Source organism: Cyrtonyx montezumae, unplaced genomic scaffold (assembly GCF_038088225.1).
Source record: "Cyrtonyx montezumae isolate F1298 unplaced genomic scaffold, pur_monq_1.0 scaffold_1, whole genome shotgun sequence".
Lineage (NCBI taxonomy): Eukaryota > Metazoa > Chordata > Aves > Galliformes > Odontophoridae > Cyrtonyx > Cyrtonyx montezumae.
This window is the reverse complement of record NW_027071825.1, coordinates 28004545-28290628: the sequence shown is the minus strand read 5'-3', so window position 1 is coordinate 28290628 and position 286084 is coordinate 28004545. Positions and strand designations below refer to the sequence as shown.

Genomic DNA, 286084 nt, shown 5'->3' with positions numbered 1-286084 from the left:
CATTATGCGTTTGCAGGTGAAGTGGCGTAATGGGTTTCTGATTCATAGCTGGAACCCTCAGTGCTCCTGCAGTGTCACCGTACCTAAAACATGCAGTTGGATCTGGGCTGAGGGTCCTTGCTTGTTTCCTAATATAAAGCATCGTGGTCACCTGGAAGGCAAGTGCATGCTCCTTGAGCTACTTCCTCCTGTACTTTCTCATAGTTCCAAGGCTGTTTGTGTTCATCCGAATCTAGGAAATCTGTAGAAGTTAGGTGCAGCATTAGTGTCTTAGCTGTCAAATGTGTAAGATGTATATGAGAATGCTCCTTTAACATTCTTCAGGAGTCTCATTATTTTAAAGCAGTCACAAGAGGAAAGCACTTTATGCTGAAAGTGATTGACTAATGAGAAGTGAGCAGAGGCGTTGAGCCACCAGTATGTTCCTCAAGTATGTGAATCCCACTGCTCTCTGGAGATGCACGTGGTAATGCAGCACTCATGGTGTGGCTGGGCCCACTCTTAAGAGCCTCGCATTGGCACAGTTGTTTTGGCCTCTCATATCCTTGATGTATTTCAACTCCCTGCTCCTTTCAGTTCTTAAATTACCAACCACAACTCAGTGCCTACCTTCCCACTCTTTGCTTTCTTTTTCAATGAAACAACTTATTAGAGATGTGCTAATCACAGGCACTTGTGGTAAAGGTGGGAGAGAGAGGGAGGTGAAGACAATACATAAATTCTATGATCAAATAAAACAGTCCTTGGGGATGTTCCTTAAAATCTCAGTATTAGTCACAATGCTATTATAATGTTTCAGGAAAGGATATGTCTTTATGAATCACTATTAATTTTCATTATGCGCTATTGCTAGTGATGCCAAGGAGCAAGTATGGTCTCTACAGTACAGCTTCATTTCACAGAGATTCTTGTGACAAGGGATATGTTTTGGCTTTTGCAAACCGTGGCTAAACTCTGAGCTCAGCCAGTGTCTACTTGGGACTGGTTGCATTTTGATCACCAAAACTCACTGCCCTGAAGATTGCTTTCTGATTAACATGAAATTAATTCACCTCATTAAAAAACCATTGTTGCATGTAAGATGTGCTGTATGTCCTGTGAAAACTTCTGTAGCATGCAAATAAGTTTATTTCAGTATATTTCCTTCCATACCATATGAAACTTGCGTTAAATTGTGTTAAACACAATTGTCATTCTTCCTACAAAAGAGAGCAGTGGAGTGAGAAACAAGCATGCTCTCCTCAACTGTCAGTTTTGTTCAAGAAAACAAAACCATTATTTCAGAAAAACAAGGTATTACTCTCCCAGTTTTCTGAATTGTTTGTTCTTTCACATAAAATATCCCGAGGTAGAATTAACACTGTACACGTGAATGCATTTTCTGCTTGAGTTTCAGCTAGGCTCCCCAGTAGCTTAGCCAAAAATGTGTTTAGAAATCATCAGGAGTTTTATCTTAGTATCGTAGTCATTTAAATGACAAATCCAAGGTGGCAGCTGCCCCATTCCCCTTGTTACGGAACACATTAAAAACTGGTTGATACGTATTAAAAAGTGGTAGCTAAAACTTGACCTCTGGCACGCACTGAAGTGCAGGAGATCACTCTATCTAAGTGAGGTGCCTGGTTGAACAGAACCAAGATCTGCTTGGTTAAACAGAACGGGCAAGTAGGCAGGGTTGCATGGTTGTTGATGCATGTCAACAGGTAGGCTGCAGAAAGCTGTGCTTTTTTTTTTTTTTAGTAAGGTTACTTGATTAATAAAGGTCATTTTTTTCAAAGAGAAGGTTGGGATAGAGTTGATACCAGACAATTAAGTTACTGAGGTCTGAAGCAGAACTGTTTAGCATGCTTGCAAACACCAGAGCAGCAGTGATATTCATGAAGGTCCTAGAGCTCCTAGCTTCACAACTGTCCTACATTGTAACAGTGCTCTTAAGATCTTGAGAACTGATGTTCAACAATACCATTTGATTACACTGTTTTTCAAAAAAAGTGTAAAGTTATGCCTGTGAAGACTATGTTTTCTGCGTACCTCTTTGCCTTCTACTGTGAATGATACAGTTTGCCTAGCTTATGAATGGAAAGCTGTCTCATTCTCATCCCAATTTCTGTGGGTACTCCTAAGCCAGGTGGTTTGTAGGTGTCCATCAGTGAGAATACAAAGAGATCTTCCCCTGACTGACACATCTGTTCTGCTACTCCCTTGCTCGTAACAAGGGGCTCCAGAAGTCTAAGATATAATATCTAAAGGAAAGGCAGTTTGTAAATTCTGGGTGTTGGGAGTGCTGAATGTTCTAACATTAAATGCTGCTTCCTCCACATCTTAGTCCCCAGAATCATCTGGGAGGGGAATGTATTCCATTTGATGAGAGCAATATATGTGGCTTGGATTGCTACATGCTTGTGTCTTGCTTGCTGCAGAGACTAGCTTCAGAGCAGGTAAGACTGCACTGGGCAAGGGATCTGGAGTACAAAAGGTGTTGTGTTTTTTTTTAATTGAAGCCACCAACAGTGCTGTGCTTGTGCTGGGGAGCTGGCAGTTTGTTAGCAGGCTCCTGAGTTAGCAGGGTTGGAGCTGGCACGTTAGTGGCACAGTTTAAACATCCTTCAAACTTGTCATCACCTGTCCTTGACATTCACACCTGATTACAGGCTTTAAATAGCTTCGCTGAGGGCTGAAGCTAGGATGCCAGGTATGTCACCATTGTTGCTGCCTACTGAGAACAGTGGGGCTCAATGAGTGAGCATGGTCTGCACTGCCCTTCTTGTGCTGCAGCTGTTGGTGTGGGAGGTGAGTCAAGTGTTGAGGAGTGTAAGTATTGTCCCTTTTTGCTCTGGAGACTAACTTTCCTCTTGACAGTCTCTGAGACTGCAGACCTAAACACAGTCTCCACCAGACAGCAAACTTATTCCAAGAAGACCATGGTGACCCAGACAGATGGCCTGCCCAGTAATGTAGCTGTTCAGGTCTCTGGTTGCAGGGAGTACCTGAGCCTGCTAATGGCTGGGGAGGCTGGCAGGGATTCCACCTGTGTGAGGTGTGAGCAGGTAGATGAGCTGCTCAGCCTGGTGGTGGAGCTCAAGAAGGAGGTGCAGAGAATAAGGACCATCAGGGAGTGTGAGCTGGAGATGGACTGGTGGAGTGATTTGCTGGCGTGCCAGAGGGAATGGTGCCAGGGTAATACTTCCAGAAAAGTGGTTGATCCCCTTCCCTGTCAGGAACAAGCCAAAGATGATATATATTGTTTCTTGATCAATAACAATGAATTAATCTTAAAAACTCAAATAATTTGTTCCCTCCAGGGGGTACAAAGAGTACAGACATTTATTATATCTATGTCCTTGTTCTGTATTATGCTGCAGTTTGTCAGTGTATGAATAAATAACCCTCTTATGCAGGAACTTAGATCATCTTTGATTTCATCTATCTCTGTTAAAGGCTTTTTGTTTAACATTTGCCAAATGTTTCTTTTACAGGTAGGATTTGTTTCCAAAAACATTGATGAGTGCTACAACTGGCCTGCGCTAGATCACAGATTTTGAAAGGGCTAAGTAATGCTTTGGTGGAAATCATCTGTCTTTGAACCAAAGATATAGTTCAGTTGTCAGAGTATGCATTTTTATTTCTTTCATGAGTCCTGATACTTAGCAATTCTGTAATGTTTTCTGTTTTAGGACCTCAGTACTACCTGGAAAAAATTCAGTAGCATAGAAGTGCAGGAGGGAAGATAACTATTTTATACTTATACTCAGCTTTTGTATTTCTTTAGTGAGGTTTTTTTTGTTTGTTTGGTTTTTTTTGTTTTTTTTTTCCCGTGGTTGAGTGGACTGCTTGAAGATAACTGTCTAATTTGATGAGGTCTGTGCAAGACCCTGCAACACTGAAAAAAAAATTACTTGCTCAGCTTCTAATTCAGAAGTGTGTGACTTCAGCAGGTACAGCATAGAGGTTACATTTAATACATAGTACTCCCATCCTAGGGGTGATACAAACTATCTGGGAGGGTGTCCTCAACACCTCTGTAGTGTGGAGGCAATAACTACCTGCTTCCTTAGCAGTTCCCTTCCTTCCCTGGAGCCTGGAAGAGGCGAGGACTCATGTTAGAGGATATATGTGAAATGGAGATGTGTAAGGAATGCTATAAATCTTGGTGATGTAAAGCTTTAATTATACTCTTTATTGCAGTAGGAGTCTCTTCAGTAGTTGGGCTAAAAGGATAACTGATGTAACTGACATCCCTCTGCTTGCGTACTTCCTTTGAAAGCTGTGCAAGTGACTATTCCCAGTTTTTATTGTTTTAATATTAGGCTGGTAGCTTCTGACTACATAGTTAATTTGAGCGAATTTCTCACAGTTTTAATAGGAGATGTTCATATTTAATGTCTGCAGTGTGATTTGATATACATAAGGAGATCGTCACCATTGTAAAACGTGGATGTGATTCGTGTCAAAAGACACAGTGTCAAGGATGCTGATACAATAACTGTGAACTAGCCTTAACCATAAGCGGCAGAGAAAATCGCTTAAAGGAGTAAAATTTCCTTATAAGGCATGGAAGGATAAACTGAGAACAGAACTCATCTGCATTTCAAACACAAAACCTTGCAAGATGGAGCTGGAGTGGCATTCCTCAAACCAAGGGGTGGCAGAGATAAGCATCTCAAACACAAACCTTGCAAGGCCGAGCCCGGAGGGATGAATCAGAGGGCACTGAGGAATACAAACAGACTTCATCCCAAAGACCACCTGAAGGAATGTGTGACCCCCTAGCAACCAGCCACACAAGCTTAGAAGAATAAAATGATTAACCAAAAGGAGGAGGGGACTTCAGGGAATTTTAAATAAGACACTGTATAAAAGAAGAGGGAACCACCTTCTTGGTGTGCGTCCTTGGTGGAGCAAAGACTCCTCAGCACACCCAGTGCTGCTTGCTGATTGTTTTTCACCTTTTGATTGTAATAAAATATTCCAAAAACTCCAATTGGACTCTGAGCGTTTATGACACCATGAAAATTAAGACACCAGTAGTTCCATGTTTCTCTTTATGGAGAATTTAAATACAAGTAAAATGGAATAAAGCAGTCTGCTTATTAAGATCAGAATACTTCAGCCTTCATGTGAAGTTATTATCATACCTAACATGAAAGTTTGCAACATGCTGGTAAAAAATGTTTCTAGTGCTAAGATATTTACTGATGTGTGATAGATCTACATGTCTTGTTCCAGCTTCAAAGTTCATCAGCCATCCCTACCAGGCAACATAAAGTTCATACTCCTGCTATAGCTTTCAACTCTGTGGGAACAAGATCTGGAGTCTCAGTAGTAATAGACTTCACACATCTGATCAGTCCTATGTGTTCTTTTTTTACTATGTTATTCCAGTAAATGCAGCATGATTTATTTATGGTTGTACATTTGTAATAATCATGCAAATCTATAATTATTAGATATATATTTAGGAAAAAGAGAGAAAGTTGTTCATGTTTTTCTATAAGCAGTCTTCAGGTAATGCATGCAGACCAAAAAAAACATCCAACCACTCCTATTGTAACATACTGGCTCCCCAGGTCAGTGGGCACGGCCTCAAGCTGCTGGAGGTCAAGGAACATTTGGACATTGCTCTCAGAAACTGGAGTTGGGATTGAGTGGTGCTGTGTGGAACCAGGAGTTGGACTCAGTGATCTCTGTGGGTTTCCTCCAATACAGGATATTCTGTGATTCTATAAAAAAAATAGTGTGTAGTCTGCTTATGTGAATTCTGGTAGTTACTAGAGGAAACAAGGCAGATGCTCATTTTATATCACTTCTGATGCCAAGAAGTCCGACATAGTAACTTGACACACCAATGGAATATGTCAAGCAGGTGTTCCCTTTATTACAGCACTGGGTGCATGGGGGATCTCTCCACCAAACATGCACACTGAAGAGAGAAACGAATACACGTTTAAAGGCATTACACATTAATATTCATTACATTCCAAAATGGACAAATTCCAGAGTGAGTGACCACTCTGGTGGTCATAGGATTAAAGCTAAAACTAAATTTCCAGATGTTAAGGGGATTATATTATGTCACCAGCAAATTTGCCTCCTTATCTTCACACTCCCTCACTGAGCTGCAAACAGCAATCCCACTTATCTTCTCTGGACCCTTCATTGTGCTGTAAACAACCACCCTACCCACCACTGTGTTGTCCTTACCTTCAAGGGATCACCCCTGTACTGAGATGCAAACAGCAGCTCTCTTCAGCAGTACTTGCATTTCTATGGTCCTTGAGTGTTTTTCCTAAAGTTACCCGTTTGCTCAAGCTATGATGCATAGTTTAGATCCAATTCAATTCCTTGATTCAGTTCAAAGAAATATTTTCAATTCGTATATCTGGGGCCTGAATTCCAAAGAGAAACTGATGTTTTCTTGCTTTTCTCTGAGGAAGTTAACAGATCATCTGTCTTCATCTACTATTTTTCTCTCTTGTTCATTACTCTTGTTTTCTATTCTTCATTTATAATTGTCACCGAGTTATCCGTAACACTGACTTGAGGGAAAACAGAGAAGGGAGAGAGAGAGAGGAAAAAACAAAACTGCACTGTCAGTGGTCACGCGGCCGCCCAAGCAGAGCTGTGCGCTCCGGAGGAGATAGATGGAGCTACAAAAAAAAAAAAAAAAAAAAAAAGAACAAAACCAGCACGATTTGAGAACGAACGGTAACTTTACTAAATATAATAAAATTGAACAGTTGAGAGAGACAAAGTTTCCATACCAAAGCTGAGAGCTTCTGTCAGGGAAGAACTGCAGGTGAAGTACATGTGTGAATCTTCGCGGCAGCCGAGAAAGCACCAAGAGAGAGAGCGGCCTGGCACCCAGTGCAGAGCTCCAAGCCTCTGCTGCTCCCAACAGCATGAACTCCTTCACTGCTGCGTGATGCTCTGATGTGGAATACCGGCATCAAAACCACAACACCACAACAGTGGTCTGTCTTTTGAATGTTCTTCAGTGATTTTCATTGTTTGCTTTTATGTCACTTGGCAAAAAAGCCAAAGTGATAAATTACAGAGAATAATCACTGGTGGCTTTACTGTTGTGGTGCTTTTATGGGATGTCTTGTCTTTTTATTTACTGTCATAAACGCTCAGAGTCCAATCGCAGTTTTTGGAATATTTTGTTACAATCAAAAGGTGAAAAGCAATCAGCAAGCAGCGCTGGGTGTGCCAGGGAGTCTTTGCTCCACCAAAGACGCACACCAAGAAGGTGGTTCCCTCTTCTTTTATACAGTGTCTTATTTAAAATTCCCTGAAGTCCCCTCCTCCTTTTGGTTAATCATTTTATTCTTCTAAGCTTGTGTGGCTGGTTGCTAGGGGGTCACACATTCCTTCAGGTGGTCTTTGGGATGAAGTCTGTTTGTATTCCTCAGTGCCCTCTGATTCATCCCTCCGGGCTCGGCCTTGCAAGGTTTGTGTTTGAGATGCTTATCTCTGCCACCCCTTGGTTTGAGGAATGCCACTCCAGCTCCATTTTGCAAGGCTTTGTGTTTGAAATGCAGATGAGTTCTGTTCTCAGTTTATCCTTCCATGCCTTATAAGGAAATTTTACTCCTTTAAGCGATTTTCTCTGCCGATTATGGTTAAGGCTAGTTCACAGTCATTGTATCAGCATCCTTGACACTGTGTCTTTTGACACGAATCACATCCACATGTTTTACACCATCTCATTTTGAAATCTCATCCTTGCTGTCATTTATAAATGTAAAAGTGGTAACCCCAACGTGATGCAACTGGATTCGAGCGAGACATCCTGACTCCCGGGGAGGTGCCCTACCTTTTCGGTTGCCTCGGGAGAAAAGGATCCTTGCCCGACCTTTTGCACCACACGAACTTGGAAAAGCAATAAGCAAGGAAGAGCTCCCTTGGAAAAACTGCAGTTAATATCCTGTAATTCTTGTGCACGAAGATCCAGACGAGAACACCGGACTGTGAGTACCGCTTGGTTGGGAGGGTGAGTTCCGGGGTGGAGAGCTTTAATTTGAAGAAAGCCCCTTAAGGGGGCGGTTGGAAATTCCCAGGGACCCACGGAGAGGCCCCAAAAAGGGAATTAATCACCTAAAATAAGGGGGAGAGAGAAATAGGTTAAGGAAAGACAGGAACCCCGGAATAAAGACATGGGGCGGAGAAAGTCGAAATCTACTGAACCCAGGAGGGACCCACGGAGAGGTCCCAAGGATAAGGAAGGGAACAAATTACTTGAAATACCCCCAGACAGTCCCCTGTGGTTAATGATAAAATACTGGGGAAATTGGCCATCCCAGAAAGGGAAAACAAAGGAAAAAAAATGACGGTCCATTATTGCATGGAAGTGTGGGGTTGAAAACAAATGAGACCTGATCAGGTGCATTGGCCGAGGTTTGTGAGTCGTGAATGAGTGTGCTGGGTACGTGAGACGCAGCATCGCTGCAGAGCGAGTGCGGGGTCCCGATCCGCGGTTCCGTCCTCCTGCAAGGGAAACGTCCGGAGATGGACCAAGCGAGTGACAACAACTGTCATTGTTCTTCTCTTTGTGTGTACTCTATATGTATGTCATAGGTATAAAGGATGGGAGTTTGTATCTTTTAAATGAGGAGGGCAGACCAGTAGAGGAAAGGTGTCCATAGCCCTAAATGGGACTTTAAGCTATAAGATCATCTTACAACTGACATTGTTTCTTAGGCGAGAAGGGAAATGGGATGAGGTAGCATATAGAAGTGTAATTGTTAATGGCATATGAAAGTGTAATTGAGGGTATGAATTGTAGGCAAAAGGGTTAAGGAAACCTTGATAGCCCAGTGGGGCAGGCACTATTAAAAACCCAGTTTGTGGCCAGGTCTTGGATGAACATTAGAAAGAAAGTGGAAAAGTTAGAAGATTGGCAGGAAACAGGGACTAGATGAATTACTGAGAGAAGCACAGAAAGTATATGTAAGGTGGGATGAGGAGAAACAAAAAGCAAAGGCCGGAATATTTGTCGTGGCTGTAAGAGGAGGAAATTCCTAAGAAAAGAGAGAACCTTAGGAATACTAATAAGAGCATTGGAAAACCTCCTCAAAAGACATCCAAACAAGGAATAGAATGTCATTATTGTGGGAAGAAAGGACACTGAAATGAAATTGTCTTTAAATAAATAGATAAAACACGACAGGATGGAGGTGTTTAAAGAATAGGGGTGTCAGGGGCTATACATTCTGGGGTCGAGACCAACTAAAGAGCCCTTGATAAGGTTAAAAGCAGGTCCCCAGGTGGAATAAACTATCTTCTTACTAGATACAAGAGCTGAAAGGTCCGCAATACAGAAACTACCTAAAGGGAGTATAGTAAGCAAGGATAAAAGCCTGGTAGTCGGGGTAAAAGGTGAACCCTTTCGGGTCCCAATAAAAAAAAAAAAAAAAATGTGACGATTGAAGCTGAAACAAAAATTTGTTTAGGGAATTTATTAGTGGTCCCTGAGGCAGAACATAACTTACTGGGGAGGGATTTAATAGTGGCATTAGGAATAAACCTTGCCATAAATGAAGGAGAGGTAGTTTCAAGACTATGTGTTCTCACACAAAAAGATGAGGAAGGAATCAATCCCCAGCGGTGGCATTCGAAAGGAACCACAGGAAAATTGCCACCCATAAGCGTTAAGCTTGGGGAAGTGAGGAACTGTGTAGCTCTCCAAGAAGTTTATTTACTGTAGCTTATGAAAGTGTTGTTTTTAGCTTTTGTCTTTTTGTGTGCTCCCCTCAGCAAGAGGGAGGAGTGATTGGAACAGTATTTACATTTGCTTAATAGGTGTGTTGTGCCTTCCTGGGTGGGGGGTGGTGAGCTGTTAATTGAGCTTTTGAGTATGTCCTCTCCCTCAGTGTAGACCTTTTCTGAGTACTGAGAAACGAGTGACAGCATAGTCACAATGAAAGGTGAAGATGTATTATTTGACCTCTTAGAAAGACATGGTGCCAGACCCTCGTTAACGGGTAGACTGGGCACGGTAGAACTGGCATAACTTGCAGTGTTTCAGACGGTATCCTGCAGAAAAACAGTCGTACCCGAGCTGGAAAAGGGAAGGTATTTATTTGTGCAGTATTAGATTCGGCTCTGGTTGCAGCCATAGATTTCCATGACCAGCAGTTGAAATCAGAGAGCCAAACTACAGAATCACTTCAGGAATTGGTTAAAACTCTGCAGAAATAGACAGATGAACTCAAAAGAATATTAGAAAATGAAGGCCTTAATGCAACTCTGAAGGGTAACTGTAAGGATACCAGTGACACTGTTATACATAGAATGCCTCAAGAAAAAAAATTATCCTCTAGAAGAACTGGAAGGAATAAAAGCAAGGCGAGACAAATTAGAAGCCTCCCCAGCTCAATTGCATCCTTTAATAAAGACTGAGTTAATCGGGCAGATGAGGAGGCAAAAAGGGCAGCACTTTTAATACTCACTAGAGAGGAAATAAGAACCCGAGATGACAAAAAGGAAACATCAAAAATCTTTTCTCAATAAAAGAAAGAGAGAACTCTGAGAAATTAGGAGTAAAATGGGCTGATAATAAGTGTTTGGTTTTTTTTTTTTTGCCTGATGGCTGGGAATTATTACCCAAGAACTTTGCCCAAAGAATTGTGCAGCAAATGCACCAGAGAACCCACTGGGGAACTGGGGCATTGGCAGATCATTTCTTGAAATTCTATGGGTGCATAGGGATATTTGAAATAGCAAAGCAAGAAACTAGGTGTTGCTTAATTTGCCAAAAGGTTAACAAACGAAATCTATGACAAACACCCTCAGGAGGGAGACCATTGGCACACAGACCTTTTGAACGAGTACAGATAGCTTTTGCTGAATTACCAAAGGCAGGAAGGTGTAAGTATTTGCTAGTAATAGTAGACCAATTAACTCATTGGGTAGAGGCGTTTCCCACAACTAGCAGCAGCCAAACATCTCTTGGAAGACATTATCCCTAGATATGGTTTGATAGGGGTAATCGATTCTGCTCAAGGAACCCATTTTACCTCACAAATTTTAAAAGGTTTTGTGTTTGAAATGCAGATGAGTTCTGTTCTCAGTTTATCCTTCCATGCCTTATAAGGAAATTTTACTCCTTTAAGCGATTTTCTCTGCCGATATGGTTAAGGCTAGTTCACAGTTATTGTATCAGCATCCTTGACACTGTGTCTTTTGACACGAATCACATCCACATGTTTTACAGATGGGAGAAGGGGAGTGTCATTGCTGTTTGTAAAGTTGTAGTAGCAATGTATAGAAGGAAACACATTTAAAATCTTTATATGAAAGCTCGATTCCTTCCAGTTATGCAGTCATTCTTTTTTTTTATGAGCTGATCGGGATTATGCCCTGTTGTCATTTGGAGTTCTAGTATAGGTACTGTTCTTAAAAATGTTTTTCCCAATGTGGTTTTTGATCCCATTGTCAAGATTAACGATTGTAGTCTTACAACAGCACAGAGGGATTTATGGACTCATTTTACAGTTTAAGCAACTAAAGGCTATGTTATAGCAAAATCATGAGTTAAATTCAGATTACCCAGTTCCTCTATCAGCGCTTTCAAGCATACAAATATTGTTCTGATAAGATGTGAATAATAATAGGAATGTCTCATGCATATGCACTTCTTTTTCTCTTCTGTGTAATTATTTATGAGTACTTGCCTTAAGGATATGAATATCTCAGCATGTTGAGCAAGAAATATCCAGAAACAAGTTTGGCTAAAATTAAAAATTTGAGGTTTTTTTATTCATCAGTGAAGGCTGCTGACAAACTAATCTGTTACCTGCAGGAATTGACATGGTAATTGGCATGGTATCTTTTTATACTTCCTAGCCACTGCTTTGAAAATGAAATGTTGAGACTGGGAAACTGTATTTTTGGGGAAAGAATGGGAAACAGCAATATCATAGCAAGAGGTCTGAGGGAGGAAATAAATAAAGGTCAGAGAAGCAGTTGTTGAACTGAGATTTTATTCTTCCACAAACCCACTGGCAGATGCTTGCTATACTGTCTCAGATCACATGTACACTATGCATGCAGCTGCTGCCATAGCTAGAAGAACAGATTAGGCAGCAGAAAAATCCTGTCCCTTGAAGATATAGAAAAGGAGTCCATATAAATATGGCAGAAGAAAGTCAGCTCTGCAAAGCAATCCTTAGTCTTCTGCTTCCTCATAGTGCTGTGGTACGGCAGTGCTGCATGAGAAGCAGATACACTGTAGATTTAAAGGACTACAGCAGCTCCAGTATGTCTCTGACAGCAGTTTGCAAGCAAAAGATGAGGACAGGAAAAGGACCTGTAGTATCCACTGCACCCCACTCATCTCCACACCTTGTGATGTTGGGCACAGCACTGTCTTGTGATTTGGGGTAGGTACTTCACTATCAGGATTATATTTTTGGTACTGGTTTATGATTCAAATGGATGATAAACAGAAAATGAGCTACAGAGACAAGCTGCAAATGTACTCTTCAGGAGAACGTTAAAGGATGAGAGTATAAGTTGTCACAAGAAGTTTCTTGCTGTTATGCAGGGCTGCAGGTTCTCCTGCACATCAGGGGAGATCATAGGTTCATAGGTTCATAAGGTTGGAAAGGACCTACAAGATCATCTAGTCCAACCATCCTCCTATCAATATCCCTACCCAACTACTAAATCAAATCCCTTAGCACCTCATCTAAACGCTTCTTGAACAGCACTAGGGATGGTGCCTCACCCACCTCCCTAGGCAGGCCATTCCAGTGCCTGACCACTCTTTCAGAAAAAAAATGTTTCCTCAGGTCTAATCTAAATCTTCCCCGGCGCAACTTCTGGCCATTCCCATTCATCATTTACAACAGCACATCCCCCTGGATTACTTGGAGTGGCTTTTTATTCTCCAGGAGTAGATCCGAAAACTACAGCAAATAAACAGTTCTAAGAGAGAATAGAATGAGCATGGCAGGCTGTACATCTGTTTTATACAGTTACAAAGTTCTGCAAATTAGGGTTAAAAAGGGATCAAACTGAACATATTCTATGGTCCTCTGTGATTATATTAATAATGAGGAATAGAGATTATTTATGTGGATCTAGGCCCGCTTCTAACAGAAAATAGCACTCTATAGCTACCTGAAGGGAGGTTGTAGTGAGCTGGGGGTTGGCCTTCTCTCTTGTGTAATTAGTGATAGGACCAGAGGGAATGGGCTCAAGCTTGCACCAGGGGAGATTCAGGCTGAACATTAGGAAATACTCCTTCTCTGAAAGGGTGTTCAGGCACTGGAATGGACTGCTCAGAGAAGTGGTGGTGTCACCAACCCTGTGCGTCTTCAAGGAACGTTTGGATGTTGTGTTGAGGGACATGGTTTAGTGGGAGCTATTGGTGATAGGTGAACGGTTGGACTGGATGATCTTATAGGTCTTTTCCAACTCTGGTGATTCTATGATTCTCTGGCAAAATAAATACAAAATAATGAAGGCAGAAGGTGAATGCTGAACTGCTGTTCACTAAATCCTTCAATAGGAAGGAGTAGGTATTGAAACTAATAAGAAGGAGAGTAAAAACTCTGACTAAAGAAAGTATTTTTCTGGAAAGTGTGTACTGAATATCTGAAATTTGTACCCACAAGAGGTGCTGAAGGTAAATGATATCTGCAAATCTAAAATGGGATTAGAGGAACTGATGAATGAATTTGCATTTCCTATTGACAGTGCAAGAGGCAAATAACTGGTCAGAGGGCATTCCTTATATCCACTATATAGATAGGTATAGCGTTGCTAAATACACATCTCAGGTATTTGGAATTGCTTTAGTTTTGAGTAGCACAGAGCTCAACAGCATTTGAACAGAATATCATAATAAAAATAAAATAACAAAAAGATTAAAATTGTTAGAATTTTGGGCAACAAAGTATAGCCAGGCACAAAGGTAACTGTTTGAAATACATGCTGAAGATATGTTACTCTTTTATTTTTGCTATCAAATAGAATTTGTGCCCAAAAGAATTTACCAGCATTCCTGCTCTGGTACCCACAATACTTTGGAGGTGTGAAAATGAGGGGTTTTGAGAGTCTTATGCAGAGATCTTTAAAGACTGAAGCCCAGAGAAAGATAGCTGCTGTACAGATGCATTCAACTGCTGTCACCGTATAACCCTTTTTTATTGCTCGTGAAGATGCCTGCATTTAGACTAGGTGCAACTTGATGTTCTGGTATTTTTTATTGACCACCTTATGTTCTTAAAAATCACAGTGTAGAAGTGATAAATCTCGAATGCATGCTCATCTGTGGTGTTCCCGAGTGACCTAATCTGCTGCAAACATATCACTTCTTCTTTTCCTTAGACATGATAGAAAGTAAGATCTTTGGAGAGACAAAGAACTCTCTTTTAAAGATATAAGATGGGACAGCTTATATTATTTTTAAAATTTTGTGTTGAATTCTGTTCTGGCTCAGTGCATTTACTACATATTAATTTTGCTAGTTCTGTAAGGCACGAAAACAGCCCTTTGTCACCAAAAGCAGTACAGCTGTTTGTGGGACCATGAGTCATGTGCATGACTTCTCTTTTTAACTTCCCACTGGCTTTTTAAAAATATACTTTAAATTAGTTTTGCATTTCAACAATGAAAAGAAGCAGAAATAAGTTCTTCCAAAACAGGAGATTTGGCCAACATAATTTTTTTTTCATGAGAAGGTAGTGCTGTGAAATTGTTTTAAACTCCGACATTGACGTGATGCTGTAGAATATGGGAGAAGTATGTATGATTGCATACATGGAAAATTCAGACTAGAGACACTAAAATTGTTGTCTCTAAGCAATTGAACGCAGCAACTGAGCATCTGCTGAAATTGTTTTCAATAACCAGGCAGCCAAGGCCTTCTCTGACCAAGCTAGCATCAGAGTGATTGAAGTGTTTGTTGCAGGAATACCTAAAAGCAAAATAATGCTAGCAGCAGTGGAGAAAAATAAATAAATAAATAAAAAGAGAAATTTAGGCTACAGTCCCAATGTACAACACATTGTGGCAATGTGTTCATGCATAGTTAACAAATTAAAACTATTAGAACAATCAAAGTGCCCTGACTGGAAAAATAATGGACAGGGATACAAGCAAAGCTCATTGACGTATATTGTGTAATCATGTCTGCATTAATGAGAGTACCCCTGATGGTTAACACCAGGTTTTCCTTGTCTTTTTTCTGTAGTATTTCAAACAGATGTATGACAACCTGGCCCTTGTACCATAACATGAGTGTGTTCCCTTTTCAACCCTGTTCTGTCTTCTTTAAGCTTTTGGGCCAAGATCTGTCTGCTACTGGCATGTACCTGCAAATTCTTTGTGCTCTTCTGAACTAATGCCATCCCATTCTTCTTCTGTATCCATGGGACCACATGGGGGTCTCATTTTGACAGAACTCTGTCCCTTTGGTGCTCAACCATTTTACAGTTGTGCAAGGAAGCTGCAGTTCTCCATAATCTCTTGTTTTTATAAAAGTAGCAAGGAAAGACTGTGATGCCAAAGCATCATTTAATAAAAAACAAAACTTAATTCCTCATCAGGTGTTGTGTTTGTTGCTGGAGGAAAGAGAGAGCACAGTGATCTGAAGCCAGAGTTATCTAAGCATGTGTGCACATGAGTAGTTGTAAGAGACTAATATTTTATATCATTGCCTCAAAGTTTGCTGATGAACATGTCCAAACATGTCCAAGCTAGTCCTGGGAAAGGGTTGTGAAATCCTTTGTCTAAGGGACAAGCAGATGGGCATGTCCTTGGGCAACGAAAGAGAGATAAGCTGCAGCTCAGTGGCCGCTTAGCACTCTTTTGTGTGGTACTCATCTCCGTGGGGAGATAGCCATCTCAGGAGAAGCTTGCCTGGCAGGCTAGCACGGGATTTGCCACGTAGGCAAGAGAAATGGAGGATAAAAGAGGGATCGACCACCATGAGACTGGTGTGGTTTTGTCGGTGTTGCTGTGGTGGTGTTCTTCCATCGGAAACCTCATGAGCTGATCCCTGCTGCTGAGCTCCCTCCTGGGCCTGCTGCCTGAGACATGCTGCTTTCTCCTGGACCTCGCCGCTCCTTCGAGGTGTTCTACCATCTGAACCCTCACGAGCTGATCACTGTTCACTGCTTCTCCGGTGCTGACTGATGCTGTTCCTGGACTTTTTCCTCGCTGATTCTCCTGTGCTGACCCGGTGCCGCTTGTCCAGGACAGCTGCTTGCTGCTCAGGGCTGCCCGTCGCTGCTGCTGTTCTCCCCGCTTCTGCCGCCCCTGCTCTTCTGCCTCGGACCGTCGGAGCCGCTTGCAACCGGACCGCCCCTGGGATCCTGGCTGGTGACCTTCCCCGCGTTGTACAAATCCTTGCTTCTTTCCTATCTTTCCTATCGCTCGCCTTCCCTTCCCCATCACCCTTAACAGTGTCCGCCTTCCCCATCTCCCTGGTTTATAGTGGTAATAAATTGGTCGGACCAACATCTGAACCGTTGTTTCTTAATCTCACACTGGGTATATACATAATCTAAAGAACCTCGTCTCCCTCCTTTATATTGGAGCGTGACAGTAGTCCTGTACTGATCCAGAGCTGTCTGGCATGTGTGTAAAGTTAGGAATTTATGACATTTCCACTCAGTCCAACACCATTTTAAAAAGTCACTCACTGCGGTCCTTAGGTTTCCCAGGTTCTACACAAGCACTCAGATACTGAACTCACTCCTCAACACTGCTGCTAAGAATTAGGTAAAACATGCAAGGCAGCCTGAAGATTGAAAACACATTGGTTGTCAGTACTATATGGGAACAGTGGCTTTCCAGCAGTTAAGGTTGCATTTGCTAAAGCCACGTGACCTCTGCACCTAAAATTAGTCCATATATTTGCACTTATTTTTCTAAGGCTTTTGATCTGTTTTATGTGCTGAAAACACATAAAACTGGCTGCCTTGTTCAAGATCAAATCTAAAAAAGGAATTAATGAGTGGAATGTGCTAATGTGCTATTAGAGTCATGCATCTCCCATGTTTGCATGAACTTCAGCAAGTATGTAACCTATAGTAAAAATTAATGGCAGTGAGGTGATAATGCAAGAATGGCTAAAACACTGCTGGAGAGTTGCCATATATATTATGATCCTTTCCAGATTGCTTCAGAGGTTTTCAGTTTTGTTTGAAGTCTGGCAAGCAGCTTGCAAAAAATAAATAAATGAATGAATAAATAAATAAATAAATAAAAGCTGATTCAAGGCTTTTGTAGTGGATCTGCTTCATTCCACCACAATTGCAGGCAATCCATTTAATAGGACAGATATTAGATTTCAAGTCAAATTATTCCAGTGCACTCAGAAATACATATAGGACAAACAGCATTTCTTTTTCTCACTTTGGTACATAAATATTCACATGAACATACCTATATGAGTTTTACTGAGAGAAACATTAGTATGTAGGTGGGAGGTATGCATAAGGCAGGATAGGGCTTGGAACACTTGAGGAGGGGTTTCGAAAGAAAGAGAGAGAGAGAGAGAGAGAGAGAGGGAGAGGGAGAGAGAAAGAAAGAGAAAGAAAGGGAAAAAAGAGAAAGGGAGAAAGAGAGAGAGAAGGAAAGAGAGAAAGAGAGAAAGAAAGAAAGAGAAAGAAAGAAAGGTGGAAATATGATGCACTGGAAGTTTTCAGCCACCATAGAAAATAACAGTAGACCTCAAAATGAGATAAAAATAGACAAATTTGGACTTTTATAATCAATATTGATTTAAAATTTCTTCTTTTTTCTTTTCCCTAGTGTAGTAATTACAAATGTCTGTTCTCTTTCCCCCAAAAAAACCTTAATACTTCTGATGCCTTTATTCTTCTAGACATCACGTTTTCAAATAGAAATCTTTCACATCAAACTGGAGAGAGCTGCAAGATAGGTAACCAGCTAATTTCTTACCCTACATTACTTTACATGATTTACAAGTAACGTGAGTCTTTGATCACAACTGGCTACAGGAAAGTTGATGAGCCCCTTGGCTTGTGAACTGGAGGAAGCAGGATGGAGAGCCTGAAGGGAACAAACCTCAAGCATCTTTTCTCATTGTGATACCTGCCCACCCCAGGTTGGCACAGGCTGACTCCCCATTACACAGACTGCTGTTTCACCATGTTCATTCACCTCCTCACCTGGCACATAGGTGCAGAAAATCCCTGGCTCACATCTGCTCATCTGTGAACATGTACTGCTATGTCCTTGTTTTGTATGTTTTGTGCAGTGGAAAGTCTTAATGAAAAAAAAAAACCCACCAAAAAAACCAACCCTTACCTGGACAAATGCTCCCACCTCACATTCCACTTCCCAGGCAGGCTATAGTGTACATCTACATGACCTGGTGTCACGCTCCAATATAAAGGAGGGAGACAAGTCAAGGTGGGTATCCTGCCAGCTACGCCAATAAAAACATCACGCTCCATTATAAAGGAGGGAGACGAGGTTCTGTGATTATATGTATACCTGGTGTGAGATTAAGAAGCAATGGTTCAAATGTTGGTCAGATCAGTTTATTACTAAGTGCAAGTGGCTACGATGGTTGGCAAGGTCCAGGAGAAAGCAGCATGTCTCAGGCAGCAGGCCCAGGAGGGAGTCCGTCAGCATGCAGGGATCAGCTCATGAGGGTTCTGATGGGTGAACACCTACACCATGGTTGTCGATCCCTCTTTTATCTTCCATTTTTCCTGCCTACAGTGACAAATCCCCCTTGCTAGAGTGTCAGGCAAGTATCTCCTGAGATGGCTAACTTCCCCAGGAGATAAGTACCACAAAAAAGAGTGTCCTGCCCCAGAACATACCCATCTGTGTCCCTTAGACAAAGGACTTTGCAAGCCTTGCCAGGACTTGCTTGGACTTGTTCATCAGCAAGCTTTGAGGCAATGGCATAAAAAATAATAAACTCTTACACCTGGTCTATGTGTATGTGTCTCTCTATTCCTCTCTCTGTTTTTCTAACTGCAGTACACAGTCATGGTCCAGAACCTGTTTAAAGAAACATAAATTCTGCCCAAATGTTAAATAAGACAAAAAACTATGCTGTTTTCTATATCTCCTCATCTATAGATGCTGGGCAAAGAGATAACCATTGTGTCCCTTCCAGCAGAAAAGATTGCTGCTTAGCACGTGAAAAATACAGAGGCCTGGTGAAATTTTCAAAAGCATCTGAAGCTTTTCATTTCAAATGCTTTCAAACAATTGATATAAAGGATTCATTGTTAAGGAAAACTAACCTTAGATACTAAAATCGTGGCCTTACTTTGAAAGTCCAACAAGCAGGAAACATTGTTTTGCTATACACTTCTATTAACAAGAAAGCTATTATTTTATTCCTCAAAAATGCCTCAGTGCTGATTTATCTTGTGGTTTGATCATAGGTAACTGTCTCACTCCAATTTATAGGAGGGAGAAGAGGTTCTTTTTAAAATATGTATATGTATACCCAATGGCAAGATGAAGACACAAAGGGTCAAATAAACTGGTTAGCCCAACCAGTTTATTACAAACCCTAGTTGCTTAGGGATATGGGGAAGGGAAGATGGGCGATAGAAAAGAGATAGAAAATAAAAAGCAAGGAGTCTTCGTAGAAAGCAAGAGAGAATCACCACTGTGGGTCCAGTGAAGTTAGTAGTTCAGGCAGTGGTCTCCAGTAGTTGTGGGTCATTGGAGACTGTGTTGTTTAATTGACAATGATGACTTCTTTTTCCCTCTTTCTTTTTCTCTCCTTTTTTCTCTCTCTATTCTTAAGGAAGGTATAACTTAAATAAGTCCAAGGTGGTTGAGTCAGCTCTTTTTGGAGAGGCAGCTCCTAGCTTTTTTGGATCTCCACAGGAACTCCTTTGTTCCCATTTTCCGGGCCCTGCCAGCAGATAAGAGAGGGGTAGGGAAATTACAAATTGTATCTTGCCTTCACAAGATACAGTGGTATAATTCCCCAGTCTCCTGTACCAGTTATCCAGTCACAGGCCAGATCTTCTGCCAGCAAACTCTCCTGAGCAGAACACCTCCAAAGAAGTGCTTTCAAATGCCAGCTACATAACACCCACCCAGATAATTTGCAGTTGTCAGTTAAAGGCCTTATGAAGCTTTTGAGACAAACAGTTTTTGTCTTTCAGTAATCTACAAGCAAAGGGCCCAGCACTGCAAGACACCCAAGTACCTTAGTTCCCACAGCAGGAGGAACTCAGCAGAGTTGGCCTTGCAGTGGTTAGAGAGGTGACAGCAGAAATCAGTGGGGACTGGACAGACAGGTTTTCTTGGTGTTCTTTGATTCTGTCTATTCCCTTGCAAGGTCATTTGTCTGATTATGTCTGTGTGGTCTTGTTCACAGAAGCCAACGGCAACCAACTTGCCTCCTGCAGTTGCAGCAGAGTGAGACAGAAAAACTTCCTGGCAAGTGGAGGGAAACAAAATCAGAAATTTTTGTAGGGAAGCTTTTGATAAGACTCAGGAATCTTCAGGAGTATGGTGACAGCCTTCCCTTAAAAAGGAAGGAAATTGAGAACATTTGCAAATTCTTAATGATGATGTTTTGCAACTTATACTAAAAGTAAGCGATACATTCATAAGCTTAAGAACTGTTACTGCAGAATAGCATCACATTTTGGCCCTGGAGGCTGCTTTTGTACAAACTCATGTTGCCACTGTCACTAATCCTTGAAGGGCTTTGAGCATGGAAATAACGTGTAAGTTGCAGGCATGTCTGAAAAAAGCATTTTGTGTTCTTAATACCATCATAAATAAAGTTAAGCATTACAAAAATACATAAATGAAGATTTAAAAGGACTTGTAGATTACATCTGGTGTCTTTCAAGGCTGTCTACTAAGGAACAGAGAAAGAAGTTATATGATGGGCACTGAAGTTTACAGCCCCTGTCCATGCAAGTTTACTGCATCCAAATAACAAAATTTAGTCTCTGTCAGCCTTCCTGTGTGTTATTATCCTCTCAGTAATTAAGAAATCTGTGTGCATGAAGTCTTATAGCAATTAACTTGTTCTGCTTAAGCTTGAAACCAGGATTGTGACTTGGATATAAAAGTTAAGTTGGAAAAGGACCATGAGTCAAAATAATCTAAGAATAAACAAACACACCTTCTTCACATAAAGGAATATTTCCTGGGGATCAATATGATAATGAAGAAATCTCTGAAGCCACACTAGCAAGGCATTAACATTCAGAGCTGTGACAGTGAGAAATGTTAGCCAAACAGCAAAACTCAGAAAAGATCTGATCTGCCACAAATGTTTTGTGCACTATTCAGTACAAAAGCTAAAATTCGTGCGAGCTACTTAGTCTGGTATCAGCTTTTCTTCTACAAAAGTGGCTTTCATGTTCAAGTGCTCAGCTACACACTGCTCATATTACATTAGGGTCTGAGTGAATTAGTAGGTTGCTAAAGCCCAGCAACCCCAGCATCAGAATGCAAAACATGAGTCTTAATGCTGGTCAGTGGTTAAGGAGGATACTGTACAATAAGGAGCAAAATCTCCCTCACTTCCATTACTGAAAAATGTTACAAAAAACTAATAAACCTTATATCAACTTGGCATGAGGGAGGCTGGTGTCAGCAATCTCATCTCATGAGCAACTCTGTGGAGAAGGACTTAGGATCCTGGCAGATGAAAAGCTGGACATGAGCCAGCACTTGCTCTTGCAGCCTGAAAGACAAATGGTACCCTGAGCTGTATCAAAAGAGGGGTGGCAGCAGGGACAGGAAGGTGATTGTCCCTCTCTACTCTGTCCCAGTGAGGATCCTCTACTGTGTCCAGACCTGGGGACTCCAGCATGAGAAGGATGTGGAGCTGATGGTGCAGTCCAGAGGATGGCCACAAAGATTCTCAGAGGACTGGAGCACCTCTTCTGTGATGAAAGGCTGAGGGAGCTCAGCTTTGTTCAGCCTGGAGAAGGCTACAGGGAGACCTCATTGTGTACTTCCCATAACTGAAGGGAGCTTATAAACAGGCAAAAAATCAACTGTTTACATGGGTAGATAGTGATAGGACAAGGAGGAATGATTTTAAACTAAAAAATGGGAGATTTAGATTAGATGTAAGGGGGAAATTTTTCACTGAGCAGGCAGTGAGGCACTGGCACAGGTTGCTCAGAGAGGTTGTGAATGCCCCATCCCTGGAGGTGTTCAGTGCAACATCTGATGGGGCCCAGGGCAGCCTGACCTGGTGCCTTATTTAGTAGTTGGCAATTCTGTCTGCAGCAGGGGAGGTAGAACTAGATAATCCCTTCCAACCCAAGCCATTGTGTGAGTCTATGATTCTATGAAGGCAGGCATCTTGGAGAGAGATGAAGTAACCTGACCAGGTAAGTTGGATCCCTGTTTAAATCATTAGGTAACTTCCTTAACATAAGATGATATTAGTTTTAAATATTAAAGTTACAAAACAGCAAACCTGTCTCCAGCTGAAAAACAAGCTCTTTAAAAGAATAAATACATACTCAATAATAAATCTAGTAATAAAATAAATACAGTGTTTCCTTATGAAGTAAAAAATTGGCTTTAGTTATAGCACATAAATGAATAGAATAAATATTAAAAGGTTTTCTTGTTAATAAACCTCAGACATTCATTGATGAAAATTGAATGCATAGCAGTGGATGGGCTCAATACAATGACTCTGTTGTACCTGGAGCACTGTGTTTGTAATAAAAATTTTGTAGAGTCATAGGATATCACAAGTTGGAAGGGACCCACACGGGTCATTGAGTCCAACTCCCAGCTCCACATAGGAACCTCTGAAACCCAAACCCTGTGTCTGAGAACTGTATTCCAATGCCTCCTGAACTGCAGCAGCGCAGGGCTGTGCTCACTGCCCTGGGCAGCCTGCTCCATGTCCACCACCCTCTGGTGCAGACCCTTTCCCTAACCCTCACTGGACCATCCCTGATAGCTCCATTCTGTTTCTCAGGCCCTGTAGCTGTCCCCAGAGAACAGAGCTCAGTGATGCCCTCTGCTCCCTGTGAGGAGCTGCAGGGCCATGAGGCATAGTAGAGCTGTACAGGGATTTATGGATTTTACATTTCCTCCTTGCTTTGAGTGCTGTGCTGCAGAGTATGGTATTCACACTCTGCAGACAAAAACCTGAAAACAGAGAATGGGAAAATTTCTCTCAGGAGAGCTTCTCTGCCCATATACAGCTGCCAGATTATGCTTCTGTAGCTGAAGGCAGGAGAACTGAGTTGGAGGGATGGCAGAGGTAGGTAGAGGGAAGTAAGATCACCTTTTTTGTCCTTTCTCCCTTGCCACTATCCTTCCCTATCCCTTTCCCCATACCAGCAGCAAACATATCCAAATCATGAAACATAGATAAACATGACTACAGGTAAAAAGAAACTCAGGTATTTGTATATTTGTGATACATGTAAATTCCTCCAGTGATACTCTAATCCTCTACTCCTAACCAATTTACCACTGTACAAATGTTTTCCTGTGTGTTTGCAGTGTCTAAAACAGAAGATAAGCTGTTGTTTTGCTGATGAGTTAATTACATTTGACATTAAAATCTTTCCTCACGGTAGCAAGACTTATATCTTGCTGATATCATTGTCATTCATCATTGCCCAACTCTCCAGCCTGTCCACATCTTGCTGAATGGCAACACAGACTTATGGCATGTCAGCCATTCTTCCCATCTTTGTACCATCAGCAAACTTGCTGAGGGTGGATTCCATCCCCTCATCAAGGTCATTGATGAAGATGTAGAACAGGACCAGACCCAGCACCCACCCCTGAGGAACACCGCTAAGTACAGGCCTCCAACTGGACTCTTTGCCCCCGATCACAACCCTCTGAGCTCTGCCAGTCAGCCAGTTCTCAACACACCTCGCTGTCCCAGCATATGAATTTGTATGAAACCCAAGAAAAAGTCCTTGCACCTGGTGGATGCAAAGATAAAAGCAGTCTATTGTGACTTCAGTGCCTCTGTGAAGCAGGATCATTCAGAAAAACAATTGTTTTAGGATTCTGATTCTCTCTTGGGGCATAATTTCAGTTTAAAAAGTTCTTGCAGAAAGGCCTTTCTTTTCTCTTAAATCATCTATTTTGAAATATGTATCATTTTTTTATGGCAATGATGAAAAGATAACCACCAGAGTGTTGGGGAACTTACAGAATTTTGGAGCAAGCACGCTGTTAGGTGGTACATACAATTCCACACTTACGCTTAAACAAAGGTTTATATTTATTAGTAGCATTTTATATTGAAAAAAGAGAACTGTGATAGGCCAAAAGGCCAGATTTGGGGACAAATGAAAAATTGGGAAAACAGCTTGGGATACAGAAGATATAGCCCAAGTTTCAGCTGGGCAGAAGCTACCTCATGCTGATGAGGTAACAAAGTGTATATAGCACTACCGAGCCCAGTAAAATACACTTAATTTAGGATTCTATCTTGGGGCATAATTTTTGTTGGATCTTTCTACTAAAATAATTTTTCTGCCTTATTACTACAACCTTTCTTGGAAAGGAAATGTTGGAGTGTATTGAAAATATGTCATTTTCCCAAAGAAACTCTTCAAATGATTTAGAATAAGAGGTACTCTGAGTATATTTGAATTTTCCACAGTGGGGAAAAAAGTAACTAAGGAATTTGTAGAAGCTATTGTAGTACTAGTTTTATCAGTAAATTTGCAGTAAATCCACATCATTTATATAGAAAAAGAACCATATTAGCATATGGTGAGGAAAAGGCTGTTGTAGTCTGTTCATTCACTAAGTTATTAAAACAGACTGTTATGTCAGCTTTGACAGCAACTTTTGAGTTTTCCTGGGTATGTCTGAGGAAAGGGTTTTATAACTATCACCATATGGAGGTATAACGTGATGCAGCCTAAAGCTATTTCCTTTGAAAGCAAAGCTCTAGATTTCTGTAATAAAACCAGGGATATAAAATCCACTTGTTAACTTGACAAAAAAAGAGTATCTGACTTGGTTAAAAAGCACCTTTCACCAGAATAAGTTTGCAATTTCCTATTACTACTTGCAGCGGTACATAAACTGAGCATATATTTTAACTTCCTGATTTTTTTGGCCAGCAGTCTCTAAAAATGTTTTTAGTTAGCTCCAGTCTTTTGTGCTGCCTGTTAGTCCAGAGCTCTGTGGGACTTACTTTACCTTTCCAGGTTGAAAAAGCCTGCCCAAACTGACACTGTAATTGTGTGAAAATTTCAAACAATTATGCAGAGAGGTAGGACAGAATTCTCGTAATCTATATAAATCCAAGAAGGTTTTTTAATTTTTCAACTGTTTCGACAAGAAAAGTACCCTGGAGCACTTCCAGCTCCTCTAGGCACAGAGGTTTTTCAAAGCGGGTAAAGATACACTCCAGTAGTGTGGAGAATTTGTTTCATCTATCCTGGTCTTCACTGTATCAATATAGAAGGACCAAGTAGGTAGTTTTAATGGAGAAGATAACTACTACCTCTTATCTTTTCCAGATCTTTCTCCTGTGAGAGACAATTGGGAGAACAGGCTTTGGCAGTCTCTCTTGAGTGCATAAGTAGTGCCACTTTTTTTTTTTTAATCTTTATTTTCCCTGCAGGGAGGCAAACTGCTCTGTGAAATTCTTCTGCTCTCTGTCAGAGACTGCTTGAGAGAGAAGGCACCAGCAGAAGGGGATATCTTTTCCATTGTAAGAGGTTTTTTCCTTTCTGTACAGTCTGGCAGATGTGCTCCCTTGACCCCATCTTCAAAGAAGGTTGGGCAACACACACCCGCTATTATAGATGAACTCCCTCCCTATCTATTTTGAATCTCATTTAACTATTCATAAATGCAAACATTAAACCAGACTGTTGGAAAGTATGGTGATCATTACAATACCAAGGATATTAGTTGTTACATGCACTAACTCGATCTCTGGTTTGTTTAACATATAATAATACATCTATACTTCTCTTAAATAAAAGCTGTGACCATACTGGTATTTAACATGGGCATGTTCACATCAGGGCCTAATTTCAGGAAATAATATGAGCAAAATAATTGTTGACCCTCTCACCATCCTGTTAACTGTGGGATACAGGTTTACACAAGGTGTTGTCCTGAGTAACAGCAGAGATAATCATTGACATCAAGCAAAATAATGCTGCAATATTAATGAACAGATTTATTTTTTAATTAGCAGTATTTAGGGGATAAGAATATTGATTATAACTGTTAAAACATTTGCAAGTAAACATCCTCTATGCAACCAAAGCAAATCTAAACCTCTGTAGCACAGCAGAGAGAAGTTATAGATTCAATGTAAAGAGGCATCGTACTACCATGAAAGGCCAACCTTACTGAAGTAGAGTACTATTTCCATCAGCACTTCAGGGAAATCACAAATGTTAGATCACTATGCATCAATCAGTACACTATCAGATTAAGCTTTTGCCTTCAATACACGAAGTGTTTGGCCCAGACTTTCTGCATCGCAATATGAAATAACCTTTATGGAAAACTAATTCTTGTGATTATTTAAAGTGTGATTATTTGCTACTGATCAGTTTCTATTTATAAGCTTAAAGTACTATGCTTTTTATCTTTATTCTATTTATAAGCTTAAAGTACTATGTCTGCATAAGCATTTTCACGAGTGATAAGTTGACAGCAATTGACATTATAGATAATTAAATGAGAAGAAGTAGGTAACTAATATCTGTTGAATAACTGTTAAGATCTGCAAATATTTATAAATCTCATTTTCTAGTCTAGCATTCACTGGAATAAGGGGAAAAATGCACTCCTTTTTGTTCAGGTTCATACCGGTACCCACCAGTCTGCACAAAAAGACAAGCATTTGATGAAAGATTTGGGGGACACAGCATGAAAACTGAGGGCAGCAGAAGACCCATCAATCATCTTGCTTTATCTGTGGGGTGGTTGTGCAGTTAATGTCCACTATCCACTGGCATACAGTTAACACCTCACTCACATAGAAATAGGAAGGGAAGACATTAATTAAGACTGAGGGATAGGGCACTCTGAAGAATATCTGCTTTGTCCTAAAACTAATTGAGGACTCCTGCTCTTTAAAATGGAGAAAAATCCTGAACATTTTCTGTAGTATCTTCCATAAGGAGTAAGTCCAACAACTACATTTAGATGTCTGTTAAGCAGACAAGCAAGAGGGAAAAATAGGATGTGAAGAACGGATTATTTTGGCCCACAGGAGGATAGATCCTTTATCTGAGTTATCTGCAAAAGTTCGGCCCCAAGAGCATTGGGGCTGGCTGTTCTAGAACCCAGTAACATGAAGAATGATTAAATAAATGAGAAAGAAAAGAACCTGGGAGACTCATGTGCCATGCTGCCTCCTCCTACCTTCCTCCAAGGATCTGAATCTTCATCTGCACAAAATGTCTATGTATGCTCACTGACAAAGGGATCTTGAAAGAAAATGTGAGATGACAGAGCCGGTTCCTGACTCTAAGCAAACTTTCTACTTGCAACAGAGAAAGAATTTTGGACCTAAAGATTTTCAGCCTTAACATTTTCAGTCTCATAAAAAGTTATTTAAAACAAAGCAGCACACTTCTTTGTGGTGGAAAAATGGATAATAAAAGCTGTTCTAGCATACCAACCCCACTTATAATTGCATTATCTTTTTATCTTTTAGTATCACTATTCACGATTATACTTAATTATACTATATAAATTCAGGAATTATAACACGCACAATTAATTTAAAAAGTAGTGTTTGTTTCTTTTCTCCTTGGTAAAAACAGTGACATGCTAAGGCATGGAAATAAAGAAAGAAATGAAAACCAAACAAACCACCAACCAACATGAAAAAAATGGGCAAAAAGGACAACATTGGAAATGTGAATGGTTGTACAGGATCCCAGCCGTAACCACAGAAGGCTTATATTTTCTTTTGAAATTGCTCATTCATTATCTGGAAATGTTTACTCTAACACTCCATCCTGCAAACATTTACAAGTATTGATTTCATACTTGTGAATGATTTTTGGAGGCAAAGTTTAGTACAGAGGAGATGCATCAGTAGCAAAGATGCCTGTTTTAGCCTTTTACCCTCTCAAATATTAGCTCCTGTTGACAAGGAAACCACAGACATCATCATCTCCTACATTGGAATTCTGCCAGGTATACTTACTGGAAGCTAGTAACCCTGTCTTGCCAAAGGGACAGTGGGAGGTAAAAAAGTGTCTGTCACTCGTTTAGTTGTATTCTGTCCCGTGGTGAAATGGTCGGTGTGAAACTGAATGTGTAATTCATAACTAGTTTCCAGAATTTAGTGATATGCTAATGACCCAGATTCCAAGAGTTGATCTTAATGCACACAGAGGGCATGCAAGTGTATCTTCTCAGCAGAATGGTGGGGCATATGGTCTCTAGTAGGAAGGGAACCAGCTGAGGCTAATAAAAGGAGATTATAGTTTTGAATAAATTAAATCAGGGAAATAAAATTTTTAAAAACTAAGACATTGAATGACATAAAATTGCCTGAGTACAATAAAAAGTGACAAAGCAAATTTTTACATATGTATTGGCTTCCACTTCACATATAATCAGTTTAATTGTTGAGTTTTCCCATGACAGGAAAAAATCTTTCCCAGCCATTGGCATCTACCATCTGGGTGTACCATATGACATTACCCACTGAGGCCTGGTGGTAACCACCTGTAACCTTGTTGAAATGGAGCACCACATTTCTTTGTTCTCTTAGCTTCACACCACAGATTTCTCTATCCTCCATTTCCAAAAGATGCGTCAGGACTAGGAGTAATAGAAATCCTACAGGATTAGATCAGTGTCAGTGCATTAGTACTTAGCTGATGACAGCTGTAAGGGTTAATTCATGCTGGTTAAATCCTTCCTAGCTAGAATAGGAACTAGCAACCCATCTGGCGGGACCGCTATGACAGGGCTAAGAGGAAATGCTGTATGAGCAGTCAAATGAAAAATAAACCTCCCCACAGACTTCTAGGATCTGCTGTGTCTCCAAAGTGTCTGGCTACAGCAAGGGACAATTTTAAATGCTGCGATTTAAGTAAATACTGTGCTTCTAGCTCAGAAAACATCAACAGATTTTATGCTTTTAAATTTACTATAATAATGAACTCTCTTGTGTAGAGAGTCTATTTGAAAAATCATACAATTTATGAAAAATATATAACCTACAATCTATTTTGTAGATAATTTTTCTGTGGATAATTTTTCTGTGGATAATTTTTCTACATGATTATATCCCTTCATTACTGAAGACATTTTCAAATTATTTTTACAGGTAAATCTCTTTTCTCCTGTGTTGTTCTCAGCATCTTTTTCCTGCTTTCTTCCTTGGAGAGAGGTGCTGGTCTCCATTCACACTTTGTTTTTCCATGAAGCAGAATAAATGGAGTGGGTGTAATCACAAAAACAAAATACAGGTGACACAAATTTGCAAGTGAATGTGGGATGACAGCTCCTGGGGCTAGTAAAGTTGGTTTGGCCTACAAAGACTGCCTTATAAACTGCTTTACCTCTCCTGGAATAAAGGGTGCTGGTCTTTGGAGAAGATCAGAAAATGTAAGGATCGATGGTGAAGTCTCCCCACTGTGATGTCACTTCACTGATATTTATACTAGAAATAAGGTCTTGCTTCTAATGGGTTTAAGCTTGCTCAACTTGTCTATTTGTAAATAAAGGAAATCAATGGAATCTTGTAAAAACTAAATTTACAGCCTCTGCTTTATGAGGTGCAAGCTGCTACTGTTGTTTTGTACATAATGGTAATTAGCTTATCTGAATTATTGGTAGTGACTTGGCATGAAGTCTCACAGGAAAGAAGCTTCCAAGGTGCATTCACGAAATACATTCTTCATCCATTTTTATCTGTTTATTTTTTTCCTTTTTAATTTTAGAAATTCTTTTGTTTGCCTATCACAGTCTTGAAATGAAAGTACATTTATGTAGCTTATGTTGTTGTTTTTCCATAGGAAAGTTTCACTAGCTTCTTGGTTCTGCATAATTGTCTGTCCTTGGAAAAATCTTCATACTGCTCCCCAAATATTGCCATATGAAAGAATTTATAAATGCAGCAGAATGTCATGTTTGCTAATTTAGCAAAAGGCTTTGCAAATAGAAGAACTGAGTAAAGAGTTTGATAAACAATTAAAAAACCCCTGAATATTACTCCACTTTTCCTTTGAATGTGGGAATTCTCAGTATGTAAATTGCAGAGTAAATCTGAATGGTGGAGTTCAGATCTAAGATCTGTGAAGCTGTCTTACATTTGCAATGAATTTGTTCTGTGCAGGTCTAGAGGAAATAAATATGCTTTGAACCTATGCTGCTACAACAGGGATACATATTTTCTATAAAAATGCCAGTATGGACAGTAGCAACCCTGGTTTTTGAGCCCAGCTTTGACCTTTGAATGTTGTAGCTGGGTTTCAAAAACTACATACAGAATACATTGTGTCACCACTGTTCAGAATTTTCAAGGATTTTCAAGGATTTTGGAAGACTGTATATACTCACTAGAGTAGCCTAAAATGAAGATAAATCAGGAGTTTTGGAATGCAGATTTGAAATAAGAGGATCAGTGGAATCAAAGCATAGATAACAGTTTGTTTGCCAGTGTCAGGCAAATGCTGATACTGGATGTAATGGGTTCTTTCAATCCGTGACAATACCAAGTTGGAGGCAACTGCACTTGTCAGCTACTTTGCAAATCAGAATCACACATTTCTGACCTTATAAAAAAAAAAAAAAAGGAATAAGATATTTCTTAACAACTTCTGTGTGTCATACCTCAACATCTGGAGTATCTTCTAGATCAATTTATGGGCTATTTGTATAGTAACATGAAAAGTGTGTGAGAGGTTGAAGCTGTTGATTCTGTTTTGTTTTGACCTTGATGAGATTTAATCAGAATTGTCAATCACTCTCACAAAACAGCTGTACTTTTCATGAAGAATGAGTAACAGGAATGAGTCACCAGGGCAAGCTTACAGGAGTCCCAAGGTAAAAACTGTCCTGAAAAATGTAGTCATGAAAAAGCATTTTGATAAAGCAGCTTGATAAGTCATAAACTGTACAACAAGATTCACAGTGATATCAATTTTTTATTCAATTGTTTTGTATTAGCTGTTACCTCTAAGCACAGTGCTACAAGCATATCAGCCCAAGATAGAATGATAAATGCTATATAGTTATTTGAACAAAAGTACATCCAAAATGTTTTTTTTTTTAACATCAATAGGATTATAGCCATCGGAAAAGTGGACATGTTGGTTCAAGCTGAGGATTCATGTGGTCCACTGCCTTGACTCCAACACTGAGCAAAAGTGGACAACTGCCATGAAAAGAGTAAGAATTGAATAAGTGTACTCAACTCTCTTCCTCCCTTGTTCTTACATATCCTTGTGTGCTCTCCCATCCCCAGTCATTTTCAGGTAAGGGTGTTCCTGAGTCTGATGTGATTTGCCAATTCTGTGATGACAGCTGCAGCCCTTTGTAAACATTTGTCCTGCTACCTTGTGATCTTACTGGAAAAGCAGCAACTTGAAAGAACAACGGAAGATGACTTCCATGTGAGGTTTGCTTGAGAAGAACTCTATAGCCAAAATGTAAAAGGAGGCAGTTCTTTACAGTTGTGATAGATATGCACAACTCTTCACCAAAAGATGCTGTAAGTGTTGAAAATTGACAGGAGCTTGAAAGACAAGTGAAGAAGCGCTTTAGAGAAACTCAACAACCTTAGTTTGTTCTAAACCTGACTCCTGCAAAATTCACTTTCTTATGTGTTGCTAGAACAAGTGCATGGGGTGAACAGTTGATTCTTAGTTAGATCCTACAGGTTATTCGAGTACCTACACCTCCTAGTTTACCATTAAAGTCAACCTTTAAGTCAAGTAATTTCTGTGCTGTAGAGTTTCCACTCAATCATTCCTCATTATGGGAGTTGTTTCATACATTTGATCATTCTCATTGCCCTCTCTTAGGAACCCTTTTCATTCTTTAAATTTTGCATTTGACCAAAACTTCACAGAGTATGTGGCATGAAAGGATCATGAATATTTGTAAAGTTTATAAAAACTCCTGAGATTTGGCTATTCTCTTCAGCAACTACAAAACACTGAGTTCATGATTTTATTAAATTCTTTGTCTTGAACCTAGTTCCTGCTGTGTTCAATTCCCTGTAGCTGATGTTGTTTTAGTAATACTAAAATTAATGAGTTATATTTTTCTTAATAGCTATTTGCAAGATCATACTTGCAATATGCATATTGAATTTAATTATCTATGATAGTTTGAGTTATTTTAATCTGCATCTTTAGGTGTGTTAATAATCTTTTTTACATTTGGCCTGAAGTGAGAGTTAAATATCTTGCAGTTTGGGACACCACAATCAGTTGTGTAACAGAATATGTGAAACAGCTATGGTATGTGCAGTTACACATGCTATGTAATGGATAATTAATGAGATACCTTCAAGGTACTAAAAATATTCTCACATGGTTACAATTAATTATAGAAATCTCAGACTGAAAAGCAATAGTAATGTTTGCTTTCCTGTCATTCTGTCACTACGGGATTGGTCCTAACTTCATTTCCCTCAAGTCAAACTCCCAGAATCTGGGACTCTTTTCCTACATACTGGTCTTAGAGAAGAGGCTTTTGTCTTTGTTTTAAGTTGGAAGAACTATTCAATAATGCATTTTGAGAATGCAGTAGACTCATCCTGAACAGTCTAGAGAGGAGCAATGACAGTTTTCTGGGAAACGGAAAATAAGGTCTATTAGGCATTTGGAAGGCATGGAGATTGTGTAACTTAAAGGAGACTGAAGAAGGATGTAAGATTTCACAGATTAAAAAGCTGCTGTAAAGGCTAATCTGTTTCCCATCTCCATGAAATCTCTATTACACAACCTAAAGAAAAATTGAGTTTGGAGCAGCTTTTTCTAGAAAATGGCCAGGTGTCCACTACTGAAGTCTTGAATAAAATGTCTGTTATACCCAGTCAGAATCTGTGGAGTGAGAGAGATAGTTACAACCTCAGCAGGGCCTGAGAGTCAGGAATAGCTACCTCTCTCAGGAATAGCTTCTCTCTCCCAGAAGAAAGACCAAATAATACCCCATCAATACTGGAGTTCAACAGCAATTAGCGTAGTCCCTAAGCCCTTGTCACTGTTGTCTCTACTAACCTGTCATGTCTTATTTATGTGAAAGGCAAGGACTAATCTGACTGTGAAGAGATTCTTGTAGCTTGGAGAGCTGTGCATACATTTATAGTGCCTGAAGGAATTCTGTTGAAATGATGACTCCAGGACTGCTGCTGGTGGTGCTTTAGGTGAAACTGGTGCTAAAAGAGATTTGGTATGCTCTTTGTAGTGAGAGAGGGATAGTTTTAAAATGTATTTGATATTCTGGCATGCTTCTACAGACTTTCCATGTTAAATACTAGGTGAGTTGAACTTAATCTTGAGTATGAAAATATTCTTTCTGAGCTTCTTCCCAGTACTACCTGCAGCTAACAAAACTAGTCAAATAATAGTTTGCAATGACATTTTTACAGAGAAGGATCAATGATATATCTAGATTTACTGTCTGGTAAGAATGCTATTTTTGGCAATCTTTTCTTGTTTTGTTTTTCTCTTGCATTGTAATTCCTTTGCTTCAAACAAATACAATTCCCTGCACTTCTATTGCCTATGCAATTTACAAATTGTTCTATGAATATTGTCATACCTTATTCTTTATGAGTTAGATTCTGTTTCTGTTAAACTCAGTAGCAAAATCTCTTGAGAAGCTGAAAAAAAAGCCAGCTCAGATCACTTTCACTGCCTAGAGCACAATGTTCTTAAAGATGTAAATAATCTATTGCTTAGAAAATCTATGAAATCTTTACAGTTCATCAGCCTCTATTAAAATATGCCTATGAAGAAGTTCTCAAGAATTTAATAAAGATTAAACAGTCGTAACTTCTGTGATAATTAAAGCATTTAAAGAGTTTAATGGAAGGTGATGTGATTTTAAATGGGCACATTACTGAAGCCATCTAGTTTTACAGTAGATAGACAAACCTATGGCAGGATCACTTTTTGTTAGGCTGTAATAACGCAAAGACTCTGAAATGCATACTGAAGGAAAATAATGTAAGGATTATGTAAGATCTAAAAATTTCTTACATTATTTAGCTCTTCTATTAGTTGTTGAAGTTAGTTTTTTCTGAAATTTGCGCAGGTGGTGCAGCCAGAAACATATTCCAAAAACTAAAGGTGCATACTCTAAACAGGCTAAATTTGGGGGAAATAAAAGTCACTGTAACTAAGCTGATACTTTTTAATACTTATTTTTATAACCATACTATTTATTTATTTCTTAAACAAATTCTTCCTACTCTTTGCTCAAGTCCAGAGAAGTTGGCTTATACTTAATTCCATCATTTGCAATACATGCACCCCATAACATTTTGTGGGACTTCAAAAAAGAGAATAATGACAGGAAAAATAGACAGCAGTTGTTTGCTGTTTATGTTCCAACCTGAATTATATACTGAATAGTGCTACTGCACATGTATCTGAGGTTGTTTTCTCCAGTAGACTTTCTTCTTCCAGAAACAGAAGCAAAATACAAAAATCCTGTTTGACAAGCAAGAATTTTGATGCAGTTGTGGAAATGATGAGGTGAATTCTTTACAGATGGGAAGTTGTAATTCTGGCCTTATGACTCACAAGAAAAGCAAAAGAAGGATGCTGATCATTTTGAAAGACACCAGAACAACAGTAGATACTTATGCATGCAAACAGTAGGGAAGCCTTTAAAAATCTGGAGATGGTCTCTAAGAGAGGACCAATGAGCAGTACCTAAAGCCTATGGAGGAAGTATAACTGTGGGAATGTACTGGAACAAGCAGAAGGTACCATAAGGAAAAACCGTTCTGAGGAGCAGGTTGGCAGTGGCAAATAGGGCAAGGGATGTTGCTGGAGTAATGGCCCTTCTCATGGAGATTTCAGCGGAGGTGGAAGCAGGGACAGATCCATGTCGTATCCTTAAAGGTGCAGCAGCATAGGAAGAGGAGCTGCAGTACCAGGCTGGTGCGCCAGGGACAGTCCTAGGATTGAGATTGCAGGCTAATGGTGTTTTTACCCTAATTTGTTGAGGGAAAACAACAAGGGGTATAGCAAGCAAAGAATCCCATGCTGCCAGTTGGTTGAGCTTGCATGCAAAGAGCTTGCTCCTGTCAGCATGAGTGAGGAATTAACTGGCTTTGGTCCATCAGAGGGCTGTTTGGAAAGCTGGTTACACTGCAGGCAGAAAGCTTCCTTTGTATTTATATCCTTCCATTGTATTTTAGAACCATTTCTGTTTCTTAAGTTGCATTGTTTGGAAAATTATTAAGTGGTCACAGATATCAACCGATGTATTCCCTTTTCCTTTCTCACTTTTACTTTCCTTTTTTTTTTTTTCTTCCTATGTAGAAATCAGCATTAGAGACTCAGTAGCACTAATTGGATAATTTAGAGACTTGAGAATAGAACAAAAACTAGACATTTAGTGAGTTTTGAACCTACTGGTGACCAGAAATTCTATCACATCGTCATCTGAGGTCTAAGTTAAAATGGTTTGTATAGCACAGGACTGAACCATGGCTTATTTTTGGTGCTTCAGTGTAGTTAAGCATTAGTTCTTAGTTCTACATTTGTTTTGCACATCTGTAAGACGTGGCCAGTAATGCTCCATACCTCCTGTTGAGTGTACTGCTTATTGGGTATGTTGAACACTTAAAAGACTCAGAACATTGCCTACCTGTTGCATGCAAATGATATTCTAATAGCTGGTCAAGATATTGGTTTAAACTCCTGATTCTGATCCTGTGCTTTGTCTAAGATATTTACAGTTCTCATGTAGTCAGTAGCATTAAAAACTATTACCACGGTGAAGTGTGATATCAGAATCAGGCTTCAGGATTATTTCCTATATAGCATGATTCTTTATTTGATTTCCAAATTACCATTACTGTCATTTCCTTAAAGTGCAAAGAGTGCAAAGTAATCAGATAAATCTATGTTTTATGCTAACAGTATCTCAATAAGATGACTGCAGAAATAAAATTTGCCAACTTCAGTTTAAGGTAAAGTTTCTAAAAATGGCTGCAGTGGTAGCTGCTACAGAGAAACGCAAGCTGGCATGATTAGCATGCCTCAGAGCAGTAAAGGAAAGAAACAGCACTTCCAGACTAAAGAAAATGAATTGGAATAAAAAACTGAATTGCAGCATGAAGACAACTTCATTTCTAAGCTTTGACACCGTTTATTTAACCAAGTCAAGCCACAGAGATTGTTTCCATAGCTATTTTCTTCTAAGATTATTTCGGTTAAAGAGGTGGTTAAAGAGAAGTTCAATATGCTGTTTATTTTCCATAGTTAAAGTCTCTCTTGAAATGTTTGCTTTAAAACCCTGCATGCATACAGTGGTAGTGTTCATTGAAAGTATGGGAAATTATAGCAGTGGTTCCTTTTAACATCCACAGAGGAAATGCATAGAAATGCACTTCTGCCAGAAAGGCCAAAACTTTGGGCCATATGAGAGGAATGTCATGAGAAGAATGCTTTGAAAAAAGGCAATATTCAGCCTCTTCAAAAATCTCTTCAATAAGGCTGGATCCAGGTCCAGATGCAGAACAACAAAGTACTTTCATTTGAGACCCTTCATATCTTTAACAAATGAAGATAGCATATACATGTCTGCAAAATGTTGAGGAATTTATATATCAAGTTCAGCAAGTCAATTGCATTTTGAGTTTCTGCTAAGGTTAAAACCTCTGTTACTCTCTAACAGAGTGAAGCCCAGCCTTCCTTCTCACCCCCTGCTGGTGCTGCCCGGCCAGTGTTTCTTCCATGTTCACATTAGGTATAAATTAGTTTACCTGCAAGGTCATATAAGTTTTGTAATGATACTTCAGCATGCTTTTTTGATGAATAAGCATTCTCCTGGTATACAAAATGAATTGGTAGTCACTGTGTACTAGTCATAAAATTTGATTCTATAATAAACTGGTGATGAATCTAGTATCTTAATCCATGTTTACATCTTCTGTTGTGCCATTTTTCATTGTGTTAGCCTCATCTTCAACAAATACTCATTTGTAAACTCAGTATTTACTTAGAACTTTTTTTGTTGGCCTCTTGTTGATGAAATACCTCTTATGCCATACATAACTAGAAATGCCATTTTATTGTGAACAAAATCAGCAATGCTCTCTTGCTTTGGTAAACTTATTCCTACTAGGAAAAAAAATAGGAAAAAAAAAAAATAGGCTTTGCATTTTAATGTATGGTGGAAGCTGATAAAAGCTTTTCTCCTGAGATTAACTTCTCAGTGTGTTTCGGTAATTATTCTTCCACAGAAGTTTCTTATCCTTGTCCCCAGACTATTAATGGCTGCTTTCTAGGCTTGGTTTGTTTTCTTAGTGTTTTAGACTGGCTCTGTGCTATGCAGCACATGTAGCTAGGGTGTAATTTTCTTGTCACCTTTGTTCCCTTTGGAATTATGGAAAACTAACAAAAAAATGCAGCTAAAGCTTCACTGTTGCTGCTGTTTGGCTTGTTTATGCAACAAGGTCAGTAAGAGCTAATCAAGATAGACTTCTTGTTGCCCCACTTCTTCTTTTTTGCATGTCTGCTGACAAATGCAGGTTACATTCATAGCGTTTTAAGTGTGGATGAAGTGTAAGAACTAAATAATTGTATCAGTTCCACCTACTGATACCAACTGTTCTGAGGATATTAAAAAAAAGCCTGAGGTTTCATCAAAACATAACTCTTGCATCCATGCTTGTAATATACTGTAAGTACGTAAGAGAGAGGGAATCAGTGACCTGTTTAAAAATATCAGTATTTGCCTGTGTTTCCAAGACAACACAGATAAGAGAAGTAGTAGCTGTTGTGCTTAGAAAACAAGTTCATCATATTCAAGGGGAAAATTGCTCTAGCAAAATCAAGAGATACCACTTGCCTTTTATAAAAGCAAGTGAAATTACCTATGTAGAGAAAAGTAAGCATAGTGAAACTGAACGCTTGGTCAGGTGGGTATGTTATTCTGAACCAAGCCAGATAATTTACCATGTCTATACTCTTAATCATGTGTTAGTTTGTTTTTGGTACAGAAGAAAGTGTTTTGTATTTACTGTGAATGACAACTATGTCCTCATGGAAATTTAGGTGAAATTACCAACATATACGATTTCTTGTTTGAGTATATTCTTAAAAACTAACATGTCTACAAAAATATTTGTTCATCTTTTTACAGGTTCACAATATTTTAAAATCTAAGTGAGAAAGACTATTTCAAAAACCTTAATATTTGCCTCAGAATAGGAGTCTTGCTCAGATTACTTATTTAGTGTTTATATATAAATATTAACAAATTCTAGTTAGCAGGTTGGCTTTCATAATGCCTAAGAGTGTGTTTAGGTAAAGCTGCACTGTTGCTAACTTCAGCTCAGTTCCTTGGTTACTGGGAAATGAGTGGAAATACTACAAGCTGTAATTGTTATCACTGTTGTAGCAGTGCTGCTAGCAGCAGGTCATCGCTTAAAATCCCATTGGTAAGGTCTTGCTGATTTGGCTTTTAAGGTAAGCTCATGGTTTTCAAATTTTTGTTTTTTTTTTTGCTGTTATTTGTTTGTCATTGACTTTCCTAGGGTTGTCTTATTTTTGTTGGTGTGTTTCTAGACCAAGATAAGCTACTGATCTTAATTTTTTTATTCCAAAGGTCTGTATCATAAAATAGGTGTTTTAAAGTTTTAAGTAGAAGTGAAAAATTTGAAAAGCATTTTGTTATAAAACCTATTAGCTTTGTGTTTCTAGGCTACTCTCCTTGTTCTCCAACATGTGGAATTTTTTACTAGTAGAGGAATTTAAGAATCAATTTGACCAAAAATATTTGATGGAGTTGATTTGGCAGAACTCATCCAGTGGGTCAGAGGGTAGACAAGGTAATCTCTTTATGGGGCCTCTCTCTTTTTTTTATTGACATACTTACAAAGTTGGCATGACAAACTGAAGTTTTTATCACATCTTTCAAAGCATCTGCAATTGCTTTGCAAATATTATAATCAAACTTTCTCATCCAAACTACTGCATTAAGGTATGAATCCAGACTCACCCTAAGGCTGATATGGTCCCACTTGCATTTCCCCACCACAGATCTGATAAAAGTCTCCCACTGATGACTACATGTGGAGAGGAATTTTTTTAGCACATTGCATAGCTGTGGTTTCATAGGCACATGCTGAGTGGTAGTTCACCCTGAGAATGTCCTGTGGGAATGTCCCTTTCTAAATTGAGGGAAGAAACCATTTGCCTCTAGAGCACTTGCCTTATCCAAGTAGGATGATACCTTCACATAGTTGCCTTGTTTTAATCAGCCTGTATTCTTGTTTCTCATTTGTTGTTCATGACTTTTCAAGGGATTAAATGTTGGCTGACTGTGCACTGCTCAGATTCTCCTTTCACCTTTAAGATATTAAGTTATACTACTTTCACCTTTGAGTATTAAGTTAATGATATGTGTTCAATATGCAGCAGACCAAATCCTGTTTTAGCAGACATAGGTAAACAGTCCATGTCACAACAAGGACACAGCACACACTGTGTTTTATTGGAGAGGCCCAATCTAGTAATCTGTGTAAGCCTAAATCTTTGTAGAAAGCACTACATAGAGCAATATCCTAGCTGGGCATGAGGCGAGTCCATGACTGAATGCATCTTGTAGCTGAACAGTAGTCATATACACTTTCAGGGTAAAGTGATCAAAACTTGTGCTGCTTTCTATTCTGCTGCAAATATTCAAAAGAGAATGTGAGTCATTAAGAGTTTTGGAGGTGGGTCTGACACTTTCAGGAGTGCAATCTTGATTCAGAAGTGAAAACAGTACACAGGGAGGGTCTGTTCTTTCCGCTCTCCTCCTGGCTGTAAGAGAAAGGACACTGAAGTCTCTGCCTGCCTTGCCCATTTCCCCAGGCAAGTAGCACACCTGATAACAGGCTTTCAAATATGTATGGCAGAAATATGTCTGCTCAGCTTCGTGTGAGCAATACACAACCATTGCTCCCTGGAAGTTGGCCAGCACAACCCTAAGCCAGGAAAAGCAGAACCTTTGAACTTGTACCTTCTCTTTCCCAGTAGTTTTATGACTGTAATTATTTTTGTTGCCGCGGTGACATCAGGATATGGGTCATTAAAACAAATATATTTCAGGTGATTGAAGTCATCAAGGCAGTGTGAGTACAAGGAGTAGGTTAAGTGTGAAGCTGTGGGGACACACTCTGCAGCCTTGAGAGGGGGAATAAAGTAACTATTCTGAGAGTAGTTGCACAAATCTGTTTGTGCTGTTTATATACTGTATACAAAACAAGTGGTAGTAGGTAGCACAGGTCGATTGGCACTGAAGTAGGTCTGATTTTACTTAGTATTCTAGATTTTTGCCATGTTTGGGACAGTTTGAAAGTAGATCACAGAAGGCTGGCTAAAAGCATGGAAATGCAAGGTTTCCATCCATCTTGCAGGTTAACTGTAGGAAGTAGCCTTGTATAACCTTCAATAAACCAAAAAACCTGCTTGTGCACCAGGGAGTTATTTCCAGTTGTATAGGAACTGTTGAAACCACTGATTGATCACCTGAGGCATGCACTAAGTGCTTGGGAGCACAGGTGAAGGCAATTCACTTGTGTGACCAGAAGGGGTGGAGTCTGACTCCACCTCTCCTAGACCTCATTTAAGGGCTGACCACCACTGGGGAATTCTGGAGATTGATTCTTTGGAGTTTTCTACTGTAAGCCTAGGACATGGGAGAGCACTTTCCTTTATTTTGATTGTCTTTTTCTATTGTGATAATCTTTCTAACTATACCTTCTGTAAACTATCTTGGTTACAATACTACTTAGCATTATTAATTCTGTTAACCATATACCATACAACAGTAAACACAATAGAACATATTTCTGCTCTGTCTGCATTCATGACAGAAACATTACAACAGTGTAGAAGAATAGCTGCAGGATAACCTATGATAGGTGTAGAACAAGCAAACTTTTTGAGGAGCCTGTGTTAGCATTTTCCCTTACCTTTGTATAGATCTTTCTGTATTACTCATTTTAATAACACTTCTTGCTGTAACATGTGTGCGCTTTGATTATACAGTCTGTAAGCCTCGCTGCTCCACCCTTTCTCCCCAGAGCACAAACATGGAAGGGAAGCTGTTTCCCTGCAAGGTACTCAAGATGTCCTTAGGACCACTTGGTTCTAGCTCCAAGGCTGCCAAAGGGAGCAAATTCTGAGTGCTCTGGAAACTTCTTGCTGCTTCTGGTCTGGAGATGGTGCTGTGTATCCCTGCTGCCTGGCAGATCCTCTGCCTTTCCTTCAGTGCAACATCCATGTCCATTACTCTGCTTTCCTACATTTCAAGATGCAGGAATTGGGGAGGGCTCTCTGCTAACAGATCTACCTGTGCTGCATAAACTGCCTGCTGTGTCAGTAGATCCCACTAGTACTAAAGATACAGTCTGCTGCCAGGTGCCTAAGGAGCTAAGCAGAATTTGGGGGTAGAGGCCTTTAACTGATTCCCTCTGTTTTAGAAAGTAAAGCTGACTACAGATATGCATGTTCACAGTAAGATGTGGAATGGGAGATCTGTGCGCAGGCATGCCTGCAATACCTCCAAGGGGAAACAGTGACTAGACTTAGCCTGGATCCAAGGACAAATGCAAGACACAAATAAATCTTCTTACAATAGAGTGATGACTGTCTAAAGGGAGACTGAGCCAGGCTCAGCTAGAAGTTAGTTAGTCTGAGTGCTCAAGATGACCTTCAGTATAATCAGCTGTTGGACAAGTTTCATATGAAATGCTTCCGTGGCTCACTGACCTTGCTTGGGAGTAACCTGTCAATGTGTAATCTGAGACAGGATCGTACTTTGAATGCTCCAGAAGAGGTCAATAAGGCTGTAGTTAATTAAAAATTTACTTTGGAGCATGAGCCAGATAAGGCACGAAAAGAAAACGTGGGGCTTCCAACCTTAGGAAATACACCAGTATTTGTTGGTTTTGTTTTTTATTTCATAACCAGAAGTGAAAGTCTGTGAAATAAACAAATGTAATAATCATATGATATACTTTTTACTACGTAAGTACAAATCTAGAGCCAACAGAAGGTTATAAAGGAAGCCTTTTAATTTGCACATTGGACCTCTAGAATACTGCTTCTTTTACCTGTTATGCAAATTATTGGGGAGCAGATTAATGTTAACACTGAATCAAGGAATTGAATTGGATTGAAACTAAACTAGGCATCATAGCTTGAGGAAATAGGAAACTTTAGGAAGTAACACAGGGACCATAGAAATATGGACCATAAACTGCTGAAGAGAGCTGCTGCTTGCAACTCAGTACAGGGGTGATCCCATGAAGATAAGGACAACACAGTGGTGGGTAGAATGGTTGTTTACAACAGAATGGACTGTCCAGAGAAGATAAGAGGAGTTGCTGTTTGCAACTCAGTGGGGGAGTCCTGTGAAGAAGGAGGCAGACTTGCTGTTGTGACATAATGCAATCCCCTCAACAGTTGGAAATTTAATCCCATGACCACTGGAGATGTCAATCACTTTTGGAATTTCTGTCCATGTCCGTGGAATGTGATGAATATTCATGTGCTGTGCTTTTAAATGTGTACTCGTTTCTCTCTTTTAATGTGCATGTTTGGTGGAGCAATCCCCATGCACCCAGCTCTGTAATAAGGGGAATACCTGCTTGACATAATTCATTGGCATGTCAAATTACTTTGTCGGATTTCTCGGCTTCACAAATAAAGAGAGTCCACTGTGGGGTCTTTCAAAGTTCTGGAGGACACAGGCCTGGTTGTATCCCAGAACCCCAATGCTAGTGATCCCTTTCCCTGTTGCTAAGGTAATTGGGGTTCACATTCTTCTTGATTCACTTATCAGCCACCCTCCCCTTCATTTCCCTTGTTTATATATACTTTGTAATCTGGGTTCAAAGTTTGTTGTTTTTGATATAGGTTGGCTTGCTTAGCAATAAGGATTAGTACATTAGTTTAAGAACCTGGCTGAATGATTTCAAACTAAAACAGGGTAGATTTAGACATGATATAAAGAAAAAATCTTTTACAGTGAGGGTGGTGAGGCACTGACATAGGTTGCACAGAGATGCAGTGGATGCACCATCCCTGAAGATTTTTAAGGCTAGGCTGGACCAGGCTCAGAGCACTTGATCAAGCTGTGGATGTCCCTTTCATTGCAGGGGAGTTGGATAACATGACCTTTAAGGATACCTTCCAAATCAAACTATTCCATGATTCTAAGTGTCACAGATATCAGGAGATTAATTGTCCTGCTCTTGCCCTTCCTACAGTGAGGCTATTTGCAATTTTCAGAGAAATTGAAGCTTGGAAAGTTGATGTTTTTCTAGGGAATTTTTTCATTCTGGATTGCATTTTCCTAAGCAGAAATACAAGCAATTCAAATTAGAAATAAATAATTTAATGTTTAAAGCTTACTTTTTTTTTTTCTAAATGATTGGGTTTTGCCCTGGTAAGATCTCTGTTTTGCTGTTGATTATTTGTTTCATTGTGGATTGCAGTGTTAATATTTTGCAAGATTATCTTGTAACAAGAATAAATGTTTTCAACTTAACATACTGAAAACAAACCAAAGCAAATCAACATTTGAGACTTTAATTATACAGGGTCTATCATTTCATCTGAAAACAAACAAGTGACTCATGCAGAAATGCAATAGCTTGCTTCAAACAATTGGACAACTGCTCTATTAAAGCTGCTGTGCATATGTGTCCCTATATGAACAGCATATCTGTTACACTGTTTATTGGGTCCCAAAGTTATCATTAAAGGTATTGTTTTATACCACTTTGTTCATCATTAACCCATATCCTGGTGGAAAAGAAGGTGCTTTACAACCTGTGCTATGAAATATTTTCCATATTTACTTTCTGGTGCTTTTTTTTTAATTTCTCCTTTAGAAATATTGTCATTTGTAGATAAATTAAATCTTTTGACACTAAAAAATAAAAATAAAAGAAGTCAGACTCTCAGCAGATGAGAAAGTAAGGCTGAGGGTACTTGCTCTTGAGCCTTTTGCTGTCATGTTCTGTGGCGCTAATTGAATTGCCTAAAGGACTGAGGGACTTTGGGGTTTACAGGTTTGAGTAAGTATAAGTCATGACTTGCCATTTAATAAAAGAAAATCCACCTTTCGGCAGCACTAGAGAAATAGAAATTGCTCATTTTCCTGCTTCTCTGTACCTCTGCCTTTGGCCCAAGATGTGGCAGAATGTGTTTTCTCCAAGACAAAAGTGTATTTCCAGGCACAGCTGGGATACTTTGCTAGAAGGACTCCAGCTCTTACATTCAGTTTTTTTTCTTAATGAAAAGCTGAAAAGTTTCAGGAGAACATCAGTGATCTATGTTCAAGAATGTAGACCATGGGATCAAACATACTTTCACCAAGTTTGTTGATGACACTGGGTGGTACAGACAATAGAAGGAAGGGGTGCCATTCGGAGGGACCTTGACAGGCTCAAAAAGTGGACCCATGAGAACCTAATGAGGTTCAACAAGGCCAAGTCCAAGGTGTTAGATATGAGTACAGACTGGAAGAACTCATCGAGCAGCTCTGCAGAGAAGGACTTGGGGTCTTGGTATTATGAAAGCCTGGACATGAGCCAGCAGTGTGCTTCTGCAGCCCAGAAGGCCAGTGGTACACTGGGCTGTATAAAAGAGGGGTAACTAGCAGAGAGAGGGAGGGGACTGTCCCCCTCTGCTCTGCCCTTGTGAGGCCTCATCTGCAGTACTGTGTTCGGGCCTGAGATCTTGAGAACAAGAAGAATGTGGAGGTACTGGAGAAGGTTCAGAGGAGGGCCAGAAAGATGGTCAGGGAGCTGGAACACCTAAAAGGGGATAGTTAGGTTAAATTTTAGGAGTAACTTCTTTACTCAGAGAGTAGTAATGCCCTGGAACAGGTTGCCCAGAGATCTGTGTGTGCCCCATCTCTGGAAGCATTCAAAGAAAAGTTGGATGGGGCAGCTTGATTTAGCTAGCGGCAAACCTGTCCATGACAAGGTGGCTGGAACTAGATGATCTTTAATGCCTCATCAAACTCAAGCCATTCTATGATTCTAAGATTCTAAGATGGGGTTAGTATTGCTTTACTTTTCTCAGGAGTAATGTTTTGTAATGCATAAGGTGAATCTGAGCTCTGCAGGGATACTTGTTTTGTAGAAGTTCTGCATTCCATAAGCACATGAGGTGTTTTATGATGCATCGGCAAGATGAGACTTTTTTCTCTCTAAATCCATTAAAAGCCTGGTATTTTCAGTCTCATTTCTCCACTCTGACACACACATACCTTGATTTTTATCTTTAATACTGAACCTTATCTCTTGCTGTTCAGAAGTCTGAAAGGTGTAGGTTGTAGGTACATGAAACTCTGATCTAAAGTCTCATCTGTTTAGAAAGTAACTTTTTAAATGAAAAGCAGGATCTGAGCATGAGAATAGCTTGTTTCCAATTTCATAGTTATGGCTCTATTTGTATTTTCTTGATCTGTTCCAAGCAAAAATCTCTGTATTTGGATAGGGTTAGCTGTAAGAAGTCCTGTCACATCTAAATTATTAATATTTATTTATTTGTATTAAATAATATATTAATTAATTATTAAATTAATTATATTACATTAAATGTTGTGTTATTTGGCACAGTAGACTGTATGCTAAATATAAGTGTAGTCCCTCCAAAATGAACAGTACAAAAATCTGGAGTCAGAATCCTCTTCAGTGTAATACTTCCAAAACAGCAGAATTGTCCATCAGTATGGTGTCTGCATACTTGTTAAGCCTAAAAGCTGTTAAATATAGTAAACAGATTATTTTTAACTGCACTTCTGGGGTTCAAATCTTTATTTCTTACTGTCATCTGAGTTTCTCTGTTGCAAGCTCAAATTTTATCAGTCCTGTAGTCAGCACTAATCTGGAAAGATGAGTGGTGTCTATTCTGAGCTGCAGGTTTTTGTGTGGCCATGAGAATAACAGAGATAACAATGTGACTTGTCTGTTAACACATGCTCTTCTCATTGCATTCTTCTCTTTATATCAAGATAAAAACAAAACAGCCCCCTAAAGGCAATTCTCTGCTGCCTCCTCTGTGACCATGCAAGGTGAATTCTGGAAGATCCATCAGAATAGAAGATCTCCTTTCCACGTTTTACAACTAGCTGTGGCAGTACTTCTGCTTTTTCATGCTAGCAGGAGGTCTGAGTTTCTCACTAGCCTGTTATACTTGGCTGAAGGAAATTCAACGCTAGGAATACAGTGGGAGACAGAAGAGGAAAACCTAAAAACTGTCCAATTTCTGAGTAAACTTGTGAATTCTGTCCTTTTATTGCTTAAAATAAAGGGTTCAGGGTGCCACAGTGTAAACAGTAGTATTTTTCACATAGTTTTAGTATGCTGGTAAATGAGTAATTTAGTACACTTAATTTTAAGGGTCAACCTTATTTCAGCAAGAGTCCAAGAAGATCATTTCTAAATTTCAAAATCTGTTTTGTGCACAATATGCATCATTTACACTTGAGCTAATATTGTTGTAGTGATCTTCTTAACAGAATCACAGAATCATAGATTCAAAGAATGGTTTTAGTTGGAAGGGACTTTTCTATAGGCAGGGATGCCTCGCACCAGGCCAGGTTGCTCAAAGCTCCATCCAGCTTGGCCTTGCTTCCAGGGAGGGGGCATCCTCAACATCTCTGGGCAACATGTGTCAGCGTCTCTACACCCTCACATTAAGGAATTTCTTCCTAATATCTGGACTAAAGCTATCCTCTTCCAGTTTAAAACCATTTCCCCTTGTCCTCTCGCTACATGTTCTTATAAAAAGTCCCTCCTAGCTTTCCTATAGGCCTCCTTCAGGTCCTGGAAGGCCTGGAGCTTTCTCTTCAACAGGCTGAAAATCCTTGGCTCTCTCAGCCTGTCCTCATAGGGGGAGTGCTCCAGCCCTCTGATCAACTTTGTGGCCCTACTCTGGACCCACTCAGACAACTCCATGTTTTTCTTGTGTTGGGGCCCTGGGCACAATACTCCAGATAGGGTCTCAAGAGGGCAGAACAGAGGGGCAGAATCACCTCCTTCCCCCTGTAGGTCACACTTCTCTTGATGCAACCCAAGATACGGTTGGCCTTTTGGCCACATACAGTTGGCGCACATTGCTGGCTCATTTTGAGTATTTAATCAACTGATGCCCTCAAATCCTTTCCCTCAGGGCTGCTCTCCAGCCCTCCTCTGCCCAACCTGCATTGGTGCTTGGGACGGCCCTGACCCAAGTGCAGGACCTCGTACGGCCCTGTTGAACTTCATGAGGTTGGCATGGGCCCACCTCTCAAGCCTGTCCAAGTACAGCTGAATGGCATCCCTTCCCTCAACTGCATCACTCAGCTTGGTGTCATCTGCAAACTTGCTGAGGGTGCACCCAATCTCACTATCCACATTGCCCACAAAGATGTTAAATAACACTGGTCCCAGCACCAATTCCTGAAGAAACCTCATCACCAGTCTCCACTTGGACATTGAGCTGTTGATGGCAACTGTCTGAGTGTGATGATCCAGCCAATTCCTTATCCAGCAAATGGTCCACCCATCAAATCCATTTTTCTCCAATTTGGCAACCAGGATGTCATGTAGGACAGTGTCAAATGCTTTGCAAAAGTTCAAGTAGATGATGTCAGTTGCTCTTCCTTTATCAACTGATTCAATAACTCCATCATAAGAGGCCACCAGATTTGTCAGGCATGACTTACCCTTGATGAAGCCATGTTGATTACTACCAATCACTTCATCTTTATTTTCCATGTTCCTTAGTAGGGCCTTGTGTAGGATCTGCTCTATAATCTTGCCAGACACAGAAGTGAGACTGACTGGCCTGTAGTAGATTTATCTTCTTTTTTTCTCTTCTTGAAAATGGGGGTTATGTTTCCTCTTTTTCCATCAGGGGGATCTTTACCAGACTGCCATGACCTTTCAAATGTGATGAATAGCAGCTTGGCAGCTTCATCTGCCAGTTCTCTCAGGACCTGTTGATAGATCAAATTGGGTCCCACGGACTTGTGCACCTTCAGGTTATTTTGATGATCTCAAACCAGATCTTCACTTACAGTGGGCAGGTCTTCTCCCAGTTCTTAATTTTGTTTTCTGCAACTTAGGGCAGTGAGAATAGAACGATTCTTGCTTCAGCTCTCTGTGGACTTTCTTTTTTGCACCCCAGTAAGTTCAGGAACTCCTTGTTCATCCACAGAGATGTCCTGATATTCTAGCCCACCTTTTTCTTTATTGTGATGCACTGCTCCTGGAGGAGCTCCTTGGAGGAGATGGTCCTTGAATACTTACCAGCTTTCTTGGACCTCTCTTCTCTCCATGGCTTTGTCCAATGATACCCTGCCAAGCAGTTCTCTGAAGAGGTCAAAGTCCATTCTCCTGAAGTCCAGAATATTGAGCTTGCTGCACACTCTGATGCCCCAAGGATTATAAATTCATAATAAAATAGTGTAAGTTTGGATCAAGGCTAAAGGAACAGTAGGAAAAAACAGTTAAAACATGTGACTTTATTGTATTATATTACTGAATTGTATTGAGTGCTTATACAATGCAGTAACACAGAGTCACAGTATGATTTAAATTATTCGGGAGTGATTCTTGCAACAAGCAAAGTAATAGAAATCCCAGAAGATAAATGAGGGCTACTCCTGCTTTACTATGTTGGCCCACAACATCAGAGGTAGATGTTAGTGGTATGGACATTGAGGCTGAATCTTCCTGCCAATATTCTGTTATATTTTGTTGCTATTTGACAGATGGCAGTAGAGGGATCTGACAAAATGGAATCTGACGTGGAAGAGTGCATGAAGCAAAGGTGTGTCATTGTTTTCTACCATGCAGAAAAAATGGCACCCATTGACATTAATTCTGACACTTTTGAATGTTTATGGAGACCAAACAGTGGATGTGAGCACAGTGAGGAGTGGGTGGTACATTTCAGTAGTGACAGCAGGTCACCTCCACTGGTACAGGTTTTTGTGAGCACAGCATGCAGGTTCATATTCTTTACTGGTGAAAATGGATAGCTAATGATGGGAACTGCGCTGAAAAATAGTATTTTGTAGCTGAGATTTTTCTCTAATAGTGTTATTGTACTCTTTGTATCTTCTGTAGTTTCCATGGAAATAAATAGGAGGCTTTATTTTTGGAGCAACCTATGTAGAGTTTATCAGACGGAATTTCAGCTGAATGATTGCTTTACACAGGGTAAAATAATTACAGTTATCTTGAGGACATACAAGGACACTTTCTGGAACAATGTTTGGACGTAATCCTTCAAGCTCTTGGTCACGTAAATAATCCTGCCTCACAAAGTGAACATCACTAGACATCAGTAAAATTATTTGCAGGGAACAGAATTTATATGTTTGTACTGAAATTAGACTCTCTCAATGTCTGTCCTTTTTATAAAGTCAGGAGTAATGTCAGTTCTATTTTTTTTCCCCACAACCATTTTATTTCAAATTCCAGATAAGATATATACGATCACAAACAAACCTATTGTGCATTTAAATTCAGTGCGATTGTAACGGCTGTTAAATCTGTCTACACATAGTCACAGCAAAGACTATAAAAGGGATCCAGGTGTTTGTACTTTTTTTTCATATTGATATTTAAGATCTTTCAGAAATTAAGAGAAAATTATCAGTGGACCTGTCTTCATGGTCCAAGTTTGGTATGAATTTTTTATAGGGCAATAAAGACCTGAGCAAGTGTAACTGAGCTCAATTGTACTAGATTCAGACTTAAAAAAACAAGCCTACATCAGTTTGTGCTATATCTATATAACTACTCAAATGTTTCCAATATAACTACTAAACAAACTTGTTTCCAACTCTTTTTTTATCCTTGTCAGTGTATGTCTAATGCTGCACAACAGCAGATGGATACTTTCACCAAGCAACAGTAAGAATTAATTTGGAATGTTTTTCCTAGATGATAACAGTAATCTGTGCAAAAAGAGGATTGATGCTTTAATGAAAACTTGTGGAGATTAGTCTCCAATCAGAGTACATTAAATATGAAATACACTGGTTAAGTGCATCTAATTGTCCTCCAGATAACATGAAGGGATACATGGAGAAACCACAAATGTATGTATTCAAAAGTAACTGGAGAAACACAGATCTTCTGAATAACTCTGGTATATGGTCACCTCAAAGCTAATAAAATTAAGCATTAGAACCAATGCCTGCAACACTGCCAGAATAAGCCAAAACCATATATTTTTCTTTTTTTTATTTACAAATCAGTAAGCTAATCATAGTACTTTATGCCTTAGATCCTGAAATGTCTGAAAAAGGATTTATTATTATTTTTGCCTTTTAGAATTTGTTCATAGCAAATGTTGTCTTGCCTTACCAATTTCTCTATTTGTATGTGAGGTTGTCATTGTTGTTTTTCATTTATGTATTTATTTTTACATCTAACCTGTTGCAGATTTGTAGTCTTCTTGTCTTCTTTTGTACTTAACCCCAGCTTGCTGAAAGATTATTTCTTAATAACTCTATCATTCTATTTGGCCATGACTACTTTTTTAGCTTCTTCACAATTTTCTTTGACAAACATTTGCTTTGTACTTTGAGTATGGGGATCTTAGAAAGTCAGAAAGCCTTCAAGGATTTATCTTAACTACCCTTTCTCACTATTTTTATCAACTTTACCCACCTTCATGTGGTTTTCTTCCTTAAAGCTTCAGTGATTACTTTGTCTTTTTTATTCCTGGAAGAATGCTGGCTGTGTATATACAGCTCTTAGCTGAAACTTGCTCAGCTGTGTCTTATGTATTACTGGGGAAAAAAGACCACAATGCCTTCTCATGGGCTTCTTCAGCTGCTTCTCCACAGATAAGTCAACATTTGGTGCTGTCATACTGATGCAGGGACTTGATGATCTTAAGGGTCTTTTCTGAATTAAATGATTCTATGCCTCTGTGAGCACTGCTGAAATGGTAGTTTGAGTAGATTTCCAGTGCAAGAAGGCTGTCTCTAAAATGAAAGATCTACTTGAAAAATGGGAATAACAGAATTGTTTGGAGAACCGAAATGTAGTTTCTGTATTTCACTGCACTGGTGCCTAGGCTTTGAAGGTAAAACTTGAGGCATTTTTAAAAAGGCAAATCAGGAATTAATGTTTATTTATTTATTTTTCAAGTCTCTCATAGAACTAGACAAATCCAAGAAACAGGTGTGTATGGTGCTGGTGGTTTTGTTTTTGTGTGTGCATTTTTTGTTGTTGGTTTTGTTTGCTTGTTTTTTATGTAGGCCCTACTGGCAGCTGGTAAAGGCCATGGCCTCCTTAAAAAGAAAATTAAAACAAAACCAAAAACAAACAAACAAAAAAAAACCCAAACATCTAACCCTCTCAGAAATACTGGTGTATTCTTTTTATGAGATTGACATCCTGTGTACTATTTATTTGGAGACTATGAAGTTAGAGAGAGAACATTGAAATGGGAACATTGAAATCTGATAGTTCCTTCTTCACATTCACATACACAAATATGCCACAGATATTTTTAGAATCATTAAGTTCACTTGCCAACTTCTTGAAAAGGTGGCTACAATGCAGACTGACAGTATCCTCTTGGCTTCAATTCAAGAGCCCAGGGCTTATGAACACATCTGGACACTCTACCAGTAACGTGCATTTCTGTTTAAAAATAATAATCCTATTTTCAGATTAGCCAGGTACATAGGTTGTCCTGCTTTTGAGTATGGAAATCCCTGCAAAAACTCAAGGCCAAAAGAAACTGAAGGAGATAGAAACTGAAAAGTATTCCAAAGAGTAGTTGTGGAAGGCATTGCTGTAACCTATGAGGCAAGACACTCTTTTGGAGCTCAGTGGAAGGAGAGAATACTTTCAGTTGCTTTGAGCAGTTCTGGAGACTGTAATGGCTATGAAGAGAATGTAAACTCCTAAGTTAAACTCAATAAACGTATAAGGATACCTTCCAACTCAGATGATTTTATGATTCTGTGCTGGAGAAACCTCTGGACTTTCATGGAAGCTCTTCAGAATGATTTTGCCTCAGGTGCCAAGGAAGGTTATGGAATGGTTAATATCAGGAATCATCACGGATCAATTAAAAGTCAACTAAGGGATCAGGCCCAGTCAGCATGGGTTCACAAATGTTAGATCCTGTTTGACAAACCTGATTTCATCTTATGAGAAGGTGACCCGCTTAGTGGATGAAGGTAAAACTGTCAATATGGTCTACCTGGACTTCAGTATAGCCTTTGACACTGTGGCCCACAACATTCTCATGGAGAAGCTGGCTGTCCATTGTCTGGATGGGAATATACTCTTCTAGGTGAAACACTGACTGGACAGCTGGGTCCAAAGGGTTGTGGTCAGTGGAGCTAAATTCAGTTGACCACCAGTCACAGGTGGTGTCCCTCAGGGCTTAGTATGGGGGGCACTCCAACATCTTTATCAATGATCTAGATGAGGGGATCGATTGAACCCTCAGTAAGTTTGTAGATGACACCAAGTTGAGAGGGAGTGTTGATCTGCTGGAGGGTAGAAGGGTGCTACAGAGGGAGGTGTATAGACTGGATTGATGAATCAAGGTAAACTGTATGAGTTTCAGTGGGATCAAGTGTTGGGTCCTGCATTTCGGTTATAACAACCCTAGGCAACCCTACAGGCTTGGGGAGGAGTGGCTGGGAAGCTGTCTGATGTAAAGGGACCTTAGTGTGCTGGTGGACAGTTGGCTGAATATGAGCCAGCAGTGTGCCTTGGTGGCCAAGAAGTCCAATGGCATCCTCACCTGTATCACAAATGGTGTGGTGACCAGGACTAGGGAAGTAATCCTCCCCCTGTACTTGGCATTGGTGAGGCCCCACCTTCAGTACTGTGTATGGTTTTAGGCACCTCAATACAGAAAGGATACTGAGGTGCTGGAGCAGGTCCAAAGAAGGGCAACAAGGCTGGGGAAGGGGTTGGAGAATATGCCCTATGAGGAGAGACTAAAGGAACTGGGGCTGTTCAGTCTGGGGAGTAGGAGTAGGAGGGGAGACCTTATTACTTTCTTTAAATAACTGAAAGGTGATTGCAGTGAGAGTGGGGTTGGTCTTTTCTCACTGGTGGCAGGTGACAGGACAATGGGAAATGGGCGCAAGGTGGATATCAGGAAAAAATGCTTTACAGAAAGGGCTGTCAAGCACTGTAATAGTCTCCCCAGGGAGGTGGTTGAATCACCATCCCTGAATGTGTTTAAAAACCATATAGATGTGGTGCTCAGGGACATGATTTAGTGGTGGGTTGTTAGAATCAGGGTAGCATGGTTTGGTTGTGGTTGAACTTGGTCTTGAAGGTCTTCTCCAACCTGAGCAATTCTGTGATTCTATGATTCTAAATAAAATTGACAGCTCTTTGTCCTGAAGAGCACCTTGGAAGGTCTCTTCTTTCTTTTAGTGCTGCTGACTTAAGTCTATTAAAAGGGGAAGAAAACATTCCAAGTAGGATTTATAGCTGTTTTTCCCTTATCCTTAGCTGTTCTATCAATTCTTGCCAGTGCCAGCAGTTGTTAAGTGTCTTTTCCCTTGCTGCTTAGGGCTCACCTCTCCCTGGCACAGCGTGCTGGGTGTGCCTATTGCCCACACATGCTCTGGGTGTCAAAAGTCCATCGGGTTCTCAGTGCAAGGAGCACTTGCCACATGATTCTTGGCCAGGAATTGCAATGTGTCCTGTCTGCATGTGCAGCTAGCCTGCTTCCTGCTGGACTGCAGTCAAGGGAGAGGAGAAGGCACTTGGCCTCTGCTCTGTCTCCTAAAGAAGTAATCTGTGTAATGAGAACAGCTCTCTAGAGTGCCTCCAGCTGCCTGGTACTGCAGCTATGCTGACCTTGGTTTCTGCTCTGCTGTGCAAGCAGAGTTCAGGTGAACTCTGGGCCTTAACTTTTCTGTTTGATAACAGCAATGATTCACTGAACTACATTGGAATTTACTTTCATAACCATAATAACTAAAAGTTTTTGTTTGAGCTACAATGAATTTGAACTTCATTTTTAAATGAGTAACAGAAGTCAACAAAATACTAGCTCTTGATAATCACTGTACATCATCATATAACAAACAAACAAAAAAGAAGTTAGGTAAGGATAGCTAATAATCACTAAAGGACTCCTGTTACCATTTATATTACTACTGGGAGCTAAAAAAAGTTAATATGTCTTTTTAAAAATGAAGTTTTGTGAGGGCTTCTCTTTGTAGTTTTTTTTTTTTTGTGGGTTGTATTTTTTGTTCATTTATTTTTGTTTCTTATTTTTAATTAGGGATGAAAAAGATAAGTAAAATGAAGAAACTCAACCCAAGGTCTGAGTATTAGTTCAATTTAAAGAGAACATCATTATATAGTATATTGAACAGCATGTCTTGAGGCAAAGAGAGAGGACCTGTGTCCATTTAGAAATTAAGAAAAACATGAAAACATTATCAGAATTGTTTCCTTCAAAAGCTTGTTTTAATATGCATGCCCATTCCTTGCATCCTTTCCATCCTCCAAATCTGACTGGTTAGCTACTGTACATGATGGTTGCCTGTGGCTTTGCTCCTGTGACTAGTTGCATTTCTAATTGTCAAGGGCACCTACACCTATCTTTTTTTTTCAACAAACTTTGCTCTAGAATAAGTCTGAGCAATTAACTATGAATTTGCATTCCACAGAATGTTTAGTGAGCTACTTATATCAAGGAGCAGAGCAATCATAAAGAACTTGTAACCAAACTTAGTTAAATTTTTAGTGAGAAACACATTTTGACTAGTAAGCCAGAAGTTAAAACAAGCTTATCAGAGAGCATAAATGAATCTCTCTCTACATTACTAATTTTAAGATTATCCAAGAAGCACACAGCAGAGAAGTGCAGGATCTCCACTGTGTGTGAGGACAGCATAACAACCTGCTTATTTACATGTACATATGCTATGTGCTCCCTCTTCTGGATAGTTTTGTAGTCTCCATGCTGGTGGAACTTCCTCCCTTAATGGCTGAGTCTTAAAAATTCTTCAGGGCTGAAATTACTCCTACATGTGTGCTGTTACTACACCATACCAGTTAAAAATGGGTTTGGGAGATCCTACAGCATAGGAATGTTTGGAAGGCTTGTTTCTCTTGAAGGCAGTGTGGCCTGACAAGCTCCTTGCCTGACTGTGGTAGGTGCTATCAGAACCAGTGTTCTGACACAGCTCGCAACTGTGAAAACATGATTTTCATTTTCAGGAAAGTAAGTGATTTGCAGTCATGGCATCTAAGAGAGGGAAGAGTCTGGCCCTTTTCTACATCCACTACAGATTTCCAGGATGATCTGGGTATGTTGTCTGGTTCCCTTCCCTTCCCTTCCCTTCCCTTCCCTTCCCTTCCCTTCCCTTCCCTTCCCTTCCCTTCCCTTCCCTTCCCTTCCCTTCCCTTCCCTTCCCTTCCCTTCCCTTCCCTTCCCTTCCCTTCCCTTCCCTTCCCTTCCCTTCCATGTTGTGTGTTCTTCCTTTTGATGCACACTCAGTCTCCCATTGTTTTGATGTGAAACTCAAAATACTCATCCACAATGTCTTGAAAACATGATGAAAAGGATGAGCAGTCCATCTATCATGTGAACTTGCTTTTAACTGAGGCATGTCTCCATTCCCTGCAGTTGTGTATCTGACCCAACTGAATTCATCTGATTTCAATTTTCAATTGTTTGGTAGGAGTTACACTGATGAAATCAAGCCTGTCTGCTGCATGTTTATACCTGGGATAAGTATTTTTATTAAAGTAGGTGAATTGCCCAGTATTTCTGACATGGTAAGACCTGCTAGCAATTAAAACATATGCCTTAGAGGAGCCAACCTACTCCTTCTGCTCATTTCAGTGGAACGTTACTGGTATTTGCTTCCTGTTCTTCAGCTGCTGATCGATTACACACTGATGAGCCATTCTGAGGTGTTCCCAAAGTTCTTCACTCTCCACCTTCTCTCACAAACTAGTCTTACAAATAAAAGTTCATAGGTGAAATGTTTGTGATGCCGAGAAATCCGACATAGTAACTTGACACACCAGTGAAATTTGTCAAGTAGCTATCCCCTTTATTACAGCACTGGGTGCATGGGGGATCTCTCCACCAAACATGCACACCGAAGAGAGAAACTACTACACATTTAAAGGCATAACACATTAATATTACATTCCAAAGTTATGGACAGAAATTCCAAAGTGAGTGACATCTCCGTGGTCATGGCATTAAAGCTAAAAGTAAATTTCCAGATTTTTAGGGGATTATATGATGTCACCAGCAAATCTGCCTCCTTATCTTCACAGACTTCCCCACTGAGTTGCAAACAGCAGTTCCACTTATCTTCTCTGGACCATCTATTTTGTTGTAAACAACCCCCCCCCCACCACCATTGTGTTGTCCTTATCTTCATGAGACCACCCTTGTATTGAGTTGCAAACAGCAGCTCTCTTCTTGCAAACAGCAGTTCTTTATCTGGAAAGATAAAGAACTCACTTTGTCACTGACTTGACAGCCATAACTTGCTAGCCTTCAGCAGTGGAACACACAAGACCTCCTCTATGTAGGGGATAAACATGTCTTAAGCAATTGTGCAAACAGGCAATTTTTTATGGTCATTCTTTTCTTTTAAAAAGGGAAACAGGACCAATAAGAGGTGTATTTTAAAAATGGATTATATGAACTTAAATTCTGTGCTGCAGAAAAGCATGCATTCACTTTTCCCAATTCCTGCACTCAGAGCTGGGCCAAATCAGTAGACCCTTTTGGTAATTAACAGAGGAAAAAAAGTATACAAATTGATTTCCAGTTTCATCTCACTTACCTGTATGGCAATGAACTCATGTAGTTATTTGTGCTGCTAACACAAAGAAGGCCATTGAAGCCGAGAAATCCTACGCAGTAATTTGACATGCCAATGAGTTATGTCAAGCAGGTATTCCCCTTATTACAGAGCTGGGTGCATGAGGATTGCCCCACCAAACATGCACATTAAAAGAGAGAAACGAGTACACATTTAAAAGCACAGCACATGAATATTCATCACATTCCACGGACATGGACAGAAATTCCAAAAGTGATTGACATCTCCAGTGGTCATGGGATTAAATTTCCAACTGTTAAGGGGATTGCATTATGTCACAACAGCAAGTCTGCCTCCTTCTTCACAGGACTCCCCCACTGAGTTGCAAACAGCAACTCCTCTTATCTTCTCTGGACAGTCCATTCTGTTGTAAACAACCATTCTACCCACCACTGTGTTGTCCTTATCTTCATGGGATCACCCCTGTACTGAGTTGCAAGCAGCAGCTCTCTTCAGCAGTACTGTGTTTCTGTGGTCCTTATGTTTCTTCCCAGGGTTACCTGTTTCCTGAAGCTATGATGCCTAGTTTAGATTCAATCCAACTTAATTCCTGGATTCACCATGACTAGCATTTTTAGAGAAAGCAAGCTTCAGTCCTTAAGACAATTATAAAAAATGTACCTTCAGTGTGACTCAGAAGATCAAAGTGATTATTTTGCTTAAGTTTTGCTTGAACAGTCCAGAAAGAAACCTTTTGTCTCTCATCACAAAAGAGGAACCCTGAAAAAAAAAGATGTATTACTGAGGACCAGCATTAACATTTAGGGTATTGTGCATGTCATTTGGAGATACAGTGGCAGGATACATCTGGAAATTAGACCAAACATGGCATGAACTTAACAGCAAAATGAGGTAAGAGGTTTTTGAACACAGGTACAAAAGAGCTATAAGCAGAAGGTACCAGGAAAGGAAAACATCCGAAACTAGACCCAGCAAAGTAAGTACATGCTGGATAGAAAAGTACCGTCCTTTTGAGAGTGCAGCTCACCCTCCCACACAGCCTAATTGATTTATTCACTCAGTCTGAGATGAGCCTTTACCTACTGAGGGCTGAAATTATCCACTGATGCCACATTATGGCTTATATATATCTTATATTCTATAAAATTCTATTTCTATTTTCTAATATATCTTAGGATTTAGAGAAGCCCAGGTTTCAGAAACAGGTAAGCACAGCCTTCTATCTCTAAAAATAAGTTAAAAATAGTTCCTAGAATATCTCATGGATATTATTGCCAGCACTGTGAAGTCTGCTTTCTGCAACTTGGAAAAAAAAATTACATTAAGGCAAAATTGAAAACAAAAATAAAGAAACCATAATGATACATTAGCAGCCTGAACTTCCTCCTGCTTCCTAAGCACAGGGCATTGTTTTTTCCCCTCACCACTGTTTGGATGTTATGAGAGGTCAGAAATGCACCAGTGCATTGCCTGAGTTCTCAGTCAGCTGGGGGGAGAGAATTTGTTCACTACTCACCTTTCCATTAGGAAACAGCATCTTTCCTCAGTATCAGATTCATGAATAAGAAATCAGATACTGAGAACCCAAGGTGATCTGGAATTGGTTCTACTGGTGTTAGTAGTAACCTCCAATTAATTTCCGTGGACAAAGGTTGTATTCAAAAAAGTTTTACATTCTTTCCAGCAGTTCCTTTCCTGCTTCTCAGCAGAAAATTGGACAGACCCCATTGTCAAAGAAGAGCTAAGGAAGTTGAGAACCTTTAAAGTAAGGGAGTGTGGAGGGATAGGAAATGGAAGAAGGTAAACAAAAAACAACAAAAAAGGATTTCGAGTGACAAAACAGGGAGAAAGGAGTCCACCGTGTTGTCTGTGCAGCTGTGAACACAATATGTATGATTTGTACCATACATACTACATACAAAAAACAGGAGCTGTAGTTATTCTTCTCTAATATTTTGTTACCCCTGCATGCACTAAATCAAGCTAAGGGAAGGAGGAAAAAAAAAAGGAATGTGGTGTGCTTTGAAATAGAGAAATATTGTACAGCTATGTAAACAAGAAATAATCATAGATGTGGAACAAAACCAGCTAACTCTTGGAAAATATTTCACATCCATCAAGGCTACTGATGCTGAGAAATCCGACATAGTAACTTGACGCAACACAATATGTCAAGCAGGTATTCCCTTTGTTACAGCACTGGGTGCATGGGGGATCTCTCCACCAAACATGCACACCGAAGAGAGAAACGACTACACATATAAAGGCATAACACATTAATATTCATCACATTCCAAAGATGGACAGAAATTCCAAAGTGAGTGACATCTCCGGTGGTAAATTTCCAGATGTTAAGGGGATTACGTTATGTCGCCAGCAAATCTGCCTCCTTCTCTTCACAGACTTCCTCACTGAGTTGCAAACAGCAATTCCACTTATCTTCCCTGGACCATCCATTGTGTTGTAAACAACCACCCTACCCACCGCTGTGTTGTCCTTATCTTCATGAGACCACCCTTGTATTGAGTTGCAAACAGCAGCTCTCTTCAGCAGAACCTGTATTTATATGATCCCTGAGTTTCTTCCTAAAGTTTCCTGTTTGCTCAAGCTATGATGCCTAGTTTAGATTCAATCCAATTAAATTCCTTGATTCATCTACCATGTATTATTCTTGTTTTTCATATACCATAGGTGCATGACATCATTAAACTTAGAAGCAGCTGGTTGAAACAACCCTACATGCCCATATGAGTCCATCTGGTACTTTTGACCTGCAGAACAGCACTTGGACTCACATAGAGTCAGAATGAAAGTAGTTTATTAGTCTCAACTGCACAATTAACACTGCCCCAATTGTGCAACTAGTGGCTCTTAAGCAGACATATTTATATCACACAAAATGCACGATAATGATTCCACAAAGCGAGAAACAATAATTCTTCTATATAAATATAGAAGACTATAGAGATACATTTACTGCTGAAGAGAGCTGCTGTTTGCAACTCAATACAAGGGTGGTCTCATGAAGATAAGGACAACACAATGGAGGGGAGGGTGGTTGTTTACAACAAAATAGATGGTCCAGAGAAGATAAGTGGAATTGCTGTTTGCAACTCAGTGGGGAAGTCTGTGAAGATAAGGAGGCAGATTTGCTGGTGACATCATATAATCCCCTAAAAATCTGGAAATTTACTTTTAGCTTTAATGCCATGACCACGGAGATGTCACTCACTTTGGAATTTCTGTCCATAACTTTGGAATGTAATATTAATGTGTTATGCCTTTAAATGTGTAGTAGTTTCTCTCTTCGGTGTGCATGTTTGGTGGAGAGATCCCCCATGCACCCAGTGCTGTAATAAAGGGAATATCTACTTGACATATTTCTTTGGTGTGTCAAGTTACTTTGTTGGATTTCCCTGCATCAATGTCATATATCTACAGTTTGGCAGTTCTATATGAGGTTTATGAGTGCTACTGCTCGTAAGCTGGAAGACAAAGTTCTTGGAGATGGAATAGGAGTCCCTTGCTGATACAGATAACCCAAGGAAGACTTGAGTGGAAGACTTGAATTTGTACAAGTATCTAGACATTTGCCTTGGAAAAGGTGAAAAATATACAAACAAAAAAACAATCCACATTGGTTGAGACTGAATGGAATATCAGACTTTTTATTATTTTTTTCTAAGAAGCTGTGGAATAAGAAGGAAATAGGGAATTTTCCTTCACCTGCTCATTACATATCAGAATTGGTCCATTTGTCTATATCCCTCAACTCATGTATATACCGGATGTCTGCAGAGATCCTTCAACAAGATGTGAGTACCAACTAGATCTGAACATACCTTCCTTTTGTATTATTTTGAGTAACTTTACAAAGAACAACAAGATTTTGGCCATTGTAGCCTAAAAGGTTAATCTGCAGCTTTAACACACTAAATTGAACAGACTTGTGAGCTAAGATAGAACAACTGAAGAAAAACAACTGAAATGAAAGGTCAGCCTTCCTTTGTCCAAATAATATTAGTGAGATTTAGGACTTGCTTTTGCAAGAACACTCAGGCAATAATCTGAATTACCTTAAAAATGTGAATGCAATGTAGATTAGTCAAAAGGCTTGGTCATGGTCATAGTTAGAATTAAAAAGGCTTCAATTTGATACTAATTTCCAAAGCCAAATTAAAGATACCAGACTTCTGAATAGAGGTTTTTATTTATTCTGCTTTAAAAGTTAATTTCTTGAATGTCCTTGTCTACAGAAGCTCTTGATAAATAGAGCAGCTTTAATAGGAGTCACTTCTGTCCTAACTTGATTAACTCACCAGTAGTAGTTATTCCCAACTTCTGCGTTGTGCTGCCTGGTTCTCTAGATGAGGAGCCATTGCCCACCTCCTTTTAGGATGAAAGGACTGGGGATTTTTATAGGCAAATTTTCCCCATTTGCTAAGAAATAAAATGTTACAGACCAGTGCGCAGTGTTTTCTTTCTTGTCTTACAGATACTGTGTTTTCTGAGACTGGATACTTACTGATAGTTCCACTCTCAAGATATTTATAAACTCTGATTTATTTCTCCTGAGCCTCTTGGAAGTCTCTGGAGTATCACTTGTTTCATAACTTCCTACTAACATGACATGTTTAACACTTTTGTATTAGGCTTTGGGAAGCAAAAGCTATGCTGCTTTCTTCAAGGTGCAGGCTGCTTCCAGGATGTACTCAAGGTAGTTCTGGTGAGTGAACCTCAACATTTGTGGATTCTCAAAGAGGTTTGGATAATCATCAGAAGGTCTGGATGTTTACTTGAACCTTGTTTAAACCATTTGAGTCCCTTGGGTCTGCAATTTTAGGTTAGCAACCTTTTAAGCAATACTACTGGTATTTCTGTTTTCTGACAAGGCTGGAAGCGCTCATGTGTATCTTTTAGGTGAGATTTGTCTCCCATTTTTACTACTCCTAGGTTCACCAGTCACCAGATAATCAGTTTTTGGATTATGGTTCAGGAAAGGCCATAAACATGTTCTTGGTCTTGAGTACAAAGCAAAACAAGAAAGACTGGAGAATGTGCTTTAAAGAAATGAGATAGACATTAGGAAGAAAATATCAGAGACAGAAAAGTTACGACAGCTGGTGTGCGTGTGACTGATTTGAGACAGCAAACTTACACTCGTGGATAGTTTGTGGGAAAAGAGGAAATTTGTGTGAAAGAGACAAGTTACATGAGAAGGTAAAAGTGCAAATGAAAATTAGAGAATGTCTTTCTCTTTGACTGTTGGTTTATATTTAGCTTTACCAAGAAAGGGAGAATACAAATATTGTATACAAAGCCACGGAGATTCATAAAAAGTGCGTTCACCTGTGTCAAAAATAAGAAAGTAATAAACATCCAAATATGTGCACTGTAAGGGCTACATATCACACTCATTTTGCTCTCACATAACATTTTACAGAATATATATTATTTTAATCTTTGCCCTTCACATTAGCAAATTAACTTTCTCTGTGATTTCCCATTTGTGACAGCCTCTGGTTGTGTTTTTACTGCCGTTACAGCATCTGGCAGACTGTGTGTCTCTCACATTCACTACAAAGTAAACAGGAATTCTTTCTAAGGGTAACTGGATGGGCTCCAGTGGAAGAATGCAAGTTATTCATAAGTTCTGGTTGGCTCATTTCTTCTAAGTATGGTCTGTTTTTATAATTTTATAAAGAAAATGAAAGTAATGAAAACTTTAAAATCCCTTTGGATTATTTTCTTCAAATGTGGAAAATAGCCCTCTCCACAGCATCCCCAACACCTAGCCACATTGCTGACTGTCCTGGCTGTGTTCATCTCTTTTTCACCTTTAGTCACAAGAAGCTGAACTGGCAGAAGGATACCAAGACGTGGCTAGGACATGTAATTCTCATTCTGAGAACCAAACTAGTGTTTCAGACAAGTACAGAAACCCATCTCAGCTCTGGTGAAGGCCTGCTGGAGAGCCAACACCATAATTTGCCCAGCAGATTCCCCTTCCCAAGCACAGGCAGCAGCAGTTGGAATTTCTTTATGCCTTGTACAACCTTCATAGAAAAGGGAGAAAAGTCCTTGAGGGGTTCAAGCTGATTCAGTATTATCAGAACAGACCAGGGCCAGATGAATCATGCTCAGAGTTTGTGTCCTTCATGGTTCCAGCAGATCTCCTGTACCATGCAGCACATCTTGATCGTTGTGCCTTTCTTGCCTTTGTCTGGTTTGGTCTCTAGGGCTTCTGAGTTTACTTTGTGGTTCTTTCTGTTTCAACAAGCTGAGCAGCCCTTTGGTGCTTCCCTGAGAATTGTAGGGATACATGGCATCATTCCTGCCTGCAAATACATCTGTGGGTATGTATCAGCAGAGGAAGGGTTGTAGAGCTTCTAGGAGATATCGACATAAGAACAAAAGGATATGCATTGTCTGCATAATAGGGAAATTGAATGGAGGTTTCTAAGCAGAATAATGAGGTTCTTAGAAGAGTTAGTAGGAGGTGGAGCTAGTAATAGGAGGAGGAGTGTGGTTTTAAGAGGCAATCTGAGGTAATATGAAAGTCTTATGCAATACTTGTACAGAAATATTGTTTGTGGCAAAAAGGAGGGTGGATTGGACGGCTCTGAAGCGATGAAATCACTTTCTGAGACTCCCTCATCTTTGCTGGGTACACAAGAACAACTCTAGAACTAGAATATACCTGAGAACTATCAGAACTTTACTTTGCAAAATGAGTGGATTGCTAAACCAAGTAAAAGGGTTTTCATGACTCTAGCCTACATGCAGGATACTTCAGCAGGTTATAATTGGAAAACGGTTCTACACTCAATGGATTTTGCATGGGTATGGATGTAGAATATAGGACAACATTTTGTCAAACCAGTATTTATTTATATATTCTGTTTTAATATTGCGACTTAAGAAAGAACTTTATTCTTAAATTCACTTTGAAGTGGATATTCACTTTTTCTATGTGCTATTCAATTTTAAGTGAGTATTCCTGGCAAAAGGCGTAGTGCTTTATAATAGCTTTTAGTCTGAAATTCCAAGCTTTACCATAAAAAACTGACTTAAGTTTAGCAAAACTCATTTGATAAATTATAATATCTGGGTTTGTGTATATGGAATGTAGAAAATGTGAATTTCTCCAAGGTCACACCAGAAGAGCTATATTGAGACAAGTCACAGAACTCTTTAACACTGGATTTTTAATAGGAAGATATCATGTAGCAAATTGTATGAGATGAATGATGGGCATCTAAATTAGTGTGCAATTTTTTTAGGGCATCCTGTTAAGACTGATGTGATATTTCATGACTAACATGGATAGCAGCTGAGCAAAAATGTGTTTTTCTTCAGTTGCCCTTTGGTTACAGTTGAACAGACAAGTTAACTCAGTCCAATTCTTTCCATTCACCTCTCTTCCCATTTTCTGTTTTCGCTTTGACTATTCAAGTGCCCATCTTTCGTTCCACTATTGCTCAAAAAGGAGGTTTTAATTTCACATGAAAGTGCTCATTGATGTGTGATGCCAGGGATTTACACCAGAATTTCTGGCATACTTAACTCTGTGTTTTGGCTGCCTGTATGTATTTGGAAATGAGGGTATTGAAAAGGAAGGGGGCATTATTCATCTGAGCGCTTAGCATAATGCGGCTCTTCTAAATATTCAAAGCACTGTCCAGACTCCATCTTAATAATCTCATCATCTTTCCAGGAATGTAAACAGAGTTCATCTCCTTCTGATGCTGAAGCAAATTGCTCAGGGACAGGAGTGAGAGAGGACCCACTTCTCTTTTAGTGAGAACTATTGGTGGTGTGTGGACAGGGATGATCTTGTAGGTCCTTTTCATGACGATTCTATTCTTACCTTGGCCTTTCTTCTCAAGCCACTGCTACAAATACATCCTTTCAGCTTTGTTATGGACAGTAGGATGCATTACACAATTTTTGACACATTTATTTATCAGAAAGTAAGTTTAAATAATATAAGACAGACAAATGTTTCCATTTCACTGAATGACAGGAGTATGACCAAGTATGTAAAATGCTTATGATACTCTGCTGGAGAAGTTCATAAGTTCATAAGTTCATAAAGTTGGAAAAGACCTATAAGATCATCTAGTCCAACCATCCTCCTATCACTATCTCTACCCAACTACTAAATTAAATCCTTTAGCACCTCATCTAAACGCTTCTTGAACAGCGCTAGGGATGGTGCCTCACCCACCTCCCTAGGCAGGCCATTCCAGTGCCTGACCACTCTTTCAGAAAAGAAATGTTTCCTCAGGTCTAATCTAAATCTTCCCCGGCGCAACTTGTGGCCATTCTCTCTCGCCCTGTTGTTATTTATCAGGGAGAAGAGGCCCACCCCCTCCTCACCACAACCCCCCTTCAGGAAGTGGTAGAGTGCAATAAGGTCTCCTCTGAGCCTCCTCTTCTCCAGACTAAACAATCCCAGCTCCCTCAGCCGCTCCTCATAAGACTTGTGCTCCAGACCCCTCCCCAGTTTTGTTGCCCTTCTCTGAACACGCTCCAGGGCCTCAATGTCCTTCTTGTAGTGAGGGGCCCAAAACTGAACACAGTACTCGAGGTGCGGCCGTACCAGAGCTGAGTACAGGGGGATGATCACCTCCCTGCTCCTGCTGGCTACACTATTTCTAATACAGGCCAGGATGCTGTTGGCCTTCTTGGCCACCTGGGCACACTGCCGGCTCATGTTGAGCCGAGCATCAACCAACACCCCCAGGTCCTTTTCCTCTCTACATTCTTCAAGCCATTCTGCCCCAAGCCTATAGCATTGCATGGGGTTATTGTGGCCAAAGTGCAGGAAAAGAAGAAACAGAGGAAGTGTACTCCTCCTATTGTCCTAAATGGAGGGCAAGTTTTCTTTGCAACATTTCATTGCTTTTCAAAGTGTAAATCAGATAAATCAACATTGTGTCACCACTGTATTATTTTTAAATACAACTGTAAATGCTTTATCCCACAAAGCTGATAGGATTCCTGAAATTTTGAGAAGCCTGCATTTTTTATTACTACTCAAAGTAGCTCAGATAGTAGAAGTTCCTTTGTCAGCCTACACATTTGAGACAGAATCAACCGTTAAATTCTGAAGTGACTTTAGGCTTAAGTTTTCATGTAAGTTTAGACTGAGAGCCTTGAACAATTGACTGGGAAAATTGTCAAACCTTTCAGATGGACTCTGCTTTGCCAAATTGGTCTGGTTGACCCTTCTCATGTCTGTGCTGTCTGCTGGTCCTGGTGTTTGTGAAGCCTCAGCAGAAGCTGGTGTGACTCGAGTGCTCTCCCTACTCGGCGATGCTTTCTGCAAGGTTTTTTTTTTCATTTCTTTTGGCTTACTTGTCTTTTTCACCCATGGATATTCATTCTTTTGCTCTCCTGCTAGAAATGAACTGTAGTCAAATACAGAACAGGTGTAATCCTTAGTTCTGCTTGGACAGATCCTGCTAGGAAAATTTCTGTTCCAATAAGCTTTATCAATCATATTTCTCACAAAAAGAGACAGAGGAGAGACATCAGCTTTCTTTATTCAAATGAATCAAGGAATTGAATTAGATTGAGTCTATAGACTTGTTAAAACTAGGCCTCATAGCTTGAGCAAACAAATAACTTTAGGAAGAAATATAGGGACCATAGAAATGCATGGACCATTGAAAATAAGTGAAGACAAGTAGAGGTGCTGTTTGCAACTCAGTTTGGAGGGGGGGGGGATTGTAGTTGCACGAAGATAAGGGTTGGAGGGTTAGGGGGTTGTAGTTGCATGAAGATAAAGACAACACAATGGTGGGTAGGGTGGCTGTTTACAACACAACGGGGGGGCCAGACAAGGTAAGTGAAATTGCTGTTCTCAGCCCAGTGAGGGAGTCCCGTGAAGATAAGGAGGCAGAGCTGCTGTTATGACATAATGCAATCCCCTTAACAGTTAGAAATTTACAGCAAAAATGACTCTTAATTTTAATCCCATGACGAACGGAGATGTCAATCACTTTTTTTCTTTCCACGTCCGTGGAATGTGATGAATGAATACACGTGTTATTGTTTCTCTCTTTGGTGTGCATGTTTGGTGGAGCAATCCCCATGCACCCAGCTCTGTAATAAAGGGAGTACCTGCTTGACATAACTCATTGGCATGTCAAATTACTTTGTCGGATTTCTCGGATTCACAAATAAAGAGAGAGTCCACTGTGGCATACTTCTGTGGGGTCTTTCAAAGTTCTGGAGGACACAGGCCTGGTTGTATCCCAGAACCCCAATGCTAGTGAGCCCTTTCCCTGTTGCTAAGGTAATTGGGGTTCACATTCTTCTTGATTCACTTATCAGCCACTCTCCCCTTCACTTCCCTTGTTTATATATACTTTGTAATCTGGGTTCAAAGTTTGTTGGTTTTGACATAGGTTGGCTTGTTTCGCAATAAGGATTAGTACATTAGTTTAAGAACCAATATATTGTTTAGCAAAAGGAATCCATGAGTGATACTTCTAAAAAATTTCAATTTCAGCTATAGTGGGTGAACAGTCTTTGTTTTCCTAAAGAATTGTGCACTGGGGATATAATAGAGTACTTTTATCTTCTGCTTCAATGGTTTTGCCTTATGAGAAGCACTGGAATTACAATAGAATGCATTTATCTTTTGCTTCAAAACGTGAAAGGACATTTTCCTTGGGTTCCACATATGTTGTTTTTAAAAGTGGCTCACTGTGGTCTAAAAAGCAATGGGAATCTTCCAAACTGGGGAAAAGTGGATGCAAGAGAGTCAAAGGTTTCAGTGATAAAGCCAGTGGTGAACAAAGGGGAAGAAGTAGGTGTACACTCAACCACCCTAGAAAGCACTGAGCATGCCCAAGGGACATTAGCATGTATCTATGAATACCTGAGAAAGAATGAATATGTATACCAATGTACTGCGTATATATGTCTTAATAGTATAAATGTAGAACCTGAACTCTGAGAGGTTGTACTTACTTGTCAGGTCATCCAGTGCAGATCATGAGGAATAAAGGAATGCCACTTTCTAACACCTCATTGGAACAAGAGAGTTTTCTTCCCAGATTTTGGATGACATTTTGCCCAACTAGATCTTTCTATCCTATAACTTCTACCAATTTTTGTTCTGCTCAGCAAACAAGATTTACAGGCAGCTGCTGCATATAGCATCTCCTGCTATATACCTGGAAGTTTGTTTAACCAGATTCTTGTGACTGAAGCTCTTCTTCTCAGCTTTTTCTTTATCTTGTTTTGCAGAGACTCCCTATCCTTCATTTCCTCTTCCCAAATTTTATTTTGCATAGACATCTTCTCCATGGTTTTCCTTCAATCCCATCTCATCTCCTTTTTCTTTAAGAAATCTCAAAATTAATCTTAATTCCACATAAGTAATAGAAGAGGTCACTGAGTTGCCCCTTATAACTGCTTGTCTGTACCACTCTCTGCTTCTCTTTCATCTTATCTTTCTTTTCCAAGTATAATAAACTCATGGTTCTGGGTGCTTTCATCCATGTGTAAAATTGACTAATCTTTTATTAATAAGTATTAGTGTGAACTTTCAAGCAATACATTGAAATAGAAAAAATGACAAAGCCTCAGTTAGGTTTCTGTGTTTTATACAGTTAATAACATAATATTTAAGGTGCAGCAGTTTCCTGTCCTGACTGTGTTGTGGATTTAGGTGAAACCTCAGATCTGGAAGGAGCAATAGGCAGATGGCGTTCTCTACAGGAGCTTCAGACAGGAGGGAGATGTAAGGCAATGAGTGGCTTTGTAACCATCTATAGGTGTGTGTTGGTCACTTAGGTGAGGAAGCAGCCAGCCGTTTTGCTCACTTGTGCCCTTCATTTAAACCACGTGGTGTGAGCACCATTCGCATTTGCATGAATTTTAAAATGTAAGAGTGGTAAAGTTATCCTTTCCTTAACCAGATAGATGCTGTAACAGGCTGCTGTTATACAGACGACTCAGTGATGTCATAGTTACAAAATTTTTGGTCACAGCAAGAGTTAAAGATTTTTAAAGAGTGGCTTCTCCCAGGTACCCTGGGAGTGCCTCGCATCCAGCAAGTGGCCGTTCTTTCACAGTCATTGCACTGGCACATAATCGTTTTAATAATCCTTTTAGAAATAAACGAACACAACCAACAAACACAAAAACTATTTCCCCTTCAGGAAGCATTTTTGATAAATGACTTTGAATCCCTATATAAGGTTATTTTTTATTTTTTATTTTTTTCCTATTTGATGTATAGGAAGTGGTATTTTTCTAAGCAGTATCATAATCTATGTGTTTAACACAGCAGAACACATTTGAAAGAGGACCTAGTGTCTAAGACAGACCTGAGCATCCAGGGCTGGCATATCTGCCTTTGTATTTTCTTAGTGTTAGCACCGTCGACTGCCCAAAAGCAGGTCAGGTGTGTCCACATGTGGCCCAGTCGTAACTCTGTAGCACTGATATGCCAGCAGAGTGGAGGTGCTTGTCATAGCTGGTCTGCAGTGTGTATCATCTGGTCATTTTGGAGCGCCAACTATTATCCAATGCAAATTACAAAAAAATAATGCCCTTAAAATGACATTTTGATCTGTCGCATTGTACAGCAGAACAAATACAGTTTTCCTCTGTACATATTGCCTGTTGTTATAGTCTTGGTTTCTTCAACTATAGGAAAAGGCTAGTACTGTTGTTTTGTATGTTTCCCAAATACTCGCTAAAGGAGTGTAAATTGTACCATAGAATTTCCTGGGTATTCAAAGGCAAATTTCCATTGCAAATTCCTCAGTGACAAGAACTGTTTGGATTGTTCTCCTTATTTACACCAAGCTAGTTTAAAACAAAGCAAAACAACAATAAACCTCACATGATCAGCATAAACAAACACACTTGTTTAGTGTCTCTGCAGGATTTTACACAAAAGATAGCCACAAAAGAAGATAGCGTTGTTTGTTTTTAGAAGTTTTTGCACAGTTGCTAAACCTTTCATTGCCCTTTTCCCTGGGTATGCCATGAAGAAGCTGTTCCCAGAGAGTGTTCAGTTCCTGTTTGCCTTGATTTCACTAATATTTATGTACACAAGCAGACCGACATGGAAATAGATGTGCTGGACTAACACACAGGCATAGCAGCTGCCAACATACTGTTTTCTGCGTGGCAGGAAGCAGTTGCTGAGATTACTTTGCAGTTAGCTAGGAATAATAAGCAATGGAGTATTTTTCTACTTCAAATCTCATCCCTTGGTGGAGTCAGGAAGACATTTCTTACTTCTTTAACTTTTTAAGTTCATCTCTGAGCATGGAGATAGTTGAGAAAAAGCAGAAGTACTTTGCTTGTTCTAACACTGGCTCCTAAAAGAAACAGACTTGGTAATAGGATTGGAGACTGACCTATCTCCCTGTTCAGACAGCAGCGTTCCCTCCTGTTAACACCTTCTCATGTTGATACAGACTGGTTTAGCAGTAGGGATCAAAATATTATTTTAAGGACTGATATATTAGTTCAGTAAGAAGGAACTGTGCTAAATTCTAAAACTTTCCAGTTTAGCTTTCCCTTGGTATGGTAACAGTTTTGTTTTTCCGAACAATCCTGCTTCACAGAGGCACTGAAGTCACAATAGACTGCTTTTATCTTTGCATCCACCAGGTGCAAGGACTTTTTCTTGGGTTTCATACAAATTCATATGGTGGGTCAGTGAGGTGTGTTGAGAACTGGCCGACTGGCAGAGCTCAGAGGGTTGTGATTGGTGGCAGAGTCCAGTCGGAGGCCTGTACTTAGTGGTATTCTTCAGGGGTGAGTGCAGGGTCTGGTCCTGTTCTACACCTTCATCAATGACCTTGATGAGGGGACAGAGTCCACCCTCAGCAAGTTTGCTGATGGTACAAAGATGGGAAGAATGGCTGACATGCCATAAGTCTGTGTTGCCATTCAGCAAGATGTGGACAGGCTGGAGAGTTGGGCAGAAGGGAACTGGATGAGGCTTAACAAGAGCAAGAATAGAGTCTTGTCCCTGGGGAGGAACAACTGCATGCACCGGTACAGGCTGGGGGATGAGCTGCTGGAGAGGAGCTCTGAGGAGAGAGACCTGGGTGTGCTGGTGGATGATGGGTTGTCCATGAGCCAGCAATGTGCCCTGGTGACCAAGAAGGCCAACAGGATCCTGGGGTGCATTAAGAAGAGCTTGGCCAGCAGGTCAAGGGAGGTGATCCTCCCCCTCTCTTCAGGCCTCACCTGGTGTATTGTGCCCAGTTCTGGGCACCTCGGTACAAAAAAGACGGGGATCTCCTGGAAAGAGTCCAGCAGAGGGTTACAAAGATGATAAAGGGCATGGAGGAAAGGCTGAGGAGGAAAGGGTATGGGGAAAGGCTGAGAGACCTGGGTCTGTTCAGCCTTGAAAAGGAAGACTCAGAGAGAATATGATCAGTGAGTATAAATACCTAAGGAGTCGGAGGCAAGGGGACAAGGCTGGACTCTTCTCTGATGTGTGATAGGATGAGTAGAAGTGGCCACAAACTGAAGCATAGGAAGTTCTGCACAAATGTGTGTGGGAACTTCTTCACAGCACATGTGACGGAGCACTGGCACAGGCTGCCCAGGGAGGTGGCAGAATGTCCTCTGGAGACATTCAAGACCCACCTGGATGCTTACCTGTGCAACCTGGTCTGGTGAGCTGCTTTGGCAGGGGGGTTGGACTCGATGATCTCTAGAGGTCCCTTCCAACCCCTATAATTCTGTGATTCTGTGAAATTGTTTTGAGTTAAAGGGTAACAAAATAGAAAGTTGCTAATTATGACATAACAAACAATGGAAATTTGTCAAACTGGGGAAAAAGAGATGGGGGTTGGACAGATGGTACTGTGATGAAGAGGAAGATGAAGAGAAGGAGAGGAAGTTGGTGATTGTAGATTATCATAGGGCCCCACTACATACTCCCAGAGGGACACCAGCACATGTTAATGTGTTCTTAGAAAAGAATAAATTGAGTTCTTGGAAAAAAATGAACATGTATGCCAATTTATTGCATATGTCTGCCTTAACTGTTTAAATGTGGAACTTGAACTCCAAGTTGCTTGGTATGTATCATGAGAATAAAGGAATGCCAGCTTTCTAACACCGCATTGTAGTTAGTCAGTTTTCTTCCTGGATTTTTCTGATGACAATATAAGAAAGAACTATAGTGACAGCAGCCAGAGTTCTCTCTGCCTTCCTCCCAGTGGTATAAGTGCAGTTTTTTATAAGATAGCATTCTTTTATAATGCAGAAATTAAATTCTAAATTTTGATGACTGATTGTTGTTCTGTCTTAGAGCCATTAAAGGCAGAAGTTTCTCAATTGAAGTGGTAAGATCAGATTCTGTTAGGACTGATATGCTTGTCTTGCCTCTTCAAACAGCACAAGTTCCAGTCTTGACATCTTTTTCTAACATGTTTCTTTGGGACCTATGCAGATCAGTTTTGCAGAGCTTTAGCATCTCTGTTGAATTTCCATAAATTTACCCATGCTTGGGAAATGGGAACATACTGCCTTCCTGGAGGTTTTCTGCGTAGAAGGAAGATCCCAGCCACTAGATGTGAAAAATAATATAGTAAAATACAAACCTGGATAATCCTCTAAAGTCTTCATACAAGTGGAAAACTTCTTGTAACCCCATGCACATTACTTTTCCTGAGCTCCTTGGAGATGGGCCAGTGTCAGAGTTACATTCCGGCAAGCAGGTGAAAGGCCTCGACTGTCCCCTCATAGAAGAGTTTAGTCCTCCATTTCTTATGTGTTGATTTAATCAGTGCTCAAGAAGATCAGAAAAGCTTATAGAACTTTCCCAGATGAGCACAGGGGAGAAAAGGATGGAAATTTTTGATTCTCAGTGTTTGCTAAGATGACAATGATCAGTTCAGCTGGTAAGCAGAGGGTGCTTGGTATGTGAGAGCAGCTTTACTGCCTTCTCTGCCTAGCTGCTGCACCACTGGGAGCATGCATTTTTAAAATGCAGTAGCAAATAAAATGTTGAGGGCTTTGAAGTAACGATGTTCTAGATAAATGTGTGAAGACAGTGAGAGAAGGACCTTTCTGAGAGGTAGGTAGGTAGGTTGTTAAAAGAACGCTTCCATTGTTGTTAGACTTGTCTCAGCAGTGCCTGGGAACCAGCAGCACTGTGGAGAGGTCACTTGTGCTACTTCTGCCCCATCAACTGACCAGCATTTGGCATCCATGTTTATATTCATAGCATGCTGTCCACATGAGGTATTTCAGCATTAACCCTTCTGCCTTTGTGGCTTGGGAGGTAGTCAGAGACCCACTCTTAAGTGGGGAGAATTAGAGGCTGTCATATGTGATTGGGAGGTCTACTCTCTGCTGTGGTATGACTCAAGTTCTCCTCTGAAGATTTCTGGTTAGAAGGGCTGTTGCCTCCTGTACACACTGGAGGCACAGCATTTTCTCAGGACAGCTGCTGGGTGTGCACCATGAGGTACTTCCAGGAAAAGTGTCTAGATTGAGAAAGATTGTAAAATTGACTTGGTGCTGAGAAGGCCAGTTCTATTCACAGGCTGCCCTTTTTTTCCCCTCTTTCCATTCCTTCACTAAATCATTACCTTTTTTCTCCTTCGCTGAATCCAGGACTGGTTAGTCCATTCCTCTTAAGTGGATATACTGTAGAATCAGTGTGTTTCAGCTTGACCTGCTGTATCAATGGGCCAGCTTTATCACTGGGAACTACTGGGCCAGCAAATAGAGCTCTGAAGTAATTAAAAGTGATGTGTATTTTGTTTGTTTTTCTGTTTTTAAGTAGTAAAAATTGGTCTCTGACTTGTGAGTCCATCTTCCTACAAAACGCAAAAAATATTCAAATATCCTCCAACCTCAGGCAAAGTATCTCTGACTACAGACTGAGCTTTCAAGAACAGACAAGTACAGGAACTGGGAAGAGGAAATCTCTCTGTTAGGATCCCTGGCGTTTGTCTTCAGCAATTCTTTGTCTCGTTTCAGTGACCTGGCACAAAAGGGGAGAAAAAAATTTGCTATGCTTGTTGACAATCATAGAAAGCAGAGCTGTGCCCTTCCTGTATACAGAGCTCATGATGTAGATATGCATGAGAAAACCATCTTTTTCATATTCAAATGAAAAAGATTTAGTGAACTTTTGGGAATACTCTGAGTTCTTTCTCTTCCCTAATACTCATATTACTGCTTTGAAAATACCAATGCAGATGATCTCTTCATTAGCTACTGGTGATGATTTTCACAATTATTTGAATTTATCTTCCATTTGTTTGAGTGAGAATTATCTACTAGTTTACAGTATTTCCAGACTGTAAATTTAGAGTTGTAAAAAATAAATGTTGACCTCAGCAGCTGTAGTGGCATAGAAATGCTGTGAAAGGATGCTTCCTCAGGGATAGTTTTGGAAAACATTCTGCCTGCAAATGAGAAGGGATGGCAAGAACACTTTTGAGGAGGACATGCATAAGCAAAGCTACTCTGCTCTATGAATAACATTAATATTTTCTGAGAGTGTAGTCTGAAAAGCTGTATGACCCCTTACAAATTGAGAAAACTTGCTCATATTCCACTCCCTTCCTCATCTGGTTGACAAGAGCATCCAGAAGTTTTCCCTGACCGTTGAGGTGGGTACTTGTGTAAGAGGGCTAAGTATCAGAGAACTGGATGTACCAAGTTCTGTTTTAACAATGAACTGTAGATTGTGCCACTTGCAAGTCCTCTGCTTTTTGGATCAATATCTTCATGAATAAACTGTTCTGAGATCTGTAAACGAAACAGGTTAATAGATAAACATTCTTGGAAGAGAGTGGAGGTTGTTTTAATGTAAATGCATCATTTGAAAATAGTGAAACTGTTAGAAAATTAAATGAATGGTGAACCTAGATCCAAGCAAATGAACAGATCTGTCTTCTTTTATATTTAAGGAAGTGAGTCCTGATAATTATTTTTCTTATTGTTTAACCAGGTTCAAAAGTAATTAAAATATCTCTACTGGCAATGAACAGTTATGATATGTATAGCAATAATGTATGTGAGTTGGACCTCTTGCCAGAAATGAGCATAAATGCAGTGTAAGAACACACAATTGCCTAAACCAAAACATTTTGTACTGTATCTGGATATCATCAGGGCATCCTTGGGCCTATGGCTTTCATATGGTCTGTTTGCAAAAAATAAAAGTCTGAATTCCCCTTAACTTTATATTTGGAGTACCACATGATGAAATGAAATTGAAATTAAATTAAATTAAATTACATTAAATTAAATTAAATTAAATTAAATGAGAAAGCAAAGTTAAAGGAAAAAGGTGAAGTTACCTTGAGGGTGTTTCTAGAGAAAGTTATAAGTTTGAGATTTGGCAAAAATACAGGAAAAAGGGAAGGAAAGGGGGACAGGAGAGAGAGAGTGTGTTGGCACAAGCTACCTTTTCCTGGTAGTTTGTATACTGGAATATTCATCTAAGAATTAAGGAATCATTTGTATTGAGTCACAGAATAATTTAGACTGGAAGGGAACTCTGGAGACCATCAGAACAAAAGCGCTAAATATCTCGATGAAGGTCCAGAGATGAGAACAGTACACAGAAATCTAGGATTACAGACATTGGCATATAGTCTGTCCTGAGAACTGCTTTGCAAAATATGCTTTTATTTTGACAGAAAAGGCAATTTGTTTGTAAAGCGCTGGATCAGTTTTTAAGCCTGCCCTTACTGAAAAGATGTTTATGTCTACTGAGAACACTGATGTTAAGTCATACACTAATTCCACTAATAAGAAATCTTCCTTAAGCAACCAAAGTTGCGGAAGTACATGACACATAGGTAGCAGCTGGAGCACCTTGTTAACTTGGAAATGGCCTTTGTTTGGAGCACTGTGATGCTTCCACTTCAACAAATTAGCAATGGATCCACCCTTAATCAGTATGTACAATGAAAAGAACTGCTATGTTGTGAAATAAGCTTTTGAAACAAGATGAGTCATGCAAAAATTCAGAAGCTTTATAGATTTAATAGCCTCTTGTGGGTATTAAAGTGGGTTGACTGAAAAAGCAGAGGAACAAAAGATAGCTCTGAATGGAATTACTGAAGTTTGAACAATGGGGTTGCATACCATCAGGTTTAGTGCACACTGGATGGGTATGAGTCACACTTTTTGGATTTTTTAGATTTGGGTTGCATAAAGGAGATATCTGGATAGCAAAGAGGAAAGTTGTATGGTTGTAATTATTCATACTTAATATCTAATGCCAGTTATATACTTCTTGCTAGGGTATTTAATTGAAGGTAATTCCTGGCATATTTTTCTCTACAGTAAAGTCTTTGAGAATAAAAACTTTAGTTTTCTTTCTTATAAGGGGTTTCTGTTTTACTCTGTGCTCATTCTAACCTGATAAATGCATAGTGAGAAAAGTTCATGCTTCTTGCATTAAAGTTGAAAATGCCTTAAATATTCTGTTAGGACCTAGCAAAGGAGAATGAGTGGAAAAATATATACTGTTTTCTTTTTTTTCTTTTTTTTCTTTCTTTAAATGTCACACTGCCTGTGCAAAGAAAACTCTCCTTATCTGAACATGGTATCCTGATACTGACACCTGAATGAACAGAGGATTCCTCCTTCTGGTCACTCAGGTACACTGGTCAGAAACTATGCTTTAGAAATTTTTCTGCTGAAATGCTTGGAGCCTAGTGTTTTGAGTTGCTTGAATGCCTTGACTACCAGTCCGGGTCAACGTTGTGGATTTCTTCAGATTGAGCTATATCTTACAAATTGGAACATAAACTTAAAAAAAAAAAAAAAGCCAGAGATTATTTTCATAGCTTAAGAAATCCACTGAATGATCAGTCCCATTTGTACAAGACTGGGACCAGCTGGGTGGTTCCCTAGTAACTTTTCCAATGTAAAAGTTTTGGTTTTAGCTGGAATATAATTGTTTTCTTCAGTGTGTCTGGTATGATTTGGTTCTAGGACAAAAACTGTTGATAACATTGGTATGTTGACTTCTTTTACAATCTTTTTTATGTACTTACTTTCATTTCAAACACTTTTTATGAGTTTATGTGATAAAAATTGCATTCAAATGAATTCTTACAGTGTCAGTATGATGGTACTAGTACTTGCATGATTCTAATGCCAAAGATTGGCACTTGCATGGTTCTAGCATGACAAAGACTGGGTTCGCATTTTTCTTTTTTCATTGGATCACATTATCAATTTATGAACATCGTGTTTTAGATTATTGCATTCATTATCCTCAAGTACACATCACTGTATTAAGAAATGTAATTTCTTTTATGCTAGGATATCTCAAGCTGTACAATTACTTTCAGAGATACTGTGAACCTCCTTATTGCTATAAATTTACTACATCTTTGCATCACTTTCTACTGCTAACTGAGGAACAATATTTACTTTTGCAGGATCTATCTATATTACCATAAACCTATCTCAATTCCATCCTCATGCAGTAGAAAGAGATACTGAGCCTTCTAAAAGGAACTATGTAGCCTTTTCATGAAAACAAACAAATGAACATGAATGTGTTTAGTGCAGGGTTTCTGCACTTATGAATGGTTAAATAATTCACTTGGTTCCTCTTTTTACCTTTGTTTTACTCATGTGTTTGCTTTCAAGTTTTGGGAATGTGTTTGGGTGTTTGTTGTCCTGTGTAGTTGTTTTGAAACTATTTGCTGATGTCCTGGGGTCCAGTAGTGGACCACCAGTTAAGAAGCAGTGATAGAACACATAGTCTGTATTTCTTCTAACAAATATTTGAGTGTGTTTATTTTTATGGACTTTTATTTTTAAACTTCATTATAAATCTTTCATTTTCATTTTATTTGCAAGACGTAACTCAACCTCAGCTAAGCAATTTGTAATGTACCATACATCCTGCCTCCAGTACCTTTATTATCCCTGTTTCCTTTTACAGAAACAGAATTATAGGGCTTAGAAGGGACCTCTAGAGATCATCAAGTCCACCCCCCTGCCAAAGCAGCTCCCTAGCCCAGGTCGCACAGGTAGGTGTCCAGGTGGGTCTTGAACATCTCCAAAGGAGACTCCACCAGCTCTCTGTGCAGCTGTGTCAGTTGCTCCGTCACTGCTCTGTGGAGAAGTTCCCACACACATTTATGCAGAACTTCCTACACTTCAGTTTGTGGCCATTTCCCCTTGTCATATTGCCACACACTGCAGAGAAGTGTACAGCCTCATTCCTTTGCCTCACTCTCCTTAGGTGCATTTTCTTTTATATTTCCATATAATATTCAGTCTTTTGCCCCTCTGATTAAAAGAAACCCTAAGCTTTTCATGTACTAGAGCTCCTGACTTTACCAGTTTCTAATTGCAAAATATGGTGTATGTATAAAATCAGATATTGAAAAAGCTGTGTTTAGAATACAGGAGTGTGTTGTACATAACATTTTTTCTTAAGATAAGTGAATTAGTTGTGTGGAAACACACCTGACTGCTGCTACAAGGTAGGCTCTTAAAGAGTTGTATGGGAACTGTTGAATCACGGCCTGAACCACTGATTGATCACCTGAGGCAAATACTGAGTCAGCTGCAGGGGCACAGGTGAAAGTAATGTACCTGTGTGATTGGAAGGGGTGGAGTCTGGCTCCACCTCTCCCAGACCCCATTTAAGGGCTGACCACCAGCAGGGAAGGATCTCTTCTTGGAGATCCCTCCCTAGTGGAGTCATCAGCATGCCTTGACCATTGTAAAGGTGAGTCTTCCTTTTCTTTTCTAGTAGTCTATGTACCATCTGTATAAAGCCATACAGAAATATACCATTCTCTGCACTATTCCATCTGAATTCCTCTCTGGAATTATTCGCTCTACAAGAGTAAGGTTTGCCTTAGGTTTATTAAATGCATACACTCAGCAGTGGAAAATATTCTAGTTTACCTGTAGTAGTAGGCCACCTGTCTAACTGCACAGGCATCTTCATCTATGGACACCCATTATTTCCTTATTAACAGTTTCCCTGTTCATTTTTTTTTTTTAATTTATGTAAGAAGATCTAAATCAAGGATTTGAATTAGATTGAATCTATAGATTTGTTGAAACTAGGTCTCATAGCTTGAGAAAACAGGTAACTTTAGGAAGAAACACAAGGACCACAGAAATGCACATACTGCTGAAGAAAGCTTCTGTTTGCAACTCAGTACAGGGGTGATCCCATGAAGATAAGGACAACACAGTGGTGGGTAGGATGGTTGTTTACAACACAATGGACTGTCCAGAGAAGATAAGTGGAGTATCTTCTCAGGAGTTGCTGTTTGCAAGTCAGTGGGGGAGTCCTGTGAAGATAAGGAGGCAGACTTGCTGTCAGTAGTGACTACTGTAATCCACTTAACAGTTGGAAATTTACTCTTAGTTTTAATCCCATGACCACTGGAGATGTCAATCACTTTTGGAATTTCTGTCCATGTCTGTGGAATGTGATGAATATTGATGTGCTGTGCCTTTAAATGTGTACTCATTTCTTTCAGTGTGCATGTTTGGTAGAGCAATCCCCATCCACCCAGCACTGTAATAAAGGGAATACCTGCTTTGACATAACTCATTGGCATGTCAAGTTACTTTGTCTGTTTTCCCGGCTTCAGATGTGTATGGAATGTATAAAATCCAAAAGAGAGCTCATGAATCCAAGAACTACATAGCATCAACATATGTCTTAATTTGTGAAGTCTCATGACAGCACTACAAACTGAAGCCCTTTCTCATGGGATGTGTTCAGCCAAGGCAACAAACACAAGTAGATTCCTCACTGGCTTGCTCTGTCTTAGCTTTAATGTCTTTCAAGCTGGTTCTGTAGAGATATCAACAAAGTTGAGATATTCCAGATCAGCCTGTCACTGTGTACATTATGAAGATCATCCCTCAAGATATGCTGTACACAGTTTTTGGTTTTTGATACAAAACATACCTATCTGGGGCTAAGATGAATTTATGGATTCCTTTTCTGCTTGCTGGCAAAGCAGTCACGTGATAGTCTTTACTTCCCTAGAGCAAGTAGATAAGGATTTGTGAGTTTATGAACATAGATTCAGTGCAACCTCTGTTAAGAACTTGATTCTTTGCAATTGTTGTACTGATGGCACAGTAACGTAAGAAAATTAGAGAAGTTCATGTATAAAAAGTTGGTTATGCCTTGCTTTACAAACAGATGTGTTTTCATATTGTCTTCACAGTGAAAACAATATTTTCTCAAGGTCTGCAGGCACACTTATTTGTAGGTAAATGAATGCTCAGCTGACTTATAAGAATTATTATTTGGTGCTGAGAAGCACTTTGTCTAGGTGAACACAAGACATAAATCCAAAATTACTTCTCTAAAGAGGTGAGTAACTTCCATGCAGTTATTCTCATTGTAATATCCAGCATTGTGGAAGTGTTTGTGCCTTTCAGTAATACAAGAAATGTTCTGTAAATCAAGTGTGTATTATTATGGTTCTAATGCAAGTTCTTGTGAAGATTTAGAATCTCCTTGCTACTTTTTGTAAGCATGTTTGGCCTGATTTTAAAATTAGAAATGGCCGCCTCTGCTAGGGAAATACAAGAAAATGAAGAAATAAACATTCTTTGTTGTTTTCTGCTACAGGTGCCTTGAAGATGATCTGGAATGATGAAGGACTGTGACTTGCAGAGGGAGCAGTTGAATTTATGTCCCATGATTTATCAATTTTAAATGGGATAGATGCTGGGAAAAAATATTAAGTATTAATTAACATTGCATTAATATGATTAACACTAGAGTTTACAGTTAGAACCATGGCTTGCTACTTCCTATATATAGAATATTTATAATCCTTTGTTAGTGAAATTACAGTTGCTTCAATGTCAAAGTGAAAAATTAAGTGCAACTGTATAAAATCAATTTCTTTTACTTCTTGTGTTATTCTTCTGTTAATACCAAAATATAGGCAAAAATGTGGGGCAAAGTGAAACAATTCAAAGTTGAGGTCAGCTGCTTATAGTTTCACTAGCTGCCTTCTCAAATTTATCAGAGCTGTTGGTATTAACATTTAAAAAACCTGAAAAAAAAATGTGAAGATCATTAATGGTTTGGGAGTTTGCTTTCAATATTAAAAAGGGTAAAAAGGTGACCCAGAAAGCTACTGGACTGTTTGCTTGGTGTCATGCCTGGTAGAAGTCATATGACAGTAACTTATGACTCCATCAACAAAGAATTGGATGCTAAAAATATAGTTGGTGCCTGTCAGTAGGGTTTCATGGAAGGCAGATTTTCTTGAAAAAACTCTCTTTTTTGGCTGAATGATGGGGACGACTGGCTTAATGTCACTTGGTATTGTGATTGAGAAAATGTGTACTTGCTGGAATAAAGAGGTAAAGTATTAAATGAACTAATAGCCAGCTTAGGGATGGTGTTTGATTATCAAGGCAGTGACCGAGGAATTTTCTGGCACAGCCTCTAAGGATCACATTTCTTTCCAAATTATGAAATCTTCTGCTATCATGGTCAAAATTCAAACTCAAAATTCAAATCCCTGCAGTCAGTACCCCAGGCAAGAAACCTGTATAGTCACAACTTCTGAGATCATGGAGGAGAACTCAGAACAAAAAAAAAAAAATCTTGTCTAGTTAAGTGGTTCAAGGTGTTCAAGAATAGCCAACTGCTGGTGTTTGTTGGGGCCTGGTGGGTCTGTGCTAATGTCTGTCGTGGGATGAACGGGAGTGTGCCAGTGAAGTGTCTTCCATAAGCACTGAATTTATATTTTACCATTCAGTGTTGCTAGAATTGTTTCCATATTTTGTAATGTTCCTTTTAAATTTCTATAACCAGGCCTGATCAAATTCATAATTGGATTGTGCAAGGGCTGCTCTGAAAGTAATGCCTCCTGTGTTATTACGTTGATCTGATGTCAGAAGCAGATGTTGGGGTTGCAGTAAGAAGATAAAGCTTCCTGCCAATATCCCATTGCATGTTGCTGCTGTGTGACAGATGGCAGCAGAGGGGCACTCTGAGAGAATGGTATCTAACATGGAAGTGCATATGGAGCAGTGGCGTGTCATTGAGTTCCTCCACGTGGAAAAAAAGACACATGCATATTTGTCAGTGCTTGCTGAACATTTATGGAGACCAAACAGTGGATGTGAGCACAGTGAAGGGTGAGTGGAGCACTTCATCAGTGGCAACATGAAAGCCAAGCCATGTTCTAAATGGCCATGCAGATTTTCACAAGCTCAGCATGCGGGCTCTTGTTCACTGTTGGCAAAAATAGGCAGGTAGTGGTGGTGATTGTATTGAGAAACAGTGTTTTGTAGCTGAGAATTTGCTGTATCAGAGCACAATAAAACTTTGTGTCTCTTGTAGTTTTCATGAAAATAAATAGAAAGTTATTTTTGGAGCAACCAACATGTTAGAGAGTTCATGGGGGGGAAAAGAGGAAGTTTGGGCAGAGAGAAGTGACTTCTTACATTATGTCCTTTTGCTTCCATTCAGGGTTAGGTAAAAGAAATAGCAATATTGTTAATGATCATTAATCTTTGACAGAAAAATTACAGTTCTTTAAAATAACCTGTAAAGTAGCAAAAATAAAGCATAATCAAAATAAAGCATAATCTATGTCTTACCACTGGAGAAACACAAGTTTCAGTGTATTTTTTCAAAGCCATAAAATTAATCTATTTTGGGTGCAGGAGTTTCTGGCTAACAGTTGTTTTATATTAATGTTCCCCCATACTTTTTTATTTTAATTTATAAATATATTTTAATTAAAGGAAAATAATAGGAATAAGGACTTACTCAATAGAATACCAATGGATATTTTCAAAAGCATGTCTTGCAAACCTCAAGACAAAAATATCAGATTAAGCATTCTTATCAAAAAGTATGAGATTCCAGCAACAGATTTTTCTGACAGGAAAGTGCTAGTCTCATGCTCTTGGTGTACTGTGAGTGATTCTATACATAGGAAGCAGCATCAGGTGTAGTGCTTCCCGGTGCTGACCTCCACCATCGGCACGATGGTGGGACTAGTTCTCAGGAGAGGCACTAACCACCCAGCTTGGCTGTACTGGTGTGCCCCCTCCCAGCAGCCGTCCCTGAGGACCAATCTGTTGTGAAGGTCTCCACCTGGTGGCTGATCGTGCCCACTGTGCCACTTCTTGGACTGGTAAGGACTTCAGCGGCCTGTTACTTAAAGCTTTCAGAAGTCAAGCTGTATGTTTTACGACTGGCTCCTAAGTTAGCAAAGTTAACCTTTTGCGACTCTGGAAAAACAGACGTAGATATGAAACAGATTCTGGGCTCTGCTGTGACTCAGCCTCAGGATTTGCCCAGTTAACTTAATACGGGGCCTTGTGTAATGAGATAACATTTGCTGAAGCTCCACACCATTCTGAGCATCAAAATCAAACCTGCAGGTGGTGCTGCAGCGCAGCAGCCGGTTGGTTTCACATCCACTGATTAGCCTAAAACATCAGAGTGTAAGTGCAATTCTATGAGAGCAGCAAGCCCTTATCTATTATCTACAGGAGAAAGAAGACTTTTCTTCTTTTCCTATAGGTAGATCCTATGGATTCTATTAGATCCTATGGATTCTATAGATCCAACCTAAGTTGGAGCTGGTAATTAGGAAGGCTGTGTGTAAGCATATTTGGGACCCAGTGAGAGCCAATATACAAGCTGTTTTAAAGTTATTGTGGAAGTCACTTTTCAGAGTGGATCCTAAGTGAGAAATTACACACAGAAGGAGACCTCTTCTGTGCAGAAACTGGCACTGACAGAGCTTGCCCTATTTCAGATTAATCCCATTCTAGTATGTCTGTGACAGCTGCTAGTGGGATTCATTCTGCAAAGAGCTATTTCCAGATGGTGTGTGTGGAGAATGCTATAGTGAGAGAGCCTGCTGTTGGTGTCTTGGTCTGCTGTAATGTGCCAGTTCTTTGGAGATCAGGAAGGAGTTCATTTAGGGCTGAATATCAAACTGTGCCACTATAGAGTTGGCAGATCAACTGTGCTGGGAATCTTTTTGTTCTGATGGGCTTCGCTCAATTATCTTTATCTCAAAAAAAGCCAGAGTATGTGTAATTAAATCCATCTTTATGCTTCCCAAGGAGGAGAAGTTAGGAGCAGGCCTAATAGGCTAATATTAATAAGTCCAAAGTTCATTTCACATCAGCCTTTCTATGGTACCAAATGATGCACTGCAACATCGGTGCCTGTTGCACACCTGAAAACAGAAAAAAAATCCTTCCATTGTTCTTTAATGGACAAGGCAGGGCTATTTCTAAGCACAAGATTTTGTGTGCAGCTGACTGGCAACTCAGCTGAACTTCTTGCTGGAAAATGTCACTGATATTTCTAGATTTTGGCATTTGTAGTCTCTAGACACAACACGCAAATCTCACTGTGACTCAGTTCTATGTCTTGCTTCTATAGGAGATGAAAATGGTGGACATTTTTATATTACGAGCAATATTTATGCTCGTAAGTCTAACTAAGGCTCAAGACACCTTCACAAAACACATACAACTCTGACTTGGAGCAGTCTTCTCAGTGTTTTTAGTAAAATGATGGCCACCTCGGGTGGTAGAAAGAGCATCCTGAGAGCATGACTGATGAGGGGGAAAATGTAACTGAGTCACCTAAGAGCTTATCAGACTCTTTGATAGACCTTATCACTGTGAAACCTTGGGAGACCAGAGTGTGAGACAGTGCAAACGGTGTCTGCGTCTGAGTGTAAACAGGAGGTTCTTTCGTATGCATTGTTAATCATCTTGTTACACTTAAGAAGCCTTTCATTCTTTATCGCTGTTGTTTGGGAGAAGCTAGGGCTAATTAACCAATTAGAGGAACTCTTAGAGGAACAGGAATTTCTTGTTTGTAAGTATATGAGATAAATGTTGAACACAATGAAGTAGAACTATTCTGATGCTACAAGAAACTGTGAGAGCTCTCTAACTCGACTGAGCACCTACAGACTGAGTCTTTGCATCCTCTCCCACACAGATTAACCTGACCCTCTGGAGCAGCTACACACTGTCCCAGACGTGCTGCTTCTGAAGGAGAGACAAGAGCACCTGCAGAGGAGGTCCAACCTCCTCTTTCTGGCAGAACCTGTGTTTTCATTCTCACCTTCTCCTTTTCTCTCACTCCCAAAGAAATATGAACTGATGGTCAGTACTAAGCTGTACTCAGCTGCACTGAATGGTTGTATTTGATTATGGAAGTTAGTACTATGTTAAGAATACATAGTTCTGATAGCAAAAGCTGGTATTCTGCTGAGATGTACTATTCCAGTGTCCCACTTCATAAAGTCTTTGAATATGTTCTAAAGAGAGATTTTCTGAAAGACAAACCAAAGCAAAAGGTCTTTATTTTGGTCTTTGGGAAGTTCCCCACATACCCTGGTCACCCAGGTATTTTGCCCTCTAAAAGACTAGACTTTAACTAGTTTTAGCTACATCCAGAGCAATCAGATTCTCTGTTTATATGCATGCGTGACCTTCACGTTCTGCCTACTCTTGTTTTCGTTATAATAAATATTTTAATCTTCACTTACTTAGAATGTTACTTTAAAAAAATCTTCAGCAATAAAAATGGGACATGAAAAAGCAAAGTATATTTGAAGAACTAACAGCTGAACTTCAAGCATAAGTGGTGTAGTTATACTTGAAGATAGTCTAACGAACACCAATAGCAGGGTGAATTTTTGCCTCTCTTTGGTCAGGGTCCTTCCCTGAGTCATCAGCAGGAGCAACCAAAGACAACTACGATATTTCTCCCATCTTGTACTTACTGTGGCTTTGATGAGTAGATTTAGAGACTCTGCCACAAACAAAAGGTAATAAAAACTTCAAGAAAGAGTAACTTGATGGACTGAAAGAAGATCCCAAAAAGGCAGAGGAGCTCTGATCACAAAACACATCACAATCTCTATCAGTGACATTAAGCAGGAATAAATTTTGTCTCAGTATTCAAGAAATACAACTGAAAAATCCACTGCATGGAATTCACTGTGTGAAGTTTTTACAGCATAAAGATCTTATTTTTTACAACAGTTCAGGAAAACTGAGCAAATAGAGTAAGTGTTTCATAGACAGCTGAAATGTGTCATAAGCGTCAATTAAACCATTTCCCCTAGGCAAAATAAAACAAAGAAGTACCAACTACAAAAGAATAAGTGAAAGTTTATTAGCAGGAACAAGTTTTCTTAAGACTAAAATGTTTTCTGCAGCTGATAAATTCCATTTGATTTAGACAAAATTTAACTGACAAACAAGTTTTGGATGTTTTCCTTCAATTTCTGCTAGTTTTTAAGTCCTGAGAATAAGAGAGGCTGTGTTTTACTGACAAGATTCTAAAACCCGTGAAAATTATCACAGTTGACAGTGGGCACAGACAGAGGCTGGAATAAGCTGCACAGGGCTCTTAAAAATATTATTGTGTGTGGCAATATATATGACATCCTCATTATTAGATTCAGAAAACCTCATGATGGAGATTAACACTTAAGTGCTGTGAAGAAGTTTATCTGATTATTGTTAAAGCAGTCTCATACTGAGTCTTGGTTTATTCTGGGCTATGATCACACTGCCTGTATGAAAAGCAGCTGATCCAAAAGTGACAGAAAGAAATGGAAGAGACCTATTAATCTCAGGGAGCTTCAGTTCAGGCCAGCAGTGAGTTGCTGCTTATACTTAGTGGCTTGTTTCTGGCTCCTTTCTGCACAGCAGACATCCTTTTGGTTTTAGATTCTTCAACTCAGGAACCTGAGGGCAGTTGTTAACTCGAGCAGATGGTGAGAATAGAGAATCTCAGTTGGAGTTGGTCTTGCTAAGTGCAGCCATGATGCTTTTCTTATGGGAACTCAGAACATTTCCTTGTGTGCAGGCCAGCAGATGTCACTGCAGAACAGCTAATTCTCCCAGCCCAGCTGATACTGGTGATTGAGGATGTAAAGTTATAAAGAGCTGCCTTGGTTCTTCATAAAGAGCTTGTCATCACATTACACAAGGCAAGGAGAATGTACAGAGAACTCTTCTGGACCAGTGACAAACCACAGGCAATAACCAAAGCATCACTTGATGCTCCACCAAGCATGGGGAGGGTGGGCTTGCTTGTTTCATGTGCTTTTGTGTTGTGGCCTTACACCAAACTTCAATTTCACAAGTTCATATTCATAGGAGAAATTTGCCCTGTGATCTGGCACTGGCAAATTTCACTTTAGTCCAAGGCCTGAACCAGTGACAGCATTGTCATGCAGCTGTGTAGCCTGGTGACTGTGACAGCAGACTGTTGTGCTGCTGCTCCACAGCTGTGTTGTGCTGTACTGACAGCATCCTAGTGCTACAGGGGGCCTCAATTCATGCCTGTGAAGTTGCCAATGGTGTGATTTCTGTAAGGTAACTCTGAAGGGCTTGCAGAGTCCACCTAGAAGCCTGGCTGTAGCTGTGGGTATCAGTGCATATGATTCCATTGCTCAGCTTGAAACTTTCTCAAGCTTGAAACTTTGTCAATTTAAATGAGTTTATAATTTCTCAGGTAACTTTTGTTAGTAGGGAGGTGTTACACGGACAGAGCTTTCTGAGGGCACTAGGGCTGTAGGTGGGCTCTGACCAGACTCAGGGCACTGGAAAGTATGTGAAGGGCTGAGGTGGAAGGTCAATGATGATCACTTCCCACAGCCCACAGAGTATGTCTCCTGGTCCTGTGCCTGAGACAGAACCTGAGTACTTTGCCAGACAAGCAGCCTTCATTCAGCAGGAGGTGGATGAGACGTGCTGAGTTTGGCTTTACCTTGGATATACCATCTTGTTCCTCCCTGAATCCTTGCCATAGGCTCTTCAAGGGACTACCAGACCCTTGCATCCTTAGCTCTGAAGTGGCAAAAAAGAAAGAAAAAACAAAACAGCAAGCCTAATCATTCTTATGCCGATAGGCTTTACAGCTTTACTTATCTAGTCACTGAAAACACTGCATGAAACCATGCTTTCCTTTCTCTCTTTCTTGTTCAAAGAATTGTGTTTTGTGAAGAAAAACAAACAAAAACAAATGAAAAAACCAAACATAAATAACAGTTACGTATGGGTGAAAAAGTTTTGTTTTTAGCAGAGTAGGACACTTAACAAAGGCTGATCTTTAATACATTATTGATTATGAATGTTAAACCAGATTCCCATGTATTTTTGTTTGAATCTGTTTTCCATAATGAATATTTATTTCAGCTAATTAAAGCAGATTTGATTAGTTAGCTAGAAGAAATAGGATGGGTTTTAGTTTAACTGCAGTTCATTCAACTTTTGCTGGAACAGTTGCTAAGACTTGCAAGCTGAGATAGCGTGGATTTAAAAAGGACAGTTGTTTACATCATAGCACCCCAGGCTGTTGCCTGGTATCTGCAGTTCCTGAACATTAGAGAATGAAATGCTGCTGCCAGAACTTATCACATAATATCCTGAGTTGAAAGGGACCCACAAGGGTCATAAAGTCCATTCAGAACTGCCCAAAATTCAAACCCTATGTTTGAGAGCAGTGTCCAAATGCTCCGGCAGCTTAGGGCTGTGCCCACTGCCTGGGCAGGGGAACATGTTCCATGCACACCACCTTCTGGTGTGGACCCTTTACTTCGTACTCACCTGATCCCCCTCTGACAGCTCCGTGCCATTCTCTTGGACCCTGTAGTGGTCGCCAGAGAGCACAGCTCAGCGCTGCCCCTCTGCTCCCATTGAAGGAGCTGTAGGGTGACATCAGACCACCCCTCCCCGGATCCCTTCCCTCTTAGCGTCCTCTTCTCTGGGCTGAACAAACCAAGTGAATACAGTGTTATCTGGGAAGAGAGTACAATCCCTGGACACTTTCATTAGCCTATCACTAATTACTTGGGAGAACAGACCAACCCCCACCTCAAGACAACCTCCCTTCAGGTAGTTGCAGAGCGCGATGAGGTCTCACCCTGAGCCTCCTCTTCTCCAGGCTGACCAATCCTATCTCCCTCCATCAGTAGCTCCTCAATAAGACTGTTTCTCCAGATTCCTCAGCAGCTTTGATGCTCTGCTCTGGACATGCTCCAGGGCCTCAGTGTCTTTCTCTTAGTGAGAAGCCCAAAACTGAACACAGCACTCAAGATGTGGCCTCACCAGTGCAGAGTAGTTCAGAGGTACAATCACCTTCCTAGTCCTGGCTTACTGCACTATTTCTGATATAAGCCAGGATGCTATTGGCCCTCTTGGCCTCACCAGGGCACACTGCTGGCTATATTCAGCCAGCTGCCAACTAACATCCCCAGGTCCTTTTCCACCACACAGCCTTCCAGCCACTCTTCCCCAAGCCTGTAGCAATGCATGTAGTTGTTGTGACCAAAGTACAGGACTTGTCACTTGGTCTTGCTGAAGCTCATCCCATTGCCCACTGATCCAGTCTGTCCAGATCGCTCCATAGGGACTTTCTACCCTCAGGCAGTTCAATGTTTTCTCCCAGCTTGGTGTTGTCTGCAGTCTTAGTGAAGGCTCATTCAATACCCTCATTCAGATCATCAAAACAGGGTCAGCCCCAGTATTGACTCCTGAGGAACACCCTAATGAGTCAACTTTTTTACCCAAAGAAAAGTACACCTGTTCAGGCAATAGACAGCCAGCTTCTCCAACAGAATACTGTGGGAGAAAGTGTCAAAGGCTTTGCTGAATTTGAAGTAAACTGCATCCACACACATGCAGTAGAAAGACCTGTGACTTGTGGTCTCCAGTTTTATCTTTGTTCAATCAGACATTTATCTTGTTCTCTGCAGAGCCTGAACAAGCAAAGATATGTGTGGCAGGACACAGTCGTCATCAAGACTGGAGGACCTCCTTGGTGCTCTGCACAGAACTTCTTATCACGTCTGCTCAAGAAAGCATAGACAGTGAGTGTTTTTGGAAATACCAGTGTGGCTTTGGTTGATTAAGCTCAAAGTAGACAATCTTTAATGGAAAATTTTGGGCTAGACCATTAGTGTAACAAAACTGTAGAGACCTGAAAACAGGACTGTGGTGAAAGCTGCCAAGTAATTTGATGATAAATAATAAATTAGTCCAGTCACTTTTGTGTAAAAACTATATTTTATAAGGGGAAGTCTTTTTTTACCTCTTCTCTATGAAAGTCTTATTATTGTAATAACAAGATGTCATGGTTTTGTGATTTTTGGTACTGGTATTCCACATCATAACATCATGTTGTGCATTAAGAGTTAAAGAGTTAATGCTCCAGCTCTGTGGATCATTGATAGTTCCAGGTATACCTGTCTCAGAAGAGAAGAAGAACTCCATTCCCCAGAGGACTTTGCAATGCTTTGCGTTCTTACGTGTTTACGCTCAGAGGGAAAGATAAAAACTGTCTGCGGTCACAAGACACTCTTTTCCTTTGGGATCCACTCAGCAGTGGGTGCTCACTGCCGTCTGCCTTCAGCGTTAGCGTAAGGCCTTCGGTTTATCGGACACTCTCTCTTGCTCATTTTATTTATTAGCTTTAATTCCAATTATATTGCGTTATTTTGCTTTCTGATATCTTATTTAGTAAATTAGCTTTCCTCCTCAGATCGTTGCTGCTGTTTTGTTTCTAGGCCCATCTCCCTTTTCCCTTCCCTGGGGTGTGGGTCTGCAGGTCCCCCACACCAATTGTAACTGGGCCAAACCTGCCCATAAACCGCTGACATGAGTTTTGTCCCATTCTTATTTAACTACTCTCTAACCCTCTGACCACAAGGACAGAGGTACTATGAAGTACACTCTGAACACTTAGAATATCTCCATTACACCAACAAAGTGTGACTGTGGGGAATGCAGTCACTCTTGTCAGTAAATCTAGCTTGCCAGCCACTCAGAAGATCTGTTAATTTAAACTTGGTAACAATTGGTGAGGTGCCAACTTACAGCCTGGCAGGAATTTAAAGCATGTGTTGCTATTCATGGCTTTAAATGGGAAAACAGAAACTATAGACTAAAAAAAAAAAAAACAGTCAAAAATAATGAACTTATTAACTGAGTGAATTTGGTGTCAGGAAAACACTCTTCACCTGACTTAGTGCTGTTTGGTGAAAAATTTAAACCAGGATATTTAATAATGCGAGAAATACTTACATCAACCAAGTCTATACAAAAATAAAATAATCTGTGATCAGAACTGTGGACTAATTCTTGTAGCAGTCATGGAGATGAAGACATGTAGTGGGAGAGATGCAATGTAGCTTTCACCATAGGCTTAGCCTGTATAGACAGATGCAGGGAACTTGGACTTGCATCATTTCTAAACAAAATAAATTATTGAGTGGCATAAATGAAGCAAAGCATATAACTCTGGAAAGATAAACATTTATTTTCATATTTTTGTCTTTATTAAGCAAATTGCATGAAATCCCAAACTGATTTGCTGTTTAAGAGAGTATTTCTATTTCCTCATTTATTACTGAGGAAGATGAGATCTCCTTCAGAACATCTTTGTTAGAATACACCCATGGGGCAGCTCTGTGCATTGGGAGGCCTCTCTGGTGTGACATGTCAATATGCTGTATCCTAATTAGCTTCTCCCAAGAAATTAAGAATAGATTTCATTCCAAGGCATGAAATGCAGTATTTAAGCTAATAGGATGCAAATCTGCAAACTGCATCCCATAGGACAGCTCCTGGAGTGAGAGGAATGGGATGCTTGGTCATGTCGCCTGTAATGTTTCTGTCAGTGACTCTAAAACAAGCGTCAGCCTGCAGACTGAAGTGGCAATGCAGCTGCCTTTTGTAGCAGAGGATGATGATACTCCTTCTGGTTGTAAGCCAGGAAATATTGCTACTTGCCATCAGAATCAGAAACTGCAGAGCTATATTGCTAGAGTTATTCTGTTAGAAGTGCATTAAGTACCTGATCTATTGTATACAACTTGCTCACAATATTAAGATAATTGAGAATAGTTCTTCACACTGAAAGCTGCTATTTGCATGGTACAGTGTATAATGTAATGGAAGTTTCATAGATTCTCAGAGTTTCAACATCCATTGCTAATATCTTAAAAAGTATTAAGTCAGGCATGCCAAACCCGCAGCCCACAGGCTGCATGTGGCCCAGCCCTACCCATCCTGCAGCCTGCTGCCCCACGCCATCATAGTGGCAGCTCTTCCCATTAAGTAGCCTGGCCCAGCCCCAGGCACACACCCACTGCTCAGCAACAACCAAACACTGGTGTGCAATCAGCATTGTGTCAACTGAAACCAGGGCATGGGAAGGGTGCAGTGCAATGCTAACTCAAGTTATAGCAAACGTGTGCATTTTGATATGTTGGCTAAACACAGTACTGTGAACAACAAAAAAAAAATCCAGCCTTGCTTTCCATTTTGATAAAGGAATTTGAGAACAGGTTTCAAGATTGAAAAAAAAATCCTGTTTCTGGAATATTTGTGACTCAATTTTCAGTCGACATAACTACATTACCTACACATTTTCAAATGGAATGTACAAAGTTGCAATCACATATTTAATTAAAAAATTGTATCATATCTCTTTCCTAGTTTTTTGTAAGACCTATCTTACCAGAGAAAAATATCACTACAATATCCTTCACTTCATCATCACACACTTTTCACATCATCATTTTTTGTCAGTAAGCACATTTGTGAACAACTGTTTTAAAGAATAAATCACAGGAAGTGTAGAATTCCGTCAAAAATCTCTGAAGATCACCTTGAGACCTCACTGAGAATTACAGTGAGTCCCATCAGACCACACTGATTGATTAATTTCACAAAAACTAGGTCAAATATCCCACCAGTTTTCTGCTTTTGTTGTTCTTCTTTTTTAATGCTTCAAATAATATATATAATTATATATGTAATTCATATTATAAATTACTTTTTATTACTTACATACATTAGCTGCATTATACATTTTAAATGTGGTCCAAGACACTTTCTCTTCATTCAATGAGCCCCAGGCAGACCAAGAGGCAGGACATTCATGAGACAATATAAATCTGCTAACAAATACTAGATTTTAATCAGCTCTGGGCCAATTTTGGAAAAGTATGCTCTAACCATTTTTTTTTCTTTCCAAAATGTAAATGTACTCTTTCTGAATTGTCTTATCATCAGAATCTCTCTGTAAAATATTAGGATACAGGGAATGTGTTCCTGTGCACTTGTGGGAAATTCTGATTATAATTAAGAGTTAATCCAACCTTAACTATGTTAGATGTATATTATATATATCTAATAACCTTTATATTTTCTAAAAATAAGATTACTATTTGTAACACATTTTCAAAACACTATCCTGGTTTGCCAGCAGAGGGAGCTAGCGATCTCGTGTTCTGACCTCAGCTTGGTACTGTTATTCTCATAATACAGCTTGGTTGCCTAATTGTGTCCAAACTCTTGAAAATCTTGACTTTAAATTATTGAAAACCAAATCATTTTTAATTATAAAAATTTTAGAATATCTGTATAATTATGGTGCAGGAGTTCTATGAAAATCCCTGCCCAGCAGGCATACTACTCAAGTGGTGACAGCAGTAGATGTGTTGTAACAGCTGATGTGTTTCTCTGTCTGGTTATGTTTGGTTAGATGCCTAGTCAAATCGGTGGAAGGTTTACGAGTGTGATTAAATATATATAAATGGACATTTCTTGGAGAAATCAAATGGGTGACTTGTAAGGTGGCTCTTCTCATGGGTACAGGAATACTGTACAGTGTACCTCTAACATGATGGTTTCTGCTTGCTCTTGGAATAGCAGTGAAACAATCTTGTAGTGCTTCCATGCAACCCCATCTCCTCCAGTCTTTGAAAAATTTTAAAAAGGACCTTCAGACAACAATACTGAAGTACTTTTTACAATTGTACCTAAAAAATTTAGATTAATACTCAGAACTGGTCACCTCTTCCCTTTCTTATCAGCAAGCTGAGCTGCCATTCAGTACATTTATCCATGGTTTGGGAAAGAATCTGAAGGTGCTAGATGTAGCTGTCTGTGGTCAGTGTAGATGTTTAAAGTGTAGGTGTGATGAAGCCCACACCACCTCATGCACTGTTTTTAACACATAGACACAGGTAAATTTGCACAAGTACATGGATATAGATTAAAATAGTTGAGAATTGTGGAGAATTAGCATGTATTTCTTCTGTGCAGAAACTTAAAAGTTCAGGAAAAAGATTTGTTGAGGACTTGTCTTTAAAGATTACCTTATCTTGCTAATAATAAGGAAAAGTTTATTAGTTGGTAGTATAAATTAAGATATAACACCTTTTTTATGGTACTATAAAAGCATAAACTAATTTACTATAGAAAAAAGTTACTCAGTTACAGAATGTTTGCTGTTTCAAGGTTATTTCTACAGCAAATAACAGGTGCTCTGTATTTTGCTGATGTTTCCATCTCTACAAACATTCGACAAAGAAAGAAATGCATAATCTTCTTTTAGTGTCAAAGAACCTTGAGAGGAGAGAGAGGAGAGTGATGATCCTAAGTGAAATTTAGATCTGTATTTGCTCACTGTTTCTGTTCTTGAGGAAGTCATTTAGTCCTCTGCTTTCATTCCTCATTTGTAAGCTGGGAATTAAAGAGCTGAAAATTACAGATTTTTAAGGACACACTGATTACACTGTATGTTGTTCTCAGAAATACACAGGTTCTAATGCAGAAGGTACAGATTGATAATGAGATTGACTGTCTTGCCCATGAGGAACAGGTCACATACTTTTGCTTATTCTATTTCTGCATCCAATGTTTTATTTACTCTTATTTTTTTTTCCATGTGAATGAGGAAATTGCACAGCAGGACATAAGGTCATAGCTTGGTCCCAATCCTGATACATTATTGATAAAAGCAGGATGTCTGCTTCTGAGCTAGAAACAAAACTTTCAGCCCAACTTCTACTTCTATGTCCTGATCACAAGATTACCTGTTTTCTAAAGCAAATATTTTATAATAAAAAAAAGACCAAAATGATTTCATTCTGTGGATAAGATGATTCAGTTCTGCAGCAGAGTGAAACGGTCTCTTGGCTGAGGCACATCGTTCATTAAACAAAATATTCCAGTTGCTACAGAGATTTACTTCTTGTGTCTCTCTCTTTTGCTCTACTGCATGATATTCTGGAAGGTGTTGAGGTGTGAACCAAATGGACATTTAAACAAAGTTCTATGGAAAAGAAAGGAAACTGAAAATGACAAGAGTGTAGTTGACTTCCTGCTTCTTTACAAGATAGAACAAATGGCATCTTTAAAATCTCTGATTTTTTACAACATTTAAGTTAGAAGCTGTCTATCATCTAGAAATGTTTGCAGAATATGTAAGATTGATAGCATTCACCTGTCTGCCCTGATACTGCTGTAAAGCATTAATTATGCAAGCCATAAATAGTTCCAACATTTCTGGATGCAGACTGAGCAGTAACCATAAGGTAATGAATGATGAGAATTCAGTCAGACATGGGATTGAACAGACCCCAGTAGTTCTGGATCCAGCTTCTATCTACCTGAAGGGAAGGAGTTTGATTTCAAATTCAGACAAATCTTTTGGAAAAATGCAGATCAGAAACTTGCATTTCCTCAAAAAAGATTATTCAATACTCCATTAAAAAAACATTGATCCCTGTGGGGCAAATAACTCCCAAGAATGGTACTTCACAACAAAATAGTAAAATTGATGGTATATTTTGAGCAGTTCTATAAAGACAGGATACAAATCATACAAAAGAGAAGATAGCTCACCTTCAGGATGTCAAGACTCTCAGGGAACCCCACATAGGAGGGATCTCCAAAAAGAGATCCTTTCCTGGTGGTGGTCAGCCCTTAAATGGGGTTTGGGAGAGGTGGAGCCAGGCTCCACCCCTTCCAATCACACAGGTATATCACCTTCACCTGTGCCCCCATGGCTGACTCGGTGCTCACCTCAGGTGACCAATCAGTGGTTCAGGTCGTGATTCAGCAGTTCCCATACAATCCCTTCAGACAGGTGATCATACTAGAATCCCAAACAAAAGCAGGTGATTTCCAGTCACAGATTTTTGAGAAAACCAACAAAACATGACCCCTCTGAAGACTCAGAATCCAGAAGTCAAACAAAACTTGCACATGTGCCCTTTTTATATTGTAAGTTTTATATTGTTGCCAAAAGTAATGCCAACAGGTAATCTACTGTGATAAAACAGTAATGTGGAAGGACAAAATGCCTTGGTTGAAGAGAGGAAAGACAAAAGGAGTGCTGACCATGCCCTCTCAGTGTGAGACCGGCTGCCTAGCTGACATAACAGAAGTTGCTGACAGGGAGAGGTCAGTGTTTACTGTATCATTTTGAGACTGAACCCTCACCATTCCCATCACAAAATCTCCCACAGAAGGCATTGCCTGCCTCATGGTCTTTGTGCACAAATGTGAAGATTTTGCCATGTATAACCACAGTCTGATCTTTGACATTAGCAGCAGCTCTAGGGAGCAGTTACCTGGTTCCTTGAATATCTTGAATATTTCTTCAGTAGCATTCCTCTTTCTGGGATGGCATTTTAACCCTGTCCACTCCCAAGGAAGCCTGAATTCTGCCTGCATGCTATTTTAAAGCACAGAGCTGGAGACCCACACATTGTTTTCAGACAGCCATTACAGCAGTGCACACAAGGGGACATACAGCTGGCCCTGTGGCAGGCCAAGGGGTACAGAGTCTGTCTGCCTGTCTGCTACCCTCCACCCAGGGCCCACACTCAGCCCCTCGTGTCCTCACGCCCAAGCGCTCTGGTTGCAGCACACTGCCATGGTGCAGCCTGAACCCGGCCTGCATGCTGCCAAGGTCTGGGCCAACAGGCAGGGGAGGACATGGTTATTTGCTTCAGTAGGTGATTGTTTGGTGAGCTACAGAAATCATGTCATTGGAGAAGAAAAAAATAATTTCTTTCACTGCAATTTGCTTCCTGCAAATTTTAAAGGCCTGCTGTGAATAATGGTGCCAGAGCTTCCAAGCCTCAAAAATACTTAATAGCAGAAAGTGTTAGGCAGCTAAAATAAATATCAGCTTCCACCATTACAAAAGTGAGGTTTATTGTTCTTTGTGCTGTACTTTGAAAACTCAAGCTAAATGACATCTTTTTAGAGACACGTGTCAAAGGGTTACTTTTTCATAGAGATATGATCTTGGTTTGTCCTAGGCTGTTTACATCAAAATGAGATATAATTTAAGACAGAAGAACACAAAAGCTTAAAAAAAGTATAATGGGAATTCATCTTCAAGAAGGACTGAGTGAAATCTTCCAAGACCCGCCTGGACGCCTACCTGTGCAACCTGGTCTAGGGACCTGCTTTGGCAGGGGAGTTGGACCAGATGATCTTTAGAAGTCCCTTTCAACCCCTGCAATTCCGTGATCCTGTAATTCTGTGAATGCTGCTGGTCCCTGGGGTGCTCAAAATACATATTCCTATTTTATGGCTCAGATGCATCTTTCCTCGCAAGGTTAGTGAATATTCTCACAAACCATTCTTTTTATTTTTATTTTTTGCAAGCAGAGCTGCAGATGAGGTGAATTTTCCATGGTTTGGGGTTTTATTGTGAATGCTTTGCACAGCTCCAGTTCTGTGCTTCCTTCTCATGACATCAGTGCTGAAGGGGAGAAAGAATGTAAACATCTGTTTTTTATAACTCAATTCCAGGCTTATAACTTGATTAGGATAAGCAACATTTCAACACAAGTAATTTTCCAGTCACAATATGATGGTCTGAGTGTGCAGTTTTAGCAGCGATTTAAGAATTAGTGCAGAGGGGAGTTAATGAGACAAAACCCACTCCATTGCCTGGTGTTCCCTGCCACACCAAACATAGTAGGAAGCCACTTGCTTCACCTTACAAAGCCCAGAGATTTGATGTTCCTACTGCTCTTTGCACTGCCCACAGCCTGACTTATTGGGGTGACCACAGGGAGTGGGGTTGCATTGCCTGCTCACATGGTGCCACTGAAGAGCAGGTTTTTGGGTGAAGGTTATGTGCCTACTGGGATGGGGCCATATCTTCAAACTACTAAGCAGCTCTGAAAAAAACTGGCCTTAAGTCTCCCTGAGAGTGGGGTTAAGCACTGTGCTACTTGCTTGCTTTCCTTCATGTCTGGCCCACTCTGGCCATGTCCTAGAGTCTGCACTACACTATTCACTCATTACTTCAACACAGCTTCCATACAGGAGGGGAAGGTGCAGCCTGGGAGGGACCAGGAAACTCAGACACCAGGCGGCATCTGTGGAAGCGTGACGGCAGCGAGAGGTGACGATGCAAGCATTGCTTCTTCCAGCCTCGCGTCGAGAAGTCCATACATCCGCCTATATGCCCTTTTGCTCACCTAGGGACGGGGCCGAGGCACCTCGGCCGCCCGCGCCCCTCCCGCAGGTGCAGGCACAGGCCAGGCCTCGAGGGCGGCGCGCTGTCCCGGCCCCGGCAGCGCCCGCCAGAGCACTCCGGCACCTCCCTCCTGCTGACGGCGGGCCCGCGAGCGGTGCTGAGGTGAGGGTCCGGGCCGCGTGCTGCCGCAGCCGGGGCTCCCGAGGCGGCCGCCCCACGCCGACGTCGCACCCCGCGGCGTGCCCGGCCTTCTCCCTCGGGGCGGCGCTGCGGCAGCCCTGCCCGATAAAAGAAAGGCGGAGCGGGGCTGCCGCGGCGTGCAGACAAAAGCTGCGGCGCTTCCCGCGCTCCGTGCTGAGCGGAGCCCTTTCCCGGCGGAACATGGCTCTCGGCGGAGCGCGCGGCTTGGGGCTGGGCGCCGTGCTGCTGCTGCTGCTCGCCCCGAGCTCGCGAGCTGCGCCCGAGTCCGACGCTGAGGCGGTTCCGGATGGAGCCTCTACGCTGGCCTTCGTGTTCGATGTGACCGGCTCCATGTACGACGACCTGGTGCAAGTCATCGAAGGGGCGTCAAAGATCCTGGAGACATCGCTGAAGCGACCCAAGAGGCCGCTTTACAATTTCGCCCTGGTTCCCTTCCACGATCCAGGTGGGGGTCGGGCTCCGGCTCCGAGCCGCTGAGGCGGTGGCTGGGAGGGCCTCGGGAGCACGGGACGGCCAGCGGGCGGTTCCGAGGTACGAGCCCCGAGCCGGAGCGCTCCCTGAGCGGTCCCGATGCCGGCTGGAGTGGCTGCGGGCACTGAGCCCTCGTGACGAGCATCTGCTCGGGTGGGGCAGCCTCGGAGCTCCCGCGTTCCCTTCTATAGAAGCGCTCCGTGAACTTAAACACCTCGGTGACACTTGTCTCCGGTGCTCACGGCGCTTGGTCACCCGCAGCAGCTCGCACCGAAGCGGCCCGGCGGCGGGCGGGAGTTGTAAGGCTGCTTGTGCCGCTGCCTCGTCCCACCCGTTGCCGTCCCCACCCCGATCTGGGCCTCCCATCTTGTCCCGTGCCGGGCGTCCGCGGGTGATCCGTGGAGGAAGGTGGAGCAGAGTGCCCCGTCCTGGTGGCAGGTTCTGCACTCGGCAGTAGAAACGCCCTTCTTTTTAATTTTTCTTTCTTTTTTTATTTGTTTTTTTCTTTATTTATTTATTAATAAATAATTTATTAATTTCTTTATTTATTTATTTTTTCTTGAGGAAGTGAATCAAAGAAAAGGGGGGTGACAAGGCCCCTGAAAACAACCTTTCTGGTTCTAGTTTCCATGGTATTTCTCAGAATGAGAAATGATATTCCAGGCAGTAGTTCTTCAGTTATGTGCAGGAATGTCATCAAATGAGAACAGATGAGAACACCCCTCTTTCCCTGAGTGGTGGACGCTTCTGGCTGCTGAACGTTTGTTTGCTGTTGTTACACACATTTTAAACTAATTGCATTTAAGACCAAAGGAAACTTGTCTTTGCAGACTTTGCTGATTTGTTATCCTTATGTCTGTATAGGTTCTCCTTCTGTCTTTTGACAGTTGTGTCAACAAAGATCCATTTATGTATCTTAGTATTTGATGCCATCTCTTTGTTTTCTGCTTTTAACTTTTTTTTACCATAGATGCCCAACCATAAGGGGACACACTCTTTGTCTTAAAGCTATTTGAAAGCAGCGTATTTTAGCTTCTGTCTTACTTTCTGAAAATTGTTTCTGTATGTCTTTCTTAGTAGGAAGCAGCCTAGCCTGATGGCTTGAATTTTATGGGTGTTGTAGTTCAGAGTGTTGGTAGTCTTGTATCTTAGATTCACTGATGACCAAATCTAGGTTCCTCAGAAGAAACTGAAGGATTTACTGTTGTGAACAATTCTTCAACATCTTTTATAGACCCATAGGGAAGTAACTTTTCTCAAAAATTCCAGTCAGAAATTCTCCTGTGTCTTACTGGAGAGTGCTGTTACTAAAATGGCTGTATATTGATGTTGTGTAGTGGATGTGCCAGTGCACTGTGGTGGTCCTTGGAAGTAGATTTAAATGTAGTGTCACGATTGCTGCAATGATACATGGCTTGAACAGTGGTGTTTTGATAAAGCAATAATAATTTACAAGTTTATTTTTGTTGACTTGAGCTTTTGGCACTGAACAAGACTGTGGCCCATCTGCAATGGGTTTCACACCTGAGCTACCTGGGGATATGCTGAAAGCTCCATTTTGGAAAACCTTTTTGTTTTTTTGATTCCTCCTTGTGTGCCAGCATGTGCAACCAGTGGTAACAGATAACAAGAATTTTTCTGCTGTGGTTTTTCAATTCCCAAACATGACCACAGAAGTTTAGTAGGTAGTGAGAAGGGCTGTTGTCAAAAGAAATTTCTCTCATTAAATGGGGAAAAATGAAAAAAAAATCTCCCAAAGTAAGGAAAATTGGCACAGGGAAATGTTGCATTAGAGCTTTAGCTTTAGTCAGTGAATGCTTTTGTAGTTGCATGTTGTTATTCCTGATCTCCTACTGACTCTCATTGTATCTTGTGGAAAATGGACTGGATTGAGTCTGCCTTTATTCAGCATCTGTGTCCAGCTCTTCTTTTTTTTTTCTTCTTTTTTACCACTGTATCCCATTAAGGGCTTTTGGAATGGAAAATAAACCCAAGAGGAGGCATTCATTCCTAGTATTTTTCTATAAAGCTAATGGAATTAGCCCACTAGTAACTTTGTGTGATTTAACCAAGCATTCTTCTAGTTTGAGTGACTATTTTAAAGACCAATGCCAAGTAATTCATTTGAATTTCAAATTAAATGAAGGGAGTGGGGTTACTTTAGTACATAACATACACTTTTAAAATATATATACTTAACACTTTTAGGCAACCCAGTTATTAATATAATTCTAAAGGGTTAGCCAGAGTTTGAGTATCTTTTTCTATGGACTGGTGACATACAGGAGTACTCTGACTCCTCAGGTTCAAAGTTTCAGTACTTCATATTGAAGTAAAACCGTGTTGCAGTCAAATTCTGAACTTGAGTTTTTTGGAGACCTGGACTAAGCTGCCTGTGTTTGCTGTGCTTTAGCCTGTGCATAGGAGCACGCACACAATAATATTAAATACATGAACTTACGTGCTCCTTGGAGTGTAACCATGCTTACTGCAACGTAACAGTGTGGTTACCTATGCCCTGGGCTTCTGAGAGTGAGCGATGCTATTAATGTTGTGGGTACAGTATGTATCTGCAGATCTGACCTAAACATCTCCTGGCTTTTCTTCGTACAAATTGGAGAGTGATAAACAGGAAAACACTAAAGATGATCTGTTTGGATGGAAAGATAGTATTAAGCTTAGGTCAATGTGAGTGTGCAGAATTAGGAATACAATTTTTTTTTTGTCTCCTTGGTCCCATTTTGCTTTTTTTTGAAAGTAAAGCTCTATATGGAGCTATAATGGAGGCAGAGCGTACAACTTCATTTTATTTTATAACCAGTGGTCTCCTGTGTCCTGCAGACTTGCATTGCCATAGCCGTAATAGGGGTTGGGCTGCTGGGCCACATGCAGTTCACAGTTCAGGAAGCTGTACAAAAGCCCTGAAAACCTTGCATTTTGTATATGGAGGTGTTTTTTTCCCCTCTCTAATGAAGAAGAAATGATGACTTTTACAGAAGACTAACAAAATTTCTGATATGGAAAGTATTGCAGTTAGTGATGAAGGGAGACAAAAAGTATGGAAACAAGAGCAGAGCACAGGTTTTCTCTTGTGTATATGCTTCTGCCTCAGAACAGATGTGTGTGGATAGTGGTGAGCAAGCTCTTCCATATTTTCTCAACTTGCATAGCTGAGATTCTGTGCCAGCCAGTGTTTTGCTGTTTCACATTTCCAGGTGAGCAGCATCACCACCACTTCAGCACTGAATATTGGTACCCAGAGGTTCCCCAGCACCAGAGTAGGAGTAGGGCTTGTGACAGGGCCTGGCAGCAGCAGGTGGGTTTGAGAGTTCCTGGGGTATTTATTCCCTTCTCACCTTGGGAGCTGAAAAGCTGGTGGGCTTGTCACAGCTCTGCATGTCTGTGGGCAGCAGTTCTGCCTTGTGATGCTTACCAGGTTTCTTCACCTTTTTTTGGATGGTGAAACTGTTGGAAAGCTGTCCTGTACCTGAACTGGCACAATTAATTGGTTGGCAAGGAAGAATAAACTGCTTGCCAATGATGTTCCCCCAGGCAATTTTTTTTTTAATGTTCACTGGATATTTGGCAATGTTTTTGTAGGACTCCAGAGGTGTTGCCTCTATTCTGTTTGATGAGAGTAAGTTTGAGGCAAAGAAAATTATGCTTTCCACTATATTGAAACTCTTTCTACTTTGACAGTTAAGTGGGTTTTGTATTCACAGAATCAAAAGTGAAGAAGTGGGTTGGCTAACAAGTCCCTGGTGCGGTGGCTCCATACTGCCCAGTACAGCAGGTAAAAGTGATGTGACTGATTTTCCAGAGAGGTGTTCTTGAGTGGCCTCAGAAGTTTCTGAAATACTCAAGGTGGTTTAATTTTTTTTCATTTGATTTATTTTGGACCTGGTTAAATATATGATGACAGAAATGCCTGCACTTCCAAGTCTTGAATTTTCCTCCTTCCTGATTTAGGAGATGCAATGCAAATTTACAATTGTTCAGTGCTGTCTTAATATGTCTGAAGACTAACAATAACTGAAACTGTGCAAACTCATAGAATCATGGAATATATGACATGGAAGAAACCTGGTAGGATCACTGAGGCCAACTAACTCTTTAAGAGTTACCCTTACTGCTTATTTTCCCACTGTCCGTTTCAGTGGGAAATATTGTTTCCCTATGGCTCTAATCCCATCTCTTTGTTACTGTTACAGCTTCCAGGTTAGTGGATTGGCAAGCTGCAATATCATAGAGTCAGAAACAGCTCCAAGTCATCAAGTATAATATCTAAAGCACAAAATGGTATTTCTTCCGTCACTGAGACTCTGTGATAACTGTAGAAAGCATGTGTGTTTTGGGTGCTGTCTGTGATTACAGTATTGCTAAAATCAATTACCACTGGAGATTTTTTCATCTTTTGGATGGATTTATATCTACAAATGGGGTCATATGGTTTACATTTACATGAAACAGAAGATAGTATTGACAGTGGTGCCAGAAGATCCCAAATCTGAGGAAGCTGAAATGTGGTGACATAATCCAAAAACTTATTAGATCATCACTTAATTGTTTGGTCTCAACTGTGTCCAGCACTACAGATATGCACAATGGTAACTTTTCTCCCCAAATCTTGAATCTGTTTTTGGCAAGGACAATAATTTTTATCCCTGTGTTTTTTTTCTGGAAGATGCAATGAAGATTTCATTCTCTTTTGCTTTGCATTATGAATGATTTGTCATATTGCCTCTGAAATTGCTGCATGCTGGACTTGCACAGAAGTTACTTGTTCTGTTTTATTATCACCACCTGGAGCTGGAGACAGCAAGTGAAATGTTCTGTAGCTCATTAGTAACACATCCCAGTGTTATTCTATATTAATATTATTTCTGATGTAGTTCCACAAATGAGGCTTGCTGTTTGGAAGTGAATGCTTGTTCTCTGTAGCTTCTGGAATTTACATAGAGGTACTTTCTCCGGAGGCAGTACTTCCTTATGTTGCTCTTTCTCAGATAATAATGGCACTTTATAGCTATGTTCCTCACCTACTGGTTAAATGTAACATGTCATTAAAGACTTTAAATACATAGAAGGATAGCATGGAGCTCTCTCTGCACAGCAAGATCTGCCTCTGCCCATTAGTAGCTGCTGCCCTGTTATTTCTAACTGTTTACTCGTTGACCTTGAAGTAAATACTATGTAGAACTGAAACAGGCTGTAAAGTAGACAAGGTGATGGTAGCTGAAGTGGAAAACCAGGTAGGAATAACTGGTGCAGCACTTCACATTGTGTGGTGTGACCCCTGTGAGAGGTTCCTGAAAGAAGCAGCTACTGCACCATGTGGCATCCACAGGAGTGTTTCTGTAGTGGGCAGTGGTGATGCCCAGCTGGAGGAGCAGCTGTGGGGTATATATACCATCTGTGGGGTAAATAACTCCCAAGGATGGTACTCCGCAAAGAAATAGTATAGATGATGGTATATTTTGAGTAGTTCTATATAGATAGGATACAAATAATACAAAAGATGGCTCACCTTCAGGATGACAAGGCTCGCAGGGGACTCCACATGGGAGGGATCTCCCCTACTGCTTCCAGTGAGTAGGATGTTAACAGGAGGTCATCAATATAGTGGTATAGGTTCACATTGTTCTGTTTTCTCCAATCAGCCAGGTCATGTGCCACCAAATTATGACAGTATGTTGGTGAGTGCACGTACCCCTGTGGCAAGACCTGAAAGGTCCACTGCCTGCCTCCCCACGTAAATGCAAATTGATCTTGTGATTCTTTAGCAATAGGTATGCTAAAAAACACATTTGCTAAATCCAGGACACAATGGTAGGTTTTAATTTCCCTACTAAGAGCCTCCATTAAGGAGGCAATATTGGGTACGGCCGCATGGATGGGCGGCGTGACCTTATTCAGTTCCCTATAATCCACCGCCATTCTCCATGTTCCATCCGACTTCCGTACTGGCCATATGGGGGAATTATATGGGCTGTGTGCAGGTCTTATAATACCTACTTTCTCTAATTCCTGCACCATCTTTGATATTTCTTCCTGCCCCCCAAGGGGTCTGTACTGTCTTACATTAGTAATCCGGCGTGGTTTCAGCAAACAAATGGGCTCATGTTTTGCATGGCCCCTCAATGTTGTCCGTATTGCCCAGATAATAATGTACCTCTGCCGTAGTCTGAACTCTCCCACAGTTGTCTGGAGAGCCAGACCCCATAGAATGTCTATGCCCAGGATATATTCTGGGATTGGGGCAATCGACACCTTATACTCCCGGGGTGGGAGACGCCCAACCCCCAATTTCAACCACGTTTGGGTGACTGGAATAGTCTGTCCCCCAAACCCACCAATCATCACTCTATTACCCTTAAATTTTGTTGGGTCTCCATATATAATTGACGTTTCTGTGCCGGTATCCACTAGAGCCATCACCTTCTGCACATTTGTCCTGGACCAGAATATTGTTAGTTCTACATAGGGCCTCCGGTCACATCTGGAGGCCCTATGGGGACCAGAGTTTTTCGTTAATCCATGAACTTTGCCAGATCCAAATCTTTTGCCACAGGTGGCTCAGGCACTGTAGCCCGTGACACCTGCGGATGTTTTTTCCTTCTGTTTGGTATTATGAAGTCGGCCAGATTCCAGGTTGTTGTCGGTATTTCTTGTATAATTCATACTCCTGATTTTCTGGGAGCACTCTGAAATTTTTGATCATTCTTAAGCTGTTTCCACAGCTGTAACAAAACATGGTTGGGTTGCCCATCAATTTTGGTAAATGCAACCCCAGCCCATATGAGGTCATTGAACATAGTATTCCGGGATACCCATACGGGGCCTGATCAGGGCATCCGTGGAGCAGGCTTTTTAGTTTTAATAGGGAAGGCCTCAGCATCTTCCACTACACTAACATTGCGCCTGGTTCTTACGCGCTCCATCTCCCCTAAGTCGCCACTAACTGGGCTGCCTGCTGTATGATGGCCTGATGCCACCAATGAATTTAGTATGGAAACTAACATCCTGTATAGGTGGGAGGGGACCTGCTGCAGTATCAGATCTCTCATGCTCACTGTAAATTTCTCTGTATCGGGGCTTTCAAAAGTGTCTGCGTACATAGCCTCCCTCGTACCTAGTTCTCTGATGTATGTCTGGAGGTCCTCCATAGAGGACCACAAACCGGTGTTGACAGGAACATTGGTTTTGTTAGGCAGCATGCTGCCATCAACCAATCTATAATAGAATGGTTTTCATCATTGTAGTGGACAGCTGCATATAACCTTTGTCTCAAGGCTGGGTTTATTGTTATGGATGCTAATTTTGACATTTCTGTCCCATTCACTAAAACACTTTCAGCTCCTTCATCCCAAAACCTTAGGAGCCATGATGGTATGCTTGCCCTTGGTTTTTGATAGAACCACTGTACTAGGTCCATCAACTCATTAGCTGTATACGGACGAGCGGTCACATGGAGGCAGGTTTCAACAGGGGCCCGTTGGTCAGGAGGCACCCCTGCTGGTCTATCTTGTACCTTTTTTGTTTTTTTTGCGTTATAATAGGCCGGATCTCGAATGGGTCATCATAGATGGAGTTTCAAGAACTGCCTTAGATATCTCTTTTCCTGTCATGTCTAAGTCTGCCTCCTCTGATTTTTTGGATGTCCTCTATCGATATACTCCGTATTTGTCTTGTGGGGACATTTAGGCCAGGCTTTTTGGTTGTTAATGTACCCAGCTGTTGCTCAAGTTTCTCAATACACTCTCTTAATAATTGATTTTCAGTTTCCATGTTAACATTTGCAGTATCTAAGTATGGCCATTACTAGAGGCCAGGCTACTGCAGAGGTGGCTAGCCACCACTCCTTGGTAATGAGTATGTCCTTATCTAACCTGAGAAAGTAGTCAGTCAAATAAGATGGGGAGGGAGAGGCAGTCCCTGGAACCCGCATGGGTCCCCATTTCTCAATAATGGATGCCAACCTACAGTAGGGTGACCTCATGAACCCTGGAATTAGACCAGGGATTGTTTGGTCTAGGGGGGTAACGTTCTCCCCCCCGGCCCATTTAAGCATATTCCAAATAAAGGACATGCTGGGTAAGTATGGATTATTATTACTAGAGCTGCCTGGCTCGCCAAGTGTGGGGTAAATAACTCCCAAGGATGGTACTCCGCAAAGAAATAGTATAGATGATGGTATATTTTGAGTAGTTCTATATAGATAGGATACAAATAATACAAAAGATGGCTCACCTTCAGGATGTCAAGGCTTGCAGGGGACTCCACGTAGAAGGGATCTCCAAGAAGAGATCCTTCCCTGGTGGTGGTCAGCCCTTAAATGGGGTTTGGGAGAGGTGGAGCCAGGCTCCACCCCTTCCAATCACACAGGTATATCACCTTCACCTGTACCCCCATGGCTGACTTGGTGCTCACCTCAGGTGACCAATCAGTGGTTCAGGCTGTGATTCATCAGTTCCCATACACCATCATCTATACTACTTCTTTGTGAAGTACCATCCTTGGGAGTGATTTACCCTGCAGGAGTGGCTGAGGGAACTGGGATTAGATCAGTCTGGAGAAGAGGAGGCTCAGGGGAGGCTTCATCACTCTCTGCAACTATCTGAAATAAGATTGTAGTGACACAAGGGAGTCAGCACTTGGGAAGAGTGGTGAGGTATTGGAGCAGGCTGCCCAGGGACGTGATGGAATCACCATCCTGGTGGTTTTCAACAAGAAGGTGGATGTGACACTGAGTGACATGGTTTAGAGGGCATGGTGGTAATGGGTTGATGGTTGGACTAGACTGTTAGTGTACTTTTCCAACCTTAATAATTCAGTGATCTACAGCTAGATTAGCTTCCTCAGAGCCTTGTCCAGGCTGACCTCGAATATCTTCAGGGATGGGGCATCCACCATCTCTCTGGGCAACCTGTTTCAGTGCTTCAGAACACTGACTGGAATTAGTCATTAGGACTGAAATCAAGTTGGGGCTCTCTTTTTTCTGCCACCTTCTACACAGGTGCCACTTGCTATGATGAGCTCAGCTCGTGTAGGGAATGGGTTGTGCCCCACTATGGTGTCCCTGCTGGTTCTGACTGGGGCCACCCATCGTGATCCTTGGCATGAAGATGGCTGTGGGGGGGGGTACAAAAGTGTTGCCAGCACAGCATCTGAGACTTTTTTTTTAATATAAATTACTTTTCTCTTTTTTTTCTTTTCTTTTTTCCCCCACTTTCACTGTCTGGTGGGCAAGTTCCACTCTATGCAGAACCATCGTGTTTGCTGAGGCAAGGTGAGGCACTTTGAGGTAATGCTGCATGGTTTTGAGGAAGCTTCAGCATGGTCCCAGGGACTTGGTGAGGTGGCTCTGCAGAGCAGTGCTGGTATGGCTCATCACAGCATGGCTTGTCGGTGTGGGCCATATGTATTCATGAGGAGCTACTAACTAGCTTTTTGTTTGTCCCATGTCCTCTTCTATGGATTTCCTCTGGCACCCCTCTGTCAGGGATGCTGTGTGCTGTTTTCCAGCTTGGCTCAAGTTGTAGCCTTTCTCCTAAAATGTACTTAACCACAGATTTCAGTCTGCAAAGCATTATTGGTATAATGTGTATTGAAAAGTGACATGTTTCCAAACACCATGCCAACAAGGTGCATGCATCACATGCAGTGAAAGTTAATTAAAAGTGTTGAATTTATTTTCACTAACATGTTCCCATTAAGCTCTTGTAGCAGCTTCATCTGCACACTTTAGAACAGTGGTAGTGTGCTCTCACAATATCACAAGTTGGTGTGATATTAGGTGTGAGGAAGCAGGCATGTGTTTTCAGATCTCCCAAAGTAAGCTTGGAGGTGTGAGTGGAGGCTTTTACACTGCTCCTTGGAGGTGCAACGGTGAATTGGCTGTTGTGGCAGACAGTTGTCCCCTTCCGATGCCTGCTATAGAGCTGAAATTCAGAGGGAGCAAGCTCTATCTTGGTATTTCTGAGCTCTCAATGATGCTTCCTTGCTCCGCTGCTTTTCCAGCCAGTGGAGTAGGAGGTACAAAGACAGCTTTAAAAGACAATTTCTTGCAGCTTGGCATGAAGTAGAGCTGAATTCTTAATATCAGCTTTAGCTCTGGAAGGAATTGCAGTCAGTGGTGAAATGTAACTGAATATAGAATGGGGACCCCAAGTTTTCAGACTGGAAAATCCCCACTGAAGTGCAGTGAGTGGGGGTGGGTTTGTGTAATTAAATGGAAATGAAGGAATGCCTTGTGTGGATGCAGTCCTGGGTAAACGTCTGCTCAGTTCGCTAGTGACAGCAGCTCTAATCTGTGCCCATAGGTTACTGCTGGGTCTCTGACATCTTGTTTAAATTACATTCATAGCCTGAGGGGGAAGCAGGAAGCCGTTGTTATTCTCATGCTGTGGACACTGGTGTATTTTCACTAGCTGAGGTTAAGTGTCTCTGGGGATGCTGAATATCACTGAACCATTTCCTGAGTTCTCTTAAGCTGCACCATTGCATGTCCAAGTCTGTTTTCCAAATGATGGAGCTTTTTGTTTAGTTAGATGTCTTGGTGTAGTTCACTGAACTAGTATGCTTCTGCACTTGGAATTTTTTGAGGAGCAGTTAAAGAGGAGAAGAGTTGAGAAGGAAAAATGAAGTGCCTTAGAACAGCTAGGAAGACTGATTTCTTTTGTGTTCCTGTGCCGACTTAGTCTGTAAGCAAACCCCCAAGGAGACCACGACTTTGTAAATCCAGTGCCAGAACTGGTCTTCTGGGCTGTATGTAAGTGAAATGGCTAGGCATGCATGTAGTCTCGGGTAAACGTGCAGTAGCTGGAGCAGCCAGCCAGGGACTGAAGTCTGCCAGGCATTAGGTAAATCTCTGCGTTTTGGCTCTTTGTTTCATTGATTATGTCACTCAGCCCGTAAGTACCACCACTGCAGTGGCAGAGATCTCCAGTGCTTCTGTGCTCCAGCTCGCTGCTGCCTCTTGCAGGAGCCATAGGAGCACTGCTAGGACTGGTGGGGCCGAGGCGAGCTGTGGCAGTACTGTGGGAGGCTGCTTGGGGTTGCATCCTGCCTATGGTACCATGATGCGTGGTAAGCATGGGACATTAGCAGGGATGGTTCCAATTCAACCATGTACTGCTTAAAAAAAAACCTTTGTCTTGATATACTGGCGCATTTGAGATGAGTTTTTTGTTGCTGTTGTTATTGGTTTTTTTTTTTGTCACGTCTTCCCCTTCTGTTTTACATAAGCTGAGTAGAAGTGCAAGAATGAATTCATACGCCTTACCTCTGAGTCACAGTCCACTGCAGTAAGCACAAGTGCACGGATCTCATTTGTTGCTGATGTGGTTATCTCCTTTGCTTTGCTTCCAGCCCATCATCCCCTTCTCAGAGCTTCCTCTGATTTTTTTTCCTTGGGAGCCCATATCCCTTCGCAGCACCCCTCCTTTATTTCAAAGCTGCCTGCCAGCCCGGCCAATCTCTAGCATCTATGGCCAGATCTATGGCCAGTGAAATGCACAACAGCTAATGGTGACAACCTTTAGCACTAATGATGACAACTTTTAGTACTCCAAAGAAGCCTTGTAGAAACCATGGCTTGGGTTTATCAGGAGGTGGCAGGGGAAGCCTTTCCCTCACTTTCAGTGTGTCTGGTACATGGTGCTCCCTTTGGCCTGAATGTGAGTGGTGGCAAGGACACAGCACTGTTCTCACGTTGGCCATAAAAGTGGGGATACTTCAAGAGTTTATGCAGATCTGCTGGTTTGTTCTGAGATTTTAGCTGACAGTGGCCAGGAGTCTTCATCCAGCTACACAGCTGTGCTGGATGAAGACATTGCTGCTGTGTTCAGCTACAGTACACTCTCTTTTGAGCTTCTGGCCCTTTCTGAGCATCAGCATGTGCGCTGCTCAGTGACTTCAGGTTCATCTCAGTATGGTCCAGGTTAGCACAGACTACTTAGGCTGTCCAACTTGGTTAGAAAGAGAGTGCACATACTGCTTAGCTGCAGAGTGGAGAAAGTCGTGACTTGTTCTGTGTGGGAATACTAGAAAGTATACTTAGAGCAGAAGCTGTGGAACAGGATAAACAGCATGAGAAAGGAAGACTGAGGACCAAGAACACTTCCAGAAGAAAACAAGTTCAAGTAAGCTGTGTGATGGCAGACCCCCATTGGAGGAAGAGTGAGTGCATGGCTTGGAATGACTCACGACCCTGATTGGAAAAGCACCTGCATGCACGGTTAAGGACTGGGAGTATCTTGTTGACATACAAAGGCAGGTGGGAAAGTTACAAGAGAAAACTTGTGAAAGTATATAAGGGATGTTAAAACCTATAATAAATGATTTGGATTGTCCACATCTGAGTCTGTGCCTCAGATGCTGCAGTTCTGGAAGGACAAGTGTTGGCTCTCACTACAAGAAAGACATTGAGGCTCTGGAACATGACTAGAGAAGGGCAACAAATCTGGTGAGGGGTCTGGAGCACACTGAAATTGTAACTATATTTGTTCTGTTTCTTGAAATAAACCATGGTACGTGAAGGTAAAAATAACACACGCTGATGAAGATTGAACAATTATTTAAAATGCAGTATATTGTGGAAGGAGGAATTCACAGAGAAGAGTGTGGTAGCTGTATAGAGCCTTGACATGGAAGAGCCCAATAGGCTGCACCTCTCATTTGAGGGGCTGGGGGGTAGAACTGCTCAGGTTTCACTTCCATCTCTGCCTTTGAGCCACTGTGGGTTTGTAAGCAAGTCTTTCGAGCTCATTTAAAACTCCAAAAATTGTGGCTGTGGGTAATTGTGATATCTCAAGCCCATATCACCTTTCGTCTTGTAGCTGCATGGTTTTAAAGCAGACGCTTAGTTACTGGCAATGTGTCACGGTGTTATCCGTGACAGGGACACAAGGGGAAAAAAGAAGAAGGGAGAGGAGGAAAAAAAAACTGCACTGTCGGTGGCGGCCACACGGCTCTGGGATGGGAAGGGGGAAGGGCACGGAGATAACAGATAGGTCCGCAAAAATCAGTGGCACGATTTGAGGAGGAACGGTAACTTTACTAAATCTAGTAAAATCGAACAATTGAGAGAGACGAAGTTTCCAAACCAAATCTGAAAACTTACGTTTGAAAAAAACTGCAGGTGAATCTCTGCGAGAGGCTGGTGGGTGTCCGGGCTGCAGCTCCGCCCCTCTGCCGCTCCCCAGCATTAACTCCTTCACTCCCTGCATGATGTTCTGATGTGGAATACCGGCATCAAAACCACAGCACAATGAAATGACCCTAGTCAAATATTGTGTGTTTTCCAAATAGCCTTTCAAATCTGTCCTTAGTCCTTGCTGGCTCCTCTTTCTTTCCCAAATTCCAAGTGTAACAATATAGGTGAAATTTTCTTGATGAAAGGTTATTTAAGCAGGATCTGCTTTTTATTAACTTAGCTAGTTTTTATTTATTTGTTTAGCACTATTCAGAGTTTCATTGTACTTGGGATAGGATCTGAATTCATTCTGCTTTTCCTACTTGATTCAGTTTCTTCAATTAGAAGTGTGGTGTCTTAAATTATAGGCTGCTCTTCAACACTGTCATTGAGTAAGAACTGTATGCCTTGGTGACATTTCAGAGGAATTCTTAACTCTGAAGCTCAGAAAAAGGAAAAAGGTTGTGCCTTGAGTCATTTCTGTTAATCATCAACATAATGGCTTTGGAAGAACTTAGGAAATGCTAGGTGTGACTTTGGAGAGCAAGCTGAATTATTTTTTTTCCTTTCTTGAAATTACATTAGCTCTGTAGCTGTATATTCTTCATGGAATATTTAAACTTGACAGACATCTCAAATTACATTGAGGTTATTCTGCCAGTTAGATGCCACATGATATCAACACAGCAAAGGGTTCTCATGCAAGGTAGATTTCTTTATTGTCGTGTCTGCATCTCTCTATCTCTCATATTCTTCTGAGCAAGTCCTTTTACATGCATATTTTTACACGCATATTCAGTACTTTTCCACTAACAATACATTGTCTATACAGCAAGCAAGTTTCAAAATAAGTCTTCATAAATAGCAGAGAATTCATCTGATACCTAGCTACAGAATGCCTCTATTTGTTCTGTCTAGTTGTCTGTCTCAGTGCTATATTATCAGCAAGGCAACATTTGGTGAGGTTGAGCTGACCTCTCTGTCTCCCACATCTCTCCCTTCTTTACTAATGAAAAAAGCATGATTTAAAGCATCTTGTATCACTTTCTGAACACACTGCAATATATAAGGAACACAAACTAAAACAGAAAAAAGCAATAAGACAAACTAACCCTATTTTTAACACGTTCTGTATCCACATTCCTAGGCTTCCGAAGAGGCCTCCAAATATATCCAACCCATCATTAACCTGTAATTTCTTAACTCCCTTCTGCAAATCTTGAATGCTTTTATGTATTGATTTTGAATCATCTGACAAATTCATACAACAGTTGCCATCAAAATCCTGACACCCATGACCTTGAGCTACCAGCAAGAAATCTATATCAGCATGATTCTGTAGCGTAGCACATCGTACTGAGTCTGTATCTAGTAGCAGCCCACTTAGCACCAAGGAAGTTGCATTCCTTTGCTTAGTCAGCCAGCATCCAATTTTATTCAAGTGTGCTCGTGCCTTAGCTGATGCAACACCTGGGGCTAAAAAGGATGCTGCCATTATTCCCCCAGGGTTCCAAAATTCCACATTATCCTTTCAGTCCGATTGACAAGTATGTACAGTTTGCTTAAGGCACTTTTGGTGGTGAGTTATCATGGAGATGTTAGGTGCTAGCAAGGTTAGTCTTCCCAAACTGCGTGGACCTCCTTTGATGTGACAGGGGATAGCAGGCCATGCCCTGTCCCCACAGATGAGAAAAACTCCTGCTGGCAAGCTAAGCGGATGGTTACTAGATGTTGAGAAATTAAGTGAAGTATAATTACATCAAGCAGAGTGATTTCTATAAGCAGCAAAACTAGAATTAACACACCGAACTAATGATTGATTCTTTGCACTATAGTTAAAATACAGACAATAATCCATTTTAACCAAACCCAACAGTTGCAGTTATTGTGGCTCAAGATTGCTCTGTTGCAGATGGGTTAGCCATCCAGTATTCAGCGCTGTCATTGCTGCTGGTGATAAGTTCCCCTTCCAGTGATTTGAAGAGGGAGTGATGATCGTCTGTAGAAATGCCCACTAGGGGTCGCACCCAGTTTATTGCACCTAATAACTTGTGCGGATCGTTTAAGGTGCTAACTTTGGTACCCAAAGTTAGAGTCTGAGGCTGGATTTGAGTCTACAAAATCCTCCAGCCCAGATATAGCCAAGGAGGTGTCTTTTGGATTTTATCCTGGGCAATCTGCAATCCTGCCTGAGTTGCTGCTGTTACGATCACTGACACAGCCTCAGTCACCGTCACCTCTCTTGGTGCAGCAACCAGGATGTGTCCATGTAGTGATATACGCAGACACTGGGAAACCTTTGGTGCACAGGGGATAAATCACCGGCAACAAATTATTGACAAATGATTGGGCTGTTCTTCATGCCCTGAGGTAACACAGTCCAACTGTGTAAACGGCAGGATTGCTCATTGTTAATAACGGGAACTGAAAATGCAAAGCGTGGTGCATCACCAGAGCACAGTGGGATGTTAGAAAAACAGTTCTTTAAACCTATTACTATAAGCAGCCTTGACTGCAGGAGCATAGTGGAGTAAGGCAGCTCTGATTGCAAAGGGCCCGTATCTTCAATAATGGCATTAATCTTTCTGAGATCATTAACAGTTTCCATATCCCTGATTGTTTTTTGTAAATGACAATCATAGTAAATACTTTCATTTAAAAAAATATATTTTTTCTAAGCATAACTTTGATAATAATTGTGATATATCACTTTGCTTTCGTGCCAGAGTTTTTTTCCAGTAGGGTGCTCAGCACTTCCCAGTCTTGTAATTTGGACAAGGCTGGACAGATGACGAAATTGGAAAATGCAAGAATTGAGGCAGATGAGAAGTCTAAGCTAATACTGTGCTTTAGCTGATGTTAGCAGTCTAAACATAAATGTTGCTTTACTGACTGAAGTAATCCTTGTGCATAGTGGAAAAGCCTATTTTGCTTAGGGTAGAAAAGTTAATGTTCTTATTTCTTCCTCTCCCCTTGCTCCCCACATCTCCTTTTTGTGTGCATGCATTGTTAAAGTGGTAAAACCCAGCAGAATTTTATAATCTACAGATAACATTTAACTGGATAAAAATATTTCGTTCTTTACCCTCGCTTTCTAAAAATAATATTGACCACTCAAACCTGCATCAAGAGCGAACATATTCTCATGATTTTTCCTTTCTCTTCCAAAGCCATGGAGCAGCTTCCCTAAAGCTGTTAACCTCCTGTAATATTGGAGAATGCTGCTGCTGGATGTACTATGTCAGTGCCAGAGCACCAAGCCTGTGCAGTGGGACAGCAGAAATCTGCATGGAGCACAAACCTGACCCTGCCATCATGGCAGACTGACCAGCATGGTATAGAGGAGCATGGGCAAATTGGATGGGTTAGCAGCTGCCCTGCTGGGCTTCATGAATCTGACTGTAATGTGTTGTCTGGAGTTAATACTTGCTTAGAAGAGCTGTCAGAATAGGAAGCGTGCTCATGGGAGAGCGGCTAGTGAAAATGAAACAAGTGCCGCTTTGTGGACTCACGGTGGCGTCCAGGTAGAGCTGCTTGCCAAGAGGCAGGGATAGGCCCTGTAACCTAGTTGTATACGTAATTTTTTGTGAGCTATTTCATGACCTCAAAATGGAGCTGGATGGTGCTTGCACATGGTTGAGTGCACTTGCTCCAGAAGGGGCAGTGTAATCTCTTGCACTACCTGCTCGGAGTGGAAAGCTACCTGCTTTGTAGTGGAATCCCTAACGCCAGTTTAACACACATAATTTTCAAAATCCTTGTGCTTGCATCTTCTTTGTGGAGAGACCAGCAGTGTTTTTTGACTTAGTAGAGCAGTGCCATCTATTTTAAAAGCTTATCATGCCCAAGAGATTTTAGGTAGAGCCTGAGGGACGAGAAAGAAAGTAATCAAGATGTAGGGTGGGGACTCTCCAGAGTGGGAGTCAGCTGCTTTTGAGGTTACACTCAAGGTTGAGGCTGAGGTTTGCACTGCACACGTGGGCAATGCAACCCCAAAACTGCTGCATTTCACAGCTGTAAAGACAAATGGAAATGTTTTCTGCACTAGGCTATTCCAGGTTTGGTTCTCTTCTATTCTTTCTAGATTTTTTAAATTATGTTGTTTCATGGTAATACCTTGCTGTCTGAGGTCTCAGTTCTGTAAACTAAATGTCTGTCAGCAGAAATGGTAATTGACTTGATGTAGAAGACTGCTCAGGAACCATGGAGTGTACATAATGGCAGTAAACTTGCAGATGTTCTTTCCAACATAATCAGTAAATGTCTGGCTTGCAGCCAAATACTTGACAGCATGTTAGGGATTGGAGACTTCTGCACCACAAGATGTATTTAACAGACATTTGCAGACGCTGTTGTGAGGACAATTTCAACTTCATTAAAAGGGTGAAATCAATGCAGTGCTGTGGAGCTAGGCAGAGACCATTTTGCTGCTTCTATGGCTGTGACATGGCTGCAACATGGCAGTGAAGAGGACTGTAGATGCCAGCCAGGGTGTGGCTGGTTGCCTCAGAGCAGCCTCCATCTCTGCCACCAGACCTTTGCATGTTGCTAGTCCAGTGTGAGTTTCGGAAGGGATCAGAGGCTGCATCACAAGACATGTTCACTGCTTTGTACCTTGGGAAGGAAGGAGACATGGCATCATTGTTGCCATCAAGCTTTACTGGCAGCTGTGGAGAAAATCCTTAGCCTGGCCATGCAGATCCCTTCTCCCTTTCCTGGGATTGTGGTGGCTGTTCAAGCATCTCAGCCTCTGCTCTGCCTAATTCTATTAGTGAATTCTTTCCTGATTGACTTCTACTGCTTGAAATTGTTGGCACTTTTTAGAAAATTACACAGTTGGCATAATACAGGCAAAAGCTAAGAGACAGGAGAAAGCTGCTTCCATCTGACTTGACAGCTACTAAAATGAATAGGTAAAGGTTTTGAGAGCTTTAGCTGGCCTTCAAATACTTGTTAAACCCTTCTTTTTAGTTCTTTTCAATCCAAACCACGTCTTCTCAAAAATAAGAGTTAAAATAGTTCAGTAATCTTTTTTTTTCTTTTTTCTTTTTCTTTTTTTCTTTTTTTCCACGGATTGGTTCTAATCTGCAAATTTGCAGTCATGTTTTCTGCAGATTTTTCCTTTTACTTTCTTGTGCAACAGATCCTCGCTAGGGATAATGAGTGTGAAGTGAAAAATAACTTCATAGTCTTCCCTCTTTATTGTACATTTTTAAAAGGACAAAAAGATTGACTTTAATGTGGTATGCCAATAACTGATATGTATTGAAAATCTTCAAGTAGATGCTTTGACTTAAATAACTGCTGCTGCTTTACTCCCAGATGTATCCTGGTGCTGTGCCATGGTTAGAGTAATACTGAGTTCTGTCAGTGGAAGTAAGCAATGTATGCAGGCATAAAAAGCAATGTATTTGCCATAAAAATTGATGTTCTGCCAGCTACAGATGGATTAGCTTTGTGGAGTGGAGGTTTATTTCGAGTGAGTTATGGGATTTGAATTTACAGTTACAATGACTAAAAGGAAGCTGTTTGTGTTTCTAATAGTCTTACACTGTTGAGCAATTTGTTTTGTAGCATGAGACTCATTAGGAGCTAGGCTGGTTCTAATTGAAATCAGTAAAAACTTTCTCAGTGACTTAAAAAGAATGCATAACACATTTTTTGAAGTAAAAATAGAAATTTTGTTAGAAGTAAACTTACATGTAGAATGATAGATGCATACTAAATGTTATACTACTGTGTTTTCCAACGGGCGGATCTCAGAGTACTTTCTTTTGGTTGTGTTTGGAAATCTCCATTCTCAAAAGATGGCAATTGGATTTATCATGAAACTTTTCATAGTATTCAAATGATGGTGTTCATACATGTATACGTGCATGCAGATGTATGCTCATGCAGGACATCACATTGTAGAACCTCATTATCATTCACCTGGAATTTTCTAAAGAAAGGATTTTGCTCTGTGATCTTTCAAGAAACAAGTGCCTTGGTATGAAAACTGCGGAAAACTTAGTTGAGTTGTAATTGTGCAGGTTGCTGTACTATCTTTTCTCTCTTTACGGATAATTGGTTCTTTGTGTTTGTTGGCAGTTGCCAGAGTGTAAGAAGGCAAGACTTACTTAAATAAGTTTTCAAGGATTGTGACTGGCATCCAAATATATTTTAGGTCACACTTGTGCAGTTCTGCCTTGTCTGAGGTCATTTAATCCTTGTCAGAGACACTCTCATGGACCAATTTAAATCTGACACTATATTACAATTATTTTTCATCTTTATTTTTTAACCATGTGAAGGCACTATGAAAACCATAAGCCTGGTAAAGTACAGTGTGGGACTAATACGGTAACATACTCTGGGAAGTCCTTGTTTCCAGAATCTCCAACATCTTTAAGCACCAACTGGTTAGTTATCCATAACACCCATACAATGACTCTTGCAAGAAAACATAGGCTCTCAGTTCTTTAATAACTGGCCATAATTACGAATGATCAGTACCGTTCCTGGCTTGCCCTGTCACTCTGTGCCATTCAGCATGGTCTCAGAGTATTTGCCATTGCTTGGGGACAGCACTGGATTGTCCCACTCTCTGGATACTCAAGCTGTCTGTTTTCATGTGGATGTGGGTCCTGAGTGCATGAATTCTACTGTGCACTTCATGGAAGCCATGTGACTACAGCTTCAGCGTTGCTTTTTCAGTTTTCATTGTTTCGTGATAAAAGGGGACAGTTTTCTTCCAAGTCTCTTTGAAAGAAGTAGTCATTGGATATAATCTTTCAAACAGCAGACACTTTTAATCAGACCTTGTAACTGAGTTTAAATTGTGGGAAAAAAAGAAAAGAAAGAAACTGCAATTCTGCCGGCCAGTCAACCTGCAGATCCCTGTTAGTGGAAGGACAGTCAGGGATGTGGTGGGAACCAAAGTTAAACAAGAGAAGTATCCAGATGAGGACTTGCAGCAGCCAGCAGTGCCCTGGCTGGTGCTTGCAGCTGCTTGGAGCAAAGCTTCCTGAGATGTTGCAGCAAGGAATTTAGTTGTGTAATGTGATGCCAAGTGTAAATCTAGAATTTAAAATTGGGTTTTTAAGGCTGCTTGATTTTACTTCAACATGTTCAGGTTATTAATCACAAAACAGCACAATCAAATGTATAGTTACATTCATTCCTGCCTTACTCTTCAGTGTAAGCTATTTATCTATCACTGTTGTAAGTGTTGAAGGAGTCTTGCCAAAATACACAGACTAAGAGATGAGACAGAAATAGACATGGACTGAACTAGACTCTGTTCAGTCTGCAGAAAGAATTTAAAGAGCATTTATGAACAATGCTTTACTTGGTTCACATTGTTGTTAACAAAGGGAAATAAACAAAACCAGAGAGCAATCTGATGACCTTTTCAGATGTTCACTGGGAGCTGTGTGTGGGCCTGTGTCAGTAAGTGCTGCCTCTCCCATGCCAAACAGTGAGGCTGCAGTGGTTGCAGCTTGTCAGCTGCTCTCCCTTTGCTGTAGGCTGAAGGAAGCAGGTCCTTGCAGAGCTTTCTTGCTTTATAGATTCAACAAATGCTGTTATTTTTTTTTCTTGTTGACTGTTGCTTTGTTATCAGAAAAGAGAAGAAGCAAACTTCTGTACTCTTGGGAATATGAGACTGAGAAGTCCCAGGCATAAAGCCTTCATGCATGTTAGAGATGTGTGAGAAGAGCATGGGCAGCAGTTCTCTGTGGACTTAGTTTCCTGGAATGGCTCAGGACCTGAGCACAGGGCACCACCAGCCTCAATTATCTTCACGGCTCTTCTCATCCTCTGGCTTCTCTCAGGAACCGCCAGCTGAGTTGTCAGCTGTGGATGTGTTCTGCAATGGACAAAGGCACTTGAGAAGTGCTGGCTGTCGGCCTCTGGTGAGAGCAGACCTCCAGAGCTGCTTGAGCAACTGGGGAGTGGAGGAGGAAGGTGGGCTCCCTTCAGATGCCAGGGGTCTGTATGCCCTTTTGTCCCCAGGAAGAAAATACTTGATTCATGTTAGGCTTTTTACTGTTCAGGCCAGTGAGAGTTTTGATCACATAACACAAAAGGTTCTTGTCTGTTTTCCTCTTTTTTTTTTTTTTTTTTGTGTGTGTGTGCATGTGCTAGCAGCAGTCAAAGTCTTGCTTACACCAGAGGAGATGTTAAAGTAGAATATTTTCTTGGAGCAGAAGCCAGCCTGGAGACCTACTTCAGGTTTTCTTGTCTTTACTTTCAGCTTGAGGGAATAAGTTTTCCATTGGTGGATCCACAGTGAGCGTGATCTAGTGCCACCCATGCTAGGTGCCTGATGAACTGGAAGGCTGTTCTGTGTAGAGTATTGGTAACAAACCTAATTTATTTTAACAGTCTATGTAGAAGATGAGGCTATTCTGTGTATCCTGTAATTCTTAATATAGTTAACAGTGTCCTTATTGTTATTTTGCTAGGTGAATTAGCATCTGATTTGTCTTTGTAATGGTGTTCTGTAAAAAACTTCTAGAAAAGCTACATTGAAGGTCTGTAAACTGAATTTAATAGACAGAACAGTTGTCCACACGGTACTTGCCCTGACCTGGAAGTCCGGGACGGGGCGCATAATGCACCCCCTGTGATCCAAGCAGAGACGGTCAGAGATCTTCTCCATCTGAACTGCCACAAGTCCATGGGGCCAGATGGGATCCACCCAAGGGTGCTGAGGGAGCTGGCAGAGGTGATTGCCAAGCCGCTTTCTGCCATCTATCAGCATTCCTGGTTATCTGGAGAGGTCCCACAAGATTGGAGGCTTGCCGATGTGACTCCCATCTACAAGAAAGGCCGTAAGGAAGACCCGGGAAACTACAGGCCTGTCAGCCTGACCTCGGTATCAGGGAAAGTTATGGAACAGATGATCTTGAGGGAAATCACACGACACGTGCATGGCAATAAAGGGATCAGACCCAGCCAGCACGGGCTCACCAGGGGCAGGTCATGCTTGTCCAACCTCATCTCCTTCTATGACTGGGTGACCAGACAGGTAGATGAGGGAAAGGCTGTTGATGTAGTCTACCTGGACTTCAGCAAGGCCTTCGACACGGTCTCCCACAGTATTCTCCTGAGGAAACTGGCAGCCTGTGGTGTGGACAGGTTCACTCTTCTCTGGGTGGAGAACTGGCTGGAGGGCCGTGCCCAGAGGGTAGTGGTTAATGGAGTTAAGTCCAGCTGGCGTCCTGTTACGAGTGGTGTCCCCCAAGGGTCAGTTTTGGGGCCCATCTTGTTTAATATCTTTATTGATGACCTAGACGAGGGAATTGAGTGTACCCTCAGTAAGTTTGCAGATGACACCAAGTTGGGAGGATGTGTCAAACTGCCTGAGGGTAGGGAGGCCCTTCAGAGGGATTTGGATAGGCTGAACAGCTGGGCTGAGCTCAATGGGATGAGGTTCAATAAGACCAAGTGCCGGGTCCTGCACTTTGGCCACAATAACCCCATGCAATGCTATAAGCTTGGGGCAGAATGGCTTGAAGAATGGAGAGAGGAAAAGGACCTGGGGGTGTTGGTTGATGCTCGGCTCAACATGAGCCGGCAGTGTGCCCAGATGGCCAAGAAGGCCAACGGCATCCTGGCCTGTATTAGAAATAGTGCAGCCAGCAGGAGCAGGGAGGTGATCATCCCCCTGTACTCAGCTCTGGTACGGCCGCACCTCGAGTACTGTGTTCAGTTTTGGGCCCCTCACTACAAGAAGGACATTGAGGCCCTGGAGCGTGTTCAGAGAAGGGCAACAAAACTGGTGAGGGGTCTGGAGCACAAGTCTTATGAGGAGCGGCTGAGGGAGCTGGGATTGTTCAGTCTGGAGAAGAGGAGGCTCAGAGGAGACCTTATTGCACTCTACCACTTCCTGAAGGGGGGTTGTGGTGAGGAGGGGGTGGGCCTCTTCTCCCTGATAAATAACGACAGGACGAGAGGGAATGGCCACAAGTTACGCCAGGGAAGATTTAGTTTAGACCTGAGGAAACATTTTTTTTCTGAAAGAGTGGTCAGGCACTGGGATGGCCTGCCTAGGGAGGTGGGTGAGGCACCATCCCTAGCGCTGTTCAAGAAGCGTTTAGATGAGGTGCTAAGGGATTTGATTTAGTAGTTGGGTAGGGATAGTGATAGGAGGATGGTTGGACTAGATGATCTTGTAGGTCCTTTCCAACCTTATGAACTTATGAACTTATGAATTTAGGGTTGATTGTAGAGGACAAAAGATAATATTAATTTTTATCACTGGAGCTGTCCAAGCTAGCTTTCTTTTTTCAAGAAACATGGACATATATAGGATCTTTTTTTTTACCATTGTTGTTTTCCTTAAAAAAAAAAAAAAAAAAAAGAAAATAACCACAAAAAACTCACAACAAGACCAACAAAACACCCCTAAACCAAGAGCAACAAAACACCCATAAAGCTCCTAGATGTTCTAAGAATGGGGAATACTAATGCATATGTGCCCACTTAGGGCACGCTTTTTAGCAAAATCTCTCCTGAATCTTTCTTTGGTCTCCAGGTTTCACCCATACTTTGTCCACTGCACCAGAGTAGCTGGTGAAGAGTGAGATGTGCAAGGCTGAATACTGTCTTCATTGGTGAGAATGAATCTGCACTAATGCTTGGCTGTGTCACACTGCTTGTGTGTATTGTCCATGCATACTCACACAGTATGCATGGACTATCTGCCTGGCTTTTGTTTGATTATCCAAGGGAAACAAAAAAGATGCACATGCAAACAATCTTCTTCCAGTCAACAGTCTTCTGAAATTGAAGCTGCATATTAAAGTTAGTAAATCAGAAGGCTGAAAAACTAATTAAAAAACAATAAAATAAATAAAAAGTGGGAGGGGTCGCATTAAGGAAACTCATGTGAGGTTGCTGGGTTAGTTTGGTTTCTTTTTTGCCTGGTTAAGAATCTGGTAGAAGTTCACTCCAATTCTTGGACTTTTTAAACGTGAATATGATTATACACAGGTTGGAGCCTGAAAGCTAAAAGGAATGGAAGCTTAGGGGGACATAACTGGAAAGAAATCTGACAGAGCCAAGTTTTTTTAATTCCCTCTTGAGTGTGGTTAGCAATGCTTAACTTACCTTTTCAGTCAGATGCTTGGACTTAGTGATCTACTATAGAAATTCATAGCTGCTTAAAACTGAAGGTGCATTTTAATTAAAGCTTAGATCTTCTTCTAAGTCAGCTGTTTAAGAGAAAAATGTTCAGTATAATCTGGGAGACTGCAATTAGAAGTATTTCTTTTCTTTTGTTACACTCTTGTCATTTCATTGCAGTGTTGGAAAAGAGAAGGTGCACCACAGTGGAACACTGGGCAGGTGGGCTGGGTGATCTTCAGAGATCCCTTGCAACTTCTGCTAATCTGTGATTCTGTGACCTCTGATGGCAGCACGTGAGTGATCTGCCTCTGGGTGAAGTCCTGACATGTGCCACCCAATTTGCTATTCAAAAATTAAGGGTTTCTGCTTATGTGACCTAGGACAGCCAGCTACTCTATCAATTTTTTTGTTATCCTTGGCATGCAGTAACTCATGAAGGCTTTCAGAAGAATTACAGGCAGAGCTTTACAATTGATTGGATGCAGAAAAGGAGGTTTGACAGAACAGGTCATTTTCTTTCATAAGATAAAACTTAATGCACGCGACTGCTGGAAAATAGTTTTTAAGGAGTAATTACACCTCAGGGTTTTTTGAGCATCAGTCCAGGCATCATAGCCATCCAAGGTAATAATTCCCAATCATGCGTCATCTTTAAAACAAGTAACAAATTTCTGAGAGTCTGTACAGGAAACAAGACTGAGAGATGGAGCTGATGCAAAAATAATGGTGTATGTATATGGGAGGTGCATATGTGTGTGTATTTGAAATGTATGTTTGTTTGCTGATCTAAAAACTATCAAAATTGATATAACTAAGAATCATCACTTAGATGGAGAAACAGGATGGGAAGTACTGAAGTTCTCCCTTACCCATGAGATGAAGGTATGCTAACTATGGCCCGTATGTGCTCTCCACCACCATTTTTTTCATATTTTGTTCATTGCACACTGCATGCTGTTTGTTGTCAAATCTTAGCCTAGTACTTTTGAATGACAGACTGTAAGGCTGAGACCAGATCAGGAGAGCATGGAGTCTTACAGTGAATTCAGCAGTGCTGAATATCTGAGTTATGTGACAGCTATCAATAAGGAGGTCAGTGCTTTAAACTGTCCTTTGACCTGTACAGTTCTAGGCTGCAGAGGGCTATGCTTTGACACCAGTGCAAAGATTCAAAATTTTACAGTCTGCATGACTGACATTATACCAGCAAACTAGTTATACTGGGATAACACTGTGCTGTGAAGTCAAACAAGAATTAGTAAATGGCTGTTGTAATTGCACTGGATATTAAAGATCGGGGTGTTTTTGCTGTTGTGTTTCCCCACCCCAATTCATAGGGTTCTAGATCATAGAAGTTTATTCCTTTTTTTGGAAGGTATGCAGAGGTGTAGGGTTCTGTCTTTACTTGATTTTGGTGTTTGTTTAGTTGTTTTTAATTCTGGATATATAAAAGTGTGATATGTCCTTGCCCTGAATTAGACAAAGGGCTTCTATGGGTGAAAGAGCTCCACACAATCCGGCACCTGAAATTCCATCTGCTACTAAGTATTAGTGTTGTTTTCCTTCCAGAACTATCAATTCCAAACACTGAATTTGTTTCAGTGGTAAACGGCTACTGTATTCCTCTTCTAGATTCTCCTAGCACATTCATCTATAGCAGATATTTAGTAGAGGTGTCTTACATGATCAGGATTAAGGGGCCACCTAACTTGTAAACAGCCTTTGCGATAATTGTGTCACGCTAGGTAGTTTGTGGCTTTCCCAAGGTACTTTCTGCTCATATAATGACCTTGGCTGAAAAGTACCTTGAAGATCATCTAGTTTCAACCCCACTCTTGTGGAGAGGGTCGCCAACCACCAGACCAGGCTGCCCAGAGCCACATCCAGCCTTGCCTTGAATGCCTCCAGGAATGGGGCATCCCCAACCTCTCTGGGCAACCCGTTCCAACGCGTCACCACCCTCTGAGTGAAAAAACTTCCTCCTAATATCTAACCTAAATCTCCTGTCTTAGTTTTAAACCATTTCCCCTTGTCCTATCACTGTCAACCCACGTTAACTGTTATTCCCCCTCTTGTTTATATGCTCTCTTCAAGTACTGGAAGACCACACAGGTCTTTCTGGAGCTGTCTCTTCTCCAAGCTAAACAAGCCCAGTTCCCTCAACCTTTCCTCATAGGAGAGCTGCTCCAGCCCTCTGATCGTTTTAGTGAGCCTCCTCTGCATCTTTCTTGTGCTGGGAGCCCCAACTCTGGATGCAGTACTGCAGATGGGGCCTCACAAGAGCTGAGTAGAGGGGGACAATCCCCTTCCTCTCCCTGCTGGCCATTCCTTTTTTAATGCAGCCCTGGATATAGTTGGCTGCAAGTGCACGCTGCTAGCTCATGTCCAGATTCTCGTCCACCAGGATGATGCACAGAACAAAGTTGTCCTTTCACACAAACACTAAAAACTGTTCTGAATGCCAACACATTAATCTTTTTATATCTATAGTAGTTATGAGTAAGTTAACATAAAATACTTTGTTTCTTTCATGTCTTAATTTAATGGCACAAAGCTTTTCTAATATGTTTTGGGCAAAAGGCCTTACACAAGGAGAACTTGCACCATGGGGGATAATTGCTTTTAAACCCCTTAATTTCCTTCAGCAGCTCTGCCTCCCTACTCCTGCGTAGCTAGTAGAAGGCTAGGAGAACTCCATTGTGATCTGTCATTTTTTCACACCAGCATAGTTCAGCAGTCATGTCTCAGTTGTGTTGCCTCTGTTCATTCATTCTTCAGAGCTGCACAAGGACTGACAGCTGTAACTTGATTTGAACATTATAGTTGCCAGAGATCTTGCTGTATTGCACATTTCACTTTCTCAAAGAGTTTTCGTAGTGCTGTGTGAGAGGACTTACCATTCTTTCTTAAAGTCCTTTCTGGAAATAGTTCCTGGCTGGCATGTGGAATGAAAGCAGTTGTAGCTACCTTCTCACTCTTGCATGTTCTGAAAGCTTTGAAGGCCTGTCTTCATCTGTGCTGAGGAGACAGTTTCTGAGGGTATATGCTTATAGCGTAGCAGAGCGAGGAGAAAAGAAAACTTGGAGGCTGTTTTAGCTCTTTTGGCAAGCAGATCGTGCAGGCTTACTGACAGAATGATTGTGGATGAGAAACAGTTGATTGCAGGATTTTGATTCAAGTTACAGGCATTTTGATGGCGAGAGTCAGTAATGTTACAGTTCATTCCTTGAGTGGTATACCCCTGTAGAGTGAATACCCCAAAAGAACAGTACCCACACAAAATAATGAAGGCGGAAGGTATATTTGTGTATGGCTTATCCAGATGGTATGAAAACAACTGGTAAATTAGGAAAGGCTCACCTGTCACTGACAGTCAAGGCTTGCCTGGAACTCCGCAGAGGAAGAATCTCCAACAAGAGATCCTTCCCTAGTGGTGGTCAGTCCATAAATGGGGTCTGGGAGAGGTGGAGCCAGACTCCATCCCTTCCGGTCACACAGGTGAATCACCTTCACCTGAGCTCCCATGGTTGACTCAGTGCTTGCCTCAGATCATTGTTTCAGGCTGTGGTTTAACAGCTCCCATACACCCCCTAAATTATGAGTGATGAGTACTGAGTGGCTTCCAAGTGTGTGATTAGACCACGTGGCCAGGAGAGGTGATGGCAGCCCAGAGTTGTGTGGTGCTTGCTTTCCAGATGCCTTCTACAGATAGTAACTAGTTTGGATGATGTCGGACTGCAGCTGTTTTGCCTGAAACACTGTCAGCCTATGGAAGTTGGGGGTATTCCTGGCATCCACAAGATGCACATTTGGGTTTTCAGTTCTGGCAGCTCTCCTTGATACCACTTATTCTGCTGCTTCTTGCAGCCTTGTTCTCCTACACCTCTTCCTGAGCTGTGGCTGGATGTTCCCAGGCTGTGCTGGTCACGAGCTCACAGCAGAGGCAGCCAGTGCTTGGGTGTGATTCTATGGCTTACTGGCAGGGTCTGCGCTTGGCATCTGTGCCCTGCTGCCTGGGGAGAAAGGTGCAGCTCATCCATCTGCACTGGATAGGCTGTTTTATCTTAGCTGAAGTAATGTTACTTTGCATATCTGTATATTGTGGGGAAAGAAAGCTTTTCCAAAGGATTTACTGCTCTAGAATTGCAAAATATAATCCTTACATTGACAGGGAGTAATGGAGCTTGTGGTTTTACTATATGCATAAAACCCATTCTACTTTATGCTTTAGAACAATGGCTGCCAGGGATGGATTTTAAGCAGAACAATTTGGAGATAGCTTTGTTACAGGCATGTGCTATAAGGAACACCCAAAGGAGGAGGATGGTACTGGGCTGAACAGGGGAATGTCAGAGTGAACACTGTGGGCAAGCCCTTACAATGACTCGTCTGGTGACAGTGAGGCATTTCAACTTGGTTAGGAAATAACATTCACAAGAAAACAGCTCAAATCAAAATCCTACAAGAAACCATCAGGTTGCTTTCATGATCTAGGAAAGCTTTTTTTGTCATCCTTTTGGTGTCTTTCAAGCAAATTAAAAGCCTACAGTTAGCAAAGGCCTCCAAGCAAACCCATGTGTGATTATAATAGATTTAGTGATGAGTGTTGCTGGAACTCCAGTGAAGTAGAACTGGACTGTTTAGGAAAGAAAAACGTCTGGATTACATGAATAAGTACATGTTAACTTTTATAGGGCCTGGAAAGCACAGCATGGTCTGCTGAGGCAGCACTTTCATGTAAGCTACAGCTGAATTAAATTGGTACCACAGCAGTTTCATCCTTCTCTTTCATCCTGGCAGTGTAATTGTATGCTGCTTTCTATGCTGGTACTCAGCTGATCTCTTTATGAGGTGGCTTGGAGCACTAAAACAGGGAAAGTCAATTTTTTCCCCTTTCTTTACAATTTATTTCTTCGTGCTTGGCTCAGCACCTTGATCCAGCTCAATGAATGCCCTGTCCTCCTGCCAGTAGCATCAGCAGTGATTGCCCAGGATGGGTGAAGAATGAAGTGCATGAGTGCCAAGTTAGATTGAGATAAACTGTCAAGAAACAACAACCTCAGGAAAAGCAGCTAGTTACAATCATATTTAATACTTTGTCATGTTTTCCAGAAACACTTCTTTAGGAAAAATACATTGTTTTCTTGTACAGACATTATTGGGAATTTTCGTTCCTTTCTGACGAGTGAGAGCAGTGTAGTGATGGATATAAGTAAATGTGCATGAAAGAAACACAGAACTTACTACGTTATGTGCCAAATGCTTATGACACTCAGAAGCTGGTAATGCTTGGATGATGTTGGAGTCACTACGTTTGGAACCATAGATCTCAGTGCTGAATGTTTTCTTGAGTCCTCCTTTCTGTTTTAATGCTCTGATGTTTTTTTTCTTAGAGTTTATCAATCTGAAAAATCATCTCTTCGGCTGAAATTCTCTTGATTGCTTTGTGTCTTTCTCATACTGCATATTTTCTTTTTTTTTTTTTTTTTTTTTTTTTCATCCCAGAAATTGGTCCAGTGACAATAACCACAGATCCCAAGAAATTTCAGTTTGAACTCAGAGAGCTTTATGTTCAGGTGAGTGATTTGTTCATTCTCTATGTAGTTCTAGCAACAGGCCCTATTTCCTCGCCATAATCATTCCTTTCTTGTTAGTGTTTCTGCCATAATGCTTCTTGTGGATGTAGGTGCACAAGCTGTCATCTTCCTGTTCTCTGCTTATCTAAATTTATGGTTATAGTTAATTACTTTTGTCTTAGTTTACATCATTACATGGATACTTTGCTCACTGATCGATAACATGAGAAAGACTAGTTAGTGATAATAGTTATTTTGAATTTTATTAGTCCTGCCACTTGCTCAAAGACACGTTTATGAACTGTTTTACTGTTTCCCATAAATTATTTTCTTAGTTCTAATTAACTAGTTCATGTACAAAAGGACTCTTAAAACCTGTCAGGTGCAACATATGCACTTTCTTCATTGCCCTGTGATAACAAGCACTTAATGATGTAACAGTAGCAGGCTGACTCAGGTACCCTGGTCTCAGGAGAGAAATGATAGATTTTGAACCAGCTTAGTATGTCTCCCTTGATTTTTTTGTTTTGTTTTTGTTTTGTGTGTGTGAGAATGAGATGCAAATAATATCTGGATCAGGTGTTATAAGGAAAGAGAAGTATTGGGGTGGAGTTAGCTTTACCGAAGGTACTGTTGCTGTCCTTTTTTAGTCAAGCATTGTCTGAGATTAATACTGCTGGACAGGCTTCTGACTTTAGGGACACTGTTTTATAAATTGACAAATGGTTTAATGGTTTAAATGGTTGAAGGTTGTTTGGAAGCCAAACAACTTGTTAGGGTGGAATTAATAGTTTAAAAATTGTGAGAAAGATTGAAATTCTGAGAAAACAATAGTAAATATTCAAGGGGGAAGAAAACGCCAGCTATATTGTTTTTTGGTTTTTGGTTTTTGTTTTTTTTTTTGCTCTTTTATAGGGATATTAGAAGTTGTTCCCATCTTTAGCTATCCTGGAAAACAATTTTAACGATTTTGAAAGAAGATGTGTACCAAATGAAGCTTTCAGGAATTTAAAACTCTTCATTTACGAGCAAGTTGTTAAATTCATTAGATAGTGACTTTAAAAAAAAATTGTTTTTAATCCTCAATAACTGCATATTTCATAATTTCTCTCAAGATGTGTTTGTTCAGCTGAATTAAAACTGTTTTACTGTAGTCCATTATATTGGTGAAGGGACAAAATAAATTGAAGTGGTTAGATAAAGACTGATAGGATATCTTGCAGCAGTTCATCCACAAAATATGAACACTTCCATAACGTTCATTATGGGTATTTTTCCTAGAAAGGCAGTGAAAAGACTGAGTATTGTAAAAGTAGTGGAAATTTTGAGATAAAATCTTCTCAGTAAGAGCTGTAGAATAAATATTCTTGTTAATGATCAAAGCTAAAAATAAGATGAAATTTAATTATTTGAAGAAGTCTTATGTATATATAAAGCATTTTAGACAGAAATATGCTGTCTAGAATACTCCAAAACTTCTCGGGCACCAGGACAAATGCAAATCATTGCAACAAAAATATCCTGGTTGCAGAACAATTGGAGTGTTTGGACATAGCATTAGACAGGGGCTTGTGGTTGGTATTTGACAATACATACACTCTGTATGCATCTCTCTGCAGAAACTAAGTCCTGTTCTTTTTACATTCAAATTAGCCAAGAAAATATTTCTTTGACATGGGGTGAGTTGGTACATTATTACCTGTGTAATTAGCTATGAATCATTCTAAAGAACAGTGTGACAGTAACTTGGACGGCACTGTTTCCATGTACTTTTTCTATTTTAAGAGAGAACCAAGCTTTTAATCTATTTCCATGTTAAATGCAGTTTCTACAATGCGACCTTATTGCAATAAATAATAATTATAAACAATAAATTTAAACCTTGCCTGTATCAAAATCTGTAAGTATATAGATTGCTGCATGATCCCATGATACACATGCTGATATAGTTGCATAGGGATTATGAAAAGTACTTATTTGAGTACTCCTGAGTATAAAAATAACAAATTACACAAACTAGTCTTTCCTAAGTATTGTTGATAATTCTTTTCAGTTAGACACTAACATTTCCATTTTTTAAGTGGACACAATGCCATTTAAATAGTTATATCAGTGCTGCATTCAGATCTGAGAAATGGAATAGGACGGATGAGCTGAGCTAACAACCTAAATTTCTGCATGCCTGTCCAAAATTAGTTAAAAATGAAATTTTAGTCATCTGTTTTTCCAGAAAGCTTTGCAAAGTAACCATATTTTATTGGAATTTGGAAATGAAGGCACAAAATATTTTTCTTAAAAAAAAAAAAAGCAATATGTTTTTGTTTAGTAGCACTCTGTAGCTGCCTTTTAGAACTTCTATATTGCGAAAACAAAGTGTTTATGCTTATTCTCAGAATATCCATCCAACTTGGCACTGTTTTTCCCATGAAATGTAGAAAGCAGATGCCATACGAAACACTCAGAATATTCATGAAAAAATGTTGTAGAAGTAGGAATAGAGATATACTTAGAAGGTGGTTGTAGAAATTAGTTATTATCTTGACTTTGCCTACAAATTAAAACTTTAATTGGCAGATTCTTTTGCTGAAGATTACATTTGCTTTGCAGATGTTAAGAAAAATCTCAGAATGATAGAATTGACAAGGTTGGAAAAGACCTCCAAGATCATCCAGTCCAACTGTCCACCTCCCATCATTTCTCCACTAAACCATGTCCTTCAGTACAACTTCTAAACATTTCTTGCATATGTCCCAGAACGGTGACTTTATCATCTCCCTGGGCAGCCCATTCCAGTGCCTGGCCTCTTTCAGAGAAGAAATTCTTCTGAATGTCCAACCTTAACCTCCCCTGGCACAACTTGAGGCTGTTCCTCTAGTCCTATTGCTAGGTAAGGGGGAGAAGAGGCCAACTTCCACCTTGCCACAACCACCTTTCAGGGAGTTTTACAGAGCAATAACATCTACTCTATGACTTCTATTATCCAGTCTAATTCAGCTTGCTCCTCATAGGACTTGAGCTCTAGATCCCTCACCAGTTTTGTTGCCCTTCTCTGGACATGCTCCAGAGCCTTGAAGTCTTTCTTGTAGTGAGGGGCCCAAAACTGAACACAGTACTGATGGTGCAGCCTCACCAGTGCTGAGTATGGATTCATTTGGGGTGTATTGTTTCATCCCTTAGGATTGTACAGGCATTGCAAAGATGAAGTTCAGGCATGTCAGAAATGTTGGAGAATCATCTCTCGAGTTTCATGCACCCCAGACTCTACTACTTACCTTTCCTATTAAAGTAAGACTACTTACAGAAATAGCCAAGTAACTATTTCCTATGTGGATGAGAAGTTTGAAATGCTCTTGTTTTGAAATTGAATCAGAGTTACAGGAATTGAAAAGTTGTTACTGATATGAAGATTTGGTTCAGGTCAGCTGAAGTTCTGGAGGACTGGGGGGCTGTGGGAGGCAGGGCCTTTTTTCCCTGGCGTGCGAATGTTCAACTTCAAACCAGTTTCTGATTGCCCTGATGGACTAACAAACAGATGCACCGAGGTTCTTTTTGATCCTTCCTTCCAAGACTGCTGTGGAGTTGTGTGCATGTGTGAAGGCATGTTGATTAAGTATAAATTATTTCTTTAATAGTAATCTTGAAAATGCAGAGATCTGTTGCTGATCACAGGGCCGGGTTTTACAGTTCATGTACAGCTGTTCAGAAAGTTCTGTATTTGATATGTGAAATGGATTGTTATATATGTGAAAAAGAATAATTGTTAATTTCTGAAAAGGTCAATTTCTATAAAGTTAAATAAAGTCATATTTGGAAGCCCTTTATCTAAATGGCCTGAAAAATCTCCAGCTGTGCAGCTGTCTGTGTATTAGCACAGGTCACTGGGAAACAGATCTACTGTGCCCTCTGCTGAGCTCCTCACACTGCCTGCCATACCATGGGAAGTCCAGGGCAAGTTCTTGCCATCCTGGCAACCAAGTACTCTCCTGGAGAGCAGTCCTGCATGGCTGAGGTCACTTCCATCTGTGTGGCTGTCACTTCCTGTGACTGCTGCATGCTGCCAGAGCCATTGCACTGTCAGACAGTAAGGGAATGTGAGAGTGAAGAAATGGGTCTGGCACAGGAGCTGGAGCTAACTTACACGTCTCTCTTAGGGGAGATAAGGGTGACCATGACACTGACTAATTTCAGAGCCAACTACAGTTTTCTCCTCCAACTTCAGTTTCCCTAAGTAATTCTTCTAGGTGTTGCTCAAGTGTGAGTTTGTGACACTTTGCAGAAAATATACAATACTTCGGGGAAAAAAAAGAAGTGAATAAAAGGATATAAGATGAGAAGGTGTCTGTTTCAAGTGTTCCAAGAGAAAATAATTTATTCGGTATGTTCTTTTCCTTAGAGTTTTTTTTCCTCCTTCTGATTGTAAACAGGGCGGTGGAGACTGTCCAGAGATGAGCATTGGGGCAATTAAGATTGCTCTAGAAATCTCTCTTCCTGGTTCTTTCATCTATGTATTTACTGATGCACGATCTAAGGACTATAGGCTTACCCATGAAGTACTTCAGCTCATTCAACAGAAGCAGTCACAGGTACATTGGGGGTTTTCATTCTGAGTTGGCTTGTCTTTAGTGCTGTGTTTTCTCCATACTAAAGGGTAAAATTTCACTATGTGAATGTCAGTGAAATTTGTTTCTACAGAAGGAATAATGCCATTCTAAGAACTTTATTTTTTAAATTGAGATATCTGATCTGATTAATAAAAACTTGAAGGAACATTTATTTTAAATGTTGTGGATAAAGTAATGCAAATGGAGCTTGTATTTATGCTTGGTCAGCATGTCAGTTATGCTTTTATGTTGTTTTGAGACAAGTTTTCTGGGATGTCCAGTGTTATGGTTTTATGATTTTTTGTTATATTACTGATATTCCACATCCCTCCTAAGTCAGGGATTGTGGGTTCGAGTCCCATCTGGGGTGCCATTTTTTTTTAACTCCCAATACACCACATGATGTTATGATGTGGAATATCAATAATACAACAAAAATAAAAAACCCATAACATCCAGTTATTGACATGATATGAACCAATGCCAAGTGATGCACTTCTGATGTCAGGCTTTCAGGGTGGCTTTAAAATGTTTTCATGAAAAAGTTTGCACTGCATCCCAAACAACTTGGATGCTTATTTGTTGTTGTTGTTTTTGTTTTTTAATACAGGTAGTATTTGTGCTCACTGGAGACTGTGATGACAGGGATCATATTGGTTACAAGGTCTATGAAGAAATTGCCTCAACAAGCTCTGGTCAAGTTTTTCACTTAGACAAAAAGCAAGTTAATGAGGTAAATTTCCCAAATTCTGCTATATAAATTCTGCTAAATAGTTAAAATAGTTCATGAGATAGATTAAAATATATTTTAGTTATTAAGGGAGCTGGAATTTTTTATACATTGTAAACAGTATATGCACCGTAGAGATCTTTATATAAAAAATATTTTGTTCCTTCATTTCTAAATCATTGGCAGTAACAAATATTGGAGATGAAATGGAGTTTTCTCCTCTTGTTGCTTAGCAAGACTTAAGTTCTTACTGGGGTTGTAATAATGTATAGGCAATGATGTGAAAGTTATCAAAAGGATTAATCCTTCCCAAATTAGAGGAAAAGTTAGAGGAAAAAATTGGCTGTTGGGACAGTACAGTTTCTGAGCTGCATTTTGCAATTTTTGTGTAAAAAGGGTAAAGCATCTCACAATAGACTACCTAAAATCCTTTTATACAGAAGGGGCTTTTCATCTTGGGGATATGAATAAAAGCCAGAGGTTGATATCAGTGAGTGGTGATCAGTAGGTGCTATTCTTGCAGGGTTTTATTTCTTGGGGTAGGCACAAGAGTGGAAGAGCATACTGCATTATGTAATTGCATCTCCATTCAGTGGTCTTAGTGATCCCTTTGGTAGAACTTTACAACACTTTTGAAAGTCCTCCATGGTAACTGCTGAACAAATTGTGTTACATTATATATATATATATATATTTATATACACGTATATACGTACACACTACGAAGTAACCATTGTGACCTTATATAGAACTTCATCCATGATAAGGGATCACAGAAATGAGCTTACCAAAAGTCTGCCATCTCAGATAAAGCCTTAGCTGCATACTCTGTATCAACAAAATTACTTTTTCAAGGAACATATTCCCCTGTGTGTGGATGCAAAAGAACAGGAAATATAATAGTAATCTGCATCAGCTGTTTATAGCATGTACTTCAGGCAAGATTCAACAGACACTGAACGTGCTCTCCTTTTTATCTGAGCAGTCAATGAAAAATGAATGAAAATGAAGTTCATAAAAATGTAGTCACTGTTTTGGGCCTGGAGGCAGCTAATGTTAAGCTGTAGGTTAGGAAGAACTCTACAAATCACTGATGGAATACCCTGCCAAATCAGTGTCTTGTTTTGTTAGACATTTTTCATCATTCTACTCCTCAAAAAACAAATAAAGCTATTTTTGTTATATAGCTACAGACTCTTGTTCCCATCCTTGCCCTTTGTGCATTTCATCCAGAATATTACACGATGTGGTCTTTCTATAATGATCCCAAAGGAGAAAATCTACTTTAAAACCAGTGTTGCAAACTTTACTGGAATGACAGGGTTGGGAAATGGATCTCTGAGAATTGCTTATTGAATTTTGGAGGAAGAAAGTAAACTACACAAGTGAGTTATAGCAAGAGTGAAGACACTTGAGTAATTTTTTGGCTTCCATTTTCACTTTTGGAAATTAAAAAGTCTCAAAAACATTGCTTAAAAACTGAGGTTAGATTCTGCTCTGAATTTAAGCTTCTCTCAGTAGCTTCCAATTCTGATACAATTTTGGATTAGAAGCAAAGGTGTTTGTGCTCTTTTCTCTCTGAAATGGCAGTTGCACAGCATAAATTGCATCATCCCAGAGGAAAAGTTGCTTAAGGGCAAATTCCACTCTAAGGGAACTCCTGCGTAGCCTCATGGTCATCAGCCTGGCTACATAGAATTCATAAACAGGAATTGTAGCTAAGGTTTACTGTAGTATCTGAAGACTTCATAAGCATTGCCATATCTTTTCCCACAGCAGTTTGATAGGTGAGATTGTGAGATTGTGAGATTGATAGGTATTGCTCATCTCTTGGTAAAAAATGTAAAGGGATTAAGGGAGTGATGGTTTGGCAGTTACACAAAGCCATTGCAAACTAAAAACAAAGGCATGAAAACAGAACCCTTGTTAGCTTAATCAATCTAAAATTAGAGAGAAGAAATGAAAGGATTATATATAAATATAGTTTTATATTTTTATATTTTTATATAAGGAAATATATTTCAATATGCTTAATGTCAGACTTAGTTGGCATAGCCTGTGCCGGAGGCTTTGTCCTAACATTTACTGTTTGTTGAAATTTTGCTGAGGACAATACTTACTGCTGTTTCATAGACTTTAAATGTGAAAGAACATGTGAACTTTAAGGTGATGTGGTTATAAATGGTAACAGCTACAAAAGTAGGAGGTATTTCAAAACTCTGGTAATGCTATGTATTCATGACCTTATCTGACTGTGTAGCTGTTGGAGTGGAAGAAGAAAGACCAAGCTCCCACTAGTGGTAACCTGGATAGAGTTCAGTCCATGGAGGACTACCACCCACGTATACTCCCTGACACCTTCTGATTTGCATATAAGAAAGATAACAAAATTAAGTTTGCATCATTAATAATAATAGACAATCAGAACTATTAGATAAATGTTACCATTCTGTCAGATAGACAAATGGAAATCTAGTCTTCATGGATAAAATGGAAATACAGAGGAAGAGCAAAAAGGATAGAGAAGTCATCTGTGATTCCCTTTTTTTGTCAGAAAACAGTGAATTCACTGTGTTGAGACTTCCTTAAGGAATCTAGTCATATGAATTTTAGTTGTCTTCAATTACATGAATGAATTTTTTTAAATTGTGCAATGGTATGTATGTTCAACATGTTTTATCTCAGATGTGTCTTACTTTGTTAAAGTGAATTTATGATAAAACTTTCCCAGATATACTGAGAAATGCTGTAGCTACCACATTCAGAAAACAACCCTGTGGTTTACAACTTCTGAAATGTGTTGTCTTGTTAATACATATGAACTTACTTTTGTTTTTATGCAGACATTTAATATTGTGTAGTGGTAGTTCAGTCAAACAAACTTTGACAGGGTAATGCAGAAGCTAACTCCTGGCCCTGTGTTTTTGCATTACTCAGTAAGACAGACAATTATGGTCTGTCTAGGTTAGACTTCTTATCCAATTTGATTGTGTATTAATGAACTGTTTAGTGGATTTTATCTGGGAGGCTTAGTTTCCATTTCTGGTAGGATACATGATCACCTTGTCAAAACCAGCCTGGATTTGTGCAGTGGGCACTGCGTTGGATTGTTTCAATGGAAAAGCCAAAAGCTAAAAAGTTGGTTCCCTTCCACACCCCATAATAGTTGATGGCTGGTCTTTTGCAGAGCATGCACAGAAGGTGCTGGCAGGCTGTCATGTGAAGAAGGATGCCTAAGGAGAAGCTAAAATGGAAGCATGCCAGACATGTTTCTTCCATTCAAAGACCAGCAACTTTCCTTAAAATAACTGGATTAGCATCACAGTTGCAAGTATACCATTTTTTTCAGCAATGGACCTGTGCAGAGCTGGGCTGATGGGCAGGCTCCTCTTCTCCTAGTGCTACTTGAATTGTTGATGGAATTTTGTGGCATAATGTTGCCTGAATTGACTGGATGGTTAACTGACAGTTTTTCTGGGTGGATCTTATAGTAAAAACGAGTAGAAGAGGAATGGAATTGCTTCACTTTATTGAAAACACATTTTTGAGTTCTTTATTCTTCTCTTAAAGTATGCTAACTGCTGGGTATCATTAAATAATTGTTACTCATGTCTCCAGTGATTGGATGCAAGGCTTCATTTAATTTATGAAACAAAGCAAACTTTTGGAAGTATTTCCACAGTTCAGCACTACTTTTTTTTTTTCTTTGCCAAAAATGATATCTGGAGTTCATAAAATATTAGTTTAGAGTTTTGATTTGAAATAAACAGTTGCATGCCACTAATGAATTTCCAACTGGAGAGACTTTCCTCCCACTTTCCTCCCATTTCTTTTTTAACTTAACATGGTACTGTGGTAGTTTGATGTGATCTATGCTGTATGAAAGCAAAATTTGCTCTAGAGAATTAGTATCATGTAGGACTGAGAGATGGAGGGAGAACCCACAGCCATTTTCTTTCAAATCTGGAAGGATCTGACTTCTTGTAAATTATTTTGCTGAAGGTATATGTTGTTGATTTTTGTTGACTTTTAAGAAATATTCTCCCTCTTTGAGTTTTCTTTAAATACAGATTATTTAATCTGGTTTGCAGCACGACTCCAGTGACAGATAAGTCAAGGTTCCACAGAGTGCGTTGGGATCACTGAGATCATGCATGTTCATCATGTAGTAATTTTATTATTCTAATTTCAACTATCTTAAATCACTTCTTATTAATTGCAGAAGTAGTTTGGAACAAACTTGACTAGGTATCTTGTGATGGTTTATAATGTGGAGAGATGTTTTTTCAGCTTTTGTAGTGCTTTCAGATTAACTTAGGTAGAACTGTGTTTTGTTTCCATCTGTTTGCTAATATGGGTAGCTATGTTTGTAAAACAGAAAACAAATTAATTCATACAAAATGATAATTTTTTTGGAAGGGGGGCATAAGCAGTAGGAGGGGAAAACTCCTGACAAAAGGCAATTTGGGGTTAATTCCAGCAGGCAGAATTATTTTGCAAAGCAATCCTGTGGGAAAGCCCAATCTAGGAAAGCTGCACTAGAGAGAAATCAAATTCTAGTTTATATTTACTGTGAAATAGTGATTTTAATAGAAACTCTGTTAGTTATGGAGCAACTTTTCTTACAAGCTAGTGTATGAGTGTGAGCTAAGCTACCCACTTAGTTCTTACCTTCTAACTCTTTACAAATGAAAGCACTAAGCACAGAACTGGTCCAGGAACACTGGGTTGGTGGGCTGCCATCTGCACCATGGCCACTGCTGTGCTTCCTGCTCAGGGGAAAGCTTGTCAGGACTTGGGAGGAGGCAATGATCAAGAGGAGCCCCTAAAAATTGTGTCTTGGGAGCTCAAATTGTTATGTAAGAATCTTTTCATTTATTTATTTTTTCTTATTTTTTTAACTCCTCATGTCTATGTTAAAGTCTCATCTGGCAAAATTTTCAAGAATGTAATATTAGCAGTTCCGAGTTTAATGTATTATTTTGTGTATAAATAACTAGCATGATTTACATATTGTCCAAGCACCTGCAAGGGTGCTTTACCTTGTGACTTGATGTATTTTGATAACGTGAAACAAGTTTAAACTTCTGCCAGACAGGAATATCCCTTTCTTCTGAAAATGCATGTAGGTTCATTAAATCTTACAATTTGTTTAACAATGTCACTGTATGAGAACTGTTGAATCACAGCCTGAACCACTGATTGACCACCTGAGGCAAGCACTGAGTCAGCTTCAGGAGCACAGGTGAAGTTGATTCACGTTTGTGGCTGGAAGGGGTGGAGTCTGCCTCCACTTCTCCCAGATCCCATTTAAGGTCTGACCACCACTGGGGAGTTCTGTGTGGAGTTTCAGGCGAGTCTTGATCTTTGGTGACAGCTGAGTCCTTCCTTATTTATCAGGTGTCTTTATGCCATTCTGGATGATCCATCCAAAAATATACTGTCCATCTTCATTATAGTGGTAGGGTGCTATTCATACAGATATTCACCCTACAGTCACTGTGAACTTAAGATCCCAGAATTAACTGACAACCTTACCACGTGCCTAATGCACACGTACATACAGACCAAAAAGAAAAAGGGGCATGGCCATGGTAGAGTAATGTAGAACAGACTGAAGCTACTTGGGAAGCATTTTTGGACCTAAATTTCAATTAGTCTAATTCAAGTCTAATTTCAGAAAGAAAAATGTAAAATGAGTTAGCTCTTAAGGAAGCCTTGTGGTTTCTGTTAACAGCATTCAGCAGCTCATCTAAACATACTGAGTAGCAACTAGTTATTACAGGAAAGGTGTTTCTCTCTTGGGTAGCATTACTGTAGAGATGTTGAGTACTGTTACTCTTACCCTGATTAGTTACTGATGCTGGGCCATCTGACAGTGCTCCAGTTCAGAGTTATTGTAGTTGAAGCAGAGTCCAGTGAGACCTAAGGTTCTATCTAGGTTAGATAGATTAACTGTTTTATTATTATTATTACTATTGGAATAGATCTCTTTTGAGTTATTTTTATTTATTTATTACCTTTGATTTGTGTTGATTGTTTAAAGCCAAGGATTAATTTTTTGTAAGGCATAGATTCAGATTTAGTTACAAGATTTAAATTTCTAAAGCATTATTTTCTGTTCAATACTGAATTATTGGTCAAGCAATATTTTATATCAGATGCTTTAGAGAAGAAATATGAAGCCCATAGATAGCAAGTACTCAATACACCTTGATAAGGAAATTTTCCTTCTTGCTTTAGCTAATAAAAAGTGTGCAGCCACAAATATGCATATATATATATTGTTAATTCCCATTTAAAACTACTCTGTAATTTTACAGTGTAAGTGTGTCTATGCAGGCATATCCAGGTTTATTTCTTTCTCCTTCCAATACCATGTTGCTTTTGGCTTCAGTAATATCTTCTTAAGTATTAATATATTTGAAAATATATTTGTCTTTATAAGCCCGAATAGGCATATTCACTTCAGAATTTATAACAGCAGAGGTGAGACAAAACAGTTTTGGCTGTTGTGTTTCTAGACCATCTAGTTCAGGTCTGTTTTGTCATGTTATCTGTACGGATTATTGATTTGAACAGTAGAAGCTGAAGTATGCCTTTGCCGTGGTATAAGAGCTTTGTTTCCTGTTACTAAAAGTTCCCTGCTGTGCTGTTCTTTCGATATTCCTGTGCTATCACATATTACTGATGTGAATGGAAATTATATTTGTGCAGTCTTCAGAATAAATTTATTGAAGTTAATTTAGTGAATCTTTGTATTAAGTCCTCTATCCTCTCAGGGGGATGTGGTAGCTATGTGGTATCAGATGATACACTGCTGAAAGAAGTGGTCTTGTAGAGATTCCATATTAACTGCCTACAGACAGTAGGGGCAGTATTTCGACAGAAAATATTTCAATAACAAATACTATTCGACTATTTCAGCAAAGTAATGTGTTATTTTCTCTTCTAGGTGTTGAAATGGGTTGAAGAAGCAGTTCAAGCATCCAAAGTGCATCTCTTGTCTACAGACCATTTGACTATGGCTGTAAATATTTGGGAGATCCCTTTTGATCCAAGTCTGAAAGAGGTTACAGTGTCCTTGAGTGGTCCTTCACCAGCAATTGAAATTCATGATCCGTTAGGTAAAGTAACTTGTGCATTCTTTTACTATGTTAGAAAAAATAAAAAAAAGAATAAAAAGAGTAAAAAGGCAAATCATCTCTTCTGTCTTCAACAGGAAAGGCCATATATAAGTGAATGACTAGCATCCTCGCGTTTTGAAAAGCAGTATCATAATTTCAGAAATCTCTCTCTTCTCACCGGTTCCTCTCACGTTCTTTCCTTTCCTTGGTTTCCTTGTTTTCAAATTTCTGGACACTTCTGCTTTTCTTATTCTATGTTTGTATAGTCACTGAACCATCATTTAGGAGTTTCATATGATGGTTCTTCACTCACATGATGGTGAGAGCTAAACCAATATTCCTTAAACTGGGCATGTCCAACCCACAGGATGCGTGCGTGTGGCCTGACCAGCCCATGCTACAACTGCTCACTGCCCTGAGCCATCATGGCAGAAGCTCTTCCTCACCAAGCAGCCTGGCCATGGGCATGCACCCATCATCTTTCAGAAACCAAATATCAGTGTCCTATTAACACCATCTAGGCTGAAACCAAGACATGGGGGGGAGGGTGCAGCAGAGGGCTAACTCAATTGTGGCAAAAAATTGTATGCATCTTGATACACTGGATAAATGCAGTCCTGTAAATAGTGAAAAAGCATTCAGCCTTGCTTTCTGTTTTCATAAAAGAATTTGAGAATAGATTTTAAGATTGAAAAAAAAAAGAATTTTTTTGGTATATTTGTGATTCTATTTTCAGTTGACATGAATTGCTTGCAAATTTTAAAATGGAATTTATAGAGATGCAGCCAAACATTCAACTCAAAATTTCATGTCCCTTAACCAGACTTCTGTAAGACCTCTCTTAACAGAGGATTTTTTTAATCCATGAAAGCTGTTCCAAAAGTAATGCCTCCTGTTTTGTTATGTTGACCCATGATGTTAGAGATTAATGTTGGTGGTGTGGCTGTAGAGGTTGAATCTACCTGCCAGTATTCCATTGCATTTTCTTAGTATGCAATGGGTGGCAGCAGTGGGGCAGTCTGACAGAATGGTGTCTGACATAGAGGTGCGTTTGAAATGAAAGTAGGTCATTGAATTCCTCCATGCAGAAAAAATGGCACCCATTGACATTTGTCAACTTCTGCTGAATATTTATGGAGACCAAACAGTGAATGTGAGCATACGGAGAGGTGGGTGGTGTGTTTCAGCAGTGGCAACAGTGCTACAGTGGCATGCACTAGTGGTGGTGACTATGTTGTAAAAGCAATTTGTAGCTGAGAATTTGCTCTATCAAACAGTGCATTTGTTTTCTTTGAATCCGTTGTAGTTTCCATGGAAATAGGAGTCATTAATTTCAGAGCAATCTATGTATATGAAGCCCAAAATAATTCCTGTTCATTCAGTGTGATCCAAGCAAGCCAGAAGGTTGGACACCCCTGCTTTAGAGGAAGGAAAGATTCAGAATCACACTTTTTCATGTAGCAATCTATATCTGTATACTGTGTGTGATGTGGAAGGAGATTTGTATGCTAATCTGTAGTTTGTGGTTCAGACAAATCTGTTGTTTATTGTTAAGGTGATGCTTTAGAAACTTGGAGATTGCTCTCCAGAAATAAATTCAGATCGTTCTTTGTATTTTCTGGATGGTTTATGGCTGAGGACATAACACAAGTTATTTTATCTTGGAAATATGATCTGGTCTGTCCTCCACTGAGGCATTGTGATTTGTTTACAGGAAAAAAAAATTGCTCAGAGTTCACAATAACACCAATCTCAGTCACAACTCGGCTCAGCTGAAGCTTTGGCCCCACGTGTATGTTTTCATTTCTTTCTAGGGCAGCTCCATGCATCTAACACCGTTATATTTTAACTGAAGTTAGTGGAGGTAAATCTGATATAGTGAAACTCTGTTCCTAACTTTAAAATTTATTTCCAATACTCTGAAACAGCTAGAGCTGTTTTTAGTGATGAAAGCACATGTCACCATTAGTGGAGTAAAATGCTTCTATAGGGAACCAGTTCCTGCATACAAAATATCCATATATTTGTACACATAAGTGTACATATAAAGTGTGGTGCAGTGCATTATGGAAACTTGTAGTATTTTATCAAGGTCTGTGATATCTCACCGGCTGAATTCTCTGTGAGGAATTTAGTCGCCATGTAATGTCTGGAAATCCTGGCTTGTCAATATTTTTATGGGTCTAATCCAGCTTGCAACAGATCTACTTGACAAGACAGTGAGTAGGCTGTCAACTGCTGTGTTGGTTAAGGTAAGTCTCTTCAAGGATCCCCTCTGAGGAAGTGTGCTTCTGTGCTGCCTCCTTTCACTGGGAGCTGGTTATTCCCTGTAAAGAAGAGAACTTGTTTTACTTAACGAGCTGTAGGAAATCCAGCAACTGTAATTTTGATGGCTGTACTAGGACTCTCTAGTGAATGAAAAGAGTGAAAATAAATGATTGTTTTTAGTATTCTGGCAAGGAATTGGAAGGGATTTTGACTGTTGTAAATGTCATTGACTCTACTAAGTAGTACGACTAGTATCAAATGCACATCAGAAATGAAGAAAAATATTGTATTTAGTCTATTTTCTTAAGCAATATACTCTAGTTGTTGTTGATTTATTTATTTAGGTAAACAGATCAGTAAAGAATTGGGACTGAATGAATTGCTGAATATCCACAACTCTGCAAAAGTAGTAAATGTCAAAGATCCAGAGCCTGGAACATGGACAATTAAGGTACAGTTATAGCAAAAATAATACATGGCTTGTTCTGTAGTTTACTAGAGGGTTGTGTAATGACCTTCCACACTGTTTATCAGAAATATTCATGGATAAGGTGCTTTTACACTAAATGTTTTTTTCTGAGCATTATGTGACATTCTGAAGTCAGCATAAAATTACTATCAATATGTTAAGGTATTTAGATGTTACAGTCTGAGATCAAATTGTTTTTCTTTGGATGGAAAAAAGATGAAGTGAGCACTGAATTTTTTGTACTCTAGTGAGCAGAGACTCTGTAGGGAGCCCCAGCACAAAGACGCTTTACTATGCACAACAAGTCTGGAGGGCTGGGAGACGGAGTTGATTTGTATTTTGTAGGCCAAAGACTTTGTTAGCAGGTTCACAAAGTCAATTTCAGTTAATCAACATTTAATTCTAACTCTTTTATCAGTAAATTACTTAGGTCCTACAGTATGTAAATCAGTTTGTCCATATGAGTGGCATGTAAAGTTAAAGATCCTGAACTATTAGAAATACTAGAGTGACTTGGCAATCACCCCCTCCAGCTCCCTCAGTAACCTAGGATGGAACCTATCTGGTCCCATGGACTTGTGACAGCCCGTATGGAGGAGGAGCTCTCTAACTGCCTCCACCTGAATCACTGGGGGTGTATTCAGCATAGCATCCCAGACTTCCAGATTAGGGTGTAAAGTACCCTGAGGATAACTGATCAGCCTTTTAAAGGCAGATGCAAAGAAGGTGTTGAGGACCTCAGCCTTCTCCTTATCCTCAGTTTTGTTTTCATGGCTAGATACTGACATTTTTCAAACACTTGAACTGTGTTACCTAACAAGTCATATAAAGCAGTGTAGGAAACCACTGATTCTGCTGCAGACCTGGAGCTAGGAGAGCACATGGCAGGGCAGAGAATAGATTGAGAGCAACCTCAGTTTACCCTGCAACTTTGAGAACCTGAGTGCAGAGAAAGCAAATGCCCTGTTTGATCTCTCACTAGCCCTGTGTGGCTACTGCTGTGCTGTGACCTTTCTGGATGTGAACTGAACCAAGTAGAATGACATCTATTTCTGCACGATGCTTCTGGATTCCAGGAGTTGCTGAGAGGAGCATGACACCTTTAATGACTTGCCGAGCAAGGGCTGATAAGCTCTCATAAAATCATGACTGGCACTGAGCACAGTGCAAACTGCCAAGTGGCTCAGCTGGAAAGTAGGCCAGCATGCTGCTAGGTGCAGACCACCCCTGGCCAGAGATCAGGCTGCTCCTGCAGTAAGGAGTTTTTTATTGTTTCACAGCTCAGCCTAAAGCTGTCTCCAACATTTTTTTTTCAGTTTAAAAACATGAAAGTATACAAAAACATAAAAATAAAATATTGAATATAATTTAATTCTTTTTGCGACTTTATCTTTTATGAGCAAAGCAAGTCTTCAATTAGGTTTGTACAGGCAGCTTATATTGATGTACAAAATGTTATTTTCATTTGGTTTTGATAACAAGTCATGCTGAACTAAACCAGTATTAGCTACTACTAAATCAACAGCAGAGTGTTCAGTCCATTAAGTTTGCATCTTAAACCACAAACAAATTTTGGCAATCTGTCAGTGCCCACTTGTATGGGAACTGCTGAGTGCCTGAACTACTGATAGAGCACCTGAAGGAAAGACTCAGTCAGCCCTGGGAGCACAGGTGAAGGCAATTCACTTGTGTGACTGGAAGGGGTGAAGCCAGGATCTTAGACCTCATTTAAGGGCTGACTGCCACTGAGGAAATCTCTTGCTAGTGATCCCTCCTCTTGGAGTTCTTTTCCTGTGAACCTAGCTCCTTGGAGATGGGTGAGCATTCATTTTCCTTCCTTTTGTCACGTCTCGTTTGCACTGGTCCCTTTGCTATTACAGCAGTGAAGCTCTTAAATCACAGGCTCAAGTAATACTAAATGCACAGGGAAATCCAGTTGTTTTCTCCAGCTGGCTGCAGGTATTTCAGTTATGAAAACAGCAAAGGTGTGCCTCTATGTTTCTTTTGAAAAAGAGTTTTCCTCCCGGTTGGTCGACTATAGTCATTTTGGCTTACAGTGTCAGCAGTCTTTTTGCAGAGACATAGCACAAGGTGAGCTTGTGGTTCCTTCTTGTGCAAAACGTATTTGTGTGGTAGGGAGCACATATTTTCAGAGAGAAAAGCTTGTTGTGTGTGTCTGTTTTCTAGACTAGCTGTGAGTCAGGCGATCTCCTGGACCTACTGCTGAATTACCATGAGATAGATGTTCCTCCATAAGCAGTTGTTCCAAATTGCTCCTTAAAGAGCTTGTCCACCAGGTGTTTGAGAAGGGAGTGGGTGAGTCTGGGGAGGAGAGTGAGTAATGATCATCCAGCTGTTGTTGGAGCCTATTGTTAATCAGCAGCACATGACTCTCAGCTGAGCAGTGCCACAGAATCTTATAAGGTTAAAATATCATTTGTGTGGTTGAGAAATGCAATAGGGGAGGGAAATCAGCAGAAAAAGCTTGTGATTTTATCAGCTACTATAAGGCAATCTTAAAGGAAGATAATGTCAAACCAGTGAATAATTTCCACTTACCGGGGATGTAACTGAAAGCCCTAATCAGATGTATATATTGCAAATATAAGTATGTAAACATAACAGCAAAGTTAAAAACCTTATTACTATGGTAGCATGTTTTTCTTTCTGCTGTGTGAGGTCTTTTGAAGTAAGAGGGTTTTTTTTATGCTAGTAAGTTTGTTTTCAACCAAAACCAGTGTTCTTTTCGAGCATCTGTTTCTAGATATATACATTTTTGTCAAATTCCATGTTGTGCTGTTTGTAAGTGTAGGGTAAACGCCTGAATTAATAGTACTCTGTAGGATGATGGCCCAGTGTGAATAATACCCAAACAGTATAATCAAGAAGGATAGTATATTTTTGGATAGATTATCCGGATGATTTAAAGACACCTGATAAATTAGGAAGGGCTCACCTGTAACTCCAGCTGGGAGGAGCAACAGTAACAATGGTCCTTGATCACAGATACTGAAAAGAGATTAGGAAAGTACTCATTGGAAAGCATTGGTCATTGTAGCCTTAAAACTTCACAAGTATCCAAAAGTCTGAGCAATTCATAAAGAGATACAATTTCCTTGTATGGTGCTTTTCTGTGCATCGTATACTTAGCTGTAGTTACTGGCTTTTTTTGTTTGCTCAATGACATTAAGGATGTGGCTAAAAATTTAGGAAATGCTTTGAGAAATTTAATTGCACTGTAAATTCCAAATCCAGATACATAAGACTGTGTAAAGATTTTTGTGACTGTGTTTACCTAATCGAATTTTATATGCCAATCAACACCTGATAACACAAGTTGCTTGACACACAGAAGTATTTCTTCATATTCTTAACAGCTAGTTTATATAAAAAGGCTTTATTAGCGATTTTTCTAAGGTGAAAGGCTAAACAAATAGGATCAAACAGGTGGTTTTAAGCAGATACACATCAATTTGTCAGTGTCTTCCCTGGCAGTTATGAGAAACAACTGCTTAATATTCATATACAGCTGTGTTGGATATGCTTACTGTCTGAAAGAATTATGTATTTTAAGTGTTCGTTAGATAATACTGTCATGATAGATAAATCTTATTAATGTTTCTTTAATACTCATTTTCTTTACATTGCATGCCTTATAGGTTGCATTGTTTCAGATAAAAAAATTAGAGTAGATTTTACTAAATTCAGCTTAGATCTCGGCACTGTAGACATCACCCTTCACAGCCATTCGATTTATTTTATTTTTTTCCTGCTGCTCTGGATGGTATTGTCCATGGGTTTGTCAGTTAAGCATGTGTAACACCTGACACTATGCTCAGTACAGCAGTTTTTCCTAATGACTGGGCAGCGTGAAAGTAGGTGAGGACAAAAGCCTCATGCTCCTTTTATTTGTTAACTTGCAATGATAAAAAGTGACTCTAAGAAGTCCTCAGTCCTACAATTATTTTGATTTGCCTTGCATAGAAGTTACTGTACTCTCAAGCAATAAAGTGAAGGCTTGCAGAAGTAACTGCTTCTGCATCCTTGACTCTGCAACAAGGACCCTCTCTTTAAAAGGGGAGAAATTCTAACACGCTGCACTGGTTAAGGTGGCTCTGTACTTATGCAGTGCTTATGATGTCTGCATGTACCTTACAGATAAAATTAGCTATGTATATATTAAAAATATTAAGCTTACTAATAAAAAGGTAGAATATATTGTTGTAGCACTGGAAGTAAAAACAGCAGAAAATGAATGCTAATTTTTCCAATGACCTGTGTTTCATTTCCTGTTTTGTAATACACTTTACAAAAGTCATAACACAAGCTTCCAGAAATGTTCTCCAATCACTGTCACTGGAATATTTAAGTAACTGTTGGTCTCGTGTGTTTGTGTTGTGGATTACCTGAGACAAAATCAGTTGGCTCTTTTTGCAGGTACTACAGCTGTTGGTAGTAGTATCTTAAAGTATAGCATTATTAAATGCCTTTCTCATGTATAGCTTCACATAAGCCTCCTATGAGTTCTTTGTACCGATCTCAGTGGATTGTTCAGAAACTTAGAAATGCTGACATGCTAATTTGTCTGTTAATCTTCTATTTTTGCCTTTTCAGACGTTGAGCAGTGGAAGGCACTCTGTTCGGATTACAGGTCTCAGCAACATTGAATTTCGAGTTGGATTTTCCAAGAAGCCAACATTAGACTTCAAGAAAACATCTAGCAGACCTGTGCAAGGTTTATATTCATTTTATTCCATGCTAAGCAATAACAGCTTTTGGGAGTACAAGGCACCAAAAATAAAGAAGGATGATCTTTCTAGTGGACTTTGATAATTTAATCTGGGCTAATACTGATTTATTCTTAGCTAATTGAAAGATATTTTTGTGTTAGTTTTCTTTATTGTCACACAAATCCTGTGGTTTGAAACTATGAAATGGCTTGAAATTGCTGCTCAGTTTTTGGTAGTTTTCGAGCCTAAGAAAAACCTTTTTGCCATGGTGAGCAGTTATTACAGAGGCTGCTATTTCAGGAACACCTGCTGGAATTCAGTGATTTAAGTGCTGTGTCTCCTGACAGCTAATAAGCAGAGGACATTCTAGAGCATCTTATTTTTCTGCTACTTTGTTAAGGTTGAAACTGAATGGTGCATTCATTGGCTGGTAGGCAATGCGCATAGAATTTATTTGAATTTGTTTTTTAAAACACTTGCAATACCGTGTTTCTGTTTTTTCTAGGTATTCCTACCTTTGTGCTGCTAAATACCACAGGAATTCTTCTTCCAGCCAGAGTAGACTGTCTTGAGCTTCTGAGTATTTCAGGGGAACCTCTTAAGACTGTGCCTGTGAAATACTATCCTGACAGAAAGCCCTATGGACTATGGAACGTTTCTGACTTTATTCCACCAGATGAAGCATTTTTTGTGAAAATAATGGGCTATGACAAGGACGGTTATCTTTTCCAGAGAATTTCAAGTGTTTCATTTTCTAGTATTACTCCTGGTAAGATGTGTTAACTTGAATGTAACTGAGTTATCTGAGTTCTGAAGGTCAAGTTAATTTTATTGCTTATTAAATATAGTTTAATCAGAAGTTGAATTTCTCTTTTAATGAGAAGATGAGGTGTATTAATAATCATTTTGGAAATGTTTACTTTCTTCAGATGCTCCAAAAGTTACAATGCCCAGCAAGACTCCAGGATATTACTCTCAGCCAGGGTCTGTTCCTTGCTATGTAGAAAGTCTTATACCTTTTACACAACACTTCACTAAAGATGGAGTAAAACTAGGAGTGGATCAGTTATTCAAGTAAGTAGTGACTTTTTTCCCTATCCTATTTTACTTCCTATTTGTATCCCATGTTTTCTATTTACGATTATAATCGATTATTTCTGTAGTACTTCATTAGGTGTGCTGAATTCTGTGTATTGAGTCCAAAATAGATAAATGCTGAAGCTTTCCTGCACACCGTCAGCAGTGTAAAATGTTAGATTATTACTATTGTTACTGTTATTGTGGTTTTTATTGTGATGTACCATTTATGATCAGTGAACCATGCAACATACTTCAGTAGCTGTGTAACTTTTTTGAGTTCTTAGTTGTCAAACTAAACACTTCTACTCCCTGCTTTTTACGTGTCTAGCACCCTAATGAACATGATGTACTTTTCATTCTCTTATTGCAGAACAGGAGAGGGAACAGGTCGTACTAGTTAATTTAACAAAATATATTTCAAACCAAATATTACTAATCACAAGTACAGATAACAATTTTGCTTCTCTTCTCTGCATTTTACTGGTAGTTCTGAATACTGAAGTTCTGAATGGCCTCTGTACAGTTTACTAGAGCTGTAGTAGTACTGCTCTCCACTGAAGTGTATTTGTTTTGGTGACAAGGTATCATTTTTTACTAAAACATTCTTCTACATATTTCAAAAAGTAAATAGCTGATAAGTTCTAGTTCTACTGAGACAGGTGTCTGTGTGAAAGTACCATTGGAATGAATGTAGGCTAAGGGTTTTTTGAAATTAATAGACTTTTTCAATTTTGATTCCAGAAGTGCTGTATGTTTCAATTACAGATATTAATTTTGAATGAGTAGTATCTTCAAAAAAAAAAAAAAAAGTGACATTTCTCTAATTTAAAAAATTAAAAATTTAAAAAATTTTGCTTTTAGATGTCTACATCCTGTTGCAGTCTAGTAAAGAAATGAGGATTTTGTTTGACATCCTTAGGAGCTTCTGACTGGTCTGATATACAAGACTTAATCTAGTAATTAGCACCTTATTCACTGAATTCTAGTCTTAGGTTGGAAGAGATCTTACAAATTGACTTCTACCTCCCCAGCATGAGCTGATTGCCTCCTTCTAGATCAGGCTGCCCAGGGCCCTATCCAACCTGGCTTTTCTCACCTCCAGGGATGGGGCATCCTTAACTTCTCTGGGCAGTCTGTGACAGTGCCTCACCTTCCTCTAAGTAAAGCATTTCTTCCTAACATTACACCTTTTTTTCCTGTTTTAGTTTAAAACAACTTTCCCCTTGTCCTATCGCTATCCGACTGTGTAAAAAGTTGGTCCTCCTTCTGTCTGTAAGCTCCCTTCCAAGTACTGGAAGCTGCAATGAAGTTCTCCCTTGGAGAATGGCCTTCTCTTCTCCAAGCTAAACAAGCCCAGCTCCCTTCTCCTTTCTTCGTGGGAGAGGTGCTTCAGCCCTCAGATAATCTCTATGGTCCTCCTATGTACCTACTCCAAAAGCTCTGTATCTATTTTGTGCTGAGGGTCCCAGAACTGTTCATAGGTTCGTAAGGTTGGAAAGGACCTACAAGATCATCTAGTCCAACCATCCTCCTATCACTATCCCTACCCAACTACTAAATCAAATAATAGCTTAATACTGTTCACAGTATTAAGCTTCATAGGGCAGAGCTGAAGGGTATAATCCCCTCCCTGCCTTACTGATACAACCCAGGATGCAACTGGCTTTTCTGGCTGAAAACATATACTGCTGGCTACATCCAGCTTTTCATGCTCAAGGATGAAAAGTGGGAAGTCAGTGGGAAATGAATGCTAATGTCATTAAAATCCTTGTGATATGTCACCAACAACTCTGCAAAAAGGGAGCAAAACTAGTAAGTGAAACTCTGACAAGGAGTGCAGTGTGCAAAAATCACTCTGAGTCTGCTAGTTGTTGTACTTGTTAGGTCAAGGCTGATGTTTGGTTTGCTAAGCCACATGAAATATATTCTACTAGTGTATGTGAACTGATGAATCGTGGCCTGAACCACTGATTGATTACCTGAGGTGAGCACTGAGTCAGCTGCAGGAGCACAAGTGAAGGCAATTCACTTGTGTGACCGGTAGGGGTGGAGTCTGGCTTCACCTCTCCTGGACCCCGTTTAAGGGCTGACCAACACTGGAGAAGGATCTTTTGTTGGAGGTCCCTCCCATGTGGAGTTTCCCCTGCAAGCCTTGATCTTCAGAGTTGGGTGAGCATTTCCCTTATTATCAATTGTTGCTTTGCCATCTTGATAGTCTTTCTAAATTATACCATCTATCAAATATCTTGACTGACAATACCATTCAGTTTTATTCATTTTGTTTTCCACCATACAGCTGCTATTCAATATATCAATGAATATCATTCCGTAATACTTTTGTTAATGGCAGTATGCTACCTAACCTGACTGAATAAAACTGATATACTTATGCATACGTGAGTATGGTCTTGTATGGAGGACCTTAAAACTTACATCCATGAACTAGGCATGAGAGAAGCAATGTATTCAGAAATATTTGAAAGCTCAGATATGGAAAAGCTTACGGTGCGAATGAGAGACCTAATTTTACAACAGGCTCCTTCCAATCTTTATGGAATCTTGGTCTCAATACTGATTTAGTGGCTTCAGAGGCCCTTGTCCAGCAAGCTGACCAGTTAGTAGCGGTTTTGGGAGACACAGAGCGCCTACAAACAAGGTGCAATGTCCAAATGATAGAGGAAACTGAGGTCCTCCCAATTAGAACTAAGAAGGCTGCCCCACAGGCACACTGATTGGGCCCCATACGGGTATCCTGAAAAGCAATGTCTAATCATCTGATTATGGGCCGGGGTTGCCTTTGCCAAAATTGATGGGAAGCTCAATCATATCCTACTTCAATATGGAAGCAGATAAGAAATGATCAGAAATTTCAAAGTACTTCCAGAAAATCGAGAGTACAAATAATATAGCAGACACTTACTAAAACCTAGAATTTAGAAGACTTCATTGTACTAGAATTAAAAAAAAGAATAGAAGAAAAAAGCCTCCACATCATAGCCTGAGACACCTGAGGTAAAATTAGTGGAGTGACAAGGGATGTTGGTTCCCTTCAGGCCTCCAGACTGGACTGGAGGCCCTATGTAGAATTGACGATATTCTGGATGCAAACAAATGTGCAGAGTCATGGCTTTGGTTGATATAGGCACAGGGACATTGATAATTTATGGGGTTCCGACTAGATTTAATGGCGATAGAATGATGATTGGTAGTTTCGGAGGACAAACAGTTCCATTTGCCCAGACGTAGTAAAAATTGGGGGTTGGGCGTCTCCCACCCTGGGAGTATGAAGTATCTATTGCTCCAATTCCAGAATACATCTTGGGCATAGACATTCTATGGGCTCTGGCTCTCCAGATGACTGTGGGAGAATTTGGACTTCAACAGAGGTACATTGGTATTTGGGTGGTATAGATGATATTGAGGGGCCATGTGAAACACGAGCATATTTGCTTGCTAAAACCATGCTGGATTACTACTGTAAGACAGTATAGACTCCTGGGGGGACAGGATGAAATATCAAGGATGGTGCAGGAATTAGAGAAAGTGGGTATTATAAGACCTGCAGACAGTCTGTATAATTCCCCCATACAACCAGTGTGGAAGTCGGATGGAACATGGAGAATGAGGGTGGATTATGGGGAGTTGAATAAGGTCACACGCCCATCCATGCGGCCGTACCCAGTATTGCTTCCCTAATGGACACACTGAGTAGGGAAATCAAAACCTGCTATTGTGACCTAGGTTTGGCAAATGCATTCTTCAATATTCTGATTGCTGAAGAATTGCAAGACCAGTTTGCATTTACATGGGGAGGCAGGCAGTGGACCTTTCAGGTCCGTCACAGAGGTAAGTGTATTTGCCAACATATTGTCATAACTTGGTGGTGCGTGACCTAGCTAATTGGAGAAAACCTACTGATGGTAACTTATACCACTATACTCATGATCTCCTGTTAACATCTGACTCACTGGAGGCGGTAGGAGAGGTGGCAGATTCATTAACCACCTACCTATGAGAAAGAGGATGGGCTATAAATCCTCGAAAGTTGCAAGGTCCAGGCCTATCTGTAAAATTATTGGGTGGTAGTCTGACCAGGAAAGACCAGAGTACTATCCAGTGCCATCATAGATAAGGTTTGGGTGTTCCCAGTCCCTACAACACTGAAGCAGCTGCAAGAATTTCTAGGTATATTGGGATATTGGTGTTCCTTTATTTAACACATTTAGCACAGCTGCTGAGACCTCTGTATAGACTCACAAAAAAGGGGCAATTGTGGGACAGGGGGAGAGCAGTACAGAGAGTACAAAGAGGATGCCTTCCAACAAGCAAAACAGGCAGTGAAACAAGCCCAGACATTGGGTGTATTTGATCCTACCCTCTCAGCTGAATTGGATGTCACTCAGGATGTCTTTGGCTGGGGCCTGTGGCAATGACAGAGTTCTGTTTGGCCCCCCATTGGTTTCTGGTCTCAGGTCTGACATGGAGCAGAAGGGAGGTATAGCATGATTGAAAAACAGCTATTGGCTGCCTATTCTATATTACAAGTGGTGGAGCCAATAACTCAGACAGCCAAAGTCATAGTTAAGACCACTTTGTCAATTCAGGGGTGGGTAAGAGATCTGACCCACTTTCCTAAGGTAGGGTGGCCCAGGCACAGACAGTGGCACGATGGGTCACCTATCTCAGTCAGAGGTGTAGTATGTCATCATCACCACTGAAAGAAGAGGTTCAAACAATTCTAGGCCCAGTGACATATCACAGTGATATGCAACAAAGGAAACTTTGGTCGCTTCCCCAGAGAAGAGTCCTATCTAGAAGGAAAATATCCCATTCCTGAAGACACTTGGTGCATGGATGGGTCCAGCAAGGGCAACCCAAGTAAGTGGAGAGCAGTAGCATACCATTCTTTCACTGACACAATCTGGTTTGAAGAGGGGGATGGTCAGAGTAGCCAGTGGGCAGAGCTGTGAGCCAGATGGGTGGTTATAACCAAAGAATCTGGTCCTCGTGTCCTGAATATTTGCGCAGATAGTTGGGCTGTATACCAGGGGCTCACTCTTTGGATTGTGCAGTGGGCTACCCAGGACAGGACTATCCACTCCTGACCCATATGGGGCAAAGACATGTGATTAGACATGTGAAATACAGTTAAACACAGAACTGTACGTGTCTACCACGTTTCTTGTTGTAACTCCAACAGTCACTGGTAAATGATGAAGACAACACACTGGCCTGAGTACAATGGATTGAGAATTCACCATCTGTGAACATCACCTGCTGGTTGCACCAATAGCTGTGGCATGCTGGACAAAAGACTATGTGGGCTGCCACTGAAGCGTGTGGACTGCCCATACAACTATCCATTATCACTAAGGTGTGCTGAGACTGTGATGCTTGCTCCAGGATGAGACCGAGGTCGTTGCATGAAACAACAGCCCATCTTGCTAGAGGACACAGTCTTCTACAGAGAAGGCAGGTGGATTACATTGGGCCCCTCCCTCGATCTGAGGGGGTGAGGTATGCCATAACCTGCATCAGTGCCGCGTGTGGGCTAATGCAGGCCCACTCAGTACCAAAAGTGAACCAGGTATATACCATAAAAGCATTCAGAAGATTGATGGCTGGCTACAGGACAGTGCAAGTCACTGAGAACAACCAAGGGACTTTATGGGTTCAGTGATATAATGTTGGGCAGAAGAGAGCAACATTGAAAGGCGATTCCACCTGCCATACAATTCAATGGGGGCAGGCCTTATTGAATGCTATAATGGTATTCTCAATGCTGACCTGAACACAGACTCTCAGTCTCTGCAGGGGTGGACAAAGAGACTCCATTGAAACCCTGTGTGACCTGAATGAAAGACCTAGAAATGGAAGACCCAGTGCCTTAAAAATGGTACAAACAACATGGGTCTCCCCGCTTAGGATCCAAATCTATGGGCACCGATAATCGGGTAAGACCTCAGATTGGCAGTGAGAACAATCTTCTGCTCCCTGCCCCTGAGAACCTAGAACCAGGTGCCCATAGGATAAAATGGCCTTGGAAAGTGCAGGCAGGGCTACAGTGGTATGGCCTACTTGCACCTTGGGGGAGATTATGGGAGGTGGGAGGTTTGGTAGTCCCTCTGGTAATTGGTACATAGCCTGCTAATATTGTGGTAAACTCTCCAGTATTGCTAGAGGGACCCTGCATGTCCCTGTGGCAGATCAGGACACCCCCTTTGGTGCCTGATATAGTTGTGCAGCCACAAGACATTGGGCCAAAAGGTTTGGTACAGGTGGCCAGGGCATGCCCCTGTACAAGCTGAAATGTTGACCCAAGGTAGGAATATGGCCTGTATCTTGCCCTGGAGGGCAGACCTTTTCCTCTTGGTACCCCTGAAACATCTATATAATTCCCTGTGAGTCTTTAGAATCACCGGAAGGTACAAAATACTACTGAAGAGTTCCAGAGTTGCTGTGAGATCATGTGCAACACCCGGTGATGGCTCACCTGGGACTGATGGAGCAGAGGTTGGACCTGCACCACGTGGCCACATGCCTCCAGTAAAAACTACTGAGCAGTGGCCCAAGAAAGAACATGAACCATATACCAATTATCACTCATTTTGAATTAACAGTATGCATTGTGATGGGCAATTGTATAAGCATTGCAATGTGTCATATGTCTGTTTTGGGGAAGTCACACCCCCTAATCAACTCGATCATTGGTTCATGCTGTAAGGGGTGGAGTGTATGGGACTGTTGAATCACGGCCTGAGACACTGATTGGTCACCTGAAGTGAGCACTGAGTCAGCTGTGGGAGCACAGGTGAAGACAGTTCACCTGTGTGACTGGAAGAGGGGGAGTCTGACTCCACCTCTCCCATTCTCCATTTAAGGGCTGACCACCACTGGGGAGAGATTGTTGGAGATCCTTCCCGTGTGGAGTTTTCCCCTCGGAGACGGATGAACGTTTCACTTTACATCAATTGTCTCTTTTCCATCTTGATAACCTTTCTAAATTACACCATCTATAAAGTATCTCTGTTAATAGTACCTTTTGATATTATTCTTTTTGTTACCTTCACCTTTTACAGCTAGTTACGTGCATTAGTAGTGTGATAGGAGAAGAGAAGGCTTCTTTGGTTGTAGTTCATTTGTGTGAGCCTGAGCTTGCTGCTGTTGCTGCTGTCCTTTCCTTCCTGAGTAGGAGATATCATGCAACATGGGACGGCTTCTGGTGGGAAGGAGCTGAGGCTAGTTACAACATGACTAGCACTGTGCTCCCTGTCAGTGGTTTTCACAGTAACTGATAACCAGGGTGTGATTTGGTCCTTAGAACTTTGGCTAAGGGAGCGTGCTAGTGTTTTCTGAACAGAGTAGCTAAATATCTTGATCAGCAAATTGTGTGTACTGTACAAGACAAGTGGAGTGAGTACAGTGGCCAAATATTAGCATAAGTAAATGACTTGATGCTGTGGAAGGTGTTGAGTTTTCACAGTAAAACGTGCTGAAAAGAGTTGTGTATAGTTACTGCATGGGTGTGCCACAGGTGCCTTGAGATGTGTGCTATTGATTGCTGCTGTTGTTTTAGATCACCACAGGTCTGTGTTTCACAAGGGTTTCTTCTCTGGATGTGTTCCCTTTTATGCTTCCATTTTTAAGACTTCTGTGCGCTACATTTGGTATACAGTAGAATTTAAGAATAAGAAAGGTCTGGATCACATTATTTCACTTCTGACATACTTTTCGTGAAGAAAACAAGTTTCTCATTTTTTACTTGGAAGAAGTACCTTTTTATTCTTTAGTTCTGGCAGTGCTACTATTTCAGTTTGTCAGCATTGCTCTACTAAGTGTCATAGATTTGATATATAATGTATTAGGTTATTTCAAATTACTACGAAGTATGAGTATTTCCAGGAAGCCAAGTAAGGTCACCACTCTTTTCATTTGTGTTGTAACATACAGATTGGGTTGTCTGCTACAGTATTCAACTCTTAATTATACCAGAAGTTATTTGAGTTGATAAATAACTGCCTCCATCTTGTTTGCCTGAATAAAGGAATTGTTAATTTGGTGTTTTCCCATGATGTGGAAATTCTTGTTAAAGATACGTTAGGTATTCTTATGCTCATTTGTTTTGTTTCTAAACCATAGCAACAGACCACTGGGAGCCCTGGGACACTGCAGCTGAACCAGTGTTTTTTTCATTTGTCATCATCTGTGTGTCTGTTGAATGTTTTTATACAAAAAGTGGGTTTGAATCTTAAGATTTAAGAGAATTTTCTTGGTTATAGAGCAGATTGCCTTGAGGGAGATCATGTGGCACGTGTGGGATGGCCAGGGGGTCGGGCCAAGCCAGCATGGGTTCACAAGGGGCAGGTCCTGCTTGACCAACCTCACCTCCTTCTATGATCTGGTGACCCATATGGTGGATGAGGGAAAGGCTGTTGTTGTCGTTCACCTAGACGTCAGCAAAGCATTTGACACTGTTTCCCACAGTATTCTGCAGGAGCTGGCAGCCCTCGGCTTGGACATGTTACAGTCTTGGCTGGGTAAGGAACTGGCTAGAAGACTGGGCCCAAAGAGTGGTGGTTAATTGAGTTAATCCAGCTGGCAACTGGTTGCAAGTGGTGTTCCCCAGGGGTCGGTGCTGGAGCCTGTCCTCTTCAATATCTTTATTGATGACCTGGAGTCAGTTTGCAGATGACACCAAGTTGGCTGGAAGTGTTGATCTGCCTGGGGGGGGCCCTGTGAGGCCCTACAGAGGGCTCTGGACAGATTGGCTTCAGCCCAGATATTAAATAGGATGAGGTTCAACAAGACCAAGTGCTGGATCCTGCACTTTGGCCACAACAACCCCAGGCAAGGCTAGAAGCGTGGGGCAGAGTGGCTGGAAGACTGTGCAGAGGAAATGGACCTCGGTGTGTTGATTGATGCTTGGCTGAACATGAGCCAGCAGTGTGCCCGTGTGGCCAAGAAAGCCAAGGGTATCCTGGCTTGCATCAGAAACAGTGTTGCCAGCAGGAACAAGGTAGTAATTGTCCTCCTGTACCCAGCACTGGTGAGGACATACCTCGAGTGCTGCCCCACACTGCAAGGAAGACATTAAGGCCCTGGAGCATGTTGAAAGGCAGCAAAGCTTGTGAGGGGTCTGGAGCACAGGCCTTATGAGGGAGCATAAGCATGAGCAGCTGAGGGAGCTGAGGTTGTTCAGTCTCGAGAAGAGGAGGCTCAGGGGAGACCTCATTGCTCCTACCCGAAGGGAAGTTGTAGTGAGCTGGGGGTTGGCCTCTCTTCTCTTGTGTAACTGGTGAAAGGATGAGAGGGAATGGCTTCAAGCTGTACCGGGGAGGTTCAGGCTAGATTTTAGGAAATACTCCTTCTCTGAAAGAGTGGTCAGGCACTGGAATGGGCTGCTGAGGGAGGTGGTGGAGTGACTGACCCTGGAGATGTTCAAGCAATGTCTGGACGTTGTGTTGAGGGATGTGGTTTATAGTGAGCACTTTTGGTGGTGGGTGGATGGTTGGACCAGGTGATCCTGTGGGTCTTTTCCAACCTTGATGATTCTATGATTCTTTTTTTAATACCAGTAAACTTGTTTTTTTCTTCTTCTTGTTGTCCTCTTTAACGTTATGTGTGACAAATACACAATACTATTATTACCCATCAGCTTTGTCCCTGCACAGTTTATGGGAAGAAAAAACAACTGTTTCTCTGGAATCATGTTTTGTTAGTTTAATCTATTCTGTACTTTGCCATCTGTTTTTTATTCTTGAATCCATTGGTTCTGTCTGTATAGTTGTTGCACTTTTTTTTTGGGTGTGTGTGGGTAGGCAATAAATCTGCAGAAAATTCAGTTGGTATTGTTAGAGCCTGTCACAACTTCTGCTGTCCTCATTGTAACTCTGAAGTTAAAATATCTTTGTATGGATACTTCATTGCTGGATTTCAACTGTTTGATGTGGAGGTACTCCCTACAGTTTGAAAGGCAGAAAGAGCTGACTGGATGTAGTCACCTAGAAGTCACTCCTAGGTGCGTGCTACTTTCTCTGTTCTATGAACCTACGAGTGTGTTTGCATATAGAGAGGGGAAACTTTCTGTTGAAGGACAGCCTTCTTTTTGTGTAGCTCATATCTGTACCTGAAAGTCTGTTTAGTAAGAGCTACAAGCATGGTATGTACTGCATACTAGTTATACATAGAAGCTGATGAGTATTAGGGAAAGACAGCATCTTGAGTAGTGAATACAGCACAAAGTTATGATCAACTGGGGAAATGACTGCAAATAGTGCATTACTGTGGCAACTATTGACATACGTTAAACACATCTTGGAATGTTTCAATCAAACATCTACAGCAAAAACTTGCCTTTTTCAATACTTCTAAAAAGTATATGGTACTAATATTTATCTTTAAATAAAATCCATAAAGCTAGATCTAGTTTGATTCAGCAGAGGATCTGATTTTCCCTTGCGTGTGAAAACCTATGCCTGCAGTCAGGAGACCGTGTTCTTGTACCTCTTGATTCCCTCAGAAGTTTAGTGAATATACTTTTTTCTTTCTCCAGAGAATCATCAAATATGAGCTGGGATATTGACCAACTCTCCTTGTCTGATGAAGGTTCCTATGAATGTATTGCAACTAGTTCTGCAGGAACTGGATGTGCACAGACATTTCTGGATGTATCAGGTTGGCACTAGTTCATCCTGTATTTAATTATGATAATTTGTTGTGTTGGAATGTTTAACAGAGAAATAACACTTGGTGCCAATAAAAAGTTATTAAAAATACTTGGAACTGGAAGCTTGTTCTTTTACTGCTCATGTATGCAAGTTTGAATTTTAAGCAGAAACTGATATTGCATGTTAACATGGGATTTGCTTTGTAGCAATTATTTTTGATTGTTTGGCCTTCTATGGATAAGGGAAGAGCCACTGATGTTATCTATCTGGACTTCAGTAAGGCCTTTGAAATGGTTCTCCGTGACGTCTCTCTCTCCAAATTGGAAAGATGTGGATTTGAAGAGTGGTCTGTTTGATGGACAAGAAACTGAGTGTGAGATTGCACCCAGAGAGTGGCAGTCAGTGGCTCAATGTCCAGATGGAGATTAGTGGCCAGTAGTTTCATTTGGGGATCAGTAGTGGGACAGATGGTCTTTAATATCTTCATCAGTGACATCAACAGTGGGATCAAGTGCACCCCCAGTGAGTTTGCAGATGATACCAAGGGATGCCTGAGGGGCAGGATGCCATCCAGACTTAGGGTTGAGTTGAGAGGTTCAAAAAATCCAAGTGCAAGGTCTTGTACTTAGGTCATGGCAACTCCCATTCTTGGTACAAGCTGGGAGATGTAAGGGTGGAGCACAGCCTTGCTGAAAAAGAACTGGGGGCGCTGGTAGGCAGGAAGCTAGGCACGAGCCAGTGGCTCTCACAGCCTAGAAAGCCAACTGTATCCTGGTCCACATCAAAAGAAGTGCAGCTAGCAAGTGGTGGAAGATGATCCTGCCTCTCTACTCTGCATTGGCAAGACCTCACCTGGAGTACTGCACCCAGATGTGGAGTCAGTACAAGAGAGGCATAGACCTGTTGGAGCACGCCCAGAGGAGGGCCACAAAAATGATCCAAAGGTTGGAACACCATTCCTATGAGGACTGGCTGAGAGAGCTGGTGCTTTTCAACCTGAAGAAGACAAGGACCTGGGAACAGCAGCCCTTCAGTATCTAAAGGAGTACTATGAGAAAAAAGGGGACAGACTCTTCAGCAGGATCTGTTGTGAACAGGACAAAGTGAAATGGTTTAAAACTTGAAGAGGGGAGATTTAGGTTGGGTATAAGGAAAAAGTCTCTTAGAATGAGAGTGGTAAGGCTCTGGAACAGGTTGACCAAAGAGGTGGTGAATGTACCATCCCTGGAGAGGCCTGGACCAGGCTCTGTGCAACTTGATATAGCTGTGGATGTCCCTGTTTATTGTAGGGGAGTTGGACTAGATGTCCTTTAAGGATCCCTTTCAACTCAAACAATTCTATGAATCTATGTGGAGGTGTAAATTATTGTCCTGGAATAGAGACGATACTGGAACAGTGCACAGGTGGCAGTGAGGCTAGTTATAGCTCAGAACAGGAGCTTGAATTCAGCCCTAAGTTTTTCTGTAACTGCTTGAAATTGAGATTTTTATTTATCTTTCATCTTTTTTTTTTATTATCCTTCATCAGCAAATTGAGGCTAGCTATCTGGAGTCAGAAAACTGGGTTGGAGAGACCTTTGCACATTAACTACTTGGACTGCCTTTTAACTACTTGGGCCGCCTTTTCAATAGTAAACTGCCCTCTACAGAACGGTCTAGTTGTAATATTCAGCGTGGGAAATTACAACCATGTACTCTTCTGTGCTCTAAGAAGACTCAGATTGTTTTCTGTTTTTACATCCCCTTCAGTAGTTGAAGGCAGTGACTTATGTATACCTTCACCATGTTTTTTTCCAGAAATTCAGTATAAGAATGTGGGGGTTGGGGGGCCTGACATCACTGGTTTAATGCAAGGGGAAGTTTGTAGAGAAACAGCCCTCTTATACCTGGTGGTAATCTGAGAAGAGGAATGTCCTTTTAGCCAGACAAAGCACTCAAGTATAATAGAACAGTAACATCAGTACTTGAGTCCTAGCTGAGCACTAGTTCATTATTTTGGCTCAAACTGTGTGCATAAGAATTCTTGGTCAGGAAGTTGCAGCCATCCTCTTCCTTGTAGAGAGAACTGAATGAAAGAGAATCCTGACTTTTCTCTTGTGACACTTGTAGCACTTGAGAATCAAGGGGGAATGAGTGGGGGAAATTGTGGAATCGTCTCATTTACAAAGCAGTGTGAGATCTGTCCATTGAGAGTGATACCCTGTGCAAACATGAGCATTTAGCTCTCTTCACTATCAGACAAGTAACGTGAGGGAGATGCTTTTGAAAGCCTTCTATGCATGTATTTGAAAGAGAATTATCTGAAACTTCTTTATATGAACAATCTTCTCAAGTGTCCTTAGTTTGTCCAGCTGACAGTCAGTGTATTATCAGTTTTGCCAGCTGCTGGGTGAAAGGTACTGGAACTGTCAACACTTTCTAGTTTCAGGAGAAGTGAACACTTAGTTTGTCTTTCTCACCAGTGTTAAATCTTTAAAATGTCAGATGGCTTGTTAGTTTGTGCAGGCACAAACTAAATTCTCTGTACTCAGAGTACCTCAGTTAAGAGCTTGACCAGGGGATTGCTGTGTGCATGCTGCTTTTGTAAGTGGCTGTTGTGTGCTAAAATATACGTACACTGAACTGACAGACAAAAGATAGGGGTTTTAGTCTGTTTTTCTCTTAGTTTTGAGTTTCTTTTAGTAGCATACTTGATATTCCGGTGTGAAACTTTAAAGACTTGTCTTCTCTTCTACAAGACCCCTTCAAATGTAAGAGTGAAACTCCAGTTTCAATAAGCAGATCTCAAGCAGCTCTCCTCTGCATTAACGTACACTGTACTGGTAATAATAATGGAGGCTGCTAGGGGTTGTATGTGTTGGGAAGCAGAGCTGCACACCCAGACAGGCAGCGTATGAGGGATTTGTTGGTATGCAGAGAGCTAGCTGAAGGTTTGTGAACCATGCTTGAGGCCCCACAGGAGACTTCAGCAAGGAAAAGTTATTGTTGGCTCTGAGTTTAGGAGCAATTTTCACCCCTAAGTATAGATATATTTTCTTTTCTCTTAAGCTTGTTTTACTTAGGTTAATTTTTTTTTTCTTTCCATGTATTGATGAAGATTTGGAAGTAAGATAGCTCTTACAGCTATCTTATTTCTGTTAAAGCACCTTGGTCAGAACATTATTCACTGCAAATTTTTTTTTCAAGAACTAGTTTGGGAGGAAAAAGAAAACAAATAGGATTTATATATATAATCTAATTTTCACAGTGTAACACTTCATTAATGTATATGGAATGTATGTGTTCTATAGCGTTTAGGTGTTGTTTTCTCCTTTATCAGTGATATCTCAACAGGATCAAGACAGCAGCTTTGATTTTTAGTATTTATGGTTTCAAAGCTAAATTCCAGTACTAAGTTATTTCAGCTGCATCCTTCTAGGAGCATGATTAAAAATGTACATATGAGTAGAGCAGAACAACAAATAGAGGAAATAAAACATATGTACAGATAAGAAAAAGATTGAAATTACCAAAAATGTGCCTGGAAACTGCTGAGGGATGTTCTGCCAGCTACTGGGACCCAGTCTGCTTTGTGCATATTGCAGATGCTCAGGGGCATGAGCATGGCCACAAGGAACTTCAGCAGAGCTTTTGTGTGGGCCTTGTGTCATGCATAGCATGCATAGGAACTGGGACCGTGCAGTCTGGAGAAAGGCATGCTCAGAGGAGATACTGCAGCTTACCTGAAATCATCAGGTTGTGGTGAGGTGGGGGTTGGGCTCCTTTTGTAGGTAACCTGTGATAAGATTAAGAGGGAATGGCTTTAAGTTGTGCTGATGGAGATTCACGCTGGATATTAAGAAAACTTTCAGAATGGTGAGGTGTTGAAACAGGCTGCCCAGGAGAGTAGTGGAGTCATCATCCCTGGAGATTTTGAAGAAGCGAGTAGATGTTGCTCTGGGTGACACGATTTAGTGTGGTCACAGGCTGGCAGTAGATGATCTTAGTGATCTTTCCAACCTTAATGGTTCTGTGATTCTGTATCATAATTCTTCCACATAAATCATGTGTTCTTGTCATCTGTCATATAACTTAGCACTGGGAAATGAGGAAACTGAGTTATGGCTTCAGAAACATGATATGAAACTCAGTATTAAAACAATATTACAATTTTTTTACAATTTTTTTTCTGCTGTGGTATATGTGAAGTTACCTTATCAAGAGTCCACAAATGATTCAAAGGTTCCCAAATAGTTTCTCTCCTTATTTTGTTCATTATTCTGTTCTTTTTATGCAGAGCCTCCACCCGTGATTCAAGTTCCTAACAACGTCACAGCTGTCCTTACGGAAGGAGCTATTCTGACCTGCCTGGTTGTAAGCACTCTGCATTACAATCTTACCTGGCAGAGAAATGGCAGGGATGTTCGTCTCCAGGATCCCCTACGGATGAGGGTGATGAGCAACCTATCTTTAGAGGTGAAAGCAGTACAGTTCACAGATGCTGGCGAGTACAACTGCATTGCTTCTAACAAGGATGGCTCTACCACAGTGTCTGTCTTCCTTACAGTACAAGGTAACTGCATGCAAGCGTACTCTAACATGGTTTTAACTTTCTTTATCTTTCTTGTGAGCTTATCTTGTGGTAACTTCTGTATTTTATGTCTGTTTATGAAACCACTGTTATTTGTGTCTACAACAGCTATTCCAAAAGCCCGTCGTTAACCCTTGGAATCCTTAAAATACCCCCTTTCTGAGGTAATCAATACCAAGTATGCATGGAGCCCCTGGGCCAGTCACAGTAGGATGTTTTTGCCAGTCTTTACCCGTGAGGCTTATTTCAGCCTTCAACATGGTCGACTCTTGGGAACCCCTGGTCACCCCAGAAATATAAATTAATTTTGTCCCTTGGTGACTCGAGGGCATTAGTGTGCACTGTGCACCAGTGTCCTTATATTTTTGTAGTTCTGATTTGCCAGGCCATTGAATCTACACAGTCTCATATACTCTATTATCCCCTTTCCCTCCCTGGCTGGACACAGGGCCCCTCTATTTGTTATCTTTGTTGTCCTTATGGTTTTTGCATGTCCAGCAGCCACTGGAGCAATCACTTTTTTGGAGAAGTTCACCTTGGTGATTGATAAGTCTTATAACTCTTCTACCTGTGCTTGAAGTGCAGGAGTGGGTTTTTAATGCCGCTTTTTCATATCTTCTCCATGGTCACGTAGGTAACGCCACAAGGCAATACATGACATAGTCTTGCTGTTGTCACTTGCTTGAGCAGGAGAACATCTTCTTTTGACAGCTGAGATGTTGCTGTTTTGGGAATTCTGGCTCCGTCAGATGTATCTAATACCACCATGGTCAGTTCCATCAGGATAAAGCATGGTTGACAGTTCGTCTATTATTCTGCTTTCCATTCAGTCCAGTTTTTCAGTTAATTCTGCAATGGCTGAAACAAGAGCTTGTAGAGGGGTTAAATGTAACTCAATGTTTTGAAGTTTATTAATCAGTTCATTTATAAGGGGTCTTCTTTCCCCTCTGCCATAAATTGCTGCTAATGTACTGGCATACCTTTCTGGTGCAGTGAATATATGCTACATATTTGGTGTACACCTGATTCTGTCAGAATCATGCTCTTGATCTGGTTTGTCATGATTGAATCCAGGGTTGTGTAACATTTCCACCACAGCATATTCTCTCAAATAATGGATGCCTCTTTCCATAGCAGACTATTTCTTTTTCTCAGGCATCAGATCATCTTTGAAGGGATATTTTTCTTTCACACCTATCAACATCCGCTTCCTGGGAGCGAAGGACTCATTCTGGCATGTACTAGTGCCTCTGTCATTGGCAGAGTCCCTGGCAATGCTACCCAATTGGTGAGCTTCTCTACTCTACCATCTAGTCACACACTGTTGACCCTATTGTCCCAGCAGCGAAGTAACCAGGTGACAGTAGGTTCGTTTGGCTGGTGTGAAAAGTCTTCTCGCAAACCTCGAATTTCATTCATTTTCAGAGGTTGATTAATAATGGTGATAATGTCTTTCTCACCTTCTACTCTTTCAGCTCCTAGGTGTTGGTGACTGTGATCTTACTGAGGATCTCAGCCCTCCTGGATACCTTGGATCTCAGAGTCACTCCTCTGGACCTTTTTCCTCCTCTTCTTTTACACTGTCTGATTCCTCTACTTTCTCCTCCTCTTCTTTCTTCTGTTCTAATGGAGTTGAGATTCTTTTCGTTTTCCTTCCTCGTACAGGGGCAACTGACTCTTACTGGTGCCTCCTGAGGTTGATCAGGTTGGTCAGTTTTAATGTTCTTCCTCTCTAACCCTGCTTGGAGGCTGTCTAGCTTGGACTTGGTGTCTAAGCGGGATTGGAGGGAGTCCTACTTGGATTCAAAGGTGTCCTGTTCATTTTGGAGGGTGTCTCATTGATGAGATTGGAGGTCTTCCGTTTCAGCTTGAAGGCTTGCTTTCTTAGTTCGGAGGCACTCTTGCCAGGTCTTGAGATTCTCTTTCCTGATTAGAAGGTTATCTTTCTCAACCTGGAGGTTCTGCCTCTTAGTCTCCAAATCGAAAGAGAAACTCGAAGCTCCTGTTTCTCAACTAGGAGACTCTCCTTCTGAACCTGGAGATTTTCCCTCCCAGCTTGGACTCTCTCCTGGAAACTCTCCCTTTTGGCCTGGAGATTCTCTCTCACTCATTTCCAGAGACTCTATGCCTCTCTGGGATACTAATGAAAAGGCCCTATAGGCATAAACCATTCCCCAAATAATTTGGGACTCCTCTGATCTGTCTGAGCTGCAACACCCCTTTTGCAAATATCTACTTAGGTTCTCAGGCTCTTGCAGGTGTTGAGGAGAAAAGTTCTGTTATACTGGTGATGCCCATTTCTCTAAAATCTCTCCCGAGTCCCTCCAAACTCCCTGCCACTCAGGATTCTCTGGGGAAGGCTTTCTCAAAATAATATAAATGCAGATACTGATGAGTACATTCAGGAAGACTGACACCATGATCATTATGATCATTGAATGAGCATTCAAAAAACACATAAAGGATTCAAAGTAGAAACCAGGAGAGTGTTTAAAAATCACAAGGTCTGTGGAATTAGCAAATACATCTGGAGTTGCTCCCTCTGGAACTGTATGCCTCATTGTATACAAAAGCCAGGTAGGTATTTCCTTCCATGTTCTTTATTTGTAATATATGCCTATAGCTCCATAGATCAGATGGCAACCTTAATTAAGTCCCAGTACGTTCTGAGCATTAAAAGAGAATAAACGATGCAATGCAGTCCTTTAAGAGCAGTTTTAAAAGAGAAAGCAATTTCTTTCTCTTTACTAGAACAAGCTGTAGCACCCAAAAAAGTTTACAAATATCCAAGAAAAGTTGGCAGTATGCCAGGACTTCAAGACTTTCATTTTATTTGATTTACTAGCTTCAATTCCAATTGTATTATATTGTGTTATTTTGCATTCTGATATCTTATTTAGTAAATTAGCTTTCCTCCTCAGATCACTGTCTGATTGCACAGGTTGGCTGATATGTGGTGGATGCCCCATCCATGGAAACTTTCAAGGCCAGGCTGGACCAGGCTCTGAGCACCTGTTTGAGCTGTGGATGCCCCTGCACATTGCAGGGGAGTTGGACCAGATGACTTTTAAAGGTCCCTTCCAACTCTGAGGATTCTAGGATTATATCAAAAGTTTGAGAATTACATTTTGGCTGGTACTGGCAGTGGTAGTGGCTTTAAAATGTGCCTGACAGTTCAAACAGATTTAGTTGACAGTCAGAGGTATTTTTCTCCCATTTCCAATGAAAGATGCTTAGGATGGAATAGATAAGTAGCAAATGCTAAGCATGACTGAATTCAGATTTCTGCAGTACTGTCTATATTGTGATGTTTGGAAAATGTCATCTACTGCCAGTCTATTAAATGGCTACATGCAGAAGATGAATGGTGTCAGAACAATTTTATGTGCTGTTGTTTATTTATTTGCTTGAACGAAATGATTTCTATCTAATTCCTAGAGCTATTCTGATGTACAGTTAACTGTGTCATGCATAACCCTCCCTGCTTGTTAGGGTCTGGAACAGTGTTCAAAATAATGATCTATATTTGGCAGCAGAAGCGTAAGGAGTGATTTAACGTAAGAAGAAAAAGCTTTAAAGGTTGCAGTTTATTCCTTCCTAAGAATGAAAACTGCAGTCTTATTAATAAATCGAGATGGATTCATGCTTGATATAATTACAGTTAATTCAGAATGTCATTAAATTTGTGTTGAATCCTTTTGTTGTTGTTGGGATAGATCCAGTACAGATCTCTGAATTTGGGATCAAAAGAGAATAAGTGTTCCTTTCACTCTCCATTTTCTTTCTGGAATGGGTGCTAAGGCAGAGAACAAATGTTGGTAGCTCTAAAAAGAACTCAGCATTGTCTTTATGTACTCACATGGGTTGTAGTAAATGCTTGTTTTGAAGGTTTTCAGTTTGATAATGCTCCTGAAAGGGAATGTTCATCTGATTTTTATTTACTTTTTAGTCTTGCCATAGAAAGACAGAATGAAGCTTTAATTAAGCTGACTTTTTTCCCCCAGTTCCTTGTTCAGTGTTACTCAGTGATGACTGTGTTACTCAGTGACTGATCTGCACTAACACCAGGCACAGCAATGTGAAGGTTCTATTTACAAGTTTTGCCTATTTGTTGAGAGGCAGCCTGCTGCTCAGAGGAGGCTGAAAGATCACTGGATGCAGCCTTAGAGATGTTAAGGAGCATAGTCTGAGCTTGTTAGGATTGCATTGCTGCTGGGTCGGTGTTCTGTTTAATTTTGGACATTTTGTGATGTCAGTATAGTGCAAATTGCTCAAGTCCTCTGAACAGATAGATTTATATGTAAACATAAATTAATTTATGAGGGCATTATCTGCTCTTGGAAGCTGCAAATGATTTATCGGGGATATGTTGCAAACATGTAAAGCTAGGGCTTGACCAGGAGTGTGAAACATTAATTACCATGTTATCTAATTACCATGTTATCTTTTCAGTGATACATTCTGGGGATACATTTCATAGAGATGAGGTACATTTCATGACCATGTATCCTTTTCCTTTCTATCTTAATAGACAAAATATTTGTTTCTTACATGCACGTTTGTCCGCTTGAATCAATACAGTGTTTTATTTTGATAGTTTGATGTTTAATTATTTATGTTTTTACTTACGTTCCTCAAAATCAAAGATGATGTAGGCTCTTACAATGGAATAGCCTGAATGCTGAAGAGATCGAGTTTGTGATTAATTTCAAATGTGTGATTAAAACTCAGATCTCTGAAATGTGGGTAGTGTTCTGTCGGTTTTGCGTGTTTTCTGATGTGAATGAATAAGAGTAGACAATGAAATGCTTCTTTAAGAGTAGCAAATATCTTTTGCTTCTACAACAGTTGTGTACAGAAGATTGTAAAGTTGACAAGAAAAATAACTGAATAAGCAGCTTCTAGGTGCTAACTACCATTCACAGCAGGTTCAGTGGTGATCTTTAAGCTGCTTTTCAGAAGCTACCCCCTTCCACAGGAGTTGCAGGTTAGCAGAGGGTCAGGAGGTACCTGAGCAGCCTCTTGGGAGTTCTCTACAACTCCAGAAAATCAGTGGGTCCCCTTGAGTTTGCTTGTCTTTTCCCACTGCTGTGCCTTGTAAGAGTTTGTCTGCCTTCACAGAACTAGTGGGGAAAAATGTTTGTGTTATTGACCTGATTACTAACAGCCTGGTTTTACGGTAGCCTGAAGTTATTGTTCCAGAAGTTTCTTTTGTTAAAATTTCCTGGGTGTTATCCTGTACACAACAGAGGCAGGACAAATAAAGCTTTTTCATCTAGCAAAAAATCTCCTTCAAATGTTTGTATCTTCTGGATCGTTTATCACAAATTCAGCTAAAAAATGATTATAAGTTTTTATGTTTAGACTGTGCATAGCAGGAGAACTTCAACAAACTGCATCCAATGGACAAGGGAAGAGCCACTGGTGTCATCTGTCTGGACTTCACTAAGGCCTTTGACACAGTGCCCAAAAACATCCTTCCCTCCAAATTGGAAAGATATGGATTTCATGGGTGGACTGTTTGATGGGTGAAGAACTGGCTGCAGGACTGAAGCCAGAGAGTGGTGGTCAATGGCTCAGAGTCTTCGCAGGGATCAGTGACATGTGGCCAAGGAAGTTTACAAAAGTGAATGCTTCAGACACTGAAGTTTCCCTGCTAACAGCTGTTCTTGTCAGAATTTTCATCCTGTCTCTAATAAGTGTTAATTCCACAGGTAACACTTACCTGATAGTTATTGTCCTGCAACAATACTGCATTGGCAGTGCTGTACTTTCAAAGCATGGTGGGTGATTGCCATTTGAAGCAAACAGCTTCCCAGTATCAACATAAGCATGGACCTTTGCTAAGACAAGAGCATGCAGAAAGTCTCCTAGTGTCTCATGGCAGGATTTGCAATTGAAACAAAATAGGTGAGAGCACAGTATGCATAATCAATGACTTGAAGACAGCCCTGTAACGTGTGTACACTTCTGGCCTTTACCTGCCCCTTGTGTCTGGATATAATTCCAGTACTTCGGAAGCTGTGGCTCTGCCTTCCTCTGGTGCCATTCCTGCAGGGTCCCCTCCCTCTAACAAAAATGAAACTATGGAAGGTTAATGGCCACAAATTTAAGAAAGGGACAAACCATTATGTAGCTGCATCTGTGTTTAGTTTTACGACTGAGTGCAAATTACTTGGTGTTTAATACTTAATGTTCTCCTCTTTGGCAGTGTAGCTGTGTGGTTTGGCATGCGTTTTTACAAAGGTTTCAGGATCTTCTGCATGCTTGCACATTCTGTTAATGACTGAAACCAGATTCAGCAGTCCAGGCAATTGAATCCTGCTTCCCCCAGACCACCAGGTGGCATAGTGCAACAGTGCACCTTCCTTAGAACAGCAGCTACATTCTCTTGAAAGAGGGGTTTTTGTGTGCTTACCCTTGTGGATGAATTTTCCGGAGATAATAACAGATGTCAATTATTTGTGAAGCTGAAAACACAAAACCTGGTGCAAATAGTTGAAGTGCACTAAAATTGTTAAATAAAAGCATGTACGTGGCTTGTATGGAGATATTGCTCATTTAAAAACTACTGTTGTGTTTCTTGGAAAACTTGCTTTCAGATTCAGCGAGAAGCATTACACTCAGTCTGTTCTGTGGTCATGGCAGACAGCGCTGTTATGTGCACCTGTGGAGTTGCAGTGCAAGCCAATTACTGTGTGTAACTAGTTAGACCTGCAGAAGCACAAGGGTCTTAAAGTCAGCAGTGTGTTGCAATGGGTCATGTGCTTGCCAGTCTCTGCTTCCCAAGCTTGTATAGTGTAAACTACTTTATGTGTAAAGCCTTACATGTAAAAGGTGATAATATCTTACACTCTTCTGGAATTTGGTGTTTTAGCATTTGAAAATCATTTTTTTTCCTCATTACCTTAGTTATTCCATCAGTGATAAACACAAATCCTCTCTCATTAAGATGGTTGATGCTGGGAGGAGGAAGACTGTTTTCCAATCTCTGTTATAATACCATGTACTTTCAAGCTGCTGAAGCGCACCGCATTCAGAATCTGCTTCCTGACCCCCCTGGGTGCAGCACCCTGCTCTGCAGCCTGGGGGAAGCAGCAGGTAGGCCCTGACTCCCCATGGGATGCTGACACAAGAAGAATTGGTAGCTCCTTGATGTCTAGGAGTTCCATGCCTACCGCCCTCAGGTGCAGAAACTTTTTTTAACCCGCAGCCCAATCTTCCTGATGCAGCTCCAATGCCATTCCCTGTAGCCCTCTTGCTGTCAGTTGGTGGAGCAGCAGTTGCTACTATGAATTGCTATTTTTTAATATATGTGGTGTGAAGTGAGTGGTAATCAATGGTGTGGAAGTTTTTCTTGTCACTATAAGTAGGCAGAATCATAAGTACTGTAGAAGAAAATGCCAGTTGTTACAGGGGATTGTTTTGGTGGTCTTTAACTTTTATGGAAAAAGTCAGTCCGAGGATTTGAGGATGAATTCTATGATGCTCACCAGATGCTTTTCTTGCAAAAATGCAGTTGAAATCCATTCTTATTTGTGACCTTGACACTGATGACTATTTAGTTCTGAACAGGTTCTTGCTCACATGTGGGAGCAGCATGAAAATTCATTAGCCTGAATCCTAAACTTTCTTGTAAAGGCTTGTATGTTTTACATGGAACAGCTGGTACACTGTGGTAGAGAAGAAGTGAATGGGTACTGGAAGAGGATTGCTAAGGCAAGATAGAGAAACTTTTCAAATAATGCCATAAGTGGAAGAGACTTCAACAAAAATGTTATTACCAGATTGATTATATTTTAATATAGTAATTGGCCTTACAGCATAATTCACGTGTGCCTGATGTTTGTTGTTTGAGTGGAGGCAACTGTGGGAAAACAATGATCATTACCTTCATCAGGAATAAAGTGGTGGCTATAATGTGTAAGTGTTTACAAAACTTATCTTTTTAATTGCTATTTTTCATTTCGTTTAATAGAACCACCTAGGATTGTCATTTCACCTAAGGATCAGACTTTTATAGAAGGCTCTGAAGTGTCTATCAAGTGTTCTGCAACAGGTTATCCAAAACCAACAGTAGTATGGACACACAATGAAATGTTTATTATTGGTTCAAACAGGTAGAGATTATAGTTTTGATTTCTCTTTTCCCTTCCCTTCCCTTCCCTTCCCTTCCCTTCCCTTCCCTTCCCTTCCCTTCCCTTCCCTTCCCTTCCCTTCCCTTCCCTTCCCTTCCCTTCCCTTCCCTTCCCTTCCCTTCCCTTCCCTTCCCTTCCCTTCCCTTCCCTTCCCTTCCCTTCCCTTCCCTTCCCTTCCCTTCCCTTCCCTTCCCTTCCCTTCCCTTCCCTTCCCTTCCCTTCCCTTCCCTTCCCTTCCCTTCCCTTCCCTTCCCTTCCCTTCCCTTTTTTTTAATTTCCCCCTCCTGTGTGAGTAAGAAGTTTTGAAGAATGCCAAAATGCTCTTTCTTTCACAGGATCACACGAGTTTTGGAAAAAAAATCCTTGACATTTGTCTTTATAACTCTATGATTTCAATTGTCTTATCTATAAAATAGTAATACTATGATTACTTTCTTCAGAAGTTCTCTATCAGATTAAACTGTGATCTTTACAACATGCATTAGTATTCTCTGGCAGAAATATTACTACTATTGCAACAACTAATAATAACTGTTTAGCTTGAGATAATGACAACAAAATCTATTTGTAGATCATCTGGTCACACTGTTGGAGTGTGTGTGAAATGGTATTTCTGTTTTCTTTAACTAACCATTTTGGTTGCTCCCCTGTATATTCACAGGTATAGATTGACCCCAGAAGGCACCTTGATCATAAGAAAGGCAGTTCCAAAAGATGCAGGAGTTTATGGTTGCTTGGCAAGTAACTCAGCTGGGACGGAGAAACAAACATCCATTCTTACATATATTGGTAAGCAAAAGTAGTAATGAAGTGAAATTAGAAAGCAAACTATTACAACTTCAGAGTGGCAAATTAAAATTTGTAGAACTGTGCAGAATGTATTTGTAGAAATTTTCTGAAACTCCAGAAAAACAAAACAAAACATGGTCAGGTATTAAAGTATAGTAGACTTGCAAAACTGAGTACATCCTTGGAGAAGGAATCATTTTCTTCTAATTTCCTCTTGTGTGCTTAGCCCTGAAGTCCTAGTCCAAATTGTGCCCTCTAAACACTTTTTATGCTGTGTAATAACATCAGAGTACCAAAATTCTTAATGACCAATCTTCAGTTCGAGAGGGAAAGTCTCTGATTTTTTTTTTACTTCGTAAATGTTCAGACTCTTCCAATTCTTTTTTATATGCCTGCATAATCTACGTGTTTTTCAGGTGTTCTGATATTGCAAACTCTACTTTGCTTCTATTATTTTTTCTTTCGTCTTACATGATTTTTAATCCTGTTTGACTTTTAACGCAAGTGTATAATGACAGAAAATTAATCTTCTGTCATTTGCATCTTAAAAATGTGTACCATTTTGGATGAGGAACTCAATTTTTCTATGTTGTTTCTTTTTAGAGGGCCCGACAGTGACCATAGAGCGAAATGAAATTCTGGTTGCTCTTGGAGACACAACTATTATGGAGTGTAAAACAACTGGAATCCCACATCCTCAAGTTAAATGGTTTAAAGGTGCCCTTCTTTGTGTTTGATTTATTTAGTTCATCAGCAAAGATTAGTGCAATGGTCTTTAAGTGACTTCATTTTTCTTGAAAGCTTTATGTAGTATTTGAACAGTGACTGACCTGTGAAATTCTCTAAATCTAGAAGGTGGAGCACTTATCGTCTAGGTCATTAAATCTCACCTCTGTTTAAATACAGTGAATGAACTTACACTAATTAACAAGAAAAAACTGCATTTCTTTCACTCAGCTATGTTTCATGGTTTGTCAGAAAATGTTTAGCTATATGCTACAAAAACTGCAAAATGTCTTTCTGTAAATGAGCACGTTCTGAACATTATTCACCACTATCCTGGCTTCTGCAGGCTTTGAGAGATAGCAGAGTTGTTTTCCAGGTTTTGCAGAGCTCCCAACTTACCATAGAGCTGGCAGACAAGTGGCCTCTAATGTGAGGATAAATACAGCTCAACATACTGTCTTTATGCTGATATCTATCCAAAGCTACTTAACTTTATATTTCCCTTGTAAAATAAATATAAATAAAATTTGATTTTATCTAATGCAGTAATTACTTTTATCACTGAGTTGAATGAAAATCAGAGTATGCTTACCTGCTGAATGAGTACAGTCATGTTGTGACACAGTTTTGTTAGAGTAATTTTGATAAATACTCTTTATATTTCAGTTTTTTTTTCCTCTCTAAACTTAGGTGACTTAGAGTTGAGAGCATCAGCATTTCTCGTTATTGATACTCATCGTGGTCTTTTGAAGATCCAGGAAACACAAGATCTGGATGCTGGTGATTATACCTGTATGGCTACCAATGATGCAGGGAGAGCTTCTGGAAAGATAACCCTAGATGTTGGCTGTAAGTAGCAAGTAGCTTGCAAGTAGATAGTTAGTGCTCTATTTCATTGTTTTCTTATGTGATCCATGGTGCCTTATTTATCTGAGCTTTACTCACAAATACATTTTTGCAAGCTTTTGAATAATTGTGTGTGCTGAGAACATGTTTTTGATAATATTCACTGAGCTAAATTTCCTTACGATATTTGGATTCCCAAAATTCCTTCATTCTTACTCCTTTTGCAAAGCACAGAAGTTACAAGGAGGAAGAGAGAGCCAGAGGAGGGAACAGTTCAAACCTCAACCTAACATAGCTGTCATGTAGAGAATGTATTTCATTTGTGTTACTATGTAAGTTTACTGTAACTCAGTTCTTTCTATCCTCTTTTCTCATTTCTTTGTAACTGCCTCTGGCCTTTAAAATGCACATTTCTATTAAAAATTTATACTTTTTGAAGGAATATTCAAAGTAGTTTGAAGGAGTGGAGAAACATAGAATCCTAACATCTGAAAGCTCACATTCTTTTGAAAAGAATGGCTATATCTTCCTTTTGTGTGAAGTTCAGCTCATTTCTGAACTCCTCGTTATTCATGAAGTGCATGCATAATGCTGTAATATGATGGAAAACAGAGCAATGATAGCAGGGTAGCAAAGTCCCAGGCTGCAGCAAGGGAATATAAACAGTTGTGGATGCAGAAATGAAAGAGAAAAAGCTGTTTACCCTTGGAAGGCAACAGGTAGACAGGGATCTCCAGCAAGATACCCTTGTTCCACTGCCAACCCTTAAACGAGGTCTGGGAAGGGGCGGACCCTGGCTCTGCTCCTTTTGGTCACTCAGGTACATTGAATGCACTTGAGCTCCTTTGGGTTGGCCCTGCCTTCCCACCAGGCATTCAATTACTGCTTCAGGCTGTGATTTAGCATTTCCGCTGCAGCATGCAAGGCTGTTTTTGTGTACTGTTGCTAGAATTGGGAATCTGTTGTTAGGAGAACAATAATGAGTAGTAGAACCTAAGTTTAGGTTGCCAGTACTGTAAGCAGAATGCTACTGTCATGATGAATCCCCATGTTCACTTCGTTTTTTTTCTGTATTTTTTACAGCTCCCCCAGTTTTTACGCAAGAACCCAGTGATGAATCTGTGGATATTGGCTCAAATATCACACTACCATGCTATGTTCAGGGTTACCCAGAACCAAAGGTTAAATGGAGGCGGCTGAATGGTGCTTCCCTTTTCTCAAGACCACTTGCTGTTAGTTCCATCAGTCAGCTCAGAACAGGAGCTCTTTCAATTAATAGTAGGTAGACTAGATTTTTAAAGAAAAAGTGCTAGAGGGGAATACAATACAGGCAATGCATCAAAATTACTATATTACTGTAGTTAACTTTGTAAAAAATAATACATTTTGTCAGAGATTGTATTTCTGATGGTGATTTAGTTGCTGTTGATGTGCATTGTTTTCCCTTGTGTTTGTGAATTCACTTGTGAATTCCTTGGCTTCTCTGGTCTTTGCTGAAATAATTACATTTCTGTTTAAGTAATAGAGAGCACAAACCACATTTAATAGTGAGGAGCCATTAATGTTATTTTATTCCTTTTCTCTCAAGAAGTGTTTTTAAACTTACTCTTTTAATCAAGTCCTAATTTGGGTAATAGCTAGGAATTCTGCAAGTGACTTTGCAATTTCAGTTCTCTGGAGCATTTTGGTCACCCAGACACTAAAAGATATCATTCTGTTTTCTCTAGTTAGCACTTTTATTCCTTTCTAGAACTCATCAGGATCAGTGAAGTAATTCTTGTATACAGTACATAGAGCAGAGTAACTCATGTGTTACATGTTTATATGCATACAGAGAAACAGTAATTTATGTAGTAAGCAGTATTCCACAGAAAATGCACTTTGCAATAGTATGTGCATGTGGATGTGTAAATACTAGGTTTCATTTATATGCAGTAGCTTATAGTGTATTAAAGTTCATACAATATATAAAGTGATGCAAAGTATCATATGCATCATACCTTTTCAATCAATTACTCATACAGTCATCATTTCCATCCTTGGTGACAGAGGGAAAGGAATGATCTAACAAAAGAATATTTAAAGGTGAAAGATGGAAGCATAGGCTGTTTGTGTATTACAAACTTTTCAGCTGCTGCAGTCTGATTTATTTTTTTTCCTGTAGATTTGTGGGTTAGTGATGAAGGGACTTATGTCTGTGAAGCTGAAAACCAGTTTGGAAGGATTCAGTCACAGCCAGCCACCATCACAGTAACTGGACTGGGTAAGTCTGGTTAATATCAGTGATACCAGTGAAAGGAAAGATTTGCAGCATTTCCATACCTGGGATATGCTGGAATAGGTAACAGCCAGTGTTTTTTTCCACAATGAATTGGATGTTAACGCGTTGCATACATACACAGGGATATATCTATATGTTTGTATCTCTAGCAATGCTTACACAAATGCAGTCATCCACACAAACTAAATTAGAAGATATTTGCATTAATATTGCAATTGAATTCACTGAAATTTTCACATTAGTACACTGTCTTTTGACTGGCTTATACTAGTTCCATCTACACTTTATAACATGGACCTTAAAAATGATTAATTCTGTGTTCTGTTTCTTATTGCTTAGCAAATTGATTAAGGAATAAGAAACCACCATCATGATGAATGCTAATATTTTTCTACCATGTGACTAAACAAACAAAAAAAAGAGTAGCAATGAACTTGCTTATGGCACTGCATTGCTACAGCTGGGAAATAATCTAAGTGATCCAAGAGGACTGTATGGGAAGTGTTGAATCATGGCCTGAACCACTGATTTATCACCTGAGGAGAGCATTGAGTCAGCCTCAGGGGCACAGGTGAAGGCAATGCACTGTGTGACTGGAAGGAGTGGAGCCTGGCTCCACCTCTCCCAAACCCCATTTTAAGGGCTGACCACCACCAGGGAAGGATCTCTTCTTGGAGATCCCTCCCATGTGGAGTTATCAGCTAACCTCAACCATCTGGAAAAGGTGAGCCTCTCTTTATTCACTGGCTGTCTATTTACCATCTGGATAAGCGTAGCAAAACATACCGTCTTTCTTGCTATTTTCTCTGAGTGCCGCTCTTTGGGGTTATTCACCCTACGAGGACGCTAAACATCCTGCTTTGGCAATAGTTGTGCTTGCAAGGAGTTGTTTATTATCTTGAGAAACCAACAATAAAATGAGAAGTAATACTATAGAATGTATTAATTTCTGGGAGGATAAGAATGCATCTGCCTACCATCAAAGAAAACAGTGGTTAACTTAAAACGTGGTAAAATCTGTAACGCTAATAATGTTTGGTAAAGAAGCTTTTACTTATTTAAAAGCCTTTTCAGTATTTTCCTCCAAGTAAGGAAATAGAATATAGCAAATTTGTATCTGTGGGAACATGAGCTTTCAGGGAAGTGCTGGACTGGATCCAGTTTCAGCTAGGCAGTGTCCTTTCATTGCTGCTGTTCCTTAATCTTAGAATCACTGTACGTGTATTGTTCCTACTTACTTTTCTCTCCTATGCTACTCAGTCCTCTGTGATTATTTTTTTTCCTGCCTGCATCATTGGCGTTTCAGATACCAGAGCCACATCTGGTATGTTTCGTCCTTAAGTAAGTATGTTGGCACTGTGGTGCTTTCTGTTGATTAGTAATTTTTTTTTTCCTTTATTTTTTCCTCTCTGTGAATCGTGTGATTTTCATTGTAGAAAATGCTTCCTGCTTTATATTCTCATAGTTCCTTGCATAAGCAGACTTCTGTCTGATATTGCTACAAATAGTATTACTTGACAGGACTTTTAATAGAAAATCATATCCAGTGCCTTATGTGGGTATCTATTTAAATATGTATAAAATATGTATTTAAATTTGTTTGTTTGTTTATTTATTATCAAGTTGCACCTCTGATTGGAATAAGCCCAGCCACAGTCAATGTAATTGAGGGGCAGCAGCTCATTTTGCCATGTGTTCTTCTTGCTGGAAATCCCATTCCAGACCGGAACTGGATTAAGAACAGTATGTTGGTAAGACCGTTTTCTTTCTTACAAGATAGTTGATACAGAAAATCAACAGCAGATGTTTTAAGCCATGCTAACACATTGATTTAATTTCTAGAGATTTATATTCAAATGTAGTAATAGATTTTATGCTTGCATATAAAGGTCTATTATGAAATTGAAGCGGCTCACTGTAAAAAAGGATCCAGTGGCACTGAAATCACTTTACAATTGTCCAACACCACTCAATGAAAGAGCTACTGCCTCTCCAGGAGAAGCCAGGTGGCTTTTTCTACAAGACAGAAGCTGGTTCTGAATTTCTGCAGGCGCTGTCATCCTATAAGTCCAGCCAATCCCCTTGAGAAATGATAGTTTATTAGTTTTTGAATCATAGAATCATCAGTGTTGGAAAGATCATCACAATCACTCAATCCAACCATCCACCTACCATCAATATCTCCCAATTAAACCATGTCCTTTAATACAAAATCAAAACATTTCTTTAACACCCCCCAGGGATGTTGACTCAGGCATCTCTCTAGGCAGCCTGTTCCAGCACCTGACCATTCTTGGAGAAGACATTTTTCCTAATAACTAACCTGAACCTCCACTGGTGCAACTTGAGGCCATTCCCTCTCATTCTATTGCTAGTTACACGGGAGAAGAATCTGACCCCCACTTTACCACAGTTTTCTTTCAAATAGTTATAGAGTGTGATAAGGTCTTCCCTCAGGGTCCCCCAGTTCCTTAGACCACTTCTCCTAAGACAGTGTTTTTCTAAGGCCAGTCTTTGTTGCTACACAATTTTAGCTGATTGGTAAAGACTGCTGTGATGCTAGCAGGTATACAATTAAATAAAAAAAGCAAAACCTAAACTATTTTTGTTTTCTGAAACATATGACTTTTATCTTTTTCAGTGGATAATTTTTAAATGTTTCTGTTCCCAATACATTAAACAAAAATACAAGTCTGTATGGTATCCCTAGAGGGTGAAGGTACACTTCAAAGCTGATCGTCTTTTATGATGGCTATACCAAGAGTTTCTAGAAGATTCTGACAATAACATCAATGAAAGTAATCTGTTTCTGGAAGAGAAACAGGTAGTTGCAATCAACAGAGCTGATCGGTGATGACATGAGGTTACTGGAATAACTACGACAAAGTGCAATAGAACAATTCAGCTAGGTTTGCTCTTGATTTAGTGCATGATTATAAGCCACTCTGGTGGTTTCACATGTGCTGTAGCAGAGCAGAATTGCCATTGTGGACTTTAATTTCACTCCAGCCCTATATATGAGGTGCTACCAAAAGTATTATTTAAAGTAAACTTTTTATGAAAGGTGGAAAGTAGGAAAAGCTTTAGTAAAATTCTCCAGGAATGTAGATTTTTTTTTTTAATATGAAAGATTAAAAAGGGTAAAGCTGAACTCCAAAGTAAATATTATCAAGTGTGTGTATTTTCTTAGTAAAGTATTATGGTACCTTTTTGACAGCTGGTTCCCAATCCCTACATCAACGTTCGAAGTGATGGAAGCCTGCATCTTGAAAGAGTTCGGCTTCAGGATGGGGGTGATTATACCTGCATGGCCAGTAACGTTGCTGGGACAAACAACAAAACCACTACTGTTAATGTGTATGGTAAGGAGCACTGTCTTGTTATTTTGTGCTACCTGCAAGAGGAGTGTGTCTGCCTTACTAAAAGGAGATCTTACTGGAGCATTCTTAGGACGGTTGTATTAATTTCTCAAATTTCCTCTTTATATTGATGTTATTTTGTAAAGCAATACTGTGAGAAATAGGTCCACTTCACAGGAAAGAACTGTAGAATTCAAAATGTTTTTGAAATAGAACAAAACACAATTTTGTAGTCATAAAAAATCCTCATTTTGAATAATCTCAGAGATTGGAATGTGAAGATTTGTTCTCTAGGTTTATTAACAAAACAGATGCAAGTGGGAATTTGCTGAAAAAGCCATGAAAAGCAGTGTTGGAGGGGTTTAGTAACTGATACAAAGAAGTTCAAGTTGTGGGAGAATTAAAATAAATTGTGAGCTTGGCAAAACTTTTTTTTTCTTTACTGTAACCATATCAGAAATTACACTAACAAGTGTTAGGCTTGTGGTAACCCATCTGTATTTCAGCCGTGGAAACTTGTGTAACTGTGTGGAGTCCCAATTACTTCATGGTTTACAGCCTGAAAGTTTCTTGTGTGTTCAATTAATCATGGGAGATTTAGTTTAAGCTGAACTGAAGATGCTGGAACGCTATTTTATGTTACTAATACCTGTTGTTTGTTAATGTAGAGAAACACTGATAAGGGTCTTCCATATGAATATTAGTTTCTGGAATTTTTCAGAACCTGAGAACATAAAGGAATATATTTTTATGCTGTCTTGAAGGATCTAGTTCTCGGTATTACAGACTTAAGTCTGGCCTTCTTTCTGTTGTTAATTGAGTTCCAGCTCAGTGAAAAACAGAACTGTGGTTTCTTGTAACCTCCTGTTATTGATTTTGTGTAGTTATCTGCTGGTTTTATTCATCTAACAGTCCAACCCCTGTAGACAGCATCACTACAGATAGCACAACTTTGTAGCCTTTATTACAAAAATAAAATGTGCTTGGAGAAGAATTGGTTCTTCACTTTCAAATCTTCACTGTTTAAAGAATGTTGTCCATTGCAAGAAGTTGAACACCAAAAATCCTGAGCCCTTTCTCATGAAAGATGCAGTATAAGATGGACTGTGTACACTATTGTTTCAGGAACTTAGACTAAAATGTCACCAGTGAGTAATGTGACAAATCCTTCCTGGAATCACTGCAATCTGCTGAATTGCCTACGTTTATTTTATCCTATGGTTGACATGCTTTGTTATGAACAGCTTTGCATTTTGTCAAAAGACTGGAGAAGGAGGTGGCAGGTCAGTGCTGATTTGGGAGTTAATAACAGGCTAAAAATTGCCAACCTTTGCCATCTGTATGAAGTGGTAGTTGAGTATGAGACTTTTACTGCATGAGTTGCACCTGGGTTTGAAATTTGTCTGTTTAACATGTGTTTAATATTTGCATTTATTTTCAGTTCTGCCCATTATTCAGCATGGGCAGCAGATATTCAGCACCATTGAAGGAATCCCAGTAACATTGCCATGTAAAGCAAGTGGAGTTCCTAAGCCTTCTATTACCTGGTCTAAGGTAACACCTCGTCTTTGAGCTGTTCATGGTTGAGACTGAATCAAAGATGTCTTTTAGTTGTCCTAAAACTACGCAAGAGATGCAACAAAACACCTCTGTTATGAGGGATCTGGAAATATCTGTTTGTCTCCTTTTGTTTCTGTGCTTTCTGGCTATGGTCTAGTCATAGATCAAGGTTCTCTTCTTTGAAAAGGCTTCTTTGGTTATCCTGTGTCTTTATACTTTTCAGTACTTCAGGAATTCTTCTTCCCTGTTATGAGTTGGTAATTTCAGATTAGACAACTTGCCACAGACTGAAAGTTAACTTTTGTTTAGGATTGCTTTAACATGGCTTCTTATTTTTATTTTCTTTTAATGGAGGAAAGTGTCTCTAATAATGGCATTATGGGGTTAGCTGTCTGTCGCTTTTCAGTCAAGTCCTTGACAGCAGATCCATCGAGGACCTCAACTTTTTTGAGAATGTCTGAAAACCAGGCTGAGATGGGTGATGAGTAGTTTGTTGGTTTTCTTAGCATAATTTCTGGTAATAAGTTATTCAGCGTATGCTGCAGCTTGCATAGTGTTGCTGTGAAGGCAGTGTTGCCTCAGAAGTTGTGCAGATGTAATTGATTGAGACCTTATGAACAACTTTGTTTAAAAGAAGCAGAACAGATGGCTATTGGTTTGGTAGGGAATGAAACACAGGAGGAGTGAGGTGCAGTAGAAGTTTTTCTCCTTTATTATTACATATAATTTTCAGTATGGAAAAGAAACACTTTATACAATGTACTTGTTATACAATACCTGTTTTTGCATCCGAAACCAATATCAAAGTTAAGTAAATTGAAATGATGTTTTTTTAAAGAATTAGGTTTTAGAAAATATTTTCGTATGAATATATAACAAAATAGCTGTTTTCTGCATGAGAATCCTTTGTTTCTCTTATTTTACTGCTCAGAAATTGACTCTTAAAAGAGTATGAAAAGTTATTGTAGTTAGTTAATTTCTATAGATAGAATTTTGAGACTAAGCTTCTTAGTTATTTAAAAATATTCTGCCTATCTCAGTCATAAACAGTAGAAGTCATATAAAGAGTAGAAGCAGTGCTGTAACGTAGATTAAAATATTATTCAGTTTAGTCAGGCTACCTGCAAGTTGCATTATCTTCAGATCTGAAAAATCTGACTGAATGTTACATTAAGTATATAGCAGTCTCCATAAAAATGGGCTGCAGCAATGGGTTAAGCTGCTGCAGATACTAACAAATTTTGTATTCCTTTAACCATTTAAATGTTTTTCTTTCTATAAAATTTAGCTTTTATTGTATTAAATATTTGTAATTTGCAGTATTCTTGAAAATCCACGTACTGTTAACTTTTTTCTTTCTTTCTACAGAAAGGAGAAATAATTTTTCCCAGCAATGGGAAATTTTCTTCAGGTTCTGATGGAAGTCTCTATGTAGTTTCACCAGAGGGTGAAGAGACTGGGGAATATGTATGTACTGCAACAAATGCTGCTGGTTATGCTACACGGAAAGTCCAGCTGACTGTATTTGGTATATATGAGCTAAAATATAGTATCATTTTCTATCTCCCCTCACTGGGTTCTAATTTGGACTACGAAACCCACTCAGGTAGATTGTGAAGAAGGCTATCAACATTGCAAACAGGATTTAAGCTAATCTCTGATTGGTGCTTTTGACTTTGTTCTGGATCACTGGATCCACATAGTAAGCAATTTTTCAAATGCCTGATGCTGAAAGGCCCATTCTTCAGTCTTCATGGTTCTCTAAAACTCCCGATACCTCTTACCTTGTGTTTCTGGACAAGGATCTTGTTTGTAGAAGTGAATACCCTAGAATCATAGGGGTTGGAAGGGACTTCAAGAGATCGTAGAGTCCAACCCCCTGCCAAAGCAGTTCCCTACACCAGGTCACACAGGTAGGTGTCCAGGTGGGTCTTGAATATCTCCAGAGAAGGAGACTCCACACCCCCCTGTGCAGTTGTGCCAGTGCTCCGTCACCCTCACCGTAAAGAAGTTCTTGTGCACATTCGTGCAGAACCTCCTGTGCTGCAGTTTCTGTCCGTTCCCCCTTGTCCTGTCTCCACACACTGCTGAAAAGAGTCTGGCCTCGCCACTTTGTCCCCCACACCTCAGATATTAATAAACCTGAATCAGGTCCCCTCTCAGTCTTCTTTTCTCAAGGATAAACAGACCCAGTTCACTTAGCCTTTCTTCATAGGGGAGATCCTCCTGGCCCTTCACCATCTTTGTGACCTTCCACTGGACTCTTTCCAAGAGATCTGTCTTTTTTTTTTTTATACTGGGGAGCCCAGAACTGGGCACAGTACTCCAGATGAGGCCTCACCAGGGCAGAGTAGAGGGAGAGGATCACCTCCCTTGACCTGCTGGCCACGCTCTGTTTAATGAACCCCAGAATGCCATTGACCCTCTCAGACACAAGAGCACAATGCTGGCTCATGGTCAACCTGTTGACCACCAGGACACCCAGATCCCTGTCTATAGACCTTCTCTCCATCAGGTCATCCCCTAGCCTGTACTGGTGCATGCAATTATTCCTCCCTAGGTGCAAGACTCTACATTTGCTTTTATTAAATTTTATCCGGTTAATATGAAATACTGTGTTCTATTTTGGTCCCCTCACTTCAAGAAAGACATCAAGGCCCTGGAGCATGCCTGGAGAAGGGCAGTGAAGCTGGTGAGGGGTCTGAAGCAGAGGCCTTATGGGGAGCAGCTGAGGGAGCTGAGGTTGTTCAGTCTGGAGAAGAGGAGGCTCAGGGGAGACTTTATTACTGTTTGTAACTACCTGAAGGGAAGCTGTAGTGAGCTGGAGGGCACCCTCTTCTCTTGTGTAACTGGTGATAGGATGAGAGGGAGTGGCTTCAAGTTGTACCAGGGGAGGTTCAGGCTGGGCATTAGGAAATACTCTCTGAAAGGGTGATCTGGTGCTGGAATGTGCTGCCGAGGGAGGTGGTGGAGTCACCAACCCTGGAGGTGTTCAAGGAATGGTTAGACATTGTGTTGATGGACATGGTTTAGAGAGAACTATTGATGATAAGTGGATAGTTGGACTGGATGATCTTGAAGGTCTTTTCCAACCTTGGTGATTCTATGTAAGAACACAAGTTCCTGATGATAAAGGTATCCATTAATCTTGTTCCCAGGGCTTCCTGACATTGCCCATTGTAGTAATGAATTTGGCTTGGGTGAAGGTGTGCTTAGCAAAGCTTCTATGGCTTCTGGTTATTGGTGCTATAGTGTAACATACAGTTCAGGTATTGGTTGCAAATACCTATATACCTATACTATACAGACCTCAGCATATGCATGAGGTATATATACCTATATACCTATACTATACAGACCTCAGCATATGCATGAACTGCGGTTCTGCTGGTATTTGTGGAGTTGCAAGTAGGCATCAACCAGTGCCTGAGCTAACCAGGTGTAGTACGTTGGCATTACAGTGATTTACAGCAGCAAATCTAATGCAGACATCTTTAAAAATAGGATTGTAATGTTATGTACCTGACACAAAAAAAACCCTCACAGATATTTGGCCTGAACTATAGTTATTACATTTGTACGGATACACATATTCACTTCAGCTTCTTAACATGTTCTGTGTTATAGTGAAACCTAGAGTAACCGGTCGTGGAGACCAGCAAGGACATGGACCTATAGAGATCTCAGTAATTACAGGAGATGATGTCACTCTTCCGTGTGAAGTAAAGAGCTTGCCACCTCCCATAATTACCTGGGCTAAAGAGACGCAGCTCATATCCCCATTCTCTCTAAGGTAACAACAAATTGCAATTGTCTCATAAAAACAAAAGAAAAATGAAGTTGTGCCTAAGATTTCAAGATTTTGGAAGGCTTTGTAATTTTTGATTAACTAATGATCAATTGAAAATATAAAGTTAGCCTTCAAGGGAACCATAGGTCTAAAAAAACTTTCCGGACTTGTACAGCTTCCACTGCAGTGCATGTTTGTACACAGTGGCAGAACATCAATGTTCTTAAATGTGCAAGCTCAGGAAGTCAGGACAGAAGAGGGTCCTGTTGTATGTATACAGTAGTGCTGCCCAGAGACCCATGTAAACTGTCTAATTTAAAATCTTTATAAATGTGTTTTACTTTTCTTAAGCACTTCATCTTTATGCTCAGGAAAGCACTGTCTGTTATTCATATGAAGTCTGTGAACCCAGAGGAATAGAGATAACAAACGTTTGTGAACACTTATGAGGGCACAATGTTTGCTATGCTTTGGATCCAAAACAATTCTGATGCTCTTGAAAATGTGACAGCATAGTTAAATGCTTTTAAAATATGGACTTGACACTTCGAGAGACTGTGGAGCTGGGCTGCAAAGTTCTTTCATACTGTATCGGTGTGGTACAGTGGAAAAGAGGAGAAAGGGAAGTTGTCTGTATGGTGCCCAGTTGCAGTGCAGGGCACTGTCACAGGGTGTGTTAGTATTTCCTAGTTTCCCAGCTACCTCAAAAAGGTCAATAGCTGCAGCAGTATTTGTAAACCAGGAAAGGATGTTGCTGCCAGGTGCATGCTGTACCAATTGCTGTACCCATTGTTTAGTGTGTCTCTGTGATCTAAGTGTTAAGCAATCCTATAGATGTGAAAGTGCACCTGTTTCTTCTGTGACCAAGTCTTGGTCTCAGATCCACCTCTTCCACTGAGTCTGCAACAACTTTAGCAGGTGGTAGGTGCTGCCTGAGTAATCCTTGTGGAGCAGGCTTGTGTACAGAGAGTTAATTTGAAATTAGTACTCTGCGTGGAATTTTCTGCTTTGTCTTGTGAACACATTTCATGCACTAATGAATCTGCATTCTTGGTCTATTACTTGTTCTCATTTTATCTCAAGAGACATAAATAAATTAGGCAGCTTGCTCACTGGAGCCATCCACATTCTCCAGAGTAGCAGTGATCCAAATCAGCCCATTCCTTACAGATGTAAGCAAAAGTTAGTTAGTCCAAACAAAACTGTTTGAGACCACCCAAAGTTGATGTTAGAAAAGTGACCAGTAAACAAAAGAAGAAATGAAAAAACTTCTCTCAGAAAGCATTTGTAATAAGTAGACAAAATAATGGGAGATGAATTATACCAGCAATCTAATCTTTTGGGGTTATTTTAAAAAGCGAGCATAGGAAAAATAGGTGCAAAAGAGGAGTAATCATGATATTAGATAAATATTGGTGGCCTGAAGGAAACGCTCTTCACTTTCTTCCATCCATCACTTCAGCCTATTGCATTCTCCAGATTCACCAGTGCCAGAGAAAGGAAGATGAGCGTTACCACCAGTTCCCATGAACTTGCCTTAATTCTGTTTGAATGCTGTTTGCTTCTAGTCAACTTCTAGCTGTTGTTTTTCCATTCCTTCTATTTTCTTTTTACTTTTTAAGTGCCACAGAAGAAAAGTTTGGCTTAGTTGGCCGAGACAGGATTCTTGTATGCCTGCATCTTGTGAGCTTCCAACAAGAGCTATAGTGAAAATCAGTGTTACGTCATTAATTATGTAGTCAGGAATAATGACAGATTCTATAAGCTCCAGAACTGGCAGTTTTGAATCGGAACTCCTCAGATCCCTATTCCCCTCCATCCTGAGCCATCATAAAATATTTTGGCCACGATGAAGTAGAGTCAAAAGCTGTTTAACACAGTTTTCTGACTCTGCTGACCTGGGATGAGCATGAGTCTGTGATGGGAGGCTCTATCATGATGAAATTCTCTGCCGGATTTTTTTTTTCACTTCTAGAAATGAGGCAGGTTTTAATATCTCCTGTAAGTACACAGAACCAAACTTTACAATTTGGGTCTCATATTTTAGATACTTGCTTCATATAATTCATGGTCTTGGTAAAGAGTTGGAAAAAATGAGTAAGTCACAGTTTAGTAATACAGCACAGCTCAGTGTGCCACATAGAACGCTGCTATTTTAGCTTGTAGTGATCAGTACTGTGTAATTAGAGGCCATTCACCCTTCTGTATATGTTTATACAGCATATCTGCTTCTTAATTTTGCAGACACGCTTTCCTACCCTCAGGGTCAATGAAGATCAGTGAGACGCGAGTTTCAGACAGCGGAATGTATTTCTGTGTAGCCACCAATATTGCTGGGAATGTGACTCAGTCAGTGAAACTAAGTGTAAATGGTAAGTTTTAACTTAAAGGAAAATCATCAGCAAGTTTTGACATTGTATTTGGCATTGTAAAGATACTAAATATTTGCTTGTATACATTAAATATAATTCTAATGTATAATTGTTTTCTCTTTTATACATTAAATGCTACTGACCCATGTTCTTTCTGCATGTATTATCTTCATATGCAAATTGTTTTTATTCGTTATGTGGAAAAGAAATATTGTATAGATATACAGATTACCTCTCTCTAAAAATGTATATATGTACACCTTGCTTTCATGTCACTTAGCTGTAATTCTTCCATGAGTCTGTATTTGACTCCTAAGTCAGTCAGAGAAGTTCTAAGAGTTGAAAACTCTTGTTCTAATATTCTTGGATGTTCTCTGCAAGAGACTCCTCAATATGAGGTTTGAAAACAATGGTTGAAAATAGCAAAGTTGTCTTGAGGCCTGTAGATGCCGAGTTCCCACCAATCTTAATGATTCCCTGTCATTACACTTCCTGATAAGAATCCAGCTTTTCTGTCACCTTTTTTAGGTATCACAGACTGCTACCATGTCTTCCTTAGGGCCTTCTTTTTTCCAGGCAGAACATCCCTTTCTGTCAGCCTGAGCTATTGTACTTTGCTGTTCAAACCAGCAGCCTGTCCTTTGTTTCTGCTTTCCTTACCCTCAGTGAAGGTATTTAATCTCTCTTGCTGAGAGATGTCCCCTTCCCTCTCCTTATTGGAAGTCATCAAATTCTCACTCCCTTGCCTCTGTCCTACTCTTAATGTGATGGGGCCCCAAACACAGTCTCTTAACAACTTATAACAACATATGCATAATGTATACGTTATAAGTCACCTATTGTTACCTCCACAGTCTGCTTTTTGTTTCTCCTCATCAGTGTCAGATAGAAGCATAGCTTGTGGCACACATCCCTGTTGCTGGTGCTAATGTCCAAAGGAGAGTTGGAGCAGGAGCTGTGGCCTGGCACTGCCCAGATGGTGCTGTCATTGTAAATGTGTGTAGTTCTGCTGTGGCTCATGCAGAATTTGGAAGTGCATCAAGTGCCACAAATGCACCAACGTGGAACTCCTGCTGCTGCTAGCTCTGGATACTTCAACTTCATGAATGCAGTTATAATGACTATAACAGATAACTGTCTAGTTTCTGTAGAGAGAGTTCTGAAATCAGTGCACATCTTTATTTGTCTGAGATTGTTCATTAACAGTGTCTGAAGAAATTGCACTTGTTGTTGCTTCATACATTCATTATTAGACTGTTGATTGTCAATGATCCTTGGAAAGAAGAACATTGTGGCAGAAGTGTTGTCAGATTTTTATTACTCTTTGGGATCAGCAAGATCTTTTCCAGTAATATTTTGTCTGAACTTGTATTTGGAAGCCTACAAAGATTAGGAATTAGGGAAAGGAATTTAAAATGTCAAAGGAGAAATGTAATTAACTTCTTAATAAAAGCTTTTGATTCTTTTTGTTATGAAAAGCCAGTATGCTTAGTTTTTCATATGTGCACAGTATAATAATAATCATATGGAAGTAGTGCAATAGAACTTGAAATGTAGCTTCTCTAGATAAGTTTAGTGGTAGGCTGTTATACATCTTATCTCTAAAGAGATTTCTTAATCACTTGAGAAAATTCTGTTTCATTGAGTGAGGAAGAATGTTTTCTAAAATGACAAAGAGATCAACTGCCTTCAAAAATGATCATCTTGTACATCACTTTATTCACGTTACTGTTGACTTAACTTGCCCTCTTACTTAGTTCCTCCTAAGATACAGCGTGGGCCTCAAATTATGAAAGTCCAGGTTGGCCACAGAGTTGACATACCCTGCAGTGCCCAGGGGAACCCTCCACCAGCAATCACCTGGTTCAGGGGCAGCAGTGCTGTGCCAATAGACAGTGGGCATTCCACTCACAGCCTGGGTGGGGCTCTGAGCATCAGCAACATCCAACTTTCCAACGCCGGGATCTACAGGTGCATCGCTAGTAACGTGGCAGGCAGTGACACCTCCGAGATAACAATTCAAGTTCAAGGTATTTCTGCTAAGACTGTAAGCTTGCCTCCCACTCTGTCTAAATATAATCTTATGATAATGCAGCCTGGTTTATATTTTGGTGGATTCCATTATGGGAAACCTTCTTTTCAAATATTGTGTGTTCATTCAGCTCTCACATTTTCGTAGACTGTTTCTAAACATCAGAGCCTGATGGCGCAACTTGAAGTGTAATTGGAATTTTGCATAAGCTTCATCAGTCAGTGTACTAGTAAAATGGTGATGAGGCGACAGTGATTAATGTGCCAATTTAAACATACAGTGTAACTCCTCACTTGATCAACTGACATTTGGCAATGCAGTGTGACTGACTTATCAGGAACTATTTCTTCTTCATAATCTTCTTCATAATAATCCAAAGGTAATGTTCTGATTACTTTGGATTAGAGGTGCTGAGAGCTGCTCATTATGAACAATAAAGAGCTGCCAGTAATTTTACTTAATTAAAAATAATGTCCTTTGTATGGCCTCAGTCCACACAAGTTTAAAATGAGAGGCAAGAACAAAGAATGGAAGGAGTACTAAGACACGGTATGAGATAAAAACAGTTTATCTCACATTTTTCAGAATTTACAATAACATTGTCTCTTCCTTTGGAACAAATGCAGCATATTTTTTTCCTATTTAAGACACAAATTTTATTTGTATTTCTTGCTTTCTAAATATTCCTTTTGAAGTCATGCCTGCTTGTGTAGTACGCTTCATCACTGTAGAGGGTTACTGGAAACTGACCATGTGCGAATGAGAGAGATTTAAGAATTATGAATTGCCAGACTTCATTCTTACATTTGGAAGCAAAAGTAAAAGAATTCTGAGCAGTCTAATTTTCTTTCAGAGTCTCCTACTATAGGTAATCTTGATCCTCCATATAATAATCCCTTCCAAGAAAGAGTAGTAAATCAACGCATTGCGTTTCCATGTCCAGTAAAAGGTATGTATCAGTATTACCTACTTCAGTGACAAAAGTGTACTTTTCTGTTGACCACTGATATTTGTCAGCTTTCCTGTGTACTCCTTTTTATCGTAAAAATGTAAAATATGCAGTGTTTTCCATGTGTACTTTATGTGGAAAATTCAAACTAATCACAATTTAAACAAATTGATGAAGTACTTTGAAAGGTCATTGCTAGCCAACAAGGTTATTAAAATGTTTAGGACTGAGATTTTTAATGATAGTTTTACTTGTAACAGTAAAGGCTTCCTGTAAATTTGAAGGTTTGTGATCTCCTTGTGTATTTTTCTTGTCAGCAAGCAATGGTAATTATTCAAATCCTTCTTATTCTGAGCTAAATGAACTGATAATTGAAGTTCTGCATTGTTCCTCTTAGGTATTCCAAAGCCTGTCATCAAATGGCTACGTAATGGAAGGGAACTGACAGGCAGAGAGCCAGGGATTTCAATTCTGGAGGACGATGCACTGCTGATCATAGTTTCTGTTACACCTTCTGATAATGGAGAATATGTCTGTGTGGCAACCAATGAAGCTGGAAGTACAGAAAGAAAGTATAACCTGAAAGTTCATGGTAAATTATAAACGGGAAATATTTTGAAAGAGATTATTCGGTTTTATTGTTGGAAATTGCATGTCCCAAATCTTCCCATGGGCAATTGAATCATGAAAAATAATCTGAGTTTCTACGATCCTGTTACTTTTCATGCATTTCCATTCACCATAATTTTATAAATAGTCTTTGTTTAACTCGAAGAGCTAGGTTAGTCTCATTAGTAGAGAGTTCTAGCTGTAGTTTAACTTGAGTAACAGGTGAAGACTTGTAGTCAAGATGTTAAAGTTTTGGTGGTAGACCTGCATTTCAAATGGTAAGTATGAGAAAAGTTGTCAGAATGACCGTAGAATAGAAGACATTCTTCCCTAATCATAATTCGACAAGTAGGAAATCTGCAGATGACTGTGAAATATGTTTTGATATGGTATATTTTACTTCTTAGAGAGTACTTTTACTCCTTATTCTTTTCTTATAGTTTTGATGCCCAAGCAGGATTGTGTTTACCCTTAGAAATGCATGAGCTCCATCATATGCCAGCAAGGCTCATCTGCGGGGTTTGTGTTTCTCTAAACCATCATGTAGGACCTTTCGCTTTACTCTTATGGGGGTAGAAGTGACAAGCAGGTATTCTTGGGGATGATGACAGCAGTGAAGAGGAAGGATTATTCTCTGGAATGTAATTCCTTTATATGCTGATCAAATAATATGCCATTTTATAGATTGGTCTCTTAAAATGGTTATGGAGATTGTGTTTCAGTGGATTCCCTGGAAGTCTGTAATAGAGCAAGAGAAGAGTCTTGTTCTTTGACAGAGAAGAAGAAAGAACACTGGGAAATCGGTCCACAGTCAAAGGGAAATAGAAATATCAAGGAGAGATGAAATGAAAAATGTCTGTGAAATGTAGATGATATAGGCCTTTGACTCGGGGAAAGGATGAAGTGGGAAATCACTGTGTTAGAAGACTTAATATGCATGACTTTGAACTTTCTTGTAGTTCCTCCTGAAATTAGAGATCAAGAAAAGGTGACAAATACATCTGTAGTTGTTAATCATCCTGTAAGTCTCTTCTGTGAAGTATTTGGAAATCCATTCCCAGTCATTTCCTGGTATAAAGACGACGCCCAGGTATGCACAGTTAACATAATTGATGTAACTGTAACCATTTTCAGTTCCAGAATATTTTGTGTTGATTTTTATTTTGAGTGCTTGGTATGAGATTTCATTAGAAGTAAATATCTTACATACATTTAGACTGTATCAAGAACAGAATCCAGATGAACATGACTAATCCATTAATGTAACTGTTCAATAAATCAGAAGCGAACGTTTTTTGAGATCTCCCTGGGAATTAGCCTTAGCAGTCTCACAGTACTGTAGATGCCAGAATACTTGCTGATAATGAATAATGGTAATGGTATTTTGTAGAAGAAGATACGAGAATTCTTGAAACTGATTCGAATTACTCAGGACTATCCTTGGGTCTTATGGTTCTACTTGTAGCTGATAAGTGATAGTTTAAATGAGGAGAGATCTCTTTATGCACCTTTATTTCTAACTGCTATTGATGAGCAAAGAGTTTCTTTGGTTTTCTCACCCTCTATTGTATGCAGAGCAAGAAGTCAGATTGCAGAAGCTGGGATATGCTGTAATTGAAAAGGGAAATTGATCATTTTTAAACTGAAACTACTATTTTCTTAAAAAAATAAAATAAAAAAAAAAAATCTGTGATATTTGGCTGTTGTAACTTAGTTTACATAAGTCTCATGTCTTGGGTTCTTTTAAGGTTGTGGAAAGCAATACACTCCAGATTCTGCAAAGTGGAAATATACTGAAGCTCCTTAAAGCTACTATTGATGATGCTGGGCAATACTCATGCAAAGCCATAAATGTAGCAGGAAGTTCTGAGAAGCTCTTTAATCTAGATGTACTAGGTTAGTTCTATTTTTGTTTCTTAACTTGTTTGTTAAACAGCAATCTGAAAAACAGTTGATATTTAAGAAATACAGTAAGTTTCAACTTACTGTAAATGGGTTCTTCCTCTCACTTCCCATTAAATTATTGGCTGCTGAAGCACTCTTCATGGTGGATTATGAGTACTTATTTGCCATTCTCATAGTAACACAGATAAAATGCTGCTTTTCGTTCTGGATTTTGGTCTTTGATAGTTTATTTTGTATTTTGAGGGTACAGTGCTCTAAGATGTATAGGAATTTACTGTCATGCAGTTCAGCAACATGGGCATGGGAGTTCTTGTAACAGTAGAAGCAATGTTGTGAATGAGCAGGAGTGATCTTGCAGTGAAAACTTTGTTTCAAGGGAACAGTATTATCCACTGCAGCGTTTCTTCCAGTCTCGTAGCTTTGCTTCCCTATTTAAATAGCAGTTCTTCCTGTAACATTTGTCTTTTTAAAGTTCCTCCAAGTATAATAGGCGCTGATACCTTCAGTGAAATTGCAGTCATCCTCAACCAGGAAATCAGTCTGGAATGCAGAGCCAGAGGTTTTCCTTTTCCTGGCATTCACTGGTTCAAAGATGGCAAGTAAGTATACTGACAGTTTTTCAGCCTGTGTCTTGGTTATTCCTCCCTTAGAACATAAAGGAAAAAGGCTCACAGTAGCAGCAAGCTCTGCTTTTAACTACGTAATGTTACATTATTGTCTGTTGATAAAATCAGTGGTAGTGTGATGTGGAAAGTCCTTTAATCTAAAATCAGCGTGCTACTTCTCTTTGTAAACTATCCCATTTCTGACACTGGCACTTGAAGAGCGTATTTACAGTACTTGAAGCCAGGCAGTACTTAAGCCAAGACAGATGCAACCCTGTGTTTGAGATTGAGTTTATCTTGAAATACAGTATTTATTGTAATATGGCTGCTTTGTTGGCATGATTTTTTAATTAGTAGTAACTCTTTCCTAGCTGGTTCCTAGTGCCGTTCTGCATATATATATACCCTAAAGGTTTAGGAACAGTTACAGCCTGCATGTTGCAATTCATCTCATCTTCCTCTAATGTCTACACTGAACTCACAGATGTTCTGGTACAACAAGAAGTAGATGTGTTTATACTTTCATCTAGTATATATAGATTTTTTGTTATCAGCGAAGGACTGTCATGACCTAGTAATTAGAAAAGGGAACTGAAATCAGGAGTAGGACCCAGGCCATGCTGCTGGCATTTTGGATGATCTGCTTAAAGTACCTTTGTGTTTTGATTTCTTCTGAAAACTAGGAATCAACATAGTTATAGTAGTTTCTTGATTTACCGTGACTCTTTGGATGAATGCTGTTCCTCTGCTGTTAAATGATACTCTTTAATGCAATTACTGCCATTAAAGGAACCCTTCTTATCTTCTTGTCTGTTTAAATCAATGTGGAAAGGATGGGGTCAGAGCTCTGTGAAGTGAAATAATTGCTATTTCAGGCCCCTGTTCTTGGGTGATCTCAATGTTGAGCTTCTGGAGAAAGGTCAAGTTCTGCATATAAAGTCTGCTCGAAGAGTTGACAAAGGTCATTACCAGTGCAGTGCCACTAACATTGCTGGCAAACAAGTTAAGGAGGTCAAGCTGATCATCCATGGTAAGTTTACACAGTGCTTGATCCTAGAAAATCCTTCAGTTTTGCACACAGGATTTTTGAATGGAGATGCTCAAACAAATATGAATTACTTAGGAATAAGTTAAATTTAATGAAAAATACAAAGTAAAGTGCAAAAAGAATCAGATACAAATAGTCTTTGATAAAGAGCATTCCAGAAGATCTTCAGGTAGAGAGGTATGTCATCTCTCCCAAGTTGATGTAGCCTGTGATCATTTATAGAATGATCTATATATAATAAATAATAAGATAAGAAGCACTTGCATGGGATAACTATGTTAACATTCTTACTTTATGAAGTGTAGAATATACTTTTTGTGTTTTTACAACCAGTTCAGTCTTAGCAAAATACCTGTGGAAGGAAATCCATGCAATTAATTCCTGCGATTAGTATACATAAGCTTAAGGTAAATGAGATAAACATTTGGGAAAAAAGGAATGGAAAGGTTCACAGAAACAGGAATGTGCTTTTGAAATAAGACTTTAAAAGACACGAGAAACTGTTTTCCATTTGAAAGATGAGGAACATGTGACAACCCAGTCAGACCTGAGAACTGCCAGTGTTATGGTGCTAGCAGAAGTGATGGGGGATACGTGCTGAAATCTCCATATATAGTATAAAAGTACTGGGCCCAGTGTGTGAATGGTAGCTGTTTGCATCCATGAGCACTAAATCTAATATGTCCTAATTTAGTATAGCTTTGATTCTGAAGGTTTTGTGTCTTTTTTCCTGATAACAGTGAACTTGTGGTACGTTATTTCCCTCATGTGGGACATTTTTTAAGCGTGGAGCAATGATGTGCACAGATATGTGCCTGTTTACCAATCACAGTGAAGTCTTCTGGGAACAAAGAAAATGCTCTGAGAACTCTCTGGTGATCACAGTCATTGATGTTGTAAGATCAGGGGAATCCAGACTACTCAGATCCCCCTAGATGAGTAGACCTTACTTCAGAGAAGAGAGGTGAATTAATCTTGGCCAGACAAACACAAGCCCACAGAGTAAGTGAAGTACCTAGATGGTGTTTCCCATGAGTTCTTACTTTGTTTTAGCTCTCTAGTTCTACTTTTATATTCGTGGATGAAAGCATTTGTTGACGGAGAAATGCATTTGCCTTTGAACTGAGTACGTTTCAGCATATGTTATAGATGTGCATATGTTTGCACACAATATTTAATAAGGAAAGTATTTCATCATGGTTTGATAACTGGCAAGATCCGCCTCAGGTGTAGGCCTGACACACAGGTTTACTGATACGTTTCTTTACATTTCTGTGGTGGCATTTTGAATAAACATTGTGGAAGTCAGTAGAAGTCTAGGATATGCTGAACATGTTTGGCAGCAGAGGAGTTAGTGTGTCTGCCCGATGTGTCTGGTACTTTCAGCAGGTATAAATTTAGTAGTTGCCAGTTGCACTGTGTTTCTATTGAATATACAAACTTTCTATATTGGCTGATTTTACACAAGAACTTGTTTGCTAGGAAAAAATCTGGGTACTACTGAGTGAGGGAGATGACTGTGGGCCAAAAGCTTCAAAAACAGGAGCATAAAGCTGGACTGTTAAGTGACTTACTTTGAGACTGAATATGAGCTTAACCTTCAAAAATTCTGAGCACCAAGCACTTCCCACTCCAGTCACAGAGGCCAGACTCCACCCCTTCTGGTCACACAGGTGCATTGCCTTCACCTGTGCTCCTGCGGCTGACTCAGTGCTCGCCTCAGGTGATCAATCAGTGGTTCAGGCCGTGATTCAACAGTTCCCATACAGTAAGGAAGTAAGAAGCAGGGCCATAGGCAGTAAGATAAAGGATAATTGGGAAGGAGTAGGACTGTAGTCAGCAGAGCCAGGAGAAAAAAAAATAAAGGGAATTGCTGCAAGAGTTCAAAAGGACACTGCGAGGAAGACTGCTTACTTCATCCGAGAACGACCACCAGATGGGGAGGAAGACGTTGAGCCTTCATCCACTGACCACCTAAGGAAGCTGAGTAAACATAGCTGCTTTATAACTTAACTCTGGGTTATAGAGTTTGATTCTGCAAATCAGCATGTGTTTGGAGACTCAAATGTAAAGTCTTCTACATTTAGTGAGGCAGCAATGCTTTCCAGTGCCCTTGGTGTGGTGCTTGTTTATTAAGTGTAAGGTGTCCTTCGACATTAGATTCTGTTTGTATTGTGCTCTCTTCATGCTTCCAGCTTAGGTGTGGAACAGAGAATTCTACAGACATGGAAAAAAACATCTCAAAAGCACCAGCAAATATTAGAAGTCTGATTAACCTAAAATCTTTTATTCTTAGAGCATTCTAAATGACTTAAAACTGCACACACTTGTATACTAAGGCTTTTATGCTGTTGTTTTGTCTTTTGAAATAGTTCCTCCTAGTATTAAAGGAGGCAATATTACCACAGAGGTATCAGCACTTCTTAACAATCTTATAAATTTGGATTGTGAAACCAAGGGAATCCCTGTTCCTACCATTACCTGGTATAAAGAAGGACGCCCCGTTATTTCCAGCCCCCGAACTCTGTATGTGGACAGAGGGCAGTTCCTGCAAATACCTCATGCCCAAGTGTCAGATTCTGCAAAGTACACTTGCCACGTGACCAATGCTGCTGGAGCTGCTGAAAAAATATTTGAGGTGGATGTCTATGGTAAGTGAGAGCTTATCAAACTTGATTATTTGTGAATCAAGGAATTTAATTAGATTTAATCTATAGACTTGTTAAAACTAGGTCTCTTAGCCTTAGCAAACAGGTAACTTGGAAGAAATACAGGGATCATAGAAATATGTGGACCATTGAAAAAAAGTGAAGACAAGTAGAGCTGCTGTTCACAACTCAGTACAGGGGTGGTTGCATGAAGATAAGGACAACACAGTGGTGGGTAGGTGGCTGTTTACAACACAGTGGAGGGTCCAGAGAAGATAAGTGGAGTTTTTGTTTGCTGCTCAGTGAAGATGAGGAGGCATAGTTGCTGTTGCAACATAATCCAAACCCCTTAACAGTTGGAAATTTACAGCAAAAATGACTCCGTTTTAATCCCATGACCACTAGAGATGTCAATCACTTTTTTCTTTCTGTGTCCTTGGAATTTGATGAATATGTATATGTTACGCCTTGAAGTGTGTCATCGTTTCTCTCTTCGGTGTGCATGTTTGGTGGAGCAGTCCCCCTGTAATAAAGAGAATACCTGCTTGACATAACTCATTGGTGTGTCAAGTTACTTTGTCGTATTTCTCAACTTCGTTTGCTATGTTACAAGAAGTGTGTACTGAAAGTCTTCTGTACTCCTAATGTGAGCAACCTGTCAAGATTGAACAGCAGTCAGTGGTTGCATTTAAAGGGTAGCCTGTATCAGCAAGACTGTGTAGAGGTAGCTTTACACCCTGTGCGTGACTCTTAAAAAGCTCTCAACTTCAGGGGCTTTGATACCTTGCTTTAGTGAAGTATCAGAGGTATTTCTTCTCTCCGGATATCCTTTCTCTTTTTCATGTGCATGCTGAACAGAGTTTAGGTGAAATAGCCTCTGTGGTCAGGATTCCAAATGCACTTTTTTGAGACTTTCAAATTTGGTTCTTCCATCTTGAAACCCTACATATCCTCTTTTGAATAAGAGGTCTTTTTTTAAATTACAGAGCTTAGCTTGCCATGGAAGCAAATTTTCACATGTGTATTATGTGACATAATGGTGTGTAGAGCAAAAGTGTGTGGAGAGGAACAAGCACATTTGCCCTTAATACATTTTCTGGCTGCAGAATTAATCACTTGCAATACATTTTTTCCTTTCTACAGTTCCTCCAGTAATAGAGGGCAGTGCTGAAACACCTCAGAGCAGGCAGGTGGTTGCTGGCAATTCACTGACTTTAGAATGTAAAGCTGCTGGCAACCCTTCTCCTCTCCTTACCTGGTTAAAGGATGGTGTGCCTGTGAAAGCAAACGACAACCTCCGCATTGTGTCTGGTGGGAAGAAGCTGGAGATTCTCAATACTGTTGAAGCTGACCGGGGCCACTATTTGTGTGTGGCCACAAGCATAGCTGGAGAACAAGAAATCAAATATGAAGTTGAAATCCTAGGTGTGTGGGCAACACAACGATATATCATATTTACAATAAAGCATGTTTTTGCCTTTGTTGGTATAATTATATAGTAGATCAGCTAGTCAAGCTGCTTATTTGTTAAAGCAGGGTGCTACGTTTCCAGAATTACCAAATAGCTTGAACCCGTTGCCATGATCTGAATCTCAGCAGTCCCTTCTGACTCTCTAGGTAAATGAAGCCTTCAGAAAGGACTGATTATTTTCCTCTCAAAACATTTCTAGCCTTTGAAGCACCTTCTGGAAGAATGCTGCCATGCTGCTGCATGTAAATGTAGAGCACCCATTCCCAGCTCTGTCTTACTGATCTTGCTGGTCAGCAAAGGAGCTGGGAGTAAGAGTGTTTCCTCCCCTGCTCACCCACTCTTGTGGTGGGTGATATATTGTGGAGAGGTCATGGAAGAGGGGCATTTGCTTTCTCTGTCTGCTGACAAGAGGGTCTTGAAAGGCTCTACCAACACACTTTCACAAGTGCTCTCAGACAGAATCTATCTGAGGAAAAAGAAGGTAGTAATAATTTAAAAGAGAGAGAAGAATCATTTGAATTCAGAAAATATCAGTCTACCTGTTTTTTTTCGAAAAGGAACTGTGATTTCTAATGAACTCCAAATCTGTCTATGTCCCAGAGTGAAACGGATGTCAAGATTTTTCTCTTTTTTAACACTACTGAAAGTAAATAAACTTTTATTTTGTTACGTTACTGATGCTTAAACATTTTTGCTGATGACTTTTTCTCTCCTGCAGTCCCACCGTTTGTTGAAGGTGGGGATGAAGTCTTGGACTACATTGTGATTCTTCATAGCCCTTTGGAGCTGGATTGTTCTGCAACAGGGACACCTTCTCCAGCAATCATGTAAGGGGATTGGCATGACAATGAAACAAAAAATCTGCCATTTGATTAGAATAGCTTGGAGGTAGTCTTTATATAGAGCCCTTGTTATCTACTGATAGTTACTGTATGGTGAACAGTCTTGTCACCAGTGGAGACAGTGGCAGGTACTTACATTGTGAGTTGTTAACGATTTCATTCCATTTTGTTTTGAAGTAGCTCAGTAGATTGAACAAAAAAATATGTCCTAGGAATTGGGATAAATAACAAGTGCTGACCAAATCCTTCCCTTGGTAATGCAACTGTGTATTTGTCACCTGCCAGCAATCGTTGCTTTTGTTCTGGAGACTTCTGTCTGCCTCTTTTGATGAACATCTGCTGTTTATACTGCTTCCTAGTTGTCATCTTTTCCAGTGACTTCTTTAGTGCCTGTTTGCATATGATCCCTTCCCCTGATGAACCACTATATTCCATTGGCACCCAGAAGCAAAATACTACCTGACATCTCCAGATATTCATAGAAATGCAAATAGAGTTTCTGACGTGTCCTCTATGATAGGAATGTGTGTAATTTTAAGGCTGTTGTTGTTCTTACTCTAATAGAGATCTGAGATTATGCTTTCTTTTCAATAGGTGGTTAAAAGGTGGCCAGCCAGTTGAAGAGGGAGCTGGACGTAAAGTCTTGTTAAATGGACAAAAACTTCTCATCTCTCAAGTTCAAGTGTCAGACACTGGCCATTATAAATGTGTGGCTATGAATATGGCAGGAGAACATGAAAGGGAATTTGATGTTACTGTGCATGGTAAGTTACTCAAGAGGAAACAAGGGAACAGACTAGTTCTATTATGGATTGTTGGGAAGAAAAAACTCAAATTCTCAGTAACTATTTTGAGTGTTAGTGGATTGAAAAATAAGAGATTAAAGAGTAGATGAAATAGAGGTAGAGCTACTGTTATTGGTATTCTAGTCCATCTAGGTATGTAAATGTATATATTCAAATGATATTTCATTTTTGTTTCTGGTGTTTGTTGCAGTTCCTCCAACTATTAAAACAGCTGGCGCTTCTGAGAGAGCTGTTGTTCTACATAAACCTGTGACACTACAGTGCATAGCCAATGGCATTCCTAGCCCTTCCATAACTTGGTTGAAAGATGGTCAACCAGTAAACACAGCCAGAGGAAATACTAGAGTAAGCAGTATTCTTCTGTGGAATTCAAACTGTGAAAGATAGTTACTATAACTTAAACGTGTCAGTGGTTTTTTTTTGTTTTTTTTTGTTTTTTTTGTTTTGTTCCTATTGTTTCCCTCATGCTATGATACAAAAATGTTAAAGATTCATCCTGGAGAGTGACGGACTTTTTACTTGAATAGAACAGTACATCAGATAGAGCAACAGTGTTAAGTAGACTGAATCTCATTAGTTACTTCCATACCAGAGGAGTTATGAGTCCATAACTATAGATTCAGCATCCTGCTCCTTTTGTTTGTGCTGTACCCTATGAGGTATGGCCATTTGTCAGTTAGAGATAGTCCTACCCGCTTGTCACTGTGAGGCAGGATTAGTTGAGTTTTTCTATAAGCACTGCCATTGGGCATCTGCCTGCATATTTCCTTCCATTGTGAGATTCTGACTTTCAGTGAACAACCTTTCCCAGTGCTTGCATGCCCTAGGGAGACAAGCATCTGCAGTGGCTTTGATTTACTTCAAGATGGAGCAGTTTTTGACATCTTGCTAGAGCTTACAGCCCCTTCTTCAACATGCTTGTCTGCCCCTCTGCCACGTAGATCTCCTCATAGCTGTACATCTAACAATTCAGATGTCCCAGCAACAGAGGTCTTTGAACTACCATGACATCTGTTGAATGACTGTTGGTCCTGGGTGAGAGGAAAGATTAGACTGGCTATATTCATTGTACCTGTCTACTGTGCCGTTTTGCTCAGCAACTCTACCTGGAATTATCTAAAGTGGTTCCTTTCTCTCTGTTTTGGTACAGCTGGAGTCTTCAGGCCGTGTTCTGCAAGTTTTTGAGGCCTTGCTTGATGATGCTGGCAGATACACTTGTGTGGCAACAAATGCTGCAGGAGAAGCCCAACGGCACATTAGGCTTCATGTGCATGGTAATGATGGTTCTGCCTCAGTTAGAAGATGAAAATAGTGGTTTTAAGGCAGCTTTTTTACATCTATATTCCATTCTCTTTTAAGCTCTTTGGAATTTTTGCTACCCCTGCACATCCATTATTCAGTTTTCATTCTTTGTCCCACTCCAGCAGAAAGAAGTTTAGGGCGAAATCTGTCTGTCCTGGGATTTTGCCTTTCTCACATCATACTGAAGGCCGCAGAACACATCCTACCATTGGCATTACAAATTTGATCTAAATCGTTTGGGAGAAAATGGCATTCCTCATGAACTTGCAATGTATAAATTTTACAGGAATGACTTTTCTGGCATTCTCTCGTTGTGGACATGTTTTAGACTGTTTAAAAGAGGTTTTATTCTTCAGCTAAACACAATACAGAGGAAATCAGGAAAACTTCAGAAGCTGCTGTTTGCATTTAAGTTTAATGGATGCTCTCATCATGTATATTTACATCAGAAGTGGTTTTGAAGCATTGAGCTTTCTTGATGTGACCCAGTCCTCAAAGGATACAGGAGGTGTGGGAATGGACTGTGACAAAGAGCTCATGAGTTATGCTGACTTTTAGTGTCGGAGTCAGTAACTGGAACATGTTAATCTAGATGGAAAAAGATTGCGATATCTACCTGGATAAGTCTTGGAAAGAAAAACCTCAATTATATTGTATAATTGCATCATAGTTAATTTTAGTTCCAGTCACATACAAAGCTGTCTTTTGTTCAGTCTTCTTGTTTAGAGTATCGCTATCTGGTGTTTAAGTCATAGTGCAAATTTATCAGCAACAATGAAGAGTCTTCAATAAACCTGGTACAACATTCAGTTTAATCTTACCAGTTCAAGTGAGATGTTTTTGCCTAGTTGGAATAACCACTGCTCAGCCTTGTGGACTCATTTTCTACAGTTAGTTTTTAAGAGTTATTTTTCCTGAAAAGGACAAGGAAGTTTTATTCCTTTTATCACTTGTGAAGTAGTATAATGAAAGAACATAGTCCAGTTCCACAGATAAAGTTCCTAGAGAAATTTCTCAGTTATCCAGTAGTTATTAAAAGCTTTGGCAATGCTTTGCCCTAAGTTTCCCAGAGAACAAAATACTTCATGATTGAAATTTTTGCCAACTAAATGGCTGAAATAATGAAAACCTGATGCTTTTGCCTTTTTTTTTTCTAGAACCACCCAGCCTGGAGGATGCAGGGACTATGTTAAATGTAACAGTGGTTGTGAATAGTCCAATCCATCTTGAATGCAGAGCATTTGGGAACCCTCTGCCAGGTATGCACATGAATCTTTCAAAATGTGAAGAAAATCTGATAACAGGTTGTGAGTTTTCTATGTCTTTTTAAAATAATGGATATTTATGAGCATGAAGTTAATTTTGTGGTATTTAAACTAGCTAGAAACTATTAAACATTATTTATGATGTGTAATGTTAGTATATTGAGTGATTTGGAATGAGAACTTGGGAATTCAGTGATCCCAGCTGTTTTTAATTAAGTAGATGAAAAAGACAAGAATAATCTACACTCTTATGCATACAGCAATGTTTTGTCTGTAGGCAACAATTATTGTTAAGAGTTTCACAAAATCAGCTGTAAACCAGCTTTAAAAATATTATTCCTTTTTTCCTGTCAGGTCAGTATTTTATGGGATAGGGTAGACTTGAACAATACCTTAAGTATTGAGTGTGCCTGTCAAATGGGTCCACATCTAGGACCTTGCCCAAAGTCTCTTGAAACCCACAGGATTCTCTCTATTTGCTTCAGGCCTCTGGCATGTGTAAATGCAAAAAGTTTCTTCGTATTCCATGGTTTCTGTGGCTGACCCAATTGATAGGTATTATAGTAATGATTTTCTGGGTTCTCATGATATTCTGTATAAGCTTTGAAGCCAGGCTACTTGCATCTGTTCTCAACTAACTGAATTCAGTAAAGTATTAGTTTGCACCAATGCACTGAAGAAGGGTACTATCTTTAGGCTAAGATGCAGAAATGTCCTCATTTTTTGTTGCTTTTTGTTGTTGTTGTTTTATTACTTTTTTTTGGACTAATAGCAGTTTTCCAGTTTTCATTTCCCATTTTTCAGCCTTTGAGATGAACTCTGTTTTGGCTGCTTGCATTTCGAGTCTAAATTTCTCAGGTGATTCAGTGTAATATAGCAGTACTTCAGGATAAAAGGTGAAGAAATGATATATATTGTGTATTTGTGTATTTTTCAACAGCTGTTGTTGACCTTGGTATTAGGTGACTAGATATCATCAAAATAGATGCTTTATGTTACATTTTATTAACTTCAGAACATTATTGCATAAGCACATGGTGTGCACATAAAATAGCTTCAGATTTGTTATTGATTTCTGTAGGCATAGTCATTAATTTGCATGGATGTTACTGATTTTCTCATTTCCTGGCTACTTTTTACTGTTATTAATTCTAATGAATATATATTGTATTTTAGATGTTGGTTTTATGTCTCTGACAGTTCACGTTGAAAATCTGAAGAAAATTTAGACCTGTTTGTAAGGGGGTAATATGTCTGGCATATTACCATTCCATTTAATTTATTAATTTATTAATTAAACTTCCATTTAATTTTAGCTATCACGTGGTACAAAGATGGTCGACCACTCACCACTGCTGCAAGTGCCACTTTTCTGAACAAGGGTCGGGTTCTGGAGATTGAGGGTGCTCAGATTTCTGACACTGGCATTTATAAGTGTGTGGTTGTCAATGCTGCAGGCACAGCTGAGTTATCCTACAGTCTTCAGGTTCATGGTAAGTATTACAAAACTTATGATAAACACCTACCTGCACCACCCTTGCTCTTTTCAAGTCTGCTTAGAAGCCTTACCGTTGTTCATCACACCATCAGTCTGGGAGAGATATGCCACGGTTCAAGGGAGCAAATTCACTCTTTGTTGTTTGTTTTTGTTTGTTTGTTGGTTTGTTTTTTCCCTTGGTGATGCATGTTTTTAATATTAGGAAGACATTATAAGGGAATTTGATTTTTAGGGAGAATGAGCAGACACCAGATTTGTAGAAAAGGATTTATATTATCATTTAAACAGTTGGAAGGACTTGAAATTGCTGTGTTTCACTGTAGATGACTTCAAAGCCTAAATAGATAACAAAAGGTCACAAATCAAATGTTCTTTCATAACCCAAGAGTCTTAAAGAAAAATGTCATGTGTTTAATGAGGTAGTTGAAGTGTAGGTGTTTGCAGAAATGAGACACCCGATCAAAGGCCAAATTGGAGCTATTCCACTGATTTCAGTGAATTTTGGACCAGGCCCTAATCCAAACTCTTATCTCTGATACATGCATGTGCATATAAGTGGATTTCAGCACAAGTCTTAAATGCAAAACTGCAGCCCAAATTTGGCAGTGTCCCAGGCTGATATGCATGCTTAGTATGTAGTTCCTAATAATGTTAATTAACAATTAATGAGTTGGGCCATACATTTCCATTAGATTAATGACTATCATGGGAGAAAATAAGGGCTCAAGGCATGGTCAAGGGCAATTAACCTCACCCAGTGATGAATTCCCAGGAAATATTTAGAGCCAAGGTCATTATTCTATTTAAACTGAGAAATAACTCCTAAGCATACGTTTATCCTCTTATAGGTAGAAGAATTTCAGCAGAAATTTACAAAGTTTTCCAGGGAATTAATACTCTCTCACTTAATTGCAAACACTAGACAAATAAAATTGCTTCCCTTTCCAGAGAAAAAGTATATACATTTGCAGCCAGTACTAATTGCATCAAAGGAAGCTGAAACACCTATCCATGAACCTTCTTAGTTCAACTCGTGTGGTGCAAAACATAAAGGGAGTGCTTTTTGGATTTACCAGAAACAAGGTTATCATCTAGTTTAAATAAACTACAGTTTGAGTTTGGGAAGACAAAGGGTTTTTTTGTCTCTTTTTTTGTTTTTTTGTTAATAATGAAAGCAAGAATGACTACTGAAGGAAAAACAGATTCTGAACTCCCATACAGAAAGTTACACTGAATTTCCTGAGAGCATGCTCTACATTTTTGTATGGCAGCTGGCACTGTGAATGAGCATCTCTTGGTTGACTGTCGGTTGTATTCAACAGCTTCTGTTGTTAATAGTGTCCAGCCTGAAGGAAGCAGGTTGAATTCCAGCTTAGTATATTCATAAGATTTCACTGTAGTAAGATTTTTGTGCTTCTTTCTCACCACTTGAAACTTTTCAGACATTTAAGAAAAATGGATGCTGTTGAAATGAAATGGAGAAAGCGCATGTACATAGAAAAAAGATTATAAAATCACACTTGCATGTTTCCTTGGATTTCTACTATTAATGAAATTTGTCTTAGGACAAGTAGTCTGAGTTGCATGCAGTTAGAATGAATTTATTAACGTATCTTAATTCCATTTAAAAATGCAAAACATTATTTTCTCAGGTGGGATATGTATGAGTTGAATGCAGTGTTCTCATCTTTTTCTAGGAGTGACTTCGATTATTAAGCTTTTGTGATTGATAGTGAAAGTACAGGTATATGACCAAGTTTTAAGTGGTAGAAGCAACTTACATTGTTTTGATTTTCCTCATAAATGAAACATCTCTCTTTTTTAACACTTAAAATGTGAATATTGACTGTCTGTGGAAAACAACTGTTTGATTCCAAGGCAGTTTTTTTTTCCCCATAAATGTGTGTCAGTGTTATGCTCACACTTCTTTGCTCATGAAGAAGTAGAGAAATAACAAAAGAAATTACTGGAATTCTCAGGTATGTTCCTGTTTCCCTTTTCAACATAGCACTACTAAATATACTAGGCCTTACACTTAAAATAATTGTTTTGATATGTTCTGTCAAGATTATTTTTGTCATCACACAGGCAGATATGGTACAGATTGAACAGCTAAGTGCATGTTCTGCAAGACTGATTTGTTACTCTACGTATGGATTTGGTTTATTCAGTTTATCATATAAACTCTTCTCTTTAATCTCCACCACTGTTAATGCCTTTTACGAAGTCTAATCAGAATGTTATAAAAGTCTGAGGAAATATTTTCAGGTTTTATGTTCTGGTTCCTGGGTGTCACAGCTGTTCTCTGGGCTGCAGGTCTGATCCTGCTTATCTTGTTCATAGTCATTGCACTGAATTTATCCATCTGCTTATGTAAGTAAGAGCAGCATTTGGCACAGGGCAAACAAATGGCAGCAGTGCTAACATTAGAAATCTTTCAAACAGCATAGTGCCCTGCAGGAAGTGAAGCAATTTCTAGAAGTAAACATCCCATTTAATTTCATTTTGATTTATAGCTGCTTCACATTTATTTTCTTTTTTTCAGTCCCACCATCAATCTCTGACAGCAGTGAGGTGGTGACAGCGGTAGTCAATAACCTAGTGAGACTGGAGTGTGAAGCAAGAGGCATCCCTGCACCCATCCTGACATGGCTAAAAGATGGCAGTCCTGTCTCCAGCTTTAGTGACGGACTCCAGGTATTGGGTTCAAATCCTGCCATCTGTGTTCCTGCTTTGAGCCTTTAAAGCCTGTGCAGTTTAATGAAACAGAAAAAGTTGGTGGTTTTGGTATGAAAGTATAAGGCTTTTTGCTCTGGGATGTTGTCACAAGTTTACCATAATTACTGTGCAAAGCATGCTCATTATGGATATATTGAAACAAGGTGGTCCTTTTAACTGATGTCATACTGAGTAAAAGTTTCTATCAGCAAGTTGGCAAGAAGACAAAACTGCACAGCCTTTCTACACTGAAGAAATCCTTTGAGTTTAAGATTGCATAATATCTCATTAGAAAAAAATAACAACTTGGAGAGAGACAAGTCCCTGCTGTAAGAAGATGGTTCTGGATTAAAATAACAGAGCATTGTTGCTTTTGAAAGCTATTTTTATGATCTGAAACGTGAAAGGTAAAATTTATAAGTATGTGGATTACTTTGGGCACAGACAGAAAACATGACAATGTTTGAAACTAGTACAGAGAGAGGAATGTCCATACCTTGCAAAGACTTCTAAGTTCAAGTGTTTCTTACAATTTACTTAAAGCCAGACTTTCACTTTTGCAAGTCTTGATGAAAAAGAACAGTGGAGTGAAGGAAAGAGTGAAGGTAAGATATAGATGGTGGAAAGCAGTGGAAAAACAAGTGTTTTGTTTTTAAATAAAACCTAATCATTCTTATGTTTTTGCTTTACATTTAGGCATGTATACTGAATATGTTGTGTTTCTTTTCCAGCTTCTGTCTAGGGGCCGAGTCCTGGTGTTGACTAGTGCTCAGATAAGTGACACAGGAAAATATACTTGTGTTGCAGTGAATGCTGCAGGAGAGAGCCAAAGAGATATAGATCTCAGAGTTTATGGTGAGATTTTCTGACAATTTTTTTGAATGAAGGAAAACTGTTCATGGAGCTTTAGTGGTCCAAACATATAGTAACATCGAAGAAAAGTTGTTCCAACCCATAACAAAAGTCAAATAGATCAGGAGGTGTGTGTGTACATATATGTTAAGTAAAAAAATAAAGATGATAAATAAATATATATACACACAGACACAAGAGATGTATTAAAGTACGTATATTCTGTGTCCTTGAAGAAATGTATCTATAACAATAAATGTGTGAGTTGTGTACACAAAAGCTCATTTATAAATGACAGGAGAAAACACATATTTGTCTTTGCTTGAGTTACACATAGATCACTTATACAAAAGCAGTTATGGGAGCGATACCTCAGTGGTCTTTATTGAACCTATTAATGAGTTAATGGGAATTTTCCACATAGTTCTCAAATTTATTTTTCTACTTTCAGGCCCTTGCACTAAAATTGTGGTGACTTTTTTAGTGATAATAATGACACTGTATTGAACCCAACAGGACAACTTTGTCTCTTTTGAGAAGCAGGATATCATTTTAGCTGTTGTGCTTTGCCAGTTTTTCAAATTGAGTCAATCAGTTAATTCTGTATGCTTTTTGACTGAACTCATTTAAATTCATCCATCCTCCCCATTTCCTGTAACTTGTTCATCATCTTTGTTTTTTTGCAGCTTGCATAAGATGCTTTTTTATATTTTGTTCTTAACAATCACTAGTGATGTACTGATATCAAAAGAGAATAATGTGCTGCCAGGTGGAAAGCCATGGAGTTTAGCTGTAGCAAGTTAAAAATTTCCCTGGACAGTTGAATGTCTTGTACACCAGTGAAATGAGGATGAACAGTGATCTGCCATTTTAGAAATCTTACAGTACCGAAGGTTTTGGAATTAAAGAACCCTTGTGGTTTTGTTTTTACTTTCAGATCTGCTAGGAGAAAACTGTTTTTAGTCTGCCAATCTCTAGCTGTATGGCCATCACGGTGTTATCTGTGACAGGGACACAAGAGAAAAAAAAGAAGGGAAAGAGTGAGGAAAAAACTGCACCGTTGGTGGCCACGTGGCCACCTGAGCAAAGCCGTGCGCTCCTGGGGGAGCAACAATGGCAACTGTAAGCAGAACGCTGGAAATCTTACAAGTTAGAAGATTGCATGTTCTCTTAGGCTAATAGCTGGTTAGTTTATTTGCTTTCATGTTTGACTTTCAGATTAATCCTGTAAAGGGACTGTGATCAGGATACTCACTTGTGTCTTGAGTCATGGCTACTTTTTGCATCTGCAAGAGACAGTCAAGAAAGTCAGGATTCTGGCATGGCAAACTCAAGTTTACATTGGGATGTAACATTTTATATCTACAGCAAGGAACATCAAGATACCTTTTGGAGTTTGAAGACAACTGTGTTTGTATACATAGTGCTAAAGTGGCATGGATCTACTTGCTGTTCCTTTGGTTTCAGAACCTCTGTCCCTTTTAGCTAAAAGAAATGATAAGAGTTGGTTATAGGTTGTAATTACTGTTGTAATTTTACTGTTACTGAGCTTTTGAAGGGCCATCTTGTGTCAGCGCTCAGTGGAGCTTGAAAGCTCTCAGTTTCTTGTAACATCAGAATAAACTTTGTGTTCAACATGCATCTTATATACCATCCACTTAAAAACAGTATGTTCCTCTAACAGTTGTTGGCACTAACTTCTCCCAAACAAAAGTGATAAAGGATGAAAGGTTTCTTAATTGATAGGACTAACAGCACATACAAAAGAACCTCCTGTTTATCCTTAGATGCAGTTTGCTCTTTGTCTTACATTCCAGCCTCTCAAGACTCCCAAGTGATAAGGGCTATCAAGGAGTCTGATAAGTTATTTGGTGACTCAGTTCTCTTTAAAGCCTAGTACCCATGCTGGCACAGTCTGGAACAGTTTATGACGTTTTAGGCTGAGTGTGGTTATTATCTTGTGAATCTTGGCACTCATTAGCTCTTTATCCTTTTAGAAGGGAGTCTTTATAGAGTGGAGAATTTCCCTACTAATTATTTCAAGTTTTTTCTTCTGGCCACGGCTTATCTATGCAAGTTCTCTGTGGCTGATTTTCTACTAGTATATATCTTATGTGGAAGATACTCTGTAGATAGCAAAATGATTCTAGTGCTTATTGAGATCTATAGGAGACCTAAGTTGGATGTTAAAAAGGTAGTAACTGCCGTATTTTTGTTGTTTAATGAAGACTTTTTAACTCTATGGTATGTCTTACTATGGGAAGACTGCAATACCTAAAGGCCTCTTGTTCTGATTTATTGCTATAGTTCCTCCAAACATCATGGGAGAGGAACAAAATGTCTCTGTGCTCATCAACCAGGCAGTGGAGCTGCTCTGCCAGAGCAGTGCTGTTCCCCTGCCCATGCTGATGTGGCTCAAAGATGGACGACCCTTGCTGAAGAAACCAGGTCTTAGCATCTCTGAAGATGGAAGTGTGCTGAAGGTAAGTTGGGCATACAGGCTGCATCAGGAACCTCCTGGGGAGCATACCTGTCAGGAGGGTGCTAGATGTGCCTTAAAGATAGCATTAGCCCTAATGGGGCAACAGGGTAGTGTATGAGGACTAGATACCACAGACACCTAAATGTTTATTTACAGATTTTGCAAGAGTTGTGCTGTTACTAATACTATAGAGACAGATGTAAGCATAAAAATTAAAACCTGAGTTGCTTCAACATGTAACCTTCTTATATAACAAGATAAGAAAAATTCCAGGTTTTCCATTTTCTTTCTAGATTGAAGGAGCTCAAGTACAAGACACTGGCCGTTACACTTGTGAAGCAACAAATGTTGCTGGAAAAACTAAAAAGAACTATAATGTCAATATATTGGGTAAGATTTGTTAAGCTTGTTTTAGGAGTGGGAACAGAGTTTAGAACGAAGTTATGATGTGAGACACTGAAATCCTCTGTGGTTCATAAACTCATGCTGAGGTTCAAGCAGGGTGACTTTTTCATGTTTTCTTTAGTTCAACAGTTTCAAGAAGGTATACACATTCTCCAAATTACTTTGATTTTTCTAAATTAATGCCAGCTACTTTGTAGGCTTTTTTTCCGGGTGGGTTTCTATGCATGACGGTTTAGAGCTGTAAATAATTGGTTTTGTGTCCAGCTCCTATTTGTGCACATTAATGCCATTTAGAGTAATGTACCAGCCTTTAAATTTTTTAAAGTGCCAAAGCATGAATATTAAGATGGAAACAAAAAGCTCTTTTTCCTAGCTCTGTATGCTCTACAAAGTTACCAGCACTAAATCATAGTAATAGCATTAGTAAAATGTTTCTATATCTAGATGATAAGTATGGCATACAATGTTTCTTTGAGCCACTGATTTTTGGGTAGCTTTTCCCACACCCTTACTTTCTCCCTATGTACCAATTTAAATGCACCTTTTTTAATTTCCTGGTTTGAATTCACAAAACTACAATTAGATGAGAGGGTTTGTATTGACTGAACAAAAATGTTTAGTATAGAATAATGTCATTGTTTATTTAAAAGAAACATTGATGTTTAAATTTGGGAATGGATATTTCTGTACCGTGTGAGACCATGACATATTTCCACATTTAGCATACAGAACTGCAGAATTGTAGGGGTTGGAAGGGACCTCTAGAGATCATCTAGTCCAACCTGCTAAAGCAGTTTCCCTACTGCAGGCCGCACAGGTAGATGCCCAGACAGTTCTTGAATATCTCCATAGAAACAGACCACCACCCTCTCTGGGAAGCCTTTTCCAGTGCTCTGTCACTCTGACAGTGAATAAGTTCTTCCCTGCATTAATATAGAATTCCTCGTGTTACAGTTCCTGCTCGTTGTCCTTTGTTCTACTGTTGCTTTCCTCTGAAAAAAGTCTGCCCCGTTGACTTGACTCTTGCACTTTGGGTTATTATAAACAGTAATGAGAACCCCTTGCAGCCTTCTCTTCTCCAGACTGAAGAGTCTCAGGTCTCTCAGCCTTTCCTCATACAGGAGTCTCACCAGATCCTTAATCATCTTTGTGGTCCTCTACTGGACTCCTTCTAGGAGATCCCTGTCTTTCTTGAACTGGGGAGCCCAGAACTGGACACAGTAGTTCAAATGTGGCCTCATTAAAATGGAGCAGAGGAGGAGGATCAACTCCCTCGACCTGCTGGCTGTGTTCTTCTCAATGCACTGCATGACAGCATTGGGCTAATTGGCCCCAAAGGACTGCTACTGGCTCATGGCCAACCTGTTGTCCACCAGAACACCCAGGTCCTTCTCTGCAGAGGTTACTTCAAGCAGGTCAGCCCCTAACCTGTACTGATACATGCAGTTATTCCTCTCTGAGTGTAGGACCCTACACTTGCTCTTGCTGAACCTCATCAGGTTCCTTTTGGTCCAGCTCTTCAGTCTGTCCAGGTCTTGTTGAATGACAGCATATATGTCCCTTTACTGTGCATGTCATCATCATCTTTGATCTCTTCCTTCCCCAGATTGCTAAGATTTGCGCTGTTGCAAAGGACTGTTGGTGCAGGAGGAATAAGGATTGTTCCTTTGTGCAGTGAGACTATTTCAGTAGGGTTTGGAGAGGTGTAATTATTTGTTTATTAACAGCTTTGATTGACTAAACAGAAAGCAAAAGTTGCCCGTGAAAATTGTCTGTGGGTAACTGTTTAGAATCATAGTCTGTTTACACTCAGAGACTAGAAATCTTACCCAACACAGTTTTCAGTTTTAAATCAAAGAAATGTATCTATCTGAGGACTGGTGAGATCCTGAAAGCTAAGTCTGGTTCCAGAAACTAGAATAAAAACCGATGTGTTAAATTTCAGTATCTGAGGGGGAACTACAAGAAAGAAGGGGACAGAATCTTTAGCAAGGGCTGTGGTGAAAAAACAAGGGGAAATGGTTTAAAACTAAAAGAGAGAAGATTTAGGTTGGATATAAGGAAAAAGTCTTTTTCAGTAAGGATCGTGAGGTACTGGCACAGGTTGTTCAGAGAGGTGGTGGATTCTCAGAGCCTGGAGACTTTGAAGGCCAGTTAGGACCAGACTCTGAGCACCTGATCTAGCTGTGGATGTCCCTGTTTATTGCAGGGGAGTTGGACTAGATGACCTTTAAAGGTTCCTTCCAATTCTGAGGATTCTATGATTCTAAGAAATGTAAGCTCTGCCTCCTCAGAGAATGGCAGGACTTGAAGCAGGACGGATAAAAGACTGAAGCCAGTACAGCCCAAGAAAGTTCCTTGCTGCCAGTCATTCTGAAACCAGTACATCTGTTTGCTGCTAAACAAGTCAGAAGTGTCAAATGGAGAAGCTGCCTGTTATCACGTGCATTTTAAATGTGCTGGATAAGTTACTAACTCCATTTTTAGCCTGCATTCTCATCTACTTTAAGTCTCTTTTCAAGCATTACCTACACTACTTTCATCTAAAGTAAAACATTTTCCCATTTCAGGGAGGCGATTATCGCTTACCTACTGATAGATCCAAAGTTCTTTAAGGCTCCAAGAATCACCTTGAAAACAGTGGTCAATTTTGTCTGCAGTTGGCCTACAGTCATGGAGTAGTTAACAAATCTGGCACTCTGCTGTAGTGGGGTATCTGAAGGGATAGGGCCCTTCATGTTGATTATGGCGACCAGCATGTTACTGCGGGAGAATTGTGAGGGGAAAAACTATGTCTGAATGTTAGAAGTTACTTAAGTAGAAATAGATCCTGTTCCCACACTGGAGCTTGGGCAGGAATGACTGATGCAGTTATTCTTAAATATATTATTCCCTTCCCAGGGTCTGGTTTGCACTGCCAGTAGGAGAAACCAATCCTTGTAATTCCTTCAGAGCATAATGGGACAGATTTGCATGAAGATCAGTTTAGTTATACTGTTGAATTATACCATTCTGCTTCAAATGATATTTGGTATTCCTTTTCAGTTCCACCAAGTATTTATGGTTCAGATGACATCTCTCAGCTGTCTGTAATTGAAGGGAGCCTGATTAGCTTAATATGTGAGTCTAGTGGCATCCCACCACCTAGTCTTACCTGGAAAAAGAGTGGTGAGTTACCATCTGTTGTTTTTTGTTGTTGTTTTTTTTTTAAATATCATGATAATTCTGATTTGCTAGTTCTTCTTTTTTTCTGTAAATATTTTAGATGGTGTGTTCTGATTTTGAGTAAAAAACTACAGCAGTAGATTATGCCGTTCTCTCTAATCAACTCTGCTTGGCTTAGGTGTCGTTATTCCTACAGTTGTGCAAGTGGGGAACAGTGCAGAGATGTCTTATCTGACTTAAAACTGGACAGTTCATACACATTAATGAAGCATGTAGTGTCTCTCTGTTTACTCAGGTATTATACAATGCAATGGGAGAGCATCAAGTCTCGTGGATCCAAGCAGTCCTGGCTGTGCATCACAGTGCAGTACTGTGGGGTAGAGCTGGGTTTGTGATCTTCTGTGCCATTTAAACATATCTTCAAAATGTCTTTTGAAATTTGCAGACACAGTGCACTGCCATGTGGTGAAAGATAATTCTTCCAGCGTGGTAGTTGTTTTGTTATTAACCAACTTTGCCTATCTGTCTGAAAGCATAGTTCAGAGTTGTTTGTGTCCACCCTTATTAATTGCAGCTTATAGAGTGAGCAGATTTCATTTTCTCCTGCAGAAATTTTTCAAAGAAAATGAGATCTGTCAGTCTCTTCTACACCTTGTCTCACCCTGCCTCTTGGCTGCTAATAAAGCATGCTATGAGGTGTTTGAACAATGTACTGCAGTGCTGAAGGATGTACATTTAAATGGTTGAAAGCAAATCTGAACCTGTCTGAAAGTCTAGAATGTAGTATAATTTTGGATGTTACTCAGGAGTCAGATTTTTCATCACTTCTGAAATGGTGAAACATTTTCTTAGGGAAATGGTAGGAAATGAAAATTCAGCTCTTAAGAGTTATCAGTGGGAGATGCATCTGTCACAGAAATTTCCCTGCAGTTAATAAAGATAGTTTGCCAAGTCTGAGTTCTCGAAGATTGAAAAGTCTACTCAGAACAGGTCTCATAATTTTGTTGAGTTGTGAGCATTCCAGTTCTGCTCAGCATTTCCTGGGCAGAAGTATACGCTCACATGCCACATGTCATGTGGTATGCAGATGGCCAGGTATGCAGACTGTATGTCCAGATATGCATCACATATCTAAAGTGTATTATAATGACTGGCCTGACTGAGATGATCATACAAGGTATGTACAGGAAGTCAGGTTTTATTGAAAATAATGAATTTGTGGTAATGTCCAAGACATTTTGGATGTATGTGAGCACTATGAGAATCACTGTGCTTTAGCTAAAATTGCTTAATGTTAAGTCAGCAATTAATATGAAAAGTCCTTAGAAGTCCTTGATGTCTAGGAATTCTAAAATGGAAACTATGCTGCTCAGTGACTTTTAAATAAGCCATTGGAGTTCATGCCACCTGAGCAAGCTCATTACTATTCTCTGCATTTTTATCTGAAAGAATGTCTCTTTCAGGCTCACCACTTGTGGCTGACCAGTCAGGAAGGGTACGGATATTATCTGGAGGCAGGCAGCTGCAGATTTCAATTGCTGAAATGTCTGATGCTGCGTCTTACGTTTGTATTGCTTCAAATGTAGCTGGAAGTGCAAAGAAAGAATACAGCTTGCAAGTATACAGTAAGTTACCATGAAGTGTTATGTTCAGAATGAGCATGTTATGCAAGTGTACAGTGAGGTTAAACTGCAATTCCAGGGTACTCAGAGCTAAGATTTGTAATTATCATTTTGTCAGTTTGTACTTAGAGTTTGACCAAGAAACTGCATCTCTTGAAAAGGCATCTGACCACAGGTGACTACAGGATGTAGCAGTAGGTAGTGCAGTGTTTCCTGTCATTGAAATGTAGTAGTGATGACAACTAGTTGAACTTAGATTTTCCAGTTTTACTGTTAATTCAGTATTTTGTTTGGGATTAAAGGTGAGGTATTTTTAAACCTTTTAAATCCCATGAAAAAGATCTCCAAAAATCTCTAAGGGTTGACAGAATTTTTAATAGTCTTTGCTATTTTGATTGTATTTTAAAATTGGCTGTAAGTTACATTTTTAAAAACATTTTTTCTTTGTGGGGTGGGGAAAGGGAAGGTTGGTTGTATTTTCTCAGTCCTGTTTGCAGTGTGTTCTTGATTGTGTTGCCAGCAGTGACCCACAATAACTGTTTCAGCCAAAACATTGATCTGTCAAACTTCTGTTCAGAAACAGGTGAAGACTCTGAAGTGTGTTGTTTTTTTTTTAACTTTTGTAGCTCGCCCAACCATACTGGACAGTGGTAGCCACTCATCAGAACTTGTTGTTGCCCAGGGAAGTGAAATTTCTCTAGAGTGCAAGGTTCGGGGTATTCCAGTGCCAGCAGTAACATGGATGAAGGATGGCCGTCCAGTGGTCAGTGGAAGGGACGTAGCAATACTTCATGATGGGCGCTTTCTTCAACTGAGAAATATCCAGGTGTCAGACACAGGGCGTTATGTCTGTGTTGCTGCCAATGTAGCAGGGCTGTCTGACAGAAAATATGATTTAAACGTTCACGGTGAGTGTGTGAAAAAATGGGGCAGATGTAACAGAAACAAAGCAGGCCTTTTAAGTCTACCTGAGGATATCCAATGAATACATGTGTATTTAAACATAGCAACTATATTTATATATATTGCACTTTCATCTGCAGATGTATTACAAAAATTCATATCCAATTTTGTTGTTCCCAAACATTTTAAAATCTCATCTCTGTCCCTGTTAATACCAATGCATCCCCCCATCTCCTAGGAATAGAAAATTAGGATATGATATAGTTTTGTGTAACATTATTTCTTGATAAGTCCAGTTTCATTTGTTTTAAAGAGTGATCTGCAGAACAGTTTCCAAAGTGGAATTACTTTTACTCCTAGCAAAGAAAACCTAAAAATAAAATTGGAGTAGTTATTTTAGTAGAGGAATTGTTCTTTCCATTAACAAAAGCATGTAATTGTCAGTTTTAATATTTTCCCTAGTGTTTCATTCAATATTGGAAATTGTAATTAATGTATAATAGAACAACTATAAACTGTTATTTTCTAGGGATCGTATTCCATTGAATGGAGGTAGTAGTACTCATAGAATTAAATTTTATTTTTTCCCGCATGGTTGCACTGAAAAAATACTTCCCAGTACAAGAGATGTCTCAGTTTTGTAGCTCCTTCCTTGCCAAGCTTATCTTTACTAGATTGACAGAATATTTGAAAATCAATCCTTTCATTTGTTTACTGTGTGACATTTCTTTCCTCTTATTTCATAGTTCCTCCGAGTATTGCTGGTGGCCTGCAGTTGCCTGAGAACCTCAGCGTTGTGGAGAAGAATCCCATCTCTCTGGTTTGTGAAGCTTCAGGAATTCCCCTGCCTTCGGTAACATGGCTCAAGAATGGATGGCCTGTCACTTCAAATGCCTCAGTGCGAATCCTCTCAGGTACAGTGAACATTTAAAGCTGCAGTTATTTTTTGAAAAGGGACTAAGGTGAAGCCTTACTACAGAAGGTAGTGTAAGCATTCCACACACAAGAAAGTTTAACTTAGTAATCCAAATTACTGAAGTGCCTGATAAACAGCTTATATAAACTAGGAAAGTCCTTACCAAATGTTACAGGTGTGAGTTGAAAGTGTGGTAACTGTTTGGTCTGTGGCATGGAATTAAACCATATTTATAGCTCTTACTGCGTGTCAGTTCTGTGTATTTCCAGAAATGTCAGATAACAACATCATGTGGAGGAACTTACAATTGGAAATGGGAAAAACAGATATTATAGGGATCTGTTTTTTTAAACTAACTTCATCTACAGAGAACTAGTACAGATGCCTTTATGAAAGGAGCAGTTGACAAGAAATGTCTGAAACAGAAAGGGCTCAGTACCTGTTCCTGTAAACCATCTTTTTTGGCAATATTGTAGGGAAGTGAGAGTACTTGACTGGCAGCTGCAAGTGTTGTTAGAGCTTTATGTTTACAGTAGGAAATGAAATTAGCAGCACTTGAGATTACAAATGGAAGATGTGTACCAAGCAGGCAATACATTTCACACTGATATCTTGTGTCTGGGGCTCAGCTTAATGGACTGAATAGAAGTAATTAAGTATTTGTCTACAACTGAGATGTACAGACAACAACTGAGATGATTCTTTGGATGTGCAACTCACAGATAGAAATCTGTTTCTAAAATCCCACTGTAACTACCAAACCATCCTATGTCATGAGCATGAGAAAACTATCAGAGAAGTAAAGAAAGTGAAAGGTAGAAGGTCAACTAAGATTGAATTTGAAGCTGGAATTTATCAGCATATTTTCTGTCTCTGGATTTTGACATTGCAGGTAGTTCTATTTTCTGCTTTTTTAATTGTGAAGCATGAAAAAAGGGGTGGGTGATTATTGTACCATACGAACCTGGCCATTTGAGTTGGTACATATTCCTTTTGGTACACAGCTGCCATCAAAAAAAAAAATAACGTCTTCTGGGCTTGATTGTCTGTCTTCTGACTTGTTGATTTCTAAACCCACACTAGTATTACCACACAGACTCCAGAGTCAGGAAGAGTAAAGGCACAAAAAAATGTTATTGTCTCTGAATGTTGGCTGTAGTGGGAAGCAGTCCAGAACTTGGTGATTTGTTTTCCAGCAAACTTTGTGTTTTTGTATAGTTCTTCAGAGAACTACACCTTGTGGTAGTGAACTGTGTCCAACATGGCTTTTGAGACTGTGTTTGTACAGCTGTTTATGGAAACAAAAAAACACTCTCTGACTAATGTTGAAGAGGTAAAATGCTCTGCCAAAGTAAGAATTCAGTGATGTTGAATGAACACATACTTGGCATTGCAGGTTATTTGAATGTGTGGGCGCACTGCTGTCAACTGTTGAGATACCATGTTGATACTTGCTTTTGAAAATGCTTCAAATAGTTCCTTTAGGAAAAATAAGTTTAATTATGCCACCACATCTGCAATTCTTTCAGAGCTAGCTCTAGGAAGGAGAGACACTTTTATTAAATTGCAGCCAAATGTGGAGAATCGTATCCTGCCTCAACATTGGAGCTCTTGGTGTGCAAGTATATGAAAATGCAGGCTGGCATCTTCTATATTTTGCATCTTACATGGCTTTATTTAGGATGTGCATGGGAGAAGGGATCAGTGTGCAATCAGAGTGCAAGATAAATCCTTCCTTGGTTGCGCAGTGCTCCCTCCAGCAGGTGTGATTTCTTGTGTGGAGGCACGTCCACCAACCAGGTTAAGCAGATTCTTAAGTACAAGGCCAGGAATGTAAATTTATGGATACCTCTGATATATTTATGTGCAGTCTGAGGGACCTGTCTATAGCAGGTTGGATTTTCTCTGCATGTTCTCTGTAAACGTGTCTCAAAAGTTTTCAGTGATTTCATGTTGGTCTGTTAACTTCCTGCAGAAATTCTTGACAGATATCTGGATGTCTCAAAGTTCACTTGAACATTAAAAAAAGGAAAAAAAGGGATGCATAAAGGTAATTTGGAAGTTACCAAACAGAAAAAATTGCATTATGAATGTTAAATGCAAATCTAAAAGTACTGAGGATTGAAGCAGAGACACAGATATGAAGGAAGCAGGAGTAAGATCAGTCAGTTTATTTTGTTTGTTCAGTAAAACAAAGCACAATAAGAAAAGAGGAGAATGTGTCTGTAAATTTTGCCAAAACATACAACGCTGAGACTAATGCAGACAACTGGGAAATGTATTGGGGAGTGTATTGAAGGGGGTTTAATAATTGTGTATTTTTGGCTTTCTCATCAGGGGGTAGAATGCTCCGTTTGACACACACAACTGTATCAGATGAAGGGCAGTATACGTGTGTAATGACCAATGCTGCAGGAGAAGTGAGGAAGGATTTTGACCTTTCTGTTTTAGGTAAGAACATGATAGTTTTGTTACAGTAGAAGAAAAAAAAAGTAAAGAAATGTCCGGTATGCTTTGCTGGTGTTTTAAAAATGAATATGTCAAAACATATACCCTTGGGGGAAAAAATGTGCATCTAATAATATGATCAGAAAATGAGGTTCAAAAGATAAGTTGCTTCAATGTGTGGATTTGCTGTATTTTTAAAATTTTTTAGAAGTTGTTAAAATTTAAGGTTCTTCAGAATTAATTAAGAATGACTGGGAGACATGTACGTTTTGGTGGTTTGTTGCTTCTTTTCTGACAAGTTCTATGTGAGTGTACCTCTGGCTTCAGTTAGGTTGATATTTCAGTCTGATGGAAGTTTGGGGATGCTGGCAGCCAGACTCACCTTCTCTTCAGATTCCTGTTGCTCGTAGCTTCAGTGTCCCTTGGATGGAGTAAACAAAGTGAATGCATTATAGAGAGAGTGAGTTTTCTATTTTTCTTCCTGGTCACGTTTGTTTTTAGCCAGGTCAGCTCCCTGCTGATTCACTACTCTACTATTATCTTCCTTTGAAGACTACAAGAATCATAGAATCATGAAGGCTTGGGTTGGAAGGGAGCCCAGGGATCATGAATTTCCAACCTCTGCCATAGACAGGGCCACCAACCTCCAGATCTGGTACTAGCCCAGGCTGCTCATGACCCCATGTCTCAAACACCTCCAGGGATGGAGCACCCACAGCCTCTCTGGGCAACCTGTTCCAGCACCTCTCCACTCTCTCTGTGAAGAACTTCCCCTTGCTATCCAATCTAAACCTTAAGCTGGTTTAAAGTTGAAAGAAAACTACAGCCTGAGAAAGCCACATTAAATTTATCTGTGAATTTCTTGCACCTCATGCTTGAAAGCAGAAGGGTATAACTACATGTGATAATACTCATGAATTAAGACCAGCACTATTGTGCAGCACTAGGTATAGAGAGTTGTGTGATGGTAGTAACCTGTCGCAACAGAGATGTGAAGGAAAATCCAGACCTCACAGGAAAATGAAACACTGGAGCTGGAATCTTGGAAACAGATCTCTGATTGGAATTGTAGAGCATGTAAAATACGTGTTGTATGAAAGCTCAGCAGGCCTTTTAGGTTGCTGATCATAACCTTTAATGTGTAATTGTGTTACATTACTTATTTTTATATTTTTTCCTCCAGAAAATACTGCTCTCTGGTTTAATAGCTGTTTATTATTTCTATCAGTAGTTACCAGGACAGATAAAAAGTGTCTTGCAGCATTATTGTATATAATTTGCCTAAAGTTTTTCTTCTTTTTCTTTTTCCTCTCCAAGATGCTTAGTGTTACCAGTTTCTGGTAACCTTCTGTATATGATAAATTATATTTGTTTCAATTTGTGTTTATTTGATGAGCTCATGGAAATGTAAGTCTGGTAGCCTGGAAGACATGGATAAACACTGAAAAACATTCATTGTTATACTGGTTTTTTTGGAGTGTTTTAGTAGTGGGGTGTTCATGAGGGTTCTGGGAATCACAGCAGGGAATTTGGTCAGAGCTGCATCATGAACTGGTAAGAGTGCCAGTACTGGCCACGTCTTCCTGCATGCAATGTTGTACTGCTGCTGCTCTCACCAAGTGTCCTGTTCATAAACCAACTTCTAGCCATCTAAAATAGCATGCTTGCCATTCCAATCATCAAGTGAGATTCTAAACATTTATTATTTTTTCTTCTTCACTCTAGTTTGTACTCTAGTGGAAGATCCAATGTAGCATATTATTTTCCACTACTGAGAATGAATTTGCATATTATCGTGATTCTTATTTATCAAAACTTTTACTTCCACGTTACAGGCCTTTATCTAGGCTAAAAGTTTGCATTTAAAAAATTATTTAGGAGTAATGTATGGGTGTGTAGTCCAGCAGTTCTGTTATAACGCTTTCCAGAATCTCTTGGAGATGGGGGTGCTTTCTTTAATTATAGGCCTCCATTTAACTGCATAGTACTTAATGTCTACTTCATTTCTAGTGCCATCTTCCTTTGTCTTGAATCTACAAATGCTTCTACTTTGAAAGAAATAGTAGATCTGAAGGTCTGTAGGTCTGAGAGACTGCCTCCCAGGTCTGACAGTCTGTCCTCCCTCATCCAGTAATACATTAGTCCATGTATTCCTAGTGATCAGGATTCTTTGGAAACATGTCATAAAGTGGTCAGTCATACAGTAAGAGTTTTCTTTTTCACAGTTAACTGTTTGGGGTGTGGGTAGATGTTTTTATTATATGGTTTTATCTTTTATTTTCTCAGAGAAACATGTTTTATACTGCAGCAGGATGCCTTTAGATCCAAGTAATGTGTTCAACTGACTGTATTTGAATCAAACATATTTATGCCTTTATTCATCGAATTTTTGGTAATCTGTTGCATTGCTTTGAGTATACTGGTAAGTAAAAAAACATGTGATGTGTGAGTAGACAAGCTTGTCCTGTCCAATATTTTTTTAATCAATTAGTTCCTTAGAGTTCTAGATGAATGCTTTCAATTAATACTGGGAAACAAACAACTCTTAAACTTAAGCACTGAAGTGCTTAATGAGCAATGAATCACTGCTGCTTAGTGTAAGTGAAAGAATTTGCTTATGAACTAATAAAACCTACTGGTGCATAAAATCAAACCTAGCCTTATTGTCAGTACAAGTGTTTATCACCACTGCCCTGCTGACCATACTCAGATATACTGGAATACACATTAGCACCCTGAATCTCTCTCTAACTATCAAGGCAGGAGACAGCAAGGTGAATCCTTTCAGGGTTCATTGTCCTCTCTTGTCCTTTTGATGGACAGGTATGCTGGGGGGTGCAGAACAGAGGTATAACTGTTGTCCTAGCTGGCTACTAGACTGTCTCACATCTGCACTTGTTTCTGGTAGAGCCATTTGTTGATTTACATCTTTAAGAGAAGAATACCCTAACACATAGAGCATGAATAGAACTTCACTGTGTTTAAATTGTAAATAATACTTGCTGATGTTGTCTCCTTATCTGATTCCAGTGCCTCCAGAGATTGTTGGTGAAAATAAACAGGAAGATGTGAAAGTGAAAGAAAAGAACAGTGTAACCCTAACATGCGAAGTGATAGGTAAAAGTATACAATATTATATTACAATTACTTACTTGTACTCATCCTGCAGTCACAGTTTTCATTGGTTCTGACCAGGGTGTTTTGAATACAATTTTCACTTGAGTGGAATTTCTAAATTTCAGGTTCAGCCTTCATGTGTTTGACAGGAGTACTCACATCTTGTTGTAAGCATTGCATCAAATGAAAACAAGAGATGCTATGTATTTCTCATCTAAAGCCCCATGGAATTTAAGAGGGGGTATATATTACCTCAGGAGGATCAAGGGCTGTGGAATATGTGTTCCAGAATATCTCCCTAAGGAATATACTTTAAAAACGCGTCCAGAACTGTATTTTTCTGTTATTCAGAAACCTTGGAATATTCTTGAAGCTATGCAGCAGCTAATACTTGCATTTTTTTATTCCATTAAGGGAATCCAGTACCACAGATCACCTGGATAAAGGATGGGCAACCCCTAATGGAGGACAAAGATCACAAGTTTCTGTCCAGAGGACGTTTCCTGCAAATTACGAGTGCTCAAGTCTCAGACACAGGAAGATACACATGTGTTGCATCTAATACAGCTGGAGATAAGAGCAAAAGTTACACTCTTAATGTACTTGGTAAGACAGCTAAACTGGCTCTTGCAGAAAAAATGTTTATTTCAGAAAATATAATAACCTTGAGATTGTGTAGTCTTTTAATTAAATTAGTTGCCTGACTGATTAAAGTTTAATGGCTAAGTAAGCGATAAATAACCATAGGTAAATAGAAACAGTAGTTCTCTTCTTTAACCAACATAGAGCTAGAACATGCAGAGCTATAAGACGTTATCTTTATGGAATGAAGCTTACTGTGATTCAAGGAAGGAGTATATGAAGACTACTTGTCAGTTGTTATCTTTTCGTAAAAGCTGCAACCATCTGCAGTTTGCTTTCTTTCGTGACAGTTATTGTATAACAAAATGCAAACTATAGCCAGTTTGTTACCCTCAGTTCTGGAGCACATCCCTACCAGTTCTGCTGCTCAGAGGATCATCTCGCAGTGACTGCCAGTTGCTGTGCAAGAAGTGACTGGCTTCCTGGTGACTTGTGTTTGATGAGAGCTAGGGGTGGATGGATTCCACTAACATGGGCTGACTTTAGGACAAAACACGAAACCAAATGCATGTTGCCTGGTCCTGGGTTTCACTGCACCTAATAGGAACACCTCCCAGCCACCTGAGGCTGAAAGCAGATTGCTAGACTGAACAGAAAAACGGCTTTTCAGAGGGATCCTTCCTCTGGTTAATGATTTTGTTGCTCCTAGTTTCTCCAACCATTGTGGGTGCAGATAGCCATGGAAGTGCAGAAGAGGTCGCTGTTATCCTCAGCAGCCCAACATCTCTGGTTTGTGAGGCTTATTCGTATCCTCCAGCTACAATAACTTGGCTGAAAGGTGGTAATCTTTTAGAATCAAACAGAAATATCCGCATTTTACCAGGTAACTTTTGTTTGTTATTGTTGATAAATAACATAATTTAAATTCTTCTATTGTTTACTTACTGTCACAGAATTTTTTTGATAAATCAAAGGATGTATTTCTATGAAGTGCAATGTTTGCACTGTTTTTACACTTCCAATTCCATTCTTTTAATTGTTGAACAATTCTCATTACTTTATATTTTATGTGTATTCAGGTATTCATCCTGTTGTTCTGTAGAGATAAATGATAGCAAGCAAGTTCATTGGAGTTACTAATGAGTGTAAATAACTTGAAATTAAGTGTGAAATGTACTAGAGGGACCGAGTGGAAAACAACAAAGCTAGTGAAAAAGAATAAGTGTCGGTTTTTTTTCCTATGTATTTAGTGGTTTTCCATTTCTAATTTGTGGAATAACTGTTACCTGATGTATTTAGGAAGTGGAGGAAAGAAAAAATCTAGAAGTTTTTTGGAAAAATCAGTTTTTAACAATTTTTCCAAAAGCCCATAAGCAACAGGAGTTGTGATCCAAAGCTCTCCTGGAGATCATGCACTCATAATTTGTTGTGGAGCAGAATTGAGAACAAAGGATTGGAAATATGCTGCAAAATCTTTTAAATAATAGGCCAGCAAGAATGTAGCTTAGATGCTATTAAGGAGTGATCTTCTTTGGCAGGTGGTCGGACCCTGCAGATTCTAAGTGCTCAGAAGCACAATGCTGCCAGATACACCTGCATAGCCACAAATGAGGCTGGAGAAACTTCGAAACACTATGAAGTGAAAGTCTACAGTAAGGAAATGCTTCCAATGTTAATGGCTTTTTCCATTATTTTCACTGTGTTACCTGTCCTGGTGTGCAAAAGGATTTCTCTCAGTTATTTTATTAAACGTCTCCATTTGATCATGACACTGCTTTAGGACAAGGCACTGGAAAATGTAGCTGTTTTATCTTTTACAAGTGCTGTTCTTGGGCCAAAAATCTGCATACTATCCAGGGGAAGACATTTAAGAAAAGCACTTCAGTTTCTTTTGAGATGTTTTTGGTTATGATTATGGTTATGGTTAATCAGACAAATGCTGCGCAACAAGAAGTGTGAGCAGGGAATCTGAATACTAAAAATGTTCTAGAAAAAAAAAATGTAGGGGACCCCTAAATTCTAATGGAAAACTTTGAGTAAGATAAAGCAGGAGTAATCATGGCATCTGTGCCTGACATTCTGTTTTAATGCTTAAGCTTTTCATTATGGGCTCTGTCAGGCATGGCTTCTCATCTCTCTCTCTTTCGAGTTTGCTAACTCTTCAGTTTGAATCGGAGTTTGATTTTCACCCTTACAGTACTGATATTTTAATTAAGGGAATTTCTTAATAAGGCCTGACTGGACTTGGAATAAAGAGATTATAATTCATAATTGAAGTCTGACTATATAGCAACGTAACCTCCACACCCAGCTCCCTGCCAATGCCATTTCAGCTGTCAGTTATTATGGTACTGTAAGCATTAGAGAGAATTTAATACTTCGAACTGAAAAAGAAAAAAAAGGATGGAAAATGCTTTGAAAAGCATTTACAGTAAATTAAAAGATATTTTGAGATGAGGATGGGGGGTTGCTTAAGAATTTTGAAATGTTCTGTTTTCATTCTGATTCAGAAAGAAACAAGATTTTGCAACACTGGGGTTTCAGTGGAATGGAGATGTTGAGTTTTAACCACCTACTCTTGAGTGTGGACTTCAGTTCAAACACATGTTTCTGAAAACATTAGTTTCCATTAAAGTGCTTTATAATGCCTGCAGTGCACTAAGCTTTGTAGAACTCAAGCCAAACATGTATGAAAGCACTGTGGCTAGGTAAGGCTCTGGTAACTTTGCATGTCAAAAAATGTTGAATATGGCTGAATTGTCTTAGCTCAGCTGTGGGAAAGAGACACATTACAAGGGAACGCACTTGCTTTCCTCAAATTATTGTCTGTCTTTTCTCATTGCCCAGTTAATTTTGAAGTGCTATGTAAGGCAGACCCTTCCTAAGGGGGTCTCTTTTCCTCCCTGTTTCCGTGCAGTTCCACCCACCATTAACAGAGGGGATATCCCAGGGATGGGCCTCTCCCCTAAGGAAATGAAGATCAAAATCAACCACAGCCTTACTCTGGAGTGTGAAGCACATGCCGTTCCTGCTGCTGTGATCAGCTGGTACAAGGATGGACAGGCCAGTCACAACCTTATTTGATACTAGTGGGTGGCTTTCCTACAGAAAAAGCTATGGTTTTATGATCACCGTTAGTGAACGTTTATAATAAATGCTCACTTGCACTGCTGCAGTCAGCAGGAATTAATCTTCTCTCTGTTCCTGCTGGAATCACACCTCACATTTTGTTTGCTGTTGGCCAGATCTCTGCAAATGGTCACTTGTATTTCAGGGTGCTTGGCAGTGCAATGGAAACAACAGAACTGGTGTTCCTAGGGTGTGTTGCTGGCTTGCGTTTTAATGAGTGAGCACCCTGCCCAAAACCAGCACCCTCTGGCATTTCCACATGCTGCTTTGCTCTAGTTTGGGTTCCCAAGGCCTTGTTGCAGAGCAGCCCTGCACTTGCTTCCTCATAGTGCAGCCCTTGTTGCAGTTTCCCACTGAGTGCTGACAGGGTTCCTGGAGTTCCTGCCACATGCGGCCTTCTCAGTGGCCTCACCTTGGGCAAGGAGCAGTTTTAGGGCCTGCTGTAATTGACTGTAATTAACAGGAACAGTGCCACTCTTCTGTAAGGAAGGAGAACGGAGCAGCTCTTGTCTTTTGTCAGGCCCTTGTGTGGCAGGTGGCTGCAGCTCTGCAGTGGGACAAGCTCTCTGGATTTGTTGAGCATGAGGAAACAACCCAGTGTCACAGGAAAGGCTGCATGTGCACTCTGCCTAGTCTGAGCATCTGCTGGAATTCTCAGCTCTCCTTAGGTGTGCTATTTCTGTTGCCAATGAGGGCTGAAAGTGCCCCAAAAAGGACAGAGGCCATAAGCAGTTTGCTGCTGTCACCAAAGCAATGGATCCTCCGGCAGCTTTTCCTAAGATCACCCTGGGCTTTCACTCACATCTGTGGACTGAATTGTCATTGGTAGGCAATATATTTTGAGCTAACTCCCTAGCACATTCCATTTTCATTACTGAGAGGTACAGGCTATATTGCTGCAGTCCTTGCAGTCATGGGGGATGTAACTTGTGGGGACAGGACCACTGATCACGTGTGTATTTTTGCATTGCTGCAGCATGAGTTTTATGTTCATGCTGTGTCCCCAGTGGGCAGCAGGTCTTCATGGTCACGTGAATGTAAGACAAGCTAGGTCAGGCTGTAGAACTCACAGAAACCTGTTTTCCATCCTCCTGTAGGAGGGGCAGATGAGAAGACAGCTGGGCTTGCTGCTGTCAGGCAGAGCAAAAGTATTTCTTACTCTGCACTACCTGTAGCCAGAGGTGCCATTGCAGGAGCTTGAGACTGTGCCCTAAGCAGCTGCTTTCTTTGCGTGTATTGAAATTGGGCCTTGCTGGCAGCATTAACAGGAACTGATATTCTGATGTTAGTGTTGTTAAAGCAGAGGGAATGTCAAAAATAATGTTCTTCCTGCCAGTACATTGCCTTAGGAAGGATTCTGGAATGATCTGAATTTGATCAAGAGAGATAAGATAATGTTGTACTACTTACTCAAATATGACTACTTCTAATTTATAATTTGCATGTTAAATATTTGTGTAAAATTACATTACAGCCCCTTAAACCAGATGATCGTGTCATTATCCAAGCCAGTGGCCATACTCTGCAGATTACAGAGGCTCAAGTTTCAGATACTGGTCGTTACACTTGCCTGGCATCCAATATTGCTGGAGAGGATGAATTGGAATTTGATATAAATATACAAGGTAAACAGTTCAGCTAATAAAATGCCTTTTTTTTTTTTATAGTTTGAACCTATCTTTTTTTAATGTTCTGGGATGTTGAAATTACTTACAATTTTGTGTTCTTTAGACCTTCTTGGTCTATTTCAGTCGTCGTGTTTTGTGTGATTTTTGTTACACATACAGTTTGTTCAGCTTTAAGAAATATGCTGTTTGATTCTTTCATGACTTGTGACATATACAGTTCTTCTGATGTTAGTGGAATGTCATCATAACTGATCTTCCTTGCAATTACATAAAAAAAGATTAGCTTAAAATAAGATGTCATATTTTATTAGCTGTATTTGAGTACTTAGATGCCCAAGACATAAGTATCCCGTATACTTACACAGCATGTAAGTACAAGACAATCAGTCTTTTCTCAGAATTTAGACACAATTAGAACTAAATTGAAACCAGGTAGTTTACTACTTAAGTAATTATTGTTTATTAATACCCTTTGTGTTTTGTTATCAGATCTTCTCACATTTTTATTCATTAGTCTCCAGAAAATATTCAGTGGTTTGCTCAATTTTCATTCTGATGAAAATAACTAGAAATTTCCTGGGAAATCTAGTTGGGGGAAGTTAATCTAATACAATTAATTTTTGTTACTACTATTTAACAATGACAGTGTCTTTTCAACTCTTGAATTCTTAACTAGTCATTTCTACTGTAAAATTCTTTTTCCATCTTTGATCAAAGTACCTCCTAGTATCCAAAAGCCTTATAGAGGATGGGAAGCTGGTAACATGGTACATACAGGAGGAAGTGGAGAAAATAAGGACGTGATTGTCAACAATCCCCTTTCACTGCATTGTGAGACTGATGCTATTCCTCCTCCAGTTATTACGTGGTATAAAGATGGTAATCCTCTGAGCTCTAGTGATAAACTACTGATATTACCAGGTGAGTATTAAAATATGTCATGCTAAGGCCTTAAAAAATTGTGTTAGTACTAGCAATTACCTGGTAATAACTTTTTCTATTCAACACACTGTGTAAATGTTCTTTTACACTTTATTGACTGGAGAATTTTCTTTCTAGTGCTCAGACTTAAGCAAACTGTTTCTTTTACTAATTTAAAATGTAGTCCCTGAGATTGTGTCAGGGCAACCACAAGGATGCCAGTGTTCAGCCTAGGAGTCAGAGAGTAAAGAGGTATTTTTATTGTGAGCAGGGCTTCTTCTTATAACTGTGCATACAGACAGTACTTTCCTCCCTAACTTTCACTGGTTAACTACTCTGCTAAACAACACCAAGTGTTTGGTGAGTTCTTATTAGTACATGCATAAGAAAGCAGTGCCGACTGCAAGGTGTCCAATAATCCTTTACCACATCCTTTGTTTCCTCTTTCCTTGATCATCTCCCCCAGGGCTTCATGGTCAGGAGTCCGATGAATGTGCCCCTCCCCAAGGCTATTGCCACGTAAAATGGTGTGAATATGAGCGTTGGGTTAAAACATTAAAAAAAAAATAAAATTCTTCTCTGTGTTCTGTTCCTGATTTCTTTAATCACAGATAAAAAGGAAAGCCTCTCAACCAGTGACAGGCATAAAAATAGTACAGTAGCAGAATGACCACAAGCTCGTACTTAACCTCATATGCAAAAGAGAGAGGTGCTTACAGTGCTGGGAGCACAAGAAGGGAAACCTTTATGTGCAAAGGAGGTTTTGGATGAGATGTGTAAAGAAGTGCTGCGATGGGAATCATGTCTGTCTGTTTATTATTGAGAAACATCATTCTTTTCCCGTGGAATTAATTACTCTTTTCTAACATTTCAGTATGAACATTCTGGAATTCCAAGTATCTGCCAATAGAGAAAGTAGCTAGGAAGTGAAAGTCCTTCACTTCTTGTAATTCAGGACAAATGCTGGCCATTCATAAGTTTGCTCAGGTCACTACTGTAACATGTTGTATAAATGATGGAAACTGCTTGATCTTGGGTGCATTTTCCTTCCAGGAGGCCGGGTGTTACAGATTCCGTGGGTGCAGGCTGAAGATGCTGGGAGGTACATGTGTGTGGCAGTAAATGAAGCCGGAGAGGATTCCATTCATTATGATGTCCGCGTGCTCTGTGAGCTTTCCTGCTCTTCTTATTTTGATATATTTATGTAAGATACTAATTTTGTAGAAATGGACAGTGACATGAAAATGGTGGTAAATGTTTTTTTTTATATTTTTGGGTTATTGTGATAAGAACTGAATTGCAATAGCACTGTCATGCTTGGCTGCAAAGAGAAGTGTGTATCAAAGTCCTGTTTTTATCTTGGTTTCTTTTGTTCTCTAGCCAGTTTTCAGTTCAAAAATCTGACTTACACTAGACTTTTATCTTCACTGATTTTCATCGTGATTTTCTAAAATATCTGCAAAAGTCTCAGTCATAAGGGATTTGATGATTCAGATAAACCATTGAATGTCTGCAGAGTCTATTCTTATGATCTATTTTGATCTATTTACAAATATTCCACAGAAAGCTTTTTGTAAGTTTGCGCTATTGATATTATTTATCTTTTTGCCTTGGGAAATGCTTTTTTCTGTATCTCTATTTCTATATCAGGCACTGAATTATTGTAAGGAGGTGTTCTTATAAATTCTCTTTTGTCCTGGGATCAAAGAACTTGTCTGACTGGCTGGAAAATGAGTTTTCCCCTCTCCTTTATGGCTGCTGTGAATGTGTAGTTCTCCTGCAGTCCTCAGAGATAAATTGATTGGTTCATTCTAGCTGAACTATTCTTGGGATTTTTAATGTCTTTCAGTGTATTCACTGGGTGTTTCACTGTTTCCTTCTGCAAGCACAAGCTCTGACATCTTAAAAAGAATTCCACTGGGATATGCTGAGTCATGGCATTCTTACCACGATTTGCTCTTTTGTAGTACCACCTTCCATCAGTGGAGCAGATGGAGATCTGCCTGAAGAAGTGAATGTACTTGGGAATAAAGTTGCAGTGATGGACTGTGTCACAGGCGGCAGCCCCTCTCCAAGCATCATCTGGCAAAAAGATGGCCACCTCCTAGCAGAAGATGACAAACATAGCTTTTTGTCCAATGGAAGAAGGTTGCAGGTATCTCTAAATGAATCTCAAAGTGATTTTTAGCATCACAAATAAAAATCACCTATGAGGACAAAAAAATGAGCTAAATTGGCTCAGTTTTCATAGCATGGTCTTAGGACTATAATATAAAATGGAAGAAAATTTTAAAATTATATAGAACATTGTATTTCAAATACTTTGTGAATAATGCTTTATTATTGATTTCCAATGTAGTTAATGTGAAAGATAGCACATTGAGTTTTCTGGAGGTTTGAGAAGCACAGGCTTACAGGAGAGACAGTAGCGTTCAGTGGAAGTTGCATCAGTTGTCAGATAGACTTCTTCCAAACACTGCAAAGGCCTTAGCCAAAAAATACATATCAGATTAAAAAAAACACTGTAGGCTTATATGCCCCAAGTACCTTGAGGGGGGTCTTTGGAGGGTCCCTACAATTCTATGTATTCACAGAAAATTGCCTTATACGTATTATCTCAACAGCACTCTTATTTCTTTTTCGTAGATTTTGAACTCCCAAGTAACAGATACTGGCAGGTATGTCTGTGTGGTGGAAAACATAGCTGGAAGGGCCAGGAAGTATTTTAACCTGAACGTTCATGGTAAGTAATATAATTTGCTGGTTGTTTTTTGTTTTGTTTTTTTTATTTTCAAATGTTAGTTCAGTTTTAATGTGTTAATTTTAGCAAGTGCTTAGCCACATACTTAGTTTTATGTGTGTAAGTCAACTTAATGAGTGTATTGGAAATCTCTTGTACTACTATATCATCTGCAGTACTGTGTCCAGTTCTGGGCTCCCTGGTACAAAAAAGACAGGGATCTCTTGGAAAGAGTCCAGCGGAGGGATACAAAGGTGATAAAGGGCCTGGAACACCTCCCTTATGAGGAAAGGCTGAGAGACCTGGGGCTGTTCAGCCTTGAGAAAAGAAAACTTAAAGGGGATCTGATCCACATCTATAAATATCTAAGGAGCAAGAGGCAAAGGGACGAGGCTGGACTCTTCTCAGCAGTGTGTGGTGATAGAATGAGGGGAAATGGCCATAAACTGAAGCATAGGAAGTTCTGCACAAATGTGCATGGGAACTTCTTCACAGTGCAGTGACAGAGCACTGGCACAGCTGCACAGAGAGCTGGTGGAGTCTCCTTCTCTGGAGATGTTCGAGACCAACCTGGATTGCCTACCTGTGCAACCTGGGCTAGGGAGCTGCTTTGTCAGGGTGGTTGGGCTAGATGATCTCAAGAGGTCCCTTCCAACCCCTACAATTCTGTGATTCTGTGAAATACAAGCTTGATGTACTCTGGCACCTTCAACTCTTTATATGTATTCTGCATAGGTGGAAACTGTTATGTGTGTGCCCTGTGTAGGTTGCTAATACCTGTTATCATGAATATTAACCAGGTTGGATTACAGCCTGTTTTGATTCTTTTTATGAGAAACGTTTTCTGAGAAAATTATGATTAGAAACATTACATAAAGATACGGCCATTGTAAAAGCTTGCGTTTTCTTTGTTTCCCTTTCTAAGGTTCCTTTCTGTTCTTTTTTGTTGTTGCTGTTTCTTTTAAGTATGGTTAAGATAAAATTTAGCAGTTGGTGTCCGAAGTCTGAAAAAAATGCAGTCAAGGAACTTAAACATTATCCATATTTGTAATAAAAATAAGCAAAAAAAACCCCACCTCTCTATCAAAGTTAACCCTAGTTTTTCACACCACTTTTAACTTACCATTCTGAACTGAAAATCACATAAGCACTACTCCCACAAAACCATCAGCACAGTTACATTTTGAAACCTACCAAGGAATACTGGCAGCTACTTTTTTTCTATTTTCTTAGTACTCTGGAGACATAAAATCATGGAATGATCTGGGTTGGAGTGACTTTAATATCTTCTAGTCTAACCCCTGGAGTTTTCTACATGTTATCCTTGGATAATTTTTCACATCATTGTTAGCTAGTTAATCTGCTGGTTACATACTAGACAGAAGACAAGTACTGTCTTCTCTATCATGTTTGAATGTAGTCCCATAATCCAAGGAATTTTATGATTTAGATTATTATATATTGATGAAATATATATTTCATATGAAGGAAAGGAAACACATTTACAGTGTTTTTTTTCTGCATAGTCACATGTTTAGCCAAAAAGACAGCGTTGCCATGAAAAGAATTTGCCTGTGAGTGATTTCTGAGTTTATTTTCTTTCATTAGAATCTAACCAGCTTTCCGATGTTTGAGCTTTGTTTTTAAATGAAAGTATTTTTATTTTCTTGACTTGGTATTTGAATTTAAACTTATTTTTATTTGTTTATAATAGTCATAGTCTAACGGTGTTATTTTAAAATACTTGTGTGACACTTCAGATTCCAGCTCAGCAATGTTACTTAGGACTGTTTTGAATGCTGTTTCATTTGAGAAATCAGGAGAATGCTGTCAGGAAAGGACTGCCCATGTATATTTCAAATAGAACTATTTTCATAAGACAAAATGAAGTATTAAGAATGTCCCTTAGTAAGTTGAAAAATTTGTTCTCAAAGGCAAGTAATGAATCTAAAATAAAACCTTTCAAAACACTGAAAATAAGCATATAGTTTTAAAACCTGTCTCTAATACATAATAAATAAGTTTTTCTGTGAGTTGAGCTACTTTTGTGCATACACACATTGCCTGAGACACATTTGTAAGTGCTCTGCACATGTGGCAGAAGCTTGCAAAATTTGAAATGTAGCACTTACACAGTTTAAGCAAAGTTAATTAAAAATTAGTTTACATTTGGCTCTGAATATTTAATTGCACTGACAATAATAAAATCTGTGGGAAAGTTGCTGTACAAGTAAATAAATATCTATGAAATGTCATCAGATCAGAATTCTGCATTTATTCTAGTGAAACATTTTATACTGATTGTCAGAGAAATAACAGTTACTCCAAGTAAATGGGAGAATTCAGTCCAGATTTTTTTACTTCAACTCCTCATGTTTCTGTAGTGTCACAGAAGAGCAATTAAACTTGGCTTAATGACTGTTTTGTTTCATTCAAGTGCCAGAAAGCATCTGACGAATATGGTCCAAAAATAGATTAACATTTCTGTCTTTGAAAAAGAGGATTCCATGTGTTCTTTGGAATGATTTTTCTACCCAATAGAGCCCAGAATATGCTTTTGCTTTCCTCTTAAGTGTTTTATATTATCCACGTTGAAAAAACATGGAGACTAAAACTTGGGACATACTAAAAGGAAGAGATTTATAATTATTTCTTTTTAAATAGTTCTTGTGGAAAGGTCAGATGTCAACATATTCTTGTCTTTAAAAGTATTGGGAATTGGAAGCTTAAAAATGCACCCTTTTGAACAGCATATATGTGCAAGAATTTTAAACTGTTTCACTCACTATTCAACAACAGGTTTTCCTGGTTAACAGAAGAACTCTGGACTATGTCAGTGGGAAGCATTTTTGGTTCTCTAGAATGTGAAATTTGAATATTTCAGAAAGAACAGTAACATACAATCTCAGCAAGAAATGGTTCTTAGCCCTTCAATGTATCGTGACAAGATAAAATGTAATCAGTCCTGACCTATGTAGCAAATGTCTGGTGAGAAAGGTCTTTTAAAATTTATAATACTTCAATGAGGGATTGTAGGATCTCTTACTGGTCACTTAGTCATTGTAAATTCCAAGCAGAGAAGGACAGGGTGGAATGAGCACAGATTTCTCATGCTGTCCTTTGTTTTCAGGTTAACTGCATGAGTTTCAGTGACGCCAAGTATCGGGTCCTGCATTTTGGTCTCAACAACCCCAGATAACCCTACAGGCTTGGGGAGGAGTGGCTGGGAAGCTGTCTGATGTAAAGGGACCTTGTTGTGCTGATGGACAGTTGGCTGAATATGAGCCAGCAACGTGCCTGGTCAGCCAAGAAGTCCATTAGCATCCTGGCCTGTATCACGAGTGGTGTGGTGAGCAGGACTGGGGAAGTAATCCTCCCCCTGTACTCGACATTGGTGGTGTCCCACCTTGAGTACTGTGGTCAGTTTTGGGCACCTCAGTCTCAGTACAGAAAGGACATTGAGGTACAGGGGCAGGTCCAAAGAAGGGCAACAAGGCTAGTGAAGGGCTTGGAGAATATGCCCTATGAGGAGAGACTGAAGGAACTGAGGCTGTTTAGTCTGGGGAAAAGGAGGCTGAGGGGGGAGACCTTATTACTCTCTTCCAATATCTGAAAGATGCTTACAGCATGTGTGGGGTTGGGCTCTTTTCACTGGTGACAGGATGAGGGGAAATGGCCTTAAGTTGCACCAGGGTAAGTTTAGGTTGGATATAAGGAAACACTTCTTTACAGAAAGGGTTGTTAAGCACTGGAATAGGCTCCCCAGGGAGGTGGTGGAGTCACCATCCCTGAATGTGTTTAAAAACTGTTTGGATGTGGTGCTTAGGGACATGACTTTAGTGGTGGGTTGTTAGAGTTAGGGTAGTATGGTTTGGTTGAGGTTGGACTTGATGATATTCGAGGTCTTCTCCAACCTGATCAGTTCTATGATTATGGATGAAATTGTTTCCAGATTCATCCATAAAGCAGAGTATCCATTTGCAGGCTGTGAAAGATTTTTGCAACGTGGCCCTTTGACAAAGCTTAGCAATTCAGCTTTATATTACTAAATCAGGATTTTGCGGAATATTGTTTGCTGATCCAGTCATACATGCCAGTAATGCATTTCTATCTGCAGTTCCTCCAACTGTTGTTGGTGCTAATCCTGAGAATTTGACTGTCGTGGTGAATAATTTCATCTCTCTGACTTGTGATGTCACTGGCTTTCCACCTCCTGATCTCAGCTGGCTCAAGAATGGAAAACCTGTCAGCTTGAATGCTAACACTTTTATAGTGCCTGGTGAGGAATCTCAGCTATTTCTACAGCCTTTGGACTCAACTTCAGTCCATTCTGTGTTGATAATGATGACAGCCATTTATGAAGCCAGTATATTTTTAATACTGCTCCAGTGAGTAGACAAGACACTTGACCTAGTGTCTTAACTATTGGATAGGCTCAATTCTAAAGAAAACAGCTCAGACTGAAAGCACTGAAATAAACTGTGGGAAAAAGACTAGCAGGCAAGTCACATAACAGAAGTTCTCTGAAATACTGATTGAAGTTGAGTCACTGACTCACCTTTCAAAGAAACTATCAGAAGGTAGCTATGTGGGCTAGGATGAATTCTTCTGGCTTAGATGACTAAGACTTAATGACTCTCCCATTGACTTCTGTGGGAAATGAGGTTAACTGAAATCTCAGGAAGAAATCCTTGCATTCTGAGATCTCCATGCCCGTTCAAATCTCCTCACTTCGTGGGGTTTCATGGTATCTCTGCCATTTCTGCTCCTGCTGCATATCTTCTGCCCAGAGTAACTCATGCAGATCACTTGTTGTGGCTCAGTCCTGTCCTGCAGCTGTTATGTGTCTGGGGTTCTGCATTACAACATAGACTAAAGCACAAGTGTGGAAATTGCTTAATGGCAATAGAGAAGACTGCAGGTTGGTAATGTAGACACAGGCAGTAGCTTCATGGGTGGAGACAGTAGAGACTAGGGGATAAATGCTGGGTTAGTGACAGAGTAGGGAAAAGGAGCATAGATAAGTTAGCAGAGAGGTTTAGCAGCCGTAAAATAAACAGATTTAAGAGGAGTAGTAGTGGTAAGGAGCAAGTAAGAGTAAGGAGTATTAGTAAAAGCATCAGTGAAATCTATCCTAAAATATTCTTTGACTTCTTTATTGGATTCATGAACCCGCAAAAGTAATGGCAATACATTGCGTTTTTGAGTCTGAGGTTAATGTAATGCCTATGCTCAATCTGTTAGGGGAACAATTCTAAGAAAGCATTTGAAATTGGTACCATAACCACAGAATAAATCTCAGAACTTCTGCTTTTACTTCAGGTGCTCGGACTCTGCAGATTCCCCGAGCCAAACTGTCGGATGACGGTGAATATACTTGTATTGCAAAAAACCAAGCTGGGGAAAGTCAGAAGAAGAGCTTCCTAACTGTCCTTGGTTGGTTTGTTTGTTTGTTTGTTTGTTTTGTTGTTGTTGAATTGTTTTCCTAAGATAAAATGCAGTATTTGGGTTTTTTTTTTTTTTTTTTTTTTTTTTTGCCTTCATGGAACTAAAGCAGAAATAACTCTGAGCTTCTTCTGCAGTCCCTCCAAGCATTAGAGACCATAGTGGAGCCTCACTGACAGTGTTCAATGTGAGAGTTGGCACCCCAGTGATGTTAGAGTGTGAATCCAGTGCTATCCCACCACCAGTCATCACCTGGTACAAGAATAGGCGTATAATTTCAGAGTCTGCAAATATGGAGATCTTAGCAGACGGGCAAACACTGCGGATCAAGGGCACGGAGGTAGGTAGGCTTATGGGATGCTGCACCTGCTGCTACTGTCAGGTGATTATTGTGTTCCTCATGGATGTATCCCACTAGTTGAATGTAGGAGATATATTTGCTGGAGGCCTTTCATTCTTTGAAAAGAGTTCTGAGTTGGCGAAGGCTGTTAATATCTCTATATAATCGCATTTAAAAAAGATCTACGTAGTAAGGTATTTTTTGTTTTAATTATTTTTATTCCAGGTTTCTGACACTGGCCAATATGTGTGCAAAGCCATAAATATTGCAGGGCAAGATGATAAAAATTTCTACCTTAATGTTTACGGTAAGCACACTTCAAACTATCTGCAGTATTTATTTACTACAATGTCATAGACATTGTAGAGATGACAATTAAAAATCAGTTTACAAAAATATTTCCTAAGCAAACTACTCTTACTGCTTCCATTCAATTTATAGTGCCACCAAGTATAGAGGGCCCTGAACAAGAGTTGATCAACGAAACAATCAGTAATCCTGTTGCTTTCACATGTGATGCTACTGGAATTCCTCCACCGACACTGGTCTGGCTTAAGAATGGAAAACCACTAGGTAATATTCTGTCATGCACTTTTCTGCTCTTTTGCCCCCTCCCTCCTCTTTAGGGTACTGCTATGATGTTTTGCAGTCTATGTTTTGTTCTTTATCTGTCTCTAGACAGACTCTTAAGTTAACTGATTTAAATGTTTTATTTTATTATGAAATCTTGATGAAAAATTTCTCAAGTACTATTTACTTTCTGTGGTCTGTTTGGAATGACTACTAGTTCATATGTTTTCAGAAAACTCCAATTCTCTTGAAGTTCATATTTTATCTGGTGGAAGCAAGCTTCAGATTGCTCGCTCTCAGCTTCTAGACAGTGGGACCTACACATGTATTGCCTCAAACGTAGAGGGAAAAGCTCAGAAAAGTTTTGTGCTTTCCATTCATGGTAAGACATATGAATTATCAAGTAATTTTTGAGAATGACCGTGTACTTGAGAATTTAAAAATTTGCATCAATATTTCTATCATTTGCAAGCAGTGAGAAAAAATTGTTGGAGGATTATATTGTTAGTCAGAAACTTGCATGAAAAGGAATAACTTTTGTCTCTTATAGTAGGAGAACTTGAAAATTCTTGGGGAGGCTGTGTGGGTTTGCTGCCAATCACATCCTTCTGCCTGCTGTGCACTTGAAGCTACACTGGTTGATTTAGTGTGGAACACGTGGTTTCAGAAGCAGTAATACCTGTTGTCTTTTTTCCTCCATAATCTAGTAGAAGGAGATAGGAAAGAAATAGTGTTAGAATTTTCTTACTTAAAAGATCATTTTTCCCAATCAAATAAGAAACCCTAAACTGTTACGGAATTCTCTACTTCTCGCTTCCCTGCACACCACCCTTACACTGCAACCACCCTTGCTTTCCTCTATTTCTAATGTCTCATCCCCATTAATTTGACTAGCCTCCCAATGTTCAGTAAGACACTTCTTGTACAGCATCTGCAGCTTTTTGCCTTGGTCCCTTCCATTGCTAGCAGTTGCTGGTTGAGAAAGAAGAGCAGGAAATGTGAGCCAAGTTTGTCAGCAGGTCTGAATATGACTGCTCACCATCAGCAGGCAAATAGTACTAGTTCAGCATCACAGTAATTCTCTGGGGATATTGGTTTTTGTGTGTCCCTGCTTGCCTGCCCATTTATTCCCAGTTTAGGAATTAAGTATTAAGTTGCTTGTTTGATCAAATTTGATTTAAGTTGTTTTAGATGCTCAAACTAGTAGGACTAGTCTGAACTTGATAGATAACATGACTGCCTTCCTTGTTGTTTAGGAGAACTGACTAAAATGGTTGCTGGCTAGGATGGAGTAAGGATGTAGCTGTTAAGGGCAATGTAGCAGCCCTCATAGAGCAGAGCATATGACTATGTACTAAGCATATGCTCAAGAGTTAAACAGGCATTTAATTGTTACAATGCACTGTGATATTTAATGAACTGGGATTTTGTCCTTATGTTATAGTACACAGCAATAATTAAGCAGGTAGATAGATATTAAATATAATGGAAAATATACTTAGTTTCTGTAATATTGTAAATTAGTGACTTTCAGGCATGATGGAAGTGGTTTTAAATTTATCTTTGCAAAACCTCCTCTAGAAAATATTGTACTTTGTGCTGGAGGTGCAATACATTCTAGTGCTCCTAAGCTACTGCAGTGTAACTTTTTACAGCTTAGATTATGTCTCGCTGATGAATCTTCCTTCCTTTCTAGTTCCTCCTAGTATTGTTGGCTCTGAAATGTCTAGTGAGGTTGGTGTCCTCTTGGGAGAAGGCATCCAGCTTGTATGCAATGCCAGTGGAGTGCCCACGCCTGTTTTACAGTGGCTTAAAGATGGAAAAACTGTTGCCAGTGACAACTTACAAAGAATAAGGCAAGTAAAAAACTCAGTAGGCACTGAATTCTGTTCTTGTAGAATTTAAAACCTGAAGACTGTAAAGATGGAAGTGTGAAAGTTTTGGGGTTTTTTTACACTCTAAAAAGAGAATGTAAGGAGAGCTTGAGTTGTGGGCTAGCCAGGTTAAGAACATCATCTCCCTGTTGAGTTTGACATTCTGGTGTACTTTGTTACTAATTTATTTATTTATTTTGTACTAAATGATATGTTTCTTTCTCATTTAGTAAGAATTCATCAGATTAATAAAAATTTATAAAGGTCTGTAAGTTTTATTAAGTCTCTTTAGAGGGGAAAGACTGATGCTGTTCATTACAAGTTCTTCAAAAGCCTGTTCGGAATTAAATTTTAGATGGCTGAATAGGATGTACCTAAGGTAAACTTCCTGCCTATCTCTAATAATAATAATTTGCAGAAAATAGTGATTTCTTAGTGAAATTCTCAAGAAGATTGAGGGACTTGACTTAAATGTATGAAGTTGACTGCTTATTTGCCAAGTCATAGCAATACATAAACAAACTTACTGTGTTTTATTACCTTCCCTGTAGAGTAGCTCCAGATGGCAGTACATTAAACATCTTCAGAGCTCTCACTTCTGATACAGGAAAATACACTTGTGTGGCTACTAATTCTGCAGGAGAAGAGGACCAGATTTTCAACTTGAATGTATATGGTGAGTTTTCACAGATATGAAACTGAAATCTGGTCCATAATCCTATCTTTGTAAGCACTCCCAAGAGAGGGCCAAGAAATGAATGCTTATCTTCACCGTAACACTACATGCATATGTTTCCAATTTCATGTTATTTCATAGATATTTCATATCATTTCGTAGATATTACAGTATATTACACAGGATGTTCTGCAAATGACAGAATGATTGCAATTACTCTTAAATATGTTTTGATACAAATAGAAATTCGTTCCTTTGGTGTATTTCATAACGAAGGAATTCTGCTTGTGGTGATTTTTTTCTTGTAGAGATACAGTTGGGACTGATTTACCTTGGTACTTCTTTTTTGTTTATTAGTCAATCTGAGTTAATTCTTGTCAAAGTACATTAGTGAAACCTGAATAAAATGACAGGAAGATAATTGTTTAAGCTCTCCTCTATCCTGAGAAATTGCTTATTTGGAGTTTTAAAGAAATATAATATAGTTTGGGATGAATATCTTTGTACACAATAAGATACATGGAAGACAACGTAGTTATTCTTTACCCTTGGACTGTGTGGACACTATGTATTTCGAGAAAAATAATGTGTTTCTGAAGTACTGTGGCTACTGTGAAGGAGTTAGTGTCTGTTCCAGGTATACACTGAGAATCAGAATCAATTGGAATATGAGTTTAACCAGAGTAGCAAGGCATGGTTTCCAACTCATCCTGCTTATTTCCCAGGCTGTGTGCATTGGTATGAAGGCACTTCAGCTGGGCTTTCCGTCCTTGGGACCCCAGTTGGAGTCTCCACACTTTTCTTAGCATCAGCCATCCTTTCATGCATGGGATGTGGATACAGAGCCATTGCCCTGGCAGTGCCCACACGGCGACAGCAGCTCTCACAAGATCTGCCCAGCTGAGAGCTGTGGCCGCTCTGCTGTCTCGGGGATCCCTTCATGAGGGAAGTGACCGAAACCCCCCTGCACCTCGCAGTCAGTCGCTGCACTTCTGGCTGGGACAGCTCCAAAGCAGCGAACCTCAGCGATCAAGGTCGCTTCTCACATGTTGTGCTGTTTATCCCATCCCTGGGCTGCTTATCACCTCGCAGGTGAGGGTCAAGAGATCAGAGTGGGCAGTGCCAGCTCCACTGCTGCTGGCTCAGCAGCCTGCCCGCAAGCTGCCATCCCTGGTACAGGCACAGTGCCTTGCTGGCTTCAAAGAAGCCCTAAAAAGAGCTTTTTGGTCAGCCTTTTTTTGCCTTAGATTCCTTGCCCAGTTCCGTCTTACCTGCCTTGAAGCTGGTCTCTGCAGCAATGTTTTATTAAAGTTTACTAAAGTAAACATTTTTAGCACTTTAGCAGCAAACTGTAAACTCGCATCTGCTCTTAAGAGGCTCAGCATCAATGCTTGACCACTTGCTTCCTCCAGCAATTTCTTTATTTCCTTGTGAGCTTCAGGCTCTGAGACCAAAACTCTCCTTTGCTACAGCCTGAACAAATACAGGAGGCAATGCTATTATCATTCTACTATGCATCTGGTTGTAATTATGTAAATTAGTATTTATTAGTGCTTATTATTAGAGGTTTTACTGTTAAAAAAAAATAAGGGAGCCTCTACTGATTGAATTGCCTGTGGGGCATTAAGTGCAGGATTTCCTAGGCTTTCAAGCATGGCAGGAATGCGTATGCGGAATTAAAAGCCAGTCTTAATGCTCTCCTTTTCAAACATTTACAAATTGCAGTTCCTCCAACAATAGCCAATAATAAAAGTGAAGCAGAGGACCTCACTGCCCTTTTGGACAGCTCCATAACTATTGGATGTACTGCTACTGGAATCCCCTCTCCACAAATAAACTGGCTAAAGAATGGCCTTCCTCTGTCTGTCTCCTCCCGGATCAGGTTACTGTCAGCTGGGCAAGTTGTCAGGTTGGTTTTCACATATTTTAGCTAAACTGCCTGGGTCTTTTGCTGTATCAGCACAGTTAGGCTAGCACTGTTGGAAGCAAGAGTGAAATTTGATTCAAGTCATGCCATAATAACAGTGTAATACTGTATTCCATTTATAGCTGAATTAAATTCATTTTCTCCTTAGACTTATCCGAGTGCAAATGTCTGATGCTGGTGTGTACACTTGTGTAGCATCTAGCAGAGCTGGAGTGGACAACAAGCATTATAAACTGCAAATTTTTGGTAAGTTTCTCTGAAATGCTCCATGTAAAGGATCTGATAATCAGTTTGTTTCTTAAACCCAGTCTTCAGTTTTGTTCCTCACTAACACAGAGTTGCAGACAACCACAGAGGTGTAGCAGACTTGAATAGGAAACATTTACGTTTTGATGTATTTCTATGTTTTTAACGGAAATTGTTTTAGTGCTAGAAGAGTCCTTATTTAAATTGGCACCCATAATGTGTTGGTTTTTTTTAGAATTACAGATTATGGATAATCTTGAAGTGAATTTTAACACAGTTACTTAACATAAAATTAAGGGGTGTGAGGAGATGCAGAACGGTATCTACATGCCAATTATTTTATATTCCCAATTAGCTTCTGTGTGTGCTCTGTGTGAATCAGATCTTTGTTTTTCTGTAGTACCACCAAGCCTGGATAATGCAAGAGGAACAGAGGATGTGACTGTAGCAAAAGGCAGTTCAGCTTCACTGAAGTGTTTTACTGTTGGCACTCCTGCACCTGCTATATCTTGGTTTAAAAATGGACATCCTTTAAGCCTTGGAGCTCACCAGACTTCAAGTAACCAAGGAATGGTTCTTCATTTTGTAAAAGCAGAGATTGGTGACACAGGCAAATACGCGTGTGTAGCATCCAATAAAGCAGGAAATGTCAGCAAGCACTTTTCCCTCAAAGTGTTGGGTAGGTGTTAACCTGTCAGTTGAACAAAATGCAAGCAGTAGATGAGTATCTCAAGGGATGAAAAAGTATTTTCAAGAAACATTTTTTTGTGTGTGAAGATAGTCAAATAAGAAAGTGGAAGATAACTAAAGATGTGCATGTAAAATAACATGTATTTTTATTCAAGATTTCAGGAGTACTGAAATATGCTAGTTAATAGTAAACTGATTTAGAAACTGATCTGGTTTAAATATACTGCTTTGGCTAGTGGAAATTCTGCTTGATAGCATAGTAAAAGTCGTAACTGAAAGTATAAAAGTTAAAGGGCTGTGGGGTGAATGTGGGGGGAATACCCTGACTGAATAGTACCCAAACAATGTAATGAAGATGGACAGTATATTTTTGGACGGATTATCCAGATGGTAAAAATGGAATGGTAAAAACTTATCTACAATGGCACTGGGTAGTCCTTTGGTCTTTCCTGACCAGACTACCCCAGAAATTTTACAAATGAGCCTGGACCTTGCATCTTTTGAGGATTTATAGCCCATCCTCTTTCTCATAGGTAGGTGGTTAATGAATCTACTGCCTGTCCTACCGCCTCCAGTGAGTTGGATGTTAACAGGAGATCATCAGTGTAGTGGTATAGGTTGACATTATTAGGTTTTCTCCAATTAGTCAGGTCATGCACCACCAAGTTACGATGGTACGTTGGCGAATGCGCACCTGTGGCAGGACCTGAAAGGTCCACTGCCTGCCTACCAATGTAAATGCAAACCGGGCTTACAGTTCTTCAGTGACTGTAATACTGAAGAATGTACTTGCCAAATCTTGGACACAGTGGTAGCTTTTGATTTCCCTACTCAGGGTGTCCATTAGGGAGGCAATATTGGGTACGGCTGCATGGATGGGGCGGTGTGACCTTATTCAGTTCCCTGTAATCCACTGTCATTCTCCATGTTCCATCCGACTTTCGCACTGGCCATGTTGGGGAATCTTTATGGGCTGTGTGCAGGTCTTACAGTGCCTACTTTTTCTGGTTCCTGCACTGTCCTTGATATTTCATCCTGTCCCCCCAGGAGTCTATGCTGTCTTACATTAGTAATCCAGCACGGTTTTGGCAAACACATAGGCTCTTGTTTTACATGGCCCCTCAGTATTGTCTGTACTGCCCAAATACTAACGTACCTTTGCTGAAGTCTGAACTCTCCCACAGTCATCTGGATAGCCAGACCCCATAAATGTCTATACCCAAGATGTACTCTGGGATTGGAGCAATAGACACTTTATACTTCCAGGCTGGGAGACGCCCAACCCCCAGTTTTAAGCATGACTGGAATGGTCTGTCCCCCAAACCCACCAACCCACTATTACCTTTAAATTTAGATGGATCCCCATATGTTATTGTTTCTGCACCGGTGTCTACCAAAGCCATTACTCTCTGTATCTTTGTTTCCGACCAATATATCTCTAACTCTACATAAGGCCTTCGGTCCCATCTGGAAGCCCCAGCATCCCTTGTTACACCATGAACTTGGCCAAACCAAGATCTTTTAGCGCAGGTGGCTCAGGCCATGATGCCTGTGGAGGTTTCTTCCTCCTATTTGGTGCTATAAAATCAGCTAAATTCCAGGTTTTGGTAGGTGCTTCCTGTATTATTCGTACTCCCGATTTTCTGGGCTCACTCTGAAATTTTTGATTGTTTCTTAGTTGTTTCCATAATTGTAATAAAATATGGTTGCGCTGCCCATTGATATTAGCAGATGCAACCCTGGCCTGTATAGGATCATTGAACATAGTTTTCCAGACCATAATGGGGCCTGATCAGGGTGTCTGTGGGGCAGACTTCTTGGTTCTCATTGGGAGGACCTTGGCATCCTCCACCATGTGGACACTGTGCCTAGTTTATCTGCGCTGTTTTCCCCAGGTCTGCTACCAGTTGGGCCCCTTGTTGGATAATGGCCTCTGAAGCTACTAAAGGATTTAGTGTGGAGACCAATGTCCCATAAAGATGAGAAGTGGCTTGCTGCAATATCAGGTCACTCATAACTCCTGTAAATTTTTCCGTGTCTGGACTTCCAAATGTGTCAGAACACATGGCCTCCCTCATACCCAGTTCTCAAATGTACATTTGGAGGTCCTCCAAAGAGGACTGTAAACCAGTATGAAGTGGTATGTCTGTTTTATTGGGCCATGTTAGATGGCATACTGCCATCAACCAGTCTATAATAGAGTGATTTTCATTGTATTGGATGGTGGTAATATAACATTTGTCTCAGGGCTGGGTGTATGGTTATAGATGCTAGCTTGGTCATTTCTGTCCCATTAACTAATACACTTTCAGCTCCTGCATCTCATAGTCTTAGTAGCCATGGCAGTATGCTTTCCCTATGCTTTAGATGGAATCGCTGTACTAGGTCCATCATTTCATTTGCTGTATAGGGTGAGCTGTTACATGCAGGTATGTTTCAGCAGGGGGCCATTGGTCAGGAGGCACCCCTGCCAGTCTATCTTGTACATTTTTTTGTTTTCTGTGTTATAATTGGCTGGATCTCAAAGGGATCCATTGTAGATGGAGCTTTGAGATCCAATTTAGAGACCATGCCCTTTGAGTTACCAGGTCCGTTTTCTCATGGACCTGAGTGTCCTCAACTGAAATGCTACAGGGCATTTAGTCCTGTTTTTTTGGTTGTTAATGTGCCCAATTGCTGTTCTAATTTCTCAATATGGTCTCTCAATAGTTGGTTCTCACACTTTGTCTTGTTATTTGTTGTTTCCATTTGGTGTACTGCCATTACCAGGGGCCAAGCCACAGCAGATGCAGCTAGCCAGTGCTCCTTTGTAATAAGTACACCTTTATCTAAACTCTGGAAATAATCTGCAAGGCAGGCTGGAGAAGGAGAAATAGTCCCTGTAACCTGCAGTGGTCCCCATTTTTTAACAATAGTGGCTAAGCCATAACTGAGTGACCCCATAAGTCTCAGGCTCTGAACTGAGAGTATTTATTCTAGGGGGATAACATTCTCCCCCCTGCTCCATTTGAAGATATTCCAAATGGAAGATATATCAGTTGATGATTTTTTTTTCAAGCCCGCATGACTTGCCAATTGTAGTGTGAATACCCTGAATTTATAGTACCGTATAATGAAGATGAACAGTATATTTTTGGACAGGTTATCTAGTTGGTGTAAAGACAACTGGTAAATTAGGAAAGGCTCACCTGGAACTCTTGTTGGAGATACCTCCCATATGGTGGTCAGCCCTTAAATGGGGTTTGGGAGAGGTGGAGCCAGACTCCATCCCTTCTGTCACACAGGTGCATTGCCTTCACCTGTGCTCCTGTGGCTGACTCAGTGCTCACCTCAGGTGATCAATCAGTGGTTCAGCCCACAGAAGGGCTAATTAAAATCTTAGGGCATGTACAAGGGATAATAACATACTGATACTATGTAATAAAGTTTTTTACCTGAGATTATGAAAGTAATTTCTACCTTCTAATTTAATTCCACAAAATACACAGTTTACATGGAAGAGACAGACGGAAATCCCATGAGATACTCATTTGTAATGCCATAAATTATACTGAAACAGACTAATTCTACAAATGAACTACAAGTCCATGAGTTAGTTTTTATAGGCTGTTTCAGCCAATAAACAATGGGAGTGTTTTTCCTTTTATAGAACCACCTCAAATCAATGGTTCGGGTCAACCAGAAGAGCTCTCTGTGATTGTCAACAATCCCCTTGAACTTCTTTGCATCTCTACTGGCATTCCAATGCCCAAAATTTCATGGATGAAGGATGGGCGCCCACTTCTGCAGAATGAGAATATTCGCATCCTGAGAGAAGGGCTTCAAATAACCAGCACTCAGGTACAACAACTGTTTCAAAGTAGTCTCAAACTGCAAACTCTAGAGAAGTATATACAACTGACTGCTGGTGTAGGTCCTAAAAATCTCTATAAAGTTATCCTCCTGCATGTGCAGTTGGAGGATGTGCTATTCAAGCCTTGCCTTCAATTCTTTTATTCAGGAAAAACTGGTAGCATTATGGGTTAAGAGTGACCTAGCATTTCTGCCTCTTCTGAGCATTATTCAAGTTCATTTTGGAACTCTGAAACTTCTTTATTTGCTCATCCTTCTTTATACAAAGCTGAGGCTAGGGACTTGTGCATTTTTTGTGTTTTCTGGTTTTATTTATAATCTATTATAAGATTATGTAATGTATGTTATATAATTATATTTTACATATCTGTTGAAATCTATATATATATATATTATAATCTGTACTTATTACCTATTCATGTTCATTTCTTGCCTTATTTGACTCTTGTTACTGTCACTTGCTTTTCTTTTGTTATTTTATAGTTCCTCCTCAGTCTTTCTCTTCTTTCCTCTTCCTCGGATTTGCTTGGTACCCATTTGCTTTTCACTTGGATAGACCATAGATTGTAGAAAAAAACACTGTTTTTGTTGTCATCTGTGTAAAAGTTAAAAATAACTGCAAACAATACAAAAGCTTTCAGATTTGTTCAGGCAATAAAAGAGTCCATGGAAAAATAACCTGTACAGAACTATTGTAGTCAGCCAGACTGGATGTCACCAAACACAAGGGGGATGGGACTCAGGAAGATGGGCTGGTTTTGTTTGTTAAGTAAATACTTCCTGTCTTCATAATGAGAAGTTTACAGTAAAGAGAAAAGCATAATGTTATTTCTATGGTTGTGTACATAAAAAAGCTTCCTTATTACCCAGAATTTACTGTTGCGTGGATGGATACCTATAGCAACTTCCATCTTTGTGGATCGCCTATTGCAATAAGTATCACTAAGAGATATATTTGCTGGTAGTGCATTGTCCTGAGAGATTATAGTCTTCCACTCCTAAGCCATGTCTGCATAATACTACGGTAGTAAGAGAGAAAAGGTTCCAAGAACTAGAGAAGAGAAGGCTCTGTGAAGACCTTTCAGTATTTAAAGGCACAGACAATGGGAAAGACGGGGAGAGACCATCAGGAAGTATAGTGATAGGGCAAGGGGTAATGTTTAAAATAAGATAGATTTTAATATAAATCTTCCACTCAGAGGGTAGTGGGGTGCTGGCAAAAGGCTGTGCAGAGAAGCTATGCATGTCCCATTCCTATAGGTGCTCAAGGCTGTTTGGGATGGGACCCTGGGCACCCTGAGCTACTGGAGGAGAGTCAGCCCACAGAAGGGGTTTGGAACTGAATGGGCTTTAAGATCCCTCCTGAAGCAAACTCAAAGAATCAGTTCTATGATTCTAAGAACTTGTTTCATTTCTTCTCAGGCTTTCCTTATCTGTTGTCTTTACTTTAAACTGTTACCTTTTACATTTTGCTGTCAGTGTTCATATTTTACTGCTTTTCGGAATTGTTCCCATATACTCTTACTGAAGTTGTCCATGTGTTTCCAGGTGGAGCATGCAGGAAGATACATGTGTTTGGCATCTAGCCCAGCAGGGGATGATGATAAGGAATATTTAGTAAGAGTGCATGGTAAGTTTGAGGAATATTTCTTTCCTAAATTAAGCTGTAAACTACAAAGGGTATGTATCAGTATCCCATTTAACAGCTTACTTATTATTAAAGAGGAAATATATGTTTTGAGAAAATGAATCTTATATGAAAGTTAACATTTCTGAATAAGGTTAACTCCTTCGACATACAATAAAAGGGGAAATTTCCAACTGATGCAATTCACACTTTCTATTCTGAATAGGTTATAGGTATTTGTGTTCTGCAGAACTGAATTTATTGTACTTACAAAAAGTATAAAGTATACTGATATCTAACACCTTAGTTTTTTCTCAGTAGAAAAGCATATATGTATGTATTTAGAATACATCAAGTATAACGTCATTTAAAGGCAGTATAAACAGAACTTCTGGAGTTCTACAGTATGCTTCAGGTTTCTTCTTGAGTGTTATAATTGCCACGTTTCATGATGAGGAGTTAATGGAACTTCTGTGTTCTCTGCTCTGACTTTGATGATGCTAGTGCCCTTGCTGAGAATTTAGTTTAATTTCCGTCTCAGTAGTTTCCAGTATATGACTTAAGAAACAATTCCACCAGTTAAACAAATGAGGTATATTTAACACAGATATTGAAAAGTAGTACTAATTTGTGCACTGTAGCTTTGCTTTGTCTTAAATATTGAGAAGTAAAATAGTTTTTTATATTATAGTTTTAATGGTAGTTCATAACCATGGTGTTTACTTTTCTTAATTTCTGTAACAGTTCCTCCTAACATTGCTGGCACCAGTGGTCTGCAGGACCTCACTGTGTTGCAGAACAGACAAATTACACTGGAATGCAAGTCAGATGCTGTACCACCTCCGACAATCTCATGGCTTAAAAATGGAGAACTTTTAGAGGTATTAGCAGTTACGTTATTTGTGTTAGTCTGTTGTTCATTTTACTTTTCTTACACACAGTGCTTGAGGTTTCTTATTCTGCTCACTTACTCCTTCAGTGCAGTCAAGTTACAGTGCCTCGAATTCAAGCTGAGTTGCCCCAGTACAAATACAGTTAGTCCTAAAAGAGTAACCTGAAGCTAGCAAGCATATGAAGTGGCTATCCCATTGTTATTTGTTCTTTTTTCCTCCAGGGGATCCCTTGTCTTTCCTGGATCCTCTATACAATGCTAGAAGCCTTTGGTATAATTCCTGAATGGCTTCCAGGAAACGTAGCTGAGAAAAGACTACGTTGCACTTCCTTTGGATATATCCAAATAATTCTAATAATCTAGTTACATTTAGGAAGGAATTACAATTCTTTATGTTGGTGGAAAAAAACAAAACAAAAACACAAAGAATTGTGTAACAAACCAACACAATTTTCTATCAAATGCATCTTTTTCACTCATAGTTCCAAGTAATGTCATATAAGGCATAGAGTCCTTGGTGACTGAGGGAAAACTAGCAAGATTAGGATAGTTTTAGTAAAAAGGTGTTGGTTTTTTTTTTTTATCATCTTCCTTAGGATCACTCAGAAACCTGATGCTTTCCAGCAGATCAATTTAAATTCAGTTATTAATTCAACTTAATTTTTCTTCTGTTGACCTTAATTTATGAATAAAATGAAAACAAATTCCTCTTAATTCATAAGACATAACTCATATATCTCCCATTGTTGTAGTCCATCAGAAGTTTTCATTCAAAGGTCTGCTTCTGAGAGCATATTCCTCAGGCTCTTCCACTATTGTAAACTCCTATGCATGAAATATTTGTGAAAGAAGTAATAATAAGGTGAGCAATTATATCTTACTAAGTGCTGCTGGAAAATGATGTTACCTTGCATATCATGCAAAAACTAGACAGAAAGAAGTTTAATAGAAGTGCTGTTCCCTTGAATACTGAGTACAGCCTTTTTTTTTTTTTTTTTTTAATGAAAACAAGTTGAAACAAGACCTGGAAATGATACCTGAATACTTCTACCTCAGTCTTTCTTAAAAATCTATTGTTTTAACTAGTGCTTGAATTTTTTTTTAAATTCTACAACTTAAATAAACCATGAAAAGAAGCCACTTTCATTAATACTTACCAGAAGTAAAGCAGTGGAGGAGTGCTATTATAGACCTTGATACTCAGCTGAACACCTGGGGTTTAAATTACTGTACAGGGGGATTGTTAATTCACAGCCTGAACCACTGATTGAGCACTGAAGGAAAGACCTGGTCAGCCCTGGGAGCACAGGTGAAGGCAGTTCACCTGTGGGACTAGAAGGGGTGGAGCCACGATCTTAGACCTCATGTAAGACTGCCACCAAGGGTGGCTCTCTTGTTGGAGATTGCTCCTTTTGGAGTTCTCTCTCTGTGAGCCTAGATAATAAATGGATGAGCATGCATTTTCCTTCCTTTTGTAACATCTCCTTGTTTGTGCTGGTTCCCTTGTCTTTATGCTTACATAATATTAACTCTTTTGCTTCAAAGGATCGTGTCTGTGAGAACTGAGGCAACTTGGTTATGCAGGCTAATTTCCCACCTTTTTGTTTTGTAACTATGGTAAGGACGTTCAATCTCTGCAGTTAGTTCTCCTCTGGCAGTAATCTCTGAAGTAATGCTGTTATAAATTTTGTGCAGCTGTGGGCCTCCTAATTTATCAGCTGTACTTTATGAAGAACTGGAGACATTTTACTTGTATATGGTGGTTGGTGTCTGCAGGTCTCCTAGCCAAAAGAGCAGATGGGAACACTGACTTCGAATGTTACCCAAAGTTTGTGTTTATGTTTTTTATTTGTGCGTTTTCTTTTTTAAACTGTTTTCTCATGCAGACAGGTTTTTGAACACTTGTATTTGGTATTACTGTCAGTCCTTCATTTGGTTCTGGTCCAAATGCTTTTTTTTTTGTTTAAATTTTTTTGTTGTTGTTGTTAAAAAAAACAAACACAAAACTTTGCCCTCAAATAGCTGCTGAGCAGTTACTCTGGAGTCGTTGTAGCACTCAAATGCTATCTAGTAAACTTAGTAGTCAAAGTTTATGCTGTATCAAAACCCTTTGTCAAAGTAACCCTAAAAGCCATCTTATTGAGGTGCAAGTCCCAGTAGGGTTTTTGAGTTGGAACCACTAAACAATGATAACTTCTTAGAACTTGGTTTATCCTATTATCTTCATGACTATAAATCAAGTTAAGCTAGCAGTTAATTCAGCCCCCTGAATTAACCTTGGCCTTCTTTCATTGCTGTTCTTACTCTGTAACAAAAAAATGCTCAATCTTTAGTAAGAGAACAACAGTAAAATTAAATCCATCCAACTCTCTCTCTCCCTTTAGGGAAGTCCTCGAATTCGAATCCTATCCAATGGGCGATACGTGCAAATCAATAATGCTGACCTCAGTGATGCAGCAAACTATACGTGTGTGGCAAGTAATATTGCAGGAAAAATGACAAGGGAGTTCATGCTGGCAGTACATGGTAAAATCATGGATCCATTCTTGTCTGTTTTGCTCCTTGCTTGATTTTTCTGCTGGGGCTCAAATGAGAAGAAAGCATTAGAAGTCTGTTTTTAAATCAAGCGTGGGACACTTAGGCTGTCTGAACTGTGGGACCAGGTCTGTTACCTCGTGAGTGTCACCATCCCAGTTCACAGCTGTTCCCCTCACTAGAGGACCAGTTGGGGACCCACCATGGCTGCCTCTCCTGCTACACATCCTGCCTTCATCCTGCTTTAGCAGGAGGGTTGGACTTGATGATCTTTTGAGGTCCCTTCCGACCCCTGTGATTCTGTGATCCTTGTTCAAAGGCAAGTTGCATCCAGACTGAACATGTAAATCCAAGGCTGAGAAGAGCTCCTTGACGAACTTAGGTTAAAGCATTTCACTGGTATCTTGGGGGACTTGCTGGTTTCACCACAAGTTTTGCAAGTCACTTGAAAACTGTGGCTTCTCTGAAGCTACAAGCAGGCAATGGTAGGAACATAGGTTTTGGAGGGCCCTGTGCATTCCAATGCCTGACCTTTATTACAATAAGCCTGTTGGTACTTGAATTTCATTGTAGTCCTCTATTTTCTCAACTGTAGACTGATGAGAAACATTTCTATTCTCACACTAAAAATACGAAACTTTTTCCTCGTGTCTGTTCTGTTAAGCATATATAACTGAGTTATTACATTACACTGAGTCCCTCCAAGGTTATTCTTTGCTCTCCGTTTCTAATTCTCATTTCTCCTTAATGTGGTTACAGCAAGGATATAATTTCGCTGTCTTATTATGCTGAAATAATGTGATAAACTCTTCTGCAGTTTTAACTATGTGACAATCCTTGCTTTAAATAGCTAAGACAATGTTTACAATGCGTTTAAGACAGACTTTGTTTTTTTATTCCATACTGCATCACAGCAAGTACATTGTACTCAACAATATGGTAAGAAGCTTATTGCTGTTGTTACAATCATCCCCATTACTGCATTTGTTGACATGTGTCCTGTTTCAACTAGTGCAGCCTAAAAATTCTTTCTCTGACACCATCTGGGATTTTCCTTTAACAGTGGCTCCAACAATCCAAAGTAGCCCTCAGACTACTGTTGTCCATTTAAATGCATCTGTTGTTCTGGAGTGTATTGCAGAAGGAGTACCAGTCCCCAGAGTTACGTGGAGGAAAGATGGGGCTGTTTTTAATGGAAACAATACCAGGTATTGTCACGTAGTCAAAATAAGTATTCTTCTCAGTTTTTTAATAATATGCCAGGTACAGAAAGCTTAGTTATACATCTAGAATTTGTAAATGAGTTTTGGTTTCACAGCCCAGAACCGCTGTTAATGCAGTTGTGTCAGATAGACCCAAATATGAAAAACGTGGTGGTAGAAATAGTGGTTTTGAGAAGTTGTTCTGCAGAAAAATAGCAGCACTAAAGATTTTACCCATTTATTGTAAAAAAGATTGAGTGTTTTTTTTTTAAACAATAAATATGGAAGATGTTTATTTTTTTTCATATTTCAAGTTTTTAAAGTGAATCTAAGCAATTTCATGCAGACCAAAAGCTCCTGGAGTATCCTCTATAATTTCTGATGAAACTTAATACATATGGCCTAGCATCAACATTTATTGTAGTAAATGGCTTCTGTCTTTTGATTGCCTTAGGGGGAAATAGCTAGGCATTTTCTAGAACTGAACAAATTCTTAAGAATTCAATTATATTTCAAAGGAAAAATAAAATATACAATCATTAACTTTTTTTTTTTTAGATTAAATGAATCTCCATAAAGAAGTATTCTGGACATCTGTGAATCTGTTATAATTTATATATAAGTACTGTGTCAATTTGATTTTTATAACTTCTCTGCAATGTGGATGTGCTGGGAAGTAGTGGGGTCATAATAAGTGCAATAAACAAGAAAACTGTATGTGCCCAAATTTGACACCAAGTGTTGAGACTATTTGTTGCTCAGCCTATGTCATTTGATAGCTAATGGTTCCGTTGATTGGGTAGCGGGGGAAAAAACATGTGTTTTGTTTCAGATATTCCATATTAGAGGATGGATCTCTACAAATCTACTCAGCACATGTTACTGACACAGGAAGATATATGTGTATGGCAACTAATGCAGCTGGCACTGAGCGCAAACAAATTGATCTGCAAGTCCTTGGTAAAAGTTTTGGTTTTAGATAAATTTACCTGTTTTCACAAGTCTAAAGTACATATGTATTGTTCTTCTTGTTCAGTTTGATACACTGGGAAGTTTTTCCCTTTTTCAGTTACTATTTTTTTTATATAAAAAGGGAACTTACAGTCTTAGGAATGTAGCCCAGTGTTATGAAAAGGAAATATTTTTTCCTTGTTGCCTGTTATGTACACACCAAGTGGACATAGGAAGGCTCAACATATCCAGTACTGTATGTTTAGTAGGTTCATTACCACCAAGTTACTCTGTTTATAAAAATTCAGTGTGTTCAGGCAGCACAGCTCTGTGTATGGGTATGTGGGTAAACATGCACGTGTGTGTAAATATTCTGAATAATTAGGCTTTGTTTTTCCTTAGTTCCTCCAACTATTGCTTCTGGACATACTAATATTACAGTTACTGTAAACGTGCAGACCACTTTGCCCTGTGAAGCCACTGGAATTCCCAAGCCAGCAATTAGCTGGAAAAAGAATGGGCATCTGCTCAATCTTGACCAGAACCAGAATACTTACAGGTGAAGGACGTTTTCTTTTCATTTTGGTTTAAAATTGTTGGGGATTAACTCAGCGCTTTAAAAACTATCCATACATAGATGTTATTTTATATAGCCAACAAAATTTGTTATCTGATTACCTGAGAAGAAATGGAAGTATTTCACTGGCTTTTTCTTTCTTCTCTTTGTTCAGACTTCTATCTTCAGGTTCCTTAGTAATCATTTCTCCCACTGTGGATGATACTGCTGTCTATGTGTGCTCTGTTTCAAATGATGCAGGAGAAGATCAAAGAGCAGTTGAGCTTACTGTTCAAGGTAGAGGAGATATCACTGTTACAGTTCTATGGCATCTAGAATTTCCTTGGGATATACCAATGCTAGGATGAGTCTTTGCTCTCTTTTATGGTATCCTTAAGTTTTCCTATTCCTAAGAAAGGTAAGAGGTTTCTTTCAAGAATTCTTAACAAATGCAAGTAGAATAATAACACTGATCTTTGTTTTTAGTGCCCCCATCCATAGCAGATGAAGCCACAGATCTCTTTGTTACAAAGCTGTCTCCAGTAGTAATTTCCTGCACTGCCTCAGGCATTCCTCTTCCCTCAATTCGTTGGACCAAAAATGGCATAAAGTTGTTTCCCAGAGGAGATGGCTACAGAATTCTCCCTTCAGGTACTGTACATGGATGGAGTTCAGGTACAGAAAACTAGTGAAAGGGATTGATTATGCACATCTAGAAGTAATTAACTAGATACCAAAAACTCCTGAAAAACCTTTTCATTTCTTTATTTAGAAAATATAGACCTCTTTAAATGAGCGCTGCAGGAGAGTTCTCCATGGATGTTTTCATACTGCTTTATTTTTGTTTATTTTTCCATACTGCTTTTTTTTTTTTCCATACTGTTTTCATACTGCTATATGCTCTAAATGCACTCTCTCTGCTGCAGGTGCTGTTGACATTCCTGCTGTTCAATTAGCACATGCAGGTCAATATACTTGTGTGGCCCGGAACGCAGCTGGCTCTGCTCATAAACATGTCATTCTTCATGTTCAGGGTAAGGTAGAGAAAACATATTCTATCAGAAAACTTCGCACGTGTAATGCATGGTTGTGCCACAGAATAAGGATAAACACAGATCAGACTGTCAGTAGAAGAGCACTTCCACTGAGCTGTTTGTAAGGATGGCATAATCCAGCTAGCCTTTGCTAATTCAGCCTTCTCAGACTCTCAGGTTATGTAATTTAAATGTCTTCTGTATTTGCTTGCTTTGAAAGTTTACTAGTTGGCATTTTGCCTTTCATTTGGTTCCATAGAACCACCCATTATCCAAATTCAGCCCGGGATGCTGGATGTCATTGTGAACAATCCTGTTCTGTTACCATGTGAAGCAATGGGAACACCTCGACCCATAATAGCATGGCAAAAGGAGGGTATCAGTATCATCACAACAGGTATCCTCTTATAGTCTGTAATTCCACCCTATTTACTGGAACTCAGAACTTCCTGTCTGTTTTGTGAATGTCAAAACTCTTTCTTTTTAAAAAGGAAAAAAAAAAGCTGTACTTTGCTTACATTTGTTTCAGGAAACAGTTATATGGTTCTTCCCAATGGCAGCTTACAGATATCAGAATCAACTGTTGAAGATGCTGGCACTTACATATGTGTTGCTCAAAATTCAGCTGGCACTGCACTGGGGAAAATCAAACTAAAAGTTCATGGTAAATCAAATTCTAAACTCTTACTGTAGTGATTTATAGACGGGAAATTAATGCATGCTTTCTGTTTGTCAAAACCTAAATATTAGCAATGCAGCAGGTCCTAGTGCTTTCCTATTTGATGTGACATGAAATAAAGCCCTTTAATTGTCATTCCTTTTTTATAGGATGGATGTATGCTCTTAGGCTTGTTTTCACTAAGAATTGAGGTGTTCCACAGTTCTTACATCATCTCAATCTTTTCTAAATTTTCTTAATCCTTTTTCAGTCCCTCCTGTCATCAAGTCCCACCTGAAGGAGTATGTCGTTCCTGTTGATCAATCTGTCACTCTGCACTGTGAGGCTGAAGGCTACCCTGGGCCAGAGATCAGTTGGCATAAAGATGGTCAGCAAGTAACAGAGTCCATGAGAAGAAGAAGCCTTAGCACTGGGGCACTGCAGATTGTGTTTGTGCAGCCTGGTGATGCAGGCCATTACACGTGCATAGCTACAAACCTGGCAGGGTCCAGCAGTTCCAGCATGGAGCTTATTGTGCAGGGTGAGTGGGGCTGTATGGAAACAAAGTGTACTATGACAGCATGGGCCTTTGGAGAGTGAGGAGCTAGGATGTAAGGGAGAATTTCAGGAAAATGGTGCATTTGCTACTCTAAACCTGTCCCACAAAGATGTGCAACTTTATTGGTTCGTAGTATCAGCCAGTTGTTCAAACTCAGGAAGAGTATTGCATTCCCTTAAATAATTTTCTTCATTGCATGTATTTCATGCACTCTGTGGCATACTTAATGGATAGTCATTGGTGGATACAAGAAACAATACAGAAGATCCAAGTTTCTGCAATCCAGTATTGTATGCTTTTACAGAAGAGGTAACTTTAAAAAAAAATATTTAAATGCATATATGTACGTATATTTTTTGACAGCTCCACCCAAGATTCACAATACAGAGGCACATTATGTGGTCACAGAAGACTCCCGTGCTGTTCTTGCCTGTATGGCAGATGGAATTCCCACACCAATAATAACCTGGAAGAAAGATAATACACTGTTAAAAGAGAGAGTGGGAAAATACAAGGCTGTGCCAGGTGGAGACCTCATCTTGGACAATGTTGTTGTAAGTTCACTAAATTTAAAATGTGACTTGACTAGCCTTGGGTTTCAGGTGACCCTACTTCTCTTCTTTTACATCAGTTTATGGATTAGTCTCTTATTTTGTTTTCTCATTCTTAATATTTCAAAGTCTTCGTAAATGTTTCATTTTCCACCATTGAGTAAAATATCTGTGAAAAACTTGTAGTGATAAGTTCTCAGAACGGGCAAAAACAAGTGTAAGGTCATATTTCAGAAACAGAGGAAGCAAGTGTTCAGATGTGCTTTTCTAACAAGTGCTATTTGTAAATGCTTTGATATTCCATTGCCATTCCAAGTGATAACATTGGATAACACTCTGTCTTTCAGCCTGAAGATTCTGGCAATTACACCTGTACTGCTAAGAATGCTGCTGGAGAAGACACACGTACTGTCACCCTGATTGTTCACGTACTCCCTGCTTTTACTGAACTGCCTGGAGATGTAATTTTGACTAAAGGAGAACAACTTAGATTAACTTGCAAAGCAACTGGGGTACCTGTGCCCAAAATAACATGGACTTTTAACAATAACATCATTCCAGGTGAGAAACACTGAGTTACTGGTCATTTTCCTCTATTTTTTTTCCCTCACAATGCTGCAATTGATTTAGGATAAGGAAGAAAAAAATCCTAGAGATAATAAGCTTGTTAGGCACTGATTGGGTGTGAGATATCCTAAGCATTATGCAATCATGTAATTAAATTGCTTCTGAGACTCAGCTGCAAGAATAATTAAGAAATTGTTCCTATTCTGTAGACAATAATGTAACACATTAAAAAATTCAGTATTTTATGACATTTATTCAAACAACTAAATGACATTATCCAACAACAAAAGCTCAAGTATGAACAAAATCTCAGTAGTGCAAAGAATAAAGATGGACAGAGCTTAAAATTGAAGGACAACTTCTGTGAATATGTGCATGTGGGAAAATGTAGCTGTTCTGAATAGCGCTTTAATTCAGTCTTAAGAAGTATCAGTTGTTGAAATTCATATGTTTAAAATCATTGAGGTAATCCATTACTGTGTTTTCTTCCTTCAGCACGTTACGATGATGTAAGTGGACACAGTGAACTTGTTATTGAAAGAGTATCTAAAGATGACTCTGGTACCTATGCGTGCACAGCAGAAAACACAGTTGGCTCCATCAGGGCTATTGGTTTTCTGTACGTCAAAGGTATGTACAAATAACAGCAGTTGTGGTCACTGTCAGGGAGTTTCATGTAGCCGTGTTCATATTGTCAGAGAATCACAGAATCATAAAATGGCATGGGTAGGGAGGGGCCTCAAAAGTCCTTTAGTTCCAACCCCCTGCTATGAGCTGGTTGCCACCCACCAGGTCAGGCTGTGCAGGGCCCCATCCAACCTGTCCTTCAGCACCTCCTGGAACAATGTACCCACAGCTTTTCTAGGCAGCGTGTGCCAGCACCTCACTACCTTCTGAATTAAGATGTTTGGGATACAATAGGCCTTTCAGGCTGCAAGCATGCGCTGCTGGTTTGTATCAAGCTACTTGTCCACCAGAACACCAAAAGCTCCACAGGGCTGCTCCTCTTCCTGCATATTATTTAGTATCTGGTCTTTGGATGAATGGGAAAAAAAAATAGAAACAGACTGAAATTCACATTTTGTAAGTCTTAAAGTTAAGGATGAACAATTCCTTTGAAACATTCAATTCAGGGCATTTTATTTTGACTCTGATATTTGTTTACTACCACTTGTTTTTTCAGAGCCTCCAGTTTTCAGAGGGGATTACCATCCTAGCCGAATTGAGCCCTTGGGTGGTAATGCTATGCTCAGCTGTGAAGTCAGAGGGGATCCACCTCCAACCATCCAGTGGACCAAAAACGGGGAGGGTGTTCGGATTAGCAAGAGGATCCAACAGCTTGACAATGGTTCTCTTGCTATCTATGGCACTGTTGTGAGTCACTGGTCTGTTGTGATGTGTTTGTACATTGCAGTTAACAAATATGGGTTTTCCAGATCATATTGTTTTGAAGGAGTAAGACTAGACACTTAATCCAGTTTGCTTTTACCTTTAACAAATACTGGTTTAATCCAGTCTAGAATTATACTCAAATTACTGTAACAAATATCAGGGCACTATTATTTTCTTTAATTGTCAGACTGTATCTATATATCATTATTTGGTGTATGAAATCTTGATTTTAAGGAATTAAAGGAAATAAAAAATGGAATAATTGCAGTTAAAATAATTCACAGTATCATCTGTTAATAAAGGTGAAATGCTTGGATACTGTAGAATCTAACTTAGAATCCAGTGCATGCCGTGTTGTACTGCAGAAGTTTCGCTTGCGTGAGGTAAACTGAAACCCTTGTTACATCCATGTTAACAGGTTATGTGATTATTTGCCTTCTGTTCTGTAGAACGAAGATGCTGGTGACTACAAGTGTGTGGCAACCAATGATGCTGGTGTGGTAGAACGCAGTCTGACACTCACCCTTCATGGTAAGGCACTAAACTATAAGTCTTGTGCCACTAGATTGGAGCAGTAATCTTCGTTTGCAGTGTTTGCAGCTCCCATTGAATTTGAAGGTTGGGCACCTCACTGTACTACATCTCATCTTTTATTGTTAGTAATGAAGCTGGCAACTGAGATCAAGGAAGGAAAGCACATGGAGGATGATGTAGCTCATTCATCTTAGAAATCAGTTTAGGTGGGGATGAATCTTCTGAAAAGTGTCCGTTTCTCTCAGTTGTATGTACAGCTGGATTGAACTAGACCTTATTTTTAAACTGAGAAAGTTACATGAGATGAATTCCTGTCTTCGCTGACAATATTTTGTTATGATGAAGTAATATTTTGATTTTTTTTTTCCTACTGGCTGTAGAATTTTTTTTACTGATGGTTGAGGTACTAGACTTGAGCATTCTTGATGTGTGCCTTATCTCTGTTGCCTCAGGCCATGGCTAGTAGCATCTTCCTGTAGATTTTTGAAAAAAGTGATATAAGAAGACTGTGTCCCAGTCCCAACTTTGGTCCTCAGTCTTATTATTAAAAACCGTCTTATTAGTGTTGTTTTAACTTGCACATTCTATCATTTGATAATGGAAGTTCAACAGTAATCTGTCAAAATAAAGAGACTAGGTTGTTTTGACCTTTCTGACCCCACTTCTAATATTTACTACAGTGGAAGAATGTACCCATGTGCTGTAGCCTAAAGCCATCCTCTTTCAGGTCCTCCAGTCATCACCATTGAGCCTGCAGGGACCACTATTGAAGCTGGTGCTACAGCAATGCTGAACTGCCAGGCCAGTGGAGAACCCCCTCCAGCCATCAGATGGTCCCGCCAAGGTCATCCACTTGTGAGCGATGACAGGGTGACTGTCTTGTCTAATGGCTCCCTGCATATCAGCGCAGCACGGAAGGAAGATACATCTGAATATGAGTGTGTAGCTAGGAATCTACTGGGATCTGTGCTTGTTAGAGTTACACTAACTGTTCAGGGTAGGTGCAAAAAATACAGTGCAATGATTGTCTAACTAGTAGATTCCAGCATTAATTGACAGTAGCAACAAGACTTTATCCCTTCCATGTATGCCTTAGGTGAACATCAGACCTGTTCTGAGAAGTCAGTGGGTTTGTGCTTCATGTCATTTTGTTACTCTGACTGCAATTGTAGCTTGCATGACAGATGAATATAAAGGAATGAGAGACACAAATAATAATGAAATGAAAACTCTTGAATGAGATCCCATCCTTGGAATGTGTATCATTACTTACTACCTTCGAGGAAAAGCATTTCATTTAGGAGCATAAATAATTTCAGAGCAGCTGAGGTGATCTCTAAACTGTAGTGAGACATTTCATTTCTGCAGTAATGAGGACATGAAGCAGGTTGGATTTCCAAGCATGGTTTCTGTAGTATGTTTTCTTCTTTGTTCTCTTAGTTTAAGAGATGTCATCATAAATATGTAGTCCCAACAGAGCATCATTTTTCCCACTGCAGTGCACGGTGGATTTTCAGATTGGCTTGAATGGCAACCTTGCAGTGTAACATGTGGTCAAGGTGTTCAGGAACGTGCTCGTCAATGCAACAGCCCCCTTCCAGCAAATGGAGGGAGGCTGTGTGAGGGGCCTGACACAGAGATGCGCAGCTGCCACAACAAGCCATGTCCAGGTATTTAATTGATTGGTATTTTTATTTCGCCTTATGTCAAGTGTCCCAGAAATATACCATTTTCACTGTGGATCTTCCTGTCAGATGGATTTTTCTAACAAGGTGAAATTCATCTTGAGTTTTGTGGAAGGGAGATCTGTACACTCACAGTTTTGTTTGTTTTAAAGTATTTTAATTAAAACTGAAATTTTCTGCTCTTAGTTGATGGCAACTGGTCTGAATGGGGGCTTTGGGAGGAGTGTTCAAAGAGCTGTGGACGGGGGAACAGGACCAGAACCAGAACCTGCAGCAACCCATCAGCCCAGCACAATGGGAAGCCATGCGATGGAAGCGCTGTGGATTTCATCATGTGCAATGTTGGACCTTGCCCAGGTAAAAGAAGGTTTATGTAGAATTGACTGCATAAGGGACTTTCTTCAGCAATTTCTCTCTGTTCCCCACTCAATAAAAGTGTCAGTTTTGTATTTTTATGTTGTCAGTCTGCTTACAGAGCCACATTTGTTATTCTATCCCACAAAGCCAATTAAAAAGGCCACGTAAAGCTAAGAAATTAGCAGCATTTTTCCTCCACTTTTTAAATTTTCAGTCACATGCATTTCCCTTGCTAACTGCATGTTAAGATTTCTTTCCTGTCTTGGTGCTAATTATTGTGTTTGACAGCATGTAATTTATTCTTAGCCTGTCACCACTGGCGTGTTTCCTTCTGCACAGTTTTCATTATACTGACTTTTCCCATTCGCCTGGCTTTGCTACTGCCATGAAGCTAAGCATCCAGCCCAAGATGAATTTCTGAATATCTTGGTAACAAACTAATTCTGGCTCCTGCTTACTGGTACCCACTGAAGGTAGTGGATTTTTTTTGTTTTGTTTTTGTTGTTTGCCATTGGCTGTGTAGCCATAATGTCAAGTAAAAGGAGCTTTAAAAAGGTTTAAATGGTTGTATGACTGCGTTGCCTTTGCAGTCGATGGTGAGTGGAGCTCCTGGCTTCCATGGGGCCCATGCAGTGAGAGCTGTGGGAAAGGAACCCAGGTGCGACTGCGGCTCTGCAGCAGCCCACCTCCATCACATGGTGGGTCCCACTGCCACGGGCCTGGTGTGCAGAGGCAGGTCTGCAGCAAGAGGCGCTGCCCAGGTAAGATATACATCAGATAGAAAGAGAAAACTGGCCGTTTCCAAATACTGTTTAAGTTATATCTAACGCTTTTCAGTTCTAAAATTGTAATCCCTGAGAAAATCCTATTCAAACCTTCTGTTTTAAGAGGTCCCTCCCGCAATTTTCTGCATTCCTCTGTAGACCCAACGTGGGATTTCTTCTTCAGCCCTTGTGTCTCCTTCCTTTACACTACTACTGTTTGAAAGCAGCATTCTGGATCGTTGGCTGTTAAATTACAGTCTGCCCAGTGTGGTGATTTCAGGAGCAAGTTTATGCATGGATATCTAAAGCTGTGGAAGTGGCTGAGCACGTGGACTCAGCGATCTCTGATGATGAATGTGGTAGTACCACATCTTACATACAGATGGTGCTGATCTCCAATTTTCACTCCTGAAAATCTGCATGACTCCCTCTACAGGAAGTGTCAGTAGCATCCAATAGTCAGTTTCACCTTGCCGTAACTCTGACTGACTTTTACCTCCAGCATTAGAGGCTGTAACTGTTCTGTGCTGTGCCTTTCTTACCAGTGGATGGGAAGTGGGCCCAGTGGGGCAGCTGGAGTGCCTGCACTGTGTCCTGCGGCGGAGGCAGCACTCAGAGAACACGCCACTGCTCAGACCCAGCCCCGCAGTTTGGAGGTCACAGATGTGAAGGAAATGACGTACAGGTTGATTTTTGCAACAGTGATCCTTGTCCCAGTGAGTTCTTTGGTTTAGGCTGCTTGTCCGCTTGATAGATTCATCGGGGTGAATGAGAGGAATGAAGCCCTCCACAAATCACACTTGTACTCCCAATACTTGCAGTTTTCCTAATTTTTATTAGGGAATCTGAACACAGGCAGGTGGTACTCGATGCCTGACAAGATAATTTCTTCATCCCTCAGCAAGTCTGGGGCATTTTAAACACATGTTGGGAGCACAAAACAACAGCTGGTGTACAAGCGTTTATAGGACTGTCAGAGGACTCAAACTCAGAGTCACCTGAGCTGGATAAGGACTCCAGGGTCATCTGGTCAGCCATCAAGCTGACCTGCTTGTGCAGCTCTGTGAAGTCACAGCTGCCTAAGCACCACAGTACTGTAACTCACACCATTATCTGGTGACTGGGTTTGTTAGTGAGATGTGCTGCATGCTTTGTGTTAGCCAGTTCATGAGCTGTGTTGTTCTGGAGTTGGTTATTGCACACCAAGAAATCACTGCATGCTGGACAAGATGACTTGATCTTTAAGTCTCTGGCTTTTGCTTTTTTCTTAGGAAAAGGAAATTAGCTTCCTGTTCAATAGTATTAACGGTAGTATTAGTAGTATTTTCCTACCTTGAATGTCTGTTTTTATTATCTGCATTTAAGGGAAAGTTGCATAAAATCTGATGTTTGTTTTCACAGTTCATGGCAACTGGGGCCCTTGGGGCAGCTGGGGTGTGTGCAGTCGCTCATGCAACGGTGGGCAGGCGAGGCGGTACCGGGGCTGTGACAGCCCTCGCCCCACCAGTGGTGGCAGGGCCTGTGCAGGGGCTGATGTGCAGATCCAGAGGTGTGGCACTGACCTGTGTCCTGGTGAGTGGCTCCAGAGTACTGTAGATCCACACAGAATGGCTGTGGGATGGTTGTGTTCTGCATTTCTCTTACAAGATTCCTGCCGTTATTTACAGTTTCATACAACCTAGTAACCCACTCTCACTTTTTTGTTAATGTCCATCACCTACAATGGTTTTGTCTTTCACATGCTAGATTTTACCAAAACGAGGTAGAATAACCCTAAGGAGGAAATAGGTGTAGGTTTAACATATTAATGATTCTGCTTATACTTTACAGTAAATACAGCTTATGAAGTGTCATGGTTTGCTCCCAGCAAAATTCTCTAACTTATCTCAGGAGCGGGGAAGGATGCCGAGTCCACGTGGTTTAAATCAAACTATGGTCAAAGTAGTTAATTGATCTCTTAACAACACAAAACCCGGGGGGTAGTCAGTGACCTTATGCATTTGGAATCAGTGCTAGTAATAGGAGAAATAAACCACTATGCTGGAGACTTACTAAACACCAGCAACTGCCTAAGCTTCCTTCCATAATTCATCCAGGAAGAGTTATCAGAAATAGTAGTAATTTAATCATATAATAAATTAAATCCTTCCTCTGTGCATGCCCTTTTGCATACCTTCATTTTGTGGTTAATGCAGTACCTTTTTGTGTAGCTGTGTCACTTCCAACACCCTGCTGACCAGAACCCTGGTGGCAAAGCCTGTGACTATGCCACACCTCACATGTAGGGTTTGTGGGGGGGGGGGGCTTTTTGCCCCCTGCAGTCTCCCTCCTGGCTTTGATGCTTGCTGCTCGCAGTATGCAGGGGATCAATGCTCCAGTAGGAGATTGTGGGATTGGTGGGACATTGAGCTCAGTTGAGTCATGGTTGTTTACCCTCATCTTACCTGGGTTTCTCCCCCAGCCACACATCTCTGTTGCTTTTCTGGTGGCTTAGCACCAGTAGGGGCTCAGCACCATCACACTGCTCTTGCTCTGTCCAACCTCAGAAGGACAGGGGGAGAAAATAAGATGGAAAAAAAATCATGTGAGTTGAGATAAGAGCAGGAAGATCAATTGCCAATTTCTGTCACAGCTGAAACAGACTCAGCTTACAGAGATCAGTATAGGTTGTTGCCTCCTCCTTGTATGCAGCCCAGGTGTGCAGGAAATGAGAGCAGCAGTCAGTTGTCTCTGCTGCTCCTCTGTGGTCACTGCACCTGCTGCACATGGCCTCCCTTCTGTGGATGCTGTCCTTCCTGAACTGATCCCAGAGGCTTCCCCTAGGCTGCAGCTTTTCAAGCACTGCTCCAACTTGGGTCCATACCATGGGCTGCTATCCTTCCCAAGCTGCTCCAGCATGGGTCTGTAGCACGGAACCTGTGACACAGGCACTGCTCCAGCACAGCTCCATAGATGACAGCTCCCCCAGCCCTCCTGCCCCTCCGCAAGCTCTTCTCCGTGTCTGTAGCTCCTGCACAGGGCTGCTCCTGCAGGAGCTCCGTGGCTGTGGCCTCCTAGGTCCCATCCACTGCTGCACCACAGGCTCCTCCATGGCTGCACTGCTCTAGGTGGTACCCACAGGCTGCATGGGGTCATACTGTACCATGCCTGAAGATGGCTCTGCTCTGACTCAGGACAAGCCTCCCCTGCTACCCAAATCTTTCCATGGAATCCCGATACTAATTTTCAAACTGATTTCACTTTACTCAGAAGTTTCCTGGTATTTCCCTGGTTAATATGTAATTTGGCTGATAGTTATGTTAAGCAAACGTTTCATTGTTTTCCTTAGCATTGTCAGTTCTGAGCAACTGTCAGCACTGATTGATGAGACATCTCTAGTTGCTCTGTTAGCTCTGTATATGGTCACATTCTCAGCATGTCAGCCATTGTTATTGAGACTATGTTACCAGGAGAAGGCTTTGGAGGCATCTTCCCTCCCTGTGTAATTTGTCGAGTGGTTTGAATGTACAGAAAATGTTTATTTTTGAGATTTATGGTTTGTTGTAATCTTCTATCAGTTTTATACCAATGCAGTTTCACATAATTCTTTTTAAGAATGATGCTTCCAAAGCTCTGAGCAATTGGGTTGTTCCTCTAGTGGTAGACTACCAGAAAGGATGACAGGGGATTCTAAATATTGACAGCACTTCTGTATGAACTGGTTTGTGATGGATCTGCATATATTTGGCTATGCTTGCTGATCTTGAAATATTATATTTCCAACCAAGGTTGGAAAAGACCTATACGATCATCTAGTTCAACCATACACCTACGACCATCACTTAGTACAATGTTTAAATATTTCTTAAACACCTTTAGGGACGGTGACTCCATGGCCTCCCTGGGCACCCCACTCCAGCTGCTGACACTCTTTTAGAGAATAATTTTTTTCTGATGTCCAACTTGAACCTTTCCTGATGCAACTTGAGGCCATTCCTCTCATCCTATCACTGTTAACTGGGAGCAGAGGCCAACCCCCACCTTGCCACAACCTCCTTTCAGACAGTTGTAGAGAGTGATATGGTCTCCCCTGAGCCTCCTTTTCTCCACACTGAACAATCCCAACTCTCACAACTGTTCGTTGTAATGCCCATGCTCCAGAGTCCTCACCAGATGAATTGCCCTTCTCTGGAGATGGTCCAGGATCTGAAAGTCATTCTTGAAATGAGGGGCCCAGAACTGAACGCAGTGCTTGAGGTGTGGCCTCACCAGGGCTACAGAGGGACAATCAGCTCCCTGTTCCTGCTGGTTGCACTATTTCTGATGCAAACCAGGATGTTGTTGGCCTTTTTGACCACTTTGCCACACTGCTGGCTCATGTTCAGCTGGGCATTGACCAACACCCCCAGATCCATTTCTTCTACAGTCTTCCAGCCACTCTGCCTCAAGGATGTAGCCTTGCCTGGGGTTGTTGTGGCCAAAGTATGGGACCTGGCATTTGATCTTGTTGAACTTCATCCCATTGGTCTCAGCTCAGTGATCCAGTCTGTCCAGATCCCTCTGTAGGGCCTTCCTAGCCTCAGGCAAATTGACAGTTCCTCCCAGCTTGGTGTCATCTGCAACTTACTGAGGGCACACTCAGTCCCCTCATCTAGATCACCAATAAAGATACTGAACAGGACAAGCCCCAGTACCAACCCCTTGGGAACACCACTCGTGACTGCTTGCTAGCTGGATTTCACTCCATTCACCACCAGTTCTATGTAGCCTGTCATTTTCAGGGGTAGATGCAGAGAGAGTGGCAAAAGGAATCCTTGCAGAACCACTTGCAGAGGGCACCTGGCAGGTTATTATATGGCTCTTCTTTTGATTCTATTTCCTTTCTCTATTACATTAGTTCCATCAAAAATTAATGACACAAAAGCACTACTGAGGCAGTCTGAAACGTTTTAAGTGAGCTTTCCTCATTCTGTCTTTAGAGAATGGAAACTGGGGCCCGTGGCAGACATGGAGCAAGTGCTCTGCTTCTTGTGGTGGAGGAGAGCAGACCCGAACACGTCTTTGCAGTAATCCTGCCCCACTAAATCATGGCCATCCTTGTCCTGGAGACTCCTCAGAGATATCCAGGTGTAATAGTCAACCATGTCCTGGTGAGTTCATTTTCATCCTATGTGCAATGAAAGTGTTGTGAAAGACTTCTAATCTAACTGGCTCATTTTCTTGGCTTACATCTCCTCTGCAACTGTTGTTGAATAAATTTCTTGTTGTAGTAACCTGTTATGCAGCACTGGTGTACGCTCTTAAGCAATTGCTGCTTTTGAGAGATGTGGATATAAGGTGGATCCTGTGTTACTGTGTGTGTGTATCTCAGATGATATATGCACACCATCCTGTTATTTGTACGTTGTGAGCTTGACTGTTGCAATTAATGTAGTAATATAAGCAGAAATACCTATATGGGCAATATTTCTGGCTTTTCTCTCTCCCATAATATCAGACAGCCGTGGTGCTTTTTTTTTTCCTTCTTCCCTTTGTTCTCCTGCACAGGTGGGCCTTCTCGTGCCCAAGGCAGCATCATTGGAAACATCAACAATATTGAGTTTGGAGTTGCTTTCCTGAATGCTACAGTAACAGACAGCCCTAACTCTGAATCTAGAGTAATACAAGCAAAGATTACAAGTGTCCCTCGGAGCCTTGGTAGGCTTTTTACTACATATAACTTATTTTTCTTAGAACCAAGCTAAATTCTGTGTACTGCTAGCTTTCACTACTTTGTTTCATCAAAGGTCACTGGAGAAACTGATTTAACTTTTCAGACAGAGAGAAGAAAAAGGAATCTTCAATACTTAATCTTAGATTATTAATATTATTATCTGTACATCCTCTGAATTTCTTGTAATCTTCTGGGTTATTTTCATTTTGGCTTTGTAGTCAGCTCTTGCTGATGGGTGTGCACCTAGCATTGGGAAAAAAACTCTCAAATACTGCATTGGATTTCTTTCAGGTCCAGTGCTGAGAAAGCTTGTTTCTATTCTGAGCCCAGTCTACTGGACAACTGCAAAGGAAATTGGAGAAGCAATGAATGGGTTTACGCTCACTGATGCGATCTTCAAGAGAGAAACCCAAGTGGAATTTGCAACTGGTTGTTACCTGTGATGCACCATCTCTTTCCATCAAGCATTATAGATACTGCATCCCTTTATAAGGACCACATCACCACTGCTGAATTTGGAATCTTATGATTATGCTATTTTCTGAGTGCCTGTAGCTTTCAGAGTTTTAAGTACAGCTTAGCAGTTTTAGTTGGGAACATGTAATGCTTATGTTATAGACATGGTATGCTTTGTAAAAATATTAGCATGAAATAAGTGGTCAAGTAATCCAATTCAGATAGTGGTTGGCTTACTGGAGTCCCTGGTTAGTTTGCTTTATAACATACTCCTAAAATTCACAGGAGAGGTTCTGCGAATGACTCACATTGCCCGGGGTTTGGATTCGGATGGAGCCTTACTACTGGATGTTGTTGTGAATGGCCATGCTCTGCAGCTGCAGTCAGTAGCTGATGTTAACATGAAGGTAAAGCCACTCCCAGATGCCAGCCTTTTCTCTTTCATAGGCACAAATTCCTCTCTCATCTGCATTAAATTGGTAGGCATTAAGTCCTGATAGCTGTTTTATTGTATGTGACTAATTTAACGCCTAGTTCAGTTGACAGATCCTAACATTGGCTTCACAAACTAAAAGATGCCATCATGAAAATAGGAGTGATCACTTAAGATTTTCAGTGTTAGAAGGAAGCATGGAAGTCTCTTCGGAGCCATGCACCGCAGCTACATGTGTTGAGTGGGGCTTTTAGTAGAGCTGTGTGTCTAATGTCTATGGCTTTTCTAGAGGATGACATCAGCTCTTTTATGCCATGGCACCCTGAAAAAGCTTCAGAATGTCACTGATTACTTGTTTGCAGTTACAGTTATACATAGTCTGTCAGAGAAATGTTTTTATGGCTGATAAAATTGCAATGATGGGATTAACAGATTATGTCATAGGGCTTTTTGTGTATCCTTAACTTGCATACTGTCATGGTGCAGTTTGGTAACAACACACTTCTCTCTCTGCCATACAGCTTTGTATTTTATGGGAAACAATACTCTTACACAATTCCTCTGAAATAGGCAGAATATCCAGAATTTGCTTTTTTTTAAAAAAAAGAATTCTCAAACTTCTTCAGGAGTGATTAGAGAGGATGGTTTATGTGACAGTCTCACTCCTAAATTGTTCTAACTGTCATTTCTAAAAGGTATTCTCTGCTGCTAATAGTAAGAAAGCTTCTGTCACTGACCTGTACTCTTGATGGAATTATGAAGCTCAAAGGGGTTGGTTTTCTACCTTGTTTGTTTTGCTTGCTATAATGCATGGATTAGAATCAGGGGCTTGATAACTGGTTTTACTGGGAAAGAAAGAATATTCTTCAAGGTTGTTTTTATATAATTGGTATTTAGTTGGTGGTAGGTAACTAGTCAAAACATATATTAATCTGACAGTGCAAGAAATATATATTAAGTTTTCCATATTTTTATACATTGCTGTACATCCCCAAAATTTATACCTTTTTTTCACTAAACGTGTCATTTTGTTGATTATTTAGCATGTTTTCAGAATCTGACTTAGAATACAAAAATATTTAAACCTCAAAAGACTGTTTTGAACAATATATTTCGTTTTTGTAAGATATTCTCTACTGTAACTTCCATCATCGGGATCATCAGCCTGTTTTTTGTCAGAAGAAAATTAACAGAAGCTAGTAAGATTCAGCAGGTAAATTAAGGGTAAAAGACATGTTGTGTGCAATATAATTTGTTCAGCTGTTACGAGAAAAAACATTTTTCAGAATGTATCACATACTCCTTCAAAATACGAAGGGGACAGTGGTGTTAGCTGCACTCAGTGGCTGATGTTGGCTGTTTCAGGATTATACAGAAGACTACATTCAGACTGGCCCTGGGCAGCTGTATGCCCATTCCACTCGCCTCTTTGCTGTGGATGGATTTAGTGTTCCCTACGCATGGAACCACACTATTACCTATGATCACACTAAAGGAAAAATGCCTTTTTTGGTGGAAACACTCCATGCTTCCTCTATCACAACACAGTACAACCCACTGGAAGAAACTTTGGCTTTTAAAATCCACGCTTCTATTACAAAAGGTATTGTTCAAGTCTGTTACAAAAATACAGCAATAATATCTTGATTTTCTAGCATTCCTTACCTTTTTTCTCAAAGCTAGTTATGGCTTTGAAAGAGGAATCACTATTACACTCAATTAGCTTTATTGTAGATCCTATGGCCTGTGTATCTTATTAATATACCTGTAGATTAACATATAAAAGCTGCTGCAGTTTGCACTTTGTTTCCCTGCAGCTCCCAGCTCAGCCTGCCACTGCTGGCATTAATCCTAGCATGAGCAGTAGCTTCAGATAGGCAGTCTGAAATACTTCTCCATTTCCATGTTTGTACCTTTCCTTCCATGAAATGTCCCTTTTCTGTCCCTTTTGAATGGGGGATGGTGTTGGTAGGGTTTATTTTGCATGAGATGTTTTAACCATGCTGTGCCTGGTGTGCTGGTAGACAATGCTTACCTAATGTATTAAACCTGCTGCTGCCTGAGAGGTAGTGAACTCCTGGCTCCTTGACCTGGGGCATCATGCCTTGTTGCTGGCCCACCACTAGCTGCTGGCTTCTGCTGGCCTTTTAATAAGTTATCTGAAGGAACAGAGCACGTTATTCATGTGGGTGGGTCTTTCTTAGAGAAGAAGTCTTTATTAGTCAGTTGAGTGATCTGTTTTCTTCCTGTATAGTACTTGAGCATGTTTTTTTTTGTTGGTTTTTTTTATGGCACAGTACTTTTCAAATGAAATAACTCAGGTTTGAAAGTAAACAAGGCAGTGGAACTGCCTATTTCAGTCTTTCAGATACAGTAGAATAATGTATTTTGGTTTTTTTTTCCCTGTTGCCAGACTAGGAATTCACGGAGCAATTTGAAAGCCAGATTAGATTTTATTTTCCTTTTTTTTTAAAAATAAGGATAAATGGAGATCTCCAAAGCCTCTGTGTAAATCTGGCCACACTTGTACCTTGTATTTATTTCCTTCAACAGTTAATATACTGCATTTTTAAAAATGTCATCTTTATTGAATCATTTTTCAAGGTACAAGTGTAGAGTAAAATACATGTGGGTTTCCAGCCGGCTCTATAAGAATTTTCCACTGATAAGGTTTTTCCAGTTGATAAGAGTATTTGTGTTCTTCTACAGTAAGTAGAACAAGACATTTTGAAAAAAAAAAAAGCATATTTAATTTGTAACAACTGGGCTGCAATTCCTAATATTAAAGGTTTTTCTTCATAAGACGGAATTATTTTGATCTACAAGTAACATGTGCTTCCTTTACCATACAGGTGATCATAGCAACCAATGTCCTGCTGGGTTTGGATTGGACTCATCTGGGCCTTACTGCACAGGTAATGGTGTGACAAATTTAATATGCAATCAGGCAGCAGCATCTTCATCCCTTCTATTCAGAGTATGCAGTGTGCACTCTCAACATGTGGAAGCTTCCATCAGTGGACATGTGTGGGCCCAGAGTGTAGCAGCAGTGCCCAGGCAGCCTCTCGTTGGCACTGCGATGCCAGGTGGGACTGCAGGCTGCTGTGCCCACAGCCTGCAGAGCAGTGGGGCACTCTGTGAGGGACAAGGGCTGGCAACCTAGGGAGCAGCCTACTGAAAACTGGCTGTTGCTTGGGTATCAAATGTGGAAAGAAAGTTATGAGCATTTTAGCTGTCTTCTCTTGGTGACTGAGTCATGTTTGCTTCAGGGAGCGATATCTGATATAGTTTTGTGAACTTAATTCACTGCCTCTGTTGTCACCGTTCTGGAAGGTCGGAAGTTTAAAAATTAATGGAATTAATAGTGAAACTTCACGCCATCAGAAAATTTTGAAATCAGGAAAGCTGAAAATAAGACTGCTAAACAGTTTTTCTACTTGCAGTATTTTCTGTAAAATAGCATATATTCTAAACATAATACAGAAAATGGAACAGTCCTGGCAAGTCTGTCTAGGGAGTCTAAACAGAACAGTGAGTTCCATCTATTCTGTTGCAAAGAGATTGTGTCAAACCTTCATTACTGCAGCAGTGACCCATCCTGCAGACTGACTACAATCAGGATCCCAAGAAGCCCATTGTGTGGACTGCATAAAACAAGAAGCAAAATCTTAAATTAGACATGAAAGCTCTACTGCATGTAGGTCCCCTTAATGTATAGCAGGGGAATGTAATATAGGAGGCTTCAGAAAGTTGTTTTTTGTGATTACAAGTGGAAATTCAATCATAGCACTCTCATGCTCTCATTCCCAGATTCAGGCCTTGTTCTCTTCCTCCAAGCACCCAAGGATGACAGCATGGCTTGCTGGTGTGTGTGCTGGTAGATTCCCATTGTCACTCTGCTGACCACTGGGACTCTGGCTGAACAGGGCCACGTGAGCAAAGGATGTCAGTGAGAGCTGCAGGTGTGATGTGGGCATGCTGCAAAGAGGCGTTCCACATGTTGCTCTCACACCACTGGAATAGAGTGGGGGTGAAAAAGAGCTGAGGACAGCCTGGTATGGAGGAGAATGTGATGCTGAGCTGTTTGTGAAGCCACCTAATTTCTAGCTCTAGCCTGGGGCAGACAGACATCCAGCTCATCCAGAGGTCACTGGTGTGGTGTTTTGTAGTTCATGTAAGTCTTATAAACATGTTTTGAAACGTTTCCTTCCTGCAGATGAAGATGAATGTGCTGTGCAAAATCCCTGTTCCCACACCTGCCACAATGCCATGGGAACCTACCACTGCTCCTGTCCAAAGGGCCTCACCATTGCTGCGGATGGGAGAGTGTGCCAGGGTAAGGGGAGTTGCTGTGGGCAGGCAGGATACAAAGAGCCCCCAGCACATCAGGCATGGAGGGTGGGTGGATGTTTTCTTCAGGCTGAACCATTTGGTCATTGTATGAATGGTGTTCTAATTATTTGACCTCCGAAGAGATTTGCAATCAAGTATTTCACAGACACTACTCAGTCTGTGTCCCACTGCCATGGAGAGGTTTACAGCTTCTCTGTACCTGCAGATGTTGATGAGTGTGTGCTGGGAAGGCATGCCTGCCGCGGCGGCCAGGACTGCGAGAACAGCGCCGGCTCGTACCACTGTGTGCTGCGCTGCGGGGCTGGCTTCCGGAGGGCAGCGGATGGCCTCAGCTGCCAGGGTATGGCACAGCCTTGTCTTTGGTGTTAGCTGTAGTGACATGAAAATCTACTCTTTCACGTAACTAAAGTAACATTTTAAAGGCATATCTCCAGCTAAGTTGCCAATAAATAGGTTAATAGGTTCATTAAGTTGGAAGGGACCTACAAGATCATCTAGTCCAACCATCCTCCTATCACTATCCCTACCCAACTACTAAATCCAATCCCTTAGCACCTCATCTAAACGCTTCTTGAACAGCGCTAGGGATGGTGCCTCACCCACCTCCCTAGGCAGGCCATTCCAGTGCCTGACCACTCTTTCAGAGAAAAAATGTTTCCTCAGGTCTAATCTAAATCTTCCCTAGCGAATCTAAATCTTCAGCATTAGCAACATTTAAAAGAATGTTTTGCTTTTTCTAACTTTAGGATTAAATTAAAATCTTGCTTTTGTGTCCCACATGCGTTTTCTTCTATGATGTCATGACAGAAGCATTTGCTTCTGAATAGAGTAACTAAGCTGAAAGCAGAGTCTTAAACATTATCTAAACCAAAATCCTGTTCATCTAAGTGATGACAAGGGGACTCACAGTGATGACGTTGAAAGTTTGTTTTTTCCAATAGATATTAATGAGTGTGAAGAGTCCAAGTCATGTCATCAACACTGCTTCAATACCATAGGAAGTTTCCACTGTGGTTGTGATCCAGGATACCAGCTAAAGGGCAGAAAATGCATGGGTATGAATTAGTTTTGACATTCCATTCCCTATTCCCAGAGGAAATAGAACTAACTTGTTTGTATATGCAGCTTTATCTGAACCCCTTGTGAACATAACTCAACTCAGAATTTTATCCTCAGTATGTACTCTTGAATTTGTAAAGCAAACCTAAAGCACTAAAACCTAGAGGAAGAGGGAACTAAGCTGACTGATAAATGTGCATGAAATACTTCCAATTGCATGCACGCAGTATGATCACAGCTACATTATGTTGCTTTTGAGGAATTGAGTGTAAGTTCATTTCCATTCCTGCTTTCTTTGGTTTTGTTTTTTAAATAAGATATAAATGAATGCAGGCAGAACGTATGCGGGCCTGATCAACTTTGCAAAAACACCCGTGGTGGCTATAAGTGCATTGAACTGTGTCCAAATGGAATGACCAAAGCAGAAAATGGAACTTGCATTGGTGAGTAGAAACTTAGTGTGCTGTATGGTGAAGGTAAGCACAGGTACAAAAATGGATTGTTTCTGAAATAAAAATCTTTGTAGTCCATTGTCAGTTTAATAATTTGGACGTATTAAGGCACTGATCTTTTAATTTGTGGGAGCACAGGCATTTAAATTTTCATTAAATTAACTGCTGATAGAGAAATAGACATTCTTACCACTAACAAGTTTTCTAGATTATATTTATTTGACGGAGCAGCTACTAGATTTGGAAACCTCAATTAAAACTTTTGAAAATTAATGGAAAAAGTAAATGCAACGCAGTTGAAAAATTAGCACATCTGCTCAAAATCTGCTTTCGGATTGTGAAATGCAGATTGTTTCACAGATCTATAACGTGCTGTTACAGAGTGATTTCTGAACATGGTACCAAGTGAGAAAAGGCTGTTCAGAAGCCAAACCTATCTAGAGAGCCAAACTTGCTGTGATTTAAGTGCATTCATTACACATTAAGGAATTTAAAGCTGTAGGAACTTTCAACTTTAAAGGAAATATCTGACTTCTAGCCCTATTGCTTGCAGACATCAATGAGTGCCATGACAGAACCCATCAGTGCCACTACAACCAGATCTGTGAGAACATGAGAGGAAGTTACCGCTGTGTGTGTCCAAGAGGGTATTGGTCACAGGGGGTTGGAAGGCCTTGTGTGGGTAAGCTGCCCAGCTGTGTTACTGTCAGCTCTTTGTTGCTGATGCTTTTGTCTGTAGCATCCAACAGTACTATGCTATTTGAAGACTATGCTACAGAGATAAATGTGCTTTGGAGTTTGAAGCTGCTGTCTAAAATGAAGGGTCTCCATTAAGTAGTCAAAAATAAATGATTCCAAACTGAGATCGCTACAGATGCGTGCTTTCCAAACAAAGCATACAGGGGCTGTGTATCTCAACGACACTGATGGATGGATGTGGTGAGATAGTGCACCTTAGTACACTTAATTTATAAAAGTCAGAGCAGGTTTGTTTGTTGATCAGAGAAATGTGGTTGGCTGTGCACCGGCTGCATTGGTTCATACCTGAAGCCAGTTGAGCGGGGGATGATGTGGACTCTCCTAAAGGAGAAAACTCAGAGGAAGCATGTTGCAAAAGGCATGACACACCCAGAGCCTCCCTCTGCGAATAAACATCACAGCACCCCTGTCTGCCCGTGGAATTAGGTTTCCCTGTACAGACAGAGCAGAGGAGGCAGATACTCATTTTATCTCCCAGTGCTCCTTTTCTGACTTGGGTGGATCTCCCAAGAGAAGGAGGAATCCCCACAGACACAGGAATGCTGACCATGCTGACAGGAATACTCCCCTACATTATCTACATATTACCCTTTGGCATTAAAATGTGCAGACCATCCACCCACACAAATAGAGTTTCACTGATACTGTCATAACTCTAATGTGAATTGCAGGAGAGTCTGTTTAACCTATGATGTCAATGCAAGCACGCACAGCACTTTGTCTGGCATTTCACAGACCCTAGCACAGTTCTAAGATCATTTCAGTTACAATTTATGTATGTGGAATATTTAAAATTCAGTGCTGATGCACTCTGACCATAATGATTTATAAAACGAGGTATGTGATGCTCAGTGAAGTCAGTTCCAGTTAGTCTCTTTCTCACAGAGGAAATGTTCCTCTGTGATGACTTCTTCAGGATTAGGTTTCATAAGTGATAAATAGCTGCTCTGGAGGATAGGAGTTTTTTCTTTTTAATGTGCCAAAGACTTTGGACTGTAAAAAGACAGCATGGAATGCTTTTTTAAGGATTAAATTGCAGAAAGAAACTGTGTGGCTGTGTACCAAAGAGTTGCCTCTACTAAAATGAAAATCAATCCCAGACTCTTTAATGTATATCAATAACATCTATATTTCTTACAGTAATAAGCTGGGTAAGATTTAGATTACATGTTTTCACAAAATGCCAGCAGCTGTCCTAACATTGTCTTCTAAGCAACAACCACTGAAAGCTTCCTCTTTGATTTATTTCTTATATATACACAAAAATATTATTTTACATGTTAATAAAAAACAGGTTTTATTGTAATGCTTCTAATGTGAGCATACAGAGGAGCTAGAAAGTCTGTAGAACTCCAGACTGAAACAGGCAATCTGCTCGTGGCTCCTTCCTGTTCCACTCCTGCCATATGTAGAGTTGTTTGTGCAACAGTTCACATTTGGATGGGTAAAACACACTAACATGTATGTGTGCCTGATTATCCACATTATCGAAGTTCTGTGAGTTGTATCTCAGCGTGCCATATCATTGATGAAAGGGATTATCAAAAGCTGTTGTAATGCGTTTCTGCATAAAACACATGCAGGATTATCCAGAATTGAAAATCAAATAATGTTCATAAAGAAAGCTAGAGAATTTAGCTTTTGGTTTCAAGTTCATATTTCACATGTTCTTGTAAATATCTAATATTTAAGATGCATGATAAAGGGATCCTGTCAGGGAAGCTTTGGCTTACCAGTCCGTAAGCAATCACTTTTCATGAGGACAGCTGTGCTATGAATTCAGATGACTGGCTGCATTTAGTTTTGTTGAAATTGCATAGGTTGCTCCTACAAAATAAATTGCTCTAGTTTTCTTCAAGGTCCTAGTAGTTGTTGCCTTATTAAAAATGAAGCTTTTTTCTTTATGGCACTTGGCAATATTGCATCACCGACAGTGTAACATATGTAAAGTTCCAATTATGTGTTTGTGAAGTTGAAAAATACTGCAATACTCTGCAGTGATTACCCCTGGATTTCTGATTCTCAAAGCATTTAATTGTTAATATAAAAAAAACTTCTTAAAACTATAAACACTTAATAAAAATGCATTCTAATATTTCCCTATGTTTCTAAGCAGCGTTACTTTTAAAATACCAGTTCCATGCCTCTCTGTCTGTGGTTTGCAAGCAATGCTCAAAATATGTTCAGAGAAGACCAAAATGAAATGATAATGCTAGTTTAACAATGTTTCTACAACAATAATTTAGACATAGGTAATTTTGATGAAATAGTTCAACTGTTACTGAGTCACCATTTAAAATAAACCTTAAATTCTAGTTGAAAAAATACAGGCCAATTAACAGACATTCTGTTATATCTTCATGTTGGGTTATTTCTGGTCACTGTGGATTTGCCTGTTTCTGCTTTGATTTTAAGGCTGAGGATTTACTGCTTAGGTTGGTCATGTGATTTTGGATTAAAATGCAAGGGAAACTCAACAGAGAAAACTGATTCTCAAGAGAAACAAATAACTCAGTTTTTGAATGGTATGAAATTCTTAAGTACCTCAATACATTCTGCTAAGTCTCCAGACTCACAGCTGGAAGGAGCAGCAGCAGTGTGGCACTTAGCATGCAGCCAGCCTGCCACCCTGCCAACACTCCCTCAAAGCTGTGCTTTTCCTTGGCAGTACCACAACCCCAGCAGTGTATCTGGAGCTTCTCAGTCCTGGTCTGAATGACCTGGGAGCACTGTGCTTCTCGAGATGGCCTTGTGTTAAGTGTCCTCCTTTGAAAAAGAGTCCAACAGCTTCTCCCAGTCAGCCTAAGAACAAAAGTAGTTCTGTTGTAGTTGGAAACCCTTTATACTGAAACACTGAGCAGATCGTGGCTGAGGGGTCACCTACTTCTCTTGCTTCTGTTAGCTCATCTCTGGTACCCAATGGACATTTCTCACTGCAGTCAGCAGCAGTCAGGATGTCACACAGCTCTGCTGCTGCAGAAGCAATCGAACAGATCTGGTTCCTTTCCTTGTAGTCACATCTTACTTTCAGAGCAGAGGCTCTCAGTGGATTTTTTTGTCCTCTATGAGCTGTCTTATGTTACAGGTAGCTGAATAGGAAGAATAAATGTGTATTCATGGACAGGATAGAAAACCTGCCTACTTGGCATTTGTGTTTTACTGCCTTCAGGTTCTCACTTTTTTTCCACACACTGAGATTGGTACGTCTGTGTATGCATATACATATACACACGCACACACACACATATTATGTGTTGTTTTATCTTGTTCTTTTCCTTCCCTCATGGTTTGTTGCTCTGGATCATGGCACATGAGCAGACATTAACGAATGTGAACAAGTGCCTAAGCCTTGTGCATTTCAGTGCACCAACACCTCAGGCAGCTTTAAGTGTATCTGTCCACCAAGACAACATTTATTAGGTGATGGGAAATCTTGTGCTGGATTGGAGAGATTGCCACATTCCAGTGCCTATTATAATATCTGTAACTATGCTCAAAACATCTCAAAGAGAGATATATAAGGGCTGCCAACAAAAGAGGCAAAGCTTTTAATGTTATTAAAGCTGCAGGTAAGCTGGGAAAGCTTTGCTAGTTTTATACATTCAAGCTCATTACCAGCAAAAAAATCAAAAAAGATACCGTGACTTCCACCAACTCTTCCTATATGCTTGTACACAAATAGAACATCAGCAGTCCTGATGTTTATTCTTTTCTGTTTCTTTCTGGCAGACATTGATGAATGTGAAGCCAGAGATGCATGCCAGCATGAGTGCAGGAACACCCTGGGGAGTTACCAGTGTGCTTGTCCCTCTGGTTATCGTCTTATGCCCAATGGCAAAAGCTGCCAAGGTACTCTTTGAGTGTGCACAGATGTGTTTGTAAGTAAATGAGTTACAAATCATATCTAGTGTTTGCATTAAGCACTTGCTGAATTTCCTTTCTGAGTTAGTGTTCAATATGTTGTTTCAGTAGTTTTATATTTTACGTTTCAACACTTAATAAAACATCAGCAAATTAGACAACTGCAAATTCTTATTCTCTGATGTTTCCTCAGCACGTACATTTAGCTCCACGGAAGTGCTCAGCAGTTCTGTGGTCAAACCCAACAGAGCCCTTTGTCCTAGTCTAAGTAAATAAATAAAGCACTGTTAGATTTTTGATGCACCAAAAAATCCAACTTATTAGCCTCCGTTGAAAAGACAGCTATAGTAGAAGTTGTGCAGTGGTTGTAGAAAAGCTAGCACAATACACCATCCTACACAGAAATTCAATACCCAAACCATTAAATGCAAGTCATTGGAACTAGTAGCTTCAGTGCCTCCAGGAGCGAGGCCGGGTTCTGGTTTCTGTTCTCACTTGTGGGTAGAAGCACCCCCACACCCTCTACCATCTACTGATTGTTGATCCAGTTCTTATCTCTCTTAAATTCCTCTCAGAACCAGCTACTGATTATATACATGTTTTCTTTCTCACAGACATTGATGAGTGCCTCGAACAGGACATTGACTGTGGAGCAAGCCAGATGTGCTTCAACATGAGAGGAAGCTACCGGTGCATAGAGACACCTTGCCCACCAAACTACCAGCGGGAGCCTCTTTCTGGGTATGCTGGAATTTCAGCCCTTTAGTTCTTTAGTTCATAGTGTTTTCCCACACACTCCAAGCTCACGTGCTTAGCCTTTAATCTTAAACAAATTTTATCTAAGTTTAAGTGATATCAGTAACTCTTATTCTAGCAAAAAGTAAAGCATTAAAACTGAAGATTATCATTGTTTTGCAGAGAGCAGCCATATTCTGTGCTTCCTGCATAGCAAAATAAGAGAGGTGGTCCAGGCAGGATCTTTGTGTTACTTCAAACAGCAATAACTCCAGAATGGCTTTTTACTAAATGAGCCCAGCAGACTTTGATCCTTTCTGCTGATTCAGCATCATTCCTGTCTCAGTTGGGGGTTACTTTTGCATCTGTTCTCCAACATACTTCTGTGAAGGCCTAATTTGCCATCCTTTTCAAAGCTTTTAAAATATTAGATTTGTCATGAGAATAACAGTACCGTTCATGGATAGTTTTTCTTTTTTAAGTTACTCTATGTTCTTTCTTCTTCTGGTTAAAAAAAAAATCAACAAAAAAACAAGATTAATTTCTTCTAATCTAAATATACATAGGGAAATAGTTTGGTTCAGTCTGATCAGAAAAGATTGTTTCTGATCATGAGCTGGAATGATATTTAAATTGAAACGGGTAGTGTTCACTCAGGAGCAGAGATAGCAGAATTCCTGCTTTAACTATTGACTAATAGAAGTAAAATTCACTCTGCTCTTTATTCCAGTTTTTTTGTTTTATGACATAACATACAGACACATCACATAAAGCTGCCAGAACATTTTAAACCAACATTCTCAGCTCTCTTAAGAACAAGGTCACTAAGACCTCCACCACTGTTGTCAATAACAAATACTGTTGCCTTTTTTTTTTTCCTTGCATCTTGGTGTTTTCTGAGACAATCCTGATGAGGGGAAATGAGACATTAAACCAGGCAGCAAATTTAGAGGAGCAATCAATGACACAGGTTTAGCCCTGTTGAGAAGCCCAAATCTGCATATTGCAGCATGATAAATGGGGGAAGAATTTCAGCCCATATAGCAATTATGGGAATAGGACTTAAGGTGCTCTGTTTTTTTTTCTTCTTCTTTTTTTTCCCCAGGTTCTGTCTCAAAAATTGCCCAGCCAATGATTTGGAGTGTGCCCTGAGTACCTACACCTTGGAATACAAGTTTGTCTCCCTTCCCTTTGGCATAGCTGCTGGTCAGGATTTAATCCGGCTGGTTGCCTATACGCAAGATCAGGTCATGCATCCAAGGACAACTTTCTTAATGGCAGATGAGGAGCCAACAATCCCATTTGCCCTGCGAGATGAGAACTTGAAAGGAGTTGTGTTCACCACCAGATCACTTCAAGAGTCGAAGACTTACCACGTGAGAGTCAGGGCCTTGTCCTACAGTGTTGATGGAAACATCGAGTATCAGACAACTTTCATTATTTATATAGCAGTGTCAGCCTATCCTTATTAAACACACAAACTTGAGAATAATGACAGGATTTTAATCACATTCATACGTGCTGATGGGTATTACCACTTCAGACGGATCCTACTGTCTGCCTCCAAGTGTGAACTGTGGAACTTGAAAATGATTCTATGCTCTTTTCTTCTTTCTTCCCCAAGGCTGCTCATAAAGTCCCATTATTAGAGGAAACTCCATGGCTTTGAGATCTGCTCATACTTCCTGTATTTATTACATCAGAGCAGAACAAAGTAAAGTATGAGCTGATGAAAGTATGGTCAAAAACAGTAAGCAAGAAGCAGCCTTGGTTAAAAGCAAGTGAAGAAATGTCTAACTAGAAGAAATGGTAGTTTCAAGTGGTCTATATATCTTAAAGGCTGCTAAATGTGTTACAGTTTTAGATGTATTAGGGTTTCTTTTTGTATCAAATACCTGATAGAATTAGGGCTGTACATATATTATGTCACATTCTCAAGAAAAACCCCAGATGCCACTATAATGGTTGCAAATGCTGAAACATGGTATTTGTGAAGTTTATTTTCAGCTAAAGAATCTACCATAGAATCTGGAACTAGTAGATATGCTCTCTGTGCAGTTTTAGAGGTGTCGTCGTAGTTTGGATGGAAAAAAAGGCATGGCTTCCTCTACTTTATAGCAGGTATTTTATAACTATTTTTTTTTAACTGACATTCTGGTATAACCATTTATTTAGCTCAAAAGTATATCCATTTCAGTACTCCCAAATCAGTTAAAATGTTTTTTTTGCAAAGTTTTCTTCCAAAATATAATAGTAAGTTTGCTTCAGTAATGTCAATACACTGTACACAAGTAATTTTGACAAGGTGTATTCTATTTTTATGAAGTGTATATATAATGTTTTCTATGTTTTATTTCTATGCAGTATCTCAAGTGTTTTTACAATTAAATTTTCATAAAAGGACAGTGCCAATGCATTGGAAATAATCAAAATAAAGGTTCCCATTGCCTTTGAGATTGCTGCATGTTTTATCCTTGAAAATAAATTCTTTCCCATTTATAAGGCACTTACCTTTAGTGCCAGTGGAGAAAGCAACAAGTTAGGGTTCCAGCACACTGGGGATCTGCTTAAGAAAATCAGTGAAGAGCACTGAGATTGGAACACACTGGGAATTACAATTTTCACTGTGAAAAATTTTGCAGTTTTTCAGTCAATGTCAGAAAGAAATGTCAACAAAACGTCTCCTGTTGAGAATGCCACAGAAGGTTGAACTACAGAATCAGTTTTGTGTCGTATGGTTTGGCTGCAATTTAGCCCAAGAATTAATCATTTCATTAATTACCACCAGGCTTCAGCTGTCTTCCTTCTAACTGGCACTCAGGGTTATCACCAGCATTCAGCTACGTTTGTAGTGGCAGAGACACAGTGCTCCTCAATGGAATGTTGAGTTCGTGCTTTTCCACTAGCAGCCTCTTACCAGTTTTCCCTTAACTACTTTTTGTTCAGCTTCCATTGCAACAAGTGAGGCAATCCTGAAAACCAAGGATTAATTAACATCATTTTGTTATCTGTACAAATAATTCATATAAGTGACAGATTTCAGACAAAGCCAGTATGTTCCTTGGAAGCCCAGCTTGAAAAATAAAAGCAATTCAGGAAGAAAAAGAAGATAAGACAAGAGGGAGGGAGAAATGAGAGGAAGCTCTTATAAGAGCAAGTAGTTATCCTAATTTCCTTTAAGCTTAATAGTCACCTTGAAGATGATTCCCTTGAAGGAATTTTGTTCCACTGTGAGACAAGAAAGAAAATGAGAAATTTCTATTACGTTTCTTGAGTGAGA

The 286084-nt window shown here is 40.0% G+C and overlaps 1 protein-coding gene across 1 annotated transcript; it reads left to right on the top strand.

The window, feature by feature from the left end:
- Positions 1-98557: 98557 nt before the first annotated feature.
- Positions 98558-284483, top strand: HMCN1 (hemicentin 1). Its single transcript, XM_065745659.1, has 106 exons — positions 98558-98897; positions 128739-128809; positions 133234-133392; positions 134021-134143; positions 141096-141267; positions 143880-143986; positions 148619-148739; positions 149240-149503; positions 149664-149808; positions 160367-160488; positions 164758-165033; positions 173030-173171; positions 173851-173978; positions 174582-174695; positions 175395-175553; positions 176634-176828; positions 177715-177813; positions 179455-179582; positions 181049-181193; positions 182632-182744; positions 184119-184278; positions 186378-186543; positions 188785-188912; positions 190670-190942; positions 191798-191893; positions 192291-192485; positions 193462-193592; positions 194251-194398; positions 194880-195006; positions 195888-196042; positions 198433-198711; positions 199852-200133; positions 200898-201006; positions 201616-201785; positions 202018-202172; positions 202978-203101; positions 204287-204388; positions 205711-205887; positions 208438-208589; positions 209342-209465; positions 211770-211945; positions 212238-212334; positions 215395-215517; positions 216978-217139; positions 217763-218044; positions 218786-218953; positions 221293-221406; positions 224434-224520; positions 224935-225126; positions 225812-225985; positions 226641-226754; positions 228020-228165; positions 229706-229856; positions 230577-230780; positions 231834-231947; positions 232748-232935; positions 233427-233523; positions 237638-237799; positions 238843-238956; positions 239103-239305; positions 239531-239612; positions 239747-239878; positions 240108-240257; positions 241572-241731; positions 242301-242425; positions 244151-244334; positions 244501-244598; positions 244999-245277; positions 248938-249128; positions 250689-250770; positions 251512-251648; positions 254044-254185; positions 255258-255402; positions 256229-256356; positions 256750-256906; positions 257079-257200; positions 257390-257554; positions 257830-257937; positions 258197-258334; positions 258467-258601; positions 258867-259136; positions 259518-259708; positions 260053-260266; positions 260768-260902; positions 261456-261646; positions 262114-262195; positions 262926-263195; positions 263698-263868; positions 264070-264240; positions 264831-265001; positions 265550-265720; positions 266406-266576; positions 269963-270133; positions 270531-270680; positions 270988-271125; positions 271438-271559; positions 272951-273188; positions 274438-274500; positions 275802-275921; positions 276144-276278; positions 276880-276993; positions 277315-277440; positions 278003-278131; positions 281938-282057; positions 282684-282810; positions 283910-284483. The coding sequence occupies exons 1-106, from the start codon at positions 98633-98635 to the stop codon at positions 284274-284276; spliced, it is 16557 nt and encodes a 5518-aa protein (XP_065601731.1). The 5' UTR covers positions 98558-98632; the 3' UTR covers positions 284277-284483.
- Positions 284484-286084: the final 1601 nt, after the last annotated feature.

Coding starts and splice junctions, on each gene's coding strand:
- HMCN1 (XM_065745659.1), top strand. CDS start 98,633: ATGGCTCTCGGCGGAGCGCGCGGCTTGGGGCTGGGCGCCGTGCTGCTG. Junction 221,407..224,433: donor TTTTGACCTTTCTGTTTTAG/GTAAGAACATGA, acceptor ATCTGATTCCAG/TGCCTCCAGAGATTGTTGGT. Junction 259,709..260,052: donor TCATCTTGGACAATGTTGTT/GTAAGTTCACTA, acceptor TCTGTCTTTCAG/CCTGAAGATTCTGGCAATTA.